The sequence below is a fragment of the Heterodontus francisci genome, chromosome 20, assembly GCF_036365525.1.
Source record: "Heterodontus francisci isolate sHetFra1 chromosome 20, sHetFra1.hap1, whole genome shotgun sequence".
In the NCBI taxonomy this organism is placed as follows: domain Eukaryota; kingdom Metazoa; phylum Chordata; class Chondrichthyes; order Heterodontiformes; family Heterodontidae; genus Heterodontus; species Heterodontus francisci.
The window spans coordinates 59,530,703-59,819,060 of record NC_090390.1 but is presented as its reverse complement, the minus strand read 5'-3'; the positions used below and the strand labels follow the sequence as shown (position 1 = coordinate 59,819,060).

The following is a 288,358-nucleotide window of genomic DNA, read 5'->3' as shown; positions in this document are numbered from 1 at the left end:
TGGAACTCCCTCCCTAACAACTGTGGGTGTACCAACACCACGTGGATTGTTCAGAAATGCAGCTCACAACCACCTTCTCAAGGGCAATAAATGTTGGCCTTTCCCAGATCCCAAGAACGAATAAGCAAAAAAAATCTATCATGAAGTCCAAAAATAAATAGCAATCTGATTCATCTATGGTATCACATGGACAAATGTTAGGAGTGGCCTGTGATGTTACATGGCTAGCATAGATCAATCAGTAACTTTCAATTATTGCAGACTGCAAACACACAGATAAGAATTTTAATACTTTTAGTGGACTTCTTGTGGCACTGGTTCTGAAATTGATTCTTTATACTAAATTGTAGTGGAGTCAAGTTAATGTGGAGGCTGCAGAGCCGGGCCTAGGCTTGTGCTGAAATTTGTCTCTGATTTGCGATATGTGGAAGCCACATTTTGGGAGAATAGGACAGAATTTTTTTTTTTAATTTGCTAATAGGATGTGGGCCGGGCCAGGCCAGCATTTATTACCTATCTGTAGTAGCCGCTCAGAAGACAAAGGTGAGCCGTGCTCTTGAACTGCTGCAATCTGTGTGGTATAGGTATGCACGCAGCGCTGTTAGGGAGGGAGTTCCAGGATTTTAACTCAGTGAGATTTGAAATAAGGATGATATATTTCCAAGTCAGGATGATGTGTAATTGGAAGGGATCCTGCAGGTGATGGTGTTCCCATCCACCTGACGCCCCTGTTCTACTCGGCGGTAAAAGTCATCGGTTTGGATGCATGATCTGTTGGTGCATAATATGCATAAAGTGACTCTGGACAATGGTTCCAGAGTAAGTGAAAGGCTCAAATTAAGCCTGGGTCCTGGAATGGCTGGACAAGTATGGGAATTGTAGGCTTGGGCAGAAATTGCACACCAAAGCAGAGTCTCAGAGTGACTCCATGTTATGGGTTAGGAAAGAAGGCAGAGTGATCTCTGTGTCTTGGGAGAGAAAGGAAAATGTAAGGAAAAGGGACTATGACTTGGAAGGGAAAAGGAGGCTAATTGGGGCCTGCCATCTCTTTTCACTGAGGTCTCCCCATACTGCAATTTTCCACACTGCTAGCAATTTGTAGTCCTCTCTTAAATTTCTGGTATTTCATTGGTCTCTGTTGTAACAAAAACAGGATTTTTTTTTGTCTTTAACTTGATATAGTTTCAAATAGGTGGCATTTAAAATGGAAGATGCTGCTTTGTTAGATACAAAATAGTAGATAGGTGGCAGTGAATCTACAAGAGGGGAGAAATTTCTTTTGATTGGGAATCAATTGAGATAAAGGTGTTTTGATCCATGTTGGATATTGAATTATACACCATAAGGGCTATAGCTGTTGCTGGTTGCTTGAACGTCAAACAATGTCTGCTTAACTTTTATTGGCATTCCTTGTAATCATTTTCAACTCAGTGTTATGTTAATCACAATCGATTGACAACAGTCTCTTCAAAAGGGTATACATGACACTTGAATTTTTAGAGATCAGCAGTTCTGGTACACAATCACAGAAAAAAGTACTTAGGCAAGATACTGAACAACATAAAACTACATCATGTTCAATGGGCACTTAAGGTTCATGTATTCTACATCATCATCATCATCATCATCTCATCCTATACCCTTCAAAACTGAAGACCACTACCAAATATTAAGACACTCAATTAATTTAGTCATGGAAACTGCTGTAATTCAAGAAATGTTACGTTTCAGCCTTGGCTCAATGGCAGCATTCTCACATCTGAGTTAGAAGGTCCTGGGCTTAAGCCCCACAGCGGAACCTCAAGTATATAATTTAGGCTGGCACTTCAGTGCAGCACCAAAGTACTGCCTTGTAGATGAGACATTAAAGTGAGATCCCATTTGCACTCGCGCGTGAACATAAAAGGTCCCATGACACTGTTCTAAAAAGAACAGGGTAGTTGTCTCTGCCTATATTTATTCCTCAATCAACATCAACGAAAACAGATTATCTGATCATTATCTGATTGCTCTTTGTGATATAATTGAATCATAGGATGATAAAGTACATGAGACTATTCAATCTTTTGTGCCTGTGCCAGTTTGTTGAAAGAGCTATTCAATTAGTCCCACTCCCTTGCCCTTTCCCCATAGTCCTGCAAACTTTTCCCTTTCAGGTATTTATCCAATTCACTTTTGAAAATTATTATTGAAATCTGATTCCACCACCTTTTCTGGTAGTGCGTGCCTCATCATAACAACTCACTGCGTAGGAAAAAAAAAATCTCTCCTCACCTCACCTCACCTCACCTCACCTTTGTTTTTTTTGTCAATTACCTTAAATCTGTGTCCTCTGGTTATTGACCCTTCTGTCACTGGAACCTGTTTCTTCTTAGTTACTTTATCAAAACCTTTCATACTTGTGAACACCTCTAGTAAAATTTCCATTCGTCCTGCTCTGCTTAAAGGGAAACAGCTTCTCAAGTCTCTCCATGTAACTGAAGTCCTGCATCCCTGGTAGCATTGTAGTAAATCTCCTCTGCATCTTCTCCAAGGTGTCATCCTTCCTAAAGTGTGTGCCCAGAACTGGATACAATATTCTAGCTGAGGCCAAACCAGCAATTTTAAAAAGTTTTAGTATAACTGCCCTGCGTTTGTACTCTATGCCTCTGTTTATGAAGCCAAGGATCCCTTATGGTGTTTATATTAAACAGCCTTCCCAACTGATCTGCCACCTTCAAATCTCTATTCTTGCACCCCTTTTAAAAGTGTACTATTTAATTTGTACAGTTTCTCCTCAGTCACCCTACTAAAATGCATAATTTCACATTTCTTCTTATTTCCCTTTTCAGTTCTCCTCAGTGGATGGGTGCAAATTGGCTGCTATGTTTCCCCACATTACAACAAACACACTTCAAAAGTATTTCATTAGCTGTAAAGCGCTTAGGGATTTCTTGAAGTTGTGAAAGATGTTATATGGAAGTTCTTTCTTTCTGAAAAGGATATATTAAACTTCTGTGGACTGATTCCAGTTCTTCATACGCATTATTTTGCATCTTGCTTACATTTTCACTTCTGTGATTGTACACCATTTTATTTGTATAGAAATTCTGTTGGTAGATCAGTTTGATCTGACAGATCCACATCAAAGTGGTTATAATGGCACCCATTGTAAATAAGCTGTAAATACCGTTTTAAAAAAACATCTCAAAGACCAAACTGGAAGTTGGAAACTCTCCTGGAAATCCAAGCACCACAATGGCACACTGATTACCAGGATCCTATTACTTGCAACTGAGTGCTTTGTTAAAATAGTGCTTCCGGTGGCTCTGAGTGATTAATCCAGCTAGGTTTTAGCACACAGACTTTTTTTTGGTTAAGAAGCCCACCAGGGGCAAGCAGGGTACTCAACAATGCATGCAAATTGGGGTCCTACAGCGTCAGTGTCTGAATATCATTGGACCCCGATTTGCATGAGCTCTTGACTTTCCTGTTTCTGTTAAACACCTTGACCGAATCAAAAGTATGGTGGTTAAAATAACGGATGGTGGAAAAGCAGCAGGGATGGGCCAGTAAGTTACTCTAAAGCAATTTTAACAGCATGCCCAGCGGGGTAGGTTAAAATCACCTCTTTAATATACATCACATGTAATTTTATTATGAAAATAGATAGCGTAATAGAACATAGAACATAGAACATTACAGCGCAGTACAGGCCCTTCAGCCCTCGATGTTGCGCCGACCATCTGACCTACACTATTCCATTTTCATCCATATGTCTATCCAATGACCACTTAAATGCCCTTAAAGTTGGCGAGTCTACTACTGTTGCAGGCAGGGCGTTCCACGCCCCTACTACTCTCTGTGTAAAGAAACTACCTCTGACATCTGTCCTATATCTGTCACCCCTCAACTTAAAGCTATGTCCCCTCGTGTTTGCCATCACCATCCGAGGAAAAAGGCTATCACTATCCACCCTGTCCAACCCTCTGATTATCTTATATGTCTCTATTAAGTCACCTCTTCTCCTCCTTCTCTCTAACGAAAACAACCTCAAGTCCCTTAGCCTTTCCTCGTAAGACCTTCCCTCCATACCAGGCAACATCCTAGTAAATCTCCTCTGCACCTTTTCCAAAGCTTCCACATCCTTCCTATAATGCGGTGACCAGAACTGCAATCTTAGATTCTTAAATGTGGCAAAGCTCTATAACGATAAAAATCCTTTTTTCTCTGGAAAATGCTTGACTCCTGCTGTATTTTTTCATATATCTGAACTGTTAATTAAAAGACAGTTGATTTTGTAATGTGTGATTCCTGCGAAAAAGATTTTGTTAGCAGTTATGAACAACTACCAGCCAATCGTGATGCACCTGCAATGTGATCTTTTGCTGTTTCTGAAGCAGTCAACCAACCACCTAACTGGTAAAATGTCAGAAAGTTTATTCATTCAGCTGTGGAGTAAGCGACTGTCACAGGAAAGGATTTAGATGCAAGGTGGTGCATATGCACCACCTATCAATGGCAGAACTCTTCCTGCCTCAAGAATGTTTTGAAATGCAGCACAGATAAATATGTTAGGCCAGAAATTGCTGGATAAATAATGTGAATTAGCAGCACTCGCCATAATTAGTTTGTGACCATCAAGCAATTTGTGGTGAAGATATATGCCAGGAGTTACGATTCTCCACAAATTGCTGGACGATTAAATGTTAGCCTTGACAAATCCGCAAAAAATTGTAACTTCTCTGTCAGCCTCCCCATTGAAATTAATTGTGTGTCATGAAATTATAGGATTTACGCTGTTTGTGTGAATGAATCTCGCCGCTACCATTTGGGACTGGTGATTCATATTGTAAGGACCCTGCTGGTGACATGACTTATTGCCCTGATATGACACTCAACCTTGGAGGCTGAGAAAGAGAACAATGAAGCTGTTCAGTCTCACTTCAGCAGGTTGTGAATTGTTCCTGTAGGATTTTAAAACTTTTTATCTGTCTTGGCAGTATTTTTGTGTTATTCACACTCCTATCCATGTTGGAATACAATCATTTTCAGGAATCTAAGTTGTTTCGACACTCAGAAATGCAAGATAGATTTTTTTCAGAAAATAATTTTGGGATACTGTAAAAAAAGTAATTTGAGACATTACGTTGTAACTGTAATGTGCTCGGGAGGAAAAAGGCGACTTAGGATCTATGGTTCCCCAAGATTTCCATCACTAGAGATTTTCTCATGCCGTTTTAGATCTGTTATCGTCCAATTGATAGAGATTTTTTTTAAACATAGGAGCAGGAGTGGGCCATTCAGCCCATCGAGCCTGCCCCGCCATTCAATATGATCATGGCTGATCATCCACCTTTTTCCCACACTATCCTCATATCCCCTTATGTCACTGCTATTTAGAAATCTGTCAATCTCTTTTAAGTTGAGTATGATGAATTGTGGATGAAAGTTCAGCACTTATGCTTGCTTGGCGTCTTGCACAATGCCTCTGCATCTTGTGCAGCCTTTCCTTATATTCTATACAATCGACTCCTGTTAATTTGAAGTTGCTTAATTCAAACTGCCTGTTAACTTGATACAAAATAACATCCCTGTTTATTAGAATTGTTTAAACTTGGAATTGATAATTTAAATTTTTTCAGGCAAAGAAGTGACTTTGAATTAATAGGATTAGACCGCACAGTTTTTGGATAATAAAGTACTAAAGAAAATTCTCACACAAAGAAATGCAGAAGTATGAAACTTCACATTTTAAATTGTGAATTATTCTTTCTTTAACTTCTCACATGAATGTATCATCTCTATTTGATGTGCTACTGTGCATGAACATATTTAGTATTAAAACACTGCCATTGCACCTTTATGGTGCAATGCATTTCCCTTTGAACATAGCAAAACAATATTCTGCTAATCTGGGCAAATGTTCCGATGAGTGAAATTTCAGAAGCTATTTCGCACTTTTGAGAAAACAGTGACCTAAGTACGGTAGAATTCTCTTCTGAAAGCACAAAACAATCAATGTCAAGGTGAAGAAATATGGGTGCTGCATCTGTCACTTTGCTCTGTAATAGTTGCGATTTACGTGAATTACCCAGTATATTGTGAATATTGTAAATAATGTCAAAACATGATACATTTGAGAGAACATCTTCTACAAATCATGGTAAATTTTAAGTTCCTTGTAAATATTTGGCCTATTTGTTTGGTGGCACCTTCCTTGCATTTTATTTTAAATCTTAGTATGTAATGTCCTCATTCTATGATGGTTCATTCATTTGAACTGTAGTTCTCTGCCCTCTATCCAGCACTGAGAAAGGTTTGTGGCCAAATAAAATGTGGATGACAGAAGCTAACCTGATTCTATGAAGAAAGGATCAGCTCGGATGGAAGATCTTATTCTATTGTATTCCATAGAACCATAGAAAAAGTATGGCACAGAAGGAGGCCATTCAGTCCATTTAACACAAAAATATTAAGTAAATATTAACCACATAATTGAACATTAATATAAAAAATGATAAATATTAAATCTGGTTATAAAATCAGAATTACAAATCTAAAATTCAAAAATTGAATGTTATAATCACACTCTTGCTCCTGTTAAAAATGAATATAAAACATGTAATTATTGCCTAGCTCATTTTATATGAATTTGTTTTTACAACTTATGACTACATCAATCTGGCCAAACAGTTCTGGACTGGAAAAATAAGCCAGTAAAATATATTTACAGTTGTCACCAAAGTCAGTAAGAAAATATTGTTTTTTTTTTACTTTAGAGTCTTGAGCACATTTTGACAGTAATATTACAACTGAGAAGAACATGGACTGATGGCTAATGTTCTAAAACCAATGTACTTCACTTAAGTTCAATTCACTGTCCCTCTTAATGCATTAAAATCTCTTTGAGATCTTATGTAGCAAGGACTAGAAAAAAACCATAAATTAGTAATTAACATCAAATAAATGGTAAACTTCCATGCCATTTTCTTGACCAACCTCCATGCTCTCTCCCCCAAATTTGCATTTATATAGCACCTTCCTGAACCTCAAGAGATCCCAAAGGACCTCATAGCCAATTAATTACTTTTGAAGTGCTGTCACCATTATAATGTAAGAAAATGTGACAGCCAATTTAAGCACAGCAAGGTTCTACATACACCAATCAATTAATGACCAGATAATGGCCCTAAATTTTAACCCATTCAAAACCTATCTGCTTGCACAGATTTAAAATCGAGTCATTAATCTGTTTTACTAATATAGTAATAATAGTTGAGAGTTAAGTATTAGCTAGGACACCAGAAGAGCTCCCCTGCTCTTCTTCAAATTGGGTTATGGAACCTTTCACTTCCACTTGAACCTGCAGATGGAGCCTTGGTTTAACATTGCATCCGAAAGCCAGCACCTCCAACAATGCAGCACTCACTCATTTTGTGCTGCATTGAAGTGTGTGGAGTGAGAGTGAGTGTTATTATTGAGGCATGGTTAGCCTTTAAACCCTCTAATGATGTCAATACTGTAGCATTTTAGCACCAAACAAAATAGCACTACTTTTTTTTTGTTTATTCTGTGTAACAGCCCCAACAACCAATTTTATCTGCAGCACCTGTGGAAGAGTCTGTCACTCTAGAATTGGCTTTTATAGCCACTCCAGGCACTGCTCCACAAACCACTGACCACCTCTAGGCGCTTACCCATTGTCTCTCAAGACAAGGAGGCCAAAGAAGAAGAGAAGATTCTGAGATTACATTAAATTATTAGTTTTGCAGTTCAGTTTTTCTTGTGCCATTTATAGGATGCAAATATATTCCCCAGTATTACAGATTTAATTTATATCAGCTATGTTGACTATAATTTTGTCCTTTATGAATTATATAAATGAGTAATGGTTCATCTCAAGTGTGCAGATTAAACTGGTGCACAGAAACATTCAATATTTCTTTTGTCTACTTACAGCATGTTGTTCAATAAGTGTAATTATTTTACAAAGCTTTTGTTTTCGATTAACAAACCTAATGACGTTTACTGAATCATAATAATGTCAATCATGTAGAACTACAAATTCTATCCCTTTATTGTTGAGGAAACTTTGTTGTGATATATACTATTCACCAGTACAAAGATTTAAGAATAGTTTGTGGGGCACTACACGATATAAATAGAATCTTTACTTCCTCTTGTAAAGCTGACAGACCTAGTTGGAGTTGCAGCTGATTTCATACATAGAAATGTTAAATATATAGTTCAAAAATCCATCATCATTTCTATTTCTTGCAGTTGTCTGGTTTTTCCAGGCTTCAAAAATATTTGTCAATTTTTTTTTAAAGCACAGGAGCAGAATTGATTATTGACTCCAGAGAGTGGGTGAAGTAATTAAGGCTCTGTGATAGGAAAAAATATTTTTCACAGTTGCCAATGTGGATGAGTATTGATAAAATCAGAGTATTTGAGACCGCAATGAGCAGTTGGGACCAAAATTGTTAACATACGAGAAAAAAATTGCAGGTGCAACCTCATGTTAAAAAGGTGGTATGGTGTATTGAAGGACTCAAATCCAGAAGATGAAATGGGGCAGTATGTTGTGATGAAGCACCAATATGCATAATGTGAGATGGTGGCATTGTATGTTCAAGCACCCAAGTCTAATGTGAAAAGGTGGTGCAGTATGCTGAAGCACTCAAATCTAATGCAAAAGGGAGGTGCAGTGATTTGAAGCTCTTAATCCAGAAGGTGAAAAGGCTATGCTGTATGCTAAAGCAGTCAGATCTAAACTGAAAGAGTAGAGTGTTGTGAAGGTCTGAAAGGATGCTATGGTGAACCTTTAAAATCTAATGATAATTATAATATGCTGAAAGCCTCAAATGTATAAATAATATCCTTCCATACTTCTCTGTATAGTATAGCCTCTACCAGTAACAGGCAACCCCCAATAGGAGGCACCACCAGCATTAAATTACATTTTTCATCTTACACAATAGTATTTCCTCTGTAATCAGGGCACTGTGCACTTATTTTCCTGTGGGATGTTTTAAGGCAACGTTCGACATCTGCAAGCTGCAGATGCACTAATTAAATTCTACTTTGTACCTGATGAGGGAGTAGCACTGCTAAATGCATTAGATGGATAATTTGCTGAGACACAAAAGACTCGAGCAAAAATAATTCCAGTTGAGCAATTCCCCATTCAAGAGTTTGAAATTAGTTTAAATCTACGGTTTAGGCAGAACAAAAATGAGAACACATTTTACTTTACAGGTAATTTGCATGAATAATGATACTAATTGCCTTTATTAAATAAGTATTTGCTTTGATTGAATTTTGGCTGCTGATCAACAGATGTGCTGCAGTTCACATCATACTTGCTAGCTGATGACAAATTATATTACATCTACAGGACTGTCAATGGAACACACATTAATCACACTGGGAAAGCCTCACTGGTGCCATTAGGATTCCTACACATTGCGACTTAATGCTCAAGATAAACGGTGACAATTTATTTCTTTAGAAACCTACAAGTGACTATTGCTGGAAGCCTCCCGAGCACCTGTGTAAAAGATGGTGGCTTAAAATGACAGTCGGGATAACCAGGAGCAAACATTAACCAGTCACAGTTACCAAGTAAGTAATGAGTGCTTTTGTCAGAGAGCAATGGAATCTAGGCACCAAACAGGAATTTTCTTGGTCAAAAAAGAAATCACTTGTTAAACAATGTGTCACAGGAGCTGAAAGAGATGCAGATTATGACAGCGTATGTCCCTTCTGCGTGCTTTGCAGAATGCAGTTGCTACACAACAGCCCATCTCCCAGTTCTAAAACCGGAGGGAGTGGGGTGAGAGGTATCCAGTGGCAGACACCGACTCTCACTGCCCAACCATGGAGTATTAAGTAGCCGGCGCTTAAGGTGAAGACAGGCTGAGAGTAAAGATTCGCAAGGTTGAGCACGTGTTTAAGGAGCAAGCTATGTAGTTAATAATCCCTAAGAAAATGGTAAAGGATGGAGGGTGATGAATTGGGGGCGGGGAGAACATAAGTAGAAACAGCCACAAGCATAAAATATAGAAAGCAGAATACATAGAGTAAAAAACACAAACTAGAAAAGACAACACAATAAAGCAATGGCTGTAATTGGAGGGATTTAAACGATTTACACACTTTGCAATTGGAATGCTGACAATTTGCTTTAGAAATAAGCTAATCGGGATAGAATGCAGATTCACTTACACAAAAACTCCAAAGAGAAAAACTCTCATGCCGACCTCTATGGCCAGATCCCACATGCTCTTTCTCTGTGGTTCCTTAGGAGGCAACTGCATGACTGAACTGGAGATTTTTTTTTAAACTGGCTGATCTCCCAATGACAGGAAGGAGTTGACCGTCGAGCAGCAGTTTCACCGGGCTGGGAGCTTGCCCCAAATGTCAGTGGACTTGCAGCTCAGGAAGGACTGAATGCCTGAGGCAGTGAGCTCCGAAAACCAGTAGCCGCCTCACCAAGTCGAGCATCACAAGCGCTGAATTTCTGCTCCCTCTGTCTTTGGCAAACTCATCCTGCAACGTTATTGTACGCGATCGATCAGGTGAGTCTGTGGAGGTGTGTATGTGGGGGGTGGGGGGAGAGCTACTTTTTTACGGCGCGGACTCGCAGACCCAGGTAATAGTCGGATGCTTGTCTCTGTCTCACTAACCTTCTTAAAACCTCGGAAGAGGTTTGAGTTTGTAAGTACCACGCCGAGCTCCTTCAAACTAGCACATCGCAGGAGGCTGTTTATTGAAGGCAGAGAGACGCCAGATCATTGACAAGTACATTCCAAGAAAAAGGTTCTTTCATTTTGAAGCACCTCACTGCTGACGATTGGCGCTTATGCCCAACTAGTTAACCATAAATCATCTACATCCAGCCCCCCGCCCAATTCAGCATATGTTTTATTTATTTCAACAGAAGGGTAATTTCTGTGAATTTCTTCAGGGGAGGAGGAGTTCTTTTGCAATGGAGCAGGAATAAAATGCCAAGACAGCAAGACCAACATCTGGTTTGAAAGTCACGTAGGCTAGAAAATCCTTCTGTATTCTTTCTGTTTTGTTTCTTTTGCTTTTAGATTTTCACTCTTTGCTGTGTTAGCTAAGACTATTCCCGAGTTCAAACCCAGCTCTGTGATTGGAAGTGGAACGTGTTCGGGAAGGGTTAATCTTTGCTCCCTCCCGTTTCTGAAATGTAGCTTCCATCAAAAAAAAAGTTTATGCTTACTAAAGATGTCAAGGTACAGAAGTGCTTCCTGGCAGCGTTTATATCAAATCGGGGTTTTCCCATTAGGTTGTCGGGGCTGTTACACAGTTGGCTCTCTCCTTGCACTTCTGTCTTTTTACCTGCCAACTGCTAAGTCTCTTCAACTCGCCACACTTTAACCCCGCCTTTATGGCTGCCCGCCAGCTCTGGCGATCACTGGCAACTGACTCCCATGACTTGTGATCAATGTCACAGGACTTCCTGTCACGTTTGCAGACGTCTTTAAAGCGGAGACATGGACGGCCGGTGGGTCTGATACCAGTGACGAGCTCGCTGTACAATGTGTCCTTGGGGATCCTGCCATCTTCCATGCGGCTCACATGGCCAAGCCATCTCAAGCGCCGCTGGCTCAGTAGGGTGTATATGCTGGGGATGTTGGCCACCTCGAGGACTTCAGTGTTGGAGATACGGTTCTGCCACCTGATGCCAAGGATTCTCCGGAGGCAGCGAAGATGGAATGAATTGAGACGTCGCTCTTGGCTGACGTACGTTGTCCAGGCCTCGCTGCTGCAGAGCAAGGAACTGAGGACACAGCCTTGAAACGCTTGGACTTTTGTGTTCTGTGTCAGTGCACCATTTTCCCACACTCTCTTGGCCAGTCTGGACATAGCAGAGGAAGCCTTTCCCATGCGCTTGTTTAATTTAGCAATGTGTACACTGACTGGGTGTAGGGTACCATAGTTGGCATGAATTACAGTTCATAAATGCCCATATTAGTTTATCAGCAAGATAATTTATACTGCTGCCCGTAGCTTCGCCTACCAGGAGATTTGCTGTCGAGGTATGCTGCACTCGTCTATCTTGCATCATGATTACAAATCTGCAATAGCTCATCTGCAACTTCTCTCTGACATCCATCATCCAACCATACCTAGGTCGACCCCTCTTTCTGCTGCCTTCCACTTTGCCCTCTAGAAGAGATCTCTGTAGCTTTTCAGCTCTGATCAAATGATCGAAATACTGATATTTTCTTTTCTGGATGTTACTTTTTAGAGTTCTTTTTGCTCTTGCAATTTCAAGCACTGCTTCATTTGTCTTATGGTCTGTATAAGAAATTTTAAGCATATGTCTTAGCATCCATGTTTCAAAGGCCTCTATTTTCTTCCACAGATCTTTACTTATTGTCCAGGTTTCTGAAGCCTACAGGAAAGTAGATAGAATGTAGCACCTTGAGTTTTTTTTTCCTTGTTAAAAGCTTGAGCTTTCTTGTTAATGCATCCTTCATCTTCACAAAATTACTTCAGGCTATCTCTATCCTTCCGACTTTGGCAGTGCACCTATCATCTTCTGTTATCATTTGTCCTAAATAGACAAACTTATCTACTTGTACCAGTGTGATACAATCCACTTCAATCTTCACTCTGGTTTCTTCGAATGTATTCCTTCTAACTACCATTGTTTTTATCTTTTTGGTGTTCATACTCAATCCATATTCTAAACTTCTAGATTTTATTTGATCTACAATATTTTGTAGGGCCTCTTATGATTCTGCAAGTAGCACTGTGTCGTCAGGGTACCACAAGTTTGTTATGTTCTTACCTCCAATATTTACAGCTGGAAGTACATCTAATTCTCTGAATATTTGGTCTGTGTACAGATTGAATAATTTTGGCAACAGTACACAGTCTTGTCATACTCCTCTCTTCACTTGAACCATGTGTGATTGTCCATCTTCTAGCCTGATGCTTGCTATTTAGTCCCAATATAGGTTCTGGATTAAATCTTTACTGTCAATATCACATTTCAGTAACACATCGATTAGCTTTTGGTGATAAACATGAGTGAATGCTTTTTCATAATCTATAAAGCATATGTAAACATTTACACTGCTCAATTTAAAAAAATCAATTATTGGGCATAGGTCCAATTATTTAAGTCATATTGGATAAGGGGGTCAATCATTCAGAGGAGATGAGGAGAAATTACTACACTCAAAGGGTTGTGAATCTTTGGAATTCTCTACCCCAGAGGATTGTGGATGTTCCATCATTGAATACATTTAAGGCTGGGATAGATAGCTTTTTGGTCTCGCAGGGAATCAAGGGATATGGGGAGTGGGCAGAAAAGTGGAACTGAAGCCCAAGATCAGCCATGATCGTATTGAACAGCAGAGCAGGCTCAATGGACCATATGGTCTACTACTGCTCCTATTTCTTGTGTTCTTGTGTATTGCAAATTCAGAACTTTTGCATCATACGTTGTAGAGATAAATGTCTTTAATGTGAAAAACTAGACCAGAGTTTGCAATTGAAGTCTTCTTAAAATGCCCTTCTGAATGTGTAAGTAATGAGAATAGCTTCCACACCATTTTGATATATGAGGACACTTGGTGCATGAATGCAGTGAACTATGCCTAGTCTGGAATGCTTGCTGCTGCAATATATGTCATAAACCAACTTCACATCGATCGTACTTTATTCTCAATTAACATAAGAAACTATTGCATTACTATATATAAATATTACATATATAATATATTTAAATTAGGATCCTGCACTTGGTCTGTCAATGATTTGATGAACCAAATACCCACCTGCAGTGCCCCTGGGTTGGTAGTGGGGTTGGGGAATGTGGTCTGATCATTCTTCATTACTTTTGGCTGGCATATCTGCTAATCTGTTGTTGCAGCTCCTCCTGCACGTGTCCTGTATTCCAGAGAAGACACAATGGAAAATTTGACCAAAGATGAAAGGTTTCCTTGTCCATAATTGACTGTTTGGATGTACTTTTTCCCTCATGAAAGAGCTGGAAATGCTTCCAATTGTAAGACCACGTTTTTTTTTTAAGCACCCCTAGTCTTTTCAATATTCTTTCAGTCCTCGTTGTGTTTTACTTACCTCTTTGTTATTTCTTTGAGATCATTTATTCATTCCTGACAATCCTATGGCATCCATGGAATCCTGTTGCCTTTCACACAAATCATGATCTCTGCCAGTGCCAAATTTATTTATCTTTGCAGTCCAGTGTGTGTCTCCTTTTTTTTATTCTTTGCTATCATTTGCTTATAATGTAACTTTTAGTGCAGCTTAGCATATGGAAAAGTGTACAATTCATGCTTATTGAGATGGTGTATTTGCATCATTCAAGTTAACTGCTGAATGACTGGAACTTTCAGTATTTTTGTCTGGCCAGGAATTGAAGGTGTCTACAGCCAAAAAAAAAGTGTTTACATGCCTCAAGTTATGATGTGCTACCCACTCTCTCTCAAGGAAGCCAAAAGGGAGATGATTTACCTTTTTATGCTGCTAGACACTAGCACAGCTGACTGTAGTACAATTTTTAATGACCTTGTCAATTTCAGATAAACATCACATATTGAAACTGACTAAGCAATAATCACTTTATTGCTATTTGGGATACTGGTGTGGTCAAAACTTCTACGAAGGAGGCACGATATGTCATTTCAAATAATTCTCCAGCATTCATGAGGTTTTATACATCCATATAAGTTGCTGTGTTGTGAAAAAAGAAAATTGTGTTTTTAGCCTGGAGCTACACTGCTAGTGTTAGAAAACAATTTCTCTTCAAATACTGTTGATGCAAAACATGTTTTCAAAGATCTGGAAGGTTCTGACTTATTTAGAGTTAAACTAATTGTTAAGTAAAAACATTAGAATCTATAAAACTGAAAACCCATGTGATGGAAATATTTTATACAAAGTTAGATTTTTTAGATAAACCTCTTTTTTCCAGAGTGCACAAGATATTTGTATTTTCTTTCTGATGGCCCATTGGTGAATAATACCAAAATATGTTTCCAACAAAATTCTCGAGTTTCACAGTACTCTAGCCTCCTAGGATGACCAAAGAAAGGCAGTGTGTCCAAGGGAAACATTGTATTCAAAAGATTTAAAAGCCCTATCTTTCTGTATCTTAATTTGCTCACTGCACTGAAAATGTCTGAGATCTGCAAATGGGGGCAGTGTTATCAGCAGAATATATAAGTCCTTGATCTGTCTACAGCACCATGCTGATTCACATCATGTTCATCTGTGGTTTCTGTGTATTAAAGGCTTCATGGTTACATTGCTATTCTAATTTGATAGGAACTAAATTAATCAACTATCAAAATATTTTTCCCAGATTTATTCCAACCCTGGGTATGTCAGCAAGTGCTTTTTAATATATTGAGATTAGTTAACACCCTGTCATGAGTTAATGGGAATCGGGGGGAAACTCTCCGCTGGTTGGAATCATACCTAGCTTAAAGGAAGATGGTTGTGGTTGTTGGAGGTCAATCATCTGAGCTCCAGGACATGACTGCAGGAGTTCCTCAGGGTAGTGTCCTAGGCCCAGCCATCTTCAGCTGCTTCATCAATGACCTTCCTTCAATCATAAGGTCAGAAGTGGGGATGTTCGCTGATGATTGCACAATGTTCAGCACCATTCGTGACTCCTCAGATACTGAAGCAGTCTGTGTAGAAATGCAGCAAAACCTGGACAATATCCAGGCTTGGGCTGATAAGTGGCAAGTAACATTTGTGCCACACAAGTGCCAGGCAATGACCATCTCCAAGAAAAGAGAATCTAACCATCTCCCCTTGACGTTCAATGGCATTACGATCGCTGAATCCACCACTATCAACATCCTGGGGGTTATCATTGACCAGAAACTGAACTGGAGTAGCCATATACTGTGGCTACAAGAGCAGGTCAGAGGCTAGGAATCCTGTGGCGAGTAACTCACCTCTTGACTCCCCAAAGCCTGTCCACCATCTACAAGGCACAAGTCAGGAGTGTGATGGCATACTCTCCACTTGCCTGGATGGGTGCAGCTCCAACAACACGCAAGAAGGTTGACACCATCCAGGACAAAGCAGCAAACCTTCACTCCCTCCACCACCGACGCACAGTGGCAGCAGTGTTTACCATCTACAAGATGCACCACATCAACAGACCAAGGATCCTTAGACAGCACCTTCCAAACCCACGATCTCTACCAACTAGAAGGACAAGGGCAGCAAATGCATGGGAACAACACCACCTGCAAGTTCCCCTCCAAGTCACACACCATCCTGACATGGAACTATGTCGCCGTTCCTTCACTGTCGCTGGGTCAAAATCCTGGAACTCCCTTCCTAACAGCACTGTGGGTGTATCTACCTCACATAGACTGCAGTGGTTCAAGAAGGCAGCTCATCACCCCTTCTCAAGGGCAGTTAGGGATGGGCAATAAATGCTGGCCTAGCCAGCGATGCCCACATCCCATGAATGAATTTTTAAAAATTGAGAAACTAACTACTTATGAGATTTTCTTTCAGGTGGTTATTGTCAGGTTATAATGTGATTGGAATAAATTGTGGAACTGAAATAATTGTGCTTTATGTTGCTCAACTGCAAAATCAAGTATTGGGTGCTACTCCTTTAGTTCAGTGAATTGTTTGGAAAAAAGAAGAGTATAAAGCTGTCACTAGATACTGTATCTATTGCCTGCTAAGGCACTAAAAACAATATGTTAGGACAACACATGGTTCAGAAGCAAAACGGTCCTGGTTTTGTAGCCCAGGGATTTATACTATACACCTAGAGAAGCACAAAATCTACCATCTGTCACTCAATATGATATACACATGATTTCTGTTCTTTTTAAGAAAATGTAAGACAGCTTTATTTGACTGTTGGAATATTGGAATGTCTGATTGTAGAAACTGCATTCTGCATTGTAGATACTGTCAATGGATATAAAAGACAGAGTGAATGTGATTGTGTATACAGTAACTGAAGCGGGTGGAGAAGATAGATAGGCATGATATATTCAACCTACTTTATCAGGATAATATATTTTAAATTCCAGTTTAAGGACATTATTCTTCACCTTTATCTATTTTATACATTTTATCTTCTTCATGTTGCCCATAATTTCTGAATTTAAAAGGGTAGATTTTCAACTTGCTGCCTGGTGAATCAGCCACCCATTATAGAACCTGTCTGATTTTCATTTAAATTAAAATAGAGAGTTTTCTATTTCAGTGGCTGATCTCCAAAGTCAGTTTCATGCCTGAGTAACAAAGTTGAAAATATACCCTAAGGGGTTGTGTACAAGTGGCATGGAGTTGTTTATGTTCTAGTTTTCAATCACTTCCTCAGTTTCTCCAATTGGTATCTCCTGTGGTACAATACAGAAGGTGGTGATGATCCCTCTGAAGGCCTTGTGCATCATTGTCCACCCCTTCCATGGCAACAGAAATAGAAACCATGGTTGCCACTGGAAAGGGCTATGTTTTTTGACCACTAGGGATTAAGCAACTCAACCCACCAGTATAGGCCATTGAACCAGTTTTGTATTACTGATCTGTAGTGATCTTCCCTAGACGCTGGGTTACAGGTGCAGCACAATTTACATTTATATCATGATCCTTGCATTTAAGAATTTCTTAGTACAGACACTGAGTAAGAAGTTTTTTTTAAAAAAGGGAATAGTAAGGTTTTGGGAGGCTTTTGAAGACAAGTAGTGAGGTGATTTTAGCTGAATGTTTGAATGATCAGGGGCATAAGACTGATCCCATAGGCATGGCATAATCAAGAGTGAGAGGGATAGAGAAAGCAGGCTTGGGCTTACGACTCAAGAAAATGTGCAAGGAGCAAAGTGGGGGGTGATGAGCGGGTGTTAGCTGCTGAAAATGTGAGATTTGTGAAGGAGAGGATGAGCTATGGAGTTCTGAATCAGCTGAAGTTTCCTAAGGTTAGGGATGGGAAAAACAGTGAAGACAACATTTGAGAAATAGATCCTGAAGGTAATGAAATGCAATGAAGGGATTAATGAGTCTTTCTGTAGCAGAGGTGTGAACAAATCAGCTAAGCAGGCAATATTCCTGAGGTAGGAAAATGCAGCTTTGGATGTAATGTAGAAAGCTCAGCTCTGAATTAAACTGAACATGGAAGTCATCCACCCTTTAGCCTGCATTACAACAGTGACTACACTTCAAGAAGTACTTAATTGGCTGTAAAGTGCTTTGAGATGTCCAGTGGTTGTGAAAGACGCTATATAAATGCAAGTTGTTTTTCTTTTTAGCCTGAGTAAACAGTCAGGGGACGTTGATTTTGGTGAAAGAGGCATGCAGGTAGTGGAGAAAGATAAACACAATGGTTTCAGTTTTGCTGATAGTAAATTATGACCTATCCAGGCTTCATGTTGGAATCTTGTAATCAGATGATACTTCTGTTGGCATTGAGTCATTTGTGGGTGAACAAGTAAATTTAGCTGGCATTACCAACAGATGGAAGCTGACTCCATGGGCAAAGTTTTTTCACCTTAGTTCCTGCCAAAACAGTGGGATCTGTAGTGGGTTGGGAAGCCATTGAACTCTTCAGCAGGCTTTGTTGTGGCTCTTTGAGCCACAGCATTAGCATCCGGTCTCTGGATTCCCTAGCCAATCAGGGAGGGTGTTTGGTTGGGATGATGCTTCAATTTTGTCAAAGGAAGAATTTCTAATTAAAGGGACCCCAGGATGGTTACAATAGGCCAACTAGACATGCAGCAACCACAGGAATGAAGAGGAGACCTGGAAAGGCTTCTCCCTGGGTGTCTCACTGGAGGTCCTGCTGCAGGATCCTGAGGGACTGGAATGAGGTGATTGTTCCCAAGGACGGGAGGGAGGGGGCAACCAAACAAGCAGGCATGCACGGAAGTGGCAGAGGAAGTGCACCAAGGATCCAGGACCTCAGAGAGTGGAAAAGGTGAGTGGCAGAACACTTTCCGGGTGTCAGGTTCCACACTGAATTTCCCAGCATCGTCCTACACAGCATTCCTCAAAACAATACACCATGCAGCTCTACTCATTCCACTCTTTAGACATCACATGTCCATCTGACTAGCCAACACTCACACTCGCCCTTATTTTATTGCCCCCTCACGCCCATGTCTCACAGTCATCCTCCGCAAATGTCGTCCTCCTTCCTATCCTCACAAGCCATTGCTAATACTCATAACTCTGTGCTTTCTGTCCTTTACATGAGAGGACGGCGCACAACTTCAAGGAGAGGCAAAGACTCAGGTGAGGGGTTGGCCCTCCAGTGACGGGTGGCCACTGTCAATGCATGTCTATCTGGCCCACGAGGAAGAAGGTCTTGTTCCAGGAGGCTGCAGATGTCAGCAATGACCTGTTGGGAAATCCTGAGGCACTCGTGCTTACATGTGTTGAGAGAATTGATCTTCTGCCTGTCGACCCTGTATTGGCGGTCTTGCCTCCTTGGAGCTGGATCTCTGTGTGCATCCCTTCTTTCCTGTGGAGCAGCATGTGGCTGAGGAGAAAACAGCTGGTGCTGCTGCTCCTCTTATTCTTTCAGAGGTGCAAGGTGGAGCTGCATAAACTGTTCCCATGCTGTAATGAATGTTGGCAGCAGGGACATGCAAGACAGGAGAACTGTCTTCTAAGAAGCTGGCAATCCTCTGTCAAGCACTGAAAGCACTCTCTGGAAAGAAGCAGCCCCTCTCTCACCTGGCCATGGCTGGAACTCTTCAGTTTCACTGTTCTAAGGCTTCCTAGCCTGTCAGTTTCACTGAAGAAGCACTCCTTGTTGTGCACTCGCCTTGATGACCCTGACGAGTTGCTGACAACTCGGAAAATAGGTCTGCTGGCTGTAAAAGCCAGAATCCGTGGTTCGAACACAACTTGATGAGCATTTTAAATTTTTAAATGACTTATCCAACATCTGCAAGGGGGTTCGCTGCTCGCCTTCAAACCCTCCTAGGTGAAAGCCAGATGATGATGTCAGAATCCCGATCCAATGTCACTTTTAGGGGATTTAACTCCCTGCATGCACTCAAACCCTGCCTCCCCTTAATTGGAAAAATGTCCCTCCTATGTGTCCAAATGATGAATAAAGGGTGATCAGAGATGGAGTTCTGAAGTTCAGAGGTGACAATGGATCACAGGAGGAAAAGACATTTGGGGAGTAGTGACCCTTTTGGGACAATTAGGAGTGAAACTACAAAAACATGGTGGCTTGGAAGTGGACAGTGGAGAATAAATATTGGAGAAAATGAAGTGTCAGTGGCATGACAATGGAAAATGAGAGGAATAGTGAGCCCTGGTTGCTGTAACTAGCATAGATGGATGAAGTAAAAGGATTCACGAGATAAGGATTAGAATTATTTGCCCTCATGGAGGGTAAATTCAGATCTATTCCCATCTGGAAGAAAATGGGCTTATCAGTGATAGGCAACATGGTTTTGTGCAGGGAAGGTCATGTCTTACCAACTTAATAGAATTATTTGAGGAAGTGACAAAGTTGATTGATGAGGGAAGGGCTGTAGATGTCGTATACATGGACTTCAGTAAGGCGTTTGATAAGGTTCCCCATGGTAGGCTGATGGAGAAAGTGAAGGCGCATGGGGTCCAAGGTGTACTAGCTAGATGGATAAAGAACTGGCTGGGCAACAGGAGACAGAGGGTAGCAGTGGAAGGGAGTTTCTCAAAATGGAGACGTGTGACCAGTGGTGTTCCACAGGGATCCGTGCTGGGACCACTGTTGTTTGTGATATACATAAATGATTTGGAGGAAAGTATAGGTGGTCTGATTAGCAAGTTTGCAGATGACACTAAGATTGGTGGAGTAGCAGATAGTGAAGGGGACTGTCAGAGAATACAGCAGAATATAGATAGACTGGAGAGTTGGGCAGAGAAATGGCAGATGGAGTTCAATCAGGGCAAATGCGAGGTGATGCATTTTGGAAGATCCAATTCAAGAGTGAACTATACAGTAAATGGAAAAGTCCTGGGGAAAATTGATGTACAGAGAGATTTGGGTGTTCAGGTCCATTGTTCCCTGAAGGTGGCAACGCAGGTCAATAGAGTGGTCAAGAAGGCATACGGCATTCTTTCCTTCATCGGACAGGGTATTGAGTACAAGAGTTGGCAGGTCATGTTACAGTTGTATAGGACTTTGGTTCGGCCACATTTGGAATACTGCGTGCAGTTCTGGTCGCCACATTACCAAAAGGATGTAGATGCTTTGGAGAGGGTGCAGAGGAGGTTCACCAGGATGTTGCCTGGTATGGAGGGCGCTAGCTATGAAGAGAGGTTGAGTAGATTAGGATTATTTTCATTAGAAAGACGGAGGTTGAGGGGGGACCTGATTGAGGTGTACAAAATCATGAGAGGTATAGACAGGGTGGATAGCAAGAAGCTTTTTCCCAGAGTGGGGGATTCAATTACAAGGGGACACGAGTTCAAAATGAAAGGGGAAAAGTTTAGGGGGGATATGCGTGGAAAGTTCTTTACACAGAGGGTGGTGGGTGCCTGGAACGCATTGCCAGCGGAGGTGGTAGACGCGGGCACGATAGCGTCTTTTAAGATGTATCTAGACAGATACATGAATGGGCAGGAAGTCAAGAGATACAGACCCTTCAAAAATAGGCGACAGGTATAGATAGAGGATTTGGAGCGGCGTAGGCTTGGAGGGCCGAAGGGCCTGTTCCTGTGCTGTAATTTTCTTTGTTCTTTGTACTGATTGGGCTGAATGACCTATTTTTATGTTGTAACATATGTATGACTATCACTTTAATCAGACAAGTCTTGGTACCATGGGCCAATTGGAAGTGGTGGTGTGGGGCGTGGGGGGTGGTCCTCAAACTGGAGGTGGCGAGACAGGCACGAGTTTCATTTGGTGACAGTGAAACATGGAAGGATCTCTGAGAATGCAAGTTAGAGATAAGGAAAAACTTAACGAGAATTAATAATTGACTTCATAATGGCCTGGAGTTTGCAGTAGTAGTGACAATGAAACTGTTAGCATTTGCCGTCATTACTTCTCTGAAACTGATAGCAACTTCTGGAGTCCTCACATGCACAGTCAACTCCCTACCTCTTTCAGGGCCTACTTCTCTTGAACCTCCCCTTTTATGCTTAGCGAGTTGGGGAAAGCCTTCCACGCTAGATGCAATTATTTCTAAAGGGGCCATACCCTTTTGCTGGGATCAGATTCCCCATCAGGCTGTGATTGAAATACTGGCATGAGGCAGCTTGTGCAGGAGAGGGTATTGGTGTTCCCATGAGCGACTCCCACTGGTGTTCCACATCAAAATGATAGAACTGGTGTGATGTTAAAAAAATGTCCTTTTTTTTTCCTTTGTTGGATCGCATCCATTTGATAGGCATGTGGTCGGTCACTAGCAGAAACTAGTGTCCCAGTAGGTAGCGCCTTAAGGTTTCTATGGCACATTTAATCTATAGTTCATCTCAATCAACTATTTGAGAGTATAGTTTCCAAACCCATCTCTCAGGCATTGGTTTGCAGCACAATTTTCTGGCTAGTATCTGAGATGATGAATACAGGATTATTACATACAGCTTGGCTCAGATCTCTGAAAGCAGCCTTTACCTTCACCTCAGGACTCCACTGTATGAGGTTTGCTACTTTAGTTTTAGTCAGGTCAGGTCAAGAGGGGTGGTTCAGGTAGCAAAGTCTGGAATAATTCGCTGGTGACAACAGAACATACCCAAAAAGTTCCGACTTGCTTCTTACTCCCTAGCCAGGGCCAGGCTTCTATTTTGTTTACACGAGGCCAAAGCCTGCTCCAAGTATTTAGTCTCTGACAACCCAACGTGGCACTTCTCTGGGCTTGCTGTGAGCCCAAATATCCTTAGGCTGTCCAATGCAGCCTCTAGCTATGTGAATCCTCATCTGTGCTATTGATAACAACTAGGGATGGGCAACAAATTCCGGGCCACATCCTGAAGATTAATCTAAAAACCATCTGGGTTGCTAGCCTTTTTATTGGGCGTTGCTATGGTTCAACCCGGTGCAGGGCAGAACAAAGTGCAGCTCACAGCTGAAGGGCATTGAACTACTGAGCGATTGAGGGGCAATATGAAAACAAAGATACTTGTGAAAGAGGGGTGTTTGATGTTCATCAGGATGCACTCCAATAGCAACTGATCCCTTTTAATTTTGCATTTATGAACCTTCTGAGATCTCTTCGTTACACCTTTTAAAAATATTGTGACTTAGTTTGCTGTAGCAGGGTATCTATCAGAGTCTGCTGTTACTTAGACTCGCCTTATCAGTTTAGGTTTTTCAATTTTTTTGTGTGGCAAGTCACTCAAAGTGTGAACAGATAATATCAGGATAAGGGATACCAGATATCTGAGACCTGAGTGAACAGGGCAAGCAAAAGTGTATCTCCTTAACCAATCAGATTGAAGGATTGTGAAATTAATGGCACAAGGACTGGGTGTAAACTAGAGTGGGTGAATTCAATGCAAAATCAGAAATAGAATGAGAAATAGAGAGGGAAAGAAAGATTGAATTAATAGAGAAAAAGACAAAGGAAAAAGAGAATGAAATTAAAATACTAGTTTTTAAAATCTCCAACAACAATTAAAACCTGAAAGAATGAGACTCCATACTTGTAATATTTCATTTTCAGTGCCAGAGAGATTACTAGCAGTAATCAAAATTTAACACATTGTTAAAAGGGTACATAAACTAAAATAGACAAAACTGAACTTTCAATGCATTTCAGTGGTGAGGCAGACAGCTTTATGAAAACACCACTGTGCTAACAGTGGAGCAACGCATCTCGGACAGCAACTGTGGGATATCATGGTTTAACTGTGCACCTGGCCCATGCCTGAAGTTGCATTAACGTTTCAGTATAAATAATAGCAAGTGTCGTTAGCTTCGTATCAAATTCTGGCCAATTTTAATCTAAAAGGTTGATGGCAAACCAAATTTGAGCATCATTAACTCCTAGGTACAAACTGAATGGTAATCCCCAGATGGTTCTTTGACGAGTAATTAAGGTGAAGGATTAAAGATTCATCTGGTGTCTTTAATATTCCTGTCAGGATATTGATCCTAGGGCTTTTACAAAATCACGCAAAATAAGAAATTGCTGATTGCAGGGAATGACTAACAGCAGATCATGACATGAAAGGTGCCACTGAGTCAAGGAAGAAGGTTGCAATAGACAATGAAGATCTCGGAAATCGTGCCAGAGGACATGCCAGATGAGATCTAGAGATGAATAGCACATTGACTTCATCAAAATTTGTGGAATGTTCAGCTGTAGTTTTGGTGAATGAGCCAGGTTGCAGTCAGATGCAGAATGCCAACTGTCTCATTAAGAATGAGGTGGTGAATTGGGAAGGCTTGTTAAATGTGCAGTTGTCTTTATGTTTCAGATGCCTTGCAATCTATCCCACAATAAGTATATAAATAGGATGGTTTCTATGACACCCACACTGGGAATGTTGTTGCAGAATCATTTCTTTACAGTAGCCTGAAATCAAAAGGCTTTCTCAACCAGTTTAACTGATATTGCAAGCTCACTGTATATTAGCTTACCAACTTATTTCATTGCATTCTTTGATGAGCCATAGGACTCGTGGTAAATGCCCTCATATGTGTTGGGTCACAAACTTGCTATTTTAAATTAGTTGCTTCATAACAATGGGTATTACTATTTAAATAATTAAATAGTGTGCGTAATGAGGGCACAATGGATAAGTAGGGGTAAGATTCATGCTCTCACTTTCTCCATACAGTCAGCTTCTAGTATAGCTGAGCTTTTATGGTCAAGCTGTCAAGCATAGAGAAGAGCTCCCCCATAGAGTTGGATGGAAAATCAGTGAGTGAGTTTGTTTTTTCACACCTCCTAGATGACAGACAAGTGGTGAAAAAGGCTCGGGAAGTGCTCATCTATTCTCACTCTTGGCCACAGAATGATTGTAGGTCTGGGGGACAGAGAGCCTAAAGAGATGGGACGAAATATAAAATATACATCAAAATGTGACTTCTGGTGATAGGCAGTGAAGCCATTATAATGATCTGTGCTGGCAGAGGCAAGTGGCACACGCTGCATCCATAAGTGAGCCTGGTAGCATTCCCTAAGATATTCTCCTTTTCTCTAGTGGATGCTCTGTCGAGCCATAGGCCCTTTGGGACGCATGGTGCTTTTAAAGATGACACATTCCTTTCAAAATGCCAAAGCATTTGCTTTTTGAACAGGTGCAGAAAGTTTTTAATTTGTTTGTGTTTTGCGGCAAGGTACAATAGCAGAAAGAAACTGGTCTGTATTTTACAGATAAAGTGGATACTCTCACGTTTGTTCTATTTAAAATGCTATTTTGGGAGAAGGAAATTCTGGTTATTTTGGAGCTTCTTAGCATTTCAAAACTAAGACATGACTTAATTTAAGAAATCGAGTGTGCGTTTTGGGGACTTTACAAAAGACATAAATCATATTAAATTACAGTATTAAATTGGTTTTGTAAATATTTGTTTTGCAGTGTGTGTACATATCTAATATGTATGTATGTGTGTTTATGTATATTAACTGAAATGGTATTGCTCACTGTGAATGAGAGGAAGTGGGGATAATGTTCAAGTTCAGCAGTGGACGCAGTAAGAATGGTAGACGATTGGCCACTCATTGTACCGTTGTGTTTTTTTTGCTGGCTTGACCCCTGCTATAATGGAGGAAGAGAACCAGAGACAGGAGGCCTGGTGAGTGAAGTCCCACCAGTAGAGACAGCACCCCACATGCAAGCACCGACTCAGAGACTCTATAGGTCTCAATTGGCTTTCTAAGAGAGGTCTGAAGAGCTGACTCTTGGACAGGTGAGCTTTACGAAGGAGGCCATTAAATAATTCTGCAGCTTGCCCCACGATGACCTAAAGCCATGCTCCACATCCAGCAGAGTCTTAACTGTAGAAATGAACTTCACCACAGCCCTCAACTTTAAGGGATCTGGAGCTTTCCACATTTCCACAGGAGATCTTAGCAGGATTAGTCAAGAGGCAGTGAGGGGCTTGCGTTTGGCAAGTAACTGCTGCCTTGTTTTGTAGAACTGGGAAGTTCATTAAATTTGGAACGTCTGTGTTGGAGAAAAGGCAGAGGGTACTAATTTTCTACAGAATTGTTGGATTCCTCAGAGTGCTGGGGATGATCTATTTTTAAGTGATTCACTTGGTTTACCCTCTCTGTTTTATTGGTCGGTTCTCCTTACTGGTCATTTACACAGCTTTAAGGCAGCAACATAACGACAGAAACATTGAGGATGTGAAAGTGTGCCAGGAGGGTTATTAACAGCATAAACCAGCTGTGACTGGGTAAAGGAGGAGGTGGGATTGGAAAGCAAGGTGTTGCCTGCCGTTCCAAAAGGAGCCAAGGGCTTTTAGTGTGCTGTTGGTCATTTTGCTGACTTCAACAGCCTTTAAACAGAAATTGTCATTAAAAAAAACTCCATAAAAATACTCAAAAGTTCATTAGCTATGTAGTGCCTTAGCTTTTGTATGAAAAATCATCTTAAGCCCCCAAAGTAGTTCAAAGCAGAGAGCATTTTAACTGAATTGCCATAGTCGCTTAAAAAAATGCTCAACTGAAGTTTCTTACCGTCAACATAGAAACCACAGCTGCTGCGAATCAGTATTATCTAAGTGAGCAGTTCATAATAGTAAAAGAACTGTTAATATCTGAAATGCAAGATCTTTAATGGAGCATAGTGTTTCGAATCTCCAGTTTGCTTCAAAGTCTTTTAGCAAAAGGAAACAAATCCTAAAACCTCACGACATGAAGCAACAAACTTTTTACTGCAATTTCAAAACCTACCCATGAATGCAGGAAAATTCCATAGTCAGAACACGTTCAGATTTCAAAGCTTGGAGGCTGGGACAGTCTGTACACTGCACATGCTCAGAATGCACAGTTGCTGGAAATGCTCAAGTGTTCAACAGTCAAAGCTGAGGTTATTGAGGCTGGCTGCAGATTTGAAATAGAAACCTTTAAGGAAGGCATTAAAAGGCACAAGGCAATTCAGTGGTAAATTTAACCATGTCATTGTCAAATATGTATTTTCTTAAATATTTTATTTAAAACCTTATTTTGGACATCAAAAATTTCAGTTACTAGAAAATAAAATAGCAGATTTTCACAACACAATTTGAAAGGTTCATCAACAGAGTGGAACAACAAATGTAGACGTTGGTTCACCTACTATAAAATGTTGACATGGGGTTTTCCCCATTTCTGGATAGCAACTGTGCACCATATGCAAGACTATAATGTATTACTAGCAGTTCTCCTTCTGTTAAGTAAAACAAAATGGATTATCAGAGCCAATGATTTATCATGACTGATTAAGTCAAATTCTGTTTTATTGGATGGTCTTTTGGGAATCTTATCAGTGCTTCTGGCTTTGAATTCAATGATTTTGTCCATTTTTTCTTTGAAAGCTGTTAATCGGCGACCTATATTTTGGTGTATATTCCTTTACCTAAATATTTAAGTTCTATCCCTTACTATTATGAAGTTGAAGATACAAAGCCAAATGGGATGCAGGGTATATGAGTTAGAACAATGATTTATAAGCGTATGGCCCATGGAACAGCATCCAGAATTTAGTGTTGCCGAGTGTTTCAGAATGGGACATGGGTCTGCTGGGCACTGCTTTTAACAGCTTGGGAGAACTGCACCTTTTACATTTTGAGCTGCAGTAGCTGCCCCCACCTCCTCCCCCTTGGCTGGCAGAATGGATAGCCAGGGAAAGGTGCAGGGGTGGACTGGTGATCATGGCTGGGGGGAACAGGAGATTGGGACTTGGCTGAAGTAGGCAAGAGCTGTGGGTCTGGAAACTAGGATTGGGGAGGTTTAGGTGACTAAGATTGGAATCTGATGGGGTGGGGCAAGACTATGATTGGGAGTCAGGGGAAGACTAAGATTGGGATGGTGAGGAGATGGATCTGGACGGGCGGAGGTGGGACTAAGATTGGAACAAGGGAGACTGATGGGGGGAGTGGTGACTGAGATTGGTATTCAGGACAGAGAGAGAGAAAAAGGGTGACAGGGCGGGGGATGGGGAGAAAAGGGAGACTGGCGATTAGGAGCCAGGATGTGGCTGGGGTGTGGTCAGCAGCCTGTGGCTGCTATTGCACCAAGGCAGGCAGGGCTGGCCTCTAGCCCTGCCTGGAGTACTGGCCCCCTGGCCTGTCACCGGGTGCCCTCCACCAGGCAGCTAAACTGATCCCCGATGCTAGCAGTAACCTGGCGGCCAACTAGAAAATTTCAGTCAGCCTCCTTTACTTGGCCACAATGAGACCCTTAATGAGCTTGATTGGCTGCTCATGACGTGCGGACGGGTACCCCTGCTGGCACCAATCCCGCCTCTGCAAAGATTGCCTGGTGGAGGGATGGAGCCAGGGAACCAGCAAGTCAGCTGGTGGGGCTAAGTTTTGGCTCGGTCCTCCTCCGATCATGGCCTCAACGGGGGCCAAAAATCCAGCCCTTGATGTGCTTTTGATGATTCCAGATAGCATATGTCTGACCTTTGTAGGGATTATGATGGAATTTGGCACATACCAAGCAGTTTGTTAGTGTAATGTTATGAGCGTGCCCAGTGTGTGATAATGTAATTAAATGTGTGATGTGGCCAACTAGGTGCCTGTCTTTACAAGTTCTTCCCAATATATAATAGATGTTGGCAACAAAATGTGATTAAAGTGCAATTTTTTTTGCAGCAAACAGCAGTAAAGACATTGGAACAAAACAAGCTGGCTCCCAGTGACCTACCTGCTAGGATGGTGAAGATTTTCGACTAGATTGTGTTGAGCTTCATTGTTTCTGGAAAAACATGTGGCTGCACTCAGATGAATGGAATCTGCAGGCACCTAGTGTCCATCTGATTCAGCTACCGACTAGAATCATAGAACGTTTAAGGCACATACTACACTTGTTTTGATGAGTTTGTTTTGATTAAGCTGACTTAGCTTCTGTATCACTGTTACAGACAGCTGCAGTAAAATGTCTGCTGGGTCACTCTTACATTTTGAAAACAGAACAAAACGCTGTGCCCATGGGATATATCGGAAGGCTAGGATTGTATGATAGAGCTCGAGAACCATTCAGTTCATACACTGAATGAATGGACATGTTCTTCGGAGCTAATAATATATTAGAACTTGAAGGTGAAGATGAAAGTGAAGAGGCTCAGACTCTGAATAAGGCTCAATGATCACAATGTGAAGTTGAAAAAGAGCAAGTGTGTTTTAGTGCAATCTTTTGCTTGCAAATCAATGAAAAAGGACTACAGCCAGTGAAAGAGAAGATGGAGGCTATAGTCAATAGCCCAAAGCAAAAAGATGTGCCTGAGCTTTCATCTTTTCTAGGCATGCGGCATGGTCCGATACTACTCGCGATTTTCGCTTTAGCTTGCAACGGTGCTACCTCCGCTGCATGAGTTGTTGAAGAAAGATGAGAAATAGGAATGGTCTAAAGCACAACAAGATGGTTATTTGCATGTAAGAGAAACTGAAATCCATAGCCAGAAGTTTTGTTTATTGGCCTGGTATAGATGGTGATTTAGAATCACTGGTTAGCAAATGTACCATTTGTCAAAACTGCAGGAATAAGCTGCCAAAAGCTCCTTTACAACCCATGGTCATGGTTGGCCCGACCATTTCAAAGTGTCTCTGTAGATCACATGATCCCAGTGAGGCATGATCCAAAACTTGATTATGACCTATTTGATCATGAGCTTTTGCCAAAGTGTGAACCAGTTCAGACTTTAGTGTCTGAAGTACCAGTTTCAGAATGAGAAAAAAGATCTTCTGTAAGTCCTGAACTGAAACCAGACAGTCCAAAAGCTGACTCTACATCAAAACCTGTGAGAAGATCAGGAAGACTTTGTAAACCAGTTGTTTCACTTGATTTATAGATATCATTTAAAGAAGAGGAGTCAATTGTTGTTTTGTCAAGTGTACATATTCATAAAGATTTTTGTTTTTGAAGTTGTATAGTTAGTGTACCTGTAAATAGTTTACTTTTTGTTTTAAAGGGGGAAGCAGTGTAATGCATCCTATCTGCTGAGCATTCCAGTGCATGATGATGTCATTAAACATGTAATCTGGCCGCCTTGGTGTCTGCCTTTCTTTATAGGTCCTCCCAATATATGGCAATTTGAAAATTGACTTTCGGGGTTCTACAAATTGGGAACGGCAAGTAAACAGATGTAAGCTATTTAGTCCAATGCAATACGAAAGGACGTGTTGTCCATTAGATGACAGCTCCTTCTTAAATTGAAGCTCTGCTGCCTTCTCTAGTGGAACAGATGGCTTTTTCAAGGTTCCATGGCATAATTCCAAAAGAATATGCAATTCTTCCAGTGTGCTGGTCGATATTACTTCCTGTAGAACATTTAAAAAAAAAAAGATTGAAACTGGTCTTTAAACTCATTCCTACAGTAGGATCTTACTGTGCATGAAATGGCTCACCACATTTGCTTAAGGACTGTACTAAATGACTTATTTTATATAACTTTTTTTTAAGTTTGATTTTTAAAAATATTTTAACACAGTTGGAATAAAAGTATTAAGTTTAATTTACTTTATGTATAGTTTACTGACAGCTAACATATGTGAAGCAGGCACTTGCTGGTTTTTCGATTAACATGTGCCTGCCTGAAGTTAAAGGTACATTGTCACCTAACTGACAATTAAATTGATGTTCCCCATGTGCTTCTATTTCATTATTTAACTTTTGAATAACATCTTTATCCACAAGCACCATATAAATTGAGAATTCCTCTTATCTAGATGCTTGTTTGAAGTAAATAAAGCAGATTCAGTAAACTGTGTCCTTTTCTCTGATCTGCATTTCATCTGAGATCTGCTGGATCATGTTAGGCATACTAATTCTAAAATGACTGCTACTCTTTTTTTCCTATTTATTTTCATGTGAATCTAGTTGAGGTTTTTTCTTCCATCTTCAATCCTTTTACTGTTGCAATCCAATCATCCTTATTTGTTTACCTCGGGTCTTCTGTCATTGGCAAACAATCTCTTTTTCTGACTCAGTCTTTTGTGAATTTTCAAACACATTATTTATGTCCCTACTTAATAGCTATGGATCATTTTAATGTGTGCTGCTTCCTTTATTAGCAATGTATAGCACATTGATTGTTCTGCAAGTATTACATTAAGTGGAGTCATTAAAAATGGCCGTCAGCTAATCACCTTATTTTATATATATTTTTAAAATGTTTCTTATTTATTTAACTAGAAAAACTCAATTCTGCTTCAGGATTATGCAGTGTACCTGTAGTATACCAACTTAAAGCAATCAGTTTTTATTTGTCTCCTGTTTCCATCTGCATTCTTAAGTCTTCCCATATTCAATGTGAGTTAATCACCATCATCATGAAGCCAATAATTTCCAGGGGATGGCGGCTAGGCTTGGTGAACTACCTATCAATTTCAGGTCTTGATTGCAGTAGAACGGAAAATTATTTGGTAATGTAAGGGTCAAAACCGATAAAGCACTCTTAGCGAAAAGTAATCACGACAGAATTTTACAAAGATAAAGCCCTCTAATGAATGTGGCAACTATTATTAAAATTTTGTAATGAATCACTCTTATACCTGTCGATTGACATGGAAATAAGAAAACTATTTGTTTCCAAGATTATATATTTGCACAAAATATATTCATTATGAATTGAAACAGCTCTTATCATAGTCACAAATGATATCCTATGTGACTGACCATGGTATCCCTCCTCATCCTTCTCAATCTGTCTGCAGCCTTTGCAGTGTTGACCAGACCATCCTCCTCCAAAGCCTCTCCACTGTTGTTCAGCTGGGTGGGACTGCACTCGCCTGGTTCCGTTCTTATCTATTCTGTCATAGGCAGAGAATCGCCTGCAATGGCTTCACTTCCCACTTCCACACTTACCTCTGGTGTCTCCCAAGGATCTATCATTGGCCCCCTTTCTACATCTACATGTTGCCCGTGGGTGACTTCATCCAAAAACACATCATGCTGATGACACCCATCTCTACCTCACCTACACCTTTCTCGACCACCCCCCACCACTGTCTCTAAATTGTCAGACTGCTTGTCTGACATCCAGCACCAGATGAGCAGAAATTTCCTGCAACTATTGTCTTCAGTTCGTGCCACAAACTCGTTCCCTAGCCATCCCTCTTCCTGGCAACAGTCTAAGGCTGAACTAGACCATTTGCAATCTAGGTGTCGTATTTCACCGCAAAATGAGCTTCTGACCACATAACAACAACAACAGTTATTTATGTTTATGTCGCACCTTTAACATAAAAAATCAGCATCACCAAAGTGCTTCAACAGGAGCATTATAAAACAAAATGTGACATATTCATGCCCTCAGCTAGGATCACCTATTTTCACCTCTGTAACTTCACCCAACTCTGCCCTTGCCTTAGCTCATCTGCTGCTTAAACCCTAATCCAAGCCTTTGGTACCTCTAGACTTGACTATTCCAGTGCACTCCTACCAGTCTCCCATTTTCCACCCTCCATAAACTGAAGATCATCCAAAACTCTGCTGCCCATATCCTAATTCACACAAGGTCGCATTCACCCATTATTCCTGTGGTCATGGGCCGACATTGGCTCCCGGTTAAGCAATGCCTCAATTTTAAAATTCTCATCCTTGTTTTCAAATCTTCCATGGCCTAGTCCCTCCCTAGCTCTGTAACCACCTCCAGCCCTACAACCCTCCTAGATATCTCTGCTGCTCTAATTCTGCCCTTCGAGCATCCCCTATGTTAAATCACTCCACGATTGAAGGGTGTGCCTTCAGTTGCCAAGGCTCTCCGCTCTGCAATTCCCTCCCTATAACTCTTCACCTCTCTTTCCTCCTTGAAACCTACCTCTTCGATGAAGCTGTTAGTCATCTGTCCTAATATCTTCTTATGTGGCTCAGTGTTAAGTTTTGTTTGATAATATTCCTATGAGGCATCTTGGGATGTTTTACTATGTCAAAGATGCTATATAAATGCAAGTTGTTGGAGATATAGAGACCATATGATAGGGAGCAGTCACGTGGTGGATACTTATGCAGGATTAATAAGATGAACTTTTTCACAACTGACAATCCAACTGAATAAGAACCAGGCAAATGAGGACTAAATTCTATTTCCCTTTAAAATGCATTGTGTGGATGCTGAAGCATTGTTTAGTTTAGTTTAGTTTAGAGATACAGCACTGAAACAGGCCCTTCAGCCCACCGAGTCTGTGCCGACCATCAACCACCCATTTATACTAATCCTACACTAATCTCATATTCCTACCACATCCCCACATGTCCCTATATTTCCCTACCACCTACCTATTCTAGGGGAAATTTATAATGGCCAATTTACCTACCAACCTGCAAGTCTTTTGGCTTGTGGGAGGAAACCGGAGCACCCGGAGAAAACCCACGCAGACACAGGGAGAACTTGCAAACTCCACACAGACAGTACCCAGAATTGAACCCGGGTCGCTGGAGCTGTGAGGCTGCGGTGCTAACCACTGCACATTCAGGATGCTGAGTTATTTGCACTATTTGCTACTTTAGCATCACTAAATAAATGGTAATAAGTGAATTTAAAAGGAGTTAAAGTACGTTTGCATAGAATCCCATAATTTTGGGTTTAAGGGGATATAGTCATGAATACTGTATAGTGGCAGCTGTGGTTCAGGTGGAAGCACTCTCACCTCAGTCTGGAGGTTGTGGGTTCAAGTCCCACTCCAGGACTTGAGCGCAAAAATCAAGGCTGACATTCTGGTGCAGTACTGAGGGAGTGCTGCGCTGTTGGAGGTGTCTTCTTTCAGATAAGACGGTAAACCGAGGCCCAGTCTTCACTCCCGGGTGGACATAAAAGATCCCATGGCACTATTTTGAAGACGAATAGGAGAATTATTCCTGGTGTCCTGGTCAATATTGATCCCTCCATCAACATCGTGAAGAAAACAGATTATCTGGTGATTATTACATTGCTGTTTGTGGGAACTTGCTGTGTGCAAATCGCCTGCTGTATTTCCTGTATTACAATAGTGACTAGACTTCGAAAGTACTTCATTAGCTGGAAAGCACTTTGGAATGTCCTTCGGTTGTGAATGGCGCTATATAAATGTAAGCCTTTTTTAATTACAAATGCTGTAGTCATTTTCTCCCTTTTTTTTTAAAATGAAAAATGTTAAGTACTCCTTTATCAAAAGTCGATAGCCATCCCTAAATATTTGTTCTGTAAAATAAACTGGAATTTGTCTCGCATGCATCCTTGATAGTCTAGAGAGGGATTGTAAATTGTGTGGTCTGGGGGTTCAGTCGACCCACAGCATAAGACGTGGCATCAGTAGATTTGCGCTGGTCATCAGACTACTTCAATGGTATAAGAAAAAAAGTCATTGCAATATAATTTCATGGAATTAGTGACATGAACGCATGCTAAATAAGTCAAAATAGTGAATCTGTACTAAAATTTTGAAACGCATCAATGCAAATATATGGTATCCTACTTATGCTGTCATTTTATTTTTCATTTAAAAGGTTTCCTAACTTAATTCAGCTTTTATCATCTTTTTCAGAATTGTATGTGGAGGACCTACTCAATGTTGAGTGGTGCAGAATTAGACTTGCGGTTTGCTTTGAGTAAATCACTGAGGAGGAACATCAGTTTGAAGCATTGAAATATGAGCACCTGGTTGTTCTTGAAGTTGAGCTGTGGTCTTTCCCTTGAAGTCTGCTGCTTCAAGTGTATGAAAGGTTGATTAAACAAAGACATCACAATACAACACTAAACAGATTTCCTGTGTTTAATAAAATCTGAAATCCAGATTGGTTGGACCAATGAGTAAATATGGTAACATTTCTGGCTAACAAACTCATCCTAGTTCTTAAAATACTCAGCTACCTAATCTGTCCATTTAAGTGTTTTTTTTGTAAACTATATTTAAAGATAGCTTTAAATATCTTTTTATTTCAGATTTCTAGCATTTGTAGTGTTTTGCTTTTGTTTAAATATCTTGATTGACATAAAATGAACTATATTATGATTTTAAAAAATTGTCTGTATAATAAGTAGTTACCTGACTTGTGTGTGTGGATCCCACACTTAAAATTATACCAAGCCGCTGCATGGAAGTTCAACATAACTTCACAAAATGTCTTTCAATCAACTTTTTTACTCAAAAAGCACATTAAAGAAAAACAAATATACACAATAATGCCAACAGAACAATTTTTAAGCAGGAATGAGCAGACCAAAGTAATTTCTAAACTGTATCCACCTGTTTTCCACCGTTTTAAGGAAATGGCTTCACAGACATCATCATGTTGAATTGGGATGCAGATCAGATCTACAGGTCATTTACTCATGATTAAAGAGAGACAATTCTTTGACCTCTGTTTCCATGTGTATTGCCATAACTTACATTCCACAGTGCACTGGCCTTTATACATCAGTGTAAGTTAAACACTTCTGTGAATTAGATGATGGGACATTGAGGAGCGTAAATTGGTATATTTTCATGGTGTTTAAAAAAAAAAGTTGCAATTTTTCTCCAAAATGAGAGGTGACAATGGTGAATGTGCATTAATAGTTTCATCATAGTTGTGCTGTGTAAACAACAACCGTCCGTCAGATTGATAAGCAGAACAGGGGAGAGGAGAGGAGTGGACCTGCGGGAAGAACATGGAGCGAGGAGCAGATAAATAGAGCCTGAGGATTCCGGGAGAGCAGCAGACAGGACTCCAGATGCGCCTGAGTTTGAAAACACAGGAAAGCTGCAAGGTGATTGGTTGGTGAGTAACAACTGTTGGGGATTATCATTAAATAGCCAGGTTAGTAAATAAAGAGAAAGGTAAGGTCTACAGTTTTTTAATATAGTCAGTAGTGTTTTTTAGGGAACCAAGGTCTCTAATATTTGAGTAATTTAATGGACTGAATTAAGGGTAAGTCATGGCAGGGCAGCTCAGCAGTGTGGTGTACTCTTCCTGTGCAATGTGGGAATTCAGGGACACTTCCAGTGTCCAGGGCGAACGTGTGTGCAGGAAGTGTATCCAGCTGCAGCTACTCGAAATCCGTGTTTCGGATCTGGAGCGGCGACTGGGGACATTGTAGAGCATCCACGAGGCTGAGATCGTCGTGGATAGCACATACTGGGAGGTTGTCACACCGCAGATATAGACTGCTCAGGCAGAAAGGGAATGGGTGACTGTCAGGCAGAGTAGAAGAACTAGGCAGGTAGTGCAGGAGTCCTTTGGGTCCATCTCCCTCTCTAACAGATTTTCTGCTTTGGATACTGTTGGGGGAGGTAGTTTCTCAGGGGAATGAAGCAAAAGCCAAGTCTGTGTCATCACGGGTGGCTCAGATGCACAGGAGGGGAGGAAAAAGAGTGGGAGAGTTATAGTGATAGGGGATTCTATCGTAAGGGGTACAGATCGGCATTTCTGTGGCCACAAACATGACTCCAGGATGGTATGTTGCCTGCCTGGTGCTACGGTCAAGGATGTCACTGAGTGGCTGCAGGACATTCTGAAGGCAGAGGGTGAACAGTCAGAGGTCGTGGTTCACATTGGTACCAACGACATTGGTAGAAAGAGGGATGAGGTCCTGCAACAAGAATTTAGGGAGCTAGGGAGCAGATTAAAAAGTAGGACCTAAAAGATTGTAATCTCTGGATTATTCCTGGTGCCATGTGCTAGTGAGCATAGGAATAGTAGGATAGAGCAGATGAAGAGGCTGAAGAGATGGTGCAGGAGGGAGGTCTTTAGTTTCCTGGATCACTGGGTCTGTTTCTGGCGAAGGTGGGACCTGTACAAGTCGGACTGGTTGCACCTGAACCGGAACGGGACCAACATCCTTGCTGGGAAGTTTGCCAGTGCTGTTGGTGGGGTGGGGGTGGGGGGTTTAAACTAATTTGGCAGGGGGATGGGATACAGAGTGGAGGTACAGTAGGGGGTGATGCACAGCCAAATATAGAAGAGAAAGTAAGTCAGTCTGGAAGGCAGAGCAAACATAGACCTGTTAAGGTACAAGTCAATAATGCAAGGCTGGATTGCATCTATTTTAACGCAAGGAGACTTACAAGTACTGTAGATGAATTGAGGGCATTGATTAACACATGTGAATATGATATTATTGTTATCACAGAGACATGGTTGAGAGAAAGGCAGGACTGGCAGCTCAATATTCCAGGGTATAGAATCTTCAGATGTGACTGGGGAAGGGGGGGTGGTGTAAAAGAGGAGGTGGCATTGCACTATTGATCAAAGAGTCAATTACTGCAGTAAGGTGGGATGATATCTTAGAAGGTTCCTCAAATGATGCCATATGGGTAGAACTTAAAAACAAAAAGGGAACAATCACTTTGCTGCAAGTGTATTACAGGCCTCCAAACATTCAGGGAGAGATAGAGCAGCAGATGTGTCGTCAAATCTCAGATGTGTAAAAATAATAGGGTAATAACAGTATGGGATTTCAACTTCCCCAATATTAACTGGGATTGCCTTAGTGCAAAAGGCTTAAAGGGGGCAGAATTCTTAAAGTGCATCCAGGAGAGCTTTTTGAGCCAGCACATAGAAAGCCCTACAAGAGAAGGGGAGGTACTGGACCAAATCTTAGGGAATGAAGCCGGACAAGTGGTAGCAGTGTCTGTGGGGGAGCATTTCGGGGATAATGACCATAACTCTGTAAGATTTAAGGTAGTTATGAAAAAGGACAAAGATGGACTGAAAATAAAGGTACTGAATTGGAGGAAGGCCAATTTCAATATGATAAAACAAGATCTGGCCATAGTGGACTGGGAGCAGCTACTTGTAGGATAGTCTACATCAGACCAGTGGGAGTCATTCAAAGAGGAAATAGTGAGAGTTCAGGGCCAACATGTTCCCGTAAAGGTGAAGGGTAGGACCAACAAGTCCAGGGAACCCTGGATGTCAAGGGATATAGAGGATTGGATAAGGAAAAAAAAAGGAGGCTTATGGCAAATTTGGGGGGCTGAAAACAGTGGAGGCCCAAGAGGAGTATAGAAAGTCTAGGGGGTACTTAAAAAAAGTAATTAGGAGAGCAAAGAGGGGACATGAAAAAACCCGAAATGCATGAAATCCCAAGGCGTTTTATAAGTATATTAAGGGCAAGAAGATAACTAGAGAAAGACTAGGGCCCATTAGGGACCAAAGTAGCAAACTGTGTGTGGAGCCAGAGGACATAGGTGAGGTTTTAAATGATTACTTTTCATCTATGGAGAAGGACGATGTAGGTGTAGAGATCGGGGAGGGGGATTGTGATATACTTGAACAAATTAGCATTGAAAGGGAAGAGGTATCAGTGGTTTTAGTGGACTTAAAAGTGGATAAATCCCCAGGCCCAGATGAGATGTATCCCAGGCTGCTATATGAGGCAAGGGAGGAGAGTGCAAGGGCTCTGACACAAATTTTCAAATCCTCTCTGGCCACAGGAGAGGTGCCAGAGGACTGGAAGACAGCGAATGTGGTGCCATTATTCAAGAAGGGTAGTAGGGATAAACCAGGTAATTATAGTCTGGTGAGGCTAACATCAGTGGTAGGGAAACTATTGGAAATATTTCTGAGGGTAGGATTAATCTTGACTTGGAGAGGCAGGAATTAATCAAGGATAGTCAGCATGGCTTTGTCAGGGGGAGCTCATGTTTAACAAATTTGATTGAATTTTGATATAGTCTACATGGACTTCAGTAAGGCTTTTAATAAGGTCCCGCATGGGAGATTGGCCAAGAAGGTAAGAGTCTGTGGGATCCATGGTAATTTGGCAAATTGGATCCAAAATTGGCTTAGTGGCAGGAGGCAGAGCGTGATGGTCGAGGGTTGTTTTTGCGTTTGGAGGCTTGTGACCAGTAGTGTATCGCAGGGATCGGTGCTGGGACCCTTGCTGTTTGTAGTGTTCATTAATGATTTAGACGTGAATACAGGAGGTATGGTTAGTAAGTTCGCAGATGACACGAAAATTGGTGGTTCTGTAAATAGTGAGGAGGAAAGCCTTAGATTACAGGATGATATAGATGGGCTGGTAAAATGGGCATAGCAGTGGCAAATGGAATCTAATCCTGAGAAGTGTGAGGTGATGCATTTCGGGAGGACTAACAAAGCAAGGGAATATGCAATGGATGGTAGGACCCTAGGAAGTAGAGAGGGTCAGAAGAACCTTGGTGTACTTGTCCATAGATCACTGAAGGCAGCAGCACAGGCAGATAAAATGGTTAGGAAGACATATGGGATACTTGCCTTTATTAGCCGAGGCATAGAATATAAGAGCAGGGAGGTTATGATGGAGCTGTATAAAACGCTAGTTAGGCCACAGCTGGAGTACAGTGTACAGTTCTGGTCATCATACTATAGGAAGGATGTGATTGCACTGGAGAGGGTGCAGAGGAGAATCACCAGGATGTTGCCTGGGCTGGAGCATTTCAGCTATGAAGACAGAATGGATAGGCTAGGGTTGTTTTCTTTAGAGCAGAGAAGGCTGGGGTGGGGGGACCTGATTGAGGCACACAAAATTATGAGGGGCATAATTTAGGAAGAAAATAGATATAGGAAGAAACTTTTCCCTTAGCGGAGGTTTCAATAACCAGGGGTCATAGATTTAAGGTAAGGGGCAGGAGGTTGAGGGGATTTAAGGAAAGATTTTTTCACCTGGAACACACTGCCTGAAGAGGTGGTAGAGGCAGGAACCCTCACAATATTTAAGAAGTATTTAGATGAGCACTTGAAACACTATAGCATACAAGGCTACGGGCGAAGTGCTGGAAAATGGGATTAGAATAGATAGATGCCTGATGGCTGGCATGGACACAATGGGCCGAAGGGCCTGTTTCTGTGTTGTATAACTCTATGACACTATGACTCTATATCTGATAGATTGGTATGACATGCACTGCCTCATTCAAATTCAATCAGTAATATTTCTAACTCTTGTAAGAAATTAAAGGTGCACCCAGACTGTCATATTACCATAAATTGTGTACTGCTCGTACCAGTGAAGGTGACCTGTGTTCTCAGCTTTTTTACATTGCTGGTACATTTCATATTCTGGTTTAATTAATTGTGGACATTGAGTCATTGTCCAAATTCATATAAAAAATGGTGCTTTCTAGCACAGTAACAATTTGTACCACTTTTAAATTAATTTAGATCAAGATAACAGTTTGCATGCCGATAGTACATCCCGTGCAGTGATGAGCACTTTCAGATATGCCGAATAATCTTCAAACAATTAATTAAACTATTCATATCACCATTTCACAATATGTTTTTAGAGTTATGGAATTAATTTTTGCATTAATCGAAGTGAGATGTGCCATTGCTGAGAAACTCAACATTGTTTTCATGTATACATTCAGGGATCAAAATTTGATAGCCCCAACCAAAATAGGAATCATGAATGATTAACCTGCGCCTGTTCCTTCTGATGCAGGCAGAACACTAGAAAGCCTGTGGTCAATGTCAAGGTGTGTGGAGGAGTCCGGCACCAACTTGGTACAGGCTTTGCACGGAGCTTGGGGCCCATCCTTTCTAGTGTGGATGTGGTAGCCAACTCCATGAGAACATTTGTGGACCCAAGCATCATAATGTGGCCGATGTCTCAGCTTCCATTGCAACAGAAGCAAAAACCACCCAACACCTGGTTGCTCCCGAGGAACCTCAGACTGAAGTCATGCAAGCTCAGACTGCTGCCATCATAGCTGTGGATATCAGTGTTCAAAGAGGCTTATAGGATATCACAGCAGTCTAGCAATCTGTCCTCCAGCACATTGCTAGGATTGCTTAAGGCGTTACATTGGGGGAGTGACAAATTTTTGCAGTGGATGTTCCATGTTTCACATCAATCTTTAAAAAGAAATATGTCATGGATGTATCTTTTTCTACTACATTTTGAGTTTAAAGGTCTCAATGAGTTATTGCTTAATTTTTTCCCTCTTTTCTCTCTGCAGCATGTTTCAACCATCACCTACACACGAAGGGGCTCAGTGAGGAGGCTGTCTCAAAACAGCTTGCGAGGTTCAATAGTTATATAACTGAGCAGATCCAGGATCTAAATAAGAAGCCGAAAAGCCAGTAAGTTTAAATTTGTGGAGATGTGTATTTCTGTGTTATTTGTGCTTTCACAATAAAAATTTGTTCAGCTTAATTAAGCTATGATTCTCAGTGTTTTGTCTGGACAAATGGAGAATTCAAATTCTGTTAGATTTGATATATCATGTCCATACTGCACAATGAACACCATGATACTGTACACTGATTGCTGTACATTGAACATAATGGATGATAGTATTCATTACTGGGCAAATTAAATTTGTCTTTGAGCTGCAACTGGAACCATTTGCCCTGGACTCCCAGACTGGTCTGGGCATGGAACCAGTTCAACTGGTTCACCAGTTTAGCTGAAACTAGTTCAACTGGTGCTTCCAACTGGGATATTCAACTGGGCTGCTTGGACCAGTCCTACTGGTACAAACCACCAATCCAACTGGTGAACTGGACTTCATTTCCTACTTAATAACTGGTTACAACTGGCTCCATGGAACACCAGACCGCTGTTTTGTCTCAGGAAAACAACACCCTCCCACCACTGTCACTCTGCCATTACCCTGTTGCTGCCTGTCAGCCAGGCGGCCCAGCCAGCGGCCCACGCCAAGATGGTGCAATCCAAAGCCAGGCCTTCGAGGGCCAGAGCTGCTCGATGCCATCCTGCAAGGCTGTCTACAATCTCCTCCACAGAAGGTCAGCAGCCTTCCACCAACCATGCTGCAGCCACTCAGGTAGCACTGCATAGGACAGGCAAAGGCATAGGGAAGACAGGCACTAAGGGAATGCACAAGGGTGCTTAGTTGATATTTGTATGGAATATTGGATGGTTTAATTTATAAAGTTGGTTTGGGATGTTTGTTTTGTGGTGGCTTTTATTTCAGCATTGTGGATAATAGGACACTGATGGTGAGTAACAGAGGGAAGGTAAGGTGTGGGAGTGTTGGTGAATGAGGAATTGAGGTTGCACTCACTAGTATCAGAGTCAGCTAAGTCCATCAAGGACAGCCCAGCCAGAATGTGTTGATTGCCTCCTTCCTTCTTCCTTCCCAGCTGATCGTTGTCTTTCTGGTACAAGGGCTGGGCCCTCATAATAGCGAAGTTGTGGAGGAAAAGCACCATGACCTTGGAGACATGCTGCAGCAAGCATTGTAGGGCTCCCCCTGTGTGGTCCAAACAGTGAAATCATTGTTTGAGAATATTGGCTTGTTCCACGATGCTCCTGGTGGCAGCATGGCGGTCGTATGCCTGTTGTTCCCACGTTGTCAGGTGGTGGAGGGGAATCATCAGCCATGTGTACTGTGGGTATCCCTTGTTTCCAAGCAGCTAGCCTCTGGTTCTTCATGGTGGCCCGAAGAGGGCAGGAATGGCAGACTGCTGCAAGATGAAGGCATCGAGGCTGCTGCCAGGATAGCAGGCTTTCACCGACATGTTGGTTTGGACATGCTCGCACACCAACAGCACATTAATGGACAGGAACCATTTACAGTTCTGGTACATTTCCCCGTTTATATGTGCGGCCCACAGAGCCACATGCTGATGATTTCCTGCACCATCAGGAATCCCCTTACTTTGGCAAAGCCACGTGCCATGCATCCTGCTTCTCTCTGGTTAGAGAATAGACAAGCTCTCCTCTTGGAGTACAGGGGTTCGATCACCTGCTGGATGCAGCGATGGACAGTGAACTGAGAAATGTTTGCAATGTCACCTGCTTCCACCTGGAAGGATCCGGTCATGCAGAATTAAGAGTGGCTGTGACCTTGGTGGCCATTGGCAGCACTGTCCTCACCTTGCTGAGAGGCTGCAGGTCCTGTTTAAGGAGGTGGCGCAGTTCTGTGACCACTTCATTGGTGAATCGCAGGTAGCTCAGGCATTGCTCCTGGCTGAGGTGAAGGTAGGAGAAGTGCTCCCTGAAAATCCCTGATGGGTATGACCCTCCATAGAGAGCCCTCCTCTTCCTCCCTCTGTGCTCTGTGCAGAGCTTCCTCTCTGCAGCCTCAGCTCCATTTAGCTGTCATGTTTCAGACCCAGAGGGGCTGTAGCAGGTCATTAAACTCCTCTGACCTCTCTGCCAGGATGTAACAACACTCTTCCAAATCCAGCGCTCCTCCAAAACACACCACAGTACTTCCAGAAGCTTTGCAAGAACAACAGTAAGTAAAAAGCACCTCGCCTTCAAGGACGACTGGACCTTTAATAAGGGGTCTCTCATGACTGTATGTTTAGCTGTGAGTGGTTATCACACAGCATTCACTGGACCTGTGTGTTCCCAGTTTGCAGATCATGCGTCAAAATAGCCTGAGAAGTTGTTTGATGTCACAATCTGCCCACTGTGAAATGTCTGGCGCACGGTTGGCACACCCGTGCTCTACTGCCCTTCCCAGCATGAGATGGTATATGAGCCGTGTTGGAAGTGGCCAGAAGTGCTGTGTGCGCACGCACCATGTTGAAAGCCTCCAGTTTCTGGGTCCAAATTTTGCAGCCCTTGTTTTTAATGAAAATGTAAAATTAAAGGGAAAACATGATTTTAAAATGGGAATTGAATTGGTCCAATTACCTGCTGCTCTCCTAACACTGTGTCACCTGACTGATGGTCTTGACCCCTCATGTGCAATACCTCGGGAGATCGAGTAGAATATATCATCTTTTCACCTCTTGGCTGATATGTTGTTCTATTGATTCCAGTAGCTCTCTGGTACCTCACGCAAGTGATCATTCTTTATGAGGGAGCCTATATAATGAGTGTGTAAGGAAAAGAAACAAATTGACATAATGTTTAACCTGAACCAGCATGCCTTGGGAAGCATGAAACAGTGATGATGGAAGAAATGCTTGTTTTTCAATCTTATAAAATTAAACTTGCTGGGCTGTGTTATGGTAGTGAAACTAAAAAAAAAAAGTGCAGGAGAAGAATAGACATTGGTATTTGGATAGACCTTGGAGACTGTCCAACTTAGATAAGATGGGGCCTAGTATTCTAGCATTCATTCTACAAACATCTATATCTGGAATGTTGACAACAAGGGGTTTTGCATGATGGAAATTTACTGAAAGAAAGCTAAAGAAGGTTGGATAACTTTCTGGGCAGGTTCAAACCCTATGGTTTAAGCAAAGAGCTCAGAACATAACTGGGTATTGTGATTTTCAGAGAAGCTTCATAGGATTGTATGGCCTGTCAATATAGTAACCCAGGTCCATCCCCTAAAAGGGGTATAAAAGGTTGAACACATTGGAGACCTTTACTGCAGTTGCAAGAGACGAGCATTGCAGTCGTGAAAGAGAAACCAGACTGAGTGTTGGAGGAGAATCTGCAATCAACAGGAGCTGGCCACTTTGGGTGATTGCATGACTAAATTTACTGGAAACACATTTGAGCATTTTGATAGATATTGTTGAAGCATTTATTTGCTGGACATACAGTAACAAAGCAGTTTTATTATTTTCTTTTCTCTTTCTCTACCTGTTAAATCTGTAATCATTTTAAATAAATAATAACCCCATTAAGTATAGCAACTTTTTGATTGAGTCATCAATTGTTCACTTGTAATTCGCAGGTCAAAATGAACCAAAAACCTGAGTGAGTGTTTTGAAACAAAAAGGCTTACAAGCGCTCTCAGGCTATTTTCCTTTGTAGAGCATCACAGCTGAGTCTGCTGCTGATATTGAACTCACTCAACATTCATGCCTTCCAGAAGTGGTCACCAGATAGCAACAAGGAGCAGCAACCAATGCTGATGCCTCTCTCACTAACTTGGAGTGCTGCCAATTGCAGTGCCTCAATTTATGCTCTACTTAGACATCAATTAGCTCATCACAGACTAGAGATTGAACATGGTTTGTTTGACTCAATACTACACCAGGTGGTGCTTTTACACAGTGGGGGAGTTTTCTGAGGCATCCGAAATTGGATCTCGTCCCTCCTTGGACAAAGGTGATTTATACTGGTGTTCTATGAAGAACCCATAAAGAGCCATGCACAAAGAAGATCTGGTAATTAGTAGTCAAGATGTAAATATCTAAAAATCTAATTTCTTGAATTGTTTATCACCAGTGAAAGGCTGAAATCAAATTTGTTTGAATGAAATAAGGAGGCCATGTGAGAAAGGGAAGATACTAATCAAAAGTCTTTTCTTGGTTAGGGAGAACGTGAGCACTAGCAAATATAATATCAGATTTAATATTGTAGCTTGGCTGAAGAAAGAGATTAATTAAATTATATTGCAGAGTTTGGTTGTCAAGCCCTGATAGAGGAGTTGGGATGGATATAAGAGAACATCATTGAAAAATGTTCCAGGACCTTTGAAACATTACTGGAATTCAGTCCACAAGAAATACAAGAAAGGTTTTTTTTGAAAATAAATGAAAAGTCAAAGCATTAAATCAAATTAATTCATGAAAACTGGCCACACCCAACATTTATTTGAATACTTTGAGAACGTAACCAAATTCACCCACTGTGTGGACGTGGGTCAATATTCCAATTGTCAGTCATTTTTACACAATGTTCAGAAATTGAAGTCCAGTTGGTAAAGCAACTTTAGACAGTATTAATATAGCAACATGGGTTTAACACTATAATAAACAACGAGCAGAGACCCGCAAAAAAAATTGCAGTGAAATTAGTATCTTTATTGCAACAGTACTTCTTTAAATCCCCATCCTATGTCATTCCTCTTATGCCATAACAATCCATTCCTTTCATTCCTCTCATATATCATCCCCATCCCATACCTACCATGCCACTACACCCCCATCCCTGATCCTTTCAGCCAGGGTAACTTTGTTGTTGGGCCCCCTTACCTTCTACAGTTTTTTTTCCTTCACCAAGACCCCCTTCCCTCCCCAACCACCCTGCCACCAACCATCCCTCCCAAGCCGTCATCACCTTCTGCCACCCCCCACTCAATCCCTCCAGCCAGGGTAACTTTTTTGTAGGGCTCCCCTTACCTTCTGTTATTTTTGTGCACTAACCCCCACCCCCCCCCCACACCACCTTTCTGCCTTGGCAGCTGCGCATGACTCGCGCAATCCAGTCGACACCACATCAGAGCAGCAATGCCTCAAAGCAAAGACCACTAACTAAAGCTCACAGAAAAGTAAGGCTTTTTTTTTGAAGGGGGGGGGGGGGGGTCAAAGAGCATGTGGACAGATATAACTTAGAGCCTTGCTCCTTACACTTTCTGACCTTTCGGCCTACATTGGAAGAATGTCTCCCATCTGTGGGGAAGGAAAGGAGGCAGGAAGAGGAGACAATCAGATGGGAGAGGTACGGGGGCCTTGCTAGTGGCTGGGGAGCCAGTCCGTATTTAGCTGCTCTCTGTGACTCCTGAATTAATACAATGCATACCTCACATGTTCCAGTCCTCTGTGTGCCCCACGTGTGCCAGGCTTCCCCCACCAAATCAATCCATCTACCAATCAGAAAAGTGCAGATGGACAAAAACTGTATATTATAGATTAATGCTATCAAACACAAGCACCAATGAAGCCAATTAAAGGGTGGTGGATGGGGGCAAATACATCCAATTAATTGATATCATACTTTGTATTATGGTTTTTTTTGTATGATCGTACTCAGAGCAGGACAAAAATTACATCAGGAGACTTAATGTCATTGATGTCATTTGTTTATTATGTGTCAGAGCATGCCATAAGAAATAAGTGTTGGAACCAAATTGCTGTTTTTGCCACACAGTTGCCATCACAATATGTGGAATGATTTGTATATTATTCACAATATTGTCAAGAGGAAATAGGTTTTCTTTTGCTAAAAGGACAATACATCTTTCACATGAATATATTATGTATGGGAGCACCTATAGGATAAAAGGGCACCACGAGTAACTGAACATCTCCAAACTGTTACTTATATTCAGTAAGGTGAGAGTCATACGTACATATAAAAAAATTTAATATGAAGGGAGGAATCTTTCAATCCATTGTCCTTTTAGATTGGAAAATAGAAAGTGTCATTCCATTATTTATGAAGGGAGGGCGGGAGAAACCAAATAGCTATAGAATCATAAGTTTAACATCATGAGACAGAGTAATCAAAGAGTCAGCATGGATTAGTGAAAGGGAGGTCATGTCTGGCTAATCCAAGCATTTGAGGAGATAACTGGTATGATGGATTGGAGTGTGTCTGGATGTTATCCATATGGACTTCCAGGAAGGATTTCATAAGGTGCCTCATGGAGATTATGAGCAAAAATTAAAAACACATGGATTTTTTTGGTAACTTTGTGACCTGGGTGGGTAATTGGTTGGGAGGAAGGAGACAGAGAGTGGTGATAATGGAAACATTCTCTAATTGATGGCATGTGACAATTGGTGGTCCCTCTGTGCAGGGGACTCAGGTTTTCACCATATATATTGATGACTTGGATAAAGGAATAAAGAGCTGGATATCCAAGTTTGCAGATTACACTAATGTAGAAGGCACAAAACTTTGTGTAGATGGGAGCAGGTAGTTACAACTGGACATAGACAGACTAAGTGAGTGGGCAAAACTATGGCAGATGGAGTTCAATGTGTGGAAGTGTGAGGTTTAACTTTGGATCTGAGAAAGACAAATCAGAATATTTTCTTAATGCTGAGACCAGGAGCTATGATGGAGAAAAGGGTGTTCATGTATACTAATCTCTGAAAGCTATATAGTTTGAATCAACTTGAACAATTTGAGATACATGCAAATTAATGGAAACAAACAGATTTGGATGTTCTGAGTCAGGTTTTAACAGTGCTAAATGGAGTCCTCTCCAAACTTCCAAGTGCATAAAATTCAATTTGAACAATCCAGCAAGTAAGTACAAAAGGACTGAGTTGCTTAGGTTTCAAAATTCGGATTTCTGGGGCTCAGGAACAACATGTGCGAGCAAAGAGTGTTGGAGTATATAACTGAATTTTTGAAGTATACATCTTAGCAAGCAGCAAGGCTTTCTGTAAAACCACACTGTGAACAGATGAGGTAGGAAAATAAAAGGCAACAAACATGATCCTGGGTATAACTGAGCTGCAGGGTAAGACTCAAAGCATTTAACTAGCTGTCATTGAAAAAAATGAGAAGGAATGATTCTAGTATTTAAAACAATGGAAGGAACTGACAAAGTGGATGTAGTGGCATTTGTTTAGAATCAATAGAACAGAACCAGGAGACATGATGTGCTGAGATGACTGTGCAGCAACACAATTTAAGAATGAATAACTATGATTGAGTGCAGTAAATGCATTATTCAGTGAAGCATTCAAAAATGAATTGGACGAATTCCTAACTCAAAAGAGATCAGGCAATACACTTTCACATGATGCAGCATCTGCTGGGTAGTCTATCCTGGAATAATACACTTAGGGGAACAGATAGAAGGCAGAGAGGAATTTTTTGTCACATTTTCTTTTCATTTTTTATGAAACTTTCTCCCATTGGGGTCATTTCATGTTCTGGGTTTCTGGTGTGATCCTGAATTTAATACAAAACAATTTAATGTGCTCTGGGCTTAATGCACTTTGTGGACTAGGCACTCAATGTAGGTTTAAAAAAAGTCTTGCATTTTTATAGTGCTTTTCATGACCACCAGAGATTTCAAAACACTTTACAGCCGATGAAGTACTTTTGAAGTATAGCCACTATTATAATGTATGAAATGCAGCAGCCAATTTGTACACAGTAAGCTCCTACAAACAGCAATATGATAATGACCAGACCATCTGTTTTTGTGATATTGATTGAGGGATAAATATCGGCCAGGACACCAGGGAAAGTTGGTCAGCAGTCACATTTTGAGTGTGCTGGAATTTGAAACTTTGGCTGGAATTTTATGGTGGGTGGGAGGCCCCGCCAACCGGCCAAAAAGGCGGTGGCGAGCCAGCCTCCGCTGGGCCTGGGGGGCCAAACCGGGACTTTTCACACCCCAGGCCCTTATTTGGTCTTGGGTGAGACTTCTACCACCTTGAGATGGGAGGTCCCACCTAATGGAGCTGCTGGCCAATCAGCGGGCCAGCAGCTCTTTGTCCAAGCAGCACCATCGGGAGCTGTGGCCACTGCTGGGACTACACCCAGCCATCAGAGGCAATGAGAAGGACGGTCCCGGAAAAGAGGTAAGTTTTTAGGGCCTCGCCGGGGGCAATTGGCCGGGTCCCGGCGAGGCAAGGGGGTTTGGTTGGTGGGGGGGAAGTGTTGTGAGTTGGGGGCGGTTGGAGCTTCAGGGGTAGCCCTCCATGGGGCACAGGGTGCCCGATCAGTAGTCCAACCCCCTCAGCCTGCAAGAAGACCACCTGGTTTTACCACGAGGGGTTCTTGGGGCCTTTGCCATCCAGCCGCTGAGGGTAAAATATCCGTGGCAGCAGGAGGAGGCCCTTAAATGACGGTTAATTAGCCACTTGAGGGCCTTGATTGGCCTGGGCCATTTCTCGCCACCGCCCTGCATATAATTGTATCGGGGGCGGGAGGGGTTCGGGAACGGCGTCCCTGCCTCCCACTCGATTTTACGCACAACGCACCCCCCTCCTCTAGCCACCAGACCGCTAGTTTGGGGGGGGCCATTAAATTCCAGCCTTTAATTCGAGATTTGTAATGCAATGTATTTTATCCCCTCTTTGTATGCCATGCTACTTGTTACATTTTCATTCAAGATTTTTTAGTTGCCTCACCTATAATTTACGATCTGGGCATTTCAATGGGTCTCCCATTATTTTTGTGCTATTACAATGAAGAAGAGGAGAAAAGGAGAAATGCCAGAGAGGTGAGAGTACACCTGAGATGGATTTCCTGTACCTACAGTTTAACACAAACCCATATCTACAGGCAGAGGTCTACCCATCTTTTTCACCTCAGGAAAACTATCTTCGCAAGTTGTGCTTCACTTGAGAGGTAGTGAAGAAATGTTCTGGCTCCTGCAAAGTGACCTCCAGCCAACACCCTCCCTGGGCCCAGAACTGCCCATGGCCATCAAGGTTACACAATCTTAAACTTTTTATGCTTGTTGCTCATTCTGAATTGCCACAAAAAACAGCTAATCTCTATTTCACAAATGTAAAAAGCAGATGACTGATGTGTGTTGTTTGCCAGGGCAAGCAATTTCAATACCTTCCCAATGGACAACAACAGCAAAATGAGAGGCACTGCATTTTGTTTTCAGATGACCGGATTCTCCAAAGTCTAAGGCCTCATTGATGGCTCATGGATATAATTCCTTCGTTGCACTCCATCAATGTGCTGGCTGTCTACAAGATACCTGTGCAGTCATCAGTTTTCTCATCTCAGCCCCTTTTGTTGTTCTTGTCCCCAGCCAAACCTTTAATCTCTCCCATCCAAGTTGTTCCCCCTGCTATGGTCCCCAGCTCCACTCCCTCATGTCTAAAGGGTGCAAATTTGAGCATATTTGGCTGGTTGAGCCATCCATCATATCTGGCTGGACCACATCAAGCATGAATGGGTCTCACTTTCCTCTGTCAAAACCATCCACTACTCTAGGATCATCCTGGACAGCAAGTAGAGCTTCCAGCTTTATTTCAACACTATCAATCATCATCTTAAACCCTTCTGTCACTTGTCCCCTTCACATCAACAGCAAGTGAGGTGCTCGTGGACTTGTTCATCACTAAGATGAGTATCTATTCAGCTACCTCTGCTATTTCTGTCTCTCCCTTTTTCACCGTTAAATCTGCTCCAGGTTCTTTCCTGTCCTAGCACTGAACCCACATCACATTATAGTTGCTGAGCTCAGTAGCAGTATGATCAGCTCCAGATCTCCTAACTTCATGTTACAGTATCTCACTTTAATCCCTCAACTGCACTGTTAACTCATCCTATATTCTGTGAAATTTACCCTCCGTTTACAATAACTTGCATCAGCTCAGCATTCCGAAAACTTGCTGTCTAGGTGGTATCAGTGGGTTAAAGTTCTACAGTGGGTCTCAGGATATAACCGAAGCTGTCAGTCTCCACAGATGTACCTGCTGTTTATTTTTCCATTAAGCCTCTGTGAGGCACCTTGGGGGTTCTTTCGATGTTAAAGGTGCTATATAAATGCGAGTTGTTGTTGTCCGTCACCATCAAAATAGAAGTAACTAAATGGCCATTTACTTACAGCAGCTCTGACACCTGTACTTTGGTGCCATGATTACTAAAGCTACCTAGAAGAGTACAATGGAGACAATGGCAAACACCCTGGGTACTGCTATACCAATGGAAGCTCCAAATCTGTCATGGGGAGAAATGTGGGGGGGAAAAAGTATAATTTATAATAATATTCACAATTGGAAAAAAGGTGCAAGCTTTGGAGACAGAAGAACGACAATTAAACAAATAAATAAATGATTTGTTGGGGCTAAAATAGTTTGTTTTGTAAAAACAAATGTAAAAAACTGTGATTAAGCTAGAGGTGCATTTATATAGCAACTTTCACAACCTCAAGACGTCCCAAGCACTTTAGAGCCAATGTCTGAAAAGTAGCCACTGTGGTAACACAGCAGAGAATGCTGCACAGTTAGCTCCCACATACGGCAATGAGCTACTTTGGGAGAGAAAGTATTGCATTTATATAGTGGACATCCCAAAGTGCTTTACAGCCAATAAAGTACTTTTGAAGTCTAGTTACTGTTGTAGGAAACATGGCAACCAATTTGTGTATAGCAAGTCCCCACAAACAGCAAGGTGATCATGACCGGGTAATTTTTCTTTGTAATGTTGATTGGGGGATAAATTTTGACCAAGACACTAGAGATAACTCACCCGCTCTCCTTCAAAACAGTGCCATAGGATCTTTTACATCCACCTGAGAGAGCAGATGGGGCCTCAGTTTAACATCTCGTCTGAAAGACAACACTTCCCACAGTACAGCACTGGAGTGTCAGCCGAGATTTTTGTGCTCATGTCCTGGAGTCGGGCTCCAATCTACAACCTTATGGCTCAGAGGTGACAGTACTACCAACTGAAGCACGGCTGACACTGTGCTGTGATACTAGGAGGGAAGGATAATATTACAATCTCCTTTTAATTCAAATATTATCACTAAATTCTTACTTTGCTTTGTTATTCACTTTGGTATTTTTATCTAGATTATGTGAATAGAAATTGTTAGTTTCAATTATTGGATTATTCATTTTGGTGCAAAAAGCAAACATTATGGAGTGGCTATACTTGCATTGCAAGCAAATTCTATAAAGTGATAAGTACCTAGTCTTACAAATATTATATCTGTTCTAACACACTCCTGACCAGCCTCCTATGTTCTACTTTCCAAAAACTTGAGGTCCTCCAAAACTCTGCTGCTTGTATTCTTACTTGCACCAAGCCCTGTTCACCAGTCAACCCAGGTGTTTATTGACCTACATCGGCTCCTGGTTAATGTGAGGGCTTGCAAACTCTTTAAAAATAAACTTTACATGAAGTTTTCACGTTTCCTGGTCGCAGTGCGAGAAAGTTTAGCGCTATTGAGTGCAGCGACCCCAGTGGCCACTGCGGGCATCGCGGGGCTCGGGCACTTTGGGCCAGGCTTGCGGGAGCGACCGGAGCCAGTGGGAGCGCGGAAGCGTTCCGGGCTGCTCGCTTCCTGTTTACATGGAATCCCGGAAGCTCGATTCCCTGTGAGGAACGGGCGACTTGTTGCTCGGCGGGGATCTTTACAAGCAACGGTTCGCTTTGAGAAAGATCATGCAGTTCACGGTGAATATCAAACTCTCCGCCAGGACCTTAACGGGAAGCTTGAACAGCCAGAACCGAGGGGCAGTGGACTGGTGAGTAAGGGAGGCCCAGGCTGCTGGCAGGGCGTTGCACCTGTGTCGACCTCTGCCGGGACTGTCATTTAAGAATGTCCTGGTTTATGTGACGAGGTTTTGTTTTTTGTAAAGCGAATGCTAAACCTGAACCTCCAATAATTAAACTCAATTCAGCGGCCAGGACTAATAATACATGGTAAGTTTCCTAAGTCAATAAATTAATTAACTCGGTTGCAGGCGAAAGTGGAGTTCTTGAACTTCCCTTACCTAAAAGGAAGAATATTAGGTGGTAAATAGCCGTTTTAAATACATCTTTTGCCTGTAAAGTATTTCACATATCCCTTTTATGAAACATAAATGCTGAGCCACAACACAGTGCTTCACTTTGAAGATAACGAGGTGTATGCTTATATGCAGTGTAGAAACTTTATTTTGGCAAATGAGGTACAAAAACTTGCCTCTGGACTCTTGTAAAATTTGAGTATGCAGACATAATGCAACTGTCAAAACTTATTAGCTTTATTGCAGTTACATAAGAAAACACATCTGTTTCAGGATATTCTTGGGTATGCAGCCTGGAGAAATTAAATATATTGGTGAGAATGCTTAAATTCAGTATCAATCTCTCCATTTTACTTTTTTCTCAAGAATACCTAAATCTACTGGTAACTTTTTTTTGTATACCTATCTATTATAATTTTGATTTGTGGAAAAACACAACCATTGAAAAATGATGGGTATACGGCAATGATTGGCCAATCTTTATTGCTGAGAAAAGTATAGTTTTGAGCAGGTAATATATTGGTTCGGACTCAGTTGGAGTATTGTGTTCAGTTCTGGATGCCACACTTCAGGATGGATGCCAAAACTTTAGAGAAACTGCAGTAGAGATTTACCAGAATGGTACCAGGTAAAAAGGACTTCAGTTATGTGGAAAAGCCAAGGTTGATCTCCTTAGAGCAGAGAAGGTTGAGGAGATTGGATAGAGTTTTTCAAAATCATGAATGGTTTTGATCGAATAAATAAAGAAGAACTGTTTCTAGTGGTAGAAGGATTGATAACAAGAGCGCGTAGGCTTAAGGTGACTAGCAAAAGAACTAATGTGTCACAAGTATTGTGATCTCAAATGTATTGCCTGAAAGGGTGGTAGAAGCAGGTTCAGTAATAACTTTCAAATGAAATGGAATAAATGCTTGAAGGGAAAACATACAAGACTGTAGGAACAGAGGGGAAAGCGGGCGTAATACCCAAATTCAGGTCATACATATCAATAAGATCAGTGGACCAATGCCAACCCCGAGAAATGCCATAGTATACTTCCTTCCAGTCTGAAAAACAATTGTTCACAACTACTCTGCTTTCTGTCCCTTAGACAATTACATATTTTTAATCCCATGGGCTTTCATTTTGCTAACAAGTTTATTATGTGGGACATTGTCAAACACCTTTTGAAAGTCTATGTAAACATCAACAGCACTACCCTCATTATCCTGTTCTACTTATTTATCTCATTGCTGTTTGTAGGACCTTGCTGTGTGCAATTGGCTGCCATGTTTCCCTAAGGTACAACAGTGAGAACACTTCAAAAAGTATTTCATTGGCTATAAAACATTGATAACTGGCATTTATATAGCACCTTTTCTAACATTGAAACACCCTGGAGTGTTTTTTCTAAGAGGTGTACACCATTTAAAAATAAATCTGGAATAAAGAGCAAGTATCAGTATAAGCGATTATTAAAATGTTGGATAGTTGTAAAAACCCAACTGGTTGACTAATGTCCTTTAAGGAAGGAAATCAGTCATCTTGACCTGGTCTGGCTTGTATGAGACGCCAGGCCTATGTTAATACGGTTGACTCTTGACTGCACTCTCAGATAGTCTAGCTAGCCATTCAGTTGTATCAAACTACTCTGTCAAAAAAAAGAATATAACTGGATTGGCTATTTGGCTGTGAACTAAGCAAAGAATTAGGAACGATGAAGGCACACCTAACCCAGTTGACTCTGGAAAGCTGTTCTCATTAACATCTAGGTACTGGTGCCAAAGTTGGGAGAGCTGTCCCACAGACTAGTCAACAACAACCTGACATAGTCATACTCTCAGAATTGTACCTAAATTCCCAGATTCCTCCATCGCCATCCTTTCCCATTGACAAGCCACACTCACTAGAAGTGGTGGTGCAGTGGTATGCTGTTGAGTTGGTGTGACCCTGGTAGTCCACAACATTGGCTCCAACCCCATGTAGTCTCATTGCTTGAAGTTGAACATGGACAAAGAAACCTCCTGCTGATTACCATCTACCACGCTCCTTCAGCTGAAGAATCAGTACTCTATGTTGAACACCACTTGGAGGAAGCATCGAGGGTAGCAAAGGCACAGAATGTATTCTGGGTGGGTGACTTCAACATTTATCACCAAATAGCCCATTAGTACCATGACTGAGAGAGCTGGGTGTGTCATGAAGGACATGGGTACCATACTGAGCTTGCAGCAACTGGTGAGAGAACCAACATGAGGAACTAACCTACTTGAACTTGTCCTGCCTGTCCCAGCTGCATGTTGATTACTGCATTGTCCATGACTGTATTGGTAGGAATGACCACTTTACAGTTCTTATGAAGTACAAGTCCTATCTTCATACTGAGGATGCCTTCCATGGTGACATGCGGCACTACCATCTGTGCTAGTGGGATAGATTAAGAACAGATGTAGCAGCTCTAATCTGGACATCCATTGGTCACTGTGGGACCTTAGCAGCAGCAGAAATTAATTCCACCACAACCTGTAACCTCAGGGCACTGCATATCACTCAGTCTTCCACTATCAGCCAAGCGACCAACCCTGATTCAATGAGAAATTTAGAATAGTATCAGACGTGCCTGAAAATGGAGTCCCAACATGGTGAAACTACAACACAGGACTACATGGATGGCAAATGGTGGAAATAGGCTGTAAACAGCTAAGGGATCTCTCAATCAATGGATCAGGTCAAAGTTCTGTAGTCCTTCACATCCAGTCACGAATGGTAGTGGATAATTAATTAACTAGCAGGAGGAGGAGGTGCCATGAACATCTCCATCCTCAATGATGGAGGAGCCCAGCATGAGTACACAAAACAAGGTTGAAGAGCTCACAACCATCTTCAGAGCAAGTGCTGAGTAGATGATCCATCTTGGCCTCTTCCTGACTTCTCCACCATCCCTGATACCAGTCATTAGTCAATTCAGTTTATTCCACATTATATTAAGAGTCAGCTTAGTGCACTGGACACAGCAAAAGCTACAGGACCTGACAACATCCCAACTATAGTGCTGAAGACCTCTGCTCCAGAACAAGCTGCACCTCTTACCAAGCTGTTCCAGTTTAGCTGCAACACTAGCATCTTTCTGATGTTGTGGAAAATTGCCCAGATATGTCCTTTTTACAAAAAGCAGGACAAATCTAACTTGGCCAATTACTGTCTTATTGGCCGACTCTCAGTCATGAAGAAAGTGATGGAATGAGTCACCAACAGGGCTATTAAGCATCACTGCCTCACCAATAACTGATGCTCAGTTTTAGATCCAGCAGGAACTCTTGGCTCCAGACCAGATTTCAGCCTTGGCCCAGACATGGTTTGAACTGAATTCCAGAGGTAAGGTAAATGTGGCTGCTTTTGAGATCAAGGCAGTATTTGACTGGGTGTATCACCAAGGCATCCTAGTAAAATAGAAGTAATTGGGGATTAAGGGGGAAAACTCCAGTGACTGATGGGATGCCTGGCACAAAATAGATAATTATGGGTGTGGGAGGCCAATCATCTCAGCCTCTGTACATCTTTGCAAGTGTTTCTCAGGGCAGCATCCTGGGCCCAGCTCTCTCTAGCTGCTTCAACAATGATCTTCCCTCCATCATATCCCCAGAAGTGGGGAAGTTGGCTGATGATTACACAGTGTTCAGCTCTATTTGCAATTGCTCAGGTAATGAAACAGTCTGTGCTCGCAGGCAGCAAAATTTGGAGAACACCCACTCTTGGGCTGGTGAGTAACAAATAATATTTGCGCCAGGCAATGACCATCCCAACAAAAGAGAGCCTAACCACCTCCCTTTGACATTCACTATTACCATTGCTGTATGCCCCATCATCCACATCCTGGGGATTACCATTGACCAGAACCTCAACTAGACAGCCACATAAATATTGTAGCAACTAGAGCAGATTAGAGGCTGGGTATTCTGCAGTAAATAGCTCATCTCCTGTCTCCCCAAAGCCTGTCCACCAGCAAAGTGGGACAAGTCACCACCACCTTCTCGAGGGCAATTAGGGACGGGCAATAAATGCTGGCATAGCCAGTGACGCCCACATCCCATGAACGAATAAAAAAAAAAGTCAGGGCTGTGATGGAATTATCTCTACTTGCCTAGATGTGTGCAGCTGTAACAGTCAATAACCATGACATCATCGAGGACAAAGCCGTCTCCTTTACCAGCACCGCATCCACCTGCTTAAACAACCATTCCCTCCATCTGCGGTGAATCATGGCAGCAGTGTACAATAATGACAGGATGCACTGCAGTAACTCAGCAAGACTTCTAGGGCAACAGTTGCATTAAAAACGCCATCACCTCCAAGCCACGCACCATCCCAATGTGAACGTAATACTGTTTCTTTATCCCACTAAGTCGAAATCCTGGAACTTCCTACCTTACTGCATTGTGTGAATACATGGTGTTATGACCAAGTGAGAAAGGGGTCTAGGGTTCCCTCGCAGCCTTTACCTGGTCTTTCCGTAACAGGGTTTAATTTTAAACACCGTTTTTTTTAGCTACCCCTTAGTGAATCCTTGTTCTCTAACTTCCAATTATAAGGCAAAGAAACTAGCCAGACAGGTTTTCTTAGGTTTAAAGAAAACAAGGTTGAACTTTATTAAACTTAAACTCTAATTCAGTTAACATCTACGGATGCCTGACCCGCCCAACCTAGCATGCATACGCGATACACACATGCAGATAGAGACAGAAAAGAGCAGAAGAAATAGTTGAAAGGTTTGAGGCAATATCTGAAGATGGTTTTGGTTACTGTTATAGAGTCATAGAGTCGCACAGCATAGAAACAGGTCCTTCGGCCCACCGTGTCCATGCTGACCATAATGCCTATCTATACTCATCCCACCTGCCTGTATTAATTCCATATCCCTCATATGCCTTTCTCATTCAAGTACCTGTCCAGATGCCTCTTAAATGTTGCTACTGTTCCTGCCTCCACTACCTCCTCTGGCAGCTCATTCCAGATACCCACTATTCTTTGTATGAAAAATTTACCCTTTTGATCCCCTTTAAACCTCCTCCCTCTCACCTTAAATCTATGCCCTCAAGTTTTAGTCACCCCTACCATGGGAAACAGACTCTGGCTATCTACCCTATCTATGCCTCTCATAATTTTATATACCTCTATCATGTCCCCTCATATTCTTCGAGCTCGCTGTAAAGTCCTTGTCTGTAGGTAAGTCTTGCGTTTCATTGGGGCCCAGTAGTCTTCTTAAACCTTGTTTGCTGTAGGAGACTTTTCTCTCTTGGAGTTCATGTGTACTGAGTGGGTCTAGAGGCTTGTGAGAAAGAGATGGGAGCAGGCAGGAGAGGTCTTCTCACTCCAGGAGCAAACAGTCTTTCTCAGTTCAAACTCTTTGTACGATTCAGAAAAAACCAAGGTTGCCAAGTAGGCTAGTTATGTGGCCAGCTGGTCTGACCATGTCTGTGGATTCTCTTGTTTTAGCCAACCCTGGAACGTGTCTTCATACACAATACCTGGTGCTCAAAGTCCATTGTGGGTTAAATTGGAGCAGGGAATAGCCCCTTTGTCCTTCCAAGCACTATCTGTTAGTATGCAAATGTTTTTTCCGGCCACGGCTGATCAGTTTAACAAGTCATTTCCTTGCTCCAGCAACAGTTTAAAATCAATGTTCATGTGACAAAATTAATATGCCTCATTCTTGGCAGGTGGGGGGGGGGGGGGGGGTCTGCATGACGATGAACTGCAGCATTTCAAGAAGGTGGCCCACAAATGCCGCCTTGAGCGCATCTGGGAATGGGCAATAAATGCCAGTCACGTCTGTTTTCCTGGGAATCGGAACATAAATTAGCGCTGAGCCTTCAAAGGAGATATTAGGAGGGGTGACTAAAAGCTTGGCAAAGGGGAACCTAGAAGGCACCATGCAGGCTGCTCACAGCTTGTCCCGTTGAAGATAGCTGCTATACAAAAAAATTTAAACATACCATGTATTGCAATGAACAGGTTGTGCACAACAACAACAAAAAAGAGGGAACATTGGGTTCTGCCTGATTTTTTTTTTTCCTTTTCCATTGAAAATGGGTGGAGTGCTAGCACCAATTTTGCACTACTGCGCAAGACTAATTTATGCTCCAGTTATTTTCTTTCCCATGTCACCATTTGGTCATTACTTACTTGCAGTATGGAAAAGAATGACTTGCAATCTTTAAAAATAAATGCTTATGTTAATATTTTTTTCTTTTAAAGAATAATTGTTGCCATTAATACCCTATAAAAATGAAATGGGAATGAAATTAATAACCATTTGCTTTTGTGTTTTTTTGTTGTTGGTGATTGATGTCTCCAGGTAATAAGTTGGAGGAGTTTTTGAACCTGATGAATACTAGGTGAATAATTGGCACCAATGTTAATTCTGCTCCCTCACAGTGAAGCTTAGTTCTTGTCTTGATCCTGTTACCTTGGACGCCCTATTTCACTTTCTCTTTTACTCCCACCTGCCCCAAATCCCCCTTTGTTGGATTATAACAGACTGTAGATATAAACCCAGTGTTCCCTGATAATCTGGCATTGAGTCTGTCCTCTTTTGTTTGGACTGCCAGACAAAACTGAAGCTACAACTTTAAAAAAAATATATTTTGTTCACTTACAAAAATGGATACTAGACTACAGCTCATCAGTACGCCACTGTCGAAAACATTTGAAATTTTCCTATTCTTTGTGGGCAATGTTTGCCTAACTTTATACAAGCCATTAAATTTTTATGTATTCAGTTGCTTTGAGGTTTTAAACTCACCATTGATGTTGATTAACAAAAATTATCTAGGCATGTTATATTAATTAGCCACTATGCTATGGAAGCTCCAATGGGGAGGACATAATGAGCCACAGCTAGAAGATCAATATGTTTATCAAGTATATGGTGATAATTTCTTGTTTGATATGTTAATCCTGAATCTGATCAGGAATGTCAAGCAGTTGCAGTCATATTTGATTATTGGATTTTAAAATCAACACTAATTTATGCATTCGAGCACTATCAAAGTATGCTTCTGGTTTAGTTGTGCTGCTAGTTTGCCTTAAATTCCCAGCAGTCATTAGAGTACATAGTTGTAGTTTTCCGTAGCAGCCTTTTGTGCTTATGGGGAATGAAATTGGAACTTAACTGTTTTCGAAAAGATTGTTGTTGGTGCTAAAATGACCCTAGGCACATCATAGAGCCAACAGTTTTATGATTTTGTAGCAGACATTTATTATATTTTTCTGAGAACTAATGAGTTTTGGCATTGAAAGCAACCTGATTTGGACTCTGGAGGGTAAATCTGACTGCGCCTCTTGCGTTTAAAAAGTTTAATTTTGTTTATTATCCAAATGATAAACAGTTCTGCTCTATCCTGCCAGATTATAGGTCATGTGAATCAAAACATTCCCCATTCCGCAAATCAGCACGAATGTTATTCAAGGGATAGGGGCCATTTTGATTACTTCGATGTTGTGCTATGAGGACTAATGTGAAAAATCTGAACCATTTGTATGAACTAGTTATTTGCTGTGCTTTGTAGCAAGGTTAGGACTGCTCCTCTTTATCCCATGGACCCTAACTCAAGCTAAAAGCTAATGTACCAAAAGAGACCATATGATTTGAATATTTCTGTTCTTGGATAATTGAATTTTTCAGGCATTTTCAAAGATAATGCATTTGTAAATAACTTCAATAATTAAGCACAGCACAGAATTGACTAGTTAAAATTATGGATTACTGTACCAATGAGTAATGTGACTGCTAAGTCTGTGATTGGGGAGCGGTCAGATGCACAAACACATAACCCAGAGATCATTTTGTGTGTTGAATTTAGAGAAAACTGCTATTGCTGTCAATTTTATCATATCTTTAAAATGGTCTGTTGTGCCCTAAATCCATGATAGTTATATTTCTCTCTGATAAAAATATACAGTTCCAAACATTGAACGCAAGGCAGCCATTAACTCAGTCTTGCAGATTATTACTGTTGGGATTATTGAGCTTGGCTTTTAATGAGGTTGATAATTTACATTGCAAATGATACTGCAATTTAATCTTCATTGTAAATGAAATGTGAAAAGTTAACTATTAAGAATTACTTTCAAGTTGCTTATTACGGTTTATTGGGCCAAATTTCGTTGTAGCAGGGCATCTAACCATACCTGTCATTGGTTAGTTTTACCCATGCACCCAGCAGCTCAAAAAAAACTGTTGCCCACATAGCTGCTGAAAGTATGAGCTGATAACGCCATATCCAGTGAAACAAGGCATCTGGGACCTGAGTTGACAGGGTATCTCCATAATGGAGATAATCGGTGAGATTTAAGGATTGAGAAATAAATAACAGAAGGACTGAAAAGGAGGGTGAATTAAGGGGATGATTTTAATATCAAATCGGGTACAGAAAGAGAAATAAGGAAGAAGAAAGATAGATTTGAGAATGCTGAGATTTGAAAGGATTTGGAGGAAGAAAAAGAGACTAAGCATTAAAAAATTAAATTTGACATTTTTAAAATCTCCAAAAAAAACCCAACCTGAACAATTCACACTTATTAATTTTCAGTGCTAGAGAAGTTGATTTGCAGTCATTAACATTTATCATGTCATTACAAGGGTATCTATGCTACTAATTCTTAGCCCCAAATATCTGTTGCCGGTTTAGTATGTATCTACAGTGCAAATACAGCAGCTTCGCAACATTCAATGCATTTCAATAGCAAACCTGGCAGCAAGATTCCACTTTTGCAAAGCTAATGATGGAGCGGCAGAATTTGGATAGTAACTTTAGGATATTCGTACTTAACCACACGCTTTCCCCTCACCTGTAGCTGCTTTACCATTTACACAGAAATAACTGAGAATGCAATTGGCCTTGCCGTTATTTTGACAGCAAAAATGTGTCTTTCCATATCCTGTTAGTACCCTTAGACATTAAATGCTGAGTCATTGATTATTTTGTTGTAAAACTTTTTTATACTTCTATTTAAGGAACTTTAAAAAAAAAAATTTTGACTTTGTGAAGGGTTGTAATTAGATTTCCAATTTTAGTGCTTATAATGCAGGGAGCTTATTGTTTAAATTTTTAGTAGTGGCACTTTGATCTTATCATACAGCACTTCTGGAGCTTGTTAATATTGGGTCCTGTGGTCTGAAGGCAGCAATTTTCTTTCTTGTGTTTCTGTTTTGGTAATCTATTATAGAAACCTTTCAGCCATCTCCATTTGAAATGCTGACCTGACTTTAATCTGTAAAGCATTGTAAGTCTAGCAATTACATTTTCTCGTATCAGTAGTTAATGCCAGAAATTATTTGCTCTTTAACAAAGAATTTCCATGGTTTCCAAGCAGGAGTTTTACGGTTCTCATGCACCACTGTGGTGATAATTTATCTGTCTGATGAGCATTAGACATCTGTAAAATGGAGAGATTTGTGTTCTCATCCTTTATTGGTAGTTTATGAGTGAAGGTATGGGAAATCCAGGAATCAATCTAAACCGTGTTTGGAACTCTATATTAATTTTGCCTGAGAGAGATCAATATTATCAATTGGACAAAAGACGTGTTGCTTTTAAATGGCAAATTATACTCGAGCACCACTACTTGCAGATGGAACTCTGAATTGGCAATGCTGGTTTAAGGTGCCAGTGCAGTCTTTCTCGCATTTTTATGGTGCAAATGTGATGGTATAACTCTGGTATTGGGTCCTGTTCTGACTGAAAGACAGCTAGTTGAGATGCTGTTGGTGGGGACCTCCTTGCACTGCTTGGGATCAACACCATAAGAGGTCTAATTTCAGTGCAGCATCAAGCTGGATTTAAAAACACCTTTAGGGTTCCTTTGAACTTACTGAAGACTTTATAACATTAAGTAGAGGCTTTTTTAAGGTTTCAGGGAAGTAGTCACTGCTGGCCATGAGCCCCGATGTTTAAAATTTGTTGTCTGCGAGCAGAGCTCATGCTTGTATGCACATGTGTGCAATCCTTTCAGGCAATTAGGAGTTCACAATATAAAATAGATGCTGCTGACTACAAACCACTCTTGGCAGTTCTAGGGCTCTTAGAGTGCAATATAATCATGCCGTACACTGTCAGCTCCCTGTTTGTGTTCTGCCTGTGACAATGGAACTCTGAGCATACATGCGACATGATCAAAATCGAGGACAAAAAACTGTTTTTAAAAATAATTTATTTCCCGTGACACGTGCAACTTTAAGTTATTGGGCATGTTGTTTTGGATTAAACTAGCATAATGCATAAGAAATGGGAGCAGGAGTGACTATTTGGCCTTTCACGCCTGCTCCGCCATTCCATACGATGATGGATGAACATCATACAGATCCCTAATTTATACAGTGTGATTTACAATCTAAAGGTAATGGAGAAACTAGAAGGATAACATATTTTTGATATCTGTATAACCATTTCTATTGAATCCAGGCAGTGATTTCTTTTATTTGACAGTACACACAAATATTGCATTCAAATAATTAACGTTTTTTTAAATCCTGAAAGGCCAGCATTTATTGCCCATCCCTAATTGCTCTTGCGAGGATGGTGGTGAGTTGCCACCTTAAACGCTGCAGTCATGTGGTGTAGGTACACCCACAGTGCTGTTAGGGAGTTCCAGGTTTTTGACCTACTGACAGTGTTGGAACGGTGATGTAGTTCCAAGTCAGGATGGTGTGTGGCTTGGAGGGAATGCATCAGCTGCCCTTGTTCTTCTAGGTGGTAGAGATCGTGGGTTTGGAAGGTGCTGTTGAAGGAGGCTTGGCGAGTTGCTGCAGTGCATCTCATAGATGGTATACTGTGCGTTGGTGGTTGATGAGGTGCCAATCAAGCAGGCTGTTTTGTCCTGAATGGTTTTGAGCTTCTAGAATGTTTTTGGAGCTGCACTAAGCCAGGCAAGTAGATAATATTCCATCACACTCCTGACTTGTGCCTTGTAGATGGTGGACAGGCTTTGGGCAGTCATGAGGTAAGTTACTTGCCACCGAGTTTCCAGCCTCTGACCTGCTCTTGTAACCACAATTTATTTATATAGCTGGTCCAGTTAAGTTTCTAGTCAATAGTAGCCCCCAGGATGATGTTGGTGGGGGATTCAGTGATGGTAATGCTGTTGAATGTCAAGGGGAGATAGTTAGAGATTCTCTCTTGCTGAACAAAACAAAGAACAAAGAAAATTACAGCACAGGAACAGACATTGCCTGGCACTTGTGTGGCACGAATGTTACATGCCACTGATCAGCCCAGTGCTGCATGTTGGCATGGACTGTTTCAGTATCTGAGGAGTTGTGAATGGTGCTGAACACTGCAATCATCAGAAAACATCCCCATTTCTGACCTTATGATGGAGGGGATCATTGGGGAAGTTTGAAGGAGAGAAGAGTGGGTCCAACACTAGTATTTTAAACTTAAATAAGGGCAATTATGAGGGCATGAAAACAGAGCTAGCTAAAGTGAACTGGCAAATCAGGTTAAGGGATAGGTCAATAGAGATGCAGTGGCATACATTTAAGGGGATATTTCAGAATACACAGAAAAGATACATTTCAACAAGAAAGAAAAATTCCAAGGGTGGGACCTGCCATCCATGGTTAACTAAAATAGTTAAAAATAGTATCAAACCTAAAGAAAAAGCCTGTAATTGCACAAAGATGGGAGGCAGGTCAGAAGATTGGACAGAATATAAAAAACAACAAAGAAGGACTAAAAGTTTGATAAGGTACAATTAGAGTACGAGAGAAAACTAGCTAGAAATATAAAGACAGATAGTAAGAGTTTCTATAGATATTTTTAAAAAGAAAAGAGTTAACAAAGTGAGCGCTGGTCCTACCAGATATTTTGCATCGGTCTTCACTATTGAGGATACAAGTAACTTTCCAGTATTAGCTGCAAGTCAGGAAATGGAAGGGAGGGAGGAACGCAAGAAAATTGCAATCACCAGGGAAGTGGTACTGAACAACTTGTTGGAGCTGAGGGCTGACATGTCCCCGGGTCCTGATGGACTTCATCCTTGGGTGTTAAAAGAAGTGGCTCGTGAGATAGTTGATGCATTAGTTTTAATTTTCCAGAATTTCCTAGATTTGGGGAAGGTTCCTTTAGATTGGAAAATAGTGAATATAACTCCTTTTATTCAAAAAAGTAGGGAGGCAGAAAGCAGGAAACTGCAGGCCAGTTAGCTCTTAACATCTGTCTTAGGGAAAATGTTAGAAGCTATTATTAAAGATGTCATAACAGGGCATTTAGAAAAATCCAAGGTAATCAGGCAAAGTCAACATGGCTTTGTGAAAGGGAAATCATGTTTAACCAATTTATTGGAGTTCTTTGAGGGAGTTACATGTGTTGTGGATAAAGGGGAACCAGTATTGTACTTAGATTTCCAGAAGGCATTTGTTAAGGTGCCACATCAAAGGTTATTGTACAAAATAAAAGCTCATGGTGTAGGGGGTAACATATTGTCATGGATGGAAGATTGGCTAGCTAACAGGAAACAGAAAGTAGGCATAAATGAGTCATTTTCTGGTTGGCAAGATGTAATGAGTGGTGTGCCACAGGGATCTGTGCTGGGGCCTCAACATTTTACAATTTATATAAATGACTTAGAAGAAGGGACCGAAGGTATGGTTGCTAAATTTGCTGATGACACAAAGATAGGTAGGAAAGTAACTTGTGAAGAGGACATAAGGAGGCTACAATGGGATATAGATAAAGTGAGTGGGCAAAGTCCTGGCAAATGGAGTATAATGTGGGAAAGTGGGAAATTGTCCACTTTGGCAGGAAGAATAAAAAGGAAGCATATTATCTAAATGGAGAGACTGCGGAGCTCTGAGATGCAGAGGGATCTGGGTGGCCTAGTGCATGAATCGCAAAAGGTTAGTATGCAGGTATAGCACATAATTAGGAAAGCTAATAGAATGTTATTGTTTATCGCGAGGGGAATTTAATACAAAAGTAGGGAGGTTATGCTTCAGCTATACAGGGCATTAGTGCAACCACATCTGGAGTACTGTGTACTTTACTGGTCTCCATATTTAAGGAAGGATATAAATGCTTTGGAGGCAGTACAGAGAAGGTTTACTAGACTAATACCTGGGATGGTTGGCCTATCTTACGAGGAAAGATTGGACAGGCTGGGCTTGTATCTGTTGGAATTTAGAAGAGTAAGAGGTGACTTGATTGAAACATATAAGATCCTGAGGGGTCTTGACAGGGTGGATGTGGAAAGGAGGTTTCCCCTTGTAGGAGAATCTCAAACTAGGGGTCACTGTTTAAAAATAAGGGGACGTCCTATTAGACAGATGAGAATTTTTTCTCTGAGGGTTGTGAGTCTTTGGAATTCTCTTCCTCAAAAGGCAGTGGAAGCAGAGTCTTTGAATATTATTAAGGCAGAGGTAGTTAGATTCTTTATAAACAAGAGGGTGGAAGGTTATCGGGGGTAGGTGGAAATGTGGAGTAATGAGTTCAGCCATGAACTTATCGAATGGTGGAGCGGTCTCGAGGGGTCGAGTGGCTTACTCCAGCTCCTAATTCGTATGAAACAACTGAAAATGGTTGGGGCTAGGACACTACCCTGAGGAACTCCTGCAGCAATGTTCTGGGGCTAAGATGATTGGCCTCCAACAACCACAACCATCTTCTTTTGTACTATGTATAATTCCAGCCAATGGAGAGTTTTCCCCTGATTCCCATTGACTTCAGTTTTGCTTGGACATCTTGATGTCACATTTGGTCAAAGGCTGTCACTCTCATTTTGTTTCTGGAATTCAGCTCTTTTGTCCATGTTTGGACTTGAGCTGTAATGAGGTCTGGAGCCAAATGCACTTGACAGCTTGATTTGCAGGTATAACTTTTAAAGAAAGCTTGGTCCGTATTGGTGAAACGTTTTTAATGGAATGTTTTGTATATCATTTTGTTCTCTGTCTTTAAATAATTAACTGCAGGTCTTTTTCTTCTAGGGGTTGGCAAGGTTTAATTGCCCATGGTTGTCATTCCCTTGTGCTGATCATTGATCCATGCACATCGCAGACAATTCAGGTTTTGGAACGGCACAAAGCAAATGTTGTGAAGGTAATCATTATTGTTCACTGTTTGCATTAGGTTGTGATTATATTGCACATCCATTATCAAGGATAATGTGAGTTCTTTTTTCTTACCAGTTAAAATTTGACCAATCAGAAAGGGCTTTAGCTAGCTTTGAAGTGCATCTGTCAATCAATTATGTACACTCATGCCGCAAGGCAATACTTGAGTACCAAATAATTACATCTGCTAAAATGAATCCTGCCACTGGCAAATGTTAAAAGAAAACACTTGAGCAGTTTCTTTGACATAAAAGGCTTTAGCCTAAAATTAAAGCGTACTGCTCCTTTAACTGTTAATTACTCAGCATTTCCACTGTCTGTTTTAGAATTTGTAAGAAACCTTTCAGTTTTACTAGCGATAAACTGGTAAGAATGCTATCCAGTATTGATATTTAATATCCGCTAAATAGGGACTGCAACCCTAACTGAGAGGATTTAATCTTAATAGTATTTCGTTCTAGAAAAGTGTTTTCATTCACATAGAATAATTAGGAAGGTCACAGCCTGCAAAATCAGGGAGCAAGTAACAAGACAGAAAGCAGAGAGTAGGGTAAAGGATAGCTGTTCAGAGTGGCAGAACGTAAGAATTGGGGTCCCAGTTGGAAACAAAAGCACAATTTCTAAATTTGAAGATGACCCTAAATTTTGGGAGTGAGCAGGGTGGTGATAGTTAATATTGTGGAAGATTGCAACAAATTACTGTAATATTCTGATAACTTTTAAGGCTTATTACAGAATATCTAAAAGTCTGACGGTTACAGGGACAGGAGTTTATTTACACACGCCTTGCATCTATGGCTTCCATTATACACTATGAGGTGCTGTACAAGTTCTGTTACATCACTTCCTGTGATGCTCAGAGACTATTTACATATTCTGCCCAGTAACAACCTTATATTTCATTTTACTATAATTACAAGACATGAATAAATTTGTGGAATGGGCATACAATTGGCACTGAATTTCAGCATAGATCAGTGTGGCGTGTTACATTTTGGTTAGAAAAAGTAAGGAGATCAGATATTACTTGAAAAATAATCGAAGTGGGGTAGCTGAGCGAAGGGATCCGGGATTACAAATACGCAATCGCTAAAAGTTACCCATTGTCTCTCGAGATAAGGAGGCCAAAGAAGAAGAAAAGTAAAGACACGGCCATAAAAAAGCAAACTAAGCACTATAGGATTTATTTCTAGACATATAGAATCGAAAAGTTGAGAAGTTATTCTAAATTTATATCGAATCTTAGCTCACCATGCATGTGTGTAAATGCACAAAGTGTGGTGAATAAGGGTGGTGAGCTACAAGCACAAATATCAGTATGGGAATATGATATAATGGCAATAACAGAAACATGGCTTAAAAATGGTAAGGACTGGGCATTTAATATACAAGGATATAAAGTGTTAAGGAAAGTTAGAGAAGGAAGAAAGGGAGGGAAGGTGGCAGTACTGATTAGGGAAGACATTGTCGTGTTGGCAACTGAGGATGTCCTTGAGAGGGCAAGGACAGAATCCATTTGATTAGAGTTGAGAAGCAAAAAGGGTATGAGAAACGCTACTGGGGGTATTTTATAGGCCTCCAAATAGTGAGAGAGAGAGAGAGAGGAGCAAATCGGAAGGGAAATCACAGAGATGTACAAGAACTGTAGAGTAGTAATATTGGGGGGACTTTACCTAACTATCGATTGGGATAATGTTAGAGTAAGGGGTAAGGAGGGGTGGAATTTCTGAAATGAGTTCAGGAGAACTTCCTTGATCGGTATGTTCTTAACCCAACCAGAAAGGAGGCATTGCTGGATCTGGTGCTGGAAAATGAGGTGGCTAATTTCAATGCGATGAGAAGGAATCTAGCCAGGGTAGAATGGAACCAAAGACTGACAGGAAGAGCTGTATCGGAACAATGGGTTATCTTTAAGGAAGAGATGCTTCAGGTGCAACTAGGTACATTCCACAAGGATGAAAGGTAAGGGAACCAATAACAGGGGTCCTTGAATGAAGTGGAAGATAGATTATGATGAAACAAAAGAAGAGGGTGTATAATGCATGCTGAGTGAATTCTTCAAGTGAGGACCAGGTCTTAATAAGTTGAGAGAGGTGGTGAAGAGGAAAATAAGACTGGCAAAGAGAGAGCATGTAAATAGAATGAGAGTCAGCATAAAAGGGAACCTAAAAATCTTCAATGACATGTAAATAGTAAGTGGGTAGTAAGAGGTGGAGTGTGGCCTATTGGGGACAAAGAGGGCAATATATGCTCAGAGGAGCAGGGCAAGTCCAGAATGCTTTGTATCAGGTTTACTAAGGAAGAGGAATCTGACAAAATATTGTTAGAAGTGGAGAGAGTAGAGGCAATGGATCGGGTTAAAAATTGAGGGAGAGGTACTGAAAAAGCTGGCTTAGCTTAGGGTAGGTAAGTCACCTGATCTAGATGGCTTACATCCCAGGTTGTGAGCGGAAGTGGGGGTTGCGATAGCGGATGGGCTTGCCATAATCTTCGGTGGATATGGGGGAGGAGCCAGAGGTTTGGAGAGTGGCAAATGTGACATTCTTATTCAAGAAAGAGTGTAAAGACAGTCTTAGTAACTACAGGTCAGTTAGTTTAATATCAGTGGTGGATAAGGTTTTACAAACAATCGGGAAAAGAATCAACAGATATTTGGAGAGGTTTGAGTTAATTAAGGATAGCCAGCACGGATTTGTAAAAGGCAGATCATGTTTGACTGATCAAATTGAATTTTTTGATGAAGTAACAGAGAAGGTTGATGAAGGAAATGCGGTAATGTTGTCTATATGAATTTTAAGAAAGTGATAAAGTACCACATAAAAGGCTGGTCAACAAAATTGAGGCTCAAGGAATAGGAGGGGCAGTCCAATTGGATGAAAAAATTGGCTTAAGGAAAGAAAACAGCGAGTTGTGGTAAATGGTTGTTTTTCAGACTGGAGGATGGTTTTCAGTGGTGCTCCCCAAGGGTCAGTGCTAGGATTACTGTTTTTTTTTTTGCTATATGTAAATGACTTGGATCTTGGAATGCAGAGTAGAATTTAAAAATTTGCAGATTTGCAAACTTGGAGGTGTGGCAGTGAGGATGCTGAGATCCACCTGCAACAGGACATAGATAGGCTAGTAGAATGGATAGGCAGGTGGCAGATGGAATTTAATACTGGCAAGTGTGCGATGATGCATTTTGGCAGAAGGAATAGGGAGAGGCAATCTATACTTAACAACACAGTTCTAAAGCATGTGCAGGATCAGAGCGACCTGGGGGTGCTTGTGTATCCATCTTTGAAGGTGGCAGGACAAATTCAGAGTGTGGTTAGCAAAGCATATGGGATCTTGGGCTTCATAAATAGTTGCATTGAGTACAAAACCAGGGAAGTTATGCAGAACCTTTATAAAGCTCTTGTTAGGCCCCAATTGAAGTATTGTATCCAGTTCTGGTCACCACACTTTAGGAAGGATGCGAGGGACCTTAAGAGGGTGCACAGGAGATTTACCAGAATGATTCCAGGAAAGATGGAGTTTACTTACAGCATTAGGTTGGAAAAGCTAGGGTTGTTCTTCTTGGAGATTGAGGGGAGATTTGATCGAGGTGTACAAGATTATGACCGGTTTAGATAAGTTAGATATAGAAAAATGCTTCCCATATTATAATGGTACAAGAGCTAGGGGACACAGATTGAAGGTTTTGGGTAAGAGATGCAGGGAGAATGTGAGGAAGAATGTTTTTTATGCAGTGAGTGGTAATGACCTGGAACTCGCTGCCCACAATGGTAGTGGAAGTGAAGACAATCAGTGATTTCAAAAGGAATTGGATGGTCACTTGAAGGAAATAAAATTGCAGGGCTACGGGGATCAACTGGGAGTGGGACTGACTGGATTGCTGTGTGGAGAGCCGGCATGGACTTCAGTACCGTATATGACTCTATGATCACACTTGGAGTACAGTTCTGGTCGCCATGTTGAGAAGAATATGGAGGCACTGGAGAGGGTGAAAAAAGATTTACAAGGATGTGAGGTTATTCCTATTAGAAAAAAATGAACAGGCTCGATCTCTTTTTCACTTGAAAAGAGAAGACTGAGGACTGACCTAATAGTGAGCTTTAAAATTATGAAAGGTTTGATCGAGTAGATAGAGGGAGTGTTTTCACTATTGGAGAAGAGCAAAACTAGAGGCCATCATTTATAAGATAGTTATCAAGCAATAAAATAGGAATTCAGAAGAAACTTCTTTACGCAGACAATGTAGAACTTGCTACTGAAGGGAGTAGTTGAGATGAATTTTTTTTATTCTTTCATCTAGGCCAGACCAGGAAAGGCAGCAGATTTCTTCCCCTGAAGGACATAAGTCAACCAGATAGGTTTTTATGATAATCGCTGATAAGTGAGTGGGCAATATTTGGCGGATGCAATACAATATGGCGAAATGTGAGGTTATCCACTTTGACAGGAGAAACAGAAATACAGAGTATTTTTTCAATGGTGAGAGGGTGGGATGTGTTGAATTTCAGAGGGACTTGGGTGGCCTTGTTCATGAGTCATTGAAAGCTAACATGCAGGTACAGCAGGCGATTAAGAAGGCCTTCATTACAAGAGGATTTGAGTACAACAATAAAGATGTTTTACTGCAGTTATATAGAGCCTTGGTGAGACTGTACCTGGAATATTGTGTGCAGTTTTGGTCTCCTTACCTAAGGAAAGATATACTTGCTATAGAGGGTTTGGAACAAAGGTTCACCAAAATAATTCCTGGGATGGAGGGATTGTCCTATGAGGAAAGATTAAATAGACTGGGCCTTTAGAAGAATGAGCGATGCTCTCATTCAAACATACAAAATTCTTACAGGGCTTGACAGGGTTGATGCAGGAAGGATGTTTCCCCTGATCGGGATGAACAGAACCAGGGGACACAGTTTCAGAATGAGGGGAGGCCATTTACGACTAGAAGTTTGCAGATGGCACAAAGATTGGCCAGGTGGTAGATATTGATGGTCTGGTCAGATGGGCAGCAAAGTGGCAAATGGAATTCAACCAGGAGAAGTGTGAGGTGATGCATTTGGGGAAGTCAAACAAGGCAAAGGAATACATGATTAATGGGAAAATACTGAGAAGTGTAGAGGAAGTGAGGGACCTTGGAATGAATGTCCACAGATCCCTGAAGGAAGCTGGACAGGTCGAAAAGGTGATTGAAAAGGCATATGGAATCCTTTCCTTTATTAGCCAAGGTATAGGATATAAAAGCAGGGAGGTTATGCTAGCACCCTATCTGTACTAATGCTTTGTCTTTCAACACACTATTAACATATTGTTTGCCTTTGCTCCATGACCTTTTGGTCAGCTATGTGGCCTTGTCCAATGTACACCTTCTCCTTTGTTATCTCTTGCCTCACCCCCGCCTCACTTGCTTATAACCTTTGACATTTCTAATATTTGTCAGTTCCGAAGAAGGGTCACTGACCCGAAACGTTAACTTTGCTTCTCTTTCCACAGATGCTGCCAGACCTGCTGAGTATTTCCAGCATTTCTTGTTTTTATTTCAGATTTCCAGCATCCGCAGTATTTTGCTTTTATTTTAGAGGTTATGCTGGAACTGTGTAACTCATCGGTTAGGCCACAACCTGAGTACACTGTGCAGTTCTGGTCACCTCATTACAGAAAGGATGCAATTGCTCTAGAGAGGGTACAGAGGAGGTTTATGAGGATGTTGCCAGGGCTAGAAAAATGCAGCTATGAGGAAAGATTGGATAGGCTGGGGTTGTTCTCCTTGGAACAGAGAAGGCTGAGGGGCGATCTGAGGGGGTCTGGATAGAGTGGAGGTGAAGGGTCTATTCACCTTAGCAGAGGTCAGTGATGAGGGGGCATAGATTTAAAGTCATTGGTAGAAAAATTAGAGGGGAGATGAGGAAAGACTTTGTCCACCCAGAGGGTGATGGGGGACTGGAACTCCCTGCCTGAAAGGGTACTTGAGGCAGAGACCCTCAACTCATTCAAAAGGAGTCTGGATATGCACCGTTTTATTCATTCATGGGATGTGGGCATCGCTGGCTGAGCCAGCATTTATTGCCCATCCCTAATTGCCCTTGAGAAGGTGGTGGTGAGCTGCCTTCTGGAACCACTGCAGTCCATGTGAGGTGGTAACACCCACAGTGCTATTAGGAAGGGAGTTACAGGATTTTGACCCAGCGACAGAAGGAATGGCGATATAGTTCCAAGTCAGGATGGCTTGTGACTTGGAGGGGAACTTGCAGGTGGTGTTCCCAAGTATTTGCTGCCCTTGTCCATCCACTTGATCGAGGTCACGGGTTTGGATGGTGCTGTCTAGGGAGCCTAGGTGTGTTGCTGCAGTGCATCTTGTAGATGGTACACACTGCTGCCACTGTGTGTCGGTGGTGGAGGGAGTGAATGTTTGTAGCTGAGGTGCCAATCAAGTGGGCTGCTTTGTCCTGGATGGTGTTGAGTTTCTTGAGTGTTGTTGGAGCACCCATCCAGGCAAGTGGAGAGTATCCCATCACACTCCTGACTTGTGCCTTGTAGATGGTGGACAGGTTTTGGGGAGACAGGAGGTTAGTTTCTCACTGCAGGATTCCTAGCCTCTGACCTGCTCTTGTAGCCACGGTATTTATATGGCTACTCCAGTTCAGTTTCTGGTCAATGGTAACCCCTAGGATGTTGATAGTGGGGGATGCAGCGATCGTAATGCCATTCAGTGTCAAGGGGAGATGGTTAGAATCTCTCTTGTTGGAGATGGTCATTGCCTGGCACTTGTGTGGTGTGAATGTAACTTGACAGTTATCAGCCCAAGCCTGGATTTTGTCCAGGTCTTGCTGCATTTCTACACGGACTGCTTCAGTATCTGAGGAGTTGTGAATGGTGCTGAACATTGTGCAATCATCAGCGAACATCCCCACTTCTGACCTTATGATTGAAGAAAAGTCATTGATGAAGCAGCTGAAGATGGTTGGACCTAGGACACTACCCTGAGGAAATCCTGCAGTGATGTCCTGGAGCTGAGATGATTGACCTCCAACAACCGCAATCATCTTCGTTTGCACTAGGTATGACTCCAATGAGTGGAGAGTTTTCCCCCTGATTCCCATTGGCTTCAGTTTTGCTAGGGCTCCTTGATGCCATACTCGGTCAAATGCTGCCTTGATGTCAAGGGCAGTAACTCTCACCTCACCTCTTGAGTTCAGCTCTTTTGTCCGTGTTTGAACCAAGGCTGTAATGAAGTCAGGAGCTGAGTGGCCTTGGTGGAACCCAGACTGAACGTCACTGAGCAGGTTATTGCTATGCAAGTGCTGCTTGATAGCATTGTCGATGACGCCTTCCATCGCTTTACTGATGATTGAGAGTAGACTGATGGGGCGATAATTGGCCGGGTTGGACTGGTCCTGCTTTTTGTGTACAGGACGTACCTGGGCAATTTTCCACATTGCCGGGTAGATGCCAGTGTTGTCGCTGTACTGGAATACCCTGGCTAGGGGCGCGGCAAGTTCTGGAGCACAGGTCTTCAGTACTATTGCTAGAATAATGTCAGGGCTCATAGCCTTTGCAATATCCAGTGCCATCAGTCATTTCTTGATATCATGCGGAGTGAATCAAATTGACTAAAGTTTGGCATCTGTAATGCTGGGGACTTCAGGAGGAGGCACCTCAGTGCTGTAATCTGCAGGGCTATGGACCAAATGCTGTAAAGTGGGATTAGAATAAGTGGATCGTTATTCGGCCGGCACAGACACGATGGGCCAAGTGGCCTCTTTCTGTGCCTTAAACTTTCTATGATTCTATGAGATGAGGAGGAATTTCTTCACTGAGAGGGTGTTCTCTGCCCCAGAGGCGCAGTCATTGAGTATGTTCAAGACTGAGATGATAGATTTCTACATATATTAAAAATATCAAGGGCTACAGGGGTCGTGCAGAAAAATGGTATTGAAGTAGATGATCAGCCATGATCTCATTGAATGGCAGAGCAGGCTCAAGGGCTGAATGGCCTATTCCTGTCCATATTTCTTATGTTCTGACGTTTCATGGCACCATTGAAGCTAGCTTTCTATTGCAGATTTTATTTTTTTTATTAATTAAATTTAAATTCCACCAGCTGCCATGGTGGAATTTGAACCCATGTCCCCAGGGCACTAGCCCGGGCCTCTGTTACTAGTTCAGTGACATTCCCACTACGCCACTGTCTTCCCTAATAGTATAGATGCATTTATGGGGAAACTAGTTAAGCGTATGAGGTAGAAGGGCATAGAGGTTTATGCTGATGGAGTTAGATGGGAGGAGACTGGAGTGGAGCATAAACATCAGCATGGACTAGTTGGCTGAATGGCCTGTTTCTGTGGTGTATATTCTTTGCAACTCAGAGTCTGCAATAGTGTAGTCAGAGAATACTGAATAAATCTTTTCTAAGCCAATAAATGCTGACAAAACACGATCAGCAGTAATGTTGGTTTGAAATTTAGGTGAGACTACATCTTGAGTACTGTATAGTTTTGATCTCTTTACCTAAGGAAGGATATACTTGTCTTTAAGGGAGTTCAGCTAAGGTTCACTAGACTGATTCCTGGGATGATTGGATTGTCCTGTGAAATGGGATTGAATAAACTAGGCCCATATTACTCGGTATTTAGAAGAATGAGAAGTCGTCTAATTGAAAAATATAAAATTCTTAGAGCTTTTCTGGATAGACGCTGGGAGGATGTTTTCCCCTGCCTGGAGGGTCTAGAACTAGTGGTCACAATAACAGTTCGGCCATGTAGGACTGAGATGAAGAGAAATTTCTTCAGTCAGAGCGTTCTGAACCTTTGGAATTCTCTACCCCAGAGAGCTGCGGATACTCATTTGTTGAATATATTCAATCAGAGATCAATAGATTTTTGGATGCCAAGGGACATGGCGATAATGCATGAAGGTATAGTTGAGGTAGGAGATCTGCATTAATCTCGTTGAATGGCAGAATGAATTGAGGAGCTGATTGGCCTACTCCTACCCCTGTCTTTAACAGTGCTTAGTCGGGCTTACCATTATTAAGGAGTAAATTTGACACCTTCCAGTGGCTGCACATGTTTTTATGTCTAATTCCAGGGTCTGCTTTAATTTTCACAGGTAAAGTGGGCTAGAGAAAACTACCACCACAGTATTGGCTCTCCCTATTCCCTGCGTCTGGCATCTGCAGATACCGTAGGAAAGATCATAGTTTGGGATGTGGCTACAGGAGCAGCTCGATGTGAAATTCAGGAGTACACCAAGCCCATTCAAGGTAAGAAATTAAGTTGTGATGGAAGCTGGTGTAGCACAAGTCTCATGAGTTCTACGCGGATACAGTGTGATGATACTGTTGTAGTAGACCATTCTGTATTGCTGTGCTGACTTTCTTAAATATCTCGGGGGTCACAATGTGCCCACATCCCCCTCCAATGTACTGGTATTTATCACTCGTTTCAGAAGTTCTGGAGTCCCTGCCACAGCAAACTGTTTACTGAATGAGTTTCTGCTTTCATTTTCTGCTCATTTTCCCTGGCTATTTCTCTTTGGTTTTTATATGTGCCTATATGTTTGAGTCATTTATCTGGCAGTTAACATATTAAAGTTTAATAGTGTTAAAATGACTTACTCTGACTGATAAAATGATAGTGATGATGCCTTTTAATTTGTTTATGAATTATCATTACAATCTTTGGCTCGATTGTAGCTTACTTGCACTGTGTTTGATAATGATTAAAAGTTTTCCAGTTTTACTGTAAAGGGCAACTAATGGGTGATGGAGTCCTCATTAATATCCCCTTCTTCAAACATGGTAGGGCCTACCATGCGAGTGCAAGAGACAGGGCCGAAATATTTGCTAATGCCTTCAATCGAGTTTATAATCCTACTCTGTCTCTTTTGAAAGAAATAACCATCATCAATGCCTGTGTGCAACCAGTTTGGTTCACTCCATGTGTCTGTGTACACTGGACACAACAAAGCCATGGACCAAGACAACATCCCACTTTAGTATTGAAGACCTGGGCCCCAGAAGTAGTACTCCTTCCAGCCAAGCTGCTCCAGTACAGTTATGCCGATATTTATTCAACAATGTGGAAAATTGCCCAGACATGTCCTGTGCACAAACAAAAATACAAATCCAGCCAGTTATTGTCCCATTAGGCTCCTCCCAATCATCAGTAAAGTGCTAGTAGGAGTCATCAGCAGTGCCATCAAGCAGCACCCAGTCACTTGTAAGCGGCTCACCAATGCTCAGTTCAACTTCTGTCAGAGCCACTTAGCTCCAGATTTCATCGCAATCTTGATCCAGAATGGAAAATGAGCTGAATGCCAGAGGAGAGATGAGAGTAGCTTCCCTCCACAGTATGGCACCAAAACATTCTGGAAAAGATAGCTGATTTGAGGTCAAAGGGAAAACTGTCCTTTGACTAGACTCTCACTTGATGATATCGACAACAACTTGTATTTATATAGCGTTTCTAGTGTAGCAATATGTCTCTAGGCGCTTACCAAGAGCGACATCAATAGAAATATTGACACTGAGTCACAGAAGGAGTTATCAGGAGATAACCAAAGTTTGGTCTGAGGTCAGTTTTCAAGGGCAGGGGGAAGAGAGAGTGGCAGAGTGGTTTAGGGAGGGAATTCCAGAGTTTAGGACCAAAGCATCTGAAAGCACAGCCACTAATACTGCAGTGGTTAAAATTGGGAATTTGCAAGAGGCCAGAATTGGAGGAGTGCAGAGAGCCTGAAGGCTTGTAGGGCTGAAGGAGGTTAGAGATAAGGTGGACAGAAATGTAATCAAGAATGAGAATTTTGGAATTGTGCTGTCAGACAGAGAGCAGGTGTATGCCAGCAAGAACTGGGGTGATGTGTTAATGAGACTTGGAGGGGGTTAAGGTACAGGCAGCAAAGTTTTGGATGAACACAAATTTGTGAAGGGAGGCCAGCTAGGAGAGCATTGGAATAGTCAAGTCTCGGGATAATCAAGGCATCAGTGAGGGTTTCATCAGCAGATGAGCTGAGACAAGATCAGAATTCAGTGATGTTACGAAGATGGAAGTAGACAATCTTGGTGATGGAATGGGTATGTTATTGGAAGCTCATCTTGTAGTCAAACACAACAGCAAGTTTGAGTGTGGTCTGGCTCAACTTCAGACAATTGCCAGAGATGGAAATGGAGGCCACAGAATGCAGTTTTGCCAGGGACCAAAAACAATGGCTTCAGTCTTCCCAATATTTAGTTGGGGAAAAATTGGATGTCGAACAAACTGTGGACAATTCAGAGATAGTGGAGGTGTCCAAGGAGGCGTTGTGACAGAGCTCAATGCCGTCAGTGAACATGTGCAACCTGCTGGTGTGTTTTCAGATGATATCACTAAGTAGTAGAATGTAGATGAGAAATAGAAGAGGGCCAACAATAGAGTGGGAAGAGAAGCTATTTCAGGTGATTCTCTGATTCCATTCTTAACTATGGAATTGTAACTAACCAGCTGAATGACAGAGAAGTGGCATTGGAGAAGGATAGAGTCACAGGTAGGTTGAGAAGGATAAAGATGGGAGGTTTACCATGGTCACAGTCACAAAGAATATCACTTGTAACTTTGCTAAGAGCCATTTCAGTACTGTGGCAGGGCTGGAAATCTGATTGGAGGGAATCAGCCGTGGAATTGCAGGAAACAGGGGCATGGATTTGGCAGACAACACATTCAAGGACTTCAGAGGAAAGGGAGGTTGCAGATAGGGCAGTAATTTTCAATGCTAGGTGGGTGAAGGTTTTTTTTGGGGGGAGAGGGGCGATGACGGCAGATTTGCAGGGTGGTGATGAGACAGTACCTGAGTAGAGGGAACCATTAACAATATTAGCTAATGTGGGCCCCAGGAAGGAAAGTTGGGTGATCAGTTTGTTTGGAATTGGATCAAGGAATCAGGAGGTGGCCCTCATGGACAAAATGAGCTTGGAGAGAACAAGGCAGAAGATGGGATAGAATCTAGAGAAAGACCTGAGTTTGCAGCTAGAGCGGCGAGAACCTGAAGGGAAGTTTGGCCCGGTGGGCTAGGGGAAAGGAGGGAAACAGCAGAGGCAGTTGAACGGATGGTCTCTTTTATGACAAAAAAGTCCATAAGCTGCTCAGGGAAGCCAGGGGTTATGTTTGCATTCTTGGATGACTTTTAAATTGTGAGCAGTTCTAGCAATAGAAAACAGGACTTATTAATACTTTGTGCTCCAGCCAGATCTGGTGATGGATAGTTAAACTAGTTACCTGCCAAAGATGTTCAAACCTACATTCCTTGGACATGAGGAAAAGATGATGAAGGGTGTCTGGGGGTAACATCTTGGGTGAGAGAGAGAGTAACTGTTTTAATGGGCTGAAAGGTGATGGAAAGGGTGTGATTTGGCAAATTGGTAAGTGCAGCAATATCATGATGAATTGTGGGCCAAAGGCTGCTAGTTGGGAAGTTGAAAGTGCAGTTGTAAGTGACTTGAGGGAGCGTTTTTTCCAGGCCGAGCACAAAGAAGTGGGAATGGGAGGATGGGGAGGAAAATTCTGGATAAAGTGTGAAGCAAGGAAATTATCAAAAATTTCCTTACAAGAACATAAGAAATAGGAGCAGGAGTAGGTCATTCGGCTCTTCGAATTGTATTCAACCACAATCTGTAATCTCATGGCCCGGCATATCCCTCACTCTATCATTACCATAAAACCAGAGGACCAACCCTGGTTCAATGAAGAGTACAGGAAGGCATGCCAGGAACAGCACCAGGCATACCTAAAAATGAGGTGTCAGCCTGGCGAAGCTTAACATAAGGCTACTTGCGTGTTAGAGTGGAAGCAGCATGCAATAGGGATAAGTGATCCCACAACCAATGGATCAGATCTAAGGTCTGCAGTCCTGCCACATCCAGTCATGAAGGTTGGACAATTAAACAACTGACATCCTCAACAATGGGGGAGCCCAGAACATCAGTGCAAAAAATAAGGCTGAAGCATTTTCATCCATCTTCAGCCAGTAGTGCCGAGTGGATGATCCATCTTGGCCTCCTCCTGAGGGCCCCAGCATCACAGATGCCAATCTTCAGCCAATCCGATTCACTCCATGTGATATTGAGGAACAGCTGAAGGCATTGGATACTGCAACGTCTATGGGCTCTGACAATATTCTGGCAGTACTGAAGACCTGTGTGGCAGAACTAGCCGTGCCCGTAGCTAAGCTGTTCCAGTACAGTTACATCACTGGCATCTACCCGGCAATGTGGAAAATTGTCCATGTATGTGCTGTGCACAAAAAGCAGGACAAATCCGACCCAGCCAATTGCCACCCTATCAGTCTACTCCCAATCATTAGCAAAATGATGGAAGGTGTAGTTGACAGTGCTATCAAGTGGCACTTGCTCAGCTATAACCTGCTCAGTGATGCTCAGTTTGTGTTCCACCAGGGCCATTCAGCTCATGACCTCATTACAGCCTTGGTCCAAAAATGGACAAAAGAGCTGAACTCCAGAGGTGAGGTGAGAGTGATTGCCCTTGACATCAAGACAGCATTTGACTGAGTATGGCATCAAGGAGCCCTAGCAAAACTGAAGTCAATGGGAATCGGGGAAAGTACTCCACTGGTTGGAGTCATACATAGCACAAAGGAAGATTGTTGTGGTTGTTGGAGGTCAATCATCTCAGTCCCAGGACATCACTGCAGGGGCTTCTCAGAGTATTGTCCTAGGTCCAACCATCTTCAGCTGCTTCATCAATGACCCCTTCATCATAAGGGCAGCGCAGTGGTTAGCACCACAGCCTCACCGCTCTAGCGACCCGGGTTCGATTCTGGGTACTGCCTGTGCGGAGTTGCAAGTTCTCCCTGTGACTGCGTGGGTTTTCGCCAGGTGCTCTGGTTTCCTCCCACAGCCAAAGACTTGCAGGTTGATAGGTAAATTGACCATTATAAATTGCCCCTAGTATAGGTAGGTGGTAGGGAAATTGAGGGAAGTTGGGGATGTGGTAGGAATATGGGATTAATGTAGGATTTGTATAAATGGGTGGTTGATGGTCGGCACAGACTCGGTGGGCCAAAGGGCCTGTTTCAGTGCTGTATAAATAAATAAATAAAGTGGGGATGTTCACTGATGATTGCACAATCTTCACCACTTGCGACTCCTCAGATACTGAAGCAGCCCATGTCCATATGCAGCGAGACCTGGACAACATCCAGGCTTGGGCTGATAAATGGCAAGTAACATTTGTGCCACACAAGTGCCAGGCAATGACTATCTCCAACAAGAGAGAATCTAACCATCTGCCCATGACGTTCTAGGCATTATCATTGCTGAATCCCCCACTATCAACATCTTGGGGGTTTACCGTTGACCAAAAACTGAACTGGGCCAACCACATAAATGCTGTGGCTACGAGCAGGTCAGAGGCTAGGAATTCTGTGGGGAGTAACTCATCTCCTGACCCCCCTATGCCTGTCCATCTACAAGGCACAAGTCAGGAATGTGATGAATACTGTCCATTTGCCTGGATTAGTGCAGCTCCAACAACACTCAAGAAGCTCGACACCAACCAGGACAAAGCAGCCCACTTGATTAGCACCCCATCCACCACCTTCAACATTCACTCACTCCACCACTGACGCACAGTGACAGCAGTGTGTACCATCTACAAGATGTGCTACAGCAACGCACCAAGGGTCTTTTGACAGCACCTTCCAAACCCGTGACCTCTATCACCTAGAAGGACAAGGGCAGCAGGTGCATGGGAACACTACACCTGCAAGCTCCCCTCCAAGCCACACACCATCCTGACTTGGAACTATATCGCCGTTCCTTCACTGTCACTGGGTCAGAATCTTGGAACTCCCTCCCTAACAGCGCTGTTGGGTGCACCTGCACCCCACGGACTGCAACGGTTCAAGAAGGCAACTCACTACCACCTTCTTGAGGGCAATTAGGGATGGGCAATAAATGCTGGCATAGCCAACGATGCCCACATCCCCTGAACGAATTTGAATGGCGGAGCAGGCTTTTTTTTTAATGAGATCATGGCTGATCTACCTCGAGGTTAGAGAGTTTTTATGGTGGAAGAGATTGAGGGAGGAAAGGAGGGGAGTGAGCTCAGAGGAGAGAGAGCAAGAGGATTTGAGATGGAGGTTGAAATCACCAAAGATGAGAAATTGGTCGGTGCTGAGGCTGAGATTGGAAAGCAAAGAAGATCTCTGTGAGGAACTTCATGTGATGCTTAAATGAGAAACATGAGGGGTGGAACAAAGTGAGATGCTCGAAGGAGGAGTGGTTACCAGAGGAGCAGGGAGTAATTTAAAGATAAGGGCTACACCACCATTTGGCAGTTTGAGTGGGGCAATTGGTGGAAAGTATAGCTTGGTGGTGAAGCTCTGTTAAGGGGAAAGGTATGATCACCCCTCAGCCATGTCTTCAGGACTATGATACCAATGTGATGATCCACAATAAGCTCATAGAAAACAAAGACCTTGTTCACAAGTGAAAGTACGTTCTGGAGGGAAATGCAGAGAGGGGTTATCTTATCTTATCCATCTTATCTGAGCTCTCTTCAGAGTGTGGATGCTGGACATGTCAGTCAGGGAGAGAATGTCATTATCAGAAACCTTGTCTTGCCATCTGATCTTGAGTAGGCTTTGCAAGCAGGTCATGCGAAAGTGGTGTAACTTATTTGGGTGCCTAGGATAAACTGTCCACGTCTCACAAGCATGCTAGAGAGTGGGAAGGACAATTGCTCTGTATACCTTCACTTTTGTTCAGACTAATTTTTTGCTCCCAGACGGTTTTTTGTAGCTTGCCAAAGGCAATGCTGGCCTTAGCTATTCTGGCATTGACTTTGTCTGGTCTGGAGAGGGTGCTGCCAAGGTAGGTGAATTTGTAGACTGCTTCAAGTCTTTGGCCATTGACTATAATAGTTGGCTTCACACACTGCTTTTGTGGGGCAGGTTGGTACATGACATCAGTCTGATGGTGGGACTGAATATTGCTGTAAAGTTCATCTATCTTCCTGTTCTCAGTCCTACAGGAAACATTGTTACTGACATTTGCTATTTCTTTCTTGCTAATAGACATGGAGTGGCTGTGGAATCAGGATGCCTCTCGAGACCTTCTATTAGCAGTTCATCCACCAAACTACATTGTTCTATGGAATGCAGATACTGGTACTAAATTGTGGAAGAAAAGTTATGCTGAAAACATACTCTCCTTTTCGTTTGATCCCTTTGAACTATCGAATCTAGCTTGTAAGTTGACTCCTCTTTATCCTTAAATAGAAGGTATTAATCTGATGTATGCAACTGGGTGCAGTTCATATGGCAAGGCAGAATTACAGCTTGATTTGCCATTGCAGTAGAACATCTTCCTGTTACTGATTACAATAATTTCTGCACAACAATGATGCATGATCTGCTACAATTTAATAATTTACAGTAACTGAATTTGATAAGGTGTCACATCAAAGGTTACTACACAAAATAAGAGCTCATGGTGTGGGGGTGGGTAACATATTAGCATGGATAGCGAATTGGTTAGCTAACAGGAAGCAGAGAATCTGGATAAATGGGTCATTTTCGGGTTGACAGGCTGTAACTAGTGGAGTGCCACAGGGATCAGTGCTGGGACCTCAACTATTTACAATCTATATCAATGACTTGGATGAAGAGACAAAAATATATGGTTGCTATGTTTGCTGATGACAAAGATAGGTAGGAGATTAAGTGGCGAGGACATAAAGTCTGCAAAGGGATTATTGATAGGTTAAGTGAGAGGGCACAAATTTGGCAGATGGAGTATAATGTGGGAAAATGTGAACTTGTCCACTTTGACAGGAAGAATTAAAAAAAAATATTATTTAAATAGCGAGAGATTGCTGAGCTCGACAGTACAGAGGGATCTGGGTGTCCTGGTATATAAATCATAAAAAGCTAGTATGCAGGTACAGCAATCTTATGAGGAAAGGTTGGACAGGATGGGCCTGTATCCATTCGAGTTTAGAAGAATGAGAGGATTATTGAAACATAAGATCCTGAGGGGACTTGACAGGGTGGATGCTGAGAGGATGTTTCAACTTGTGGAAGAGACTAGAACTAGGGGACACAGTTTAAAAATTAGGCGTCTCCCATTTAAGACTGAAATGAGAATTTTTTTCTCTGAGAGTCGTTAGTCTGTGGAATTCTCTTCCCTAGAGAGCAGTGGAGCTAGGGTCATTGAATATTCTTAAGGCTGAGTTAGATAGATTCTTGATTGACAAGGGAGTCAAGGGTTGTGGGGGTAGACAGGAAAGTAGAGTTGAGGCCACAATCAGATCGGCCATGATCTTATCAAATGGCCGAGCAGGCTCGAGGGACCAAATGGCCTACTCTTGCTCCTAATTTGTATGCTCGTATGTAAATGTTGTGGATTAAAGTTTAAACCTTGAAGGATTATAGAGGGTATTTCTGTCTTGGGGTTTCAGAAGAATTATGCTGCAAGTTTATTTTTCTATAAATCTTAAAACAAATTTTAGAAACCATTTGTGTCCAAATTATTGAATAGTTAGGGTGTTGGAAACATTTGGTTATGTGGTGAAACATATCTGTTTCTGCTTTCCCAACTGCACAAAATTTGGCAATAAATGTAAAAATGTTGCTCTCATTGGGAATTAATTTTTAAAAATCTTCGTAATGTGGTGTGTGTGCTTTATAGCAATGCTGTGTTTCTTAGTTATTAAGGAATTTTTTCTATTTCACCTCTGTCTGAGGCAGTCCCAGTGATCATCTGTCTGTCCCTGTGTAACTTCACTACTTTCATATTAATGAGTAGAACTTGTGTTCCACTTTTCATGCCCAATTCCTAGGTACTAGGAAGCCCCTACTGTACTGCATCTTTGTAATATTTCTCACTCGCACTATCCGTTTCTGTAGCTTTTCTTAGTAATGCTGCAAATGTAGACAATCTCATTTTCTACCAGCTTCAGTGCCAGGTCTGCATTCTAAGGCTGACATATGCTATAACCGCTGTTCTGAAACCAAATGTAGATTATAATGTGCAGTGCAGACCAATGTTGCACTGCAGGTGGTACATCATTGGATCTCAGACTGAGCCCAGTAAGGAAAGAGCTCTGTGCTTGTTATTTATTTTTGCACTACTTTGGTCCATATTTAATGGTTTAGATGAAACAGTTCACTTATTCATACATCTCCTACATAAGGCACTTACTTTGAAATATTGGGATCAGTGTGTCAAGGAAGCTTCTGAAGTATTACAAAAATTAATTTAAACAATATTTCACCAATTTCTGGCATACTCTGATGCGATAAATCGAGCCATGAATAGAATGGCCTGCTCCCTTTCTAAGCTAACTATATAGCCTTTATAATGTTATAAGAATGTGGACAGGCTTGCCGGTTCCTAAAATACTAAAAGTTTCTTAGCTGGGGAATGGAGCTTTGTACACGTGCATAAATACATATACATGGAGCTCTCTCCTGGCTGAGTTCATATAGATTCAGGATGTGTAGTTTTCACAATAACACTGGTTTTCACAGTGCAGATGGCAATCTATATCTACTTGTTTAGGTGTTCAGGAGAATTTTCTGAATTGGTATGTTGCCTGCCCAACTGGAAGGAGGGACTGCTGGATTTATAATCCTGGGGAATGAAGTTGGTAACGGTGAGAATGTCAGTTGGTGAGCATCTCCGGAGTAGTGATCATGGTATTGTAAGGCTTAGATTAGTTATGGAGAAGGATAGGGAGCAATCTAGAATAAAAATAAACTGGAGGAGGGCTAATTTCAGTGAATTGAAGAGGGATCTGACTGGGGTAAATTGGAGTCGAAGGCTGTTGGGCAGAAATGTAATGGAGCAATGAATGGACTTTAAAGAGATGCTTCAAGGGCATGCTTCTTGCATTGCAATATTGACTACACCTCAAAAGTACCTCATTTGCTGGACAGTGTTTTAGGATGTCAGGTGGTTGTGAAAGGCACTGTATAAATGTAAGTCTGTCTTTTAGTCCAGGTACAGTGCTACAAGGAGGAAAGGGGAGGGCACCAGAATCGGAGCTCCCTGGATGAAGAAAGAGTTAGAGAGTAGGATGAAACAGAAAAAGAAGGCATATAACACACAGAACAAGTGGCTAGGATTTGGAATACACTGCCTGATAGGGTTCAATTGCAGCTTCAAAACTGAATTTGGTTAAGTACTTGAAAGAGAAAAAATTGCAGGTACATGGGGAAAGAATGGGGGAATGGGACTAACTGGATTGCTCTTCAAAAGCTGGCACAGACTGGATGGGCTGAATGCCTCCTGTGATCCTATGATTAGAGAGGCAGTCTTGTATTGCTGAAAATGGATGTGTCATAGATTAGGATAAGACTATAAGAGCACATTTGTTGGACCCCATACTTGACATCATCTATTGGGAGATCGTCTTTTCATACAATAAATTTTTCCAGTGGTGACTAAGGAAAGAAACAACAAATGGCCTTGCATTATATAATGCCTTTCTCAACTTCAGGATATCCCAAAACACTTACTAGCCAATGAAATACATTAGAAGAAGAGCCACCGTTGTAATGTCGGGAACAGGAGCATAGTGGTTTTGTTACTGGACTAGCAATCCAGGGACCTGGACTAATGCTATAGAGACATGTTTTCAAATCTCACTATGGAGGCTGGGGAATTTAATTTCAATTAATAAAACAAAATATGGCATAAAAAGTGAGTGAAAAATGGTGACCAGATTGTCATAAAAACCCATCTGGTTCATGAATGTCCTTCAGGGAAGGAAATTTGCCATCCTTACCTTGTCTGGCCTATGTGACTGCAGACCCACAGTAATGTGGTTAACTTTTAACTGCCTTCTGAAATGGCTTAGTAAGCCACTCGGTTGTATTTAAGAAGGTGGATCATCACATTTTCAAGGGTAATCAGGGATGGGCAATAAATGCTGGCTTTACCAGCGACACCCAAATCCTGTGAATGAATTTTAAAAAAACATGGCAGACAATTTGTGCAGAACAAGGACCCACATCAAGCTATATTATGTGCCCAAGTCTCTGGCGTGGAACTGGAATCCACAATCTTCTGGTTCAAAGGTAAGCATGCTATCACTGAGTCACGGCTGACACCTAAGACTGATGTTTTAGCAAATAACACTTCCAAGCCACTGGAAATAGTTTTCAAATTAATTTAAAAGGCTACAATGCAAACATGAAATAAAACCTACTTTTATATGTGTGAGGGCTATACAACAGAATATTGCAGCACTCTTATTTTAAAGTCTGTGTTCAGTCTTGAACATGTTGCTGTGAAGCTCCCCACTGTGTTTGGTGTTCCATGTTGCTGTGCTATAGAAAATAGTACATGAGCTTGCTGCTGCAATTTTAACACATACTGAGTTCATCTATTGGTGGGAGACACTGAGTGAAGACCAAGTGTTTCTCAGCAGAGAGGAGAAGTCAACTGGAAAGTTGCTGTGGGCATTATATTTTGCACACCTCTTGGTGGCTGGCTAGAGAGTGCATTGTTGTTTTTAGGTAAAAATATATCTTGTATTGTAACTCAGAAGAGAAAAAATAATTGTTATAGAACAAGTTTTTTTTTTAAGTCAATATTTTGTAATGTAAAAAAATGTGTTGCAATTTTTTTTTTTAAAACATTGTCTTCTATTTGTAGTGCTGACCAGTGAGGGTATAGTGTTTGTCTCAGATTTTTCACCATCCAAACCTCCCAGCAGCTCAGGAAAGAAGGTTTATATATCAAGTCCTCACTCAAGTCCCGCACACACTAAACCAGCAGCCACTGGTGCCAAGAAAGCCCTAAACAAGGTGAAAATCCTCATCACTAATGAAAAGCCCAAGTAAGTTGTATTTTAAGATAAAATGTTACATTTTGCAAGCTCTGTTTCCATTTTGCCCTTTTATTGAGAGAAAATTTCTTCTCAATAAATTCCCCTCTTGGCCCATAAGCTTGTTTTCCAAATTTAAATTCCCCAGCATTGCTATCACTTCCATTAATGAGCTCAACATTAACAAAATTAGAACATATTTTCCTAATTAATCCTCAAGCTTTAATATTTAGATATTTAGCAAAGTAGAAATTATACAATACCCCATGCATGATTAAAAATGTGCATTTTGAAAAAGAGAAGGAAAAATTCTGTGCTCAGTAATTAAACTATTTTTAAAATGTTTTTCATGGCTATATGTTATTATACAGTAGCTATTTTGGGGAGAATCCACTGTGCTTTACTTTTTAACATATAATAATGAATGCAAAGTTTCTGTTATGTTATTTTATTTTTCACCTGATTTATTTCAGTGCTGAGTCTGTAACTTTGAATGACTGCCTGCAGTTGTCCTATTTGCCATCTAAGAGGAACCATATGCTGCTGCTGTATCCCAGAGAAATCCTGATCCTTGACTTGGAAGTAAACCAAACAGTAGGCATAGTGGCTATTGAAAGAACAGGAGCTCCATTTCTACAGGTAACTAATTCTACTGAGAGACTGCCTTCCACTGACATTGTTACATTCAAAATGATTATAGAACAGTTTAACGACTGCAATTATGGAGTTTTGTGATATTTAATAATGAAGTTGGAGTTGACAGTGTTTGTATATCTTATATATTGAAATCTGAGAAACAAAAAAGAAAGAAAACTACTTCTTCTGGATTGTAATGTTACATATAGTCAGTTTCTCACCCTTCTGGAATTAAAAAATCAAGGTTGCATTGAGAATTTGAAGGCTATATGCTGGCAATATTTTATGTAATGAAGGATTGAGTATTGATTTAGTTTCATTATTGCCTTTTTGAGGTTGAGTTGAACTTGGTAGTCTTTGAAAATATCTGTCTGAATTTATTCAATGTACCCTGCCAATGTAATCACAGTTTCAGTTGTTATAATGTGAGCACCTGTAATAATGCCATCTGGCTGTTTCCTGATAACAGATACTGCAGAAGAGCTGATGGCAAACATTAGATGTCAATGAGATCACTATTTTTGGCTTTGTTATTGAGCATCCAGCTTATTGAATATCATATTCTGTGTTCTCAGTAATATTTTCAGTTCATGTACACAGTTTATATGAAATTTTGGCACACACCTAGTACCAGTATTCTCTCATCCATAAACGATATTACTCAGATTAACTTGTTTTCAAACTGCTTACATTTTTAAAAATCCTAGGTCATTCCTTGCCGCCAGCGGGATGCTTTATTCTGTCTTCATGAAAACGGCTGCATTACACTAAGAATCCGTCGATCAAATGCCAATTTACTGGCTCTCTCCAGTGAAGAGCAGGGTGAGCATGTGTGCCAATCATACAGTAACTTGGTAACAAATTGTAAGTTATTTCTGATTGAATAAAGTGAACAGTATACATTATAAACTTAACTGATACCTTGGAATGATTTCAAGGCAGTGTTCTAAGCAAAAGAGCATAGATATTTTGTGGAGTGAATAGACGGGTGATATATACAGTTCAGTTTAAATAGTATATCTTGGAAAAACACTGAAATGAAAGATAACCTAAATCTTTTTAGGTCCAGATCAGCCTGTTCAGAGAGGGGACTGTAAAACCCAAGGGTGCAGGACATAGATCTTTAAAACTAGTAATGCAGTTTTAGAAGTGCCTTGGGATATTTTCTACATTAAAGGTACAATATAAATGCATATTGTTGTTGCAATAGCTAGAAAAGGCCATGAAAAAGGCAAATTGGATTCTGTATTTTATATATAGGAGCACTGAATACAGAAGATAGAAAATGATCTTGAATTTGCACTTAACATTGGCTAGGCCACAGTTGAAATATTGTGTTTAGTTTTGTGCAGGGAAGATACTGACACCATGGAAAGAGTATCATGAAGATTCTTTTAAATGATACCAGGAATGTTAAGTTATAATAAGAAAGGCATGAAAAATTGTGTCGTTGAACAGTGATGGTTAAGGGGGATATAATAGACATATAAAAAGTTTTGTTAGGATAAATAATGAATGATTACTGCTGAAAATCTCATTGGAACTATTTTGAATGGAAAAGTAGCAGAACAAACTGAATTAATATATTGATGGAAAGGGCAAAGAAATAGTATTAGAGTAGTAGGTTCCAATTAAAGCCTTCCTGTGTGCTGTAGCTTCTAGGATTCCATAGCTTGCATTTATATATAGCCTATATAAATTCTAAGCTCTGCAGTCCTGCCACATCCAGTCGTGAATGGTGGTTGATAATTAAAAAACCAAAAAGACGGAGGTGGCTCCACAAATATCCACATCCTCAATGATGGAGAGCCGAGCACATCAGTGCGAAAGATAAGGCTGAATCATTTGCAACAATCTTTAGCCAGAGCTGCCTAGTTGTTGATCCATCTCGGCCTGCTCCTCAAGTCCCCAACATCACAGGTGCCAGTCTTCAGCCAATTCGATTCACTCCACTTGATATTAAGAACCAACTGAAGGCACTGGATACTGCAAAAGCTACGGGCCCTGACAACAATCTGGCAATAGTACTGAAGACCTGTGCTCCAGAACTTGCCGCACCCCTAGCCAAGCTGTTCCAATACAGCTACAGCACTGGCATCTACCCAGCAATGTGGAAAATTGCCCAGGTATGTCCTGTACACAAAAAGCAGGACAAATCCAACCCAGCCAATTACCACCCCATCAGTCTACTCTGGATCATCAGTAAAGTGATGGAAGGTGTCATGGACAGTGCTATCAAGCGGCACTTGCTTAGCAATAACCTGCTCAGTGACGCTCAGTTTGGGTTCCACTAGGGCCACTCAGCTCCTGACCTCATTACAGCCTTGGTTCAAACATGGACAAAAGAGCTGAACTCCAGAGGTGAGGTGGGAGTGACTGCCCTTGAAGCCAAGACAGCATTTGACCGAGTATGTCATCAAGGAGCCCTAGCAAAACTGGAGTCAATGGGAATCAGGGGGAAAGCTCTCCGCTGATTGGAATCGTACCCGGCGCAAAGGAAGATGGTTGTGGTTGTTGGTCAATCATCTCAGCTCCAGGACATCACTGCAAGAGTTCCTCAGGGTAGTGTCCTAGGCCCAACCATCTTCAGCTGCTTCATCAATGACCTTCCTTCAATGATAAGGTCAGAAGTGGGAATGTTCGCTGATGATTGCACCATTCATGACACCTCAGATACTGAAGCAGTCCTTGTAGAAATGCAGCAAGACCTGGACAATATCCAGGCTTGGGCTGATAAGTGGCAAGCAACATTCGTGCCACACAAGTGCCAGGCAATGACCATCTCCAACAAGAGAAAATCTAACCATCTTCCCTTGACATTCAACGGCATTATGATGGCCGAATTCCCCCACGGTCAACATCCTGAACTGGAGTAGCCATATAAATACCGTGGCTACAAGAGCAAGTCAAAGGCTAGGAATCCTGCGGCGAGTAACTCACCTCCTGACTCCCCAAAGCCTGTCCACAAGGCACAGGTCAGGAGTGTGATGGTATACTCTCCACCTGCCTGGATGGGTGCAGCTCCAACAACACTCAAGAGGCTCGACACCATCCAGGACAAAGCAGCCTGCTTGATTGGCACACCCTCTACAAATATTCACTCCCTCCACCACTGATGCATAGTGGCAGCAGTGTGTACCATCTACAAGATGCAATGCAGCAACGCACCAAGGCTTCTCAGGCTGCACCTTCCAAACCCACGACCTCTGCCACCTAGAAGGACAAGGGCAGCAGATGCATAGGAACACCAGCACCTGCAAGTTCCCCTCCAAGCCACACACCATCCTGACTTGGACCTATATCACTGTTCCTTTACTGTCGCTGGGTCAAAATCCAGGAACTCCCTTCCTAATAGCACAATGGGTGTACCTACCCCATATGGACTGCAGCAGTTCAAGAAGGCAGCTCACCACTACTTCATCATGGGCAATTAGGGTTGGGCAATAAATTCTGGCCTGGCCACATCCCATAAAATGAATTTTAAAAAATCACATCCTCAGTACCACCCAAATCATTTCATCAGTTTGGGATTATGGAGGCAAATTGCATAGTGATTGGACATAGTTTAATTATTCTGCTTACAGAGGATTTTCTTTCATTTGAAATAATATTTTTCTTAAATGTTTTTAGATCCCGATCACCCTGTTCAGGAGCTTACCTATGATCTTCGTTGTCAGTGTGACGCAATCAGAGTCACTAAAACTGTTCGCCCTTTTAACATGGTGTGCAGTCCTGTCAATGAAAACTCTGCTGCTTTGATTGTCAGTGATGGCAGAGTGATGTTGTGGGAGCTGAAATCCAACCTATTGGGACCAAAACCTTATTACAGGTATCTTTTGTCTACTCTGTCCTGGAGAAATATAGCAGAAAATATCCAAACATGTACATTTCAATATGTTAATAGAGTAAAGTTATGTACTATGATTAAATATTAACCATCCAAGAATTACAAATTAATTTGTTTAAAAATACTGTTTCATATACGTTCGGTACTAAACAATTCATAGCATCATAGGAATTTCAGTACAAACTGAAGCAATTTTTACCTCTTCCAGTGTTAGATTCAGATGTCATTTCCTCACTGTTTCCCTGAAGCCTTTGATAATTTTCTTGATGTTTGTCTAATTCGCTCTTAAGTGTTGTGATTGACTGTTTCAGTAGCCACTTGTGGTAATGGTCTAATTTAACCTGTATGTTTCGAGTTATAGACTCTGTGCTAAAACTGATGAGTACAGTGACATCAATTCTACCAGTCTGATAATTGAACAATTAACTATCAATAGATTGTCCTTGTGATTGATGGTACTAATGCTCAGGTTATAAATGAAAGAAATAAAAACATTTTGGAAACTCACAAAGTTTGTATTGAGCTTTTAAATAGTTGTGAAACATCTTGAAACTTTTCAAAATTAATATTTTTTCATGATTTATTTATACTAAAATGTGACGTCTGGAGAATAGAATGGGTTTTCACTTGTGATGCCCAGTGACAACATCAAGCTAGGTAATACTTGTAGAGATAGAGTGAGGCTCCCTTTTATCTAGTGCCAACAATGTGCTTTAATGCCAATCTGAGAAAAAGCACTAATTATTCTTCTGGCTTCTCTGAGGCTACTGCTGCATTAGTTTTTTTTAAAATTCCCATGGGTGTTGTGAACTTGGCTCAAACCTTAATGCATAGCTGCTAACATTCTCATTCAGCTGCTTTGTTCCTGTAAAACCCAACAAATTAATATCGCTGTCTGCTGGAGTAGTACTGCACTGGCTCCAGTATTACTGGCACAGTCCCCCAAGGATACGTGCATCATGTGCTGCCCACAATAAGTTGCTAATTAGCATTGAACAGTGGGCAGCTGTGCACTGTGAATGTGTGCCTTCTAAGAAATGGGACATGGCCCAAACCTACTTCATGCAGGACCATTACAGCCAGCATAAAGTGCAGACCTAACTCATGAATCTGGACTTAATTTGAACCTGTGTCACAGTGGTAATCCAACACATCCCCCATACTTTATACAAAAACAAGAAATGCTGGAATCACTCAGCAGGTCTGGCAGCATCTGTGGAAAGAGAAGCAGAGTTAACGTTTCGGGTCAGTGACCCTTCTTCGGAACTGACAAATATTAGAAAAGTCACAGATTATAAGCAAGTGAAATACTTTATACTTTATAGATTTTAGTAGTGAAAACAACTTTCCCTTTGTAATATTTTTGAAAGTATCTCCTTATTTGTCACTTAGTTCACTTAGTTAGCTGACATATCTTCATTCTTTACCTCTACTTTCATGTCAGCCCTTGTGAATATATCATGCCTAAAGATATTGTAGTTTGTTATATTTAGTATTTTTTTATTTGTTTTATTGTTTGAGTTATTTGTTGCTGTTTTCAATTTGTAACAGTTACTCAAGTTCCACAGCCTCTCCTTTGTACTGTCCAGTTTCATTTTGTGGAATTCCAGTGGGCATCCAACAAAAGAAGCTTCCAGATCTCTCCTTGGATAACATGATAGGTAACTGTGTAATGCTATGGTCAGCTTTTATCTTATAACACACACACACCAGTGGATGCTGTTTTTCATGATTTCCTATTGATTCATTGGCGGTAAAATATGAAACATGGTTTGAAAAAGAGCGCACTTCACTTTAAGCCCTGATGATGCCTAAACTCTTCAATGACACCTAGAGAAGTTAAGTTTGTGCATGTGGTGGGGGAGGGTGGAAAGAGGGGTGCAGGGGGACTACTTTTAATATAAATCTGAGCTACATTATAAGAATCCACTTTACTGAATAGTTAAAGTTTGTTTGTTTTGCTGACTTCCTTTACCCTTTCCTGCTCTGTTTAGAGTCTCTGCATTCAGATGGGAAACAAAGGGTTACTGAATTGACATCAGCTATAAGATTTCCAGCAAGTGACTCATTAAGATATCATGCAGGTCATATATTTGGCAGTTTAGATTCTTAGTTGGTATTTTAGATGTAACAGGAGGCCATTCTTTAATTTTCTGTGGAGCCACTTGCTGGCAGTTACATAATTAAAGTCAGCAGAGCAGTTACTGAGTCCGGAAATATGAGTGTCCATGGCACAAACTTTCCTATGTTTTTCAAAAATTGTTTTTAAATTATTGAAGCAAGTACTTCATGCAGTTCTACTTTAAAATGCATTTTAATGAAATTACCAATAATCTTAAATGTTATACATAGATTATATATCTGTCTTGACACTCAGTTGTCCTTTCTTGCAATAGTATGGAAAGAAATAACATGCATTTATAGAGCGCTGCCACATTTTGCAATTTGTTTGTCTGCTTTTCCATAGAAAGGTTTTCAAGATGAGTTAACATTCAAAATATTGAGATTTTAAAGCAAATGGTAATCATACCAATTTAAAAAAATAATAGGTTATTAAAATATTGTTAAGGTCAATGAGGAGGGGTCGAAGGGCTTCCCTCTTTTCCCTCTCCTTGTTTGACCACAACAGGTTTAATTCTTAAAGTGGATGTACTGGCCAATTCAGTAGATGTTTGATTACTTACTTGCTATAATCATAACAAGAACCAATCGGACAGGTTTTCTTGAGTTAACAAAGAAAGTGGTTAACTTTATTGTACCTAAACCGAACTAATAAAAATAATAAACAACGCACCAACTTTCACTCACACATATACGCTGGAGGTTTATACACACACAAATAGCTTACTCAGTGGGAAATGGTGGACTGGTTGAGTTAGAGTTCATAGGGGGGAAAAAAGGGATATACAGTCTGTGGCGTTTGGTGAATCGGCTCGCTTCTAGCTGAATTCAGTGGTCCTGAGGTTTTTAGTTTGAAGAGGTAGATAATTGGTTTGGTGGGTCTCTTGGAGACAGTGATGTGGCTGATTTTCTGCAACAGAGTTCCTGATTGTAGCCGGAGAATGCAAAGGTGGTCAGTCGACCGGCAGGATTTGAAAGCTTACAAGCTGAATTGGAGAGAGAGAGAGAGACCCCCACTTTGGTCTGTACATGTCAGAGTCCAGTTGCTTCTCTCCTCTCCTGCAGAAAAATGCAAGCTTAAAACCACAAATAGGAGGGGCTTGTCACATTACAGTCACTCAGCGATTCAAAACATAGCAGTTAGCAGTATTTCTCTCTTGCTAAAAAGAAAAAGAACAAGCTCCTTTAAACTTCCTGGGACTTGGTTCTTGCTGGAACGTGAGCAGACATTTTGTCTCCCTCCTCACAAGCATTGCAGTGTCGGACACAGTGTTGCAAATTAGGTAGCCATCTTAAGCTGGCAGCAAAGTCATCCTTTTTAGCTGTCTTTTTAAAAAATATATATAAATTCAGATCTCCAGTCAATGGCTTAAAGAAAATTATCATTCAACCAAGTACATTGGCATAACAATATTAATGACCTAACTTGGTTATTTCCCATAGATAACTAATAAGAAATCAGTGACTGCCTTGAATCCATTATGTCAGTAAGTCTCTGGTTCCTCTCTCTCTATAAACAGGTGTGAGAGTAAAAGTAAGCAACTGAGATACAGGGAGTCAGGTTTTAAACAAAATGCTGAAAGACCAGTCAGGCCCAGCAAAGAACATAAGGTTAGAATGGGATAGTTAGAAGTAATTTTGTTCAGGTCAAGCAAAGCAAACCAATGATGTGGGAAAACATTACATGTTCATTATTTTGTCTTATGCAAAGAACATTTGACTTGATTGAATTAAGTGGATCTGATAACTTTGCACTTGCTCAGAAATAAAGGAGCTTAATGATTCATATCTGGCCTTCTCTCTCCAAGTGTTTGCTCAGTCCACCTACGAAGAGATTCAGGAAGCACCATGGAAAAGACATGAATATTCTATTCACATCACAAGGGGGATACCATTGTTACACATCTGGTTTACGTATCGTATTATGAGGTATTGCGTAGGATGGGTGCACCCTTAAAATTAAGCTGCTCAAACTACTTATGGGAGTGACTTAGCACTACTGCTTCCAAGAGGATATCTAAGGCAAGATCCTAAACTTGTAACAGATACCTTATCACCTAATATAGCCATGATAAATATTTTTGCATACGACAAGGTAATGAGGTCAATGGTCAGTTAATGTTTTTGATAATGTTGGTTGAGAGAAAAATGTTGACCAAAGAAGTACAAAGTGGAGTTCCCCAAGGTTCAGTACTAAGAACACAGCTGTTTTTAATATACATTAATGACGTGGACTTGGGGGTACAGGGCACAATTTCAGAACCCTTGGAAGTGTAGTAAATAATGAAGAATAGACTTCAAAGGGACATAGACTGGTGGAATGGGCAGACACGTGACAGATGAAGTTCAACGCAGAAAGTGTGAGGTGATACATTTTGGTTGGAAGAATAAGAGACGATACATGCTAAATGCAACAATTTTAAAGGAGGGAAGGAGACAGACACCTGGGGTGTCGGTGCACAAATCTCTAGAAGTGGCAGAACAGGTTAACAAAGCAGTTAATTAAAACATGGGATCCTGAACTTTATGAACAGTGACATCGAGTACAAAAGCCAGGAAGATATGCTAAACCTATAGAAAACACGTGTTCGGCCCCACCTGGAGTATTGTGTTCAGTTCTGGGCACCATACTTTAGAAAAGATGCGTAGGCATTGGAGAGGGTGCTAGAGTGAGTGATTTACTAGAATGATCCCAGGGATGAGAGATTACAGTTACATGGATAGACTAAAGAAGTGGAGTAGAGTTGTTCACAGAGCAGCGAAAGTAAAGAGCAGATTTGTTACATGTGTTTATTCTTTGTTAAGCCCTTCATGATTTTAGAGTAAATAAAGAGGAACTGTTTCCAGTGGCTGAAGGTCAATAAGGAATTTAAGGCTGTTTGGCAAAAGAACCAAAGGAGACATGAGGAAAAACTTTTTTACGCAATAAGTGGTTAGGATTTGGAATGCACCGCCTGATAGGATGTTGGATACAGAATCAATGGTTGCAGGAGAACAAAGTTGCAGGAATATAGGGAAAGAGCAGGGAACTGGGACGTACTGGATGGGGAAAGAGCAGCGGAGTGAGACTTAACTGATAGCTCTTTGAAATTGCTGCCTAAGATTGTACCCCTCGATTCCCCAGCCACGGGAAACAACCTCTCAGTGTCTATCTACCCTGACCTGCTGTGCTGTACGGCCACGATATTGGGGAACTGACTGCTCATCTGAACAGCACAGTATAATTATTAGTGCCCACCTGAATCATCTGAACATGCATAAGGGGTCTTTGTTATTCCAGCACTTCTTCATTACTGGCTGTTCTTCCTAGATTATGTGTATGAGTCCTAGAGTGTGGTTTGAACCCATAACCTTTTGGATCAGAGATAAGTGCATTACCAACTGGGCCAGTTTAGAACTGCCAGTTCGAAGTAGGTTAGAATGGATACATTGTGTAGAATGATCCCTAATGCAACATCATCATGTTCAATGCTTATGATATCATAACTATGACCGGAGTAATATGCAGTTCTGGCTAATCTCCAAGTTTGAATAATCCTTATTTCCTTTGACTGCCAAATATTTATCCAGTTCCCTCTTGAATTACCATCTGGCTCCACAACCTTCCCTGGGCAGTCTGTTCCCTTTTTTTATTTTTGTGTAAAGTAATTAAGTTCTTTCATGGGATGTGAGCATCACTGGCAAGGCCAGCAATTGTTGCCCATCCCTAATTGCTGTTGAGAAGGTGGTAGTGAGCCATCTTCTTGAACCACTGTAGTCAGTTGAGTATAGGTCCACCCTGCAGTGCTGGTAGGAAGGGAGTTCCAGGATTTTAACCCAGTGATAGTGAAGGAACGGCGATATAGTTCCAAGTCAGGATGGTGTGTGACTTGGAGGGGAACTTGCAGGTGGTGATGTTCCCATGCATCTGCTGCCCTTGTCCTTCTTGGTGGTAGAGGTTGCAAGTTTGGAAGGTGCTATCGAATGAGGCTTGCCAAGTTGCTGCAGTGCATTTTGTATATGATACGCTGCTGCCACTGTGTGCCGGTGTTGGAAGGAGTGAATGCTTAAGATGGTGGATGGGGTATCTATCAAGTGGGCTGCACTCCAGACTTGTTTTGTAGATGGTGAACAGACCTTGGGGTGTCAGCAGGTGAGTTACTGCTGCAGAGTTCCCAGCCTCTTACTTGCTCTTGTAACCACAGTATTTATATTCCAGTTACATTTCTGGTCAACGGTAACCTTCAGGATGTTGATGGTGGGGGTTGCAGCGATGGTAATGCCATTGAATGTCAAGGGGAGATGGTTAGATTCTCTCTTGGCGATGGTCATTGCCTGGCACTTGTGTAGTGTGAATGTTATTTGCCACTTATCAACCCAAGCCTGAATGGTGTCCAAGGTTTGTTGCCTGTGGCCACAGACTGCTTCATGATCAGAGAAGTCATAAATGGTACTGAACACTGCAATCATCAGCGAACATCCCCACTTCTGACTTTTTGATGGAGGGAAGGTCATTGATGAAGCAGCTGCAGATGGTTGGGCCTAGCACTCCACCCTGAGGAACCCCTGCAATGATGTCCTGGGAGTTAAATGTTTGGCCTCCAACAACCACATCCATCTTCCTTTTGTACCTAGGTATGACTCCAACCAGTGGAGTTTTCCCCCTGATTGACTTCAATTTTGTTCGGGTTGCTTGATGCTATACTCAGTTAACTGCTGCCTTGATGTCAAGGGCAGTCATTCTCACCTCACCTCTTGAATTCAGCTATTATGTCCATGGTTGGACCAAGGCTAATGAGGTCTGGAGCCGAGCAGCCCTGGTGGAACCCAAATTGAGCATTGGTGAGCAGGTTATTGCTGTGTAAGTGGTGCTTGATAGCACTGTCGATGACACCTTCCATCACTTTGCTGATTGAGATTAGACTGATGGGGCAGTAATTGGCTGGATTGGATTTGTCCTGCTTTTTGTGTGCACATAACCTGGGCAATTTTCCACATTGCTGGGTAGATGCCAGTGTCGTGGCTGTACTGGAACAGCTTGACTAAGGGCGCACCTAATTCTGTAGCCCAAGTCTTTAGTACTACTACCGGGATGTTGTCAGGGCCCATAGCCTTTGCAATATTCAGTGCCTTCAGCCATTTCTTGCTAACATTACCATCTGTCAATTTAGAAAAACATCCAACAATAATTAACCTTTAATTGATTTATTTATACTGCTTCCTCACAGGAAATGTTAAGGAAAAAGTCAGCTTAGCAGCTCCAGACCCCGAACTGTTTGTAAGCAATGTCACAGAAAATCAGCTGGCCATTTAAAATTTTCTTTTAATTGATTTAAGTTTATGTCCTCAAGTCCTACTTGCCTTAGAATCATATGCAGAATTGTGCACAGTTATTCCTGTTGGGGGCAGATGAGTATTGAATTGGAACAGTGAACTCCGTGTAACACTCTTCACAATGTCACTGAAGTAGAAAATGTCATGTAGCACAGTGCAGCAGTTATAGCAAACATCATCTTACCAGTAGTTGTTCACATATCTCACTTTAGGATACTGAGGGGTTATGGGATTGATACTTAGATCATATTTCATCTCTAAGTTAGTTTACTTTTCATAATTTATTAATCTAATCAATTTTTGGGCCACATTTTGTTACTTAGAAATAGCACTACACAAAATATGATACCGACAGATTAAGGTTTTCATTGTTTCAGGAAATGCAAAACCACACTTTTTCTGTGGCCACCTTTTAAAATGTTAGCGCTTGGGTGTATAGATCTTTATAGTTACATACCTAAGTGACAGTAAGAAACTTTGCATACTTGTATAAATTTCACACTGCCATTTTCCCCACTCAATTTATTCATTGGCATAAACTGATACCTTTTTTGAGTAAACAGAGTGATTCACATTTAAAAACTAAAGAAAACAGGGAACAAGAAATGGCCCATCAGCCCATCACGCCTTTCTCCTCCATAAACTATATTTAATCTTCCTTATGCAGTTTGCCCATTGAATGTCTGCCAGAAAAACTTTACAAACTTTCTTCGGTAAGAAAGTGAAACAGAAGAGCCTTTGGCAAATCTTGCAGCTCTCATTTGATCCTGACCAATTATTTTCCACAGATATTTCTTTGGTCCTCAGCTGCGCAGTAACCATTGTGCTGCTTTTAGATAGCTTTATACTTGCACTTGTTTTAGATTGGATTCCAGGAGACCAGTACCCATAAGCTAGCTCTGTTTTTAAAGAGTCCACGATTGTACCCCTAGGATAAAGGAGTGGAAATAGTAATATAAACCCTGAGAACCAGCACATGATCCCTGCATTCCTGGAATGCGACCCAATGAAGAATAAAACTAGCTGTGGTACATTTGATTCTCAGTCTACATTTCTGCCTATAACCTTCAATCCTCTTGATTCACAAGCCTCACGAGTGCTGTACAAGAATAGCTTGTTTTGATGTACCACATGTTTTATTCTCTCAATTTGTCTTTTTGATAGGACAAAGTATAGCGGTAGGCGAAGAGCAGCCTAGTGTTCCGTACCAACAGGAGGTTCAACTGAAGTTCCTACTGACTGGTTTGTTGTCAGGTCTCCCACTGCCACCATTTGTCATACGAATGTGTCCACCACTCACTACCAAGAACATAAAGAACTATCAACCTTTGTTGGCTGTGGGTGAGTACTTGATGTAGGGTTGATGTATGAGCCCATTGCTGATGTTACTTCAATCAATGATTCATTTGTTTCTCATCCATTGTAACTTTTATTTATTGTTTAAATATATTTAATTATTGCATATCGTGTATTTATAATGTATATCAATGTATTTGAGTTATTATGTTAAGATTAAGTAAACATTTCTGTTTGGGGGAAAAAAAAGTCCCATTTACAGTATTCAATAATTTCCTCTTTTTCACAAAATTCTTACTGCTGTAGCTGTATAAAAACAAAGATTGTATCAACTTTCATTATTTCATACAATATGTTTATTTCACTGAATTATTTTGTCAATCTGCGACCCCAAATCTGTCCTCCCTGTGCTCTCTATTATGACACAAGAGTGAGCAGCTTACTAGATGGTTATTGCTAAAATCCCAAATGTTTCAGGCTTAATTTTAAGAATAAAAAAAATTCTGGGTTTATTATTTGGACCAAGTTCTATTTCAAATGTCAATATTATTTTGTTTGAAAAATGCAATTAAGAATATTTTTTTAAGAAAGGTATTAATTTGATAATGCTATGTATAATTGTGTTTTTAAAATACATGTTCGAACTGTCTGCTGCTTGCATACATTGTACAGCTCAAACTCATTAAAATACAGTTGTCGTGACAAGTTGTAATGTGAGCTGAATAGATTTACATTGTAGGGTAATTCATTCTTAATACCCTTTATTGTGGAGCCCTTTAAGTCACCAAACCAGAATTAAGCTTCAGTTTTCTCCTGGTAATTTTCCTGTTCTCCCATTCCCTGCTTTTCTTTTTTAAGGCATCGGCAGCTTGTTGGGTACAGTCCTCAGCTCTGGTCACCCTGTGGTTGCTTGCCTAAGACTGTATTCATGTGTGGCTCTTGACATGAATATCAACAGGCTATTGGACCATGAGGGTCATCATGCCAATCCTCATCCTGTTCCCACCCAATGTCTGCACATCCAGACTTCTGGCATAGCTTGCTGGATAGCAATCAGTAGCAGGAATTCTGTTTTTTTTTTTTTGCTTCTCTAACCAGGGGGACTGAAGCCAATTGTAGCACCCTACTGCTCTCCCAACTGAGATCAACAATTGTAGCAGAGACTGGGAAACAAATGGGAATTCTTTGGCTTAGAAGGTCCCAGGTTTGATGTGATGTAGCTCATCCAGGCACTGGATAAACTTGCTGAGTCATCAACAAGATCCTGTGGATTAGTATTTCCAACCTTATAGAATTGATCATAACCACAATGATTATAAGAGTTGATATTCATTGGATATCACTGGGTTGTACTAGGTAAGTCAACATAGCCCATCTTTTGTCTCTGATCACTTAGTTGTCAACACAATTCTTATTTCTAAATAGTATCGATGGGGTTATTATTTCATTATTAAATGTATAAGAACATGTCCATCAGCTGTTTAATCATTGTGTATTTCAGGTACTAGCAATGGATCTGTGTTGGTTTATCATCTTACTAGCGGATTGATACACAAGGAACTAAGTATTCATTCCTGCGAAGTCAAGTAAGATTTTCAGTGTACAAATTCCTTGTATTAAGTTTTCTAAAGGAGTGCAAAAAATACACTTGTGTAGTATTAGCATCAGTATGAATGAACTGTGTGTTAGACACAGATTTAACAGGATTAGCATAAAAATGCAAAATTGACTCCCTGTTTTGAAAGGTGATCCTGTTTTTATTCCCTTAGAGAGTCAGCGTTGTTCCAGATTACTAGCTTTTCCAGTAAACATCTGTCTACTCATGTGCCTTGCTGCAAAAAAAAAAGTGGAACATTGAAATGCCATCAAAGGGAATGTAGCAGCAGCTGTTTTCCAAATTGCCAAACCTGCTTTTGCTTATGTAATTACTGCGAAAGCATGGCTGAAGTTGATGTCTTTGACATTTCGTAACTAACCACACCCATGTATGTTTGTTTGTTTGCATTAGTATAAATGCTCCAAGACCAATTTAAGATCGTTTGCCTAATCCACTGGTGACTTAGTAAGTGTATTGCTTTATGTAATACTCAGGCATAGAAACCAAGACTATGTTCAACTTGACCTGTTCTGAGCTACCCACTTTCCTCCATTAATCATTTCATTTGTACCACCATGAGGAGGCAACAGCTAGAAAATAGGTTTCTCTATAAAGGAAAAGAGGGAAAATAAAATAGGTAGTTATCTCAGGAGTGCACACATGCCTTTCCAAGCATTTCAGAGGGGCTTGGATAGAGGCTTCTCAGCAGGTTGCTGACCCTTTCTCTTGACCACATGATGCATGTTGTTATTGAGGAGGGGTAAAGAAGAAACATTTCTTCAGGGAAAAGCTCGTCCTCTATTATTTAAAAACAAAATTCACAGGCAAATATAATTAACATGATTATGCTGTTAGAACAGCCTAATGGCAAACCATCTGGTGTGATGATTACATATAATGCCTAAATGAGAGTTTAGATATATTCAGGAAATTACTGCAGAAAATACAGCAAGCTGTATGCTAACTTTTTAAGAGGAGAATGACCAATGGAACTTTAAAAATACATATGATAAGTAGCTTGCAGCTTTTTTTGTAACTTAGAGTCTTAAGTTGATCCAAGTGTAAATATGTCAAGCTGTGAGAAAAGGATAATGAACCTTAAGGTGTACAATCTAGAAAAATGAAGTTTAAGGGGAATCTCATTAAGGATTATAAAGTATTAAATGGCATAGATTAGGTGAATGTGGAATATTCAAGTTATCAGGCCAGTAGGACTTGAGGACATAAATTTAAATCAATTAAAAGTAAATTTTAAGTGGCCAGCTGATTTTCTGTGACATTGCTTATAAACAGTTTGGGGTCTGGTGCTGCTAACCTTACTTTTTGCTTAAGGACATTTCCTGTGAGGAAGCAGTATAAATAAATCATATGGCCAATCAAAGGTTAATTATTGGATATTTTTCTAAATTGACAGATGTTTGGTTTTTTCCTTGTTATCTCAATACTTTTTAATTAGGTTTCTTTCTTTTTCGGTACTTCTCTTTTCTATGCAGTCTGTCTCTCTCCACTTTAAATTTTACTGAGCAAAATAAACATTAGGACATATACATTAGAAGCTGAAGTACCACAACCAAACTTTAAAAATATATTAAACTATGGATTTTTTCTTGTAATGGAAAAAATTGACATTGCACAAATAAAGGGCCAAGAACAGTTATGACTTAATATACAATCAAAAACTTTGTTACACCTCATTAATAAGGTGTAACATTTTCTGGTGCTTTTAACAGCAATATTACAGTGTAAAAAGGGAAGTTCTTGTCAGATCAGTGCTAACTAAAGATTGCCATCTGCAGAAACTTCCAAAAGCGGAGGAGCAGAGAATCAGTAACTTCTGAATTTTCACATTTAAGTACACATGCTAGAAGTAGGAGTAAGTTTCACAAGGTAATGCTGGCAAACGCTGACAATTCTGCCAATGTTACATCTGCAAAATCTAGGCCATTACTTCCTAGCCAATTGTAAAATGTACATGTAAGCTGTTATTTGGCTTTTAGTGCAAAAAAAATTTTGCTGGGTGCTGTGACTATATTATGTTGCAGTTACCTCATTTGATGATGATCCTATGAAGCGCCTTGAGATGTTTTGCTATGCTCAACATGCTATATAAATGCAAGTTGTTGTCATGTCAAAAATGCTCTAACTGCCGCATAATAGGTTAATGCAATAGGTTGCTAACTTCAGTATCTTCAGGACAGCTGAGCTTGTTACTGTGTTTCTAATGTTGCTTTATGCTAAGATTGAGATTAATTTCAAATTAGTAGTTTAAATCTTTGCTTTTGAACATCCTATAGGGGCATTGAGTGGGCAAGCCTAGCCAGTTTTCTTTCTTTTGCCACCTCAACACCAAACAACCTGGGATTAGTGCGGAATGAACTACAACTGGTTGATCTACCAACAGGTCAGGAGAACAGAATATACTGCTGACTGATGCTATGCACAGCTGAAATTTCATGATGAACGAACAGTTAGTCCTTGAATTATTCATAGGCTTGACAAACGTAGTCATTCTTTGAAGAAATGTACAGAATTGAAGGATCTTGATGTAGAAACGCATTGCTTAATGTGAGATTATATGATCTGTTCCTTTTAATTGCAAACTAAACTTTTCAGCTTTTTAACCAACACTAATTAATCATCTAGTGTGTTATGAATTTGTAACTTTCTCTGAAATAATTTGAATTTACTCTTGTGTTTAGAGTTTTATGTCTCTATTCATGCACCTTTTCATGGCTCAGAGAACCTGATGGCTGCTTACAAGTGTAAAGGATGGGATTATCAGTAGACTGAACTTCAATGTAGTTGTGTCAGAATATATATCTTTCCATTTTGGGATTATATATCCTTGATTCCTTGGTTTATGAAAGGATCATTAAGACATATAGGCAGTTTGTTGTCAGGTCCCCCTGGAGCCCACCTTGCCCATCCCCACCCCTTCCCTCTGCTGTGCCTCACTCCTTTGCCCCTCTCCCTCTCTTCACCATTCCTCAATTTCCTCTTTTTCTACACTTTTCTCATGTGTCCTGCCTTTTCTTCTTTCCTACTCCTTTTCCTTCTTGCCCACCATAATGCCCTCCACTTACCCTTCCCCTGTCTCCAACTGCCTGGTTCCAATTATCACCCCAGCCTTCAGATATATTTGACCTGAATGCTTCACTGGTCTTAACCACCCCTGTGAAATGCCACAGGCGGTTGACTTATATATTCAAAGAATGATGACTGCAATTAGATCCAAGAAGTCTTTTTGTTACGGCCGACTGCTCCAGTCACAGCCCCCATTCAAAATATACAATTCTGATTGTGGTGGGAGAAATGCACTGTTAATTCAATCCCGTCCTTCCACAGATTGTCTAACATATCATTTTAAACTTTCCAAATTATAGAAAGACCCAGCCAAATTGTACCATCTATTAACCCCTGAATGAGGCTAACCAAACCAGCTGTCTTTAAATCAGCAGATTAACTGTTTAATTCGAAAAACTAAATTCTTAAACACTACTAATATATAAACAAGATTTAAAATAGAAAAAAATTAGAGTTGTTACAGATTTATGCTCCCTCCAGATGTGGAACAGTCCAAGGTTGCTTGAAATCCTCACAGCCGTCTCTTGGGGGAAAGAAAGATTCTTCAACTTGCCAACGGGTGCAGCTCCAACAACACTCAAGAAGCTCGACACCATCCAGGACAAAGCAGCCCGCTTGATTGGCACCCCATCTACAAACATTCACTCCCTCCACCACCGACGCACAGTGGCAACAGTGTGTACCATCTACAAGATGCACTGCAGCAATGCACCAAGGCTCCTCAGACATCATCTTCCAAACCCGCGACCTCTACCAACTAGAAGGATAAGGGCAGCAAATACATGGGAACACCACCACCTGCAAGTTCCCCTCCAAATCACACACCATCCTGACTTGGAACTATATCGCCATTCCTTCACTGTCGCTGGGTCAAAATCGTGAAACTCCCTTCCGAACAGCACTGTGGGTGTACCTACCCCAAATGGACTGCAGCGATTCAAGAGGCAGCTCACCTCCACCTTCTCAGGGGCAATTGGGGATGGGCAATAAATGCTGGCCTGGCCAGTAACGCCCACATCCCATGAATGAATTAAAAAAAAAAGAACAGTCTGTAGTCAAATTCAGAAGTTGAAGTTGATGCTTTCCTTCCTGAGCGACGAATTTTAACAATTAAAAACTTGCAAACGCTTTTTAATGAATGAATTTGGCTTTACAATTTTTGAGGGATGTATTCTCATTCTCTATTCTTTGGCCTCCTTATCTCGAGAGACAATGGGTAAGCGCCTGGAGGTGGTCAGTGGTGTGTGGAGCAGCGCCTGGAGTGGCTATAAAGGCCAATTCTAGAGTGACAGGCTCTTCCACAGGTTCTGCAGAAAAATTTGTTTGTCGGGGCTGTTACACAGTTGGCTCTCCCCTTGCGCTTCTGTCTTTTTTCCTGCCAACTGCTAAGTCTCTTCGACATGCCACACTTTAGCCCCGCCGTTATGGCTGCCCACCAGCTCTGGCGAACGCTGGCAGCTGACTCCCACGACTTGTGATCAATGTCACAGGACTTCATGTCGCGTTTGCAGACGTCTTTAAAGCGGAGACATGGACGGCCGGTGGGTCTGATACCAGTGATGAACTCGCTGTACAATGTGTCCTTGGGGATCCTGCCATCTTCCATGCGGCTCACATGGCCAAGCCATCTCAAGCGCCACTGACTCAGTAGTGTGTATAAACTGGGGATGTTGGCCGCCTCGAGGACTTCAGTGTTGGAGATATGGTCCTGCCACCTGATGCCAAGGATTCTCCGGAGGCAGCGAAGATGGAATGAATTGAGATGTCGCTCTTGGCTGACATACGTTGTCCAGGCCTCGCTGCCATAGAGCAAGGTACTGAGGACACAGGCTTGATGCACTCGGACTTTTGTGTTCCGTGTAAGATTGTCTCAATCTAACTTCCCTTCCTTCAGTTTAAATTATAAGAGATCTCTGTTCCGTTCCTGCTGGCCCCAGCTGCCTGTCTCTGTCTGAGTTAGAACAGTCTGTTTCTCCTACAAAGCCAGTTCAAAATTAAATTGTAACAATATATCTCTCGATCTCTGGTCACGATTGGCTGTAGTTTGGGCAACGAGAATGTATTGTTTGACTCTCAGTCTCTGGCTGTATCCCGAGGCAACGAGAATGCATTCTTTGACTCAGTTTTTAGAGCTTGCTGTCTTAAAGCAGTACTGCTCCCTTTCCAGCCTCAAAGGCACGCCGCATTCTTCCCCAAAAAAACCCTACAGGATCATAACACTTCATATAAGTTGTATTCTATTCCAGCTAATTTTTGCTATTGCATTTTACCTATGGAACTGACGAGACATGCTGAAAACATTTTTAAAATATATTTTGCTTCTTTCAGCAATGCTGGAGAATTTATATTGCAGAAAAAAGCAGACTGTTGGAGCCTAGGCATATGTTTTTTTTTCCAGGCAGAGGAGTAAAATTTCTTTCCCTGTAGTATTAATCATTTTAATGAAATGAGGGCTCAATGTTTAACATGCCGAATAGCCCTGAAGAGATAAAAGAAAATGCTAATGGAATATATTTGAAATAATCTGAGTGGTTTTCACCATATAAGAAAATATCTTTACTGTATCTATGAAATATATTATAGATAGTCCAGTAGGTTAATGTAATAGAAATTTATTAAGCATTGTTGTATTGAAACATCAATGAGTTTCATGATGCTGATAAAGTGGGTAAGTGGATCTGAGTCCACGAAAAGATCAGCCATGATCTTATTGAATGGCGGAGCAGGCTCGAGGGGCCGGACGGCCTACTCCTGCTCCTAGTTCTTATGATCTATAAAGTGCTTCCGGATTTACAGAGCTATTGCAACTTAATGCATTTTTGTGTATCTGGATTGAAAATGGGAGATTTTCCAATTTATAAACTGTTTTTTCATATTCTAGAAAAGTTTTTTTTTAATTCAAAAGTTACATTTCTAAAATAGTTACACCAATCAAGTAGTTCATTGATATAAATTGGATATTAGTCTTCTGTTTATATTGCATACTGATTTTTCTTCAAACTACAGTATTTCATGTTTTCAATGCAAATTTGATGCACATTCTGATCATGCCCTGTATTCATCTGTTCTGGATGGTGGTCAGGAGTTCATACACTGAAAGTACGACTGCTGCTCTAAATGACACGGCAACAGCCATGTTTGAAGTTCAATGTGGGTCTAAATTAAAATGTACGGTGATCCTTTAACATAACGGGTGGCACAGTGGTTAGCACCGCAGCCTCACAGCTCCAGGGACCTGGGTTCGATTCTGGGTACTGTCTGTGCGGAGTTTGCAAGTTCTCCCTGTGACTGCATGGGTTTTCACCAGGTGCTCCGGTTTCCTCCCACAGCCAAAGACTTGCAGGTTGATAGGGAAATTGGCCATTGTAAATTGCCCCTAGTGTAGGTAGGTGGTTGGGATTACTGCAGGGTTAGTATAAATGGGTGGTTGTTGGTTGGCACAGACTTGGTGGGCCGAAGGGCCTGTTTCAGTGCTGTATCTCCCACAAGTCGTGGGAGTCAGTTGCCAGCATTCGCCAGAGCTGGCGGGCAGCCATAAAGACAGGGCTAAATTGTGGCGAGTCGAAGAGACTTAGTAGTTGGCAGGAAAAAAGACAGAGGCGCAAGGGGAGAGCCAACTGTGCAACAGCCCCAACAAACAAATTTCTCTGCAGCACCTGTGGAAGAGCCTGTCACTCCAGAATTGGCCTTTATAGCCACTCCAGGCGCTGCTTCACAAACCACTGACCACCTCCAGGCGCGTATCCATTGTCTCTCGAGATAAGGAGGCCCAAAAGAATCTCTAAATATATAAAAATAAACTGAAACGTGAATGCTTTGACTGATTTGGGTGTCTTGCAACTTTCCTAAACTTTTTTTAAAACACTAGCAAAAGGCCAAGAAGTATTATGATATAATGTTAGTTATACCTCAGGGTCTATGTGTATAAATCGTCGAAGGTGGTAGGGCAGGTTGAGAAAGCAGTTAATGAGGCATATGGGATCCTAGGCTTTTCTGAATGGAGGCATAGAGTACAAAAGCAAGAAGTTTATGGTGAACCTTTATAAAATACTGGTTCGGCCTCAAGTGGAGTATTGTGTCCAATTCTGGGCACCACACTTTAGGAAGGATGTGAAGGCATTGGAGTGGTGCAGAAAAGGTTTATGAGAATGGTTCAGTGGATGAAGGACTTCAGTTGTGTCAGTAGATTGGTAAAGCTGTGGTTCTCTTTAGAGAAGAGAAGGTTGAAAGGGGATTGATAGGGGTGCTCAAAATCATGAGGGATCTGGACAGAGTAGATTGAGAGAAACTTCCCATTAGCAGAAGGGTCAAGAACTAGAGATAACCAATTTAAGGTGATAGGCAAAAGAAACACAGACAGCATGAGGAAAAGGTTTTTCATGCAGCGAATAGTTAGGATCTGGAATAAACCGCCTGAGAGTGTGGTGGAGGCAAATTCAATTGTGGCTTTCAAAAGGGAATTGGATAATTATCAAGAGAAAAAGTTTGTAGGCGGGTGGGACGAGCTGGGTAGCTCATTCAGAGAGCCAGCATGGAGAAGATGGGCCAAATGTCAGCCTCCAGTGCTGTTACTATTCTATGATTGTAACTAATTTGAACACCGTGTATTGTTTTTTGTTGCACTTGCCTCAGCAGTGCTGCCAGCAGTAGCTTTGATCTTGGGAGTAACACTAAGCTGAAAGAAGCCCATCTGGTTCACTAATGTCCTTTAGGGAAGGAAGTCTGCCGTCCTTACCTGGTCTGATTTGTATGTGACTCCAGACGCACGGCAATGTGGTTGACTCTTAGCTGCTCTCTGAAATGGCCTAGCAAACCACTCAGTTATACCAAACCACAAGAGAAAAGTTTAAAAGGAATGAAACCAGACAGACCACCCGGCATTGACCTAGGCATTGGAGATGACAACAGCATGCCCAGCCCTGTTGACCCTGCAAAGTCCTCCTGACTAACATCTGGTGGCTTGTGCCACAATTGTGAGAGCTGTCCCACAGACTAGTCGAGCAACAGCCTGACATAGTCATACTCATGGAATCATACCTAACAATGTCCCAGACACCATCAGCACCATCCTGTGTATGTCCTGCCCCACCGACAGGCCAGACCCACCAGAGGTGGCAGCCCAATGGTATACAGTCAGGAGGGAGTTGCCCTGGGACTCCTCAACGTTAACTCCGGACCCCATGATGTTTCATGGCATCAGGTCAAACACGGGCAAGGAAACCTCCTGCTGATTACCACCTACCACCACCCCGCCTCGACTGACGAATCAATACTCCACGTTGAACACCATTTGGAAGAAGCAGTGAGGGTGGCAAGGGCACAGAATGTACTCTGTGTGGGGGTCTTCAATGCCCATCACCAAGAGTGGCATGGCAACACCATTACTGACCGAGCTGGCCGAGTTCTAAATGACATAGCTGCTAGACTGGGTCTGCGGCAGGTGGTGAGGGAGACAACAAGATGGAAAAACTTAACTTGACTTCGTCCTCACCAATCTACCTGTCACAGATGCATCTGTCCATGACAGTATTGGTAGGAGACCTTGTGGAGACGAAGCCCCTTCTTCACATTGAGGATACCCTCCATTGTGTTGTGTGGAACTACCACTGTGCTAAATGGGATAGATTTCGAACCGATCTAGCAACTCAAAACTGGGCATCCATGAGGCGCCGTGGGCCATCAACAGCAGCAGAATTGCATTCAACCACAATCTGTAACCTTATGGCCCAGAATATCCCTCACTCTGCCATTACCATCAAGCTGGGGGATCAACCCTGGTTCAACGAAGAATGCAGGAGGGCATGCCAAAAGCAGCACCAGGTATACTTAAAAATGATGTCAACCTGGTGAAGCAACAATACAAGACTACATGCATGCCAAACAGCGGAAGCAGTATGCGATAGAGCTAAATGATCCCATAACCAGTGGATCAGATCTAAACTCTGCAGTCCTGCCACATCCAGTCAGGAATGGTGGTGGACAATTAAACAACTAACAGGAGGAGGAAGCTCCACAGATATTCCCATCCTCAATGATGGGGGAAGCCCAGCACATTTTTAAAAATTCATTCATGTGATGTGGGCGTCGCTGGCTAGGCCAGCATTTATTGCCCATCCCTAATTGCTCTTGAAAAGGTGGTGGTGAGCTGCCTTCTTGAACCACTGCAGTCAATGTGAGGTAGGTACACCCACAGTGCTGTTAGGAAGGGAGTTCTAGTATTTTAACCCAGCAACAGTGAAGGAACAGCAATTATAGTTCCAAGTCAGGATCGTGTGTGACTTGGAGGGGGAACTTGCAGGTGGTGGTGTTCCCATGCATTTGCTGCCCTTGTCCTAATAGTTGGTAGAGGTCGCGGGTTTGGAAGATGCTGTCTAAGGAGCCTTGGTGTGTTGCTGCAGTGCATCTTGTAGATGGTAATCACTGCTGTCACTGCATCAGTGCAAAAGACAAGGCTGAAGCATTTGCGATAATCTTCAGCCAGAAATGCCAAGTGGATGATCCATCTCAGCCTCTTCCTGAGGTCCCCAGCATCACAAATCCCAGTCTTCAGCCAATCCAATTCACTCCACATGATATCAAGAAATGGCTGAAGGCACTGGATACTGCAAAGGCTATGGGCCCTGACAGCATTCCCGCAATAGTACTGAAGACTTGTGCTCCAGAACTGGCCACGCCCCTAGACAAGCTGTTCCAGTACAGCTGCAACACTAGCATCTATCTGACAATGTGGAAAATTGCCTAGATATGTGCTATACACAAAAAGGACAAATCCAACCCGGCCAATTACTGTCCCATCAGTCTACTCTCTAACATCAGCAAAGTGATGGAAGGTGTCGTCGTCAGTGCTGTCATGCAGCACTTACTCAGCAATAATTTTCTCAGTTTGGGTTCTGCCAACTCCTGACCTCATTACAGCCTTGGTCCGAACATGAACAAAAGAACTCGAGGTGAAGTGAGAATGACTGCTCTTCACATCAAGCCAGCATTTGACCGAGTGTGGCTTCAAGGAGCCCTAGCAAAACTGCAGTCAATGGGAATAGGGGGAAAACTCTTCCTAGCCATAACTAGCACAATGGAAGATGGTTGTGGTTGTTGGAGGTCAGTCATCGCAGTCCCTGGACGTCACTGCAAGTGTTCTTCAGGATAATGACCTAGGCTCAACCATCTTCAGCTGTTTCATCAATGACTTTCCCTGCACCTTTAAGTCAGAAGTGGAATGTTGGCTGATGATTGCACAATGTCCACCATTCGCAACTCCTCAGATACTGAAGCAGTCCGTGTCCATATGCAGCAAGACCTGGACAACATGCAGGCTTGGGTTGATAAGTGTCAAGTTGCATTTGTGCCACACAAGTGCCAGGCATTGATCATCTCCAACAAGAGAGAATCTATCCATTTCCCCTTGACATTCAATTACATTACCATCACTGAATCCCCCACTATCAACATCCTGGGGGGGTTACCATTGACCAGAAACTGGACTGGACCAACCACATAAATGCTGTGGCTACAAGAGCAGGTCAGAGGCTGGGAATTCTGCAGCGAGTAACTCACCTCCTGATTCCCCAAAGCCAGTCCACCAGCTACAAAGCACAAGTCAGGAGTGTGATGGAATACTGTCCACTTGCCTGGATGAGTGCAGCTGCAACAACACTGAAGAAACTCAACACCATCCAGGACAAAGCAACCCACCTGATTGACACCCCACCCACCATCTTCAACATCCACTCCCTCCATCATCGATGCACAGTGGCAGCAGTGTGTACCATCTACAAGATACACTGCAGCAACTCAGCAAGGATCCTTCGACAGCACCTTTCAAACCTTTGACCTAAAGTGTGGTTACTCGACCCTGACCCGACCAGACCCGATGACTTGTTGGGTTCAGGTCAGGTCTCTCTTCCGGGTCCAGCATTCGGGCTCGGGTTGGGTCGGGCTGGACCTGGACAATGCTGCCTTGCTCTGGGAAGTAATCTTCAAATGAACATTCAGGATGTCAAGACGGGAAATGTGCAGTCTGCAGCAAAGTCTGGCAACCTGACTACATATGCAGGTCAGGTGGGGCATTTAAAAAAATTAAAGGGCTCTGGCCTGGGTCGGGTTCAGATTGGCTGTTGTTGGGTCAGGCATGGGTTGGGTTTTAATTTTATACCAGAGCTAGGCTTTACAGCGACCTCTACCATCTAGAAGGACAAGGACAGCCGATGTACAGGAACACCACCAGCTGCAAGTTTGCCTGCAAGCCGCACACCATCCTGACTTGGAACTATATCGCCATTCCTTCACTGTCGCTGGGTCAGAATCCTGGACTCTATTCCTAACAGCACTGTTGGTGTACCTACACCCCAAGGGACTGCAGTGGTTCAAGAAGGCAGCTCACCACCTTCTAAAGGGAAATTAGAGATGGGCAATAAATGCTGGTCTAGCCAGCAATGCCCACTTCCTGTAAAAGAATTGTTTAAAAAAGCCACACGACTTATTGAAGAGAAGCAAGCAGTGAACTGCATAAATAGCTACCCTTAGTTCTACCATCTGCTCTTATTTCTGAGCATGTAGCAATGTATCTTTTAACTTGGTAGCTTTGTATAGAAACTTTACTAGCCTCTTGAAAGATTCACAAACAGAAAATTGTTACTGTGACTTTCAATAGCTGCTTTTTTGGTGTTGCTGCCAGTGCTGTAGGACTTCACTATACTCTAAATGGGGTGCTTTCTAGAGCATTGACAGCAATATCGAACTGCTCCATATATAAGGTGTTCAATAATATAAATCTGACATAAAAAGAAGCATTGTAAGCAAGGCAATATTAAAAAGCCTAATAAGTTAAAGTGCAAGGAGTGTTTTTTTAAAACTGAGTCGGTGTTTGTAAATGTGCTTATGTACTAAATCAATCGATAGGAATGCTATTATCTTGTTAACTTCTTGGTGCAAGAATATTATCCGAAATTGGGAGTACAATGGTGTAAAATGTATGTATGGCTAGAATTTTACATAGGAGCTGGCTGGCGGGGTGGAGGGGCTGTAAAATTGAGTGGGGTGGGGTGGGGGGGGGGCCCTCCTGATCGGGCACCCTGTGCCCCACGGAGGACCCCCCTCCCCCACGGTCCAACCGTCCCTCACTACTCAGCACTCTTTCCCTCCCCCAACCGCGCCCCATGCCTCAACGGGGCCCAGCCGATTATCCCAAACGAGGCTCCAGAGACTTACCTTTTTGCCAGGCTGGCGTCCACGATCCTGCTGTGGCTGAGTGCAGTCCCTACAGTGGCCACCGCTCCCGGTGGCGCTGCTGGGACTGAGAGCCTCTGGCCCGTGGATTGGCCGGCAGCTCCATTAGGCGGGACTTACTGCATCAGAGGAGCAGAAGTCCCGCCCGAGGTCAATTAAGGTCCTGAGAGCATAAAATCTGGGCATGGCTCCCCATGCCCGGTGGAGGCAGGCTCGCCCCTGACTTTTTGGTCGGTGGGCGGGGCCTCCCACCCAACATAAAATTCCGGCCAATAGATCAAGAGAGTATGGAGTGGAATGAGCTGGATTTGAAATGTGAAATGAAAAACCTCATGAAAGAAGTTGTCATTAATGCCATTCAAAACATTGGTTGTACTGTAGTTTCATAAATAATCCAATCTGAGGTATTCTGCCAAATCATTGAGATGCTGCTTGATTCTGTTACTGTTGATCAGCAGATGGCATACAATGGGACAGATTGGGATGTAGGAAATTTGGCAGGTCAATTGCATTAGTTTGTTTGTTCCATGGAGTTTGATTTTTCTGATTCTTTGTAAATAACTTGACTTCCTAGGAAGAAGTATTGCATTTAGAGGTGAACGAGGCAATGATGAACCACCAATAGAAATGATTAAAGTGTCCCACTTGAAGTAAGTATGGGTGTGTTCCAAAATGCTCTATTATCCATTAAACCTTGAACTTTCATGGCTTCTGTTTTTATTGTATTAAAAATTTTGCTCCATTGCTATTCTGTTCACAGTACTGTATCAGATATTTAGAGATAGAATGAACAGTAGTCTTTAACCTTGGAAAGTTTATTCGCTGATCCTATTGACAGCTGAATCATTTAAAAGACACCATGCTAATTGCAGTACTTAACTTTGAGAATATAGTGCGTGTTCATTCTTGGGCATCTGGTCTTGCAATAAGCACTATCGTTTGCATTTTCTGTAGCTGGATACTTACATTGTCATTGATCCTGGGCTGCTGCTGCATCTGAAGGGCAGAGCTTCAGAGGTTTGCAGATGTGTTATCTTGATTAGATAAATATTAAGCAAATGAGCTGTTCCTGAATCAAATTACAAAATGATTAAATAGGTCCTGGGCTCTTTTTGCAAAGATTTATATGCTGCTTTTACTAAATGACTAAAAGTTACAGTTTGTATGATGAATTTCTTTCAGGAAATAACATTTAGATCATGTCAATCCAACATAAAGGATGGTATGTTTGTTTTATTTAGGCAGTTCTTGGTTGTGGTGTTCAGAGACAAACCTTTGGAACTGTGGGATATTAGAACTTGCACTCTCCTTCGTGAAATGGCAAAGAACTTTCCTGCAGTAACAGCATTGGTATGGATCACATTTACTACCTGAAATTTAAAAGTTTTCCTGTAAATTATATTGCTTGTATAATTGTATACATGTATTGTTATAATACATTTCAATTCATGTAAAATTGCTAAACATGGCACCATTTCAGTAAGGTAGTTATTGTTAAGGTGGTGATTTGCTGTAGCTCAGAGCAGTTAATTAAGATGATTTCAACTCCACATTAATGTTGCCCCTGAGGATTAGCTACTAGATTTTTTATCTTTTTATACTTGATTGCAAGGAAACTGTCAAGGGAGTAGTTAAATCATGCAGACCAGAAAGGTACCAGGTTCAGTTTGTCGTCAGGGCTGTTAGCTGATCTCAGTAGAGCAGGCAGTAAGATGGAACAATTAAACTCCTAGAGTAGGAAGGGGAAAATATACTCGTGCTCCTGATCGCTGTCTAGCAACGCCTGATGGAAGTGTTTGAATGTTGGATCAGACAGCATCGGGCTCACCTGTGATGCCCTGTGCAGCTGAATAGCCTGCCTGATGCTCTGCTAATCTTCACTTATGATAGTGCCACTTGGATGAGATACTGGAGTGTAACTGAGATACTGGAGTATGCAGAATTGCACCTCAGGACGGAAGAGTCCATCTTCAGGAGAGTAGATGAAGAAAATTGGCAGAGAAAACTAGCAAGAAGAAATAGGTCATAAAATGGTTCTGTCCTGTACTTCTCCCTGCTTCACAATTTGTTTCCTGATTAAAATTGGTTGAATTTTAATGTTTTCTCCTGGAACTACATTGTGTTCTTCAAGCCCAGCTTTACAAACTTTTCAATGAAAATTGTCTTTTACAAGTATTCATTTCTGAGGTATGGAAGTAGCCCTTTTTCTGACAACTGTCTTGGTCTATTCTGGATTTTCGCCTTTGTTTTCCCTATGTACATGTCAAACCAGTTACTTACCGTAATGATTGTATAAACCATTATCCACAGATATGGTTGTGATGCAGGGTACATAGAAGAACTAAAAAGTATATTCCACCAAATAAGTGGTCTAGGCAAAGGAGATAGACACGTCATAAGCTACTGGATAGGAAGTAATGTTCACTTTGACACCATTATCAGACTATATAATTAACTCAAACACAGCAAAGCCAATTGGGTGAAGTGGAAGATTACATGAAAGACTATTTAAGGATGCATTTCACATAAGTTGAATTCATTTGATGAAATGAGCTGCACTCAGCAAACAATAACTGAGTCCTAAGGAGATTTAGCACCATTCACAATGAGGAAAAAAAACAAGCTAAACAATTCAGCCCACATTGGAACTGAAATTGCTGCAGTAAGGAAAGTGAGACACCTCCCACACAAATGTATAAAATGGAAAATAACACTCAATATCACTGGGGAAAAATGCTAAAAGCAATGTAATGCAACTGGAAACAAAAAGAATTGTCCCAATTAAAATAAGGATAAGGAAGTGAGCATCAGCTGATCCAAATTTGGAATGCATACTGAAACCATAAGAACTAACAAGGTGGCAACAGCTGCCATTGGCAAAAAGAGTTCCTCTATGAAAGCGTCTCCTGGGATACATACTTGTGGTCATTAATTAGGAAAAAAATCCTTCTCATAAAAATTCGCAATACCTTAACTGAGAGCAGTAACCCCCACTGCATCCCAAGCAAGAAAAATAAAAAATTCTGGAGATATACAGGTTTGTCAGCTTTTTAAAAAAAAATGGTGAGCTTACAATTGCGTGGAGACTCAGTTCTATCCGTGGCATCTCTAGTCAAGCTATTAACCTATCTTCTCTGGCAGATCTCTGTATGTTCAGCATTATTATTATGTGCTATTTGGCTTGCTGTGGTGTTGCTTACTGTGTAGAAGGACAGATTCCATTGTATTCAGCTTTGAACTAGACAAGGGCATCCCTTGCAGCGAAACATTTGCAGCGGAGCTCAAATGCTTAATGATAATATTGTGATTTGATGAAGGCGCAAAGCTGGAAAAATAAACTTTTATCTTTATCTTTTCTTAAAAGTGGACTGTGACCTGGTAAACCCTGGTGGCCTCCCTGTGGGCTCAGTGGGTGGGGGAGGTGCACCCCTATTCATGCCACTGAAGGAGCTCCCAGTGGCAATGGCCACAGTGGGGGCCCCTTCCCCTGCCCTCAACAACCCCCACCCCACGAGGGCCAGCCTGATTGGCCGCAGCGCTCCCAACCCCCACGTACCTGGTTGGGAGGGCGGTCTTCTTCCATGGTGTCCTCTCTTTCGGCCGCAGTCCCAGCAGCAGCTACCGCTCCCGGTGGCACGGCTGAACTGCCAGTCCTCCGATTCCTTTAAAGGGAGGGAAGCTATGACAGCAACTAATTTGTTGCCAACAGCCAGTAAATGCGGCCTGAGTCCCATAAGCAGCCAACAGCTTTCAGGCCTGTCATTGGGAGCCCCACTGCACCGATAAAGTTCTGGCCATAGAGTCATTACGGCACAGGAGGAAGCCATTCACCCATCGAGTTCATGCCAGCTCTCTGTAGGGCAGTCTAGTCAGTCCCATTTTCATTCTCTTGTTAATCTGGTAATTGTGTATCAATGGTTTAATTTTATGCAGGTCAAGGGGACACCAGCAGCAGCAGTAGAGAATAGAGAGAGAGAGCGGGGAAACAGCATGGACCCGTTCGGAGAGACCAGCAGTGGCGGTGGCAAATAAGATGTGTGCAGGGGTCTTAGTTAAGCACTTATAAGCAGACACTTACTGAGACTGGTGGAGGGTTTTGAGTAAGGAGCTACATGTTTGTAATCCTTTTATTCTGCACAATAAATGTGAAACTGAGTAAATATAGGCTCCAGCATTAATCTTCCATAACAAGCTTTCTGGAGTTTAACAGCTCTATCCCTGTAGCCCTGCAAGTTTATTCCTCTCAAGTACCCATATAATTTCCTTTTGAAATCATTAATTGTCTCCGCTTCCAATACCCTCATAGACATTAAGTTCCAGGTCATTACCACTTGCTGCATAAATAAGTTCTTCCTCACATTCCCCCCTGCATCTCTTGCCCAAAACCTTAAATCTGTGTACCCTAGACCTTGTACCATCAGCTAATGGGAACAGCTTTTCTTTGTGTACCTTACCTAAACTTGTCATAATCATATGCACCTCTATCAAATCTCCCCTCAATCTTCTTTGCTCTGAGGAGAACAGCCCAGTTTCTCCAACCTAACCTTGTAGCTAAGATCCCTCATCCTTGGAACTATTCTAGTAAATCTCCTCTGCAACCTCTCAAGAACCCCCACATCCTTCCTAAATTTTGGTGACTAGAACTGGATACAATACTCTAATTGTGGCTTAACCAGTTTTATAAAGGTTCAGCATAACTTTCTGCTTTTGTACTCAATATCTATATTTATGAAGCCCCAAGAGCCCATATGCTTTGTTAATTACTCTCTCAATATGTCCTGCTACCTTCAAGGATCTGTGCACATGGACCCCAAAGTCCCTCTGCCCTGCACGCATCTTATTTGCCACCGCCACTGCTGGTCTCTCTGAACAGGTCCGTGCTGTTTCCCCACTCTCCCTCTATTCTCTGCTGGTCTCTCCGAACAGGTCCGTGCTGTTCCCCCACTCTCCCTCTATGCTCTGCTGCCACTGCTGGGTTCGCCGAACAAGTCCATGTTGTTCCCCCGCGCTCTCTCTATTCTCTGCTGCCATTGCTGGTCTCTCTGGATAGGTCCACGCTGTTCCCTGCTCTTTCTTATTCTCTGCTGCTGCTGGTGTCTTCAATCAGATCTGTGATGCTCCCTCGTTCTCTCTCCTATTTGCCGCTGTTCGTGTCTCCGATCAGATGTGTCATTTTGATGAAACCAATATTTAAGGGCAGAGAATTAACATGGTTAAAAGGTTGAGGAGTAGGATGAGAACTCTAAAAATGCAGAGTACAAGCCTGGAGCTGTGGCCTATTAAAGTGAAAATTGATTATATAGTAGCATACATTGTTTTTTTAGGTAATTATTATGTTAGGAATGTTATTTGTAGAAGTATATATTGTGGGGATGGTTGAGGAAACAACATACAGCTGAAAGAAATAGGGGAAAATTACAGGCATTTGCTTAGAAATAAGTATTTTTTTTATTGGCTGGCATATCTCAGGATCCAGTAAAAATGATTTGTGTCCTATGGATGTCCCAAAATTTTCCCTTGACTTGGATACAAATAGCTATATATGTTGAATTGTTGAAAAGACTTTTAACTGCTTTAATTGTGCAACATTGGCATAGCAGGTTTTGATCAAGTATTGTGAGATTACTACTTCTAATAGTGGTTACTGAGTCAGAAATATTTTGAGTTTTTCTCTTCTAAAAATTCAGATTTAAAATCCTATCAAGAGCAGTTTGTTCCTTAAATGTGCAAGCACTGGACGTTTAGTCATTTTAATTACACTAGTAGAATATGGATGCTATCATAACAGAGACAATATGAGTATTTTCATAGATTCATAAAATGTCAGTACAGAAACAGGTTATTTGATCCATCAAATGAGCTACCTAATCTAATCCCATCTCTCTTGTTTTCTCCCATATCCTTCAATATACTTTTCAAATATCTATCTAATGCCCCCTCTAAAATAATTTATGGGCTACATTTCAACGAGTTTGTGGCAGAGAATTCCATATTCTAACCATGTATGTCAAGATTTTTTTCTAAAATCATCTTTAATTCTTTTTGTGGTTATCTTTAATTAATGTCCTTTCATATCTTCTCTCTGACGAGTGGAAAGAATGCATTGCTATTTACCTGATCGTAATCCATCATATTCTTGAAGATTTATATCAAGTCACCACTAATTTTCTGGGTTCCAATGGAAATAACCCTAAACTAGCGAGTGTCTGTTCATCAACTAACTAATCATTACTGGTAACATCCTACTGAATCTACATGACAACTTTTCAATTTTTAAAAATGTATTACTTTGTATTCTTTTGCAGTTAACTGTATCTACCACCTATCTGCCCACTTGCTAATTGTGTCTATGTACTCTTGAAGACTTCCACAAATCTCACAAAAAATTTGTCACTCCCCTCCTGTCTACCCCAGTTTAGTCTCATCAGCAAATTTGCTGTCGCTCCCTCAGTTCCTACCTCCTAGATGATTTGTGTTCACTTGTGTGTGACTTTGCCAACACTTCCGGAATAACTAGTATTACAAGAGTTTTGTTTTTGTGTTGAAAGCTTAGAATTCTGTGTTTTTAAAAACTGAGGAAAGGATTTTTCTTTGTGGACATCGAATGCTGAAACCTGGTGGGTTTGGACTAAGTGAAGTATACAGATTGCAAGGTACCTGTTTCCAAATAACTCAGCAGGGGAATGACAGGGCAAGATTTATGATTGTCATGTGACTTGATTGTTGAAGTTAGTTTCACTTTTGGTTTGTGAAAGGACCAGTGAGCTGGACAAGGAGCAGGCAGTTCAAATCTGGCTGTGATCTGCCTGGAGACCAGTGAAAAGACCTCTCTGTAAAGGAAGCCTGCATCTCTTGAAAAGAAATCCTGCATTTGAAAGGTGGCAGATTTCTGTTGCCTCCTGTTTCTGAAGAATTCCTGCATCCAGTATGGTTACTGTTGCCTCCTGTGTTTTGGGAAACCCTGGAACCTGCAGAAAGCTTCTACTGCTTTGTTGTTGCTATGAGTCTTGAGCAAACTGTTTGCTGCACCCCTGCTGAAAGACTTGTGTGACGCCTGCTGCAGACAAGTTGCCTTGAACAGTTTGTGATGGGTAGACATTCATCAGCCTCACCTGGAGAGACTTTGAGTGGCATCCGACAATTCGACAGTGGGGCAACTCACTGTACCGTAAACATTCTACCAGAATGTGATAAACTCTATCATTTTATTTTTTCCTTTTTATTCCTAAGAAACAGCTGTAAACCAAAAAATTCCATTTTGCCCGGTTAACCAGATTTTGAATGCACACGTGTGTGCATGAGGGCTGGGAAGAATAAGGAGTTTTTTAAAAAAACCATTTCACATATAGATTTATCTCAATTCTTTTCTAATAAATAGTTCGTTATTTAAAGAAACCTGGTTTGGTGTGCTTTATTCTTTGGTAGGTGGAAAACATTCTTGATATGCTGTGACCTGTGGAGTAGTAGCATTGAATTAACAGTGCATTACTCCTGCCTTGGTCGTAACACTGGCACATTCACAGAATTATAGTATGTTCTAGAACAGGGTTGTCCAACATATGGCCCACCAAAGGTTTCCTGCCGGCCTGCAGATGTATTTCAAAGATGAGAAATTTCCAGATAACCCTGGCTTTTTAAAAACATCCGCTGTCGGTTTCACAGCTGTCCTGGCAGGCGCTGACATCGGTAACAGTGGTTTGTGAATTTCGGACAGATTTGGGGTTTTCTGGCTGGTTCTGACTAAAAGAAATGTGCGGGCAAACATTGACTACTTGTGCAAGAGAAAAGGATGTCAGGTATTTCACGAAATAAGTGTCTAACATAGTGATGAGAATGTAAGCCGATAAATTAATCTTATTTCAAGCTTCTTCACAAAAATACACATTGGTTGTTGTTTTTATTAAATATTTAATGCCTTTATTTTTTCGAAATTCTCTCACCAGCCCCTATGTGAGACAAAAATGTGCCCCCCCCCCCCCCCCCCCCCCCACACACGAAAAGTTTGGACAACCCTGTTCTAGAATGACTCCCAGAAGCATGTGAATCTTGGTTTCCGTGTTGATTATACCAACACAAAATGATAAGAAATACGACCAAATAAATGTGCAGAAGAAATGCACAATTCAGGATAGATTTTGTTGCCATTTTTAAAAATTCCAGACTTGGTGTCTCATACCACTGGAAATCACATCATCCAGTACTTGAAGTACAGATGTCACCAAAGTTCTGTATGGGTTTTGCAACATCCAGCAAGCCTTCTAAGGCCACCTTGTGGCACACTGTTAAATGTGACGTCCATGCACAGATGCTGACAAATGATGCAAGAGTGATTTCTGACCTTTGATAGGTTCAGTTTAATATATTGTGTTTAGAAAAAAATGAGGAATATTCTTTTAGATAGTTTGAAAACAGTAAAATCCACTATGCTTCTTTATCTACAGGAATGGTCTCCTTCTCACAACCTGAGGAGTCTGCGCAGAAAGCAGCTGGCAGTCCGAGAAGCTATGGCTAGACAAACTGTTGTCTCTGATGCAGAAGCCAGTAACGTTGAGTTGCCTATGATCAGGTGACTTAAAAAGGATGGCTGGATACTGCTGGCATTAATAGGTTTGATTTTGCAAGGCCATGATGACGTGGGATGTAACAGGTAACAGGCAGGGGCTAGAAAATGAGGCTGCATTACCAGCATGCATGGGCCTACTATACCAGTATGTATAATACTAATGATCCCTCCATACAAAATTCCTCTCTCCACCATGAGTTTCCTTGCCAGCTGTTCTAGTTGCTTGCTAAGTAAGAAATGAAGGCAGAACCCATTAGTTTTGGTTCGCTCTGATTCTAATTCACCCCACTTTCTATATTTGGTACTAGGAATGACAGTGCCACAGTGTGCCTTTTTAATTAATTTGGCTTTTAAATCAGTTAACTTCATGCATGAATTATAATTTTCAAAAAAGGTTAAGATGTATTGATTGTGAATTTAATAGATCTGATATTTTAATTCTTCAGTTTGCTGCAGGAGGCAGAAAGTAAAGCTGAAATTAGCCATAACATTTCTGCACGCGAGCACTTTATATTTACTGACAACGATGGACAGGTCTTCCATCTCACTGTAGAAGGAAACTTGGTGAAGGACGGGGCCAGAATTCCTCCAGATGTAAGTACAATTAAGGACAATTCTCACTGTGAACTAATGGTTTTGTTTGCATACTGGCTGAAGTGCCATCAAATTGCACGACCTACAAAATGGCCCATGAGTGGAAATGACAATGAACCAGCTGGTGTAATAAGAGCATTTGCAAAATTCTGTGTTGTTACTGATTGTAGTGCCTAGATATTTTGAGATTGTCACTGATCCTTGTTACTATATGTAGAATCAGTTAACGGCCTTAGGTAAATTTAATTTTTTTTTTATAATCGAAACAAAAGGAGTTGATTGAACACAAGGATATGAGACTGGGTTGATAATCTCGAATGCTAGTTGCATCTAAGTATATTGATGCAGAACATTCATCTGAAGATTATAGAGTATGCTGTACATAGTCTATGGAAAGATTGAGCTTGGTTGACCAAATTAGCTCTTCTCCTGCTTTTGCTGCTCTCTCCCCCACCACCCCATCCCTCACCCATGCTTTCTTGTGTTCTGTTATAACTGTGCTTTCCAGGTGGACTGAATTCTTCAGTCGGTAGGTAAGACACTGGTTCATCACATCAGGGTCTTGAGTTCAGTGCAGGCTCTTGGGACGGGAGTTTCCTTTGCTCATGATCTGTAAAGGTCCCAATATTAGTCCAGTTCCTATTGGTTGCGAGATCATGGCAAAAAGTTGACTCTAATTGAAAGTAAATGAGAGATTTCAAAGAATCAAAAGATTTGTTGATTTTTGTCTGATAGTGGAAGTCCATCACCATGCATAGCTTCTGTTTGCTTAGTACTGAATTTCCCCCCTCACCTAACCCTAGGTAGAGGTTTGCAAGCCCAGGTATCTGTAGGAGTGCTGCTGGATTTTAGACAGCAGATGCTGTAAGCAACACAGATCCCTGGTAAGCTCCCAGAATCAGCACTGGCTTTTGGAATTATCTGAAGCTCGGTGGGATGAATCCTAGCTTCCAGTGACAGGTCCTTTTCTCCTTCCAGTTCATCAGCCTTACTGTGGAGTGCTGTTGCCCTCCCTACCTACCAAATTATTGAATCTGGCACAGAATGAATGATGTGTGAATTGAAAAAATAGTAAGATGATGTAATTGTGGCTGTTTTACTGAAGTTGGGAGTGAAATACATATTGGGCAGAGCAAAGCTTTTATTCATTTCAAGGAGAGTTCTGTCCTGCAGACACTTTGTTGTAAAAGCAGAAAGTGTTCTCTGATTGGTTTATTATTATGGGGAGCAATTGCTGAGTAATAATACCTGCAGTGCATGGTCAGTGCCTTGGGTGGAGTGAGGGTCTTTGCCTGTTTGAATTTGGCTGCTGTGTTCAATTTTGTGCTGAGTTTTGCTTTCCAGTTATATTTTTAATGCAGCTGATTCAGCCATTTGAATTTGGAACTGATGATTGGAAACTGTGTTGTCAGCACTGTTTTAGTTGATTTAGGATTTGCTCACCATTGAGGGAACATTGCTAAGAACTGACCTTTCTAACAGGCAGCCTCATCAAGTTCAAACAGGCAGACACAGTGGCATAAAAATATAATTGGAAATAGAAATGGGATGGACTGTGGGAAGTTGAGTCACTAGGGCTTTGGAGGCCAGTGCCCATGGCACTGACTATATCATGAAAGAAATCCTTCAGATTTGAGTGTATTAATTCTCTGCTTGATTTTACATAACTTCACATGTACATACAACAGATCGCATTTTTGTTGTACTGGTCTGCCACACTCGAGTGAAGTTTAGTATGATTTCACCGGAAAATTGTTGTGGCTTTACAGGCTGAATAATTGTGAAATGGTGGTCTACTCCTAGATTGTACTGCTATAAAGTGTCTCAGCATTTGTATGGTGCTATCCTATGGTGCAGTGTTACTGTGATTACCAGTTGTTTTTCAGGCTGAAATGCTTCATCTAATGTTTAGCTTCTTATTTCTTTACAGTATAATTAGTTGTAAAGCATTGACAGATTTCCAGGATGTTTTTAATGAATTGCTGTTGCATTTGTAGGTGGCTTCCTGTACAAGAACTGTTATGATTACATTCTGTTTTCTGACATACAGCACTTGTGTTTGTATAAGGAATGTTTCTTAAATGCCAAATTCTTCACTGTAGACTGTTTAATGCATTTATTTTAATGAGTTTCTGCACTTACAGGCACCATGTACAGCATTTTTGTCAGATGTTAATGTTTCAGAGACCCATGTGAATTTGACAACAGTGCTTTTTTCAATTTCACTTGCAGTTTGATATGTGAATTTATGAATTAATAAATCTTTGTTTCAAAATAAGAGCACCATGAGAATATTGCACGCCATTTAAATGCAAACAGCATTGGATATTACTGATGGGCCTTATTCATGGTATTTTTTAATGGGGCTGTTTAATACAGTCATCACAACTGTACCTTAAATGTGAATTGCTGTCGGATTCATGTCTGTTGTGACTGATTTTTGTAGGGGTGGGTTCTATTTTTGTATCTCTGCTCTGTTCTCTGGAGAAAATGTCAATATGTAAAAAAAAAAAATGTCATCTATAGCTTTCCTTATCCCATAACGGGAAACTGCTAAATGAAATTAAGGAGAGTCAGTGGATGAATCACCAACAATTGTATAATTAAAGCAATCTGAGAGGAGACTGGGTCTCCACGAACACAGCTTTGGTAAAAGTCCAAATGATCTTAACTTGTTGAGGTGTCGTCTGAGGTCTTGGGTATGTCCAAGGCAATAAAAGATTAATCACCGAATTGCTCAAGAGCAGAGGTGAACAGCAAGGGCAAGGAGATCCTCAGTCGAGATGTAAATATGGATTAGACGAAAATAAAAGTTCATGTCCAGATAATAAGTCATGATCTTACATGTGTGAAGCAAATACAGCCTTTCAGTCCCAAAATGTTCTTTTTTATTTTTTAAATATACTGGTTATATATGCTTTAACAAAGTTGTCTTTAAGCTAAAATCACACAGTACATAAATGCTGATGTGAAATGGTCATGGTCTCAGGTGGATGAAGACTGATTTCTACAGAAATTATTCAGGGTTCTATAAATCATGTAAACAAGCAGAATTCATTGACTAATCCTTGCAGTGTCTATGTGATCTATGTGCCAGAATCCAGTTTGCTGCTGTAGTACATTTTTGTTTTTCTATTTAAGCATTCAATGTGTTGAAATAGCTCTCAAAACTAATTGCAGGGAAGCATGGGCAGCATTACATGCATTGCATGGAAGGCAGACATCCTGGTACTAGGAGACATTGATGGGAATGTGAACTTCTGGGATTTAAAAGCTAGACTTTCAAGGTAAAAGATATTAGGAGTTCTCGAATGTTGCGATTAGTAATAAAATGTTTGACTATCGTAAGGCAGTGTGATGTTTCGGCATTTTGGCCACCAGTGTTTGACGTCCTGTAATGTAGTGATGCAGGTTCAGTTCAGAGGTTTGTGGCAGGTTTTGGGCCCATGCTATGTGGTTGTCAGTCTCGGCTGCATCATTGTCTTACCATGTCATAGAGTCATAGAGAGATACAGCACTGATACAGGCCCTTCAACCCACTGAGTCTGTGCTGACCAACAACCACCCATTTATACTAATCCTACATTAATCCCATATTCCCTACCACATCCCCACCATTCTCCTACCACCTACCTACACTAGGGGCAATTTACAATGGCCAATTTACCTATCAACCTGCAAGTCTTTAGCTGTGGGAGGAAACCGGAGCACTCGGCGGGAACCCACACGGTCACAGGGAGAACTTGCAAACTACACACATGTAGTACCCAGAACCGAACCCGGGTCGCTGGAACTGTGAGGCTGCGGTGCTCGCCACTGTGCCACCCCGTGTGTTTGATTTTTTTTTTTTGTTGAAAAAGATCAGATGTTGAGGCTCATTATTAAAATTCTTGCTCTGCATTGGAGTTCGCTAGGATTCAGTTTATTGCTGTATTTGTTTAATAGAGGAGTTCCTACTCACCGTGGCTGGGTAAAGAAGATCCGCTTTGCTCCTGGAAAGGGAAACCTGAAGCTGTTAATGATGTTTAATGATGGAGCTGAAGTCTGGGATACCAAGGAGGTAGTAAATATGTAGTTTATTCTTTCCCTGTTTCCATTTTGTTTGAAAGTATCTCTTGCAATTTAAAGTTCTCACTCGCAATGCTTAATTTAATGTTGTTAAATTGTGAAGCTACTTATTTAACTTTTTGAAATTGTCACAATAATTCCACAATATGTATTTGATCAAAAGCACAAACCATTGAAACAAGTTTAATGAAATAGTTTTAACTACATTTAAAAATATATAATTAATCAGTTTAGAATATTCTGTTTTAAGATTCAGATGGTAAGCAGCATGAGGACTGGCCGGAATGTCAACTACAAGGTTCTTGATATAGATTGGTGCAGTTCTGATAAAGTGGTTCTGGCTTCAGACGATGGCTGTATCCGGGTCCTGGAGATGGCAATGAAATCAGCAAGTTACCGAATAGATGAGCAAAACTTAGCAGGTGAGAATACACATCCACGTGTGAAAGCATGGTATGATTGAATATGTGTGCTTTTAGCTTTCATAAGAACTGATCAATGCTGCTGAGATTTTTCTTTCAAAAGCATGGAATCATATTTGGTGTATATAGGTGACCGTTTGTTCCAAAGTATGTGTGTTGTAGTAAATGGAAGACTCACTCTGTAAATGGAAATGGTACAATTAGAAAAATCATAACTTCTTGTGATAAATGGTAAAGAGCAATTTCAACTTTCCCTTTCTCTCAGGTTCTGAAAATTATTGTTGTCCAAATCCTTGCTCATCTTTTTCATCCCTCCCTGTTCAAATACCATCAATCTGGCTTTCCTCCCATCCAGAGCACTGAGACCGTAGAGTCATTTATGGCACAGAAGGAGACCATTCGGCCCATCAAGTCCATGCCGGCTCTCTACGGAGCTATCCAGTCAGTCCCACTCCCCCGCTCGATCCCCGTAACCCTGCAAGATTACTTGCTTCAAGTGGCCATCCAGTTTCCTTTTGAAGTCATTCATTGTCTCCAGGCAGCCCATTCCAGGACATTACCACCCACTGTGTAAAAAGAATTCTTCCTCATATTTTCCCCCATATCTCTTGCTGAAAGCCTTCAATCTTTTTTCCCTAATCCTTGTATCATTAGTTAATGGGAACAGTTTTTCTTTGTATAACTTATCTAAGCCTGTCATAGTCTTGTACACTTCTATTAAATCTCCCCTCAATCTCCTTTTGTTGTAAGGCCAACTACTCCAGCTTTTCCAACCTAACCTTGTAACTAAAATTCCCCATCCCTGGAATTATTCTGGTAAATCTCCTCTGCAAGGACCTTCACATCCTCCCTAAAGTGTGGTGACTAGAACTGGACCACAGTACGCAGTTGGGACCTAACCAGAGATTTATAAAGGTTCAGGATAACTTCCCAGCTTTTGTATACCGTGCTTCTGTTTATAAAGCTCAAGATCCCATATGTTTTACTAACCACTCTCAATATGTCTTGCCACCTTCAAAGATCTATGCACATGCACCCCACTCATTCGTTGCCTCTCCCTATTCCTTCTGTCAAAATGCATCACTTGTCTCTATTAAATTCCATCTGCTATCCTATCTATGTCCTGTTGCAGGTGGTTCATATCCTCACTATTTGCAACATCTCCAAGTTTGGTGTCATCAGCAAATTTTGAGATTCTATTCTGTATTCCAAGATCCAAGTTATTTATATATAGCAAAACAAAGCAGTGGTCGCAGCACTGATCCTTGGGGAACACCATTGTCTACCATCCTCCAGTCTGAAGAGCAGCTATTTACTACAACTTGCTGTTTTCTGTCATTAAGCCAATTTTTTATCAGTTGGACACTGACCCTCTTGTTCCATTAGCCTGAATTTAGTTAACCAGCCTTTTATGTGTTACGTTATCAAACGCTTTCTTAAAATCCATGTAAACAACATCCATTTTCTCTGTTACTTCATCAACCTTCTCTGTTACTTCATCAAAAAATTCAATTAGATTATCAAGCATGATCTGCCTTTTACAAATCAGTGCTGGCTATCCTTAATTAACTCTTCAAGTATCTTTTGATTTTTTTTTTTCCCCCTGATTATTGTTTCTAAAACCTTGCTCACCACTGATGTTAAATTAACTGGCCTGAAGTTGCTAGGACTGTCCTTACACCCTTTCTTGAATAAGGGTGTCACATTTGCCACTGTCCAATCCTTTGGCATCTTCCCCTGTGTTCAGGGAAGATTGGAAGATTATGGCAAGCTCCCATTTCTTTTAGCACCCTGGGATGCAAGCCATCCAGATGAGGTGACTTATCTACCCTAAGCATAGCCAGCTTTTTTCGTATCTACCCCCTCTCAATTTTTACCCTATCCATTCTCTCTACTCTCTTCCCATGTACCGAAATTTTGTCAGATTCCACTTCTTTAGTGAACACTGATACAAAGTACTCATTAAGTATATTAGCCTTGCCCTGTGCCTCTAAGCAGATATTACCCTCTTTGTTCCTAATAGGCCCCACTCCAGCTCTTACTACCTGCTTACTTTTTACGTCGGTAGAAGAGTTTGGGTTCCTTTTATGTTGACTGCCTTTCTATACTCATTCTCTCTTTGTCAGTCTTATTTTCCTGTTCACCTCCCTTCTCAACTTTATAAGGCCTGGTTCTCACTTGAAGAATTCACCTGACATGCATCATACACCCTCTTTTTTTCTTTTGTTTCATCATGATCTCTATCTCCCTTGCCATCCAAGGAGCCCTGTTTTTGGTTCCGTTACCTTGCAGTCTCGTTGGAATGTACCTAGCCTGTACTGAAGCATCTCTTCCTTAAAGGTAACCCATTGTTCCAATACATCTCTTCCATGTCAGCCTTTGGTTCCATTTTACCCTGGCTAACTCCCTTTTCATCGCATTGAAATTAGCCCTCTTCCAATCTAGAGGTACAACCTATTTTATTCCTTGCTTTTCTGCATTACTACTCTAACCCTTATGATACGATGATCACTCTTACCCAAATGCTCCCTGACAGACACTTGGTCCACTTGACCCACCCCATTCTCAGCACCAGATCCAGCAATGTCTTCTTTCTAGTTGGGTTGAGAACATACTGATCATGGAAATTCCCCTGAACAAATTTCAGAAATTCTTCCCCTTCATTATCCTTTACTCTAAAATTATCCCAATTGATATTTGGGTAATTAAAACCCCCCAATATCACCACTCAATAGTTTGTGCAGATCTCTGTGATTTCCCTGTGGATTTGCTCCACTATCTCTTGCTATTTGGAGGTCTATAGAATACCCCTAGTGATGTGATCATTCCCTTTTTGCTTCTCATCTCGAAACCAAACAAATTCAGTCCTTGCCCCCTCAAGGACATCCTCCCTTTCCAACACTGCAATATCTTCCCTATTCAGTATTGACATGCCACCACCCCCCACCCCCCCCCCCCCCCCCCCACTTTCTTCCTTCTCCATCTTTTCTGAACATTTAATATCCTTATATATGTTAAGCACCCAGTGCTCGACGTTTTTAAGCCATGTTTCCATTATTGCCACCACATCATTGCCATACTCCTGTTTGTGCTTGTAGCTCACCAACCTTATTCACCACACTTCGTGCATTTACGCACAGACATTGTAAACCTGGCTTTGGATTCCTCGTAGTCCTTCTCAGTCCGCCTTCATCTAATACAGAACTACTCCCTTCTCTGGTACTGTCTAACACACTCAAATCATACACCATATTGTTCTTTTCTACTTCTACATGCTGGTACCCATCCCCCTGCCAATTTAGTTTAAACCCTCCCCAACCACATTAGTGAATCTTTCCTCGAGGACATTGGTCCCAGTCCTGTTGAGGTGCAACCCGTCTCTTTTGAATCTGAAGCCTTCCTTCCCGCACCATGCTTCAAGCCGTGCACTGATCTTCCCTATCTTCCTAGCATGTGGCACTGGGAGTAATCCAGAGATTGCTACCTTCGAGGTCTCACTCTTTAACTTCTTCATTAGCTCCTGAAATCTGACTGTAGGACCTCAATACCAGCGCTTGCTACATCATTGTGTACCACAACTTCTGCCTCACTTCCTTCCCGCTGCTGAATATCCTGCACCCTTTCCCGATGTCCGTTACCCTGGCACCAGGGAGGCAAAACAGCAGGCGGAACTCACGATAACAGTTACAGAAATGCCTATCTGTCCCCCTGACTATGGAATCACCTATAACAACTGCATTTCTGCACTTGGCTGCTCCCTCCTGTACAATCCCGTGCCCATTGGTACCATGATTTGGATTGCACTCCTTCAAGGTGTTGTCACTCCTAGCAGTCTCCAAAGCAGAGTACCGGTTTGAGAGCAGCACACACTCGGATGATTCCTGCACTTCCTGTCTCTTTCCCACTCTTCCAGATGGCCACCCACCTACTATCCTGAAGTCCTACTGCCTGTGGTTTAAACTATCAATTTTAATTAATATCTCCAGTCCTGCTCTATGCTTATACTCTTATTACAACATTTACTGTTACACTACCCCGATTGAATATTTTTATGTTTCAAGCTCCTGGTTTGAACAATACCCTTCATTGCTGGTGTCTCGCTCGCTCTCTCTGTCTCGCTCGCTCTCGGTCTCGCCCGCCCGCTCTCTCGCCCGCCCGCCCCCTCACTCGACCGCGCTCGCCCCTTCTCTCACCCCTGCGCCCCCTCTGATGCTGCCACTCTTTTAAACTCCCCAGTGGTGTCTCTTTCTTTGTCTGTATGATGAATTATAAAATCTGCCTTAGTTTTAGTTTTTATGCTCATGAATTGATCATATTTTATATTTGATTTATATATATTAAATTATATGCTTACTGGTCTCCTTACCCCAGTTGGCTTTCTGTTTCCCCACACTCTTTGTTGATTGTAATGTCACTTTTCGAAGAAAAAAATAATTTCCTCCCGTTTGATTTGACTCCGAATCTCTCTCCCGCTCCCACTCCTTATAAATATGGTTCCCAGCAAGAGGAATTTTAGCTGCAGTGTTAGGATGGAGAAGCTGGGGTTGTTCTCCTTGGAGCAAAGGAGATTGAGGAGATCCCTCAGTTACATTAGGCATGGAATCAGCTTCCATATGTATGCCAACAATACCCATATTCACTCCTGATTCCATAACTCTTGGTGTGTTGTTGAGTAAGCTACAACTTTACAGTTCAACATTGTCAAGACTGAAGCCACCCTGTTTGGCTTTCACCAGAAGCTCTGCACTTTGGAATCTGTTCCCTCTCGTCAACTGAAGCCCATTCAAATGCAACCTGAGCATCATCTATCCCACTTCTACTCTGCGTGCCTCCTGTATCCCACTGCTGTTGAAACTCTTTGCCACCTGCAGACTCGACTTTTTCAACACAGTCTTTGCCCATGCTTTCACTGTACCTTTATACTTGATTAACTCTGGTGAGTTCTTGTTTTATATGATAATGAACTTGTACAGACAGCCTCCTAACAAGTCACTTGTGTTCAGTCAGGTTAACTTGTTTGTTTCAAAAAGTGCAGTACACACCGGGTGAATGCTCCTATGAAATTCCATTCCAGCTGATTGAGATCACGATTGGAACAATAATTTCTTACGATTCTTTAACATCCGAGGCGGAATGACCGTAATATAACACAATTGGTGGATTACGTTCTTTACAGTTTCATTTAGGAGTGCAAGAATACCAGTAAAAGACTCATTCAGATCATTGCCAATGTTGCTACGTGATCAGCTGTGTGAATAAGGGGTTTATAAGTCACGGGATGTGATTAAATAATAGGATGAGAATGAAGCTGTTGGGACCACTCCTCAGCCTAATGATCAGGGTAACAAATATTCTGCAGAATTTCTCCCTCATTGCAGAAGCAGCATAATTGGGAGCTGGAGCAGTGTGAGAGCTCTCATGGCTTTTAATGAATTGATACGAAATCTCTCATTGTTGTTCCAGCTTCCCAAAGATTTCCTTATTAATTAAGAAGCTTAAGTTAACAGCCAGCTGTATCTCTTGCATCTCTCCAGCTTTGTAGCTGTGCTGCTCGAACGGTTGCTCCTGATGATGCTACTGTTCCTGTACCTGGCTGAGCTTAATTTCCATCCTCCTCCTTCCCTTCTTCACCCCCCATCTTCTACTGGTTGTGGCTGTTGCTTCATGTATGTTCCCAATACTGCTACTAGTTGCTTCAGGTCTCAGCTTGAGCACCTATTCTATTGCTTTGATCTCATTGTTTCCTCTCCTCATCTGTTAGTATAAGTTTATAACTCAAGTGCCTTTCTTTAAAACTTGTGTTTTTAATTTAAAAAGTTAATAAGTTACAATTTTTTAAAGAAGATATGGACATGTAGAAATCACTGAGTACTGTGTTATCAAAACTTCTGAAGAATCTACATGCCCTTGCCACAGGATTTAGTTGGGCTGGCAACAGAAATTGGTCTTAAAGTGCTGCAGATTTCTGCCAATAACCGAAGGAGCATTGTGCTACTGCAAGACATTTCAGTGCATGTATTAGAGCATCATTTATAAAGGCACACTTTTTAAGATAAGTGCTCAAAATATGCAGAGCTCGGCTGGTGTTCGGTGCAGACCATCAAAACACTGAATCAATCAAACTGACTCATTTTATAGGGATGGGCAATAAATGCTGGTCTTGCCAGTGACACCTACATCCCATGAATGATTAAAAATGTTCATGCTTCCAACTACTTGCAAATAGGGTTTTTAGTAAACTGTTACAGCACTGTACAGAATCATAAATATATTATTTCTTTACTTTCTTTGAACTGTAAAATTGTAATCCCTTATGATTTAAGTACTGAAGTGCTATTGTAATTCTCAGTGTTATTTATGTTTGTAAATAATACATAGTTGACTGCAGTTATTCGAGACAAATAGCAATCCATTTATACCCATGATGAGCAGGCTGATGGGTGTTAATGCTTATCATGCTTTGTTATTTATTTTCCCTATATGCAGCCTGAACTCCACCTACTGATGGAACTCCATCACTACAGCAAACATCTTCTAACATCTTTCTATTCATTTCTCTTGGGTTTAGGTTAGAGACAGTCAGTTATACTCAAAGAAAGGAATAGGTTTATGCTGCTGAATTTTAATTTCCTTTCAAGCACACAAGAAATTTGCTCAATTTTACTCCGTGACTCTTTGGTATTTGAATGAAGTTTTAGCGTTTGCAAGATATTTGTGTATTGGCTGACTTTTTTAAGTTGTTAAGATAATATTGTTACAATCAGGTGAGGAGCGTTCGAAGGGCTCCCCTCTTCCCCCACCCCTTGTTTGACCACCACAGGTTTATTTCTTTTTGAAGTGGATATACTTGCCATTTCAGTGAGTGTTTAACTGTTTATGTGCCGTGATTGTAAAAAGAACCAATCAGACAGGGTTTCTTGAGTTTAAAAAAGAAAGAGATTAGCTTTATTATACTTAAAATGATCTAAGTAAAATAATAAAATACACTCCAACTTTCACATGGACACACACAAATAGGCTGCAGAGTGGGGAAGGATAGATTGTTTGAATTAGAGTCCAAAGAAATAAAAGGGGTATGCAGTCTGCAGGGGTTGGTGACTCAGCTGGCTTCAGGCTGAATTTGGTTGTCGTGCGACTTTCCTTTGGTGGTCCTGAGACTTGCGATTTGAAAAGGTGGATGGCTGATTTGGTGGTTCTCCTGGAGGCAGCAATGCAGCTGATTTCCTTCAATGAGTCTCTTTCTGCAGCAGGGATATGCCTTGGTGGTCACGGTCAGCAGGCAGGGTTTGAAGCTTGCAATGTGGATTGGAGAGAGAGAAATGAGGGAGAGACCTCATTTTGGTCTTCTCTTGTCAATATCTAGCTGCTTGTCTGGTTGGTGCCGAGAAAACACCAGCTTGAGCACATGAAGGGTGGGCCTGTCACATGACCATCACCCAATGATTCAAGCATGGTGGTTACCAATGTGTATTCCCTCTTGCGACTTAATCAGTCCATGTCTAGGAATTCCCTTCTCACAACCAGGGTCCCATTGTTCAAGTGATTAGGTTTGAGTGGTTTGTTTAATATTCAGGTGATGGCCTTGATGCCATGGAAACAGGATAGATAGTTCACTCAGATTCCTCAGGTCATTGTTCTTGATGAGTCTGTGCAGACAATCGTCTCCACCTCAAAGCATTGGAATGTGGAGTACAGTGATGCAAATTGGGGTAGCCATCTTTAGCTGCTAGCACAGTCACCTTTTATCTGTTTCCTTTTTTAAAAAAAAGGAATTCAGGTTTCCAGCCGGTGGATTAAAATTCATCATTGACATAGTATGTTTTTGTGACAATATGTGCATTTTATTTTTGGCTGCGTTTTCTGACTATGCAACCACTAGGTGGTGCACTACTGGCATATGAGGTCTCATCGACTGAAACGTCACTGTCTGCAATGTTCAGGTAGCTGCCAGTAATAAAGATGGCGCTGCTCAATTTACAGAAAAAAAACAAATTAAACCCAAACCCTATCACCCTTCAATGGCCGCGATTGTGGCCTCCATCTCCCCGCCCCCCTGCAACAGTACTCTGCTCCCTCCCATGATCGCCGCTTCACGTCCCCGTTCCCTCCCTCGATCGCTGCTTCATCCTGCTGCCATTTGCTTGCCACTTCATCCCACCACTCCTGACTGCTCGTCGCTCCATCCGCCTGTCCTCTCCCACGCCCATCTGGTTGCTGTTCCTGCCATGCCGCTCACTTCCCCACCTTGGCGCCCAGAGAAGTGCAGTATGACGTGAGTTGGGTGTTAGTGGTGAGGTGGGGAAGTGGCGGTATGGAGCAGGAAGGCGGTTGGCAGGCAGGAGCGGAAGGGAGCGGGGAGCAGGCGATCATGGAAGGGAGCAGGGAAGAGAAGCAGCAATTAAGGCAGTGATCGCGGGATGCTGTTGGGGAGAGGGTGGAGGCAGCGATCGCAGCCATTGTGGTGTGACGCAACACTGGGACGTCATTACGTCTGATGTCATTACATGGTGATGTCACCCTGCGCATGCGTGGACTCATACCGTGGCAAGCTAGCAAATGTTTGGATGCATTGGCGATATTGGCGATTGCTCTGCGTTGTCAGGAGACACTTAGTTTATTTTTTCAAGCTGCCGGAAATGGTACAATTTTGAAGGGAAACATATTGTGCTCTAAATGTAAATTTTTTGCTATTCACAATCTTTATTTTTCTTCTTTTACTCCTTCTTTGATTTTTCTTGCACTTTATGTTGTGATCAGTCCTTTTATTACATGCAGTCACTCCTTTTAAGATCTGATGAGATAAGGTTTTTAATTAGAAGGTTTTCTCACTAAACTTCTAACCTAGACCTGACACCTGCAGTTTTTCCAACCTAACCCAAGAGTGTCCACATCTTCTAGTTTATATTTATTGAACTACACTTAATAAATTTTATTTCTTATTTCTCATGTATTTTACATTCCAAAATCACTTCTGTTTTAAAGTTTCCTCTAACTTGCATGCTTGCCTTACCACCCCCCCTCCATTGAGTTCAGGGATGATACTGCCTCAGTTGGTTCAAGAGCCGATTTCAGAACCTTCTGCACTTTCTTGCTCATACTTCACCTTTCCTGCTTCAATTCCAACCGGGACTTGATTCCTGTTGGTTTCCTAACTTGACATAACTCCCATCAAGATTTTCACAGGTAATACATTGCAACTAATTAAGATCATATAATGAACATTGAGTATGGTAACTCAATGAGGAAGTTTGCATCATGTATAGAGTAATTACTTCAATTGTAATTTTCTTGCGTAGATCTACTTTGGTGTCCTTACCTCCTACTTCCCAGATCTTGTCTTGCATTAAAAGCTTTCCTGTTGCACCAACCATGGAATGGACAGTATTCACTGGATATTATGCAAATGTAAGTATATACGAATTCTAGCCTTTTTGTTACAAAATTGGTCAGAAAATTTAATAAATGCTTAAAGGGAAATCAATATTTTAGGTGAGCGCATTGCTATTATCATTCTGAGCAGTTGAGATATTCATAAGAGTGTTTACTGAATACATATCTTCAAGATAATTATGGAAAAGGATAGGACTGGTCCTCAAGTTGAAGTCCTAAATTGGGGGAAGGCTAATTTCGATGGCATCAGACAGGAACTCTCAAAAGTTGATTTGGGAGAGGCTGTTTACAGGTAAAGGGACGTCTGGCAAGTGGGAGGCTTTTAAAAGTGAGATAGGAAGAGTTCAGGGCCGGCATGTTCCTGTTAGATTGAAGGGCAAGGCTGGCAAGTTTAGGGAACCTTGGTTGACTAGGGATATTGAGGGTCTGGTCAGGACAAAGAAGGAGGCATATGTCAGGTATAGGCAGCTGGGATCAAGCGAGTCCCTGGAGGTGTATAGGGGATGTAGGATTACACTTCAGGTAATTAGGAGGGCAAAACAGGGCCATGAGATTTCCCTGGCAGATAAGATAAAGGAGAATCCTAAAAGATTCTATAAGTATATTAAGAGTAAAAGGGTAGCTAGGGAGAGACTAGGTCCCCTTAAAGATCAGTGAGGTAATCTATGTGTGAAGCCATGGCAAATGGGCAAGATCTTAAATGAATACTTCTCATCTGTATTTACCGTGGAGAAGGTCATGGAAGCTAGCGAGTTCAAGGGAGGGAACAGCGATATCCTGGAGCATATCAACATTACAAAGGAGGAGATGTTGGAGGTTTTGACGCACATTAAGGTGGATAACTCCCCAGGATCTGACCAGGTGATTCCTAGAATGCTATGGGAAGCAAGGGAAGAGATTGCTGAGGCCCTGGCAGAGATTTTTGTATCATCGTTAGCCACGGGTGAGGTACTGGAAGACTGGAGGATAGCTAATGTTGTGCCTTTATTTAAGAAGGGCAGCAGGGATAAGCCAGGGAACTACAGGCCGGTGAGCCTTACATCAGTGGTGGGAAAGTTATTGGAAGGGATTCTGAGAGAGAGTGTTTATATGCATCTGGAAAGTGAAGGTCTGATTAGGGATAGTCAGCATGGTTTTGTGCGTGGGAAATCATGTCTCTCGAATTTGACTGAGTTTTTTGAGGAGGTGACCAAGAGGATTGACGAGGGCAGGGCGATGGACGTTGTCAACATTGACGTTAGCAAGGCCTTTGACAATTTGACAAGGTCCCGCATGGTAGACTGGTCCAGAAGGTTCGAACACATGGGATCCAGGCTGAGCGAGCCAATTGGATACAAAATTGGCTTGGTGATAGGAGGCAGAGGGTGGTAATGGAGGGTTGTTTTTCAGATTGGAGGCCGGTGACCAGTGATGTGCTGCAGGGATCGGTGCTGGGCCCTCTGTTGTTAGTCGTATATATTCATAACTTGGACGAGAATGTAGGGGGCATGATTAGTAAGTTTGCAGATGACACCAAAATTGGTGGTATTGTGGACAGTGAAGAAGGTTGTCTAAGGTTTCAACAGGATATAGATAAACCGGGAAAGTGGGCAAGGGATTGGCAAATGGAATTTAATGCAGACAAGTGTGAAGTGATGCATTTTGGGAAGTTAAACCAGGGCAGGACATATACAGTGAATGGCAGGGCCCAGGGGAGTGTTCTTGAGCAGAGACACCTTTGGGTGCAAGTACATAGTTCCCTGAAAGCGGCAACATAGGTAGACGGGGTGGTGAAGAAGGCGTATGGCATGCTTGCCTTCGTCGGCCGAGGCATTGAGTACAAGAGTTGGAACGTCATGTTACAGTTGTACATAACGTTGGTTAGGCCGCACTTGGAGTACTGTGTGCAGTTCTGGTCGCCGCACTACAGGAAAGATGTGATTAAGCTAGAGAGGGTGCAGAAAAGATTCACAAGGACGTTGCTTGGTTTGGAGGGCTTGAGTTATAAAGAGAGATTGGATAGGCTGGGTCTGTTTTCCCTGGAGTAAGGAGGCTGAGAGGGGACATGATAGAGGTATATAAAATTATAAGAGGCATAGATAGGGTAGATAGCCAGAGTCTGTTTCCCATGGTAGGGGTGACTAAAACTAGAGGGCATAGATTTAAGGTGAGAGGGAGGAGGTTTAAAGGGGAACAAAGGGGTAAATTTTTCACACAGAAAATAGTGGGTATCTGGAATGAGCTGCCAGAGGAGGTGGTGGAGGCAGGAACAGTAGCAACATTTAAGAGGCATCTGGACAGGTACTTGAATGAGCAAGGCATAGAGGGATATGGAATTAATGCAGGCAGGTGGGATTAGTATAGATAGGCATTATGGTCGGCATGGATGCGGTGGGCCGAAGGGCCTGTTTGTATGCTGTACGACTCTATGACTCTATATCAACATATTGTTAAAGCCATTAAGAGTTGGTAATTTTTCCATGCCTTAATTTTTTTATCAATTATATGTTTATGTTCAGTTAATTAATGCTTTTGTGTATGCTAAAATGGCAGCAACATATATTGAATGTTGCATATGTGTACTTTGACACTTTCTTTCTGTTGTTTCCTGCAGTCTTTATTCAGAAAGTGAAGAGGTCAAGTTACTTATGCTGGAGCAATTGAACTCTGTATCAAAGTGAGTAGGAAGTTTATGTAAAAAAAAAGTTTCATGCCACAAAATTGAAATGTTGTTTAGTTTAGTTTAGAGATACAGCACTGAAACAGGCCCTTCGGCCCACCGAGTCTGTGCCGACCATCAACCACCCATTTATACTAATCCTACACTAATCCCATATTCCCACCACATCCCCACCTGTCCCTATATATTTCCCTACCACCTACCTATACTAGGGGCAATTTATAATGGCCAATTTACCTACCAACCTGCAAGTCTTTTGGCTTGTGGGAGGAAACCAGAGCACCCGGAGAAAACCCACGCAGACACAGGGAGAACTTGCAAACTCCACACAGGCAGTACCCAGAATTGAACCCGGGTCGCTGGAGCTGTGAGGCTTCGGTGCTAACCACTGCGCCACTGTGCCATGAGTTATTTAACATGAGAACCTTAGTGTGTACTGGCATTTTAGAAAACCCATCCTTTTGTGTTTTTCTTTTTATTCAATCGTGGGATGTGGGCATCATTGGCAACACCAGCATTTATTGCCCATCTCCAGTTGCCCTTGAGAAGGTGGTGGTGAACCACCTTCTTGAAGTGCTGCAGTCCATGTGATGCAGGTACTCCCATGGTGCTGTTTGGTTGGGAGTTCCAGGATTTTAGCCCGTGAAGGAACGGTGATATATTTCCAAGTCAGGATAGTGTGCGATTTGGAGGGGAACTTGTAGGTGATGTCCCATGCACCTGCTGTCCTTGTCTTTCTGGATGGTACATGCTATACGTTGCTACAATCTAATTATATGTGGTTGCGTAATACATATTAATGCTGTCTGTTTTCTTTACAGTGACATCCAGTGTCTTCTTCTAGATCCAGAGTTCCAGCTGGTGCAGAGGTGCTCACTAGTAGCAAGGTAATGAGGACCAAGCTAGATTAGTTAGATTCCTGCCACTTTCAGTTCTGTCCTCCACATTTAATCATTTAAACACATGGAAATCTCCTTATCCTTGTCATAACATTATAGCTTCAAAACCTTCAAGGCCTCTATTATTGACAAGGCCGTATCTGATATTCTCTCATTTCCACCATGACCACCTGCCCCTGGAAAAAAAGACTCCTTCACACACTCACAATTGCCCTCCCCAACACCTCTCTTAACATACTTGTCCCAGAAAATCTCAAACAATCTTCCATTTCCACTTCTGTTTAGTACAACAGCAACTTTTGCAGTCTCGCATCCATAAGCTTAAGTGAGTAGCTTGTCAATCCAAACTCAAACTCTACCATTGATCCTTTTCTACAGCCAACTTATATTATTTTATATTAATCCTGAGGAACAGCAACAACTCTAAACTCCTCCCCTTCGCTACTACCCATCTCCTTCAACCTCTGTCCTCACACAAAATGTGAGCAGCTCATGGGCTTTTTCATGCTCAAAAGCCAGGGTGTTGGTTCTGTTGCCACTTTCAAAACATGCCCTTTTCTCTCCAGCCCCAAATGTTCACTCTGCTCAGCACACCCACCCATTATTCCATAGGCTCTCTTCTATCTCCTCCCCGTTGCCATTAAATTTATCCCGACCTTGAAATGCCCTGTTCCCGTGACCACCTCCTGGCATAGCTTCCGATCATCAATTTTCCCTTCTTCAGTCATGTGGTTACTGCCATTAAACTGTCCCTATCCATTGGTTTGATCCCTAATCCATTCAAAATTACTATCATCCCCACCTTCCTCAAAAATTCTGCTCTTGGCCCCTTAATCTCCTTCAACTACTACACCATCTCTACCCTTCAGTTTCTTCCTAAACTCCTGTAATGTATTTTTACCTCACAACTATACTGCCGTCTCTTCCATCAATCCTTGTTCCAATCTGCCAATCAGACTTTCACCACTGCACCAAAACAGCATTGGTCAAGGTCACCAATGGAATCCTGTCTGATTTTGACCACGGCTTGTTCCTCCTCGTGCACCTTGCATAGAATTACATAGACTTTATAACACTGAAATAGGCCATTCAGCCCAACTGGTCTGTGTTGGTGTTCATGTTCCACACGAGCCTCCTCCCACCTCTCCTCTTCTAACTTTATCAGCATAATCTTCTTTTGCTTTCTCCTTTGTGTTTATCTAGATCCCCTGTAAATGCATCAATGTTATTTGACTTAGCTACTCCTTGTGGTAGCAGGTTCAGCATTCTAACTGCTCTCTGGGTAAAGAAGTTCCTCATGAATTTCCTATTTGATTTATTGGTGACAATTTTATTTATGGCTCCTAGTTTTGAAGGCCGCTCCCGCCACCCTCGTCCTCCCCCCGCTCCCCCCCCGCTCCCCCCCCCCCCCCCCCCCACTCGCAACAAGTTGAAAAAGCTTTCCCTATGACTACCCTTTCAAACCCTTTCATAATCTTAAAGAACTCTATCAGGTCACCTCTCAGACTTTGGTAGAGTAAAGAGTCCCAACTTTTCCTCGTGGTTCAGGGATCATCCTTGTGCCTCTGTATCCTTATAATATAGAGATCAGACTGTACACAATTGAGTTAGGTCTTGGCAAGGTTCTATATAAGTTTAACATATCTTCTCTGCTTTTCATTGCTGTCCCTCTAAAAATGAATCCGAGTGTTTTGTTTGCTCTTTTATGGCCTTATTAATTTTGTGTCCAGCAAGCAGCGAAGAGATGAATGCCCAGGTTTATTTTTGCATGGTGTCAGTTCGTCACGCAAAATGCCCTGCTCCTCTTGGAACTGTGCAGTGGGATCTGTCAACCCATCACAATAGGAACTTTGGTTTAAAGTGTCGCCAAAAGAATTTGCAGCACTCCCACAGTTTCAGCCTGGATTGAGTGCTCAAGTCCTGGAGTGGGGCTTGAACCTGCTGACTGCAGTGAGCTCCCAAAAGAAGCAAGAGAAGGCAGGAGATATATTACCTGAGTACTGCATGAGTTTAATTAGGGCACAATCTAATCACTGAGGACCAGGATACTATTGCTTCAGAAGGGCCAGGATTTTGATTTTTTCAGTGTCTGAAACTCAGACTAGCTGGCGTTCGAACATTTGATGTTGATGACATTATCCTTCCCTATCAGCGCTCAGCGATGCACTGATCACCAGTCTTCCAGGCAGTGTGGGCACTTTGTCCCCCTTCTCTCATCTGCGTTTCCATGCACATCACATGCTACCACCCCCTGACACACATACACGCACAACCTCCACAAACTTGTGCAGAAGCTTATAACCCCTCCACGACCCCTCACGCGCACCACCATACACTCGCACCTGTGCACACACCATCCTTCCACACAAGCATAAGCAGCACCGTCCACCCCGCAAACAGTCCAGCACCAAGCATTCGCATACATGTCAGGGACAAACATCCTCTACTAGACTGCCGCTATGGATTCAATATCTGAATTTGCCCTCCCTTGGTATCTTTACTTCATGACCTTCCTCCCTTCCTTCAAGCACCTCTGCAAGAGCCTTTCCCCATGCTTTTCCCCTTTCCTAACATACTTAACCTTTCTCCCTCCTGCTCAGTATTGACTGAGTGTCCACCATCCTCTGGGAGGGGTTCTGAACCTTTTTGCTCTGAAGCCCCACTCCCATGTGACAAAAATTCTACAAACCTCCTGTAACATAACACAAGTGTTTTCTCTGTATAAAATTTAATTAGCCAATTAAACTTCTAATTTTTGTTTTACTTGCTTAATGTGAAACTTGTTGCTGGTTCTGAGCAACAATTCTCAATTCCAATGCTGGAACATCCCGCAGGTCAGGCAGCATCTGTGGAGAGAGAGAAACAGAGTTAACATTTCAATCAGTGACCTTTCAACAGAACTGATCATCGACTTGAAATGTTTATCTCCATTTCTCTCTCCACCTGCTGAATGTTTTCCAACATTTTCAGCTCTTAATTTCATATTTCCAGCATCCGCTGAATTTTACTTGCTTGTGCAAACCTGCTTTAATGTGGGATCTTAAAAGCACAATAAAACCTCACCTGCCCAAGCAAGATTATATTTGGGAACATTACAGATGGAAATCAAAAAAGCCACATTTACATTATGGCAGGGGGATAAAGTTGTGAAACGATGAAACCGAGAGACCTGCGAATCTTGGTCATTATGAGTAAATCACTCACGTTGGTTTAAATATATGACTTACTGTGAACACTACTGATGATTAAATAGTGCTTCTTGTATTGAGATGAGGTGCAATCCTCCTCATTCCTTGATGATAAACTGATGCCCAGCATTGCTCTGAATCCTTTTTAACCACTTGTTCCTTCGGTGAGTACAGCCCAATTACCTCCTGATCAAAGCGCTGGACACTAAGCACCGAAGAGCATGGTGCTCTCCCATCGCAAGCTGAAACATAGTGATGAAACGTTTCATACAAGCACTGCTGAGGCCTGCCTCAGTTGCCTTACCTGCTCCTTCAAGGACTGTTGTCCGGCTTTGGCATTGCTGACACGGTACTTCACAGTGCCTACAGGCTGCAAAAGCAGAAAACGCCAGTGGTGCCGCTGCTGTTGCATTTACCACTATGCATGCGCAGCCAGGCCAAGGAGAGGGTTTTTTTAATTCTTTCATGGGATGTGAGCATCACTGGCAAGGCCAGCATTTCTTGCCCATTCCTAATTGCCCATTTCTAATTGCCCTTGAACTGAGTTCCTTTCTAGGCCATTTCAGAGGTCAGTTGAGAGTAAACCACATTGCTGTGTGTCTGGAGTCACATGTAGGCCAGACCAGGTAAGGATGGCAGATTTCCTTCCCTAAAGGACATTAGTGAACCAGATGGGTTTTTACAACAATTGATTAATTTCATAGCACCATTGCTGAGACTAGCTTTCAATTCCAAATTTTCTTTTTATGAATCAATTGAATTGAAATTCCACCAGGTGCTGTGGTGGATTTGAACCTGTGTCCCCAGGGCATTAGCCGCAGCCTCTGGATGCCACTATGCCACTGTCTTCCCCAGTGGCTGAAAGAATGCAAAAGAATATCAGGCGAACAGTTGGATTTTTTTTTTTACCAGCAGTGGTGCTGGAAGTGGAGAGCAAATTGCTGTTTGGATGGTGAAAGTGTCTGTGCGCAGGAGTGGTATGGTGTATTTTTGGTTATTTTTGGCAGACCCCTTGAAACCACCTTGCAGAGCCCCCAGTTGAGAACCCCTGCTCTGAGACAACTCTGTATGTAATAATCATTAAAGAAATCTAAATTGTTGTTAACACCAGACCATTTGAGAGGAAACAGTGTTGTTCCCTTACTGTTGCCTTCTTTGAAGAACGATTTTACTGTGGGAGGAGATTTTTGTTGTTTGTGCCGAATTCACGTCCAATAAAAGTCTTCGTAGTGTCTCCTTGTTATAACACTTTAGTACTGTTGATACAATCCTAGTGAATGCCACTGCTTTTTTTTCTTCTGTAGGCTTTTCGGTGACGAGTCAGAACTGCAATTCTGGACTGTTGCTGCTCATTATTTGTACTGCTTCTCAAAAGGGAAAGAGCTAGTTCCACCAAATGTAATTCAAGAGAACCAAGCAAGCCCACTGGATATTTGCTGTGACATACTTTGTGAAAATTCATACTTCCAGGTAATACACATTGCAGCTGTTCCATATTGGGAAGTACTTTCTCCCTCCTGTGCCGTATGAGTAGCGTCAGTGTCCAGCAAGATATTAATCCTGTAGTTGGTCATTCCCTTTATAGATGTTTCTTTAAAAAAAATGTTCTCGGCCCCCTGCCTAAGTTCCCTCGTTCTGTTTCTGACCATTTCCCATGAGCAGAAGTTCCGGTCTCCTATAAAAGCTTATCTTTATGGTGAACATAGGGAACAGTGGAAGCCCAAAGAGATTTAGGGGTCAATGTGCATAGATCACTAAAATATAGTCAGGTACAAAAAAGTAATCAAAAGGGCTGGTATATAAAGAGGATGACATTTTGCTACAGCTATACAAAGCCCTGGTTTGACTACATCTGGAGTAATGCATACATTTCTGGGCACCACACCTTAGGAAATGTTGGCCTTAGAAGGAGTACAATACAGATTCACCAGAATATTACCAGAGCTCTAAGGGTGAGATGATGGTATGAGATTACATAAAGCAGGCTTGTAGTCCCTGGAGTATAGAAGGTTAAGGGGCAGTTTGATTACGATGTTTAGGAATTAGAAAGGAAGTAATAGGATAGATATAAAAAAACATTTTCTGCTGAAGGAGGAATCTAGGATAAGGAGATATAACATTAAAATCAGAGCTAAGCCATTCAGGAGCGAATTTAGGAAACATTTCTTAATGCACAGGGTGATTGATGGAAGTATGCAATGCAGTCCCACAGAAAGCAGGGTATGCTAGGTCAGTTCATAATTTTAAAATCTGAGATCAATAAATTTTTGCTAGATGAGGAAATGGAGCTGAGACATAGGAACAGGAGGAGGCCCTTTAGCCCCTCGAGCCTGTTCCACCATTCAATGAGATCATGGCTGATCTGTGACCTAACTCCATATCCCTTGATACCTTTGGCTACCAAAAGTCTTACCGATCTCAGTTTTAACATAAAAATTAACAATTGATCTAGCATCAATTGCTGTTTGCAGAATAGATTTCCGAACCCCTCCCAACCTCTGAAGAAATGGTTCCTAATTTCTGTCTTGAAAGGCAGGTGGATGGAGTTGAGATGCAGATCGACCGTGATCTTGCTGAATGGCGGAACAGGCTGAGGGCCTGAATGGCCTACTCCTGTTTCTAAGTTCATATGGTCATAATATCATTCCAATTCCTGTGCATCTGATGTTTTTATTTTTGGATTCAGCCTGGTTAAATGTTTGTTTAGTTTTCTGTACTATGAACAGTACAAATTATAAGGTTAGTGATGATTTGGAAATATTCAAAGGAAAGATGCTTTTAAACAATGTTTTATGCAATCTGATTTCAAAATAAAAGGTTATTAGATTTGCAGAACTTGGGCTGAAAATATGTATTAGGGTGCTTAAAGAGTTAAGTATGTAACTGAAATCTGTAACTCAGTCACCTAGTAATAAAATGATTGCTTGTGGTGTACTAAAATATATAACCCATTGAACAAATAGTTGCAGTGCCCCATAGTGCTGATTGCAGGAATTGCACCAGCATGATTGATCATTCCCATGTTCTGTGCATCAAAATCAAATGATTCATTCATTTTGGTTACAATGACACAATGCTGAAATTTTCAGAATTAAATTGTAGAACTGATTTTCAAAGTAATGTTATTTAATATTAAAGATAATGGGGCATTGTAATTATTGCCATTTAGAACACCAATCCCTGGAAAGGTGGACCTGTATTATCAATTTACCCAGCTCATTTCTTATTTTGGGCATCCTTAGACCTTTTTTGTAGTGCTACTGAAAAGTGACATTGGCAGCTTTAAAGTTATATTGACCTTGTTTTCATTTTTTGAATTTTTGTTTTTTTTTCCTGCTTAAACTGGCTTACAGAACCATAATACCTGAAAGTGTGAATTGACACAAATATGAAATGCTTGCAGTGCTAATAAATATTTTCTGATAATTCATCACCATGCTACAGATGAGCTAGATAACTTTCTCAAGTTAGTTCTGCCAGATATTTAACAATTGTATTACAAAAAATAGAAAAAGGCATTCTGAAGGTTTACAGGGCTCTTTGTAGTTGATTTTTTAAAAGAGCATTAATAACAAAACAACCTGATTATATTATGATGGGATACAATAAAGTGGCTCAAGAAGATCCTGTATAATAAAATCATGAATGTCCCATTTTTTCTTTCATGTACCTAAATGATAATCCAGACATGTTTCTAAGAGCAATTTTCTCAGGCAGTGTCAGATGTTCTTCTGGCTTCACTGTTGATGTTTTTTTTTTTATCTTTCTGCAAGTTTTTTTACAAAATTATTTTATTTATAGAGATCGCAGATTGAGCGAGTTAACTTACAAGAGGCAAAAAGAACAACGTATGATCACACAAGGAAATGTGCAGACCAGTTGCTCTTATTAGGCCAGGTAAGAAATCTGCATCCTCCTCGACTATCAACAGTACAATGTTTGTTTATTCTTTATAATAAACTGCTAAATGTCTAACTTCTGTTTGCAAGTCAAAATTTTAATGTATAAATTACGGGAATTAAATTTGTAAATGAAATCAGAGTAAAACATATTGTTCCTAATTAAGAATTTGTTCCTAATCAATGCCTTGCAGCCTTTTGTGTGATACAATACTGGGAGAACCCCTTGGTGTTGCTGACAGTTGCTTGGAGGTGTCACAGTTTTATCACAGTAGGGGTGTTATCATCAAAGTGTGGCAGGTAAAAGGTGTTGCAGAAACTGCATGATGCTTACAGGAGAAGCACGATATTAACTAGACTTTTAATATGCAGATGTACACGAGTCAAAGAGCTGTGAAACACTAATCTGTGGTTAAAATGTTCAATTGCTTAATGTGTATTTTCTTTGCTATCAGTTACCTGATTAGAAGTTTTTGTTGGTGATAGGATTGAGATGGGCTTTAAAAATGGACTAAATTCCAAACACTTCATTTATCCTTCCTGATTAGTCTCTTAAGGTCAGCACTTTTGGTATTAAGATAACTCCTATACAGAAACAAGAAATAGCTGTAAACAAAGAATATATGCTCTTCACAAAGAATTATGCTGACTGATCTCATTATGTCAATGTTTATGTTCAACAGACTGACAGGGCAGTGCAATTGCTACTGGAAACAAGTGCAGAGAATCCAAGCTATTACTGTGACTCCCTGAAAGCTTGCCTAGTTACTACCATTACCTCTTCGGGTCCTTCCCAGAGCACCATAAAACTGGTAGCCACTAACATGATAGCGAATGGAAAGCTAGCAGGTAACCTTCTGTCTAAGAGACAAAGTCAAGCATGCATATTGTGGGTTACTTAAAATTCAATGAGTGTACTTTTCATATATAGCAGTCTACAGTTTAGCTTTAATAATGTTGGCTTTCATTGTGGAGATTTGAATTGGGATGCCGTTCCTGACTAATATTTTCAGTTGGCCCTAGAGAATGAGTTTGTCAGTCAGTTTTGTTATTTAGAAAAGCAAGGAAATCTTCCGAGGTTTGGACTCCCTTCCCAGTCAGTGCAATGCTGATGAAAATCCAAGATAGGTCAAAATAAAGAAATTGAACTCCAAAAACAGTTAGAACCTGATGATCCTAGAGGATCCCCAGCATACCCATATGAGTGTTGAAAATATTGTCATAGGCAGCCAACCAACCTACCTGCCTGTCATATTTGGTAGTCTGTCAAAAATGTTTAGTAATCTGAATAGTAAAACCTCAGCCAATGCATTTCGGGCGATGGTCAGAACTTTCTCTACTTGTACATAGTCTGTTACTGATTTTACAACTACACAATTTAAAAGTGCAATGGAAATTGGCAAACAACAAAAAAGTTCTTGTAATTCGTTGGCATCAGAATTACATTTTCATTTACCTTATCTCAACAAGCTCAAATTTTATGGTTTTCACATCATCAGCCAGGCACCTGTCTTCTGAAAATGAGTTGTCATTGTGATCTGTATTTATATTCCCACTAGTGCCATTCTCCATCAGCAGCACACAGAAACAGACCTGGCAAATCCAGCAGCACCTCATAAAATCCATTTGCCATCTGCTACAGTTTTGGGGCTTTCACTCATGGTTTTTTTTTGTTCTCAGTCTAAAAAAAAAACTCCCCTCACACCTCTCAGTCCCACATTAGTTTCTGGCGTACTCAATTAAGGTTCATTGTAAAAATAGAAAAGTCAAAGATAAGATGCTGGACTGGAAACAGGCCAACATCAGTGAGATAAGAGGAGATAGTACTCAAAGTAAGGCAGAAATGTTAGCAAAAACATTGACAGATCTGCAGTGGGATATCTCCAAATGGGAGCTGCATGGAGTACAAATAAAATCTGGCAATAAGGTAAGAAGGGAGTGCATTAAAGAATAGAATTCTGTGGATAAACAGATTAAAACTAAACTGAAATTTAAAAGGGCACATATGATGTTAGGACTAACAATACTCCAAATAATCGTAAAGGTATAGAAAGTCTAGTAGGGAGGTATAAAGGATGGTTAGAAGTGTTCAAATGTTATGTAAGGAAATGATTAGGTTAGACTTAGAGTACAGTGTGCAGTTTTAGGATGGACCTAAGAGTGGGAAGGACAAGGAAGGGAAAGTGTTTGAACTGAGTGAATCTGAAATTTTGCTGTTCGAAGAAAAAAAAAATTGTGGTTTAGCCAAAGATTTCCTCCTCCCAAAAGTGGCTTAAAGAAACATAGCTATTTGTGAGAATCAGTTCTTTTTGTTTAGTTAGTTAGTTAGTTAGAGATACAGCACTGAAACAGGCCCTTCGGCCCACCGAGTCTGTGCCGGCCATCAACCACCCATTTATACTAATCCTACACTAATTCCATATTCCTACCACATCCCCACCTGTCCCTATATTTCCCTACCACCTACCTATACTAGGGGAATTTATAATGGCCAATTTACCTATCAACCTGCAAGTCTTTTGGCATGTGTGAGGAAACCGGAGTACCCGGAGGAAACCCATGCAGACACAGGGAGAACTTGCACACTCCACACAGGCAGTACCCAGAATTGAACCCGGGTCGCTGGAGCTGTGAGGCTGCGGTGCTAACCACTGTGCCGCCCTGTGCGTGTTTTTTTTTTTGGGACCTGCCAATTTTCACATTGCCTACATGTGGTAGCACTCTTGAAAATGAAGTTCTGCTCTTTCTTTGTTATGCATTTCACACATTTAATTAAAATAATATCAAAGCGCCTGCTAAAATTTTTGTGGCTGGCAGAATAGAGACTTTTATTCCAGTAGTCAAGCTTTGTTGTACCCAAGTCCAAGAGTTGCAAGGGAAGTAGACCTAATGGCACCTAGGTTCATCCTCCACTGCACTCTACCACCCTCCCACCTTCCCCCTACCCCCGCCTGTATTAGGCTTCTTACCATATTTCCTAATAATCATAATGCAATGGTGCCTAAGGCCATCTTGGCTCCCATGAAAACAGTCTAAACATCTCAAGGCTCGCCTCATAACGCAGAAGCAAAATACTGCAGATGCTTGAAATCTGAAATAAAAACAGAAAACGCTGCAAATACTCAGCAGGTCTGGCAGTATCTGCAAAGAAATAGAGATAATGTTTCAGGTTTAAAGCAAGTGAAAATGGGGAGGGTGGGAAAAAAACAAAAAGGAAGGTCTCTGATAGGATGGAAGACACTGGTTGAAAGGCCTTCAACTGTGTCTGTTCCATTTCCCACACTTCTGCTTTTCGTCCTTCCCTTCCCTCCGAGAACCGTGATAGGATTCCTCTTGTCCTCACCTTCTACCCCACCAGCCTTTATATTCAGTGGATCATCCTCTGCCATTTCTGTCAACTCCAGCATGATGCCATCACCACAGCACATCTTCCCCTCCTCTCCCCTTTCAGAATTCCGAAGGGACCATTCCCTCCACGACACCCTGGTCTGCTCCTCAATCGCCCCCAACACCCGGCCCCCTTCCTGATGCATATTTCCGTGCAAGCACACACTTGCAACACTTGCCCTTTTATCTCCTTCCTTCTCGCCATCCAAGGCTCCAAATGCTCCTTCCAGGTGAAATGTCAATTTACTCATACTTTCAGTTTAGTACATTGTATTCACGATTCAGTCTCCTTTACACTGGGGAAACTAAACACACAGTTGGTGACTGCTTTGTGGAGCACTTCTGTTCAATCTGCAAGTGTGACCCAAGCTTCCTGTCACCTGTCATTTTAATTCTCCACTTTGCTCCCATTCTGACCTCTGCCACTTGTAGTATTCCAATGAAGCTCAGCATAAGCTTGAGGAACAACATCTCAGCTTTCGATTAGGCACCTTACAGCTTTCCGGATTCAACACTGAGTTCCAACAATTTCAGATCTGCCTCCATTTTGTTTCATTTCTCTTTGCTGGTTTTTGTTTGTTTTCTTTTTTACATGGTAGCTGTTTATGATTCTGCTATTCACACCTCCTCGAGAAACATCTTTTGTTTCTTAACTTGCCCCATCAACACTTTTGTCATTTAATCTCTCCTGCCTTCCACCCGATCACAGACTCCCCCCCCCCCCCCCCGCCTTCACTTGCTGTAAACCTGTTACATCTCTTACTTTTCCCAGTTCTGATGAAAGGTCATTGACTTGAGACGTTAACTCTGGTCCTCTCTTCGCAAATGATGCCGACCTGCTGAGTATTTCCAGCCTTTTTTGTTTTTATCTCTCATCTTAGCTATAGTTTTTTCCATCCTCGGCATCATTCTGGTGAATCAAGGCTATATGCTCTCTATGGCTTTAACATCCTTTCTATAATGGAATAGTGCAAAGGCCTATGGGCCCCAGCCAAATATGGGATGCTTGCTAGAGGCACTGTCAGTAGGAGGCCTCCAGTAAAAATCACCATTGTGCAGAGCTAGGTAAAAATATTCTAATACTTAAAAACACTGTCAGAAGCAGGTAAAGCAGAATTGGCAGATTTAATTTAAATACTGCCATGGGTGTGAAGGGGCCCTGAACGTTTTCGATGAATTCTTAATCCTGTTTTGCCTAAAACATTTTGGTTCATGCTTAAACTCCATATCTAAATATTAGATATTTTTTAACAGAAGAGTGAGGAAATCTGTATTAATTGTTCACATCTGTAAAGATTTACTGATGCATTCATGCTGTACACCTTTTTTCAGTAGTTTGCTTATTTCTGCTTTGTGTAATCCTTGCAGAAGGAGTCCAGCTGCTTTGTCTGATAGATAAAGCTGCAGATGCCTGTCGATACTTACAGACCTATGGAGAGTGGAATCGAGCTGCATGGCTTGCAAAGGTAAGTCATTCATAATTCATTTTAGACACAGCAGTCTGTTTTCTGTGTCTCTTCAAACTCCTTGAACCCTTTACTATCTTCAGTATTGTTGACTATCACTTCAGCATCTCTTCTCAGCAGTGCCATGGAAGTGGAATGCAGTTGCCTAGTTGTATTCATATACAGGCACTGTATTGCTTCAGTGGCTTCTGCTCCCATGCTTGCACAATTACCTGAGGTGTGTATACCAAGGGCCCATCTTTGAGCTCCTCTTCACAATTTTTATGCTTTTCCTTGGTATTATCTAAAAGCACAGAGATTTTTTCAAATAGAATCATAGAATAGTTACAGCATAGACGGTGGCCATTTGGCCCGTCCTGCCCCATGCTGGTTCTCTGAGACCACTCAACTCGTCCCAATCACCTGCCCTTTCCCTGTAGCCCTGCATTTTTTTTCTTTTCAGGAAATAATCCAGTTCTGTTTTAAAAGCCACGGTTGAATCTGTCTCCAACACCTCAGGCAGTGCATTCCAGATCCTAACCACTTGCTACATTAAAAATAAAAAATTTCCTCATGCCACTGTTGCTTCCTTTGTCAATCATCATAAATTATTGCCCCTCTGGTTCTTGACCCTTCTGCCAAAGGGAACTGTTTCTCCCTATCTACTCTGTCCAGACCCCTCATGATTTTGGACACCTCTATCAAATCTCCTCTCAACCTTCTCTAATCTATCCATGAAACTGAAGTCCCTCGTTCCTGGATCCATTCTCGTGAATCTTTGCTGCATCCTCTCTAATGCGTTCATATCCTTCCTAAAGTGTGGTGACTAGAATTGGATACGATACTCAAGTTGAGGCCGAACCAATACTTTATAAAGGTTCATCATAACTTCCTTGCTTTTGTACTGTATGCCTCTACTTATAAAGCCCACAATCCTGTATGCCTTATTAACCGCTTTCTCAATCTGCCCTGACACCTTCAACGATTTGTGCATAGAAACCCCCAGGTCCTTCTGCTCCTGCATCCCGCTTTACAATTAATTGTATCCTTATTTTACATTTCCTTTTCTCATTCTTCCTACCAAAATGTATTACTTCACACTTCTCTGCATTAAATTGGATGATGCTGACATGCTGCTCTGCCTGTCTACCTCCTCCTTCGAACTAAAGGAATTGGAGGCTGACAAAATATTGGTAGAAGCAGAGAGAGTAGAGGCAATGGATAAGATAAAAATTGAGAGGGGGAGGTACTGAAAGGGTTAGTTATGCTGATGGTTAATAAGTCACCTGGTCCGAATGGCTTGCATCCCAGGTTGCTAAAGGAAGTGGGGATGGAGGTAGCAGAAGGGGTTGCCATAATCTTCCAATCATCCCTGGATATAGGGGAGGTGCCAGAGGATTGGAGAGTAGCAAGTGTGACACAGTTATTCAAGCAAGGGCATAAGGACAATCTGAGCAACGACAGGCCAGTTAATTTAATATCCGTGGTAGGTAAGCTTTTAGAAACAATAATCTGGAAAAATATTAACAGACACTTGAAGAGGTTAGAGTTATTAAGGATAGCCAGCACTGATTTGTAAAAGGCAGATCATGCTTGACTAATCTAATTGAATTCTTTGATGAAGTGACAGAGAAGGTTGATGAAGGGAATGCGGTGGATGTTGTTTATATGGATTTTAGGAGAGCGTTTGATAAGGTACCACAAAAGGCTGGTTAACAAAATTGAGGCTCATGGAATAGGAGGGTCAGTATCCAATTGGATGAGAAATTGATTTAAGGAGAGAAAACAGCAAGTCGTAGTAAATGGTTGCTTTTCAGACTGGAGTATGGTAGACAGTGGTGTTCCCCAAGGATCAGTGCTGGACCACTGCTTTTGCTACATATAAATGACGTGGATCTTGGAATACAGAGTAGAACCTCAAAATTTGCTGACAATACCAAACTGGGAGGTGTTGCAAACAGTGAGGATGATATGAACTGCCTGCAACAGGACATAGGTTAGCAAAATGGGCGGAGAGGCGGCAGATGGAATTTGGAATGGGCGGAGAGGCAGCAGATGGATTTAATACTGACAAGTGTGAGGTGATGCATTTTTGCAGAATTAATAAGGAGAGGCAATATATACTTAATGGCACAGTTCTAAAGAGTGTGCAAGAAAAGAGTGACCTGGGGGTGCATGTGCATAGATCTTTGAAGTAGCAGGACATATCGAGAGAATGGTTAGTAAAGTATATGGGATCTTGGGCTTTATAAATAGAGGCATTGAGTACAAAAGCAGGGAAGTTATGCTGAACCTTTATAAAGCTCTGGTTAGGCCCTGACTGGGGTACTGCGTCTAGTTCTATTTTTTTCTATTTAGAGATACAGCACTGAAACAGGCCCTTCGGCCCACCGAGTCTGTGCCGACCATCAACCACCCATTTATACTAATCCTATACTAATCCCATATTCCTACCACATCCCCACCTGTCCCTATGTTCCCCTACCACCTACCTGTACTAGGGCCAATTTACCTATCAACCTGCAAGTCTTTGGCTGTGGAAGGAAACTGGAGCACCCGGCGAAAACCCATGCAGACACAGGGAGAATTTGCAAACTGCACACAGGCAGTACCCAGAATTGAACCCTGGTCGCAGGAGCTGTGAGGCTGCGGTGCTAACCACTGCGCCGCCCCAAAATATAATTTTCCTTTCTCGCTCGCACAATATATATATTTTCCCTTCACTCTTCCCTTCCCATCTTATCGGCTACACCCTGTTTTTTTTTTATTTAGAGATACAGCACTGAAACAGGCCCTTCGGCCCACCAAGTCTGTGCCGACCATCAACCACCCATTTATACTAATCCCACCACATCCCCCTATTCCCCTACCACCTGCCTATACTAGGGGAAATTTATAATGGCCAATTTACCTATCAACCTGCAAGTCTTTGGCTGTGGGAGGAAACTGGAGCACCCAGCGAAAACCCACGCAGACACAGGGAGAACTTGCAAACTCCACACAGGCAGTACCCAGAATCGAACCCAGGTTGCTGGAGCTGTGAGGCTACGGTGCTAACCACTGCGCCACTGTGCCGCCCTTCTGGTCACCACACTTTAGGAAGAATGTAAGGACCCTTGAGAGGGTGCAGAGGAGATTTACCAGAATGGTTCTGGGATGGAGGATTTTAATTACAAGGTGAGGTTGGAAAAGCTGGATTGTTCTCGTTGGAACAAAGGTGATTGAGGGGCGATTTAATAGAAGTGTGCAAGATTATGACAGGCTTAGATAAGTTAGAAAAGGAAAAACTGTTCCCATTAATAAATGGTACAAAGACTAGGGGACACAGATTGAAAATTTTGGGCAAAAGATGTTGGGGGAATATGAGGACGCATTTTTTTCCTGCAGCGGGTGGTAATGACCTGGAACATGCTGCCCACATGGGTGGTGGAAGTGGTAATGATCAATGACTTCTTGAGGCAGTTGGATGGCCACCGACAGAAGTAGACATGCAGGGCTATGGGGATCGAGCCGGGGAGTGGTACTGACTGGATAGCTCCGTGGATAGCCAACATGCACTTGATGGGCTGAATGGCTGTCTTCTGTGCCATAAGTGACTCTCCAACTGTTTTCCCGACATTTAAGATTTTGATGAACCAATAATTTCTTCCATTTTAATGTCAACAAAACTGAAGCCATGTTTTTCGACGCTTGCCAATGCCTAGTTGCCTTGACCGTGACTACTTCAACGTCCCCAGCTGCCGCTTCAAGCTGAGTCACAAGTTGCAGAACCTTGGCATTCTGCTCAACCTTGAGCTCAGCTTACTTCCCCACATCTGCTCCTTTTATTAAGCATGTGTTCTTCCACCTCTGCAACAGCACACACCTCCACCCTTACTTCCCTGTCAAAACCCTAGGTTATGCCTTCACCATCTCAAAGCTTGACTTTTCTTGTGTTACAACCAAGGCAGGAGAAATGCACTGTTAATTCAGTCCCCCTTCTCCGCGGGTCACAGCATATCAATGAATTTCCCCACCTACTGATGAATAGCCAATTAAAACTCTATTTATCCCCCCCAGAATAAAGCACACCAGGTTTCTTTAATCAACAACATTAACTATTTATTAGAAAAAAATGTCTTAACCACTAATGAGATAAATCTATATATGAAAAGCTCCTTATTTCCTTAGCCCTCATACACTCACATACATTTAAAAAAATGATTAACTGGGAAAAAAGGGTTTTGGTTTACAGCTGTTTCTTAGGACTATAAGGTATAATAAAATAAATCAGTTTGTCACGTTCTGGTAGGAAATTCTTCAGTTGGGTGAGATGTCCCAGAGTCGGATGCCACTCGAAGTCTCTCCAGACGAGGTTGATGAACAGTCTGTGATGGGTAGGCGTTCAAGGCAATTCGGCTACAGGGGTGTAGCAACAGGTCTGCTTAGGAGTCCCAGCAGCATTATAGCAGTAGAAGCTTTCTTCAGGTTCCAGGATTTCCCAAAACACCAGAGGAAACCGGAACCACACTGGATGTAGGAATTCGTCAGAGATGCGAGACAATAGGAATCTGACACCTTTCAAATACGGGATTTCTTTTCAAGAGATGCAGGTTTCCTTTAAAGAGAGAAGTCTTTTCTGGGTCTTCCAGTTTGATCTCCAGGCAGGTCAGAAACTGAATTTCAAATGCTTGCTCTTTGTCCGACTCACTGGTTTTTAAAAGGGTTCAAAATGAAAGTAAACCTTGCTGAGCCGATCACACAACCAGACACACACACTCCCCTGTCAAAGTGTCGCTCTGAGGAGGTCAAAAACCCCTGACTGGCTTCCTTGAAACTGCGTGCTTTTCCTATTCTTGTATACAAAGTCAACATCCAAAAATTTCAGCTATTTGCAGGTGTCCAGGTCCATTGAAAATCCTTTTTTCAGTTTTTTAAAACACACAGAATTCTAAGATTTTAGTACAAAAATCAAACCTCTTGTAACACTTGCATGTTCTGTCCAGTGAGCCTGCCTCAATCCTTCTCTAGCTTCAACTTATTGAAAACCCCACAGCCTGAATTTTCATCCACATGAAGTCCTGTACTCCTATCAACTGCAGGCTGTACTGGCTCCCTGTACCCTAGTTCACATAAAAGTTCTTGTCCTTGCTCCCAAGCCTGTGCTCCATCCTGCGTTAGTGATCTCCACTTTTCATTCATGCACAAATCCTCTACTCTTAACAGTCATTCACTCCCCCTGTTTCGCCATTGGCTGATCAATAAACCACTACAGTCAAAGAACAAAGAAAATTACAGCACAGGAACAGGCCCTTCGGCCCTCCAAGCCTGCGCCGATCCAGATCCTCTATCTAAACATGTCGCCTATTTTCTGAGGGTCTGTATCTCTTTGCTTCCTGCCCATTCATGTATCTGTCTAGATACATCTTAAAAGACGCTATCGTGCCCGCGTCTACCACCTCCGCTGGCAACGCGTTCCAGGCACCCACCACCCTCTGCGTAAAGAACTTTCCACGCATATCCCCCCTAAACTTTTCCCCTCTCACTTTGAACTCGTGACCCCTAGTAATTGAATCCCCCACTCTGGGGGGGAAAAAGCTTCTTGCTATCCACCCTGTCTATACCTCTCATGATTTTGTATACCTCAATCAGGTCCCCCCTCAACCTCCGTCTTTCTAATGAAAATAATCCTAATCTGCTCAACCTCTCTTCATAGCTAGCGCCCTCCATACCAGGCAACATCCTGGTGAACCTCCTCTGCACCCTCTCCAAAGCATCTACATCCTTTTGGTAATGTGGCGACCAGAACTGCACGCAGTATTCCAAATGTGGCCGAACCAAAGTCTTATACAACTGTAACATGATCTGCCAACCCTTGTACTCAATACCCCGTCCGATGAAGGAAAGCATGCCGTATGCCTTCTTGACCACTCTATTGACCTGCGTTGCCACCTTCAGGGAACAATGGACCTGAACACCCAACTCTCTCTGTACATCAATTTTCCCCAGGACTTTTCCATTTACTGTATAATTCACTCTTGAATTGGATCTTCCAAAATGCATCACCTCGCATTTGCCCTGATTGAACTCCATCTGCCATTTTTCTGCCCAACTCTCCAACCTATTTATATTCTGCTGTATTCTCTGACAGTCCCCTTCACTATCTGCTACTCCACCAATCTTAGTGTCGTCTGCAAACTTGCTAATCAGACCACCTATACTTTCCTCCAAATCATTTATGTATATCACAAACAACAGTGGTCCCAGCACGGATCCCTGTGGAACACCACTGGTCACACGTCTCCATTTTGAGAAACTCCCTTCCACTGCTACTCTCTGTCTCCTGTTGCCCAGCCAGTTCTTTATCCATCTAGCTAGTACACCCTGGACCCCATGCAACTTCACTTTCTCCATCAGCCTACCATGGGGAACCTTATCAAACGCCTTACTGAAGTCCATGTATATGACATCTACAGCCCTTCCCTCATCAATCAACTTTGTCACTTCCTCAAAGAATTCTATTAAGTTGGTAAGACATGACCTTCCCTGCACAAAACCATGTTGCCTATCACTGATAAGCCCATTTTCTTCCAAATGGGAATAGATCCTATCCCTCAGTATCTTCTCCAGCAGCTTCCCTACCACTGACGTCAGGCTCACCGGTCGATAATTACCTGGATTTTCCCTGCTACCCTTCTTAAGCAAGGGGACGACATTAGCAATTCTCCAGTCCTGCGGGACCTCACCCGTGTTTAAGGATGCTGCAAAGATATCTGTTAAGGCCCCAGCTATTTCCTCTCTCGCTTCCCTCAGTAACCTGGGATAGATCCCATCCGGACCTGGGGACTTGTCCACCTTAATGCCTTATAGAATACCCAACACTTCCTCCCTCCTTATGCCAACTTGACCTAGAGTAATCAAACATCTGTCCCTAACCTCAACATCCGTCATGTCCCTCTCCTCGGTGAATACCGATGCAAAGTACTCGTTTAGAATCTCACCCATTTTCTCTGACTCCACGCATAACTTTCCTCCTTTGTCCTTGAGTGGGCCAATCCTTTCTCTAGTTACCCTCTTGCTCCTTATATATGAATAAAAGGCTTTGGGATTTTCCTTAACCCTGTTTGCTAAAGATATTTCATGACCCCTTTTAGCCCTCTTAATTCCTCGTTTCAGATTGGTCCTACATTCCCGATATTCTTTCAAAGCTTCGTCTTTCTTCAGCCTCCTAGACCTTATGTATGCTTCCTTTTTCCTCTTAGCTCGTCTCACAATTTCACCTGTCATCCATGGTTCCCTAATCTTGCCATTTCTATCCCTCATTTTCACAGGAACATGTCTCTCCTGCACGCTAATCAACCTCTCTTTAAAAGCCTCCCACATATCAAATGTGGATTTACCTTCAAACAGCTGCTCCCAATCTACATTCCCCAGCTCCTGCCGAATTTTGGTATAGTTGGCCTTCCCCCAATTTAGCACTCTTCCTTTGGGACCACTCTCGTCTTTGTCCATGAGTATTCTAAAACTTACGGAATTGTGATCACTATTCCCAAAGTAGTCACCTACTGAAACTTCAACCACCTGGCCGGGCTCATTCCCCAACACCAGGTCCAGTATGGCCCCTTCCCGAGTTGGACTATTTACATACTGCTCTAGAAAACCCTCCTGGATGCTCCTTACAAATTCTGCTCCATCTGGACCACTAACACTAAGTGAATCCCAGTCAATGTTGGGAAAATTAAAATCTCCTATCACCACCACCCTGTTGCTCCTACATCTTTCCATAATCTGTTTACATATTTGTACCTCTATCTCACGCTCGCTGTTGGGAGGTCTGTAGTACAGCCCCAACATTGTTACCGCACCCTTCCCATTTCTGAGTTCTGCCCATATTGCCTCACTGCTCGAGTCCTCCATAGTACCCTCCTTCAGCACAGCTGTGCAACTCCTTCACCCCTTTTACCTCCCTCTCTATCCCGCCGGAAGCATCGATATCCTGGGATATTTAGTTGCCAATCATGCCCTTCCCTCAACCAAGTCTCAGTAATAGCAATAACATCATACTCCCAGGTACTAATCCAGGCCCTAAGTTCATCTGCCTTACCTACTACACTTCTTGCATTAAAACAAATGCACCTCAGACCACCAGTCCCTTTGCGTTCATCATCTGCTCCCTGTCTACTCTTTTCCTTAGTCACGCTGACTTCATTATCTAGTTCCTTACACGCTTTAGTTATTACCTCCTTACTGTTCTCTGACCTCCTCATTTGGTTCCCATCCCCCTGCCACATTAGTTTAAACCCTCCCCAACAGCGTTAGCAAAAGTCCTGCTGTCTAGAACTCATGTATAATTGCCTCCAGTGTTCTGTCTCCCTTCTTGCTTTCAAAATTCTTTTCAGAACATTCCTCTTTGAGTGTGTCATTAGTTCTCCACCCCAGTCCTCTCGTTTCTCCCTGCTTCCACCACCCAGCATTAAATACTTCTTGTCGTCTTGGTTGTAAAGTGATCTGAAATGTCTTCCTGTTCTTGCGTTTTTTTCGAATAATAGAAATAAGTACCGGAAACTGCTTGAAATATCAACAATGGAAAGAGAAAAGATGGGTTACATTTTCAGCGTTAGAAATTATTCATGAGAATTCATATAGGAAAGCAACAGAGTCCTTTTTACACAAAGGATATTCAACTTAAATATTAGCCAATTTTATCTCTTTAACATGCTAACACAATTGTTTGTATGTTTTGTTTTTAGTTCTAGTAGATGTGCTCATTTCATAAAATATGATTGTATATTTTTAGTTTAAGTAGTGGTAATGGTTTTCAATGTACTGTGTTGGTCACCCAAGTGTTGCTGACAGTCCAGCACAAAAAGTCTCCAATAAGAACAGAAAATGCTAGGAAAACTCAGCAGGTCAGGTAGCATCTGTGGAGATAGAAAGAGTTAATGTTTCCGATGAATGACCTTTCGACAGAATCTCTGATTCTCTCTCCACAGATGCTGCCTGACCTACTGAGTATTTGTCACATTGTCAGATTTCAAGCAGCTGCAGTATTTTGCTTGTGACAAAAAGTCTCTCTTTATTTTGTTACTTTAACAAGCTAGATGCTTCTAATGAATTACCGATTTCAGCAGAAAAGTTATTTGGTACCATTTCAATTACAAATTCTAGTCAAAATCCAGCTATCAAGCACGCGAATAAAAGATACTCTGTTAATCACAATTTTATTTGCTCTTTTAATTAACACAGGGCATCTTGGCATGTTTTGTACAGCAAAATGCCTTGCATGTAGCTGAATGCTGCAAAGTTTGTTACACACTCCAGTTAAGATGAAATGTCTACTTTCTCATACTGGCACTGGTAGAAAAATTGTGATAACTTTAAATGCATGTTCACCAAGATTGTAAATTGGGTAACACTGTTTTGGCTCTAGAGAAGTACCAAATGTCATAATTAATGGCGAATATGACTTGTATTTTAGGAAGGTAGGAACATGTAGACCTGAACTTATTAGAAAGCAGCAACAGTATTTAGCACTAATTTCTTGTAATTACATACTTCAGATACTAGCATATGAGCTTGGTCATGTGAAATTCCCTTTCTCCACTAATTTAATCTATTTTAAAATTAATGGGCTGGCGCTTTTGAGTTCATGAGAGCTTTAGTGTTTGTATGCGAATGTTTGAAGAGTCAAATTTCAAGGCACAATTATCAATAGGTGCATTTGAGAATCTATGGTAGAATTTTACAAATTGCAGATCTGATTTATTAATAAATCTGCGAGTGCCCTGTTACTTTTAGAATTAAGTATTGGCAAGACCACAGCCATTGCCTTCGGTTCCCGCTACAAACTCCGTTCCCTAGGTACTGACTCCATCCCTTGCCCTGGCAATTGTCTGAGGCTGAGCGAGACTGTTCACAACTTTGATGTCATATTTGACCCCGAGATGAACTTCCGACCACATATCTCCACTATTACTAAGACCCACCTTCTTCCACCTTTGTAACATCACCAGACTCTTCCCCTGCCTCAGAATATCTGCTGCTGAAACCTCAACCATGCTTTTGTTACCTCTAGACCTGACTATCCCAATGCATTCCTGGCCGGCGCCTCACATTCTACCCTCCGTAAACTTGAGGTCATCCAAAACTCTGCTGCCTGTGTCCTTACACACCAAGCCCTGTTCACCCATCACCCCTCTCTGCTCACTGATCTATATTGGCTCCCAGTCAAGCAACATCTCTATTTTAAACTTTTCATCCTTCTCAAATCCCTCCATGGCCTCTCCCCTCCCTATCTTTAATCTCCTCCAGCCCCATAACCCTCAGAAATATGTGCACTCATCTAATTCTGGTCTCTTGAGCATGCCCAAGTTTAATTGGTCTACCATTGGTCGCCATGCCTTCAACTACCTTGGCCCTAAGCTCTGGAATTCCCTCCCTTTCCACCTCTCTGCTTTCTTCCTTTAAGATGCTCTTTAAATCAAATCTCTTTGACCAAGCTTTTAGCTATCTGCCCTTACATCTCCTTATGTGGCTCAGTGTCAGAGTTTGCTTTATAATGCTCCATTGGAACCTTGGAACTTTTTATTAGGTTAAAGACAGTATATGAATACAAGTTTTTTTTGTAGTCGTTGAAAACTCATCTTGTCATATTAATCAGATGTACATATCAGAATACATTTGTGATCTTTTTAATTTCTTTTATAAAGGTGCGCCTAAATGCAGAGGAGTGTTCAGAAGTACTGAAACGCTGGGTAGATCATCTTTGTTCACAGCAGGTAAACCAGAAGTCAAAGGCTATCCTCGTCCTACTCTCATTGGGATGCTTTAGCAAAGTTGCAGAAATGCTGTACAGGTAAGAAATGTGGCTTCCATTGAGCAGAATTGAAGTTATAAATTCAGGCAGAAATCAGAAATATAATTATTAGTTATTGTGACAACATTTTGATTATTCTTTGCTTTTTAAAAAAATATATATAATGAGTACTTTAATCTCCTGGAGCAGAGAAGGTTAAGAGGAGAATTGATAGAGGTGTTCAAAGTCTTGAAAGGTTTTGATAGTTTTGCCTTTTTACTCTATCTTTAGTGGCAGAAGTGTCGCTAACCAGAGGACACAGATTTAAAATAATTGGCAAAAGAACCAGAGGTGACATGGGGAAACATTTTTTTACTCAACAAGTTATGATCTGGAATGCACTGTCTCAAAGGATAGTTGAAGAAGATTCAATAATAACTGTCAAAGGGGAATAGGATAAATAATTGGAAAAGAAACATTTTCTAGGTTTATGGGGAAAGAGCAGGGAGTGGAACTAATTGGATAGCTCTTTCCAAGAGCTGGCACAGGCATGATGGGCCAAATAGCCTCCTTAAGTGCTGTATTATTCTAATATTAAATGCAACAAATATCGTAATTATTAAATGTAACTAATTTAGTTATGGAATTTAGTAAGTTAATTAAATGAAGTGAATAATTGCTGAGTAATTTAATTCTAAAATCTAGTGAGTAACTTACAAAATGCTAAGATTCTAGTTGAGAACTGCTAGTTTCCGCTGTTGGTGCTTAGTCCAAGAATTATAATTGAAGCTGATGTAACTGATGCTGTTTACAGCCATGATCAGTGGTGCTTCTGTGGATGTTTTATGTGAAGGTTCTCCTGAGGCAGTAGCAGAGCCCCAGCTGTGCTTGCACTTGCACTTGGCTGGCAGGGAGTAAGCGTGGAATAGAGAGCAATAGTAAGGAGGCTGATCGTGAAAAGAAAGTGCATAAAGTAGGCCTAGAGGCACAATGATGTACAAATGGGCAGATGTTGCAATGGCTAGCACTAGGAGACAGACAACTTGTGCATGCACCCACAACAATTGTGAAAGAACACTTTAGAATGAGTTCCTGAATAAAACTAGAAGCAACCTGAAGCTCTTGAGAGAGGCAGTTCTACACACAGAGGAGCAAGAGGTGGATATTTGAAATTACAGACTAATTACGATTTTCTAACCTTGATTTTTAAATTTTAATTCTTCACATTTTTATGATATTCCGGTGCTATTTCTGTTTGTAACTTAGTTGATTCGTGTTAATATTTTTGGAAAAATATGTATTCTGATTTTTCCATTTCAGCATGCGGTATTTTGACAGAGCTGCACTATTCTTGGAGGCTTGTCTGCACTATGGGGTTGTTGAAATAAATGAAAATACAAATATCCTTTTTAATTTAAATGGTACAAAAATTAATATTTGTGACTAAATCATACGGTCGGACTGCTAATAGAAATTCATCCATTTTTGCGTCTGTTATCAAAACCACAAGCTGAGGAAAGTTATTCCATTTTAACTCGACCACCAAGAGAAAACATGCATCCTGTCAATCACAGCATCCAACTGTTAAATTATTCCAAGATTTTTGCCGCCACAGTCCTGTTCTTCATGCTTTCTATGCAGAAGAACTTCTTTACATGAATTTATTTTTCACCATTTTAGCTTGTGCCTCCGTGTCCTTTAATTTGAAACAATATGTAATCTAGAAGGAGAGGTCATAGTTTTAGGATAAGGGGTAGCAGATTTAAAACAGATGAGAAATTACTTCTCTCAAAGGGTCATGAGTCTGTGGAATTCACTACCCCAGAGTGCGGTGGATGCTGGGACATTGAGTAAATTTAAAGAGGAGATAGACAAATTTTTAATTAGTAATGGGTTGAAGGGTTATGGAGAATGGGCAGGAAAGTGGAGTTGAGGCCGAGATGAGATCAGCCATGATCATATTGAATGGCGGAGCAGGCTCAAGGGGCTGAATTGCCTACTCCTGCTCCTAGTTCTTATGTTCTGTGTTCTTGTATCCTTTTTCCGCAACATTTGCTATTTTATATACCTCTGTCAGGTCTCCTTAGATGACTCCTTTCATGACAGAAATGTCTCAATTTTTCTCCAGTCTTTTATTACTGCTGTAGATCCATTCTTCAATTCATTGACTCGCTTCATTTGAGTCACTTGGGCCCATAGCAGTCTAACCATTCTAGTTTAATGGGTGTTGACTCATGCTGCCCTAGATCTACTTGCATAACTTGACCTGGATATTTGTGTATTTTGCATGTGTCTTCAAAATCTCTAGAGATGGACTGAGCGAGCAAGCGCTTGATGAGATGAGTAAACTGAGCATAAAATGTATTAAATTAATTTTGTGTTCATCCAGTACATGATGGAGTTGGGGAAAATAGGACATTTTCCACTTTGCACTTGTATCAATGTAGCATAGATTCTATTCAGGGAAAGCTCCAGTAGTGTTCTCAAACTCTTTCACCAGTTGGTCTATGCACAGGTGATATACTAAGTTTTGATTATGAAATTATCTCTAAATGTTACATTTTTCTGAAGGGGTATTAATTTTTTTATTAAATTAATATTGACTTTTATTTGACGTAATGGAATATTTTCCCCCCAAAATTAAAACTGCATTGAAACAAAATTGGTTAATGCCAAGTGGAGTATAATTTGTTCAGATCTTAATTTATATTTGTCCTAGTGCAAAGAGTTAATCTCAACCTTTGCAAACATCCCCTACTATTAGCATGTAGCCATTTTCCAAACCAGCTATCATTGTGACCTCTCTTGAAGTATAATTGCCCAGTTAGGGCCAAGTCATAAGCATGCTTGTGTTATGGGTTCACAACTACTGGGACCAGAGATTCGCCTCTCCAGACTAGTTTTATTTAAGATCCTAGATGCTGGCTTTCATCTCCTCTATTAAGACTCTGTTCAAACCCAAGTTCCAGAATGATTTGAACATATTGCATCATCCTGTCCCTCACAGTATACTTAGTTGTCTTTTCAGACTAAAGGACCCTTTAAAAGCTGCATTGCCACACATTTCATTTTTTGAGTTGTCGTGGAAGATATACAAGTCAATTTGTTAAAATATTTCTTCCAAATGGATGATATTCAAGCGTTGACAGTGGAGGTCAGTTTTGGGAATTTATGGTTTGTGTTCTTGCCTGCTGACAACATCATTCCATCCACTTCTTTTCACTGTTGCTCGGATTGGGAAGATCTCTGGACGGCAGCTGTTCTTCAGGTTTGCAGATTATCTTGATTCTAGAGCACATGCATGCTCTAAAGCTGCAGATATTTATGGTTTTACCATATTGTGGGAAAAGTTGAAGGTTTATTAATTTACTGTTCTAGATTATTATAATGCTCAAAGATAATGACAGGGAGTGATAGCATTTTCAGTGTTTTATCAGGCCCATTATCACTATTCATGTGGGATTAATCTACATGCAGAATATGTCTCTGCTCTAAATCTGGAAAGCCCAGGTATGGCAAATTTATCCTCCTACATAAAAGTGACTTTTGAACTGTGTTTACTTTCTCTTGTGGAAGAATTTTTTTTCACGAGTGTTATTAGAGCTTGAAATCCTGTTTGGGATAGAGACAATAACATCATTGATATGGGAATCAAGTATTTTTAAAGAAATAATGTAAAAGGAAACAGGGAAAAGGCAAGAAATTGGGATTAAATGGTTCCAGTTGAAGATCTAGCACAGGTTCAATGGTCCACCTCCTGTGCTGTAAATTATATAAAATGAAAAGGAGTAAGCAGTAACTACTGTTAAATTGAAAAAGATTCTGCCGTCATGTATTTGGACATTGTAATGTAACAGTTAGGTTACTGTGTGTGAATTGAGTACTTTGTTACTTTGTCCAAAAATGCAGCATTGAATACCACAATTGATTTTATCTTTGTATAATTCTGCCTAGTAACGTAAAACAAAAACGTAGGATAAGTTCATAGTTATCTTTAGATGTTTGTGCCGTTGATATAAGATTTGTATCAATAGAAAATTCATTCTAACCATAACTATTTTTAAAAAAAAATTTTGAATGCATATCTGATCCATACTAAATAATTAAGTTTGACACAACAGTGGTGTAGTTGTACTTCAAAAGCATTTTCCTTAATAAGATTTCACAGAAATTTTACAATTCAGTATATGCAGATTATGCAAGGTACTTAAAGATGCTGAATCTACAGGAAGGGGCAATTCTCTTTGCCACAAAAGCAGGCGATGCAGGAGCTGAACTGCTTAAGGAGCTGCAGCAGAGCAAAGACGATAAACCTGTTTCATGACTTGTAAATGTTAACCTTTGAATTTATGGTGGTCCTCCATAGTTTCAAAGGTTAATTGAACCAGTTGGTGACTAAAATATAGCATTTTGAATGTTGTGTTGCAGTCTGCAATTGTGCGGTCTGAATAAAATACATTCCAGTTGTTATTCCACAGTGAAAGTCAGCAAAAATAACTTGTATGATAGTATCTCGCTGTAACGCTTTCTGGTATGTCAAGACTTTTGATACAGTGTGGATTTTGCTTCTTTTGTGTATGGCTCCCACATTAATGAAGAATCTGGATAAAATCCCTCTCAATAATATAAACTCAGCTGTAATAATTTTAAGCACCCATAGAAAATCTCAGACAAGGAAAATTGTCTGGACTGTTATCACTGACAGGATAAAACAACTTCTATTTCTGTAATTAGGCAAGAGAATGTGGACATCCTATGTGGTTAGAAAATGTTTTCTGGGTATAATTGCACTTCAAGCGTCCTTACTGTTCAGCGATACACAAATAATTGTGATTGTTGCTTGAAAAACTAGGTTTATTCAAATATGAAATATGCATAAGCAATTTGTAAAATGAAGTATAAAACATTACAGTTACGCTTTGTACATAATTCAATGTTTAGTTTGCTATGAAGTGCTGATTCCAAAATGTATTAAAGGCATGAAACAGAACTATAGTGTGAAAGTTGCACATTCAGCACCAGATGGGCATACAAGCAGATGGTGACAGTACGACAGAGATGCATCCAAGGAAGAGAGGTGGTGAAGGAGGATGAAATGATCAGAAATGACAAGACCATGGTAAAACTGGGTGAAGTAGATGATTTTGACCAGGGCAGACTTTCGAACATGGAATTCCTCTAGTCTGAAGATAAGATGGGGAAGGGAGGAGGAGAATGGTGTAAAATACTCGGAAATTAAATTAACAAGATGTTGGCTATTGGTATTACACTCACCATGTAATGTTTCAAGATTTTTAGTCTGAAGTGCTGGTAAATTATTTGAGTTTGACTGTCTGCAGGTAAACGGTCCAATTCTATTTATACATGATGTATGTTAATAATCCAAAATGGGTTTAGTATTTTTGTTTTGTTGCTGTAGTAGGTTATTTCTACAAACAGGAGAAATAACTAAATGGACATCTGTCCTTTTAGAATGGAACTATATGATCTCTTCTTTCTGGTACAACTTAAGCCCTATGCAGGTACCCCCGGTGCCCAATTCAATTCTTCCCCTACCTTAAGAAAAAAAAAACTTTCACTTGTTTAGCACCTTTCATAACCTTAAGCATCACAATACACTTCACAGCCAATAAATTACTTTTGAAGTGTAGTTAATATTGTAATATAGGCATGTGTGTTAGCCAAAGTGCACACAAGATCCCACAAACAGCAATGTGACAAATGATGAGATAATCTGTTTTGGTGCTGTTGATTGAGGGATAAATCTTGGCCAGGACAGAAGGAGAACAGCTCTGTTCTTTGAAAAGTGTCATGGAATCTTTTATGTCCATTGAGTGGGCAGATGGGACCTAATTTTAACACCTTATCCACAAGAAGCACCTCCAGTGGTGCAGCTGCCGTCTGTACTGCACTGAATTCAAGTGTGCGTGCTGTGACTGAGCCAAGTCTGACACAATATATGCACCTGTCCTTTTAAGTTGGAACTATTGTATCCTACCCTTCTGGCACAATATACAATGATATAAACATCTCCAAATCTCCACCTCCAAAGAACAAAATTTGCATTTATATACCATGTTATTATGCCCTCAGTCAGTATGGGTACCAATCCCACTGCATCAGCTCGACCACAAAAGAAGCATTTCAATGTACTGCAGCTTTTCACCTCTAGGCTCCTTGTATTGTTTTACTTATTGCTTTACTGGATAAATAAGTTTGTCCTACAGCAAACTTTCTTTATCAATGGTCACGTCCATTTGATGCTGCACTCCACTAACACAAAAGTCCGAGTGTATCAGGCCTGTGTCCTCAGTACCTTGCTCTATGGCAGCGAGGCCTGGACAAAGTATGTCAGCCAAGAGCAACGTCTCAATTCATTCCATCTTCGCTGCCTCCGGAGAATACTTGGCATCAGGTGGCAGGACCGTATCTACAACACAGAAGTCCTCGAGGTGGCCAACATCCCCAGCTTATACACATTACTGAGTCAGCGGCGCTTGAGATGGCTTGGCCATGTGAGCCGCATGGAAGATGACAGGATCCCCAAAGACACATTGTACGGCGAGCTCGCCACTGGTATCAGACCCACCAGCTGTCCATGTCTCCGCTTTAAAGACGTCTGCAAACGCGGCATGAAATCCTGTGACATTGATCGCAAGTCATGGGAGTCAGTTGCCAGCGTCCGCCAAAGCTGGCAGGCAGCCATAAAGGCGGGGCTAAAGTGTGGCGAGTCGAAGAGACTTAGTAGTTGGCAGGAAAAAAGACAGGCGCAAGGGGAGAGCCAACTGTGTAACAGCCCCGACAAACAAATTTCTCTGCAGCACCTGTGGAAGAGCCTGTCACTCTAGAATTGGCCTTTATAGCCACTCCAGGCGCTGCTTCACAAACCACTGACCACCTCCAGGCGCTTATCCATTGTCTCTCGAGATAAGGAGGCCAAAGAAGGAGAAGAAGAAGACTGCACTAAAGAAATTGTATTTCTGTTTCTTCATAGCTCTCTGCTAAATTTCAGAAAGTTGAAAGAATAAAGTACTAATACAAAACACCACCATCTTCTCAGGACAGCGAGAAAAGCATCCTTGCCAACATTGCATATTTTCTGAGATTTTTTTGATTTCCCCCTCGCAGATTATGCTGTTGTTTTAGGTGGCTGTGAGTAATTGCCTGCGGCCATGCTATGTAATGAAGGATTGTGAGTATGCTTCAAGTGCTTTTAAGAAGAATGTGATCCGTCTAACTTTTTGTACTGATACACATCATTCTTAACATGGTTTCAGCACCTAAAAATGAGTACTCTATCATGTCTGAAAGCTACAATAATACTCTGATAGGGTTGCATATTCTGGTTGGGCGTAGACCAGGAGGGTTCATCATATGACAACCACTCAACTACCTCACTCCCGCCAGTGGTGACCTGACACATCCATCCTTGCAGCATGCTGCCTTCCCATGCCAATTGTAAAGTGCAGAAACTCTTTGTTGTCTATTGGATGATTCTTGACTGTCAATCAAACAGCCTTTTTGATCCCCATCTTCAATTTTTTATGCCACTGCTATTTCTCTCCTGGAGTGTTCACTGTGACCAGGAAATGAATCTTTTAATTCCTTGAGATGATGAGACAAACTAGGAGGTTTGGCAACCCTACACACAGATTTTATTTTGTTTGTTTTCAATTTAAATTTATTGATTTTGCCACATGTAAGGATCTAATTGCAATGGGCTAATGTTACACAGTAGACAGTGGCTCCAATGCATTTGCGTTATAATGCAAGGTATAAAATTGTTGAATTTTTTTTTCAAACTTCGTTCATGGCTTTTCTCCTCCAGGCTGTTTCATTTTGAAATGAGCTGAGTTGATAGTCCACTTGGGACCTCAGTAAATGCTGCCCATCAATGTTAAATTGTCACTGAGCTGCTTTTAAAAGATTGTCTAATAATATTTCTTCCAGGCCACAGAATTTGCTTGAAATCACTAAATCGTTTGAGAGTTTTGCTGTCTAAACCAGAGGTAATGTTTCCATGAGCAGACTTTTCTGATCTCTATGGTAACTAGTTTACAGTGCAGCAGGAACAATTTGTCAATATGTCCTCAAGTGAATCTTGTTTTTCCACCATACATTACTGTATAATCTGTTGCAGGTTTATTTGAATACTCACTGTGCAACCTGTGATCTATCATCATCTGCACCTGTCTTAACAGAATTTAACCAAGACAGCATTGAATGCAACATACCAGAGCAAAAAGATTCAATAATCACCACAGTACTCATTTAAAATAAACTCCAGTGTATTTTGTTATGCCCTGAATGCTTTGAAAAAAAAATCTATTCGGCTACTCCAACTTGGATCTCTGCTTTTCAGCAGTTCAGATTATTGTGTAATTCGGAAGTTACTGTCAGATCATATTGGAGACTAGCTCTGTCATCATTGTCTCTCTATCAGAATTGATTACCATAACAATACTGACATTGCATGCTGTATAATGCTGTGCTAGTGTGATTTACGTTGAACTATCCATTATCATTTGTAATTACTGAAGTCCTTCATTGTTTAGAGCAAGCTGAAATGCTACAAAGCAGTAATTCAGGTTGGGAGCAGAAGAGGAGGAAATAGAAAAATTGAAAATTTGTTTAAAAAAAAAGGTTGCAACATTTTCTGCTGGGTTATGATTGTTTACTGCCACAAGAATGGTCATCTTTTGTGACTGTTTTCCACTGTCCATGTCTGTAGTGTTTGAATTGTGATAGAATTGTAGAAGTAGCAGAAGAAGCTACTCATGGAGGTAATGCTATTATGCATTGAGTAACCTGGTTAAATATAGAATTAGGAAGTTAGGAAATGTGCTGGTGAAGTAAAGATCTTACAAAATAAGTATGATTTCTCATCTGATTTATTAAATTCCCAATTCTACACACGCCAGTGGTCAGCCCTAATTTTCTAACTAGTTTTATGCCAAAAATAATAATTATGACGTCCGGAGAAAGGGGAGATTGTCATCCAGCCCAATAATGTCCTGCGATCTAGATGGAAAATTGTTGAATGCTTTCTTTAATCCTTCTCCATTTTAATGCTACATAAATTCACAATTGTAACTTTACTCTGAGGGCATCACACCAGCATGTGGAATTGTTTTTATTTTTAATTGTAATTTTAAAGGTAGTGATCTCAGGATTACCACCAGTGCCACATGCTAGTCAGAGTAGAACTAGCAGGATATATCAGATGAACACGTGGCTGAAGAGATGGTGTGAGGGTGAGGGTTTTAGATTCCTGGGGCATTGGGACTGGTTCTGGGGGAGGTGGGACCAGTACAAACTGGATGGGTTACACCTGGGCAGGCCTGGGACTGATGTCCGAGGGGGAGTATTTGCTAGAGTGGTTGGGGAGGGTTTAAACTAAAATGACAGGGGGATGGTAACCTTTGCAAGCAGTCAGAGGAGGGGGGGATCAAAGACGAACAAAAGACAGTAAGTGGGATAAGAAAAGTGATAGGCAGAAAAATCAAGGGCCAGGATCAAACAGGGCCACAGTGAAAAATAGTGGGAAGGGGACAAGTAATGTTAAAAAGACAGGCCTTAAGGCTTTGTGCCTTAACGCACCGGAGCATTTGCACTAAAGTGGATGAATTAATCATGCAAATAGATGTAAATGGGTATGTTATAGTCGGGATTATGGAGACATGGCTGCAAGGTGACCAGGGATGGGAAATGAACATCCAGGGATATTCGTATTTAGGAAGGACAGACAAAAAGCAAAAGGCGGTGGAGTTGCATTGCTGGTTAAAGAGGAAATTAACGCAATAGTGAGGAAAGATATTAGCTCTGGCGATGTGGAATTTGTATGGGTAAAGCTGCGAAACACTAAGAGGCAAAAAATGTTAGTGGGTGTTGTATATAGACCCCCAAACTGTAGTAGTGATGTTGGGAATGGCATTAAACAGGAAATTAGAGATGCATGCGATAAAGGAGCATCAGACTTTCATCTGCATATAGATTGGGCAAATCAAATTAGTCACAATACCGTCGATGAGGAATTCTTGGAGTGTATACGGGATGCTTTTCTGGACCAATACGTTGAACCAACTAGAGTACAGGCCATCCTAGACTGGGTATTGTGTAATGTGAGAAGAATAATTGACAATGCAGTGGTGCGAGACCTCTTGGGGACGAGCGACCATAATATGATAGAATTCTTCATCAAGATGGAAAGTGACGTAGTTGATTCTGAGACCAGGGTCCTGAATCTTGGTAAAGGAAACTAACAAGGTATGAGGTGCGAGTTGGCCATGACTGATTGTGAAACGTTACTTAAAGGGATAACGGTGGATAGGCAATGGCAAACATTTAAAGAGTACATGGATGAACTCAACAATTGTTTATCCCTGTCTGGCGCAAAAGTAAAACGGGAAAGGTAAACCATGGCTTACAAGGGAAATTAAAGTTAGCATTAGATCCAAGGAAGAGACATATAAATTTGCCAGGAAAAACAACAGACCTGAGGATTGGGAGCAGTTTAGAATTCAGCAAAGGAGGACTAACGGATTGATTAAGAAGGGGAAAATAGAGTGCGAGAGCAAGCTTGCAGGGAACATAAAAACTGACTGCAAAAGTTTCTATAGGTATGTGAAGAGAAAAAGATTGGTGAAGGCAAATGTAGGTCCCTTACAATTAGAAACAGGGGAATTTATTATTGGGAATAAAGAAATGGCTGACCAACTAAATGCATATTTTGGTTCTGTCTTCACAAAGGAGGACACAAATATCATACCAGAAATGTTGGGGAACACAGGGCTTAGTGAGAGAGGAACTGCAAGAAATCAGTATTAGTAAAGAAATGGTGTTGGGGAAATTGATGGGATTGAAGGCTGATAAATCCCCAGGGCCTGATGGTATGCATCCCAGAGTACTTAAGGAAGTGGCCCTAGAAATAGTGGATGCATTGGTGGTCATCTTCCAAGATTCAATAGACTCTGCAACACTTCCTACAGATTGGAGGGTAGCTAATGTAACCCCACTATTTAAAAAGGGAGGTAGAGAGAAAGCAGGGAATTATAAACCAGTCAGCTTGACGTTGGTAGTGGGAAAATTCTGGAGTCCATTATCAAAGATTTTATAGCAGAGCACTTAGAGAACAGTGGTAGAATCGGGCAGAGTCAGCATGGATTTATGAAAGGGCAATCATGCTTGGCAAATCTACTAGAATTCTTCGAGGATGTAACTAGTAGAGTTGATGAGGGGGAGCCAGTGGATGTGGTTTATTTGGGCTTCCAGAAGGCTTTCGACAAAGTCCCACATAAGAGATTAGCGTGTAAAATTAAAGTGCGTGGGATTGGGGGTAGTGTATTGCGATGGATAGAAAATTGGTTGGCAGTCGGGAAACAAAGAGTAGGGATAAATGGGTCTTTTTCCGAATGGCAGGCCGTGACTAGTGGGGTACTGCAGGGATCGGTGCTGGGAACCCAGCTATTCACAATATACATTAATGATTTATATGAGGGAACTAAATGTAATATCTCCAAATTTGCAGATGACACAAAACGGGTGGGAGAGTCCAGAACCAGGGGTCATAGTCTAAGGATACAGGGTAAACCTTTCAGGACTGAGATGAGGAGAAATTTCTTCACCCAGAGAGTGGTGAGCCTGTGGAATTCGCTACCACAAAAAGCAGTTGAGGCCAAAACATTGTATGTTTTCAAAAAGGAGTTAGATATAGCTCTTGGGTCTAAAGGGATCAAAGGGTATGGGGCGAAAGCGGGAACAGGCTACTGAGTTGGATGATAAGCCATGATCATAATGAATAGCGCAGCTGGCTGAATGGCCTACTCCTGCTCCTATTTTCTATGTTTCTATGTCTAGCACCCTACATACTCCATTGATCAACAAAGCGCAGTAAAGCATTATTCTGCTACTTTTACACTGGGTAAGGTTGGGGGCGGTGGGGGGTTGGTGGTGGTTTGGACAGATTTTTGTTCCAGGTGCTGAAACCTTAAAAATTACCATTGCTAGGGCTAAGTTTTGAATTTCATAAAAGATTATGAAAACTACAGATGTTGTAAATCTGAAGCAAAAACAGAAAATATTAGAAACATTCAGGTTAAACAACATCTGTGGATAAGGCCCATATGATCAAAAATTCTGTGCGCCAGTTCTGTTATAAGAAAGTGCACTTCAAATGTCTTTGAAAAGACTGATCTTCCCCCACCATCACACTTTTCTGTTGAATACTTGGCTTTAAGTTTTGAGACACTTAAACTAAACTCTTATTCAGGCTAGAGAGCTCAGTAAAGCATTACTTTCTTCACTAACTGATTGAAATTGGATTAAGAATCTCGCCGATTTAATAGTTTTTGATTATTTAACCAAAAGGTGGTTTGCCCTTATTCTCAAACTGTATCAAGTCTTTATCCACAGCCTAGTGGGACCTTTTATGCTCTGGATGTAATCACAATGCTGAAGCCTGATCGAGGGAAAAAATGCTGATGCATGCAAAATTAACAAATGCTGGCCCACATTAATACATACTTTCTTCAGCAAATATTTCTTTGGATTTACTTTCTAGGGTAATCAGAGAGAAGATCGATCAAAGCTTTAAACTTTTCTAACCAATTGCTTTTATTAACATTAAAACAGGACAATTATTTTAAAGAGAAATGTATACAGCCTTTATAGTACAATTTAAAGGTCAGAATGAGCAATTCTACTTTCCGAAATTGAGAGGTTAATCGACATCCTGCATGGTGGTGTTCTGGTCTTTTTCATGGATTATCTCCTCTTTGATTTGAGAATGGCTGCTGTTATACTATTTTTGCTGACAAAAACAAGCTTTTCAGTAAGTTTCCATTTTCTCTTTCCCATGATTATGCAGCCTGGTGCTACCAAATAGCACCTGGTGTTTGCAGCAGTTTCTCAAAGTCTCTCAAGGTGTCATTATCTGTACAAAAAATAATGCGGATGCTGAAAATCTGAAATAAAAATAGAAAATGCTGGAAACACTCAGCAGGTCTGACAGCATCTGTGGAGAAAGGAACAAAGTTAACGTTACAGTTTTGAAACATTATTCCTTGTCTGTAGCCTTCCAGACAGTCTGCATAAAACTGTTTGCATTTGGTCAACCTTCCCAGCATGTCTGCTTGAATAGTCAGTTAAACTGGTTTTTAACCAAACACCCGTAGCAGGTATTTAGAATCCAGGTTTAGAATCAGTCAATCCTTTAGTTTCCTTAAAACTGGTATTGAAAAGTTCATAAATGCTTCAGTGGTACCTAATATCCTCAATACTTTAGACCCACATATAGGATGTTAAATAATGAACATTTGAGCAAACATTCTCAGGATTTCACATCATGGTCCAATATTATAAATGGTCTGTTGAACAAATAAAAAAATGTATGTGGGGTTTTTTGGGGGGATGTCCAGAAGCAGTGTGCTATGGAGTAAGTGAATGTGGCTTGCAGCCTTCAGTTTCTCTCTGTCAATGGGTTACCCAATGCATCGTGACATCACTGAGAAAGGTTTGCTTCCCCATGAGGAGAAAAAGTTCATGGTGGAGTCCAGGCAGGCTGCTTTCATGTAACGTTGCTGCTACTTACAATAATGTTACTTGCATTTATGTAGCACCTTATTACGTTGAAACATGTCAAGACACTTCAGACATACAACTTTTAATGTGCAATGGTTTCTTACATTGGAAATAGAAACTAGTAATATCACACAAGCAGCAATAATGTCTTACAAAGGATTATATAAAATTTACAGCACTGTGCCACACCATTCCGACTAACTGGTCTAATGCTAGTGGTTGTACCCTACACAAGCTGCCATGCAATCTCATTGCCTTATCCTTCTCCCATAATCCCTCTATTCCTTTTCCTTCATGTATGTATAAAGCCTGTCCTTAAATTTCATGTCAGCAGTTCCAACTTTAACGTTCACATCAAAGAATCTGAATCTGAGCAAAAGAATGCTGAGGTGCTTCATTTTGCCATCTATGTTATATGGACAACAAAGAGACTCTTGATAAGCTGAATGCATTCAAGATGTGGACATATAGGAGGATGTTTTGCAAATCCTACACATGCAGAAAGACTAATGAAGTGTTGGAAATGGCTGGAGAAAAGAGGAAATTAGTGCATAACATCAAAGAGAAAGATACAATATTTTGGTCACATCATTAGAACAAAAGGTAGACATAATTATTGGAAGGAAAGATTGACGGAAAACATAAGAGAGGGAAGCAAAGGTGAAAATGGATGACAGGTATAATGGAGTTGACCGATGTGAAATGTGTAAGGGCAGCACAGGACAGACAGGTGGAGATCTATTGCAGTCAACCTTCATGGAAGAAGATGACACCAACAAGCAAGTTCCAAATTCTCACCACACCGTGATGGTCAACAAATGAGGTAACCAACAGTATCAAGCTAAAAGAGAAGGCTTACACAAATATTAGGAAAAATGGAAATCAACAGACTAGGAGAGCTGTGAAAAGCAACAAAGGGATACAAATAAAATAATGAGATACAAATAGTGAATATGGGAAAAAACATTCGCAAGGAATATTATAACTTAAGGCAAAACTTTTATAAATATATTGAGAGAGAGTGGTAAAAGGGATCGTAGGACCATTAAAGACAGATGTAGGCGAGACTACAATGGATAATCAGGCAATGGCAGACTTGTGAAATGAGTATTTTCATAGTGGAGGAAGGGAACTAAATATCAGTAGTACAAAGAAAACTAAGAGCAAGTCACATCAAGCAACTTAGTGGTTTTAATATAAGTGAAATAAATGGTAATTGTGAAAATAATGGGACTTGAGATAGACAAATCTTAGTGTTTCCATCCAAGGCAGTAAAATAAATTGCAGATGTGGATGCTGGGTCAATTAAAGTTTTCAGTACAGCTTGATGGATTTCAATTGGCTAAGAGTATCAAAGGATATGGAACAAAGGCAGGTAAATAGAGCTGAGGTATAGATCAGCCATAATAAAAACAGAAAATGCTGGAAATACTCAGGTCTGGCAATATCTGTGGAGCGAGAGAAACTGTTGACGTTTCAGGTCTGTGACCTTTCATCAGAGGTCACAGACCTGAAATGTTAACTCTGTTTTTCTCCCCACAGATGCTGCCAGACCTGCCTTTTTTGCTTTTACTTCAGATTTCAAGTATCCGCAGTAATTCTGTTTTTGCATAAATCAGCCATGTTCTAATTGAACATAACATTAATATACATTTTATCTGCATTAATGACTCGGATGAAGGGATAGAATGTATTGTAGGCAAAGTTGCTGACGATACAAAGGTAGGTGGGAAAGCAAGTTGTGAGGAAAGCCAATAGGAGGCCCTCCAGCACTGAGAGATTGGCAGCCCCACCGTCAGGGGCGTGAGTTGCCGATGTAGGTAGGAAAAGAAGAGGGTGCCTCAAGATGGAGGCACCCTCTGAGGAAGTGAGTTCAGTAAGGAGGGGAACTATAATAAAGAGGAAAAAAAATTATCTGCACTGAGAGCTATTTTGAGTGCACAGTGTGTAAAGTAGGAGTTGGTGCATGAGGGAATTCTTTCTTCTGCCTTTTTCCAGCCTCCAGTAGCTGCCTCTCTTTTCGGTACAGGGGCAGGAGCTGATAGGTGAGTAACTGGTAAGTTATTCTTTATAAAGTTACGGTATGGCAGGTCAGTTCAGCCAAGTGGAATGCACATCCTGCGGTATGTGGGAAGTCATGGGCGCACCATGTGTCTTAGACAAATACATCTGCAGGAAGTGTCACGGGCTGCAGAAGCTTGAGCTCTGGGTTTCGGAACTTGAGCAGTGGCTGGAGTCACTGCTGTGCATCCGCAATACAGAGGACTACGTGGATAGCACATTTTTGGAGGTAGTCACACCGCAGGTTAGGAACATGCAGGCAGAGAGGGAATGGCTGACTGCCAGACAGTCTAGGAGAACCAGGCAGACAGTGCATGAGTCCCCTGAGTCTATCTTGCTTGCTAATCGGTTTTCCATTTTGGATACTGCTGAGAGCAATGGTTCCACAGGGGAGTGCAACCAGAACAAAGTCCATGGCACTACTGGTGGCTCAGCTGAACATTCTGTGGGGAGGAAGAAGAGTGGAAGAGCAATGGTGATGGGGGATTTGATAGTCAGGAGATCAGACACGCGTTTCTGTGGCAGTAAACGTGACTCCAGCATAGTATGTTGCCTCCCTGGTGCCAGGGTCAAGGATGTCATGGAGCGACTGCAGGACATCCTTTTGGGGGAAGGTGAACAGCCAGAGGTCGTGGTCCACATTGGTACCAATGACAGGTAGGAAGAGGGAGGAGATCCTGAAAGCAGATTTTAGCGAGTTAGAAAGGAAATTAAAAAGCAGGACCTCAAGAGCAGTAATCTCAGGATTGCTCCCAGTGCCACGTGCTGGTGAGCATAAGAATAGGAGGATTGATCGGTTAAACACGTGGCTGGAGAATTGGTGCAGGAGAGAGATTCTGAGACATTGGGACCGGTTCTGGGGCAGGTGGGACCTGTGCAAGATGGACGGGCTACACCTTAACATGACCAGAATTAACATCCTTGCAGGGAGATTTGCTAGTGCTGTTGGTGGTGGGGGGGTTAAACTAGCTTTTCAGGGATGGGAACTGAGGGGTAGCTCAAATTGGAAGGAAGTAAAGCTGGTAACAGGAGGTAGAAAAGTAGCAAGTGACATTACGCGGCACAGTGGCGCAGTGGTTAGCACCGCCGCCTCACAGCTCCAGCGACCCGGGTTCAATTCTGGGCACTGCCTGTGTGGAGTTTGCAAGTTCTCCCTGTGTCTGCGTGGGTTTCCTCCGGGTGCTCCGGTTTCCTCCCACAAGCCAAAAGGCTTGCAGGTTGGTAGGTAAATTGGCCATTATAAATTGCCCCTAGTATAGGTAGGTGGTAGGGAAATATAGGGACAGGTGGGGATGTGGTAGGAATATGGGATTAATGTAGGATTAGTACAAATGGGTGGTTGATGGTCGGCACAGACTCGGTGGGCTGAAGGGCCTGTTTCAGTGCTGTATCTCTAAACTAAATTAGAAGGCAGGCAAGACAAAGGCGAGCATCAACTAGGTTTAGAATACAGAATAATGTCAAGAAGACAAGGTTAAGGGCATTCTACCTGAATGCATGCAGCATTTGCAACAAGATAGATGATTTAAAGGCACAAAGAGAGGTAAATGGGGATGATCTAATTACCATTATGGAAACGTGGCTATAGGGTGACCAAGACTGGGAGCTGAATATTCAAGGATATTCGTCTTTAGGTAGGACAGGAAAAAAGGAAAAGGAGGTGGTGTTGTGCTAATAATAAGGGATGGGATCAGTACATTAGTAAGGGAGGATCTCAGATCGGACAAACAAAATGTGGAATCTGTTTGGGTGGAGCTAAGAAAAAGCATGGGGCAGCAAACATTGGTAGGAGTTGTTTATAGGCCACCAAACAGTAGTGGTAGTGTGGGGCATGGCATTAATCAGGAGATTAGAGAAGCATGTGGCATGGGTAATACAGTAATCATGGGTGATTTCAATCTGCATATAGACTGGGTAACCCTAATGAGCACTAACGCTGTGGAGAACGAGTTTCTGGAGTGTGTTAGGGGTGCTTTCTAGAGCAGTATGTTGAGAAACCAACTAGAGAACAGACTACTTTAGATCTAGTATTATGTAATGGGAAAGGGCTATTTAATAATCATTTTGTGAAAGAATCTTTCGAGATGAGTGACCATAATATGATAGAATTTTACATTATGTTTGAAAGTCAACCTGAAACCAGAATGTTAAATTTGAGCAAAGGAAATCATGAAGGTATAAGTGGCAAATTAGCTAAGGTGAATTGGGAAAATACATTAAAAGGTATGACAGTGCATAGACAATGAATAGTCTTCAAAAAATTATTACATAGTTTACAGTAACTATACCTTCCTTCAAGGAACAAAAACCCCAAAAGTAAAGGCAGTCAACCTTGGCTAACAAAGGTAGTTAAGGATTGTATAAGATTAAAAGAAAAGGCCTAAAACTTTGCCAGAAATAGTAGTAAACCTGAGGATTGGGAGGATTTTAGAATACAGCAAAGGAGGACCAAGAAACTGATAAAGAAAGGGAGAATAGAATATTAATGTATACTAGCAAAAACATAAAAATGGACTGTAAAAGCTTCTATAAGTATGTAAAAAGAAAATGTTTGGCTAAAACAAATATGCGTCCATTACAGGCAGTGTCAGGAGAATTTATAATGGGAAATATAGAAATGGCAGAGAAGCTAAATGACTACTTTGTGTCTGTCTTCATTGAGGAAGATGTAAGAAATCTCTCAGAATCAGATATCCAAGAGACTAGGGAAAATGAAGAATTAAAGGAAATTAATATTAGTAAAAAGGCTGTATTGGAGAAATTAATGGGGCTGAAGGGTGATAGGTCCCGGGGCCTGATATTCTACATCCCAGAGTGTTGAAAGCAGTAGCTGTGGAGATAGTGGATGCATTGGTGATCATCTTCCAAAATTCTATAGACTGGAATGGTTCCTGCAGATTGGAAGGTAGCAAATGTCACCCCACTATTTAAGAAGGGAGGGAAAGAGAAAACACAACTACAGACCTGTTAGAAATTTTAGAAAAATCAAGGTAACCAGGCAGAGTCGACATGGTTTTGTGAAAGGGAAATCATGTTTTACTAATTTATTGGAGTTCTTTGAGGGAGTTACATGTTCTGTGGATAAAGGGGAACTGGTGGATGTATTGTACTTAGATTTCCAGAAGGCATTTAATAAGGTGCCATATCAAAGGTTATTGCAGAAAATAAAAGCTCATGGTGTAGGGGGTAGCATATTGGCATGGATAGAAGATTGGCTAGCTAACAGGAAACAAAGTAGGCATATATGGGTCATTTTCTGATTGGCAAGATGTAACAAGTGGTGTGCCACAGGGGTCTATGCTGGGGCCTCAACTTTTTACAATTTACATAAATGACTTCGATGAAGGGACCAAAGGTATGGTTGCTAAATTTGCTGATGACACAAAGATAGGTAGGAAAGAAAGCTTGTGAAGAGGACACAAGAGAGCTACAAAGGGATATAAATAGGTTAAGTGAGTGGGCAAAGACCTGGCAAAAGGAGCAAAATGTGGGAAAGTGGGAAATTGTCCACTTTGGCAGGAAGAATAAAAAATAAACATATTATCTAAATGGTGACAGATTGCAGAACTCTGAACTGCAGAGGGATCTGGGTGTGAATTGCAAAATGTTAGTATGCAGGTACAGCACACAATTAGGAAAGCTAATAGAATGTTATCATTTATCGATAACTAAATGCATACTTTGGTTCTGTCTTCACAAAGGAGGACACAAATATCATACCAGAAATGTTGGGGAACACAGGGCTTAGTGAGAGAGAGGAACTGAAAGAAATCCATATTAGTAGAGAAATGGTGTTGGGTAAATTGATGGGATGAAGGCAGATAAATCCCCAGGGCTTGATGGTCTGCATCCCAGAGTACTTAAGGAAGTGGCCCTAGAAATAGTGGATGCATTGGTGGTCATCTTCCAAGATTCAATAGACTCTGCAACACTTCCTACAGATTGGAGGGTAGCTAATGTAACCCCACTATTTAAAAAGGGAGGTAGAGAGAAAGCAGGGAATTATAAACCAGTCAGCCTGACGTCGGTAATGGGAAAAATTCTAGAGTGCATTATCAAAGATTTTATAGCAGAGCACTTAGAGAACCGTGGTAGAATCGGGCAGAGTCAGCATGGATTTATGAAAGGGCAATCCTGTTTGACAAATCTACTAGAATTCTTTGAGGATGTAACTAGTAGAGTTGATGAGGGGGAGCCAGTGGATGTGGTTTATTTGGACTTTCAGAAGGCTTTCGACAAAGTCCCACATAAGAGATTAGCATGTAAAATTAAAGCGCATGGGATTGGGGGTAGTGTTATTGCGATGGATAGAAAATTGGTTGGCGGACAGGAAACAAAGAGTAGGGATAAATAGATCTTTTTTGGAATGGCAGGCCGTGACTAGTGGGGTACCGCAGGGATCGGTGCTGGGACCCCAGCTATTCACAATATACATTAATGATTTAGATGAGGGAACTAAATGCAATATCTCCAAATTTGCAGATGACACAAAACTGGGTGGAAGGATGAGTTGTGAGGAGGATGCAGAGAGGCTTCAGGGTGATTTGGACAAGTTGAGTGAGTGGGCTAATGCATGGCAGATGCAGTATAATGTGGATAAATGTGAGGTTATCCACTTTGGTAGCAAAAACAGGAAGGCAGATTATTATCTGAACGGCTGTAAACTGAGAGACGGGAATATTAGATTAGATTAGAGATACAGCACTGAAACAGGCCCTTCGGCCCACCGAGTCTGTGCCGAACATCAACCACCCATTTATACTAACCCTACGCTAATCCCATATTCCTACCAAACATCCCCACCTGTCCCAATATTTCCCTACCACCTACCTACACTAGTGACAATTTATAATGGCCAATTTACCTATCAACCTGCAAGTCTTTTGGCTTGTGGGAGGAAACCGGAGCACCCGGAGAAAACCCACGCAGACACAGGGAGAACTTGCAAACTCCACACAGGCAGTACCTGGAATCGAACCCGGGTCCCTGGAGCTGTGAGGCTGCGGTGCTAACCACTGCGCCACTGTGCCGCCCTAATATGCAGCAAGACCTGGGTGTTCTCGTACACCAGTCGCTGAAGGTAAGCATGCAGGTGCAACAGGCGGTAAAAAAGGCAAATGGTATGTTGGCCTTCATAGCGAGAGGATTCAAGTACAGAATCAGGGATGTCTTGCTGCATCCGGGCCTTGGTGAGAACACACCTGGAATACTGTCTGCAGTTTTGGTCTCCTTATCTGAGGAAGGATGTTCTTGCTAACGAGGGAGTGCAGCGAAGGTTTACCAGACTGATTCCTGGGATGGCGAACTATATGAGGAGAGATTGAGTCGGTTAGGATTACATTCGCTGGAATTCAGAAGAGTGAGGGGGGATCTCATAGAAACCTATAAAATTCTAACAGGACTTGACAGGGTAGATGCAGGAAGGATGTTCCTGATGGTGGGAGAGTCCAGAACCAGGGGTCATAGTCTAAGTATACGGGGTCATAGTCTAAGTATACGGGGTAAACCTTTCAGGACTGAGATGAGGAGAAATTTCTTCACCCAGAGAGTGGTGAGCCTGTGGAATTCACTACCACAGAAAGCAGTTGAGGCCAAAACATTGTATGTTTTCAAAAAGGAGTTAGATATAGCTCTTGGGTCTAACGGGATCAAAGGGTATGGGGCGAAAGCCGGAACAGGCTACTGAGTTGGATGATCAGTCATGATCATAATGAATGGCGGAGCAGGCTCGAAGGGACGAATGGCCTACTCCTATTTTCTATATTTATATCGTGAGGGGAATTGAATACAAAAGTAGGGAGGTTATGCTTCAGCTATACAGGGCATTGGTGAGACCACATCTGGAATACTGTGTACAGTACTGGTCTCCTTATTTAGGAAAGATGTAAATGCGTTGGAGGCAGTACAGAGAAGATTTACTAGATTGATGCCTGGAATGCACGGGCTGTCTTACGAGGGAAGATTGGACAGGCTAGGCTTGTATCCGCTGGAATTTAGAAGGGTAAGAGGCAACTTGATTGAAACATATAAGATCCTGAGGGGTCTTGACAGGATGGATATGGAAAGGATGTTTCCCCTTGTGGAAGAATCACAAAATAGGGGTCACTATTTAAAAATAAGGGGTTGTCCATTTAAGGCAGAGATGAGGAGAAATTTTTTCTCTCAGAGCGTCGTGAGTCTTTGGAATTCTCTTCCTCAAAAGGCGTTGGGAGCAGAATATTTGAATATGTTTAAGGCAGAGCTAGATAGGTTCTTGATAAGCAAGGGGGTGAAAGGTTATCGGGGGTAGGTGGAAATGTGGCGTAATTAGTTCAGCCATGAACTTATTGAATGGAGGAGCAGGCTCAAATGGCCGAGTGGCCTACTCCTGCTCCTAATGCGTATGTTCGTATGTTAGCTTTACATCAGTAGGGAAAATGTTAGAATCTATTCTAAAGGATGTGATGAATGGATAATTGGATAATAATGATCTGATTGGGCATAGTCAACATGGATTTATGAATGGGAAATCATGGTTGACGAACCTGTTGGAGCTTTTTGAGGATGTTACTGCACAAAACTAGGTGTTTGTGAGGAAGGTGCAAAGCGGCTTCAAGGAGATTTGGACAGACTTGGTGAGTGTGCAAGAACGTGGCAGATGGGAAATAATGTGGAAAAATGTGAGGTTATCCATTTTGGTAGGAGGAATAGAGGTGCAGAGTATTTCTTAAATGCTAAGAGATTAGAAAGTATACATGTACAAAGGGACCTGGGCATCCTCATCAATAAGTCATTGAAAGCTAATATGCAGGTGCAGCTAGCAATTAAGAAGGCTAATGGTATGTTAGCCTTTATCACAAGAGGACCTGAGTGCAGAAGTAGCAAGGTCTTGCTTCAATTTTATAGAACCTTGGTTAGACCGCACCAAGAGTACTGTGTACAGTTTTGGTCCCCTTACCTTAGGAAGGATATCATTGCCATCGAGGGAGTGCAACGAAGGTTCACCAGACTTGTTCCTGGGATGGCGGGATTGTCCTATGAAGAGAGATTGGGGAAACTGGGCCTGTATTCTCCAGAGTTTCGAAGAATGAGAGGTGATCTAAGTGAAACCTACAAAATACTTAAAGGGATAGACAGACAGGGTAGATGCAGCTAAGATGTTTCCCCTGGTTGGGGAGTTTAGAACCAGGGGACACAATTTCAAAGCTTAGGACAGAGAATAAGAGAAATTTCTTTACGCAGAGGGTTGTGAATCTCTGGAATTCTGTACCCCAGAGGGCTGTGGAAGCTCAGTCATTGAGTGTTTAAAGCAGAGATTGACAGATTTCTAAATACCCATGACATAAAGGGATATGAGGATAGTGTGGGGAAAAGGCATTGAAGTGGATGATCAGCCATGATCGTATAGAATGGCAGAGCAGGCTTGATGAGCTGAATGGCCTACTCCTGCTCCTATGTTCCTAAGTTTCAAAAGTTAAAAATAAAAAGTAGCCACAGCTGCCAGACCACCATTGCAGAGGGGGAACCACTCCACAGCAAGGCCTGTGGCCGTAGCTGTAGCCCTGTGCAATTGCATCAGGGCGGGGCATCTAAAATCAGTGAAGCTTCAATGGCCTCCCCGGTCTGCCGCTAGGAGGTTGCCACAAATCATTGGCTGGGCTTCGATCTTGGGTATGGGTGGGGTGGGAGGGCGTTATTCCAGACGGCTTCTGACAATTGTTCCCAATGGGCAATTTAATTGACCTAATTGGTTACCCACCGCTGGCATGAAAATTGCTTGGAGGTGGGACAGTGACTGCACGCTGGTCGGTAGCGGGAAATTGCGGGCTCGCCTGCCTCCAGTCCCACATATGCAACCCTTTGAAAATTCAGCCCAAAGGGTCTGCAGAGGGATGTAAATAGGTTAAATCAGTGGGCAAAAATTTGTCACATGGAGTATAATGCGGGAAAATGTGAGGTTGTCCACTTTGATAGGAAGAATAGGAAAGCAAAATATTCTTTAAATGGAGATAGACGACAGAATGCTGCACTTCAGAGGGATATGGGTGACCTCATACATGAATCACAAAAAGCTAGCATACAGGTACAGCAAGTAATTAGGAAGGCAAATGGAAAGTTGACCTTTATTGCAAAGGGAATGGAGTATAAAAGTAGTGAAGTCTTGCGACAACCGTACGATGGCAAGACCACACCTAGGGTTGAATTTTGTTCAGCTCCCGCTGTTGGGCTCTGTGGCAGGGGGCCGGAAAGTCGCACCGGCAGCAGCCCGCGACGGAGCCCGATGCAGGGATTACTGGACCCGATCTTCCTGGCGGTGGTGAGGGTCCATGGCAGCCCCCCTGCTGCTCGGTGACGGGACCCAGCTTTAAATATTAAAACAAAGGACATTAATAAATTAACAGACCTTTCACTGCGATCTTGCCGGTTGTCTGAGATCTTGCGTGTGACAGCTGGCAGTCTCTCATCCAGGGAAAACTGGCGCCACCAAGGTGGGAAAGGGGGGAACTTAGGATTTTTAGTGTCGTGGGGGCGGGCGGAGTCAAATCTACATGTGTAATGTTGGGTGGGGGGGGTGGTGGGAAGGGTCCGCGCTTTGTGCAGTTGGAGGGATGTAGGCCATATATTAAATGCAGTTGTTTCGGTTGGGTGGGAAATAGGGCAACCATTTATTTTCTTTGTATTGGGGGGTGGGGGTGTACAGGTTAAAAATCAATTCACAGTGTTTCTGGGGGGTGGGGGAGGGGCAGTTATGGGCTTCAAATGTGCAGGTCTGGCAGCCCTTTAAAAATGGCGCCAGCGCCTGCACAGAAGCAGCTGATGCCATTGCTGGCATTGCAGAACCCAACCCCGCCATGTGATTGGTGGGGGGGTGGGGGAGGGGGGGGGCGGACCGCCTAGTGTATGCAGGTGAGCCGCCGCACGCTAGATCGTGGCAGCGCACGGCCCACATGTGCAGGCTGCCAGCGGCAGCTGGAGAATAAAATTCAGCACTAATGTACTGAATATAATTTTGCTCTCCTTACTTAAGGAGGGATATTCTTGCATTGGAGTCAGTTCAGAGAAAGTTCATTAGCGTGATTCCTGGGATGTATGTGTTATCAGGAAAGAATTAAGCATGTTGGGTCTATACTCATTGGAGTTTAGAAGAATGAGAGGTGATCGTTTTGAAACATATAAGATTTTGAGTGGTTTTGACAGGGTCGATGCTGAGGGAATATTTCCCCCCTCATGAGAGAATCTAGAACTAGGGGGCATCGTTTCAGAATAAGGGGTCATCCATTTAAGAGAGATGAGGAGGAATTTCTTCTCTCAGAGGGTCGTGAATCTTTGGGATTCTGTACCTCAGAGAGCTGGGAAGGCTGAGTCATTGAATATATTGAAGGCTGAGAAGGAAAGATTTTTGAACTATCTGGGAGTCCAGGGTTATGGGGAACAAGCAGAAAAGTGGAGTTGAGGCCAAGATCAGATCAACCTTGGTCTTATCGAATGGCAGAGCTGGTTCGAGGGGCCATATGGCCTGCTCCTGCTCCTATTATTTTCTTATGTTTGAATGCTGGAACAGGTTTGAGGAGCTGAGTGCCCTATTGCAGTTCCTATCTGTAAAGAAATTCCTCTTAAGTTCTTTATAGAATCTTGAATGGTTACAGCACAGAATGCGGCCATTCAGCCTGTTGTGTCTGTGCCAGCTCTCTGCATGAGCAATTCACTTAGTTCCACTCTCCTGTCTTTTCTCCATAGCCCTGCAAATATTTTCTCCTCACATAATTATCCAGTTTTCTTTTGAAAGCCATTTGAATCTACCTTCACCACACTCAGGCAGTGCATTCCAGATCCTAACCACTCGCTGCATAAAAAAGATTTTCCTCATGTTGCTGTTGCTTCTTTTGCCAGTCACCTTAAATCTGTGTCCTCTGGTTCTGGATCCTTCAGCCAATGGGAATAGTTTCTCTCCATCTACTCTGTCCAAACCCCTCATTATTTTGAACACCTCTATCAAATCTCTTTTTTCTGAACTCAGCTGCAAGTGGAAACAGTTTCTGCATGTTCACCATATTGAGACCCTTAATAATTTTGAAGACCTCAATCATGTTCCCTCTTAGTTTTCTCTTTTACACTGTCTTGGTGGTATTGGTTGAAAGAAGAATGTTGGCCAGGAGACCAGAGTGGAAATGATAGAGGACTGGGAACAGGTCAAGTGACTTCCAGAAGGTCTATGGCAAATTGAGACCATTAAAAGAAGAGAATGGATTACATTCTCCATAAAACAGTTCAATTGTTTTAATGGTTTCTCTATAGATGCACTGAATTTTCTGATGCAATAACAGAAAGGTTAATCATTATCCTATATTATAAGATTCTGAAAGTTGCTCATTTTAATCTGTCATGGAGTAGTATTACTGTGTAGATTTGTGACTCACTAGCACCGTAAATACTTCAAAAATAGAAATGTGAACAGTGTTTTTCCACTTATAAAATCCTTCCCTGATATTTTGAATGTTATCACATTTTGTGTTTGCAAACAAATGCTTGCCACTTTTTAATGAAGACTACACCCTCAAAGGAAAATATGGCATGGCAAAATGTATTAATATTTTTGTAGCATTTACTGTGCCACTGGCACCATTTTATTAGTGGAGTAATATTTTGATTAGACTTACTTGAAATGTCAAAAATTCTCAGCAGTCTGGCCTAGTTACATGGAGGCAAATAAAGATTAAGATTTCCCCATTTTTGACAATGGGGGCATGTGTGAATTCTGGGTAATTGCAATAACCTTTTCCATTCTCTGTCAAATTCTACCAGGATATTCATCTATCACTTTCTTTTTTCAACAAAGCATTTTTCATTGAATATTCCTAACACACTGTGGTAATTAATACTCTATTTTAGGGGCCAGTACCCTTAATTAATTTCTAATTCCAAAGTGTTGTGCCCAGTAAAGACATATCATATTCCTCATTTTTAAGATACAAACTTTATTCAATGTGGACACTTTGTCCACTTTTTTAAAAGGAAAAGTCAATTTCAATGTGCTGCAAAGATGTCTGCTGAAGGTCAGGTGACCCAGCCTATGTATTCAAAAACTGCCTCACTGTCTCAAAAGGACAAAAGGATACATTCCAGACTAAGAGGTGTTAACTACACCCATTCTGAAACCATCAAGTGACATTCCTGAATTGAATGGGTTCTTCTGAGAAAAAAAAGGTATGAATTAGCCACATCATAATGGCATGATACTCATTGAGACAGCAACAGATAACCATGGTTTCCACATCCTGATCTATTGTGTGGTCACACCAGGGGAGAAGGCCATGTGTCAACTCGGGTGACAATTTTTGACCTTAAAACATAGCCCTCTAGACAGATAGGGGAGATCACAGCAACATCACTGAAAGCTGGCCAGCCAGACAAGAAAGGATCCCTACTACTAATTCTACGCTTCAACTTGCTGCAGCAAAGATCTGAAAGTGACCACCAACTCCAGTCTGAAGTCTTAACCACCAGAAATCTACAACACCTCAACAAGTTCAAGACTACAAACACTCAGGTCTGCACCTTTAAAAGAGATTGTCCTTCCAAGAAGACTCAACAGGTTTACTGTAAACCACAAACACCTACCTCACTTTACTTCCACTTTTCTCTCTCTATCTATCGATTCTTGTGCATGCCTGTGTGGGTGAATGTGTGCATGAGTGGTGTTGTGAACATTTAGGGAATCATATAAAAGTAGTTATCTTTTGTTTAACCTATGAGAAAACCTGCCATTCATATGTTTATTTGACCTTAAAACATTCAGGGGCTAACTCATCATCTTAAACAAAACACAATTGAGGTCAGTTGGGAGGTGAACAGTGGGAACCACCCACACCCCTTACCACCTGTTTGTGACAAATGTCTAATAATAGGCTTTCCAAAATGGTAATCTCATACCTAAGGAGAGCAGCAACACGAGTACTGTAGAAGGAAATTGTTTTATATCACAAAGATCAGATGAGAATGAGAGAACAACTGAAAAATGAAAAATAATTCTCTTGAGAGGATGCCAAAGTGACAGACACGCAGGTCTAGGAATTCGAATGTGGAAGGTCTGATTTTTGGGCACTAAACAGCCTTCTAATCCTCCATTATGGTGGACAGGAACTGCAGACTCATTGCATCATATTGGTATAAGCAGAATAAAGACATCCATAGTGTCATGGAAGTGTAGTTTTTTTTCCCTCTGTTTATAAAACTAAGGGGGGCAGTGTACCTTTAAGACAGAAAGTTGTTCTCTCTCTCTGGGATCAGTGTGTGCAAGCAGCAAGCCTGTTTCCTAGGCAACAAAAGGAGAGAGAAGTCACCTGCTGTATTGTATTAGTTAACTGTGTGTAAAGACTGGCTAGAACCAGTTTGATCTGGAAACCAGTGAAGTGTGCTCACTGAAGGAAGGATCTCTCCCTCTCTTAGCAACAAAATCTACATTGATCTACAGGCTGTTTATTGCCTAAGGAGGAAAAAAAACCCTGGAAAGGAAATCTTTGTATTGTTGAAGGTAGCAGATTCCTTTTTACTTCCAATCTCTATATAAGGGTAAAGTCTGTATCATTGGAATGGCATTAGCAGTTGCAGCATAGTTTCTCGGAAAGGAGAATGTGTCCCTCAGTGACTTGACAGCCTTAACTAAGAATAGACTAAAAGATCTGGCAGCAAAATTGGGGTTAGATTTGAAATCAGGTACCAAAAAATCAGTGATAATTGACATAACCCAACATCTGGAACTGGAAGAAGAGGAAGAAGAAGACAGTAAGTCAGACTGATGTAGTGGAATTGGCTAGAATTCAGTTAGAAACAAAAGAACTTGGGGCTGAAAAAGAATTAAGAAAACTTGAAAAAGAAACAGCAATAGCAATACAAAAGCTTGAAGTTCAGAGAGAAAGTGAAAGAGAAGAGAAGGAATTTAGGTTAAAAGAGATGGAACTAAGACAAAAGGGGTAGTCTTGAATCCAGGGATAGTTCTGGTCAGGAAGAATCTGAATTCAGCCCAGGACCCTGCAAAAAGCTGTTTAAATTCATACAAGCTCTTCCTAAGTTTGAGGATGGGGACGTAAAGGCAGTTTTCATATCTTTCATTCCAAATAAATGAAATGGCCAAAGGAAAGCTGGACACTGCTTATGCAAAGCATGTTGATAGGCAAAGCTCATGAAATTTATGGCATGCTTCCTGAAGAGGCTTCTGCAGATTGAAATGGCAAAAAAAATGCTATTCTTGCTGCGTATGAGTTAGTACCTGAAGCTTACCGTCAGAGGTTTGGGAACTTACGGAGATTGGCTGGGCAGACATATGTAGAATTTGAGAGGGTGAAGCAAATTAATTTTGACCATTGGATACGGGTGTTAAAGATGGAAGCCACATATGAGAACCTTTGAGAATTGATTCTCTTAGAAGAGTTTAAAAATTCAATTCCTTCAGTGTTGAGAACTCATGTAGACAACCTGAAAGTTTTGAATGCTAGGCAACCAGCAGAAATTGCTGGTGATTTTGAGCTTGTGACTAAGCCAAAACCTTTTGTCCATCACCCTCATAAACCCGCGAAGGATAGAAAGTAGGAAAGTGAAAGGAAGGCACGTAGCTGGGGACAAAAAAGAACAGCTGGGAATGCCCCATGATCACCTCCTCAGGCCAGAAAGGAAGGCGCCGAGGATGGAAGTGAGGTCTGCAAGCTGAAGTGTTATCATTGCCACAGAACGGGTCATCTTCATTCAGAGTGCTGGAAATTGCAAGGTAAACTCATAGGACTTGTTGGGGTACACAAAGCTAATGCAGAGAAAAGAGCTCTGACTGAGAGTACAGTAGACCAGGCTGCAGCTTTAATGGCAGCTGTAAAACCAGATACAAAAATTAAAGTGAGTGTAGAGGTTAAGAATAAGATACCCGAAAGTTATAATGAATTCTTGTCAAAGGAGAAAGTAAGTCCATATCCTTTAAGTGAGGCAGGAAAACCTATCATTATACTCAGGGATACAGGAGCAACCCAAACACTTTTGCTGGGGAAAGGTATAACGTTTCCACCAGAGCGCACCCTGAATAGTAAAGTTTTAGTTAATGGAATTGGCGGGGAGTATATACTCCTACCTTTACATAAAGTGTGCCGAGAGAGTGACCTAATGTCTGGGATGGTAACTGTAGGAGTTGTTCATGGTTTGCCAGTAGAGGGAATTGATCTAGTCATAGGAAATGATTTGGCCAGATCAAAAGTATCAGAGAACCCAAGTGAAGTTAGGGAAATGAAACAATTACAGGAACAAGTTCCAGGAACATTTTCTGCGTGTGTGGTAACCTGAGCAATGGCTAAACAGGTTCCATTGTTGGAAGTAAAAGTGACACCACAAACAGATAGATGAGTATCTGAAACCTCATTTGGGGATTTAGATAATCCTAATGAGATGTTGAACAGATCTCCTTTAATTGCAGCACAGCAGCTGATCCAGAGATATACAGAATAGCACAGATGGCTCTGACAGAAGCTGAGGTGAAAGGAGTTCCAGAAGGCTATTATATGGAAAACGGGGTTTTAAGGAGTAAATGGAGACTGCCTCATAGACCTGCAGATGAAGACTGGACAGTTGTTGAACAGATAGTGGTAAGACCTAAATATTGCCAGGAATTATTAAGGTTAGCACATGACATTCCTTTTGCAGGACATAGGGGGATTCGGAAGACTAAATCATGCATAAGTCAACATTATTACTGGCCAGGCCTTGCAAAAGACATGAAGCAGTTTTGTAGGGCTCAGGAACACCTTAAAGTATCCCAAGCCAATATGAAAAAATGTGCAGACAAGAATGCAAAGACCCGCAATTTTCAACCGGGGATGAAGTATTGGTGTTGTTACCGTTACAGGGGGAACCATTAAAAGCATGGTTCAGTTGCCGATATAAAGAGTGAGTAAGGTAGATTACTTGATTGACATCCCTGATCGCTGGAAGAAGAATCGGTTGTGTCAAATCAATATGTTAAAGCACTATCATCACAGGGAGGAGGATAAGCCAGTACTGGTATGTCAGGTAATGGGGACTGTTGAGAAGGAAAAGGATAGTGAGGATGAGACAGAAGGAGGCCTAGAAAATTCTCAGATTGAACCTCCAACTTTCCGGTTAGCAAATACAGAATGGCTAAGAAAATTGGACAACATGCTTTTGCACTTAGATGCAAAACAATGTGAAGACCTAACCAGGCTTTTCACAAAATTTAAAAGAGTCTGTGGGGATAAGCCAAGATGTACAACCTTAGCCACATATGATGTGGTTATTGGGGGAACTGTTCCTTTAAAACAACATTCCTGCTGCTTAAGTCTGGACAAACAGATCCAAGTGAAAGCAGAAAATCAATACATGCTGGAAAACAACTTAATCAAACCTAGTCAAAGCAGCTGGAGTTCACCAATAGTCTTAGTGCCTAAACCTGATTGGTCAACCCTACTTTGCATAGACTACGGAAAAGTCAATGCAGTAACAAAGGCAGACTCCTACCTAATTCCATTTAGAAGACTGTGTTGACAGAGTGGGCAGTGTTAGGTTTCTTACCAACTTCAACTTGTTAAAGGAATACTGACAAGTTCCTTTGACTCCCTGAGTCAAAGAGATATTAGCTTTTGTAACACCTGACCGTCTTTATCCATGCTGGGTGATGCCATTCAGGCTAAAAAATGCCCCAGCCACTTTTCAAAGGTTAAAGAATCAGGTGGCAGCCAGTGCTCCCAACTGTGTAGTGTATCTGGATGATGTACTAATATACAGTAACACTTGGCAAGAACACTTAAACCAGCTAAAAACTCTGTTTAAAAAACTGCAGGCATTGGACTTAGTAGTAAATCCGGCAAAAAGCGAATTTGGAAAAGTAAGACTAACTTACCTCAGACACATAGTAGGGCAAGGACAAGTATTGCCAAAAACAGCAAAAGTACAAGCCTTAGTGGAGTTCCCTATCCCTAAATCTAAACATGAAATAATGAGGTTTTTAGGGATGTGTGGTTTTTACAGGAAGTTTGTATGGAATTTTAGTACTGTAGCTGCTCCATTTGCTACAAAAAAAGAAAACTAAAGTAGTATGGTCAGATGAATGCCAGGCAGCTTTTGAAAAGCTAAAGGCAATCTTAACTAATGAACCTGTATTGACTGCTCCAAATTTTGCTAAACCCTTCAGGATAGCGATTGATGCTAGCGACCTGGGGGTTGGTGCAGCCCTATTGCAGGATGACGAATCGGGCATAGAAAAGTCAGTCGGGTACTTTTCAAGAAAATCGCCACCAAAAAAAGTATTCCACTGTGGAAAAAGAAACATTCTGACTTTTTCTGGCTCTCAAACATTTCGAAGTATATGTCCACCAAGACTATAAAGAAACAGTAATATACCATAACCCATTAAAGTTTGTAGAAAAATTAAAAAACCGAAATGCTAGAATATTTAGATGGAGTTTATTGTTACAGCTTTATCATTTGAAGATTGTTTTTCCCTGAAATATGTACAATGTTATTGCTGACGCTTTGTCACAAATCTAACCTTGTTAAGTTACATGAATGGCGATGGTACAAAGAAAACTTCTATTAATTATCAGAAGAGTGAATGGGGGCATGAATGTGAAAATATGTTTAGAATGTTTTTCTCAGTTTCTGTTTTGCATTGTAATGAAACTCATTCAAGTATGACGTTTCATTTCGCCAAGGGTGGAGGTGTCACAGAAGTGTAGTTTCTTTCCCTCTGTTTAAAAACTAAGGGGGGCAGTATACCTTTAAGTCTGAGAGTTGTTCTCTCTCTCACTGGGAACAGTGTGTGCAAGCAGCAAGCCTGTTTCCTTGGCAACAGCAGGAGAGAGAAGCCACCTGTATTAATTAACTGTGTTTACTTCCAATCTCTAAGAAATATTTGCCTCAGGAGCGACTTTCTGTTGCCTTTTTGTGTTTCTGGGAGTTCTGGAATTCTCAGTAAAGTTTCTACTGATAGACTGCCAATTTAAAAATTCTTGTTGAAAGAACTGTGTGACACCTGCTGCAACCGAAGTGCTTTGAACACCTATCCACTAAAGACTGTTCATCGAAGTCACCTGAAGACTTCGAGTGGCATCTGACTGTTTGGCTTTGGGACACCTCACTGAACTGGGAATATAACCCACAAAGACTTACAACCCAATTATGTATTTATTCCTAAGAAACAGCTCTAATTTTATTGAAACCAGTTAACCGTTGGTTTTTGAATGTATGTGTGTTTGCATGAAGGCTAGGAGAAATAAGAAGTAATAAGGTCTTTAGACATAGATTTATGTCAATATTGTTTAAGATTTAGTTTGTTAATAAATAGTTGACTTGTTTTTTAAAGATACCTGATTTGGTCTGTTTTATTCTGGGGGGTTAATAAAGTGTTTAATTTGGCTAATGTCCAGTAGGTAGGAAATCTTTAATAATATGCCATGACCTGTGGAGTAATGGGACTGAATAGTCAGTGCATTACTCCCACCTTGGTCGTAACAATAGCCCCAACCTGAAATGGGCATTAGGCCCTTTACATAGGCAAATAAGGGACCTGATGCATGTTTGAGGCCCCCTGTGGAAAATTGGGTTGCCTTAATGCAACTAATGGTGATTGTGTTCTGGAAAATACAGTCTAACAGACAGTCCTTAAATGAACTACTGCAGGCCACAACCAAAAGATTTTAAATTGTACTTGCCTGAATGTGGAGCCAGGAGGAACAGGAGTATTCCTCCTGGACCCACAACGAAACCACATGGATGGCTGGCCGGCCAACACTCGCCACCCCCCCTCCCCACCCCCACCCCGCCGCACCACCACACGCACACCCCACCCCCCGCCCTGTACAATCATAGCTGCCACCTTCCTAAAATTGGATCCCCATTAACAACTTACCTGAGGTGCTATAGTTCAATCTACAATTTGTGCGTAGTGATTATTTCGTTTTTGGGCGCACTCAAATTTCTGGGCCAAAGGGTTTTCTGAATGATGTGTGCCACTTGCAAACATCCAAATTTTAGTCATGGACTAAATGTTAGGGATATGCTTAATGTATAGAGCAGAAAAAAGACCCTGAGATATACCTTTGGGCACAAGTTGAAGGCTATATTCATAGCCCTGGAATATAACTCTCACTTCAGTTGGAAAACTGATGAAAACTAGTCTATTGTTTTACTTCTAAAAGCATAGTCTTAAAGTTTATAACAGAGCAGGCTGATTTACAGTGAAGAACTTTTGAGCATTCAGAAACATCAAAAACTGGAAAGAGGTGAAAACTGCTATTTGATGTACAATGGTAATCTCAGTTAGGCTGTAAACGGCATACATTTTCTACAAAAATTCCTCAGTCGTGATAACATCTGCTTCACTTTTGTGTAAATTTTTCTCAACCCACACAGATTGCTTTCTTGAAAGACTTTCTAATATGCCTGTCAGCGCTTGTGTAATTTTTATGTGTGCTTTCCATCCTGCTACTTGTATCATTATTGCTTAAAAATATCTAACATCTTCAGACTGCTGAATTGATGCATAAGCATATTATTTATTCTTGTGAAGAAAGGTGAAGGGTTTTATGGAAAGATTTAATTGTATTGATTAAAATCACTCCAATAACTTCAAGAACCTTAAATAAAGCTCACTTATTATAGAACTGCTTTATATTAAAACACAAAATATTTCCTGATAATCTCTGTGATTTTGTCTGATAGTTGTCATAGATGCTGATAGTGTGTTTGCTTTCATTCACTGAAGAATAAAGGATGGCGAGGAAACTACACTTAATTTCACTCATTGGCAACATCTCAATACTTTGGAACAAGTAACATATGGAGAGCAATCTGTCTGCAGGTGAGACAGAGGCAAGATGAAATTAGTATTGATCGGTTCTTCCTTTCCCACAAAATCTTGCTTCCCTCAACACTTAATTTTTTTTCCCTCATTTAATGCCAATTATTTTTTTTTTAAATGTTGTCCTAATTGATTTAATTTATTGTGGTAAATTTTCATTAGATGTCAGCTGTGGCTTAGTGGGTAGTACTCTCACCTCTGAGTCAGGAGTTTGTGGGTTCAAGTACCACTCCAGAAACGTGAGTACCAAATCTAGTTGATGCTGCAACCGAGTGCACCACTGGTTAGAGGTGCTGACATTAAACCAAGGTTGTGTCTGCCCTCTCATATGCAAATAAAAGATCCCCTTACACTGGCTAATATTTAAAAGTGCTTCACTGTAAATCAGCCTGCTCTGTTATAAACTTTAAGACTATGCTATTAGAAGTAAAACAATAGTTATCCCTCAGCCAACATCACTACAACTATCACCTTGCTGTTTGTGGGACCTTGCTGTGTTTCCCACATCACATCAGTGACTACAATTCAAAAACACTTAATTGACTTTCATGCACTTTAGAATGCCTTTGAGGTTTTGAAAGATGCTACATAAATGCTAAGTCCTTAATTTTCCTTTTACTATCACTCCTTACTTAATAGCAGCTGGTAAAATGCCACTGCAAAGGCTGCAGTTTTAATTGATCCAGGTCCCTTGAGTTTTTGTGAACAAGTTAGAATTGAAAACGTATGATTCCAAAACACAGTGGACAATCCAGTTGCCACTCCATATTGATAACTGAAAGTCCTTGGCCCTGAATCTGTGGTTAGCAGTGAAGCAATGGCACTTGCTCCTGACCTCCAAGAAAGCTGCCCACAAAGATCTAGCGATATCTGTGGTGTGGATTTCCCCTTTCCCAATATTAGTTTGAATCTGGCGCCAAGGCGAGGATATCTCCAGTCGTCCAGCAATAGTGGCATCATCAAGCAGGGGAAGCAGCCAATCACATTGAAAACTTCTCACAGACAGAAAACCAGGAAGGAAATTGCCCTAAATATCCTTCATTTAATTTTTACAGAGAGCGACATAAATGGTTTGGACATGGAATTAAGGTACATAGAGTTTGTTTAGCAGTGTTTATCAAATTAGTATGGTGAACCAACACTGGTTCAGCCTGAACAGTATTGGCCGGAATTTTACCTGTCCCGGTCGGTCTGCGGTCCCGGAGGCCGAAATCACTCCTGCTCCACGCTCAGCTGCTGCCCCGATCGAGCGCTAAGTGACTAATTAGCGTCTCGCCAGCGGATTTTTGAATAGAAAAGGCGCATGCAGGCAGGAAGGCTAGCATTGGCGGGGCAAAAGCTGGAAGAAGGTGCTGACAGCCGTTTAAAAGGGCCATCAACTCCTTTAGTGGCTCTGAGAAGGCTGCTTGCCTTTCAGAGGATGGTGGGAGGAGCAAGAGTGCAATCGCAGACACATACCAGACTGCGGGGAACAGGAGCTCTCTTGTCACTTAGATACCAGGCGGATGGGAACAGGAGTATCCTGTCACTTAAAGGGGTGACTCACCATCATTTTCCATAAAGCCACCAGAACCCGCTTGCAGCAATGGCAACAGAGCCAACCGCATGGCCCCAAGTTTCACCGATGACGCCCTGCATGTCCTCCTCCAGGCGGCTGAGACAAGGTGTGAGATCCACTTCCCACCAGACAGAAGAAGGAGGCTTTCCTAGATCAGCAAGAAGGCCTGGATGGAAGTTGCGGATGAGGTCAGCAGCCAGGTGTAGTCAGGAAGACATGGATACAATGCCGCAAGAGGGTCAACGACTTTTTCCGCTCTGCCAGGGGAAGGGACATGTCTCAGTCCTCATTGCGTTGTACTCATATGGGTGGGTAACCAGGTGTTGACGCTGTAAAGTTGAAGCCATCCATCTGGAGTGAATGGCCCATCTGGAGCGAATGGCCAATCTGGAGTGAATGGCTGCAGCCCTGTCATGGGCCAAATGCTGGACGCCTCTGAGCGGCACAATGGAACAGAAGTGTGCCACCTGTACAGTTGATTGGCAATGGTCCCAGAGGCAGCATGCAGCACAAGGGATGAGTGGGTGCTTCTTCAAGCCAAGTAACTGAAATGATAGTCATGTGTCTGCACAGGAGAAGAGGGCCCAGAATGCCCGTGAGAGGGCACGGACCGGTGGTGGTGTGCCACATCTAGCATTTCTCACCAGTGTGGAGGAGGAGGCATTGCTGCTTGCTGGCGAGGACAGAGTCCGTTCAGTTGCTGATAATGAGGCCAGAGCATCTGGCAAGGAGGGTGAGTTCCCCAGAATGTGGGCACAGGGGTGGGGGGAAGGGGGAGTGTGGGATGGGGTGGCTCAAGCAATGAAGGTTGTTTGCACATTCAAACTCACAAACATGTGGCCACACTGCAGTTTATGACATATCCTTCAGTCTGGAGTGTTGTTCACACCTGATCATTCTGTTTTCCTCCGCAGGCGAAACACAGCAGCAGCCAGGCGATGCCTCCGGGGCACATCTGTCCACCTCTGAGGAGGAGGAGAGGTCCTCAGAGGGTACAGCCGCACATCCTTTCCCCAGACCAAGCATCAGTTAAGATACAGTCACGTCAGTTGGGCTGTTAGCGTCTTCGGATTTATGGTCACAACCTGGTGTCAGCACCGCACAGGTGCCGGACCAGCTGATGCCTCTGACACTCTGAGGACTGTGGGAGGCCAGGCCAGTGCTGAGCTCCATGCTAATGATGAGCCTTTGCGGTTATCCATCTGGTGGGAGATGCTGCAGGTGCAGCATTAGGTGCGTGGAGATCTGGCGGAGTTACCAGAGATGATGGAGATCTTCCTCCAGGCCATGAGTACCCCACAGTCCCTGTCATCTGCGCAACTGGCTTCCTCCATTAACAGATTGGCAGCTGGAGTAGAGGGCCCGAAGCTGCAGGCCCTGTAAACCCTCACAGAGAAAGTGAGCTCTTTGCAGCAGTGCCTTAATGAGCTGTCGATGACGCTCCTGCGACATCCAACAGCTGCTCATCCCTCTGAGGTCTCTGTCAGTGACATTAGCACCTCAGAATCCAAGGGTGTCAAGGGCGATCTTGAGACTGCTCAGGGTCACCTCAAGATGCTGGGGCCCTCACGGCCTCGGGCAGGCAGAGGACGCCCACCAAAGTCATTCCAAGCCACGGGGCATCCTATGCAGCCACCTGCCTCTGCTGTGGCTGGCAGTGAGGGGTTGACGACATGCGTAAGCACACGCAAACATTTCAGGAAATCACAGTAACTGCACTTAGAAGTCACTGGTGTGATTTAGAATTATTTATTTGCTGTTCGATTTCACACAAAACTTATTAAAGTTCTCACTTGGCATTTTTATCTGTCTCAAGTCAACGTTGACACTTTTGGCAATCTTGTTGTCCTGCATGAGATGGAGCTCTCTCAGCCTGAATGGCGGAGTCCATCTGGAACTTGGTGTGTTGGCACGCCTGAATATGGCATCAGTTACCATGTTAATGCAGTGCTGTGCTGACGACTGCGAGACTCCGCACATGTCTCCTGATGAAGCCTGGAAGGAGCCTGAGCGTAGAAGTTCAGAGTGATTGTTAGCTTTAGTGCAACTGGCATTGGGTGGCCACCCATGCAGTTGAAAGTGACCTTCACCGCCAGCATCTCACACAGAGATATGACAGTATTTCTGGACAGGCGCAGTCTTCTTCAGCACTGGTGCTCTGACATCTGCAGGAAGCTCAACCCTGGGTGGTAGACCCTACCTACTGGGTAGGCTCGTCTCCTCATAGGTGGTTGCTCCCAGCACACTCTGTGACCTTCTGCCCCTCCCCCATTACCAGGCTGCACTTGGACAACAGGTTGCTGATTTCCCTGGCCAGTTGTCCTTCTGTCCATCCTTGCAGCATAGTCTGCCTCAGTAGATGAGCCACCTCCAGAATGGACAATTCCCATGACTGCAGTGTCCCTGAGATGTTATGAGGACAGGTATTTCCTGCCTGCTGCAAGGACAGGCACTCACAACCCCCCACCCCTACACAGAATAAATCAGTGATGCTGTGGCTCTACCAGGAGCTTCAAACACTGAGGTGAACCCTGGTGAACCAGCAAAAACAGCCCCAACCTTCAAAACCACACACAAATCTATCAGAGAATAATGAAAAAACCAGTACCTCCAACTCCTACACAGACACACTGGTTGCCACTCTTTTAAAGCTGCTGTGTTCCTGACTCCCCTCTTCAACTCGGTTGCCATATTTAAAATGTGACAGCGGACGTAAAATGGCTGTCAATTGGATTGTAGACTACCTCAATTGGCCTTAATTGCTGTAAAGCGGACGACTAACGGTGCCTCGATCTTGCCCGCCATCTGACCTGCGTAAAATGGGGATTGGGTATCATGACGTCGGGGACCTGACCCGACGTCATCACCCGCCATTTTTCGCCTCGGCTGCCTTGGAGGATGCCCATTTTGAGCAGGTAAAATTCCAGCCATTGTGTCCAATTCTGGTCACCACACTTTAGGAAGGATGTGAAGGCATTGGAGAGAGTGCAGAAAAGATTTACAAGAATGGTTCCAGGGATGAGAGATTTCAGTTATGTGTATTGTAGTATATCTTTAAGAGGCATGTCTAAAACTGCTGTCTATCACCAAACAGGATATGATGTAATCATCGATCAGGCATTAGGAGCCGTCAGCGAGCCCAGATGTGCTAGTTAGCCTCCCAGTTATTGTTGTACATAGTTTCATACTTTCAAATAAAGAACTTACTTATTTTAGTTACCAATCCTCCTTGTGTGGTTGATGTGTTTGTGTTAAAGAAAGAGAAACACAACAACGTGGATAGATTGGCAAGAAGAGAATGTTGAGAGGAGATTTGATAGAAATGTTCAAGATCATGAGGGGTGTGGACAGAGTAGATAGGGAGAAACTGTTCCCATTGGCTGAAAGGTCGAAAACCAGAGAACACTGATTTAAGGTGATGGGAAAAAGAAGCAACGGCCACATGAGAAAAACTTTTTTATGCAGCGAGTGGTTAAAATCTGGAATGCACCACCTGAGCGTGTGGTGGAGGCAGATTCAATCGTGGCTTTTAAAAGAGAATTGGATAATTATCTGAGGAGGAATAATTGCAGGGCCATGGGGAAAAGGCGGGTGAGTGGGACTAGCTGAGTAGCTCTTACAGAGAGCCAGCACGACACGATGGGCCGAATGACAACCTCCCATGCTGTAACCATTTTATGATTCTATAGTATATTGGTAAAAAAACCCAGTTACACCTCATTCAACAAGGTGTAACTTTTTCCAGAGTTTTAACAATGTGACTAATAGGACAAGATCTTGTCAGTTAAGTGATTTCTAATTGTTTACAGGTCGGGGGGACTTCAATAGCGCACGCTATGGTGAAGTGTCAAATCATTTCTGGATTTCCAAATTTAACTGCATATGTGTGGACACCAGAAGTTGTTATCAGTTTCAGAGGAGTAATGATGGCAAACGCTGATAGTTTCGCTGTCAGTACCACTGGAAAATCCGGGCCCTTGTATTACCTTGGATAATATAAGTGAAGTTATGTCCTGAACATGAGGAGGAAGGAAGACTTCCTTCCCAGAGGGCCTCTCGTATGTTCTATTCCTTTTTGCAGTTCAGAATCTTACGAGGCAGATATGAATGATTCTGCCTGCCACCAGATCATCTGTTTGGGACAAATGAACAGACAGACGGTGACTGTAATAAGGCAAGAATGAACTCCGACATACATTTAGTATTAACAGAACAGATGCTCTTGAAACAATTTGCATTAATTGGTGCCTTTGTTTGCTTCGAGCTCTACACTGGCTGCACCCAAAGGATAAGAATGCCATTGATAGAGTCAAGAATGACTTTGTATCATTTAAATGACAAAGAGGTAGAATAAAATACAGATAAAAAAGGCGCAAGCCCTGACTAGAAAATGGGGGCTTTGAAGAAATTCCCTTTCAATTTCATTTTCATTGTGTGGGGAAAGGAATAGAGGAACAGGATCTTCGCAGAATAGCTAAGGACAGCTCTAAAAACTACTATAAAACTACTTTGCTAGGGCTCATTTAGGGTTTTTGTGAAGTGTAAGATGAAATCATTAGCTTTTCTTCAGATATTGATATTAAGTAACCAATACATCTGTACAGCATTTACTGGCTCGGTCTGATTCTGACTTACTACAATTTCAATCTATTTTCACAAGATTTGTTTTTCCAAATTCAGATTCACAACAGTTTTTGGAATAATTTGCAGGTGGTGAAAAGCATAGTCTTGGCAGTTAATATTTGTGTGTTACTTCTCTTATGCACTGGATTGAAAACAGCTGCATAAACATTCACAGTTTTTATTAATTGAAACCTTCTGTTGCATATCATTTACCCACACGCAACATACAAGCTGCTCCAGTAAATACGTTATATTGAATCTTTAACATTTCAGAAACACAAAGGGATTTTTGCAAACATTAAGTTGGTTATGGTTGGACAATTGTCCTTAAATGGACACAGTGAAGGGCTCCTATGTTGAAGTATCGAAAACTAATTTCCTTAAAAGACACAATTGACTATTGTCACTTTTTATTGCTTCTCAAAATGGTTTTATGGCAGCGTTTTTAAAATTATGATCAATGTTTGGTGCTTTGTCAGTTTAATGAAAAGTAATTATTGTGCTCACTTCCAAACCCTTTCTCTTGCCTTTGGCTGCTTTCAGACCCAAGTATTTTAGCTGCTTATCTCAAAGAATGCATTTCAGATCTGCCCTTTTTCATTGTATCCTTATGAGAAAATGAATATTAAATATCAGGGATCGGAAAGAATATGATACTGTAGTTTTATTTCATAAGTGGTTGTGTTTGAAGATATTGTGTCCAAACTTGATTGTATACCAAACTCGTCTGCATCTCACATGGACTGCTGGAAATATTTTACTATGTAACAGCTGTGCTAACAAGCTTTTAAATCTGTGTGGTCACCCCCTGAGGCAAGGCAAATTATATCCAGTTATAACTGAAATCTATAAATCCCAATCAATGAGTATTCTTTATGGGGGCCTAGATTTTGTGTGTGTGTGCCACTGGGCTGGGTAATGGGGGGGTGGGGGCTGTCTCAGCTATTGCTTTCTTGGAAGTGGGACCATTATGGAGATGGAATATGCCATCAGATTACATCTATTGAAGCAGGTATGAGATCTCATTCAGGATCTTTGTTTATTTTACCTACATTCATAATATATTTTAAATTTCTGCCTACTACAATGACATTGCCTGCTTTCGACCTAAACAGGCATAATTCAATGGTGTAAAACTATAATCCGAGAACTTAAACAAATATGGCTGGTATTTTACTTAAAGAACATTCTTTTTTGTTGTTGGCATGGTGCAATATTTTTTGGAGGTCAGCCTATTACAACGTCTTAGCCAATAACAACATTTGGTAACAGAGTTTAACGAGAAAGGTATTAGAAAAAGAGCTTATACAGAAGAAGGATTTTTTGTTCATGATCATATTTAGTACAACATCACAAGCTATGAACGTTCATAGAAGCCAGAAGAGGACATAAACAGCATGTATCTTCTGTTTTGTAAGCTTTCATTTCAGTCAACTGATACTTATAAAATTATCACAGAGGGCTGTTAGACTTATTAGAACCAGTTTCTGAGATGCAAAACCAGCTACCTAAGCAATACTTAATTATGTGTTTTCAAAGAAGACAAAAGTACTCAATGTTCCTCAGTCAAGGGGAGGAACTTATTGGATTTAATGTAAGCCAAAAACATGGTAATGGAGAAAATAACAGGACTTAAGATAAACAAATCTCTAGGACTTGATGGTTTTTAGCCCTGGATAATCAAATAAATAGGTGAAGAAATTGCAGATGCATTAGTCATAATTTTCCAAGGCTTGCTAGATTCAGAAATTATGCTATTGGATTGGAAAATTAAAAATGTCTGTTCATTATTTAAGAAAGGAAAGAAAAATAAATCAGGTAACTACAGCCCTGTCAGTCCAATGTTAGTTGTGGGAAATTACTGAAATCTGTCTTTGGGAACAGAGCTGTTAGACCAGTATAAGCTGATCAGACAGAGTCAGCTTGGATTTATGAAGAGTAGGTTGCATCTGGCTAATCTTGTTGAATTTTTTGCAGAGGTTACTAACATGATAGATAAGGAAGTGTTTATGGATATTATCTATATGGACTCCCAGAAGGCAACTGATAAGGTTACATACAATAGATTATTAGCAAAAATGAAAGTACACTGAATTGGAGACAAACTTGTGGCATGGTTTGGAAATTGGTTGGGAGGTAGGAGACAGAGACTAGGGATAAAGAGTTTGTTCTCTGATGGTCAAGGTGCAACATGTGTTGTCCATCAAGGATTTGTACTGGGACCTCAGCTTTTCTTCATATACATTAATGACTTGGATATCCAATTTTGTAGGTGACACTAAATTAGGAGGTGCAGTAATGTAGTAACATTCAGAATTTACGATAACTTGTAGTGTTTTGAGTGATAATTTAATTCATTTATCTGACACCCTTTTGAAACAGCCCCTTAGGTGCCACATATGCCTTGTAAACGAATTTGCTCATTTAGTTAAATTTTACTGATATTCTTACGTATGCTTGGTGGTCGCTAAGTCTTGATGCTTGAAACTGGTGTCCAAGCTGTTAGATAAATTATACATGCTCTAGGGGAGATGGTGTTTGGTCCATATCGGATAAATAGAAGCTGTAGCTTGGCTTGGAGACTCCTGAACAATAATGGCTTTCTGTGAGTGTCAGGATGATTAGTGAACCAAAAAAATCTTACTGCCATAGTTTTTGGATGGACTCCATGCCCTTGTAAATAAAAAGCACTGTGTAAACGCATGCTAGAATTATACATTGGCCCTATTTTGCTTCACAGAGGCTAAATACTTATAGTTAAGTTCTGATGAAAGGTCACCGACTGGAACATTAACTCTGCTTCTCTCTCCACAGTTGCTGCCAGACCTGCTGAGTATATCCAGCAGTTCCTGTTTTTATTTCAGATTTCCAGCATCTGCAGTAATTTGCTTTTACTAAATACTTATAGGTTGATTTTGATTTGGCACACTCTGAAAATCGCTTCATCAACTATTATGTATGCAACTGCAGTTATTTGGACAGGTATTTATGCAAAGTAGCACAAAATTTCCCTGATTATCAAAAAAAAATGCTCACACAAATACTGCTACCTCAGCATGTCCCACCCAATCATATTGAATTTTAGATCACCATTTTGCTGGAGGCCCTATTGTAAGCAATCTTTTTTGACTGTCCACTTTCCCCTAGAAAGCATAGTCTCAGCAGTGAGGCCCACCAGTGTTCCTTTGTCTTTCCTACCAGATTCTTCCACCTGGATTTATTTGTATTTAGTTGGCCATATAGCTATGTCTTGCAACTTGAAAATTAAATTGTATATTTGGAGGTCTGTAAGATCCATTCCTTCATGTGTCTTATCGCCTTGCAATTTGTTAACACCTATTCTGACCCATTTTCTATTCCAAAGGAATTTCACTGGTTCACTTTTAAGCATTTACTTTTCTGTGTGTGTGTAAATTGAGCTCTCAGACATGTAGAGCATGTATATGACATAATTACAATGCCCTTTTATTCTGCACCTTGTTAAAAACTGATAATATTTAATAATTAAGAAAGATGATAGATCTATTAGGTTTTTAATTAAATGTAATTTTGGACAGTTTTAACAGTTAATATGGTTTTTACTTTCCGCCAGCTGCTTTATTAGTACCAGACTGATCCCATTGCTATGGCTTTTCTCAGCAGTTAGCATAATCAGATGTTTCACATCTCCTTGTAAAAGGACACAATGTAACTCCAATATTATTGTCATTAAACTGAATTAATGTAAATTTGGAGTATGCCTGTGTCACGCAGCTGGCAATGACAACTGCATGCATCTCACTCGACTTCGACTTTATGGAAAGAAAACTGGCGTCATTGAAAAGATAAATTTAAAAGGGCATCAGGAAAGGGCAGGAGAATGGAACTAACGGGACAACTCTTTCAGAAACCAGGTACAATGGACAAGTGGCCACCTGCTGTGCTGTAAGATATTATGATTCTATCTTCCTTTTTTGGATTGTATTTCCCCAAAGATTTTTAATATTCCAGGCAATCTTCCAGTGTTGTCAAAGTATAGGGAAAGAGGGACGGACTGAATAACTGGTTAAATATGGGTGATAATAGTTATTTATGCCAGAATACAGGTCACAACTTGACATGCAAGGCTGTATTAGGTTATTAGGATTTTGTATGATAATGTAAAAAAAACTAAATGAATAAAACCACAGTTAACTAATTAATTAGTGGTTATGGTAATCAATTTTATATGTTGATTTATGTGCAAAGAAGATGTTAATAATTTGTATTCCAGTGGGGGGCAGCAAATGCCAGTCTAAGGTTACCTCCAGGAATTTTTGACAAATCAATCTGCTAGAATCCCCATGGCACTATCTTAATCCACAAACCATCCCGAGTCAGCACACAGACCAGAGTCTGTTTAAGGTGAATAACAGTATTGTGTCTCAATTTGATTGCCTTTTAATAATGGCAAACAGGAGAAAGCCAGGATGTAGGCATAATTTTGTGACATTGCGCTACTGGTGGGGGAAACCTTGCCGGTTGCTAGCTAACATCTATCAGATATTCATTTAAGTGCCTGTGCAGCATGTCCCTGATTTTCCAACACACAGTCCACCAGGTGAGGCTCCCCACCAGTAGAGTGAAGTTGGAAAATTAACCATTGTTAAATTGAAACTCATTGAGGTGAGGTTACACAGATTATTCCTTCCATGCTATGCAACTGGTAACTTAGAATTAGCTTCTGTCGTTGCTGGAACTATTTAACAATGAGGTCCTGCTGTTGAGTGCGAAACATCGCAGTTGCATTATTTGACCAGACCTCAGTTGAATACTTCTCCAGTTTCTAGAATAGCTAGTATGCATCGAACAGACAACTATTCTTTTGTACAAATTTAGTTTTAATCCCAATTTGCTTTTGTCTCCATCTATAGGACTGGAAGGGTTGAATGGCCTTTTTAGGTTACTGCTTTCTTAAATTTGTTAGTTCCTTTTCCATGCAACGTCATTGAATAAATAGAAAGCAAACAACCAACACTATGTACAAAAGCAAAATACTGCAGATGCTAGAAATCTGAAATGGAAACAGAACAAGTGTGAAATTCTCAGCAGGTCAGGCAGTATCTGCGGAGAGAGAAACAAAGTTAAGGGACGGAGTTTTCAATGCTCATTTCCCTGCCGGAACGATGGGAACCTGTTTAAAACTCCAGCGGGCTTTGCTGTGACTCTTTAACTGAACCAAGGCATTAGCATCCTGCTTCCAGGTTCCCTAACCAATCAGAGAGGGCTGGTAGGCTCACATTGCCGGATCTGCCAATGGAAGGATTTCTAAATAAAGGGACTCCGGTACGGGTCAGAAAGGCTCAACTGCACATGGATATTTGAGGCTGCAGCAACCACATGAATGAAGAGATCTGGGAAGATCAGGCTGTTCCCTGGGTCTCACATCCTGACCTGAGGTCCTGCTGCAGGATCTGAGGGACTACAATGAAGTGATCAGGAGGAAGAGGATAACCTCTCCAATCAGGCAGGCATGGATGGAAGTGACTGAGGAAGTCAGCAGCAGAAATGTGGTCCCTCCAACCTGGAGACAGTGCACCAAGAGGATCCAGGATCTCAGGAGAGTGGGAAAGGTGAGTGGCAGAACAGTTTCAGGTGCGAAGTCCCACACTGACTTTCCCAGCATTGTCCCACAGCACTCCTCAGAACAACACACCTCACAGCTGCACGCATTTCTCTCTCTCCAGGCACCTCCTCACATCCCCATCTGAACAGCCAACACTAACACTCACTCTTATCCTAATGCCCTCTCGCACCCATGCCTCACAGTTACCCTCTTCAAATGTTGTCCTTCCCTCCTCTCCACCCAAGCCATTACTAACACACCTCTGCTTTCTCTCCTTGCAAGAGAAAAGAGTGCACAACCTTGGGGAGAGGCAGAGACCTGGAAAGGGGGATTGGGGGTGCATGAGGGTGTGGGGGGGCCTCCAGTGAAAGGAACCTAGGTGACCACTGGCAATATGGGTGGCACAGTGGCGCAGTGGTTAGCACCGCAGCCTCACAGCTCCAGTGACCCGGGTTCAATTCTGGGTACTGCCTGTGTGGAGTTTGCAAGTTCTCCCTGTGTCTGCGTGGGTTTTCGCCGGGTACTCCGGTTTCCTCCCACCACCAAAGACTTGCAGGTTGATAGGTAAATTGTCCATTATAAATTGTCCCTAGTATAGGTAGGTGGTAGGGGAATATAGGGACAGGTGGGGATGTGGTAGGAATATGGGATTAGTGTAGGATTAGTATAAATGGGTGGTTGATGGTCGGCACAGACTCGGTGGGCCGAAGGGCCTGTTTCAGTGCTGTATCTCTAAATAAATAAATAAATAAATATGTGCTGAGCTAGTCCACTGAGAAGGAGGTCTTGTTCCAGGAGGCTGCAGATGTCAGCAACGACCTGCTGTGAAAGCCTGAACCCCCTGAGGTACTGGTGCTCAGACAGAGACAGCTGACCTCTGCCTGTAGACACTGAGTTGGGGGTCTTGCCTTCTTTGAGCTGAATCTCTGTGTTCATCCCCACTGCCCTGTGGAGTGGCATGTGGCTGAGGAGAAGGCAGGTGCTTTTGATGATGCTGTGTTGCTCCTACTGTTGGTGTTGGTGTTTCTGCTCCTCTTGTTCCTCGTCAGAGATGCAAGGTAGAGCTGCTCCCATGCCACAGTGAATGTTGGCAGTTGGGAAATGTAGCCGAAGGTGAGTGAAGTGCAAGACAGGGGAACTGACTTCCAAGAATTTGGCAATCACTGGTCAAGCACTGAAATCACTCTCTGAGAAGGAGGGCTGTGAACAGCAGCATTTCACCTGACCATGTTGGAGTTCTTCAGTTTCACTGATCAAAGACTTCCCAGCCTGTCAGTTTCACTGAAGAAGGATTCCCAGCTGACTACTCCCCTGGTTGACCCTGGCAAATTACTGACTTGCGGTCTGCTGGTTGTTAAAGCCAGAATGCTTTGTTAAAACAATAATTAATTACCTGTTACCTATTAGAATATTTAAATGGCTTACCTGACAGCTGCACAGGGGTTCACTGCTCACCTCCAAACCCATTCAAGTGAAAACCAGAACAAGGCAGAACGATGTCTGGATCTCGACACTCCATCACTTTTCTGGATTTCTAGTGTTTGTCTTTCATAGTTGAAGATGACCATGACATCAGTTAGAATTCATCGAGTTAAGTTTCAGGTGGAATATGTTTCAAGATGACTAATTAGTCTAATTTGGGGCACAGAAAGATGTGTTACATGTTGGACACACAAGTATTGTTGGTGCAGTAAAGGTACTTGTGGCTCCGGACTTGCGAAGCTCACTTTTCCTATTGGTCAGTGCGACTCTGTTCTGTTCATAGGAAGTGGTGCCTTTGCTGATAAGATTGCACCATATAGAGTGATCCTGTGAGAGGTTTTCCAATGTCTCGGGTGATGTTGAAACTCTTCAATGGGACCTTCAGGGTGTCCTTGAAGCGCTTTTTCTGGCCTCCATGTGAATGTTTCCCTTCCAATTAGTTCACTGTGGAAGAGCTTTTTTGCCAAATGCTCATCAGGCGTTCTAGCAACATGTCCTGCCCATCTTATCAGAGCTCTCTTCAGAATGTGGATGCTGGACATGTCAGTCAGGGAGAGAATGTCAGTATCAGAAACCTTGTCTTGCCATCTGATCCGCAGAATGAGTAGAATCCGCAAGCAGGTCATGTGAAAGTGGTGTTGCTTGTTTGTGTGCCTGGAGTAAACTGTCCACATCTCACAAGCATGCAAGAGAGTGGGAAGGACAATTGCTCTGTATACCTTCCCTTTTTTCAGAGACTAATTGCTCTTTGCTTCCAGACAGGTTTTCGTAGCTTGCCAAAGGAAGCATTGGCCTTGGTGTTGACTTTGTCGTCAATCTGAACAGCTCCAGAGAGGGCGCTGCCAAGGTAGGTAAATTTGTTGACTGCTTCAAGCTTTTGACCATTGACTGTAATAGTTGGTTTCACATAGTACTTTTGTGGGGTAGGTTGGTACATGACATGACTTTTTGGTGTTGATGGTGAGATCGAAGTTATCATATGCAGATGAGAAATAGTCCATGTTATGTTCCATTTCTTGTCCTGAAAAGGCATTTAGGGCACATTCATTGGCAAAAAGAAAGTCACGAACCACAGCTTCATGCACTTTGGTTTTGACCTGTAGTCTCCTCAAATTGAAGACTTTGCCGTCTATACGATATCTAATGTGGATGCCACTTTTGCTAACGCAGGACACTGCAGAAAGCATGGTAGAGAACATCATGCTGAACAGGGTAGGAGCCAACACACAGCCTTGCTTTACTCTATTTGTGTCTGGGAAGGCATCAGAAGTCTCTCCACCAACCAGGACACAAGCAAACATGCTGTCGTGGAATTGCTGTACCAAAATGATGAACTTTTCTGGAAAGCCAAAGTTTGCCATGATGTTCCACAGGCCCTCACAACAAATGTTGAGTACAAGTTGCAGTTCTGCTCTTGGCTTTTCTCCTGGAACTGATGTGCAACAAACACCTTTTGTCAACTTGGAAAACAATGACATGATCGGACAAAGTCAACATGGATTTATGAAAGGGAAATCATGCTTGACAAATCTACTGGAATTTTTTGAGGATGTAACTAGTAGAATAGATAAGGGAGAACCAGTGGATGTGGTGTATTTGGACTTACAGAAGGCTTTTGATAAGGTCCCACATAACAGATTAGTGTGCAAAATTAAAGCACATGGGATTGGGGGTAAGGTATTGACATGGATAGAGAACTGGTTGGCAGACAGGAAACAAAGAGTAGGAATAAACGAGTCTTTTTCCGAGTGGCAGGCAGTGACTAGTGGGGTACTGCAGGGATCAGTGCTAGGACCCCAGCTATTCATAATATATATTAATGATATAGATGAGGGAATTAAATGTATTATATCCAAGTTTGCAGATGACACAAAGCTGGGTGGGAGTGTGAGCTGTGAGGAGGATGCAGAGAAGCTCCAATGTGATTTGGACAGGTTGAGTGAGTGGGCAAATACATGGCAGATGCAGTATAATGTGGATAAATGTGAGGTTATCCACTTTGGTGGCAAAAACAGAAAGGCAGATTATTATCTGAACGGCGATAGATTGGGAAAGGGGGAGATGCAGCGAGAGCTGGGTGTCCTTGTGCACCAGTTGCTGAAAGTAAGCATGCAGGTGCAGCAGGCACGTAAGAAGGCAAATGGTATGTTGGCCTTCATAGCGAGAGGATTCAAATACAGGAGCAAGGATGTCTTGCTGCAATTATCCAAGGCCTTGGTGAGACTACATTTGGAGTATTGTGTGTAGTTTTGCTCTCCTTATCTGAGGAAGGATGTTCTTGCTATGGAGGGAGTGCAGCGAAGGTTCACCAGACTGATTCCTGGGATGGCAGGACTGACCTATGAAGAGAGATTGGGTCGATTAGGCTTGTATTCGCTAGAGTTTAGAAGAATGAGAGGGGATCTCATAAAAACCTGCAAAATTCTAACAGAACTGGACAGACTAGCTGCAGGAAGGATGTTCCTGATGGCGAGGGAGTTCAGGACGAGGGGTCACAATCTAAGGATATGGGGAAAACCATTTAGGACTGAGATGAGGAGGGATTTCTTCACCCAGAGAGTGGTGAACCTGTGGAATTCTCTACCACAGAAAGCAGTTGAGGCCAAATCATTAAATATATTCAAGAAAGAGTTAGATATAGTTCTTGGGGATAAAGGATTCAAGGGATATGGGGAGAAAGTGGGAACAGGGTACTGAGTTTGGATGATCAGCCTTGATCGTATTGAATGGCGATGTAGGATCGAAGGGCTGAATGGCCTACTCCTGCTCCTATTTTCTAAGTCCTTTTCTAAACCTCATTACTCTCTGGTAGAAGGTCCTGTTTAAGATGCAGTGTCAAGCAGTATAGGAGGACTCTTGCAAGTATTTTCCCAATAAATGCATCGTAGGGAGATACCTCGATGGTTGTTGCAAGCCCGATGTTTCCCTTTCTTTTGTAAAGGTGGACAATTAATGCATCTTTGAATTCCTGAGGAAAGCTTCCTGGTTCCACATTCTCTAGAATAGTCTGGTGAGTTTGTCAGTGAGTATTCTGCCTCCTGTCTTGTATATTTCAGCTGGTATTGCATCTGACCCTGGTGCCTTGCAGGAGACTGATTGCTTTCATGATCTCAATTTGTTGGTGATGTCAGTAAGTGATATGTTGACTTCAATTTGGGGCAAGCAGGCAATTGCCTCATCATTTATTGTTGAGGGCCGATTCATAACATTGCTAAAACGTACTGCTCATTTATCCAGGACTTTGATCTGAGAAACACGGAAAATAGGAGCACGAGTGGGCCATTCGGCCCTTCGAGCCTGCTGCACCATTCATTATGATCATGGCTGATCATCCAACTCTTGTCTGTAATCAGTATGGTTCCATCAGTGCCAAGGAGAGGAGAATTTCCGGGAGCCTGCAGACTGTAGATTGTCTCTGGAGCATCATAGCAGCGTTTTTGTCTTCGTCTTATTGTATTTCTTTTGCCTTTTTCCTTAGCCACGATTCTGCACCTCTCTCAGCTTTGTTTGGATGATTTAACAGGTGTTGTTGAAGGCGGCTTTCTTTGAAGCAGGTGAACGGTTGTTTTGGTAAGTTTTAAGGAGTCATTGAGTCATAGTTATACAGCACAGAAACAGGCCCTTTGGCCCATCGTGTCCACGTGGGCCATCAAGCACCTATCTATTCTAATCCCATTTTCCAGCACGTGACCCGTAGCCTTGTAAGCTATGGCGTTTCAAGTGCTCATCTAAATACATCTTAAATGTTGTGAGGGTTCCTGCCCCACCACCCCTTCAGGCAGTGTGCTCCAGATTCCAACCATCCTCTGGGTGAAAAAACTTTCCTTAAATCCCCTCTAAACCTCCTGCCCCTTATCTTAAATCTATGACCCCCCGTTATTGACACCTCCACTAAGGGAAAAAGTTTCTTCCTATCTACCCTATCTATGCCCCTCATAATTTTGTATACCTCAATCAGGTCCTCCCTTCTCAGATCTAAGGAAAACAACCCTAGCCTATCCAGTCTCTCTTCATAGCTGAAATGCTCCAGTCCAGGAATCTCCTCTGCACCCTCTCCAGTGCAATCCCTCTGCACCCTCTCCAGTGCAATCACATCCTTCCTAGAGTGTGGTGACCAGAACTATACACAGTACTCCAGCTGTGTCCGAACTGGCATTTTATACAGCTCCATCATAACCTCCCTGCTCTTATATTCTATGCCTCGGCTAATAAAGGCAAGTATCCCATATGCCTTCCTAATCACCTTATCTACCTGTGCTGCTGTCTTCAGTGATCTATGGACAAGTACACCAAGGTCCCTCTGACCCTCTCTACTTCCTAGGGTCCTCCCATCAATTGTATATTCCCTTGCCTTGTTAGTCCTCCCAAAATGCATCACCTCACATTTCTCAGGATTAAATTCCATTTGTCACTGCTCTGCCCATCTTACCAGCCCATCGAGATCATCCTGCAATCTAAGGCTTTCCTTTTTTTTAATTCATTCATGGGATGTGGGCGTCGCTGGCCAGGCCAGCATTTATTGCCCATCCCTAATTGCCCTTGAAAAGGTGGAGGTGAGCTGCCTTCTTGAACCGCTGCAGTCCATGTGGGGTAGGTACACCAACAGAGCTGTTAGGAAGGGAGTTCTAGGATTTTGACCCAGCGACAGTGAAGGAACGGCGATATTGTTCCAAGTCAGGATGCTGTGTGACTTGGAGGGCAACTTGCAGGTGGTGGCATTCCCATGCATTTGCTGCCCTTGTCCTTCTAGTTGGTAGAGGTCATGTGTTTGGAAGGTGCTGGGTAAGGAGCCTTGGTGTGTTGCTGCAGTGCATCTTGTAGATGGTATACACTGCTACCACTGTGCGTCAGTGGTGGAAGGAGTGAATGTTTGTCGATGGGATGCCAATCAAGCGGGCTGCTTTGTCCTGGATGGTGTTGAGCTTCTTGAGTCTTTTTGGAGCTGTACGCATCCAGGCATGTGGACAGTATTTCATCACACTCCTGACTTGTGCCTTGTAGATGGTGGACAGGCTTTGGGGAGTCAGGAGGTGAGTTACTAGCCGCAGGATTCCTAGCCTCTGACCTGCTCTTGTAGCCATGGTATTTATATGGCTACTCCAGTTCAGTTTCTGGTCAATGGTAGCCCCTAGGATGTTGATAGTGGGGGATTCAGTGATGGTAATGCCATTGAATATCAAGGGGAGATGGTTAGATTCTCTCTTGTTGGAGATGGTCATTGCCTGGCACTTGTGTGGCGTGAATGCTACTTGCCACTTATCAGCCCAAGCCTGGATATTGTCCAAGTCTTGCTGCATTTCTACACGGACTGTTTCAGTATCTGAGGTGTCACGAATGGTGCTGAACATTGTGCAATCATCAGCGAACATCCCCACCTCTGACCTTATGATTGAAGGAAGGTCATTGATGAAGCAGCTGAAGATGGTCTAGGACACTACCCTGAGGATCTCCTGCAGTGATGTCCTGGAGCTCAGATGATTGACCTCCAGCAACCACAACCATCTTCCTTTGTGCTAGGTATGACTCCAGCCAGCGGAGGATTTTCCCCCTGTTTCCCATTGACTTCAGTTTTGCCATGGCTCTTTGATGCCATACTCGATCAAATGCTGCCTTGATGTCAAAGGCTGTCACTCTCACCTCACCTCTTGAGTTCAGCTCTTTTGTCCATGTTTGAACCAAGGCTGTAATGAGGTCAGGAGCTGAGTGACCCTGGTGGAACCCAAACTGAGCGTCACCCTGAGCAGGTTATTGCTAAGCAAGTGCCGCTTGATGGCACTGTTGATGACACCTTCCATCACTTTACTCATGATTGAGAGTAGGCTGATGGGGTGGTAATTGGCCGGGTTGGACTTGTCTTGCTTTTTGTGTACAGGAGATACCTGGGCAATTTTCCACATTGCAGGGTAGCTGCCAGTGTTGTAGCTGTACTGGAACAGCTTGGCTAGGGGCACGGCAAGTTCTGGAGCACAGGTCTTCAGTACTATTGCCGGAATATTGTCAGGGCCCATAGCCTTTGCAGTATCCAGTGCCTTCAGTCGTTTCTTGATATCACATGGAGTGAATCGAATTGGCTGAAGGCTGGCATCTGTGATGCTGGGGACTTCAGGAGGAAGTCACTATTTACGACACCACCAATTTCGTGTCATCTGTGAACTTACTGATCATACCTCCTATATTTACATCTAAATCATTAATGTACACTACAAACAGCAAGGGTCCCAGCACCGATCCCTGCGGTACATCACTGGTCACAGGCTTCCAATCACAAAAACAATCCTCGACCATCATCCTCTGCCTCCTGCCACTAAGCCAATTTTGGATCCAATTTGCCAAATTGCCCTGGATCCCGTGGGCTCTTATCTTCTTAACTAATCTCCCATGCAGAACCTTATCAAAAGCTTTACTGACGTCCATGTAGACTACATCAGCTGCTTTACCCTCATCCACACACACCTAGTCACCACCTTGACAAATTAAATCGAATTCGTTAGACACGATCTCCCCCTGACAAAGCCATACTGACTATCCTTGATTAATCCCTGCTTTTCCAAGTGAAGATTAATCCTGTCCTTCAGAATTTTTTCCAATAGCTTCCCCACCACTGATGTTAGACTCACTGGCCTATAATTACCTGGTTTATCCCTGCTACCCTTCTTGAATAATGGTACCACATTCGCTGTCCTCCAGTACTCTGGCACCTCTCCTGTGGCCAGAGAGGATTTAAAAATTTATGTGAGAGCCCCTGCAATCTCCTCCCTTGTCTTACATAGCAGCCTGGGATACATCTCATCTGGACCTGGGGATTTTTTTATCCACTTTGAAGCCACTAAAACCACTAATACCCTTTCAATGCTAATTTGTTCAAGTATATCACAATCCCCCTCCCTGATCTCTACACCTACATCGTCCTTCTCCATTGTGAACACAGATGAAAAGTAATCATTTAAAACCTCACCTACGTCCTCCGTCCCCACACACAGATTGCCACTTCAAGTCCCTAATGGGTCCTACTCTTTCCCTGGTTATCCTCTTGCCCTTAATATATTTATAAAATGCCTTGGAATTTTCCTTTATCTTGCCCACCAGTGTTTTTTCATGCCCCCTTTTCGCTCTCCTAATTACTTTTTAAAGTACCCTCTACACTTTCTATCCTACTCTAGGGCCTCTGCTATTTTCAGCCATCTGAATCTGCCATAAGCCTCCATTTTTTTCCTTATCCAATCCTCTATATCCCTTGACATCCAGGGTTCCCTGGACTTGTTGATCCTACCCTTCACCTTTCTGGGAACATGTTGGCCCTGAACTCTCACTATTTCTTTTTGAATGACTCCCACTGCTCTGATGTAGACTTTCCTACAAGTAGCTACTCCCAGTCCACTTTAGCCAAATCTTGTTTTATCATATTGAAATCGGCCTGCCCCCAATTCAGTACCTTTATTTCCATCTTTGTCCTTTTTCATAACTACCTTAAATCTTAGAGTTATGGTCACTATCCCCGAAATGCTCCCTCAATGACACTTCTACCACTTGTCTGGTCACATTCCCTAAGATTAGGTCCAGTACTGCCCCTTCCCTTGTAGGACTTTCTACCTGCTGGCTCAAAAAGCTCTCCTGGATGCACTTTAAGAATTCTACCCCCTTTAAGCCTTTCGCACTAAGACAATAAGTATTGGGGAAGTTGAAATCCCCTACTATTATTGCCCTATTATTTTTGCACCTCTCTAAGATTTGCCTACATATCTGCTCCTCTATCTCTCCCTGACTGTTTGGAAGCCTGTCGTACTCTCCCAGCAAAGTGATTGTCCCCTTTTTATTTTTAAGTTCTACCCATATGGCCTCATTAGAGGAACCTTCTAAGATATCATCCCTCCCTACTGCAGTAATTGACTCCTTGATCAATGCCACCTCTTTTACACCCCCTCCCCCCCACCTCCCCCGTCACGTCTGAAGATTCTACACCCTGGAATATTGAGCTGCCAGTCCTGCCCTTCTCTCAACCATGTCTCTGTGATAGCAATAATATCATATTCCCATGTGCTAATCAACGCCCTCAATTCATCTGCCTTACTTGTAAGACTCCTTGCATTAAAATAGATGCAATCCAGCCTTGCATTATTTGCTTGTGCCTTAACAGGTCGATATTTGCTCTGCCTTCCAGACTGACTTAGTTTCTCTTCTATATTTGGCTGTGCATCACCCCCTGTGGTACCTCCACTCTGTATCCCATCCCCCTGCTAAATTAGTTTAAACCCTCCCCGCAACAGCACTAGAAAACCTCCCTGCAAGGATGTTGGTCCCATTCCAGTTCAGGTGCAACCCGCCTGACTTATACAGATCCCACCTTCGCCAGAAACAGACCCAGTGATCCAGGAAACTAAAGCCCTCCCTCCTGCACCATCTCTTCAGCCACACATTCATCTGCTCTATCCTCCTATTCCTATACTCACTAGCACGTGGCACCAGGAGTAATCCAGAGGTTACAACCTTTGAGTTCCTGCTTTTTAATCTGTTACCTTGCTCCATAAATTCTTGTGCAGGACCTCATCCCTCTTTCTACCTACGTCGTTGGTACCAATGCGAACCACGACCTCTGACTGTTCACCTCCCCCTTCAGAATATCCTGCAGCCGCTCAGTGACATCCTTGACCCTTGCACCAGGGAGGCAACATACCATCCTGGAGTCATGTTTGTGGCTACAGAAATGCCTATCTATACCCTTTATGATAGAATCCCCTACCACTATAGCTCTCCCACTCTTTTTCCTCCCCTCCTGTGCAGCTGAGCCACCCCGTGGTGCCACTGACTTGGTTCTTGCTGCATTCCCCTGAGAAGCTATCTCCACCAACAGTATCCAAAGCAGAAAATCTGGAGGGAGATGGACCCAGGGGACTCCTGCTTTACCACCGTAGTTCTTCTACTCTGCCTGGTGGTCATCCATTCCCTTTCTACCTGAGCAGTCTTTATCTGCAGTGTGACCACCTCCCTGTACGTGCTATCCACGATGATCTCACCCTCACAGATGCTCCACAGTGTTCCCAGCCGCCGCTCCAGATCCAAAACGCAGATTTTGAGTAGCTGCAACTGGAGATACTTTCTGCACACCTGTTCGCCCTGGACACTGGAAGTGTGCCTGACTTCCCACATTGCACAGGAGGAGCACTCCATGCTGCCGAACTGCCCTGCCATGACATACCCTTAATTTAATCCCTTAAATTACTTAGTAATTAGAAATTATTTACACTAGGGACCTTGATTCACTAAAAAACACGACTTACTATATAAAAAAACTGTAGCCCTTACCTTTCACTTTACTTTTGTTACTAACCCAGCTATTTACTGATGCTCCCTAACAACAGTTATTCACCAGCCAATCACCTTGAGCTTTCCTGTGATGTCACTGTTCACTTTGGTTTCAAACTCCGGCTAGCCTAGACTCCTCTCCACTGCTCTCCCGAAAGGTGCTCTAGGCCGCGATCCTTGGGTTCTATTTATCCATTCCCTGCTCCGTGTTCTTCCTGCAGGTCTGCTCCTCTCCCAGACGGTAAGTGCTTGAGGCCATGGTCCTCGGGCTCTATTTATCGGCTCCCTGCTCCGTGTCCTTCCCACAGGTCTGCTCCTCTCCGCTGCTCTCCCAGATGGTAAGGAGACAGTGCTTCTCATCCAAAAGAGTCTGAATCTCCTCTTTGTTTTCATCAAATCAATCCTGGTGCTTATGGGTGGTGGGTCCCATATGTTCTAGGGCTGTAGTGTTCTAGGACCAGGGCTGTTCATCTCTCTGGTCAGTCTGCTCTGGCATAGTCCATGAATATGCCACGTGCCAATATTAAGCAGTGTTACCTTTGTCTTCTTTACGCTTGACCTGACTCCCCAAAGCCTGTCCACCATCTTCAAGGCACAAGTCAGGAGTGTGATGAAATACTCTCCACTTGCCTGGATGGGTGCAGCTCCAACAACACTCAAGAAGCTCGACACCATCCAGGACAAAGCAGCCCGCTTGATTGGCACCCCATTCACAAACATTCACTCCCTCCACCATCAATGCACAGTGGCAGCAGTGTGTACCATCTACAAGATGCACTGCAGCAATGCACCAAGGCTCCTTAGACAGCACCTTCCAAACCCGCAACCTCCACCAATTAGAAGGATAAGGGCAGCAAATGCATGGGAGCACCACCACCTGGTTCCAAGTTCCCCTCCAAGTCACACACCATCCTGACTTGGAAATTTATCACCATTCCTTCACTGTCGCTGGGTCAAACTCCTGGAACTCTCTTCTCAATACCACTGTGGGTGTACCTACTCACATGGACTGCAGTGGTTCAAGAAGGCAGCTCACCACCACCTTCTCAAGGGCAATTAGGGATGGGCAATAAATGCTGGCCTAGCCAGCAACGCCTACATCCCATGAAGGAATTTAAAAAAACACTTGTTGTTTGAATGCTGTAATGGGATCCCCATCTGTCGCAGTATGCATAGGAACATACGAGCAGGAGTAGGCCATTCAGCCCATTGAGTCTGCTCCACCATTCAATACAATCATGGCTGATCATCCACTTCAATGCCTTTTTCCCACACGATCCTCATATCCCCTTATGTCATTTGTATTTAGAAATCTGTCAATCTCTGCTTTAAACACTCAATGACTGAGCTTCCACAGCCCTCTGGGGTGGAGAATTCCAAAGATTCACAACCCTCTGAGTGAAGAAATGTCTCGTCATTTCTGTCCTAAGTGGCTTCCCCCTTATTTTGAAATTGTGTTCCTTGTTTCTAGACTCCCTAACCAGGGGAAACTCCTTACATGCATCTACTCTGTCTATCCCTTTAAGTATTTTGTAGGTTTTAATGAGATCACCTCTCATTCTTCGAAACTCTAGAGAATGCAGGCCCAGTTTCCCCAATCTCTCTTCATAGGACAGTCCCGCCATCCCGGGAACAAGTCTGGTGAACCTTCGTTGCACTCTCTCTATGGTAATAATATCCTCCCTATGGTAAGGGGAGGGTAGGTGAAGCTGACAATGTTTAGGGCATCTTTTCTAGCCCCTTCCTCAGGCCATGGAGGTGAGCAGTACGATCCTGAAGAGGGCTGCTTAATGACTCAGGGAGCAGCCGAAGTCCACTGCCACTTCAATCTGGTGAAAGACAACCCTATGGCCTGCGTCACTTGTGAGCAGGGTTGTGGCCACAGCTTCCAGTTTATCCTCACCTGCTGCTTTGTTCCTCATCCAACAGGACTTGAAGGCTATATGATGAACTGGCAGGTGATGTCATGACTTGCGCATGATTAGATTATAGTGAGGGAGAGTTGCACTGTGTCAGTTAACCCCCTCATTCAGGCACATCTAAATCCAGTGGCAAGACAAAGTCAAGAGGGGTGGAGCTGACTCTGGATGCAGTGGATGACCTTGCTACCTTGAGTGCCTGACCACACTCTTAGCGCTCCTCAATGTTTTGCTTAGTCACCCTTATGGCCGTTGAATTCGTATTGAACTCTTCTGTCCACTCTGCCGAGTAAGTCTTTGCATGCAAGGATAGGCAAATCCTGACACATCAGCTACCCTCAACTGGTTTTGCCTGCCTGTTGAGATGGTTTGCTGGGGTGTGGCCACTGTGGCATACAAACAACTGCTTGGAGCCACAGCTGAGAGCTGGGTGCTGGTGTGGACCAACAAAAGGTGAACCACTCCAAAGAGTGTGATAAATCCGCCTCTTCTAGACGCACCCCATACACCTTGTACGCACTCAAAATAGCCTCCCTTTGCCTGGGATATGTCCCCCCATTAACTCTGTTCCTCTCACCACAGATGCTGCCTGAATTGCTGAGTATTTCCAGCCTTTTCTGTTTTTATCAACTGATTCTATGTTCCTGCTTAAGTCACTCTGTAACCTGCTACAGGCAGCAATCAACAATTTCTTGAGGTTTAACATTAGCATTTCTGGAGTGATTATCAGGTAGTAATCTCATCATGTTAAGGGATTCAGGTGACATTATAATTGTTGAGAGTAAACTGTGCTTCCAGTATTTATTACAATATATTATAGAATTGGCAGGGTTATTATTTCAATTCACTCCAGTTCTTCATCAACAATGGGCATTCTGCTGCACCTAGAGGCCAAGATGTTCCAGACAGTTCATGAGTGGTGATTAACAATTGTTAAGTGAAAGATTAAGAATTGTAATTATTTCAAGCTTATCAAGCAAGAATGTTTTTGCATGGGCAATATTTATTATAATATACTAAATGATAGTACAACTTATAAATGTAAGGCACAAATATGGGTGGGGATTGATTTTAAACAGAAAGTACTCATGAGATCAAGATAACATCAATCACATGGACTCGTGTTGTACAGAACACAATTTCTTTTTCCGAAGACATTCATTCTACTTAGAACTCCTCTATTGTTGGTGAAGGGGATGAGATATTTCCTCAATTGTTGTACCTCGTGCTAACATTGTTTGCTGAAGTAGTGAACACTAGTATGCTGCAAATTGTTTCTTTCATTAGTGTGCTGCCAGCAATTTAATGGTGCAGAACATGGCAAATCCTATTTTTTACTTTCCACCTAGGTGATTCTCTGAGACAACCCAGATCATAGAAATATACTGGCTGTGTCCGTATTAGTACTATACATTTCATTATTACAAGGTAGTCATTTAATAATGAATAAATTAGATAAATGTCATATTCACTTGCAGTATTCCAAATGCCTTTTCACAAATGTTATTTTCTTTAAATGATCAGACTCTATAATATTTGGACTCATTTTCTTCTTACATGCAATATTCTGCTACATTTATCCTGTATCGGACCGAGCTTTGGCTTGAAGTTATGGTTTTTACAGAAATAGCTACCTAATGAAAAAGTAAGTCAAAACAAGTTTTACAAAAATCAGCGGCCCTTGTTCAAAATGAAATGCTATTAATTTATTTTTAATACGTTGAGCACTTTGTTCCAGAGTTGCTGAAATATTTGAGATAAACTCAAAATATGTGTTAAATATTGACAATCTCTCGTGGTATGCACTCAAAACATTTCTTTTCAGAATCACTTTCAGCACCTTTCACTGTCACCGATTTCTCTACATCTTGCATCTGCACCTGAGGTTTTCTCTTTTGGAATCCACTTTCTTCCCTTTCATTTAAGCTTTTGTTTAGACGGGGTTGAGTGTTTATTTGGTAAATGGCTGAAATTACTTCCTTTCACAAAATCATGACTTTTAGACCGTCCATGTGTTCAAATCAAAAGCTGTTGACAATAATGGAACTGTGTTGATAATGTGTAGGCCAGAACACACACAGATGTCATCAGTCTAGCATAAAAACATCTATTGATAACTGCTATTTGTATCATTTCAATTGTTATTCAATGTGTCGTGTTCAATAATTGTTGTTAATTATGGCATTGAATGAAAATTTGCTCACCAGTTAAAGACCCTGTTTTTCCAATCGTAACTACAAATATTTCAGTTCATCTCAACTAAAACTCCTAGGAACCATTCTCAGAATTCTCATCCACATGATCTATTGCAATCTGGAGCAGAAAAATACATTTTGCTAAGATTTGGGATAATCCTAATAATGTTTTTCCTTGATTGCTATCACGTTGAATTTTGGTTGCCCTCTTCAAACTAAATGTTCTGTTATGAATAAGCATTAGCTCCTCATACCAATTTAAAGCATTGTGGCTACCAATGGTTTTTATTCTGTCTGTGCTGTATTTTTTTCCTCTTATTAATCTTTTTCTCCTCTTATTTCACACAGCACTCCCTGGTGGAGAAGTTTGGTAATTGATCCTTGATAGATAACACATGAATGCAAATGAGAGGGTGTGTCACAGTCATCCAAGCAAATCCAATTCTAAGTTTTCCACTTTTATTAAGGTTGTCAGTTGTGTTCCTGGTGGTAAAATTGAGATCTGTTGAGGACCTGTGACGTATACTTTAAAGATGCTATATAAATGCACATTATTGTTGTTGAATGGATTCACATGCCAAGCTCTGACAACACATGACTTAAAATTATGACACCAAAAAGAGCCCCAAGCTGTTACATAATCATGTCATCCGAGAGGCAGGGTGGTATGAAGCTTATCTTTCAGATGAGATGGTAAACCAAGGCTCCGTCAGGCCTCTCAGGTGGACATAAAAGATCCCTCGGCAATATTTCAAAGAAGAGGGTAGTTATCCCCTGGTGTCCTGACCAAAATTTAGCCCTCAATCAACTGCAAAAATAAAAACTGATTATCTGGCCATCATCACGTTTTTTTTGTGGGAATTTGCTGCGTGCAAATTGGTGGCTGTGTTTCCTACATTACAACAGTGACTACGCTTTAAAAGTACTTCATTGGCTGTAAAGCGCTTTGGGATGTCCTGAGATTGCGAAAAGCACTGTATAAATGCAAGTCTGTCTTTCTTACTTAAAATAGCCGACCAAAACACTAATATAAGCAGGCCTGAATCTTACATCTTCTTAGGTCTTTCTCATAATGAGTTAAATTCACATGAAATTGCTGTTGGTAATATCAATTCCACTCCCAATGTAAATCAGTCTCTGGTACATACTACCCAAAATTAGCCACTAATTGTTACTAAATTTGCAGTTTCACCTGAACACACAGCTGGGCAGATAATATAGGGAGTACCCATTGATTCATTGGGTGTGGGGTTTTTCTAAGCTTGAGATCAAGGCCAGATGTCAAGGTAATGTAACAACAGCATTGCTCTGTACCCACCCTAAGCCATATCTGATCTGGTAGTGCTCAACATCATCACTTAGCGCAAAGTAGGAATGCTTTGTATTTTGAAAATTTTCCCCCATTTTCGTGAGTTTTTTTTTATTCGTTCATGGGATGTGAGCGTCGTTGGCCAGGCCAGCATTAATTGCCCATCCCTAATTGCCCTTGAGAAGGTGGTGGTGAGCTGCCTTCTTGAACCGCTGCAGTCCATATGGGGCAGGTACATCTACAGTGCTGTTAGGAAGAGAGTTCCAAATTTTTGACCCAGCAACAGTGAAGGAACAGCGATATAGTTCCAAGTCAGGATGCTGTGTGACTTGGAGGGGAACTTGCAAGTGGTGGTGTTCCCATGCATCTGCTGCCCTTGTCCTTCTAGGTGATAGAGGTAGCGGATTCGGAGGATGCTGCCTGAGTTGTTGTAGTGCACCTTGTAGATTGTATACACTGCTGCCACTGTGCGTCACTGGTGGAGGGAGTGAATGTTGGTGGATGGGGTGCCAATCAAGCAGGTTGCTTTGGCCTGGATGGTGTGGAGCTTCTTGAGTATTGTTGGAGCTGCACCCATCCAGGCAAGTGGAGTGTATTCCATCACACTCCTGACTTGTGCCTTGTAGATGGTGGACAGGCTTTGGGGAGTCAGGAGGTGAGTTACTCACCACAGGATTCCTAGCCTCTGACCTGCTCTTGTAGCCATGGTATTTATATGGCTACTCCAGTTCAGTTTCTGGTCAATGGTAACCCCCAGGATGTTGATAGTGGAGGATTCAGCGATCATAATGCCGTTGAATGTCAAGGGGAGGTGGCTAGATTCTCTCTCGTTGGTGATGGTCATTGCCTGGCACTTGTGTGGCGTGAATGTTACTTGCCACTTATCAGCCCAAGCCTGGATATTGTCCAGGTCTTGCTGTGTTTCTACACGGACTGCTTCAGTATCTGAGGAGTCACAAATGGTGCTGAACATTGTACAATCATCAGCGAACATCCCCACTTCTGACCTTATGATTGAAGGAAGGTCATTGATGAAGCAGCTGAAGGCATTGGGCCTAGGACACTACCCTGAGGAACTCCTGCAGTGATGTCCTGGAGTTGAGATGATTGACCTCCAACAACCACAACTATCTTACTTTGCGTTAGGTACGATTCCAAGCAGTGGAGAGTTTCCCCCCAATTCCCATTGACTCCAGTTTTGCTAGGGCTCCTTGATGCCAAACTCAGTCAAATGCTGCCTTGATGTCAAGGGCAGTCACCGTCACCTCACCTCTTGAGTTCAGCTCTTTTGTCCATGTTTGAACCAAGGCTGTAATGAGGTCAGGAGCTGAGTGGCCCTGGCAGAACCCAAACTGAGTGTCACTGAGCAGGTTATTGCTAAGCAAGTGCTGCTTGATAGTACTGTCAATGACACCTTCCATCACTTTACTGATGATCGAATGTAGACTGATGGGGCAGTAATTGGTCGGATTGGATTTGTCCTACTTTTTGTGTACAGGACGTACCTGGGCAATTTTCCACATTACCGGGTAGATGTTAGTGTTGTAGCTGTACTGGAACAGCTTGTCTAGGGATGCGGCAAGTTCTGGAGCACAGGTCTTCAGTACTATTGCTGGAATATAGTCAGGGCCCATAGCCTTTGCAGTATCCAGTGCCTTCAGTTGGTTCTTGATATCACACGGAGTGAATCTAATTGGCTGGTCTGGCATCTGTGATGCTGGGAACTTCAGGAGGAGGCCGAGATGGATCATCAACTCGGCACTTCTGGCTGAAGATTGTTGCAAATGTTTCAGCCTTATCTTTCGCACTGATGTGCTGGGCTCCCCCATCATTGAGGATGGGGATATTTGTGGAGCCACCTCCTCCTGTTAGTTGTTTAATTGTCCACCACCATTCACGACTGGATGCGCCAGGACTGCAGAGCTCAGATCTGATCCGTGGGTGTGAGATCACTTAGCTCTGTCTGTCACCTGCTATTTACGCTGTTTGGCATGCAAGTCGTCCTGGGTTGTAGCTTCACCATGTTGACACCTCCTTTTGAGGTATGCCTGGTGCTGCTCCTGGCATGCCCTCCTGCACTCTTCATTGAACCTCTTACAAAATAAATAAAAGTAAGTATTCTGGCATTTGGTTTGTAAATAGAAATACAGGTATAATTAATCTACCTTTGTGGGACCATACAGTACATCTGTTCACATTGCCCAATTAGCAAAAAGCTTCTCTTCCTACACAATAGTAATGATATTAGCATGGATCAGACCTCCTTCTCTTAGAAACCTGTTATTTCCCTGAAGCGAACAATAGTAACATGGAACTCAAACCCAGCACAGATTGCACTCTTATTTACCACAATGTATGATCCTAATTCCAAAATCTATCAGAGATTGTGACCTTTTAACCTTGGATAAATAGGAAAGGTGTGGAATTGGAGAAACATAAAAAGAAGATATTGGTGTCTGACAACATAACAACCGCTATGATGAATTCTGCTGCCCTCTCTCATTACTTAAGTTGACTTGTTTTACTGTTTCTGGTACTCTAACACTACTTTAAGTTTACAGTATATTTTCTCATTACTAAGGACACTTCCACTTTGGGCACAGTGGGTAATGTTGATTTTCTGTGTTGGTATAAAATTGGCTAACCGTTTTATATTTCCATTAATTTCAACAAAAATAAAAACCAGGGGAGATGTAAAATGGGATGCCAATTCGCTATCACCCATCAAAGTCAACATTAAATCCACAGTGTTAATGTGAATAACTCAAACTAGTTGGCGTATAGCCAAATGCACAATAAAGCCTATTTACTCAGCCCCAAGATCAGCCATCCTCTGAACACGACTGGTAATTCATGCAGAATTATGAACACTCATTTACACTCATTAGAAACTGGGTTGACTATTCCAACTTGCTACAGTTGTTACAAAGTAAACTGTCAATGAGTCCATTGCATTTTAGCGCCTGAAGAAGATAGATCAGCATCTGAGCAACTAGTGATGAAACGTAACTGTTACAGTTTGCAATTTAAAAAATATTTTGCAGATTATTTTTCACTGCATTTGTGATTCAAGCAACGCTACTGCTAAATGTGGGAACTGCAACAAAGGTGAAGAGAGCAATCTGTGACCATAAATAAAACCTGTCTGTTTAATTTTTAAAATACAATTTAATTGTGTTCTTACTGAATTCTTATATTTTAAGGTCGTGTAAACTACACCCATCATTTTATTTTCCTCATATCAGAAAATAATATCTAACAAGTCCATATACAGAAAAATCAAACTAAATGCTAGAGATCTGAAATTAAAGCTCTCAGATTCTTACTAACCTTCTAAGCACTTCCAACACCTTCTGTTTTTATGCTCCTAGATATATTAGATGACATTTTCTGGTCACCATCACCAGTGGTGCCAGAATGAAATGGGTATTAGAGTAAGAGATCAAGCTGGCTGGAGTCCCAACCATTCTGTGTGATGGATCATTTTCCAGTTGGTCCTTAAGATTGGGCCTTAGTGTTTAGGAGCATGCATATAGTTTCTTAATCTACCCAATGGGGACATGCAATTTATTGAATTGACAAGTATAAATTAGATCTTGAGGGCAAGCACTTTCTGGCCTGTCAGGAGTTCAGCATTACAGAGAGATTTGCTGTGCTTAAAGAATATCTGAAAGTGTCCTTTTTCTTTACATTTGTGCCAGGTGCTTTCTCACTGCTATTGTTGTTCGTAGAAACTTTTGCTAAAGACCCTTGGCCACCAGATTTTTAGTTGCTATCCCAATAGAAATTCCTCTATTCCAGGGATTTTTTCACAAACGGAACAAAGCTGTTCCTTCCTTTCTCCTTCACTTTGCAACACCAATCGGGGGATACGGTGGCATAATGGTATTGTCACTGGACTAATAACCCGAAGTATTACTCTGGGGACATGGGTTTGAATCCCACAACAGCAGAAAGTGGAATTTGAATTTGAATTCAATTTTTTAAAAAACTGGAATTTAAAAAGCTAGTGAAGCTGTGAAACCATAGTCAATTGTTGTAAAAACCCATCTGGTTCACTAATGCCCTTTAGGGAAGGAAATCTGCTGTCCTTACCTGGTCTGGCCTACATGTGACTCCAGACCCACAGCAATGTGGTTGACTCTTACATGCCCTCTGAAATGGCCTAGCAAGCCACTCAGTTGTATCTAACCACTACGAAGTGCAGAAACTAAACTGGAGTAGCCATATAAATACCATGGCTACAAGAGCAGGTCAGAGGCTAGGAATCCTGTGGCAAGTAAGTTATCTCCTGACTCCCCAAAGCCTGTCCACTATCTACAAGGCACAAGTCAGGAGTGTGATGGAATACTCTCCACTTGCCTGGATGGGTGCAGCTCCAACAACACTCAAGAAGCTATAAAGCATCCAGGACAAAGCTGTCTGCTTGATTGGCAACATTCACTCCCTCCACCACCAATGCACAGTGGCAGCAGTGCGTACCATCTACAAGATGCACTGCAGCAATGCAGTTGTGCATCTATAATGAAATTGATCTCCGGGAATGCCACTTAGACAGCACCTTCCACCCCATGACCTCTACCAACTAGAAGGACAAGGGCAGCAAATGCATGGGAACACCACCACTTGCAAGTTCCCCTCCAAGTCACACACCATCCTGACTTGGAACTATATCGCCATTCCTTCACTGTCGCTGGGTCAAAATTTTGGAACTCTCTTCCTAACAGCACTGTGGGTGTACCTACCTCACATGGACTGCAGCGGTTCAAGAAGGCAGCTCACCACCACCTTCTCAAGGGCAATTAGGGATGGGCAATAAATGCTGGCCTGGCCAGTGACGCCCACATCCCATGAATGAATAAAAGAAAATGATGGTGGCTTTTCAATACCTCCTGCAGCCTTTAACAGCTGTATCTGCACATAGTGTTTTACTACTGTTATCAGTGAACTCTAACAGACAGGTTTAATGCTCGTTGTGCATCTATAATGAAATTGATCTCCGGGAATGCCACGAGGTTCGTCGTGGCACCAGTTTTTCACCAAAATAGAAAATTTACCTTGTTATCTGATCAGTAAACAAACACTTCAGTTTCTTCTATTACTGGAAATTAATCATCCAATATTATTATAGCTTTAAGAGTTTACTGCATTTTAAAGTAACATTAATTGAAAGTGTTTATTTTAAGTAAACTGATGCAATCAATAAAATGGGCATCTTAATGTATTGGGTGAGCTGTTCCTGTTGCATCAGATAATTGTAGATCATTGCTAATCTATATTTTCTGTGTTCAGCTTTTCACCTGTATAATAAAATACGAAGTGTGTAAGTGGGCCAAGCTTCTACAGCTGCAGGAATGAAGTTGTTCTTCCAAATTGTAATGGTAATGTTGTTATTTCTTTCCTTTAACATCCCGGTATTAATAATTTAGAGAAGCACTATACCAATGTTACAATCACCATGTGCATATGTGTTGCTATGGTAACAGACTGGCTTGTTCCAAGCTATGGCTATAAACCTCCATATATGCACAAAACACAGCAGTTAGGAGGCTCAGTGCTATCAACCCATAGAATCTAACGGCACAAAAATGACACTGTTGGCCCAACAAGACTGCACTGTACAACAACAACTTGCATTTATATAACGTTTCAGGTGCTTCAGAAGACCATTATTAATAAAAATATTTCTGACTCTGAGCCACATAGGGAGATATTAGGATGTGTAACCATAAGCTTGGTCAAGGAGGTATGTTTTAAGGAGCGACTTAAAGGAGGAGAGAGAGAGAGAGGGATGGGGAGAGGTTTAGGGAGGAAATTCCAGAGCTTAGGGCCATGGCTGCTGAAGACACAGCCACCAATGGTGGAGCGATTAAAATTGGGGATGCTGAATAGGCCGGAATTGGAGGAGTGCAGAGATCTCAGAGTTGTAGGAGGTTACAGAGATTGCCTGGTCAGATGGTCATGGGTGGGAACGATGTTGGATCACGAGTGCCAGATGGAAAAAGTGGCATGAGCTGAATCCAGAATGGCTTTTCTAAGGGAAGAAATATTTGGAAAAGAAATATTTTAAATGGCATGCAAGGTCACTTTATTCCATTTTCAATCTTACCAATTAAGGCACATGTCCTTCCTTTATTCTACTTTTAAAATGTATTCAGATTTTGCAATGGGATAATGCAACTTAGCTGCCCATTCTACAAGCCTATTTATGTCCTCTTGCAATCTTCCACAATCTTCTTCACAATTTACTATACCTTCCACTTTCATCAGCAAATTTAGATATTCACTGAACTACTAAATCCAGATCATTATTGTACTGAAATAAATTTACACCAGCACAGACCCCAGGGAACACTGCTTATCACACCTTTCCTTTGAGAAGTTTCCCTTTACCTTTAATCTTTGCTTTCTCACTTCCAAGCATCTCTCTGGCCACATTGCTTTTAATTTCATGGACTGTTATCTGTACCATAACTCTCTTATGTGGTACCTTATCAAATGCTTTTGGAAAATTCATATAAACCATTTCCACTGCATTTCCTTTATCATTCCTCTCTGTTAATTCTTCAAAGAATTCGATAAATTTCATAAAACATGACATTCCTTTTAGAAGTCTATAATGACTGGTACTGATAACTCACGTTTTTTCAAGTGTAATTTCATCCCATATTATAAACTATAGTAATCAGAACTAAGACCAAATGGCTACAATTTCCTGGCTTATTCCTATCTCCTGTTTTGCCACCCATGAGTACTTAGGCACTATTTTGCTTCCTGGAGGATTTTTGGGTATGAACTAAGGTCCCAGTGATTTATCTACTTAGTTTAAATTACTTCTTTAGTACCAACTTGTTTTGAATAAAAATCTCCACCAATTATTCTGTATCTACCTTTGGTTGTACGACAACTTCAATATCCACCTTCTCTGTGTGAACTGATGCAAAATATTTATTTAATTCCCTATCATTTCCTCACCATTGCAAGCTTTCCTCCTTCAACTCTTAGCAGCATTACACATGTCTATTGCTACTAATGTGCCTATTGAAAACTTTTTTATTGCCCTTTATATCGTTCTCTCAAATTACTTCTTACCCTTTCTAATCTCTATTTTTGTAGTTTTCCTATATTGTTACAGTCAGGTGAGGAGGGTCAAAGAGCTTCCCTCTTTTCCCTCTCCTTGTTTGACCACAACAGGTTTAATTCTTTCTTAAAGTGAATGTACTGGCCAATTCAGTAAGTGTTTGATTACTTACTTGCTATGATCATAACAAGAGCCAATCGAACAGGTTTTCTTGAGTCTGACAAAGAAAGTGGTTAACTTTATTGTATCTAAACTGAATTAATAAAATAATAAACAACGCGCCAACACACTAGAGGTTTACCTTCACACAAATAGGATACAGAGTGGGGAAAGGTAATTCGGTTGAGTTAGAGTCCATAGAAAAAAGGGTTTATACAGTCTGTGGGGTTTGGTGATTCGGCTGGCTTCTAGCTGAATTCAGTGGTGCTGAGGCTTTTAGTTTGAAGAGGTAGATGACTGGTTTCAGTGGGTCTCTTGGAGACAGCGATGCAGATGATTTCCTCCAATGGGGTTTCTGATTGTATCCAGAGTATGCAAAGGTGGTCAGTCAAATGGCAGAGTTTGAAGCTCTGAAATGGAGAGGGGGTGGGATCCCCCACTTAGGGTCTGCACATGTTAGAATCCAGTTGCTTCTCCTTTGCTGCAGCTTAAAACCACAGATGGGGAGGGGCTTGTCACATGACAGTCACTCAGTCATTCAAGCATAGTAGTTAGTAGTATTTCTTCTTCTAGCTAAAAAATAACAGTAGTTCCCTTAAACTTCCTGGAACTTGGTTCTTGCTGGGGACTGAGCAGACATTTCAACTGCCTCCTCACAGGCCTTGCATTGTAGGATACAGTGTTGCATATTAGGTAGCCATTTTAAGCTGCTATCAAAGTCATCTTCTGTCTTTTTATAAATGTCTTTTAAAGAAATATAAATTCTGACCTCCAGTCAGTGGATTAAAGAAAATTATCAATCAACAAAGCAAATTTGCATGACAATATTTTTCATATTTGTCCTGGCTTTCCTTGTTTTATTATTATCCCTGTAAGCACTACATGTTTCTGTTTTAGCCTTAAATTTTATCCAACCTCCCTATTCATCCATGGAACCCCAGCCTTTAATACACTCCTTTTTTCCCTTACCAGAAATCACTTGATTTGTAGCCTTTCCGTCCACCATTTAAATGTTTTTCACTGCTGTTTTTTTGGGTTACTTGTTTTCCAAAACTGACATTCAATTTGTAAGTTCAAGTTCTGGCAGCCTTCTGTCCCATGAGATAATGGTTTGGTGGTCACTCTGTGTTAAACATCGCCTGGTGTGTCTCAGAAGTCCCACTCTGTCATCGCAGTATCTGCCACACTTGCTGCAGATGAAGACAGTGGGCTGAGAAGGTGCAGGATTCATTGGCCTTTGTTTTCTCTGGGCCCCCTTCTCAGTCATTCTGAGCTTTCCATTTCTCCTCACCTCTTCTGATGCCCCTCCGAACAATCAGCCTCCAGAGGTCTTGACTGTTGTGGCTGTCTGCCAGTTGTCTGTGCCACTGTCCACCATCTTCATATCACACTTGCAGGTGTCCTTGTAGTGGAGGTATGGACGTCCAGCAGGTCGTGACCCAGTGGCCAGTTCACCATACAGAAGGTCTTTGAGGATACAGCCATCATCCATTTGATGAATTTGACCGAGCCACCACAAACGTTGTTGGCTTCGTAATGAGTGAACGCTGATGAAATTAGCACGTTCCAGGACCTCTGAGTTGGTGTCCTTGTCCTGCCAAGAGATGCCGTGGATATGACTGAGACAGCAAAGGTGTAAACTGATCAGCATTTTCTCCTGCCCAGGTCTCACTACTGTAGAGGAGCGCACTGAGGACACAGTCTTGATAGGCTCGCAGTTTGGTGTTCTCTGTCAGGTTGCTGTTGTTCCACACTCTCTTACTCAGCTTGGACATAACAGCTGCAGCTTTTTCAACTCATGTGTTGATTTCAGCATCAAGTGACAGGTTGCTGGTGATTGTGGAGCCGAGATATATCAACAATCTCCCACGTCATATTGTCAGTGCTGATTGATGGTTGTACAGCAACATCCTGGTCCATGACATTTGTCTTCCTGATGCTGATGGTCAAACCAAATTCTTTAGAGGTATGAGAGAGTCTGTCCAAATGCCGCTGAAGGTGTTATTTGGTATAAGAAAACAAGAATATAAGAAATAAGAGCAGGAGTAGACCATACGGCCCCATGAGCCTGCTTTGCCATTCAATATGATCATGGCTGATCTTCTACCGTAACTCCACTTTCCCACTTTCTCCCCTATCTCTTGATTCCCTGAGAGACCAGAAATCTGTTTATTTCAGCCTGAAATATACTCAATGAAGGAGTCAGTGGAAACAACTTCTCAGTGTCTACCCTGTCAAGCCCCGTCAGAATCTTGTAAGTTTCAGATGAGATCGCCTCTCACTCTTCTAAACTCCATAGAGTATAGGCCCAGTTTACTCAGTCTCTCTTCATAGGACAACCCTCTCATCCCAGGAACCAATCTAGTGAACCTTTGCTGTACCGACTCCAATGCAAGTACATCCTTCCTTAAATATGGAGACCAAAACTGCACACACTACTCCAGGTGTGATCTCACCAAAGCCCTCTACAATTGTAGCAAGATTTCTTTATTCTTGTACTCCAGTCTCCTTGCAATAATGGCTAACATGCCATTTTCCTTCCTAATTGCTTGCTGTACCTGCATGTTAACTTTCTGCGTTCCTTGTACGAGTATACCCAATTCTCTCTGAACATCAACATTTACACGTTTCATACCTTTTAAAAAGAAAAGTTCTGCTGTTCTATTCTTAATACCAAAGTGAATAATCTCACACTTCCCCACATTATTCTCCATCTGCCACCTTGTTGCCCACTCACTTAACCTGCCTATATTTCTTTGCAGCCCTTTTGTGTCCTTCTAAGCTTGCATTCCCACCTAGCTTTGTATCATTACAATACATTACGTTACGATACATTACTCTCTGAATCTTTCTCTAAGTCATTAATATAGAATATAAACAGCTGAGGATCCAACACGGATCTTTGTGGCACTCCACTAGTTGGAGCCTGCCAACTTGAAAATGCCCCTGTTATGGCCACGTGGTGCGATGTGGGTGGTTCCCACTGTTCAAGTCCCCACCTGACCACAGCAAGTGTGTTTTGTTACTAGGGTTTAATCCCTTGATGCTTTATTTTTCAAATAAACAGACAGTGACAGGTTTTCTTGTAGGTTTAAAAACAGAAAAATCAATTGTATATTGATCAATACGCCTTATCCCGAAATTGTCACAACTACATCCACTCACGCATTCACTCACAAGCACACACACATAAGAGATAGATTGAAAAGGAAAAAAGGGAAAGTGATTTTTAGTGTGGGTGGATGTCACGCTAAACCCGTTGAATTCTCTTGGAAATCAAGTTCTCGATGGGTGCAGGCCTGAGATGATTGTAGATTTCTCTCTTGATTGAAAGGTCAGTTGAAGATGGTGGATCACTTCTAATTCATTGCAATCTCGTGTTGATGTAGGATACTACAGCAGGGCACTTGCCTTCTGGCTTTCTGGAAAACAGTCAGCTGGATGTTGCTCCTTTCTGTTTCTCTCTGGCTGTCTTTTTTTAAGGTCAAGCTGTGTTTCTTCCCATTTCCTATTAAGAGACGTTCTGGTCTCTTCCCCATAGTGATCACACAATGGCCCAGGATGTGGCTACTTCACACTTCTTTGTTTGAGAAGAAGACATTCAATTCTGAAATGTTTTAAGATGAGATGCAATTGACACCTCTTAGCTTTGAAGATATGGCCTTTGTCCTTTTTGCTTTGGTGGCCATTTTGGACTATTGTTCACTTTTTAAAATAAAGGTTCATTTTTAAAAGACAAAGACAGTTTTTCATAACTCCTCAGAGTCAGTCCATAATTTGTATCATTGCACATCCTGGCCAAGATTTTACAGGTCCCCCAAGGTGGAATCGGAGGCAGGGGTGGCGCAGAGTATCGCAATGGGTGGTGGGGTGGCGGCAGGGTGGAGGGCCCATCACCAAGTGATTTTCCCAGGGTGGGATCAGCTGATAATGGCCTTCCGACCCAGAGGCTAATTGAGGCCTTTAAGTGGCCTATTAATGGCCAATTAAGAGCCTCTTCTCACCATTGCTTGGATATTACCATAGGCGAGATCAGCCTCCGCCATGCAGGAGGTTGCCATGTAACACAAGGCACCCTCCCTGTGAGCTTGGTGGGGGTTGGGTTGGGGGGGGGGGGAGGTGGTGGTGCCTCCTCCATGTGCAATTTGTGTCCCTTGGAGGACCCCTACCAGGAACCAATTTACCCCCTGGGGACCTACACCCCTCAGCCCCATCTCACCGGAGACTTCCAGACTAACCCCGCTGACCCCACCTCACCTACCTTTTCTCCAGGGTTCCAGCGCTGGGCCTGGGTCCAAGGCCTCTGAACTACTGGCAGTGTCCACTGCTCCTGGTGGTGCTGCCTATACTGCTGAGCTGCCAGCCCTCTAATTGGCTCTCAGCTGAAGGAGGCGGGATCCCCATCTTTAGAGGGACGGGGATCCCACCTCCTGAAACTTTGATTCAAAAAGACCGGGGGAGCGCTTGGGCCGGTGGGGATGCGGGGGTATGCGGGGGCGGGAGGGGTGCAAAAAAGTAGAGGTGGAGTTCCTCCCGCCTTTTCGGCCCGGTGCCGGGAGTCCCACCTCCAGCTCTATATGTGACAATGCCAACAAGCGCCTGTCCAATTGTGTCGACGAACCATTGTTTCTTATCTGGGTAGGCAGTATGGCTGGTGTTGATATGAGGACGACCTTTCTGTTTTGAATGTAAAAGCTTCAAGGGTTGCATCCTGACCCTGGTCACACCAGGGAGTGACCTGTATCGCAGTCAGCGCTGTGATAGCCGTGTGTGTTGAGAATGCTGTTGAGAGTGTCACATCTGGTGATGATCAGGTCTAGCTGAGGCCATCTTTGATGTTTCCAGGACATTTCCTTGTGGCTTTATTTGTTCTGAAAGGGTTAGTTACACGAAGCTCATGGTAGCTGCAAAGCTCAAGTAGTCTCTGTTCATTTTCATTTATCTTTCCTGTGCTGTGATATATGAGGCAGGAGGGCTATGCCTCATGATCTGTGCCCACTCTTACGTTGAAATCCTCTGGTAGGTAAAGATGTTCTGACTTAGGGATTCGGCAGATAGCACTGTCAAGTGTGGTGTTTGATTGATCTGGGTTTGATTGTATTAGTCTGTCCACTTACCTGTGTTCACTGTGCTAGATTGTATAAGTCTATTGGTGGAGCTGAAGAATTTGAAACTGAGACCAAAAAAGACAGAGATTGTTCTGAGAAGACATTGTGCTGAGTTCTTGTAGTACTGAGATATTTTAAAGTGCTGCAAATAAACCAGTTAGTGATATAATCTTCTTTGGCCTCCTTGTCTCGAGAGACAATGGGTAAGCGCCTGGAGGTGGTCAGTTGTTTGTGGAGCAGCGCCTGGAGTGGCTATAAAGGCCAATTCTACAGTGACAGACTCTTCCACAGGTGCTGCAGATAAAATTGGTTGTCAGGGCTGTTACACAGTTGGCTCTCTTCTTGCGCTTCTGTCTTTTTTCCTCCCAACTGCTAAGTCTCTTCGACTCGCCACGCTTTAGCCCCGCCTTTATGGTTGCCCGCCAGCTCTGGCGATCGCTGGCAACTGACTCTCACGACTTGTGATCAAAGCCACAGGACTTCATGTCGTGTTTGCAGACGTCTTAAAAGCGGAGCCATGGATGGCGGTGGGTCTGGTACCAGTGACGAGCTCGCTGTACAATGTGTCCTTGGGGATCCTGCCATCTTCCATGCGGCTCACATGGCCAAGCCATCTCAGGTGCCGCTGGCTTAGTAGGGTGTATATGCTGGGGATGTTGGCCGCCTCGAGGACTTCTGTGTTGGAGATACGGTCCTGCCACCTGATGCCAAGGATTCTCCGGAGGCAGCGAAGATGGAATGAATTGGGACGTCGCTCTTGGCTGACATACGTTGTCCAGGCCTCGCTGCCATAGAGCAAGGTACTGAGGACACAGGCTTGGTACACTTGGACTTCTGTGTTCTGTGTCAGTGCGCCATTTTCCCACACTCTCTTGGCCAGTCTGGACATGGCAGAGGAAACCTTTCCCACGCGCTTGTTTAATTCTGCATCGAGAGACAGGTTACTGGTGATAGTTGAGCCTAGGTAGGTGAACTCTTGAACCACTTCCAGAGTGTGGTCGCCGATATTGATAGATGAGGCATTTCTGACGTCCTGTCCCATGATGTTCGTTTTCTTGAGGCTGATGGTTAGGCCAAATTCATTGCAGGCAGCCGCAAACCTGTCGATGAGTCTCTGCAGACACTCTTCAGTGTGAGATGTTAATGCAGCATCGTCAGCAAACAGGAGTTCCCTGATCAGGACTTTTTGTACTTTGGTCTTCGCTTTTAGACGGGCAAGGTTGAACAACCTGCCACCTGATCTTGAGTGGAGGAAAATTCCTTCTTCTGAGGACTTGAATGCATGTGAGAGCAGCAGGGAGAAGAAGATCCCAAACAGTGTAGGTGCGAGAACACAGCCCTGTTTCACGCCACTCAGGATTGGAATTGTGCCTTTCATATTGTCATGGAATGAGATGATGATACTTAGTAGCTTTGGTGGGCATCCAATCTTTTCTAGTAGTCTGAAGAGACCTCTTCTGCTGACGAGGTCAAAGGCTTTAGTGAGATCAATGAAAGAAACGTAGAGGGGCATCTGTTGTTCACGACATTTCTCCTGTAGCTGGCGAAGGGAGAACAGCATGTCAATGGTGGATCTCTCTGCTCGAAAGCCACACTGTGCCTCAGGATAGACATGCTCAGCCAGCTTCTGGAGCCTGTTTAAAGCGACACGAGCGAAGACCTTCCCCACTATGCTGAGCAGGGAGATTCCACGGTAGTTGTTGCAGTCACCGCGGTCACCCTTGTTCTTATAGAGGGTGATGATATTGGCATCGCGCATGTCCTGTGGTACTGCTCCCTCATCCCAGCACAGGCAAAGCAGTGTTATAATACAAGTATGATATCTGCATTGATATGAGATAAATCAGATATACATAATATCTCCAGCAACCCCAGCATAAACATAACAGAAATGTGGCTATGAGGATGATTCCACAAAAAAATTATGTTATCAACTCCAGAACCATTTCTTTTACTGCTGGGAAATCCTCCCTTGTGTTGGGAGCGATGGATTTCGGGGTTCAAGCCCTACTTGCTCGCTATGGGGATGGTCAGCCCAGATATAGCAGTGAACGATACATTGTCTCGGAGCAGAAGGTCAGCGACTATTTGAGCAGCTCACAGAAGATACGTCTACGTTTGTTACAGCGGTAAGTGCTCTCGAAAAATACTTCAGGCCAAAGAAAAGTGTGATGATAGAGTGATACGCATTCCACCAGAGATCCCAGGGACATGGTGAGTCCATTAAACAACATGTGACAGCATTGCAGCAATTGGCGGCTTCGTATAAATTTGGCACAGTAACCAATGAACTAATTTGTGACCTATTAATTGAAAAGACTTCAATTCCACGAATTAGGAGGATGATGATTTCACCTTGGAAAAAGCCATAATCTTGGCAGTCCAGATCGAATCTGCCATGTTTGATTTGAAGAGGTTACACCAGGGTTGTCCAACATATGGCCTGTGAGCCAGGATCTGACCCGCCAAAGGTTTCCATTCGGCCTGCGGCTGTTCCTCACCCTCACAAGGGCTCCATGACTGGAGATGGGAAATTTCCCTTTGTTTTCCTGCAGAGCGGCCTTTTTAAAAACGGACAGATTTGGGGTTGTCCAACTTTTTTGAAAAGCCTGCCGGAAGACCCTGAATCTGTCCGATGTTGGGAAGCGCATTCCTGCTTCAGCAACTGTCATCTGTGAAACTGACAGTGCAATGTTTTTAAACAAATTGACTAACCATAAAGCTGCTTTGCTGAGTGCTCCTGCTCAGTGCAACTGTCAGAGAGAGGGGGAGAGAGAGTGAGAGGGGGGAAACAGAGAGTGAGAGGGGGTGAACAGAAAGAGAGGAGGTGAATAGAAAGAGAGGAGGTGAACAGAGAGGGAGAGAGAGGGGGGAAAAAAAGAGAGAGGGGACAGAGAGAGACAGAGAGAGGGGACAGAGTGAGAGGGGGCAAACAGAGAGTGAGAGGGGGTGAACAGAGAGAGAGGGGAGAAAACAAAGAGAGAGGGGACAGAGAGAGACAGAGAGAGGGGACAGAGAGAGAGGGGGAACAAAGAGAGAGAAAGGGGAGAAACAAAGAAAGAGGGGACAGAGAAAGAGAGTGGGGGGAAAACAGAGTAAGAGAGAGCGCAGGAACGAAGAGAGGGGGGAACAGAGAGAGTGGGGGACAGAGGGGGAGGAACACAGAGAGTGAGGGTGACACAGAGCAGTGGGAACAACACAAAGAGGGGGGAACACAGGAAGAGACAGAGACAGAAAGAGAGATCTCATTCCTGAAAGATCGACATCTATCCAGAATAATCTGCATTGATACATCAAGTGTGCGGGCAGAGATTGACTACTTATGCAAGCAAAAACAATGCCAGCGATGTCACTAAATCAGTATTCAATGTAGTGATGAGGTAGTAAGTCGATAAATTAGTCTTCTCATTTAAAGCTTCTTCACAAAAATGCACATTTGTTGTTGTTTTTATTCGTAAGATAATTTTTTAATGCCTCTATCTTGTCAGGGGGATGGGAACCTGAGAGGGAGCTCAGATTGGAGGGCAGCAAAACTGGTAACTTGTCAGGGGTGTGGGAACCAGGAGCAAGTATCAGGGAGGAATACCAAGGTGCACAGAATACTGGGGGAGATAGATAGCAATAGAATAGGGAATAGGAAGTTATTAGGTGGGGTCAGAGTCAGGGAGAAAGTAATAAAGTCTGAATCAGGGTTAATTTGAATGCACGGAGTGTGGTTAATAAGACTGGTGAGGTACAGGCGCAGATTGTCAGGTGGAAATATGATGTTGTGGCTATAACAGAGACCTGGCTCAAGGAAGAGCAGGACTGGGTGTTAAATATTCCTGGATACAAGGTGTTCAGGAAAGATAGGAAAGGGAAAGGGGTGGCGGCGTTGATAAAGGTATTCAAAATCATGAGGGGTCTGGACAGAGTAGATAGAGAGACACTGTTCCCACTTGTGAAAGGATTGAGAACGAGAGGGCACAGATTTAAAGTGTTTGATAAGAAAAGCAGAAGTGACATAAGGAAAAACATTTTCACTCAGCGAGTGGTTAAGGTCTGGAATGCGCTGCCTGAGAACATAGTGGAGGCAAGTTCAATTGAAGCAGTTAAAAGGGAATAATGAAAAGAAAGAATGTGCAGGGTTATGGGGAGAAGGCAGGAGAATGGAACTGGGGGAATTGCTCTTTCAGAGAGCCGGTGTGGACACGATGGGACGAATGGCCTCCTTCTGCACTGTAATGATTCTGTAATCTTTGGAAATTTGCTCACCGACCCCTCGGGCCAAGCAAAAATCATAATGCTCTCCACCCAAAAAGGTTGGACAAGCCTGGGTTACACACACATGCACTCTTAGATACAGGCGTGCAGACACAATGTGCCCAACCAACTTCAGTGCAAGGGTTAAGGGCAGGAAGACCTCAGCAACCTCATCAAAATGTGCCCCATCACAGCCAATTACTTTCAAAACTGTGTTCAAATTGTGGAAATGCTCATCGAGTCACAGTGTCCGGCTCAAGGAAAAAAGTATGTTGTGTTATGTTAAAGTGGAACCATTTTGCAAAGATGTGCAGGTTGTCGAACAAAAAGACTTAATCGGTTCAACATGTGGAGGAGTCTGTTCCTGAGAGTGAGGTACAACATGTATTTACCATCACAAAAAGTAAAGCACCAGCTAATTTTAAGGAGTGCTCAGTCGAGATCATAGGCATCCCAGTGTCACTTCTTATCGATGTTGGTGCATAAGTATCTATTTTGAGTGGAAAACTCTACCATCGGTATTTTTCGTAATTCTCTCTCACTCCTGCAACAGACACTCTTCAAACTTATGACGATCCTATCATTCCAGTTTCGGGGACAATCACAGTTCCAGTACGCTACAAAAACATCACCCTAGGCAGATTCACATTCTATTTAGCTAAAGGCCGAAGCCTTATAGGAGTAAACCTTTTCGATAGGCTTGGATTCAAACTTGAAGACCCCACTGGTGCACACATTAATGGGATTGATAATGCAGATTATACATGCCAATATCCTTCCTTATTTACTGGATTTGGGGAGGTCAAGGTGTACTGTCATGCTCCTTACATTGAGACATCAATTCGGCCAGTTTCAAAAAATTTGAAATGATAGCCATTTGCAATCCGTGCTGAAGTGTCTGAAACAACTAGAAGCAGATAGTATCATTGACCGAATCGACTCATTGCCTTGGATATCAAATCTAGTCATTGCACAATGAAAACATGGCAAACTTAGACAATGCATTGACCTAAAGGCAGTCAACAAAGCTATAATACCAGACAAGTATTCACATCCTACTCTGCACATATCGATCCACCTCACACTCTTTGACTGGAAAGACACCAGCTGAACTTATGATAAGCGGTAACTTCCAAATGCCACTGACTATTCTTAAGCCATCACTACCAGTTAACGAGAATGTCAGCGAAAGCAGATGAAATCGCAAAGCGACAAGGTAAAGCAAAAGCATACTTTGACAAGCATACAGGTACAAGGGAACCACAATTTAAATAAAAGCAAAATACTGCGGATGCTGGAAATCTGAAACAAAAACAAGAAATGCTGGAATCACTCAGCAGGTCTGGCAGCATCTGTGGAAAGAAAAGCAGAGTTAACGTTTCGGGTCAGTGACCCTTCTTCGGAACGTTCCGAAGAAGGGTCACTGACCCGAAACGTTAACTCTGCTTCTCTTTCCACAGATGCTGCCAGACCTGCTGAGTGATTCCAGCATTTCTTGTTTTTGAACCACAATTTAAAGTTGGAGATTGGGTTCGAATCAAAAGGCCAAATTGCAACCACAAACCTGCTTCATCAGTATCCAGTCCAAAGGAGATTAAACATTTTCTCTGTACAAAGTATTTATCTGTTGGATGACTTCATCAAGTGGAATGCGAGAAGTTTGATAGGGAGCAGACCAGGATATTTTGAGGATAGTGGTTATTAGGATACATTTCCTTTCCCTATGAGTGATATTGATCACTCACCTCATCAAGCTGATCAAATAGACCCACAACCTCAAATTCGTGATCTAATCGCAGAGCTAACAGACCTTCCTGTCTCAAAGACTATTTCTGCACTTAGAGAAAGCAGATTAGTTGAATACTAAGAAATAACTTGATGTATATATGTCTCATGTTTAGAATACTTAAAAGGGGGAGAAATGTAGGGCTGCATTTTAAAAGCCCGGCGGAAAAATTTGCAGCCTGCACGCATGTGGCCCACAACGCGGAGCCACCGCGGTTCCAAATGCGGTGGCTCATTAGCATGGCCGGGGCGTCTGCCTGCCCCGATGACGTGGAGGGGGCAGGTGAGTCATCCCTCGCAATGGGGTCCGGTGCCAATGCACAGGTGCCGACGCCGTTTTTAAAGGAACAGTGACCACTCCCACCACCCCCCGCACCCCCCCCTCCCCCTGCAATGGCATTACACATCATTCCTGCCCTTCTCCCCCCAGAATACCTACTGTGAAAATTTGACCTTTCCCTCCTCAAAGTTCGGAACCTTTGTCCTTTACCCCTTCCCTTCACGATCCCCCCCCCCCCGACCAATCCAAAGCATTTTAACCCCACTCCCCCCACCCACCCCCACACACAGAGAAAATCACCTCCTTCCCCCCTTCCCACAGGTGTCATACCGCATTTCCCCAAACGGGGATTTGAAGGTGCGGCATTGCCGGCCGCTGGAATGAAGATATCAATGTGCTGGCAGAATCGCTGCGGCCTGCATGTTAATTAGAGATAAGTATCCGTTTGCATATTATACTGCGGGTCCCGTCGACGAGTGGCGGGGTGGCCACCACGAGGCCTCGCCGCCGCCACTGAGATTGGGATGTGGCCTGCCAGCATCGCGGTCAGTGGCAGGCCTCATCCGTGCTATCTTCCTTCCCCCCTGCCACCGTTCCTGGCGTCGGACAGCCTTTAAAATCTGGCCCGTAGTGCTTGATTGATCTGGGTTTGATTGTATTAGTCTGTCCACTTACCTGTGTTCACTGTGCTTGATTGATTAAGCCTATGGGTAGAGCTGAAGAATTTGAAACTGAAACCAAAAAAGACAAGAGACTGTTCTGAGAAGACATTGTGCTGAGATCTTGTAACTGCTGTAATATTTTAAAGCGCAGTTAATAAACCAGTTAGTGATTTAATACAAGTGTAATAGCTGCATTGATCTGAGATAAATCAGATACACATAATATCTCCAGCAAACCGGCATAAACATAACATCATACTCCCAAGGAACTGGTCTTTTGCCTCTGTCATGGAGCACACGCTGGAACATAGATACACATGAGGTTAACTGACACTGAGTTGAGAAGTGGATAGAGAGAACAAGTTCTGACCAATTGTTCTATCATCGAGAGCAGCGAATTCCTCACAGCAAAACCTACATGCTGCTTCAGGTGTTCCTCTGAACTCTTCCTGCTGGATGAACATGCAATGATTTTCTTTCAGTGATCCACTCTCGATGAGTCTTGTTTCTTCTAGGAAAGCTATGTCAATGTTCAATCTATCAAGTTCCATGTCAATCACAGTCATTTTTCGGGCATTGTTGACCAGCTGCAAGATGACTGTCAGTCTCATGCACATGGTCCTGATGTTCCTGATGGCCAATCAAAGAGTTGGCATCTTCTTTCTTTTTGCTTGTTTCATTTGTTAGCCTGGTGCGATGAATTCATTCCACTTGTTGAGCAGAGACTCTAAACTCCAGACACCCACTGAAGCAGGTGGACCATGACGGGTCAGCATCTTGTTAGTCGGAGCCTGCCCGGCTTGAGGTAGGTGGTAGCTGACTAGTGGGATGCAATGGTCCCTCCCGCCATCGGAGACAATCTATAGCACTTGCCCTCTATGCCAATCGAGTTGGGCTTATCGCTCGTAAATGCTGTCTCCCATATTGTGTTAACACTCTGCAGTGAAACTGGAGTGTCCTCTCCAGGGTGCAAGTCTAGGCAAAATCTATGGCGAACCTGGACTGCCCAAATATAATGGTCCCCCTCTGGACATCACCAGTTGGATCCAAAGGAATGCAGAGCACTGTGTTTGGCATTGGCTTGGTTGCAGGAGTTGCTGAAAAGATGATATATTTGGGCATCAGTCCACCTTTGGGCTCCACACCAGATTTTTTGTCAGGGTCTACTCCCTTAGCCTTCAACTCTCCCGAGGTATCCAAAAGGCAGTGAGACTATTCGCCCATAGCTGGGAGTGTGGTTCATGAGCGCCAGGGCATGTCCTCATGCCGGTGGTCTGCACACTGCGGCCTGGATTTCATTTGGCTGCCGCCATAATCAGTAGTGGCTGTAAAAGATGGTGGCCCACACGTGCGGGTTTTACTCCATGAAGCCGCCACGGTATTAAATGCAGCAGTTCATTTACATGGCCGGGGCGGACCTCCCCCCCGATGACATGGAGGGGGTGGGCATTTCGTCCCCAAAAACGGCGTTTGGTGCCACTGCGCAGACACTGCCGCCATTTTTAAAAGGCTTCAAGCCCTTCCATTGCATTTGAATTTTTAAAGTTATATACATGATAAAATTAAAGTAAAAAGTTTAATAAAAGATTCAAGCCCCCTCCCACCCCTCCAATGAGTAAACAATTTAATTGCCCTCTTCCCCACCCCCCACCGAAAAACTTACCTTACGTTCCCGACCTTACCCCCCCCCCCCACCAAAGTTTATGAACTTTACCTTCAACCCCTTTCCACCATCCCCTCCACTAATCACAATAGTTTTCTCCACTCACCCCACCCCACCCTGAAAACTTACCTGCTCCCCCCTCCCAACCAATGTTCCGCCTCAGATCTCTGAACGGAAATCCGAAGGTGCGGGAATCCCGGAAACTGGCTGGAATATCGCAGCAGGACAGGAGCAGGTAGGTCATTAATTCATTAATTTACATTAATTTCAACATTTAGAGCCCGGTGCTGAGGCCCATGGCGGGCCTCTCCCAGAGGCATTTTCCGGACCCCCCCCCCCACCGCCACAACCCTCAACATCAGTGGGGGCCGGTAAAATTCAGCCCTGCATGTCTGGGGGCAAAATCTCCTCCAGGTTCCTCTGAAGCTATAACCTGGGGCCACAGGCACCCAGGCTCTGTGTGTTGTCATGTGGAGGCACAGCAGAGGACTTGTACTGACAAGAAGAGACTTACACATTTGGCTCTCCTATTCACATTGCTGCTATCCAGCGGTGTAGGCTGAAAATGAGAAGCACGCTAGCACAGACACACAGCCACACACTAGGTGCATCACATCGACCTGTTGGACACACAAATTTATGCAAACATTTGTAAGTGGTCCTAAAGGATCCATTTGGAACACTGGCCTTATATAGTCTCAGACTAGGGCCAGGTGCAATAGTCAGCTTCAGATGAGCCAAACACAGGTAATCCAGACCCATCATCTTGTGTAATGGGGTAATCAGCATGGTCATGGAGCCTGCAGTTGGAACAGCTTCAAAGATGCAATGAAATTGTTTAGAAACATTATTATTTGAAGAGAAATGCTAACTCCATTAGCATTATGATGTTGAACACCACCCAACATAAACAAATGAACTTCTGTCTTACAAGCTAGTGAGCTAAAAATCTTTTAAAAACAGAAATAGTGGAATGTCTCATGTTTGTCTAATAATACATCTTTGTGGTGGCATTTTATGTAGTTTGCTTCTCACCTGGTATTTGCCTATCTAAACTATGAGGGTGCTTACAGAGGCATGGGCCGACTTTGCTTACAAGATTTGCAGTTCAAATTACATTTCAACCTGGCAGTGAGATTAGATAGGACATTCATGCTGCAGCAATAGATGGAAAGAAAAGCCTTTTAGTAATGGCTTTTGTTCTACATAGTGTTTCTTTTAATTTGTTCAGTTTTTGAAGCAACACTCAAATGAAACTGAAGGCTTCCTGGTCTGATAATGTACTTGAATATAAACCTTATGTAATGCCCACAATAAATGAAACTGTAAATTCTGGACAAAAATAAATCAATGTGTGTGGCAAGCGGATGGAAATGTAGCAGCACAGCTTTGAATGAACATGCCTTATTCATAGATGACTAAATGCTAACTGACGAGATTGACCTCAGCTGGTGCCAGTCAATCCCCTTTTTGAATGAAGCTTTACACAAGTTTCTTTGTTGTCCAGCAAAAAAAAACCCTCTTTGTTTAGGATACAAGATGAATGCTGAGCTAAATCCTGTATGACTCATGCACCTTGGAACAATGGGAAGACTTCCCCGAGGCACCTACAAGCTCTAATTTATAGTAAATTAAATCTCACATACCACCATCAACAGCAAAGGCCAGATAGTAATTACTGCAGTTGCTGTGATGTTTAAGCATCAGCAAATTGGGTTTTATTAAGGGGGAAATATATGAAATTATTCTAATGTTTAACAGATTATAAATTGGTATAAGGGAAGTAGGAAAGAAGCATTATCAGACGTAAAATACCTGCATGACTTCATGGATCCTCACAGCTCATTGTGCTGCATTGCAGCTGCTGCTGTGGGATCAGGTGGGTCTCAGAAAATAGCTTTATCCTGCAAATTAAAGTTAACAAGCACAATCTAATGCCAATACTGAACTAAAAGGTGCGTAGCCATTGTCGTAAAACCTGCAATAAACTACCACATGCTCATCCATTAGTGTGTACGTAATTGAAGTGCTTACTGTGCATGCTTGAGCTTATCAAGTTCTGAGGGATCATCTCTCAGGTCATCCCTGAAGGCATCTTGAGAGCACAAGGCTAATTAAACAAGAAACATCAGCTTTGCGGTGCTGGTACGCTATTTAAAATTATTTACAATAAAGTCAACTACAAAAGAGATTAGCTGTGATGTAGTCTGTTTGAAAACTTCAAATTTATAAGCTATTCTAATTGTGTCAGTTGTGGCTCAGTTGGTAGCACTTCTGTTTCTGGGTCAGCAAGTTGTAGGTTTAAGTCCCACTCACAGGATTTTAAAATACAAATCTAGGCTGACACTCCAGTGCAGTACTGAGGGGATGCTGGTTTCAGAATGTTAAACTGAGGCCCTGTCTGCCCTTTCATGGATGTAAAAGATCCCAGACACTATTTCAAAGAAGTGCAGGGGAGTTATCCTGGTGTCCTGACCCTTAGTCAATAGCAGATTATCTGGTCGTTATCATATAGCTGGTTGTGTGCACATTGGCTGTTGCGTTTCCTACACTACAAGTGACTACACTTCAGAAGTAATCCATTGGCTATAAAGTGCTTTGGAACATCCTGGTTATCTTGTCTTCCAGTTGTTTGTATTATTAAGATAACCAACCCTCCACCCTCGATAAACTTTAACTAATCCAAAATTCTGCTGCCCATCTCCTAACTTGCATGAAGTACGGTTCACCCATCACCTGTGTGATTGCTGACCTACATTGACTCCTCGTCCAGCAACGCCTCCATATTAAAATTTTCATCCTTGTTTTAAGTCCCTCCATGGCCTAACCCCTTCTTATGTCTGCAACCTCCTCAAGCCCTACAACCCTCCAAGATCTTTGTGCTCCTCCAATTCTGCCCTCTTGAGCGTCCCCAATTAGAGGCCTGCTTTAGGTCGGGAAAAAGAACCCGACCCGAACCCTACCGAACTGCAGCGGACCCAAGCCCGACCCGGCCTGAGTCCCTCCGATTTTGCCCCGAGCCCGACCCGACCCGACCCGAACCCACCACTACTCGACCCGACTGGAGCCTGACCCGACCATCCCTTTACTTACCTTGCGACTGGGAAGCTCCACGAAGCTGCAGCGCATGCGCGATGATGTCATAGTGACGTCTCTCGCTCACTGCGCAGACTCAGTTTCATCCTGGACTCCCAGCTCAGGTAAGTTTTTTATTTTTAATACTTACAAGCAGAGCACTTACCGTGTTTGTCCGGCCCCACCCGACTCGACCTGGACTCGTCCTGACCCGAGCCCGAAATCTGGCCCCAGAAGATGGGCCCGACCCGACCCGAACCCAACACATGTCATCGGGTTCTCGTCGGGTTCGGGTCGTGTGGCAGGCCTCTATCCCCAATTTCAATCGCTCCACCAATGGCGACCACGTCTTCGGCTGCCTGGGCCCTAAGTTGACTCTTAACTACCCTCTAGAATGGCCTAGCAAGCCGCTCAATTATCTAGGGCAATTAGGGGTGTGCAATAAATGCTGGCCTGCCAGTGACACCCAAATCCCATGAAATAATTTTTTAAAATGTGGTCACTTCTCCTAATATCGCCCTCTGAGGCTCAGTGTCAAATTTTGGTTGATAATGCTCCTGTGAAGAAGCTTGGGACATTTTACTACATTAAACGTGCCATATAAATGCAAGTTGTTGTTATTTCGCTGCACAGTTGGCATTAGGTTTACCTTTCTTAAATTTGCTTCCCGCTTTTCAAATGGCTCACAATTTTCACAATGTTTGGACCAAGCTATTTGTAATTTTAATAAGAAAGGGAAATGCTAGAAATTCCATCTCTAAAAGAGAAAGTTCAGTTATCCTTGACTCATCTGTCCTTAACCAGACCAGGATCTCTGAAATATCAGTTCAGGATCCAGTAAGATCTTTGATAAAGCTTAAATATGTGAACTTGACAAACGTATCAGTTTGATCAGGTATATTACAATTTTACCGGTGGGGTATGCTGTTTTTGACCTTTAAAACCTTTGTTGCAAATGTCATGATCATCAGCAATGGGTTGTTACTCCGATAAGAGGAATGATTTTACCAAAGTTCTATAGAGAATAATTTAGGGAACAGCTGAACAGTGTTATATGATAATATTTGCTCTGGGTATCTCCAAACAGCTTTATCTCAAACATCTGGGGGGAAAATCCAATTTCCAGGCACAGTGACACAATTCGTGATCTACCCAGTTCCACTGAGGCAGACGGCAGGCAAACGTTGTGCTACCCCCTCATTTGAAAGACTGTAGAGTTCAGCTAAATACAACCTGCACTGCTTGCTGAAGGCTCAACAAAGAGCCTGACAGCATGCGTGGCTAGCACATGTTCCAGCTGGCCTGCACTTCCTGAAGGAAGAGCTACACTGATTGTAAGGATGCTGCTGCTGACTGTCTCCGCAGCAATTGGCTGTAAGGAAAAACATCCCAAATGGAGCGGTAGGGAAAAGAGAGGGCTTCCAAGTTCTCAGAGGCGATGCTTGAATTCTTAGTCCAGGAGGTTGGCAGGAGAAGAGAGGCAATGTTTTCTCAGGAAGGGAGGGGGGCTGTGGGGGCGGGGGGGGGGTGGCGGTGCAGGCAGCCCTCAAGAAAGACCCACCAAAGTGAATGTGAGCTGGTGGACAGGGAAGTCAATTCCAAGAATCTCACCCAAGTACCTGGTAGCAGGGCCAGAAGAAGTTAAATGACCTCATGCATGTAGTCAAGGTCAGTGAATGTATCTTCGCATGACATCTCCCTATCACACCACCGAGTTCTCACGCTGCTGAAAGCACCACCACCCCATCACCCCTTCATCAGCAGACCCTATCACTCAGGATTCATCCCCAACATTCAGGTGCTTCACTTCACCCTCACACACCCACCAATGATGCCAGCCTCACATCCACCTCTTGCTGCTTCCATATACCTCCAGCTATTCAGCTGTGGCAGGCACATTACCCAAACACAGTGCAACATACTCAATGACATTCTTCCCTCTCTCTTGCCGGGCAGATGGCCCATATCCACAGGCAGCAGAGCAGAAGCGGAGGCAAACAGGCATGTCTGCATTACCTAAGCTCGCTGGAAGAGACTATTCTCAGCCTCATCGGGCCGACTGTCACAGAAGCCACTGCATCCAACGCCACTGAGAACATTCAAAATGACAGCATGCTCTTGCCTTATGCCCTTTCTCACATTCCTCCTCACCCTTTTCTGGCATGAAGTACAAGCTGCAGATGGTGTGACCATGGATTTCTTGCTTTGCACCCCACCTCCCTTCCCTCACCCCGAACCCTCTCTTTCTGTTTTTTCTGCTTTTAGATACCCAAGAGCTGCCACCTGGCAGCCACTGCAGCCTCTGAGGAAGAAGTACTGTCACTTTATTTGACACTCGCAGCCACCAGCTCAGATACTGGCACTTCACATACCTCAGAGAATAGTGTAAAGTTGGGATCTGCACATGGCAAGTCACCAGCATGAATGGCTCTGTCCTCCAACTCATTTCTAGGATTGCTGAGGTGTCGCCCTGGGGGATTGCCAGTGACTCATTGTTGCACAAACCTGCTGTGCTTCCTCAGGATGACAGCATTTGTGCTCCCACCACTGCTACTCCACCAGTGCCCTTGCTGTTGCGTGTCAACCTGCCAGCTCATACTGCTGCCACCCATGCTGAGGTGGTGACATCTGAAGCCAGGCATTTTAGGCTGCTCAAGGGCACCCTACAGGACCAGCTACCATCTCCCCCAATAAAAATTAGTAGCCTTCCACCAGCCATGGTGCAGCCACTGGGGTAGCACTGTGTAGGAGCACTAGGACAAGCAAAGACACTTGCAAGAAAGGGACTAAGGGATGCAAAATGGTGAATAGTTCAGTAGTCTTGTATTATTGGATTTTTTGTAGGATAACATAGTCATGGAAAGTTTTTTGTTGGTGGCTTTTATTACAAGATTTTGGCCTAAAGGTCGCTGTTATGGGACATTGCAGATGGATAGGAAGGTGGCGAATTGTGGAGCAATGGTGTTGATGGGATGACAGCCTAAGGGAACAGGAGTCTCTGTAGGTGCTCACAGACAGCCTGTCTGGAGCAAAAGGATCCCAGATGCCTCCTCCTCCTCCTCCCTAGGTGACCTCTGTATGCCTGGTAGCAATGTCTGTGCTGTCAGAACAGCGAGGTTGTGGAGGATGCAGCAGACCACCACAAACTTGGAGACACAAGCCAGCGAATATTGTAGGGCACCCCCTGAGCAGTCCATGAGGTGGAACCATTGTTTGAGAGTGCTGATGGTCTGCTCCACAAGGTTCCCGGTGGAAGCATGGCTGTCGTTGTAGGCGCATTGTCCTCGCATGGTCAAATGGCAGTGGGGAGTCATGAACCATGCGTATAGGGAGTATCCCCTGTCTCTGAGCGGCCAGCCTCTGTTGCATCATGGTGCCCTGAACACAGTGGGAATGACATACTGCCTCAGGATAAATGTGTTGTGGCTGCTGCCAGGATATGTAGGTATTCACCTACATGATGGATTGGCATGGTCACACACCAATTGTACATTAATAGAGTGGAACCCTTTGCAGTTCCTGTACCTCTCCCTCTCCCCACTACCTGACTCCCCCACACTCGCCCTCCCTCACCCAGCCCCCACCGTTTACATGTGGGGCCCGCAGAGTGACGCACATGCAGTCGATGGTTCCCTGCACCATTGGGAATCCCATTACCCTGGCAAAGCCCATGTGGCCACTCAGCCTGCCCTGCTTCTCTCTGCTTAGAGGGCAAATAATGAACCGTCCTCTTCTCATATACAGGACCTCCATCACCTCTCAGAAGTAGCGGCGGATGGCAAACTGGGATATGTTTGCAATGTCACCTGCTCCCACCTGGAAGGGTCTGGTTGCATAGAAGTTGACAGCAGCTGTGACCTTGGCGACCACTGGTAGTGCCGTCCTCCCCCTGCTGTGAGGCTGCAGGTCCCGTTGAAGGAGGTGGCACTGTTCTGTGACCACTTCATTGATGAACCACAAGTGCATCAGGCGTTGCTCCTGGCTGAGGTGGAGGTAGGAGACGTGCTCCCTGAAAACCCCTGATGGTATGACCCTCTGTAGAGAGCCCTCTTCCTCCCTCTGTACAGAACCTCCTCTCTCTGCAGCCTCAGCTCCATTTCCCTATTTTGTTGCAGACCCAGAAGCACTGCAACTACAGTCCTCATAATTGCAGCAACTTCTCTGGACAGATCACAAAACTCCTTTTGTGCAGTTAATCGTACATTCAGCTGTGAGTGGTTAACACAGGGCATTCACTGGACCTGCCTCGTCCAAGTTTGTGGAACATACGCTAACCCAACCTGACATGCCGTTGGATGTCATGATCAGCCAATGCGAAAATTTCTACTGCATGTACAGCACGCCTACACTGGCATCTTTCCTAGCATAGGGCGCTGCACTGGCTGCACCCGAAATGCTGCATGTTACATTTAGAGGATCTCTGGTTTCTGTAGCACCGGCTCCAGCGCCGTCACAGAGGTCAACTTTACAGCCCTACTGTTAAATTGATAGTACCGTTTTTCAAGTTAGATGGTATTGTTGGGTGTACCATTTGATTGTAACCACTCATTCATCATTTCTGTCCTCATTGACCTGCATTGGCTCCCTGTCCTACAAAACAGTGAGTTTAAAATCTGTGCCCTGGTCTTTAAATCTCTCCATGGCCTTGCCTGCAACTTCCTTTAGCCTTGTATCCATTCACATATCCCCCAGTCCTCCACTAACTCTGGCATCCTGGCTTTCCTTCACCCCACCGCTATTGACTGAACTCTAATCATTGAACTCCTTTTCTAACACTCTTCCCCCTCCTCTCCAATGTGCTCTCCCTCCACTTTTTAAAATTTTCTTCAAGCCCAAGTTTTTGGTCACTTCTCCTGACTTTCTCTCCATGGATTGGTATTGATTGTTTTAAATATTTTGCTTACTTTTTTTCGCTCCCTTCCTTGGGATGTTTTCTACTTTCAAGATAGTATGTAACTCCAAGATGTTGCTGTGATTTAAAAAAAGTTATTTTCTCAAATGTTCTTTCTAAAGTGTTTATTTCAGGGTTACTCTGTGGTCCCTCCTCCAGGATGTGTGGAAGAGCTGATGGTGTAGTGTTTCTTTTTGACAATGCGACCAATGAATTTACACAGCCTACTGGGAAGATGATAATTTGTAACATAACCTCTTTTACAAGATTAACATTTTCTAAATTTAGCTACATTTGTAACATGATGAAGCAGTTCACAAATAGGTGAATGCATTGGACTAATGGATTGGATTGGGTTGGATTGGATTGGATTGGGTTGGATTGGATTGGATTGGATTGGATTGGATTTGAACTGAACCGGACTGGTGAATTGAATTGGATTTGAACTGAGTTTGGTAGCTCTACTGATTGAGCTCGGACCTTCAATTTGAGGGACAACAGGCTCAAAACCCAGCCTGCACAGATTACTTGGCATTGGAACTCCCAGGCTCTTGTTGAATTAAAATCTGCAGTTTTCTACCTGAGACCATTGATAAACTCACCTTAGGGGTGGCGGGGTACGTGGAACCAGTTCTACCCTGCAGAAGTCCACCCCCTCTCACCATCAGAAAGAAATAATCTCACCAGTTGAAGTGAGTGCTAAAGGTGCAAGTGCAACAGCGAATGGCTGCAGTGGAGTAATAAAAAGGAGGAAAAAATAGATTGTTGAAGATACAAATACAAATTATTGCTGTTCTAAGGAGATGAGAATAGCTTATATTAAGCCTTGACTCTAAGAACCAGTTTACCAGTACTGAATACATATTTGTAATATGTGTGCAATCCTATTAGCGCATAGAGTATAAAGGATTGTAGCCAATATATTTTTATTGCAGTTCATGATTGTTACAAAGAATACTGTAAAGAGATGAACAGTTGAAATTTCATAAGTCCATTTCATAGCACAAAACCATTTTAAATGAAACCCCTATTCTAAAAGGGTATTGTCTCTCTTGCTGATTAATGCAGGGTGTGCTTGCCAGCAACAAGGTGCAAATGGAAGCTAAGAAAAATCTGGCCACTGCTAATCTGAGCAATGCTCTTGCTGGTTTTTTTCCATTTCCCACATCAGTCAGCCAATGGCAGGGAGTTATTTTGCCAGGTTGTACCAAAGTTTAGGCAATATTATGTGGTGGCTGTGCAGCCATCAGGAACTGAGTTAAGTCTGCCAAAACCCCTTTTGATTGGAACGATTGCAGCTGGGAGAATGAGGAAATTTTCATCCATCCTCCAAAATCACTAACACTTCTTACAAGAATTCTTTATCATGGTTTAATCTTGCAAATATGAGCTATTGACACAGCTATTAATTTGATAGAAGAATGACTTGCATCACTAAAATGCTCATAATTCCTAACTAATGAAACTGTAAAACGAGCTAAACAGGAAGGACGATGGGAAAACCTATAGTGATTTGGGGAAAACAGTTTTCAGCTGTTACTCTGTGAGTCACAATTAATCATTTACAACATTTGCACTCACTCTGTAATAAGTGGTTTATGAGGTGGTTCAGTAATACGATCCTGACTAATGGATGCAGTAAATTAAACTAATAAGGATAAAACACTAATTAGTTCATGAAAGAAGTGCTTTTATTCTCTCCAGCATACATTTTAACAGCAGAACTTTTCAGCATAGAAAACTTATGGCAAAAACCTAGTGAAAAATTATAACTCTCCACCACCACAATCTGTCAATATCTGAGTGTCCAACCATCATCATTTGCTCCGTTTATCTAACATTATCAGCTATTATGCAGTGTGCATGCACCATTGGAAACTAACATTACTTATAGAGAGCACAGAATGGGAAAACCATGAAAATGCAGTACATTTTGAGCAATTGAGTGCGTCATTGGGTTGACATCATTGCTTAAGGCTACTGTGCACATTAGGGACCAGACCTGCTTTGAGAAGTTGGCTTGCTGTTCAAAACAAGATATACTGCAACCGGTTGCAGGGCAAACAAGAGCAAAATTAGAAACTTAAGCATAGAATGATACAACATAGGAACAGGAGGAGGCCATTTAGCCCCTCAAGCCTGTTCCGCCATTCATTGAGATCATGGCTGATCTGTGACTGAAGGACGTACCTTGCCCCATATCCCTTAGCCACAGATTGCCCATGGAGGTGACCCTGACCCCCCAGGCCAGCAGGGAGGTCACCTTGTTTTACTGGGTGATTACCCCACATGGCAGAGGTCCCTGCTCCACCGCCGCTGGCTTAATGCCAGTGACAGGGGTAAGAGGCCCTTAAGCGGCTGTTAATAGGCGTCTTAAGGTCCTCAAGTGGCCTATCGGTGGGAAGGCCGTCTTCAGACTATCCTGCCCCGACAAAATTGCATTGCAATGCGAAGGCGACAGGCCCTCTGCCCCCGCCTCCTGTCTCAATTCTATGGACATAAAATTTAGCCCTTTTTATGTGGAAGTGTTTCCTAATTTCACTCCTGAAAGGTTTAGTTTTACTTTTTAGTCTATGTCCCCTAATCCTATTCTCCCCAACTGGCAGAACTAGTTTCTCTCCAGCTGCCCCATCTGTTCCCTTAAAATCGTAAACTTTGATCAAATCACCTCTTGACCTTCTAAATCCCAAGGAATACAGGGATACAACACAGAAGGAGGCCATTCAGCCTATCGTGCCTGTGCCAGCTGATGATTACACAAATTAAGACTGTGTTCTTAACCTACTGTGCCATCGAGTTCCAAAAGGAGTTATGTTCCAACAAATTACACCCTAACCAATGCTAGTAGAGACCACTACAGTACTGAATAACTACACCACTGGTGCCTTTCATTCTCCATCTCTCATAGTATCAGTCAAGCAGAAATGGAAAATGTCTTTCTTGGATTGCTGTTGCCTTGAGCAGGCAAGTTGTCCTTGGCAGCAGTTTCTTTAATCAACACGAGTAGCAAATGAAAATTGAATCAGCCGTATTCTCTGTATAGCTTTCACAATAGCCCAGGCTACATCAGTTGTATCTGTGCATCTGTATTGAATACAGAAGTGTTCAGTTGGTATGTGATGCATGAATTGTTACCACAAATGAGATGTGTAGCAATCTCTCCACCCACAGCCACATTTCTTTCATCAATGCTAAATTCAATTAGTTAGAAAGTTTAAGATTGAAGATCTGCAGGATGGCTGGTAAGTAGCAGACATGTATTTGTAATTTCCATGAGCTACTTTGAATGCCTTTCATTAATGTTTTGTTTCTCCTTTCCTCCCAAGCTATGGTCTGAAGCATTGATGAATTATGTGACAAATCCCATCTGGAATAAAAAAATATAATAAGGCACACCAAAGCACAGGTAGTAATTGAATGGATCTTTAGCTTATTATGAAAGAGGCTTAGCTGCTTATATTTCATAAGTGATCATTTAGAATATACTCAATTTTTTCCTGCCTTCTTGTGGAAACATAGGCCTAGAATTCGTTGGTGCCGAGCCCATTTTACAGGTGCAAAACGGGTGCATTAGCATCCAATATGGCACGCGGCACGCATGTGCTCATTCCATGCTGTAAGTATTGCCCACCATATTGGATCAGACTGCTCTGTATGCATCCGGGGACATATTGGATGTATGTTAAACAATGGTTAAAATATTTAAATGCTCTTTGTGATATTGGTCTGCCCCGGCATCTGACTTACCACCTGATAAACTCATTCAGCAACTCATGGCATGAGCAGGCAGGAAGGACCCTTCAGCAATGATATTTAAGGGGCTCCTCCATTACATACAGGTCAGCTCCTGAATGGCCCTTTGAGGCTTCTGGTTAACTTGTCTGGATCAAGACTGTGATGAGGTCTGAAGTAGAACTTTTCTCATTGAGCTTGATGTCAAGGAGATGAGACTTTGCCTTCAAAAGGACTTTGTGGTGGTTATTCCTACCAGTGCTATCATGGGCAGACTGGTCAGCAACAACTAGTTTAGTGAAATCCAGCAGATTACACCCTGATGTTGGTTCCTTCACCATCTGATAGAGGTCTAGTTTGGCTGCAATGTCCTTCAGGATTCAAACAGATTGAACAGCGGTGGTTCTAGCAAACCACTCTTGTTGGTGCATATTCAAGTCACACACCCACCATGCCCTTGTTTCCCTAGGTGCTTCCTCTAAGTGATTCAACTTGGAAAAGTATTAATTTGTCAGTTGAGGGGTCATGGTAGGTGGTGATCAGCAGATGGCTTCCTTGGCCTTGTTTGACCTGATGCCATGAGAATTCATGATGTCTGGAATAAATACTCAGGAATCCCAGGATCATGATCACCTGCTCGAAAATTACTGTTTCTCCACCGTTGGTGGGGTTATCCTCAGGGTGGAACAGGACATGTCCAGGGATAGTGATGGGGTACCCCGAGATGTTAGCTGAAAGATATGATTCTGGCAGTGGTTAGCACCGCAGCCTCACAGCTCCAGTGACCCGGGTTCGGTTCTGGATACTGCCTGTGCGGAGTTTGCAAGTCCTCCCTGTGACCACGTGGGTTTTCACCAGGTGCTCCGGTTTCCTCCCACAGCCAAAGACTAGCAGGTTGATAGGTAAATTGGCCATTGTAAATTGCCCTTAGTGTAGGTAAGTGGTAGGAGAATGGTGGGGGATGTGGCAGGGAACATGGGATTAATGTCTTCTTCTTCTTCTTTGGCCTCCTTGTCTCGAGAGACAATGAGTAAGCGCCTGGAGGTGGTCAGTGGTTTGTGAAGCAGCGCCTGGAGTGGCTATAAAGGCCAATTCTAGAGTGACAGACTCTTCCACAGGTGCTGCAGATAAAATTGGTTGTCGGGGCTGTTACGCAGTTGGCTCTCCCCTTGCGCTTCTGTCTTTTTTCCTGCCAACTGCTAAGTCTCTTCGACTCGCCACACTTTAGCCCTGCCATTATGGCTGTCCATCAGCTCTGGCGATCACAGGCAACTGACTCCCATGACTTGTGATCAATGTCACAGGACTTCATGTCGCGTTTGCAGACGTCTTTAAAGCGGAGACATGGACGGCGGTGAGTCTGATACCAGTGACGAGCTCACTGTACAATGTGTCCTTGGGGATCCTGCCATCTTCCATGCGGCTCACATGGCCAAGCCATCTCAAGCGCCACTGGCTCAGTAGGGTGTATATGCTGGGGATGTTGGCTGCCTCAAGGACATCTGTGTTGGATATACGGTCCTGCCACCTGATGCCAAGGATTCTCCGGAGGCAGCGAAGATGGAATGAATTGCGACATCGCTCTTGGCTGACATACGTTGTCCAGGCCTCGCTGCCATAGAGCAAGGTACTGAGGACACAGGCTTGATACACTCGGACTTTTGTGATCCGTGTCAGTGCGCCATTTTCCCACACCCTCTTGGCCAGTCTGGATATGGCAGTGGAAGCCTTTCCCATGTGCTTGTTGATTTCTGCAGCGAGACAGGTTACTGGTGATAGTTCAGCCTAGGTAGGTGAACTCTTGAACCACTTCCAGAGCGTGGTCACTGTTATTGATGGATGGTGCATTTCTGATGTCCTGTCCCGTGATGTTCGTTTTCTTGAGGCTGATGGTTAGGCCAAATTCGTTACAGGCAGCTGCAATCCTGTCGATTAATCCTGGGATTAATGTAGGATTGGTATAAATGGGTGGCTGTTGGTTGGCACAGACTCGGTGGGCCGAAGGGCCTGTTTCAGTGCTGTATCTCTCTTTGACTCCATGACTTTGGTTATGACTGTGTCAGACTGTTGCTTAATTAAGCTTAGATATTAGATTTTTCTGACACTTGAACTGGAGATCCTTAAACACGGTGGCACAGTTTCAATCTTGCTAGACACACAGCTGACCAATTAAAAATATATTTGGCCTCCCACGCTTTAAAGCTTTTTAAATGTCCTTCTCTTTTTTACTTTTTAAATTTATTCATATTTTAGAGTTTAAAATTGGCAATTTCGCATTGTTGCAATAGAAACCTGTTCTGAGAAACTTGAAGGCAAGAAATACTACAGTAATAGTATAAGTTTATACTGATGCCAAAATATTATTTCCTATGAAGTACAGTTCAGTTGGAAGTAATTTCAATTACTTAAATAATTTTTATGAGTGGCTCAGGTGTACTCTGGAATCCATTCATGTGGTTGGGTGCAAGCCTCCACCATGTGGTATTTTATATATTCAGGTCACATTTTCTTTGTATTGTAAGTGAGCTGTGCAATTTGCAGCACACAGGCTTTCTGTCAGACAGGACAGCAAGGGCCTGCTGGCAATAAATGAGACGTTTGAGGGCAATTAAACCATCCCAAAAATACGTCTAAAGCTGCTTTCTTTTGAGAAATGACTTGGAGAAATTCACTAGAAATGCTTGTTAGAATTTCTGTTTGCTGAGTAGAAATGTTGTTTCGATAACTTAGTTGTGGCAAAGTATAATGTGATCCATTTCCAGTATTTCAGTTCCTGCAGCTGATCACAAGCAGACAGGCTCCTTGGAATGCTCCCAAACAATTGACACCGCACAATGAATTACTTTCTCCTGTTCATGATGATCCTTTGTTAAATGCTATATGTGGAAGTCTACTGTCAGTTATTTTCCTGCAGACCTGCAGGAAAAATGGTTCACAAAGGAGTGTAAGACCCTTCTGTAAATATCAATCAAAATTGGACTGAGATCGTAAAATGTGCACGAGAGAAGCAAGAAACCCTTGAATTCATTCAAAACTGATCAACAAACTGCAGTAATATGATATACAAAATATATGTTGAGTTAAAACTAAATCTTGGTTGTTCAAAGATTTACAAATTTCTTGAGCTGTGCCCTTATGTGGTGAGATTACCATTAGAAGGAATGGAAGATGACATGAACTTCTATTTTAATCAGCGTCTATTGTTTTCTAACACAATCCATCAATCTTTTGAGATAAATCCTTATCTTCTGTCTATCATTCCCTCCCCCTTTCAAATTCAAGACCTAACTATGACTGTATTTGTATGGTTTGTTGACATCAACTAAATCTGTTCATAACTTGCTAACGATGCTCAGTTTGGGTTCCACCAGGGCCACTCAGCTCCTCGTCTCATTACAGCCTTTGGTCCAAACATGGACAAAAGAGCTAAACTCAAGACATGAGGTGAGAGTGACTGCCCTTGACATCAAGGCAGTATTTGCCCTAGTGTGGCATCAAGTAGCCCGAGCAAAACTGGAGTCAATGGGAATCAGAGGGAAGACCCTTCGCTGGTTGGAGTCATACCTAGCACAAAGGAAGATGGTTGTGGTCGCTGGAGGCCAATCATCTCAGTCACTACAGGAGGCCCAACCATCTTCAGCTGCTTCATCAATGACCTTCCCTCCATCATAAGGTCAGAAATGGGAATGTTTGCTGGTGATTGCACAATGTTCAGTACCATTTGCGACTCCTGATATTGAAGCAGCCCATGTCCAGATGCAACAAGACCTGGACAACATTCAAGCTTTGGCTGATAAGTGGCAATTTATATATGTGCTACACAAGTGCCAGGCAATGACCATCTCCAACAAGAGAGAATCCAACCATCTCCACTTCACATTCAACAGCATTACCATTGCTGAATCCCCCACTATCAACATTCTGGAGGTTACCATTGACCAGAAACTGAATTGGAGCAGCCATATAAGTACTGTGGCTACAAGAGCAGGTCAGAGGCTGGGAATTCCGCTGTGAGTAACTCACCTCCTGACTCCCCAAAACCTGTCCACCATCTACAAGGCACAAGTCAGAAGTGTGATGCAATACTCTACACTTGCCTGGATGATTGCAGTTCCAACAATACTCAAGAAGCTTGACACCATGCAGGACAGAGCAGCTTGCTTGATTGACACTCCTTCCACCACCTTGAACATTCACTCACTTCACCACCAACACACAGTGGCAACAGTGTATACCATTTACAAAACGCACAGCAGGAATTCTCCAAGGCTCCTTCGGCAGCATCTTCCAAACCCGCGACCTCTACCACCTAGAAGGACAAGGGCAACAGATGCATGGGAACACCACCACCTGCAAGTTCCCTTCCAAGTCACACACCATCCTGACTTGGAACTATATTGCCATTCCTTCACTGTCGCTGGGTCAAAATCCTGGAACTCCCTTCCGAATAGCACTGTGGGTGTACCTATACCCCATGGACTGCAGCAATTCAATAAGGTGGCTTATCTCCACCTTCTCAAGGGCAATTAGGGATGGACAATAAATGTCGGCCTATCCAGCAACACCCACATCCTATGAAAAAATAAACAAAGAGATACCTTTGTGACTTATTTCCAGGTATCTGCTATTCAACATGCACTCTGTACTGGCAACGGCATAATACTGTCAGCACCAGTTTCATATTATAATGATGATTCAGTATAGATAGCCCCTTTTCCACAAAATTGGAACTTGCATCGGAAACTGGCCTCGATGCTTGTTATTTGTGTCAAAGCATGGAGCTGATGTTTAGAGAGCAAATTATATGAAGTCTATAATACATTCAAAAATATTGTTTTAGTTATAAAACCTGGCTTTAATGATGATTGCTTTTGAACAGGGTAAATGGCAGTAAAAGAAAATGCATCTACTGTGAATCTCTTGGTGCAATCTGTTCTTGATTCAGTTGGAAGCATGGGAAGTGTCCTATAATTATTTTTTGGCTGTTGATTTATCACCTCCTTCTCCATCATTGTCAGAACTGCTATCAAGCTGCAGAAGGGATATCTCCTCTGATTCTCCATTGATCTATCAATTTGCAAATGCTGATGATGATTCCATCTGATTTATCTATGGAGGAGAACAAACACCATATGAGAGATAGTCAACACCAGAATTTTAAAGAACCTCACTTTCCAATTATATAATTTAAAAGGGTGTTGGCCGACTTTGTGCTTACAACCATGAGCCTTATTTGGTGGAATCACATATTGAAAATTTTGTGCATGAATTTAATGGTCAGAAATTGCATCCAGAGTGCGCCCAAATTTACGTTTTACAATCCCAATGAGTTCCACCGGGAATGTCAAATGGGCGAATTATCCCTAGAGTCTCATCCTCCTGCTGTGCTGGTGGCATGATGGAATCGTAAGTACAGTCTAGTCTTATTAGTACTGGCCAATATTTAGTTTGTTAATGATTTCTGCAGTAGGCATGTGAACGTAATAAAGTTATTTCCTTGAGTTGTACTTTAAAGAACAGCTGGCCATTATGGAAATGGTACGGTTTTACACCCAGGCAGCAAGTTGAAAATCAACTCATTGTTCAGCTGAGAGCTCTAGCATTAAAGCACTGGACTCCCACCACAATGTCCCTTTGTTCAAGTCCCATCTTTGACATCACCAAAATACAATTACTGTTCATATGTAAGTCTTTGTTGACATTTTACCATGCAGGCCACGAGATATAGCAACCTGCAATCATGGGTCAAGAATTTGGGATCGTTTGCGTCCGTTTTTTGGGTGCCCTTAGATCTCCAAAGTGGTGCCTGCAGTGCACATGCACACTTTTGGGGCGAATCACAGCAGACTCCATATTGATGAAAGTACTGGCACATGTGCAGTGAACATCTGCCAGAAGTATGCAGTGCAATACTGATTTAACACCAGCAGTGCCATTTTCAATGTTCCAACTAACACCGTCTCATAATGTTGAACAGTGAGCACATGTTCGACAGCAGGAAGGCCCCACCCAACAGCACTATTTAAAGGGATCCTCAACTACTTACAGATTAGTTCCTGATTGATTTTCTTCTGGTTGCAGATGACACAAAGATAGGTAGGAAAGTATGTTGTGAAGAGGACATAAAGAGCTTGCAGACCAATATAGATAGGTTGAGTGAGTGGACAAAAATCTGGCAGATGGAGTATAATGTGAGAAAATGTGAAGTTGTTCACTTGGTAGAAAGAATAGAAAAGCAGAGTATTTCTTAAACGGGGAACTACAGCAGAATTCCGAGGTGCAGAGGGATCTCGGCATTCTAGTGCAGGAGTCACAAAATGTTAGTATGCAGGTACAGCAAGTCATAAAGAAGACTAATGGAATGCTATGCTTTATTACGAGAAGAATTGAAAATAAAAGTAAGGATGTTATGCTTCAGTTATACAGGGCATTGGCAAGACCACATCTTGAATATTGGGTGCAGTTTTGGTCTCCTTATTTAAGGAAGGATGTAAATGAGTTGGAGGCGGTTGGGAGGAGGTTCACTAGATTGATACCTGGAATGAGCGGGTTGTCTTATGAGGAAATGTTGGACAGACTGGGCCTGTTTTCATTGGAGGTTAGAAGAGTGAGGGGAGACTTGTTTGAAGTATATAAGATCCTCAACGGTCTTCACAAGGTGGATGTAGAAAGGATGTTTCCTTTTGTGGGTGAGTCCAGAACTATGGGACACTGTTTTAAAATTAGGAGTCGCCCTTTTAGGACAGAGATGAGGAGAAATTTTTTCTCTGAGTGTTGTGTGACTTTGGAATTCTCTGCCTCAGAAGGTGGTGGAGGCAGGGTTATTGAATATTTTTAAGGCAGAGGTAGATAGATTCTTGTTAGGAAAGGGAATAAAAGGTTATCGGGGTAGATGGGAGTGTGGAATTCGAGACAGAAACAGATCAGCCATGATCTTATTGAATGGAGGAGCAGGCTCGAGGGGCCGAATGGCCTACTTCTGCTCCTAATTCGTATCTTCGTATGTTGCTGCAATTTTCCAAGTGTTTGGTGCTTTCGATAGTTGTTTAAAGTATCAAAAGTCGACAAAGATGTGGTGTGACAGCTCCTGAAGGACCTTTTCCTGACTTCAAGACTTCTGCAAAAAGCAGTTGCTCCCAGACATGTAGACTAGCAGACCTTCCCCTTAGAATACACCATGACTTGGAGAATGAACAGAGGTCACATAGAGCAGGAAAAGCTGCTAGAAGAGGGAGGATGAGCAGCGGTGGGGACGAGAAGGGCTCTCAGCAGGAGGCCATATCCACCCAGAGTGTTCAGGGAACATTTCCCTGACCTGAACCACAGCAAACAAAAATGCGTGATACGTCCGTGCTTCTGTAAGGATGTCCTCAGTGAAATAAGCCACCTGCTGCAGCCACAACTGCAATGTCAGAGCAGGGCAAGGATTGCATTGCCATTGGCTATGAAGGTGACCATGGCAATGAACTTTTACGGTCTGGGTCCTTCGAGGATCGAGCTGGAGATATTTGCAACATCTCACAGTTTGGCATCCACTGTTGCACAGGGAAAGTCACTAAGGCTGTCTGCTTGATGACAGCTAACTACATTTGTCCAATATGAGTCTTGATTGTTAGAGATTGTTGGTAGGTGAGTGACGGTGTGGTGAATTGAGCAGTGGCTGAGGCTAGTGGTGCAGTTGGTAGGATATGGCATTTGAAAATGCATTCACTGTCCTTGACCACTCGTGTGAGGTCACTGGGCTTTTTGTGGAACTGCATCCAGGTCTTCAAGGTTTAACTCCTGGCATTGACATCCTTGGCTATCAGCTCCCACTGTCTTTTCACGATGAGTCTGGAGGGTCTCCTGCGAATACAAGACACATCTCCTCCTTTCCACATCCCCCTCCAGGGCCTCCAGTGCAGTAGCCAAAAACCTTGGAGCACACTCTCTCCCCTATTGTGCCTTCCTTCAGTGTTTCCCAGTTCAGAGTGACTTCCTGCACAACTGCCAGCACTTGCTCAAGCCATAATGCACCTCTCCTTTAACTGGTGCTAACCACTCATGATATTGGCCCCATGCTGATGTGTCCAAATGATCAACAATTCTGTTAGTGCTGGCTGAATGCTGAAATCATTGAAATGAGCAGGCAGCATGAAGTTGGCGTGCTGCCTGCATTGCAATCAATGGGCTCGGGTTAATCATGCATCCAATTTAGCCCCCATGGAGTTCTGTATGTGGAGTGACATAGAGGTTACAAAGGGAAGGGGTTATAAACATCCAAATCCTCAAAAGTGCAGCTTCTGTCAATGGAGAATATTGTTTCTAGTTTCTATTCTCAAGGCCCTGATCTTTTCCTTGCAGTTGAAAGAGGAGAATGGGACAAAATATAAATTATTCAAAACATCAAACCTAACCTTGTCTTCAACATGAAACAGACCCTGGTTAGCTCACTGAATTGAGGAATAAGTTTGCTCTGAATTGGCCCTGTAATCTTTCTGTTCGCACTTCTCTTTTCTGCCCCTTCTGCTTTTCTCCTCTATTTCTTTTTACTGCTTTTCCACTTCTCATAGAGTCATAGAGTTATACAGCACAGAAACAGGCCCTTCGGTCCATCGTGTCTGTGCCGACCATCAAGCACCTAACTATTCTAATCCCATTTTCAGCACTTGGACTGTAGCTTTGTATGCTATGGCGTTTCAAGTGCTCATCTAAATACTTCTTAAATGTTGTGAGGGTTCCTGCCTCTACCACCTCTTCAGGCAGTGTATTCCAGATTCCAACCACCCTCTGGGTGAATTTTTTTTTCTTCAACTCCCCGCTAAACCTCCTGCCCCTTACCTTAAATCTATTCCCCCCTGGTTATTGACCCCTCCGCTAAGGGAAAAAGTTTTTCCTATCTAACCTATCAATGCCCCTCATAATTTTGTATACCTCAATCATATCTCCCCTCAGCCTTCCCTGCTCGAAGGAAAACAACACTAGCCTTTTCAGTCTCTCTTCATAGCTGAAATGCTCCAGTCCAGGCAACATCCTGGTGAATCTCCTCTGCACCTTCTCCAGTGCAATCACATCCTTCCTAGAGTGTGGTGCCCAGAACTGTACACAGTACTCCAGCTGTGGCCTAACTAGTGTTTCATACAGCTCCATCATAACCTCCCTGCTCTTATATTCTATGCCTCGGCTAAAAAAGGCAAGTATCCCATATGCTTTCCTAACCACCTTATCTACCTGTGCTGCTGCCTTCAGTAATCTATGGACGAGTACACCAAGGTCCCTCTGACCCTCTGTACTTCCTAGGGTCCTACCATCCATTGTATATTCCCTTGCCTTGTTGGTCCTCCCAAAATGCATCACTCACACTTCTCAGGACAAAATTCCATTTGCCACTGTTCCGCCCATCTTACCAGCCCATCAATATCGTCCTGTAATCTAAGGCTTTCCTCCTCACTATTTACGACACCACCAATTTTCGTGTCATCTGTGAACTTACTGATCACACGTCCTATATTCACGTCTAAATCATTAATGTACACTACAAACAGCAAGAGTCCCAGCACCAATCCTTGCGGTACACCACTGGTCACAGGCTTCCACTCGCAAAAACAACCCTCGACCATTACCGTCTGCCTCCTGCCACTAAGCTAATTTTGGATCCAATTTGCCAAATTGCCTTGGATCCTATGGGCTCTTACCTTCTTAACCAATCTCCCATGCGGGATCTTATCAAAAGCCTTACTGAAGTCCATATAGACTACATCAACTGCTTTACCCTCATCTACACATTTTGTCACCACCTCAAAAAATTCAATCAAGTTAGTTAGACATGATCTCTCCCTCTCGCGTCTTTTCTGTTGTTCTTCGCATCCTTTTTTCCCTCTTGCATTTTTTTCTATCTGATGTTTTCTTCTTTCTTTTTAGGTGGGGGGAGGTTGGTGGTATAGAATAGTGTACCAGTCAGGGAAGGGGCCTGTCCAGGGTCAAAGGTCAGTATGTCATGGTTGGATTTTGGGCCATAGGTGCCGGCTGATGAATAGGAAGCAGTTGAGAAGAGACCTTAATAAGGTAAACCTGGAACAGTTCAAAATAACCTAAGACACTATAACAAGGGACCATTGCTTAAAGCTGGTGAAATGCCAAATTCAGGAAACATTTCTCACACACAGCAGCACTTCGGGGTAGTATAATCAAGATGAAGAACTTTGGTTTCACTCAAGATGTAATTAGATGGTGTGATGGGAAGAAATGTAAAGTTTTTTTCCTGGATGGTTGAGCTAAAATGGACCAGATGTCCTCCTCATCAGTGCATCTCTCATGAAATCTTTTACTTTTCACTTGTTTTCCTGAGATGCAGTGGCATATGACTTGCATCCTCTAAGCCTTATCACAATTGTATGCAGGCCAGACAGTAATGTCTTTCTCTGAGCTGCCTTTCCACCTCACAAGTCATAAATGCTGCTTTATTTTAGCCAACAGGAAATATATTTCTGGGTCGAGATAGGTTCCCAAGCTGATTTGTCTTCTGCAATAGGCTATTCTATTATTACAGGACACAATTGGTCAGATACTCATGAGCCAACTCCCTGCAGATAATATGTTTGAATGTCAGCTGGAACTGAGATTCGAATTTGAATGCCAGCATAACTGATCGCGTGTTCTGTCAGTGGAGCTACTATGCTAACAATCCTACATGCTTTAAAACCCCTTCCTAACAGTTGTAGCTGTATTATAAACTGACAATTTATTACTCAGCCGCACTTGGAGAAAACAAATCAGAATTTTCACTCCAATTACCAGTTTTAAATTTTCTAATGAACCCATCAGGAATCTGATCAGAACCACTAAGGGAATACTACAAGTACTTTTGCCTTTGAACAATCATTTTGACTGCTTAATATCCCATACCTAGTTTTATAAATATTTTAATGTTATCTATCATTGCAAATATCTGAAGCAGTTAATATGATGAAAGAAAAATGCAAAGAGGATTCATTCCTGGTTTTGATGAGCTTTTCCTGAATGAGTGTTAAAAACTGATGCTCTTATGTGGTGACTAACAGCATATCTCAATCCTCAGGGGGTTAATCAGCTTTTCAGTTTACCTTAGCTCCAGCTGTGACATGTTAGTGGCAAGCATACCTATTGGGTCACCGAGCGGAAACACATACCATTAGTTCAAGGTTCAAATCAGCGTAAAATACAGAAGTAATTACTTGTCAGCTTTTTATCGAACTACCTTTTCTTTAAGTGCTGACAAGAATTTACTTCTCTGCCTCTCTTCCTTAATACAACGTAGCCTTGAAGTCCAAGGGCGTGCATGCCACCACATTTTCCTGCAGGCAAGTCGATGACTAACATAGCACAGCTGGAACCATGTCAAGCACATATTGAACTCTAATGTGTTAATCCAAAGACAGTTCGCAACTTATTAGTAGCACAGCAGCAAAAGAGCTGTGGCACATTTTTATTGTGAGTTCCGACAAATTGCATTCATTTTTGTTATCTTAAATCTCCACAGACAATGGCATGATTCAATCTGTATTGAATTAATGTCCACATATTGAAAATGGATTTGATTTTTGGCATTAGGGCGCACAGATTTCTATTTCATTGTTTACCAAAAAATAAAATTGAGCCTCCGGCTTTTAATAAATGTTTTCAGTCCACATCTTGCCATCCAAGCCTGATGTTTAGCCTTGGTCATAAATTCTGTTTAATTAGTCAGCTCAATACAATAATATTAGAGCATGTTCTCCATTCTTTTTAGTTATCCACTTCTTAAACAAGACAAAGAGTTATTGAAAATGCTAAATAATAATTGCTTTCCTATATTTTCACTGATCTAATGTTTCCCTCTAATCCTGCACTTCTTTCCATTTGTATTCACAAATTCATGATCACTGCCATGTGCTCTCCAACTACTTGTACCCCTCACTATCTGCATTGTCCTACTTTCTTCCCACCCCATTTTCTTCTGTGTCTACCTCTCGAAAAATATTTCTTGCCAAGTTACTTACAATTGGATTTTCAACTTCCAATTGACAAGCCTTTGACCCTCAATCCACCCAAGTACCTCCGCAGCTGTAGATTCACACAACCATTCTCTCACATCCACCTTTGATGCTTTTGCCCCCAACAAAACCTTCACTTTGCCCAATCCTAGATTTTCCCCAGTACAACATGGCATCTTTGTTCCTCTTGTACAAAATGTGTAAATTTAATTGTATCTGGTGCAAAGCTGTCTTAACCATCCATTACCAGACCTAGCTGGACCATATAAAGCTCCACCAAGCCTCTATTCTGGCAAAACCTTCCACTCCAGTAGGATCGTCCTGGAGACCAAAGATAACCTGGTTTCTTTCTCCATTACCAATTGTCTCCTTAAACTCCTCCCTTGCACCTCCACCTCTAACAACAAATGTGAGGAGCTCATAGACTTCTTCATCACCAAACTAAAGATTATTCATAAGAACACAAGAAATAGGAGCAGGAGTAGGCCATTCACCCTTCAAGCCTGCCCTGCCATTCAATAAGATCATGGTTGACCTGCCCCAGACCTCAACTCCTCTTTCGTGCCAGCTCCTCATAGTCCTCAACTCTCCAATATTTCAAAAATCTATCTACCTCCTCTTTAAATACTTTCAGTGATCTAGCCTCCACAACTCTCTGGGGTAAAGAATTCCAGACATTCACTACCCTCTGAGAGAAGAAATTCCTTTGCATCTCAGTTTCAAATGAGTGTCCCCTTATTCTGTAACTATGTCCCCTAGTTCGAGATTCCCCTACTAGTGGAAACATCTTCTCAATATCTACCCTGTCAAGCCCCCTCAGAAATATGTACGTTTCAATAAGATCACCCCTCATTCTTCTAAACTCTAATGAATAAGGGCCTCCCCTGTTTAGCCGTTCTTGATAAGTCAACCCCTTCATCCCAGGAATCAGCTCAGTGAATCTCTTTTGAACTGCCTCCAATGCCAGTATATCCTTTCAAAAGAGATTCACTAGGATTCAGTTGTCTTTGCTGCTTACCCCTTTCTCCTTAACTAGCAAGCCAATTCTTCCCCTAGTCCTAAACATCAGTCTCTCTCTGTAGTTTCTTTCCCATCAGCTCCATTCACTTTCCAAGTTATCTCATCCATGAGATCCATCTTACTCCTTCAACTCAACTGTTGCTAAATTATCAGACTGCTTATCCTACGTCCAATACTGGATGAGCAGAAATTTCCTCGAATTAAATATTGGGAAGACTGAAACCATTGTTTTTGGTCCCCGCTCCAAACTCTGTTCCCTAGCTACTGACTACATCCCTCACCATGGTCAACTAAGTATTTGTGCTATCACTAAGACCATCTATTTCCATCTCGGTAGCATTGCCTTACTTTGGCCCTGCCTCAGCTCTGCTGCTGAAACCCTCATTCATGTCTTTGTTACCTCTAGACTTGACTATTCCAATGCCCTCCTGGCTGGTCTCCCACATTCTACCTTTGCTGAACTTGAGGTCATCCAAAACTCTGCTGCTTGTGTACTAACTCGCAGCAAGTCTCAGTCACCTATCATCCCTGTGCTTGCTGACCTACATTGCCTTCAGGTCAAGTAACATGTTGATTTTAAAATTTTCATCCTTGTTTTCAAATCCCTATATGGCCTCGCCCCTCCCTATCTCTCTAATATCCTGCAGCTCCAGAACCCTTCAAGATATCTGCTCTCATCCAATTCTGGCCTCTTGAGCATCTGCAATTTGAATCGCTCCACCATTGGTGGCCGCGCCTTCAGTTGTCTAGGCCCTAAGCTCTGGAATTCCCTCCTGATACCTCTCCAACTCTCTACCTCACTTTCATCCTTTAAGGCACTCCTTAAAACCTACCTCTTTGACCAAACTTTTGGTCATCTGAACCTAATATCTCCTTATGTGGCTCAGTGTCATATTTTGTTTTATAACGCTCCTGTGAAGCACCTTGGCACGTTTTATTGTGTTAAAAACGCGATAAATATAAGTTGTTGTTCAACTCCATTCCCATTGAGCTGTTGCTCACCCAACATCATTGGTTATTTCCATGGAACTGACATTGTAAATGATTCCCTTTTTTAAAGTACTGGTCCCCTCCCTTTCAAAATTGGCATTATCACTGTCCTAATCAAAAAAACATGCTCAAACCCTCTATCCTTACAAATTACTGTTCCTTCTTCAATCTCCCTATTCTCTCCAATATTCTCAAATGTGTTATTGCCTCCCAGATTGGTACACATCCCTCTCACAACCCCTTGTTTGAATCCCTCTAATCAGGATTCTGCTCCTCCAAAGCACCAAAATGGCACCAACCAAAGTCATGAATGATATTTCCTGTGCCTATAACTGTGGTGCTCCTCTTTGCAGCTTTATACATGGTTGACCACTTTATCATCTAATGTCTCTCCTCCACTGTCCAGCTCAGTCCGACTGGCCTCACTTGGTTTCATGGTTACCTACCCACAGCATTTCTACCAATAACTTCTCTTCCCACAGCACCGCAACACTATCACCTTGGGAGACCCCCAACAATGCATACTTGGCCCCCTCCACTTCTTCATCTATGTGCTGCGCCTCAGTGACACCATCTGCACCCATGGGCTGGAATTTTACAGCCCTCCAATGAGCGGGTTGGTGGCAGGGGAGAGGGGGCCAAAAATTTGTGTTGGATGTGGGGGGGTGGTGGGGGGGGGGGGGGGGGGTGCGGGGTGCCGTTCCCGATGCCTTTATGCCTCCGCATCAATTTTATGTGGGGCGGTGGCCAATTAACTGCTACTTAAGGGCCTCCTCCCACCATCGCTGGTATTTTACCTGCAGCGGATGGGCGGCAAAGGCTCTAAAAACACTGTCAGGTACAACCTGGCGGCCTTCTTGCAGGCTGGGGGGGCCCTCCTGATGGGGCACCCTGTACCCCACAGAGGGCTGCCTCTGAAGTCCCAACCATCCCCAATGCAATACACCCCCCCACCCAAAGCCCCTTGCCCCGCCAGGGCCTGGCCAATTGTCAGCGGCGAGCCCTCATAAATTTACCTTCTTTCTGGGGCCATCCTTCTTCCTGCTGAGGCTGGGTGTAGTCCCAGCTGTGGCCACTGCTCCTGGTGGCACTGCTGGGATTAAGAGCTGCCGGCCCACTGATTGGCTGGCAGCTCCATTAGGCAGGACATCCTGCCTCAAGGAGGTGGAAGTCCTGTCCAAGGCCAATTAAGGCCTGGAAAGTGAAAAATACCTGCGTGGCTCCCCAGGCCCGGCGGAGGTGGGCTCGCCCCCGACTTTTCAGTGGGTGGGCGGGGCCTCCCGTTGAACATTAAATTCCGGCCATGGAGTCAATTTCCGCAAGTACTCCAGTGACACCAATCACTACCTTGCCACCATTTCTCTCGGCGACTCTGCAGCTTCCCTATTATTGGACACCTTGTCCAATATCTAGTCTAGGATGAGCTGCAATTTCCTCCAGCTAAACACTATTTCCACCTCCAGAACATTGCCTGCCTCTGCCCCTATCTCAGCCAATCTGTGGCTGAAACACCCATCCATGCCTTTGTCACTTCCAGGATCAATTATGCAGTGGTCTCCTAATGACCTGGCCAATTTTCACTCTCCATAAACCTCAGCTCATCCAAAACTGTGTTGGATGTATCTTATCCCACACCAAGTTTTGCACACCCATCACTGCTGTCCTCATTGATCCTTGAGGTTCCTGTTTCCCCAACACCTCAAATTTAAAATTCTGATCCACATGTTTAAATAGATCTGTGGTTTTGCCCCTTCCTATCTCTGTACTTCCTCCAGTGCTACAGACCCCTGTCAAACTCTGAATTCCAGCCTCTATTACACCCCCATTTTGCTCCATCATTGGCAGCTGTGCCTTCAGCCACCTAGGTGCCATACTCTGAAATTTCTTCCTAAACCTCTGTACCTCTCGTCCTTTAAACCCCATCTTAGAACACATATTTCTGACCAAGCTTTGCATCGCGCTATCTAACCTCTCCTAAATAAATAAATTTTCCTCCATTACAACAGTGGCTACACCTCAAAGGTACATAATTGGCTGTAAAGCATTTTGGGACATCCTGAGGTCACAAAAGCTGCTGTATAAATGCAGTTTCTTTCTTTTTTAATCTTTGGCTCTGCATCCATTTACTTCCTTGTGCCTATGTGAAACTCCTTGGGATATTTTTCTACATTCCAAGTGCTGTATTAATGGCTAATTGTCCTTGTACAGCATTATGATTTCAATACATCTTCTGCTTTATCCTGCACAATTAAAAAATGTAGTAAGATAAAGTATGACATTGTAATCATCTGAAATAGTAGAATTCTTCCAAAGCTCACAAGTCTTGCTATGATATATGTTGTGGTGGAATAACTTTATCATATTAAATACATTATGAAGAAGAAGAAATAATTCCATTTAAAATTTGGAGTGTAGAGCTCGCAAAATACTAATTTCATTTTCTTTTATTGCGAGCATGATAACAGCACTACCACTGTTATTGTTTTTTAATGCATTTGTTTTTAAAGCAGCTGCTCTTTGAGATTTCTCAATAAATTCTTGGCATTTCAAATATTATTTAGCAAAAAAAAGACAACATTACCCTGTAATCCCATCTATTGGAAAGATTAAACCTTAGCCTTGAGACCTAAGTAAGGCAGTTCTGCTTAAAATGCCCCTTCCTCAGTGTGAATCTGCCTATCAGGAGTCACAATTGACGGGTCGCCTTTTCCCTCACTCTTAGCCCTCTTACCACTTACAGTCATGGAGTCATTTATGGTACAGGAGGCCATTCAGCCCATTGAGTCCATGCCAGCCCTACACAGAGCTATTCAGTCAGTACCACTCCCTGGCTTGAACCTCGCAGCCATGCAAGTTTATTTTCTTCAAGTGGCCTTCCAATTTCTTTTTGAAGTCATTGCTTGTCTCCACTTACACGACCCTTGTGGGCACCAAGTTCTAGGTCATTACCAACCGCTGCGTATAAAAGTTCTTCCTCATATTCCCCTGCATCTTTTGCCCAAAACCTTCAATCTGTGTCCCCTAGTCCTTGTACCATTAGTTAATGGGAACAGTGTTTCCTTGTCTAACTTATCTAAGCATGTCATGATCTTGTCTTTGTCTATTAAATCTCTCCTCAATCTAAGTTGTTCTAAGGAGAACAACCCCAGCTTTTCCGACCTAACCTTGTCACCAAAATCCCCATCCCTGGAACCATTATAGTAAATCTCCTCTGCACCCTCTCAAGGACCCTTCCAAAACATCCTTCCTAAAGTGTGGTGACCAGAACTGGACGCAGTACTCCAGTTGGGGCCTAAGCAGAGCTTTATAAAGGTTCAGGATAACTTCCCTGTTTTTGTACTCAAAGCCTCTATTTATGAAGCCCCAGATCCCATCTGCTTTACTAACCACTCTCTCAATATATCCTGCCACCTTCAAAGATGTATGCACATGCACCCCCAGGTCCCTCTGCTCCTGCACGCTCTTTAGAGTTGTGCCATTAAGTATATATTGCTTCTCCCTATTCCTTCTGCCAAAATGCATCACCTCATAGATGTCAGTATTAAATTCCATCTGCCACCTCTCTGCCCATTCTGCTAGCTTATCTATGTCCTGTTGTAGGTGGTTCATATCAACCTCATTTTTTTTTTTATTCGTTCATGGGATGTGGGTGGCGCTGGCTAGGCCAGCATTTATTGCCCATCCCTAATTGCTATTGAGAAAGTGGTGGTGAGCTGCCTTCTTGAACCGCTGCAGTCCATGTGGGGTAGGTACACAACCACACAATGATTGACTTCGTAGCGGTTAGATACAACTGAGTGGCTTGCTAGGCCATTTCAGAGGGCATGTAAGAGTCAACCACATTGCTGTGGGTCTGGAGTCACATGTAGGCCAGACCAGGTAAGGACAGCAGATTTCCTTCCCTAAAGGACATTAGTGAACCAGATGGGTTTTTACAACAATCAACAATGGTTTCAAACTAGCTTTTTTTAATTCCAGATTTATTAATTGAATTCAAATTCCACCTTCTGCTGTGGTGGGATTCAAACCCATGTCCCCAGAGCAATACCCTGGGTCTCTGGGTTACTAGTCTAGTGACAATACCACTACGCCACCGCCTCCCCTTATTTGCCACACATCCAAGTTTGGTGTCACCGGCACCATTGTGATACTGTTATTTTTGTTTGTGTATCATCACCTGCTTGTTTTGTCTATTTGGCGATCTTTATTTAATTCACACAGTATTTACTGTGTCATACTGATCTCATTTTGTTTATGTAAGTACATATAACTAACTGTGTGTTCTAGGTATAGTAAGCAAGAACAAATAGACTGTAAAGTTCCAGAGGGAACAAGACTCACAAAAAAACACAGGCATGAGCAAGTTACGATGGCCATAACAGAAATGATTCAGTTCTAGAATTTATTCCTTTTAACACCACACTTAAAGTTTCCTGTATTATTCTAACATGAAAAAGGTTTATTTTAATTTTAAAATACCTTTGTTTGGACAAGTCTATTTTTGCACATAGCTTGGATTTATGGCAGTTCAATACAGTAATACTGCAGACCACCAGCAGTCACTGGTATTCTGGGCATTCAGATTGTATGCAGGTAATTCATTGCTTACACTGGAAAGGGCAGTCAATAGAAAAGCAGTTTTAGTAAAAGAGATTTGAGAGCAGACAGACTGGAGGACTAGAGAAGGTAGATAGAGAAACAAGGGTGAATCCTTCACATAAAGGGTAGAGATTGATGGAGAGAAGAAAGAATAACTAGTGACAGGAGAGCGAGAGGAAAGAGTTGAAGTCTTCAGGCGATATTCAAATAAAGCTACAGTAATGCTAGAGATCTGTAACCCATGATGATGAGCCCATACATGTTCCATAACAATCCTGGCTTGCTTTATTACTGCCATTTGAAGCCTCTCTTATTTAACTATTAGTATCAAAAAATATTTTTAAAAATCTACGAATAAAACATATCAAAATTATTTATGGATGTTAACTTGGAGCTTTTTAAAGGAAATTAAATTACGTTGAAAGAACTGTTGTACAGATTTCACAGAATAATTTGATACAGGTGCAAGGACGACACATAAGGGCCACAATCTCTTCTGCTACTGCAAAGTGTAAAGCAAATGAGGTCAAGAGTGATGAAATAATGCACGACTAGACTGCACATGTGGAATTTATGAAAGGCCATGCCATTGGACCAAAATGTTTTTTAAAAATAAGATATAAGTATTAAATTGTTTGAAACATCATTATGTAATATTCCATTTAAATTGCCAAGTTTGAGCATTTGAGTCCAGGGGAATCTCTCATACTGATATAATAAATATGATACCACTTCTGGCCCTATGTTTCATACCGATATGCCATAACTATTATGGAAGGGTAAAGCACTCAGGCCTTCTGTAGCTCTGGAGGGAACCTTTAATCTCTTTACATTTCTCCAGGCAACAAAACTGTTTTGACATCTTTGTTCCAAACTTGTGCTACTAGATTTCCACTGCCTATGGTATTAGATTACCTATGTAAATGGAGTATGACTACAAAAATGGTCTCAGAGCTATCCTTTATTTTGGTCCCTAGATAACAAAGTATACTTCACTTAATCGAGGCCTCAGAAATCCATTCGCTGTCATCTTTACTTCTACTCTTTGACTTAGGTCATTTCACTTTTAGGAAAATAATAACATTCAAACCAAAGATTTTCCTATTTGTTTAGTGTTTTTAAAAACAAACTACTTTTCATGTTTTATGGTAAAAGATTGCACCCCACCTCTAAAATTTGTCACCCCCTCTTTCTGTGTAAGACGGTGGCTAACCTTTTGTACATGTTCAGGTTTTTCTCTTCCTTTGCTGACTAAGGACTAGTGAAGAGTACAAATGGGATTGTGAAAATAGGTATTATATTCACTGACTGGAATATTATCCACGTTAGCAAATTTGGGAGCCAAATCTACGCAAATTTGTGTAAGACAAAGAGAGTCTCATTAAAAGAATAAACTCACACCTTCACATTCACTAATGCTTCTTCATGCATCCTGCTTTCCCACATTGTTTATCCATCGGTATAGACCTTACTCCTGCACTCCTCAAGCCCCTTGATGTTTTATTACTTTGTTTAAGTCTAGGATTAGGAACTATTTACTTTTTAAATGCTTCCATCATTACCAAGTAACAGTGATTGAACCAAAAAATGGTTGTTATACAAATAATGTCAAAAGCATTATTTTATACTATTGTTTTCATAACAGTTATAATGTAAATTTGCAACAGTCCCTTGTTTCCTGTTGGTTAGCTGTAAGTTCATAAATTATCAGCTTTCTTTACTTTAAAGTCTGTAAATGTAAAACATCTGTTCTACGCACGATAAACTATATTGTGATTAATGGAACTGATCCACTCAATCCTTAATACCTTTGCATACAGAAGTGTTAGAAATGTTGGGCAGCACAGTGGTGCAGTGGTTAGCAGCGCAACCTCACAGCTCCAGCGACCCAGGTTCAATTCTGGGTACTGCCTGTGTGGAGTTTGCAAGTTCTCCCTGTGTCTGCATGGGTTTTCGCCAGGTACTCTGGTTTCCTCCCACCACCAAAATACTTGCAGGTTAATAGGTAAATTGGCCATTATAAATTGCCCCTAGTATAGGTAGGGGAATAGAGGGACAGGTGGGGATGTGGTAGGAATATGGGATTAGTATAAATGGGTGGTTGATGGTCGGCATGGACTGGGTGGGCCGAAGGGCCTGTTTCAGTGCTGTATCTCTAAATAAATAAAATATTTATAGCAATATTAATTTTAGCTAGTTGATTTTAATTTTTGTTAACTTTTCTGATGTACTTTATCATTGGCCATAAGGTAAAATGAATGTTATTTGTTTTAATGGTATGTTTTCCCAGTTTCTCTATCATTTTCCTATACACAGGTTGCTCTCTGTCATCCTCCCAAATGTGTTACCTCCCCCATAATACAAGGTCATTCACATCAATAAAAAATGTGAATCTATGTCAATTTTCTGGGTTAAAATTGCTTTCTTCTAAACCATAGTTACAACCATGTTTCATCTGAGCAGAGAAGGAAATTTGATAGGGAAGATCATACTGTTGGACAAAATGTCCAAGCCCATCACAGAGCAGAGAATTTTTTTGCAGTTGCCATTCTATCGCCTAGTCTCCTGGCTGAAGTGAAAATGTGACACTTAAGGCAATAGGATGGAATATGAAAGGGGAGGCAATTTGTTCAGAATTTCCTGCTCTTTCAACTGAATCATTCATCCTACACTCACAGATCTTCCACAGCATTTCTAAAACTGAGTCAAACAATATGGGGGTAGAAGTTCCACTTTTGTGCAATTGGTGGTCCAGACACAAATTGCACCTAAATGACGCACATTTTGAGTAGTATATTTTCTCCCAAGTTTCTACTCAAACTCATTTACATATCAGCAAATGAAAAATCTGCCATGAACCAGTATAATCAAGCAGCATTTTAAAGCATAAATTTAAAAAATACTTTTAAAACATTCCTTCATATATTTAAGAGTGGTTTCTTGGTGCTGTTGATTAATACAGCTGAAAATGTGTTTATCACAAAATAATAAGTATTTTTAATCACAGTGGTAATCTATTACCTGCCAGTAATCTGATTTTAAATGACTGAAAGTGACTTTTAAAAAATATACAGAACCATGTATTAGTTATATTGGGGTACAGTTGTCAGTTTCTTAGTAAATTAAAAAAAAATTCAAAAGCTTTTAAAGCATTGCTATTAGATCGTTCCATCTAAAAGATCCAGCTTAATTTTCAGAGCCTCCACAAAGGCAATTCGCTGAAAATCCCAGTAGTGATTGATTTGATCCGGGGGTGTAATCAGTTTTGTGGGCAGTACCTGCTTCTAGTGCAACATTTCAAGATCTAGCAAAAAAAAAATCATGGAAACTCAATTTGCATTGAATGTAATTTGTGCTTAAATTCTGCAATCTTTTCTGTGGGCTACATCAATCTCAGCAAATTACACTGAAAAAAAAACACCGCATCCATGTGGAAGCACGACCCCATGGTGTGTTATTAGGAGAGGATTATTCCAGTGTGTTTTAATTTGCTGCTAAGGTGAGGTGTATATAATCTAATGCTTCCCTTTAAGTCCTCATGATGTAATTACTACAAAATTGGCAGGTCTTGAAGTCAATTAGAGGCTAATTGGCAATGAAGTTTCTTTGTCAATTGGCAACAGTTTATAAATCATGGACTCCTCCTTCAGTTCAAAAGAAATCAATAGGAAATGACTGCCTTTCTTTTTCTACATTTTAAAAATTTTGATACAGAAACATGAACATGTGGAAAATGTGACATCTGAAGTGTGGGGGTTGTATCCTGATACTTTTTAATATCATGTATGGATTTTGCATGAGGGTTGCTTACAGTAACACAGGTGATGTGCTGTTTTATCAGAACACTTATTTTATATACTGTAATATACTTATCGACAGGTTTGCGGCTGCCTGCAATGAATTTGGCCTAACCATCAGCCTCAAGAAAACGAACATCATGGGACAGGATTTCAGAAATGCTCCATCCATCAATATCGGTGACCACGCTCTGGAAGTGGTTCAAGAGTTCACCTACCTAGGCTCAACTATCACCAGTAACCTGTCTCTCAATGCAGAAATCAACAAGCGCATGGGAAAGGCGTCTGCTGCTATATCCAGATGGGCCAAGAGGGTGTGGGAAAATGGCGCACTGACACAGAACACAAAAGTCCCTGAGTGTATCAAGCCTGTGTCCTCAGTACCTTGCTCTACGTCAGCGAGGCCTGGACAACGTACGTCAGCCAAGAGCGAGGTCCCAATTCATTCCATCTTCGCTGCCTCCAGAGAATCCTTGGCATCAGGTGGCAGGACCGTATCTCCAACACAGAAGTCCTCGAGGCGTCCAACATCCCCAGCATATACACCCTACTAAGCCAGCGGCGCCTGAGATGTCTTGGCCATGTGAGCCGCATGGAAGATGGCAGGTTCCCCAAGGACACATTGTACAGCGAGCTCGTCACTGGTAACAGACCCACCGCCGTCCATGGCTCCGCTTTTAAGACATCTGCAAACGCGACATGAAGTCCTGTGGCTTTGATCACAAGTCGTGAGAGTCAGTTGCCAGCGATCGCCAGAGCTGGCGGGAAACCATTAAGGCGGGGCTAAAGCGTGGCGAGTCGCAGAGACTTAGCAGTTGGGAGGAAAAAAGACAGAAGCGCAAGAAGACAGCCAACTGTGTAACAGCCCTGACAACCAATTTTATCTGCAGCACCTGTGGTAGAGTCTGTCACTCGAGAATTGGCCTTTATAGCCACTCCGGGTGTTGCTCCACAAACCACTGACCACCTCTAGGCGCTTACCCACTGTCTCTCGAGACAAGGAGGCCAAAGAAGAAGAAGAATGGGCAATATAATATTTTACTAAATTGGAGCCATGGCTACTTAAAAACTTTGTCAAGTAAGTGGAAGTTCAGATGACTTAAGAGCTTAATTATTATTTGGTCAAGGAATTTTACGAAGGTTTTTTAAAAAGGTATTTTTTAGGTTTATTATTTTGCATATTTAACAAAGTGCAATGTCTGGATTATGATGAGGTATTACTTTTAATATATTATGTGTTGATACTAATGGACTCCTATTGTGATTTTCAGAATATGGTGTAAATTCAGCATATGTTTTATATAGACCATTAGTTGGGTGGGAGTCCCTGCACCTAAATGAAAAGGCCCAAGAATTTTCTGGTACAAACATACTTAAAATGTGGAATGTAGTATACCCACAATACAATGTGGATTATGTACTCAATTTATTTACTTTTTAAATTTTTTTAACCATGTACAATGCCATGGACAATACAATTGTGCAATACCCACAATATGATCTACCACAATTGTATTGTCCATGGCATTGTACATGGTTAAAAAATTTTAAAAAGTAAATAAATTGAGTACATAAAGAAATGCCCCTCGACTTCGGATTGGGGCACATCTGTGGTGGGACTTTACTTCTGTTGCCATGGAGATGTGTCCCTGACCATGGTCAACTTCCAGCCCCAGGGTCATTAACATAATGCAGTTGCCCCCACACCCGACTTCTGTATGGGGAGTCATGATGAACTAGGGTCACAACACCCCAGTAGCAGGCCCAGACTTCATGAGAGGAAACAGGCCCTTTCTAAGCTGCAAGAAAAATGTCAAATATTTTGTGCCCTCCTCCTGGAGCCTGTAGACGGCCACACTTTGAAAACAATTGCACAGGCCTCTCTACTCAAGACATCTAACACACCTTATGTCAATCTCTGAACCCAAATCTACTGGAAACCCAGTGGGAAGGGACCACAAAGACTTTGCCATTGTGTTTTCCTTGCAATATAATAGATAAATAAAAAAATTAATGTACACTACCATAGTTACGTAAATAAATAAAACTTTTGCATATAACATGTTGTAATTGGAGAAACAAATTACCTTTATATGACCATACGAGTTAGGAACAGAAGTAGGCCATTTGGCCCGTCGAGCCTGCTTTGCAATTCAATAAGATCATGGCTGATCTGTTTCTGCACACTCCCATTTACCCCTGATAACCTTTGATTCCCTTGCCTAACAAGAATCTATCTACATCCGACTTAAAAATATTCAATGACCCCAACTCCACCACCTTCTGAGGCAGAGAATTCCAAAGTCGCACAACCCTCTCTTTTCACCCATGAAAGGTGCAACATGACATAAACACTTGAGGTGCAAAATTTTAAATTAGTTAGATATATGGAAGGTGCAGAATGATGGACTGGGTCCAGCCCCTCTCCAGTTTCCCTTCGAAGTTCCACAAGTGGGAATTGTTTTGCAGAGCCTGAGCTTGCTGACAAATACTGCTGCCCAAGAGATGTGTTCAGCTTAAATCCATCAACAAAGGTACCAGGGAAATCAGGTCTGCCTTCGTTTTGTGTGGTCTAAGGATCTTTTTAACATGTTTGAATTAAGGTCGATGCTATTCAGGGTTATATTTGTTGTATTATTGTGGTGGACTCAGCTGTCAGTTATCTAATTTACTGAAAATGCTGCTATCTAATAAACAAAGTTCAAATACAGCAGTATCCAACATAGTCGACTTATTGTCTGGTTTGCAACTAGAAAATGAATGGTATACAACCTTTCAAGATAGCTTAGAAAAACATATTGAAATCAAGCTAGTATAACATTCTGATTCAAATCCTCACCAACCTTCAACCTGACAAACCAGTGCACACATTGGGCAGAGAATGTACAGATCAACGTTATATGTAGACCAACCGTAGCTCAATATGAATCTGATATAAGAGTAGAAACTGGGTGAAAGTAACTGTTCTCTTGGTGATTTTCTGAAGCAAACTGCTGGACAGGTTCGCTTGGAAGTAAGTATTTAACATTTTTGTGAGGAGAGGGTTTTGATATGAAAAATAAATTAAAATGTTATTCACAAAACAATTAAAAAAAAAACCGTGGGGTGGAAATTAGTTTTGGCTGATTTCTGCGGGCAAGTGTAAATGAAGCCAAAGGGCCCAGGCTTGTCATAAATTGTAATATCCTTTGTATACTGCCCTCTCTGTTGGGAGGTGTGAATAAAAGTTTCCCACATGGCTGCTCCCAGTTAAGACCTCATGGTAGTTTTATTCTGAATACACAACGGGCTCACCCATAATTGGGCCTCAGGCCTCATTTTAATAATAATAAAGGCAAGCTGCTGGTCGTGAATCCAGAGGCAGGCAGCTTGCCCGATGTCAGGGATTGAATTTGGCCCTTCTGCTAACCCAGATGGTGTTTGCAGTTGTACTCTAACCAGTTTGCACCAGTTATCAACTGGGAAATTAAATTCACTTCACCGGTTTGACCAGTAGCAGCCCTCAGGTATGACCTATGGTGTTGGGTGGGTGCAAAGAGAGAGAAGAAGAATGGGAGGGGTGTGATTGCAGGCCAGCAGCACTCCTCAAGATTTCTTTGGAGCCAGGAGGTGCAATCGACAGGAAGGCAATTAAAAAATATTATTACTTTTTTGGTAGCAGTAGCGTGCTTTGCTGCACCAATCTCACTAAACCTGTGTGGAGCAGGCCTGGCTTGCTTTCTGAGGTTGGTGTCAGAGAGAAGGTGGTATTTTGTAATGAACTGTACAAAAGGTTGTAACAATAATTATCAACAAGGAAGCCATAATCGTTTGCATTACACCAGAAGTTCAGATATAATAGATTTGTACATTTTACAGTAACTCTGTAAGAATTAAAGGAGTTATCCCAACCCTCCTGGTGGAAATGTGGCACAATCAGATATACATCCCACCGTGGAAAGATAAATCGGGCAGCATGTAAACGGGTGGCTGATCTGATCACCTCAGTTTCCTGCTACATGGGTTAGGTTGAAATGACCTCCTTGATTACTTCACAAAAGTATGGCTTATTTTCATATAAAGAAATGAAACATCCTCCTAAATGCTAAGAAGTAGCAACACTTCAGTACAAATAGCATAATTTACAAATTGACCCACAAAACAGAGGAAAAGGTATACCGCCAATAATTAATGCCAAATTTGATTTGCTTGTAATTGTGATGTACCATTTTTAATAATTTCTTACCTTAGACAGCCTAAATAACACTAGGGTTATATTGTCTGCTTTCTCAACAAAAGGGCCAATAACGTTTTTTTTGTCAATATGGTCAAATAATAAAGCACATGGGACAGACTTTGCTGTGGTTAATTTTCTGGGACCTAATTCATTATTGAGAATATCAGAAGACTGGCTGATCATAATGCGTATGTAATAAATTTTCTTTCTGACTTCTTAAGCAGCTAACAAGTTATGTGACACTTGACAACAATGGGCACAGCACCCATGTTGTGGATTTGAAAAGTCGTCTGCATTAGTATTTCTATCAATATTTTAGTGATAGTTCAAAGCCTTGTAAGTCCTTGAACTGACAACTGCTCGTTCTGAGTGAGTCTAGAGCCTGTCTTTAGCTTACATTCCTTAGTGCTCCTCCATGTGATTCAGTATGATTTTCATGTGATTAGCCTTGACCAAACCCTAAGAATAGTTAATGCACAATTCTGGGTTTCCTGCTAACTCTTATAAACACATTTTGTACTAGGAGCAAGACTCAAAGCAGCAGTACAAATGGGTGAAGAATCCATTACTACTTCCTACTGCTGCTCTGGTTTCTCAAGTCTAACTTTTTACTAAAATTTAACAGGGGAAATGCCCCTTCCCTCAAGGAGTAAAAGCCTCATCTACAAGTTTAGCTTCAACTGATGGTCATAATAAAAGTTGATTATGGCCTGTTTTTGATGCGAGAGTCACAGTTGGTGACCTGCCTGTGCCCATTGCTGTTGAGGTAGGCAGCATGCAAACTTGGAGCTGCCCCCTTGTTTACCTGATTGTAACATTGGTCCAGGCGGGACCCGTGCTGCTGGCTGCCTGAGTGCGCAGCAGGGGCCAAGCAATTTTCAGGCATCTCACGTGGTGCAGCCAGCCAGCTCCTCTTAAAGGCAGTCTGCCCCTCTTAAAGGGGAGCTGCACACAGTGAAAGTGAGCTGCTGCTGACTGCCTGTAATGACACTGGTGCATGTAAGAGCTGCTCGAATGGAGCACTGGGGAAGAGAGAGGGCTCCTAGTGTCATGACTGTGCCACTGGAGGCCTTGGTGGTGGAGGTGGACATGAGGAGAGCGTTGTGGGATGACTTTAAGAGCAGACCACCTTAAGAAGCTGTAAGTGAAGATCACTGGAGGAAGTGTTGTCATGTCACTCATGACCAGGGAGTTGTGGGTGGAGCCCGCCAAAGTGAGATTTGTTTTAGATGTGGCTCATGCAATAGCTGTATGTATATATATATGTTCAAGTTAAAATATAATAAAACTCACATTTTATTTGGATATTACTTGGAGTCCTGAGAATCTTAAAATAATTTGCATGCCCAAGGGACAGGTAATATTACAGCAAGAGGCCATTTATTTGCAGGGGCCAGGAGGCCACAAACGACCACCCTCAAAGGGAATGGGAGTAGATGGCCAGGGAGATCAATGCCAAGTGTCTTTCCCTAAAGACCTAGCAGCAATGGGGGAGATGGTGGCGTAGTGGTAATGCTGCTGAACTAGTAATCCAGAGGGCCAGGCTAATGCCCTGGGACATGGGTTCAAATCCCAACACGGCAGCTGGTGGAATTTAAATTCAATTAATTAATAAAAATCTGGAATTGAGAGCTAGCCTCAGTAATAGTTTCATGGCACTATCATCAATGGTCATAAAAACCCATCTGTTTCACGAATGTCCTTTGTGGACGGAAATAGAAACATAGAAAACAGAAGCAGGAGTAGGCCATTCGGCCCTTCGAGCCTGCTCCACCATTCATTATGATCATGGCTTATCGTCCAACTCAGTAACCTGTTCCCGCTTTTCCCCCCATAGCCTTTGATCCCTTTCGCCCCAAGAGCTATATCTAACTCCTTCTTGAAAACATACAATGTTTTGGCCTCAACTGCTTTCTGTGGTAGCCAATTCCACAGGCACACCACTCTTTAGGTGAAGTAATTTCTCCTCATCTCAGTCCTGAAAGGCGTATTCTTAGCCTATGACCCATGGTTCTGGACTCCCCCACCATCGGGAACATCCTTCCTGCATCTACCCTGTCAAGTTCTGTTAGAATTTTATAAGTTTCTATGAGATCCCCCTCACTCTTCTGAACTCCAGCGAATATAATTCTAACCAACTCAATCTCTCCTCATACGTCAGTCCCGCCATCCAGGAATCAGTCTGGTCAACCTTCGCTGCATTCCCTCTACAGCAAGAACATCCTTCCTCAGATAAGGAGACCAAAACTGCA

General features: G+C 42.2%; 2 protein-coding genes across 4 annotated transcripts in view; one reads left to right on the top strand and one right to left on the bottom strand.

The window, feature by feature from the left end:
• Positions 1–10,582, bottom strand: part of plpp4 (phospholipid phosphatase 4) — a 312,399-nt gene extending 301,817 nt beyond the window's left edge. The window contains exon 1 of the mRNA XM_068053361.1: positions 10,210–10,582. Coding sequence (XP_067909462.1) covers positions 10,210–10,301 — 92 coding nt within the window. The 5' untranslated portion in view covers positions 10,302–10,582. The remainder of the gene's footprint in view (positions 1–10,209) is intronic.
• A 41,972-nt stretch (positions 10,583–52,554) lies between these two features.
• On the top strand, positions 52,555–169,368 carry wdr11 (WD repeat domain 11). 3 transcript variants are annotated; one of them, XM_068052888.1, is made up of 29 exons: positions 52,555–52,805; positions 67,030–67,141; positions 76,255–76,408; positions 83,212–83,385; positions 87,800–87,983; positions 88,445–88,610; positions 89,315–89,429; positions 92,238–92,436; positions 94,006–94,115; positions 101,053–101,229; positions 102,686–102,770; positions 105,076–105,182; positions 115,665–115,740; positions 116,332–116,440; positions 123,532–123,656; positions 124,100–124,247; positions 127,428–127,534; positions 128,193–128,307; positions 128,566–128,737; positions 138,034–138,142; positions 140,721–140,783; positions 141,608–141,673; positions 146,178–146,343; positions 148,675–148,770; positions 149,456–149,621; positions 153,528–153,625; positions 164,293–164,438; positions 165,699–165,779; positions 168,546–169,368. In XM_068052888.1, the coding sequence occupies exons 1-29, from the start codon at positions 52,723–52,725 to the stop codon at positions 168,700–168,702; spliced, it is 3,666 nt and encodes a 1,221-aa protein (XP_067908989.1). In that variant the 5' UTR covers positions 52,555–52,722; the 3' UTR covers positions 168,703–169,368. The 3 variants fall into 3 exon arrangements, 2 of the variants coding, with proteins under 2 accessions (XP_067908989.1, XP_067908991.1); XM_068052890.1 differs by lacking the exon at positions 52,555–52,805 and adding an exon at positions 68,935–69,117 and having other exon boundaries at positions 67,060–67,141; XR_010977062.1 differs by lacking the exons at positions 153,528–153,625; positions 164,293–164,438; positions 165,699–165,779; positions 168,546–169,368 and adding an exon at positions 149,228–149,329 and having other exon boundaries at positions 149,456–149,542.
• Positions 169,369–288,358: the final 118,990 nt, after the last annotated feature.

Coding starts and splice junctions, on each gene's coding strand:
- wdr11 (XM_068052888.1), top strand. CDS start 52,723: ATGCAGTTCACGGTGAATATCAAACTCTCCGCCAGGACCTTAACGGGA. Junction 76,409..83,211: donor GTACACCAAGCCCATTCAAG/GTAAGAAATTAA, acceptor TCTTGCTAATAG/ACATGGAGTGGCTGTGGAAT. Junction 165,780..168,545: donor GAAATAAATGAAAATACAAA/TATCCTTTTTAA, acceptor TAAGATTTCACA/GAAATTTTACAATTCAGTAT.